The sequence below is a fragment of the Erythrolamprus reginae genome, chromosome 1, assembly GCF_031021105.1.
Source record: "Erythrolamprus reginae isolate rEryReg1 chromosome 1, rEryReg1.hap1, whole genome shotgun sequence".
Lineage (NCBI taxonomy): Eukaryota > Metazoa > Chordata > Lepidosauria > Squamata > Dipsadidae > Erythrolamprus > Erythrolamprus reginae.
Window position 1 is genome coordinate 401058796 of NC_091950.1, and position 213483 is coordinate 401272278.

A 213483-nucleotide genomic window follows, 5' to 3' on the forward strand; every position below is an offset into this window, starting at 1 on the left:
GCCTCCAGAGGGCCTCCAGGGATTTGGGGGAAGCTGTTTTTGCCCTCCCCAGGCATTGAATTATGGGTGTGAGCACTCATGCATGCACAAAAAGGTTTGCCATCACTGATCTAGCTTAACAAAGAGAAGGACTGGGGTGACATGTGATAGCTGTCTTCCAGCACTTGAGGGGCTGTCAAGGAGAAGATGGAGTCAACTTATTCTCCAAAGCACTGAGTTCAAGACAAGAAGCAATGGGTGGAATCTTGTTAAAGAGAGATCTTACCTGGAAATAAGGAGAAATTTCCTGACAGTGAGAGCAATTCATCAATGGAACATCTTTGCTACCCCCCACCCAAGCTGTGAGTGCTCCATCACTAATGTCAAGCCGGTGCAGACGTTGGTGATAAATCAATGGCTTGCCACACTATCTGTACAAGGCCTGATGTTTATGGGAACTTGGGAGGGGTGGTTTCATGAAGGAGCAGATGCAGCCACAAAGCATTCTTTGGAGAAGTTCAAGGCCAGTGAAGGGGGGGGGAGAGAGAGAGACACCGTCTGGGTAGTGGAAATGGAGCTGCGTATGCTGCTCCAGCTGACTGGCGGCTGGGTGCACATGCCCGGTGTGAGATTTGCTTCCTGTGCATGCGCAGGAATCAGAATGTCGTCCAAGGACGTGTGCGACTGTGAGATTTTGGTGTTTTTCACCCTTTTTGGCTTTTTTTTTTTTTTGCACAGAAGCAAAAACACCTGAGAAACACCAAAATCTTTCTATTGTGATTTTGCCTCCTGCACATGTTTTTAAATTGTTTTTAACTATTGGGTTTGTACTCTTTTCTTGTTGTGAGCTGCTCCGAGTCTTCGGAGATGGGCGGCCTACAAATCTAATTAATAATAATAATAATAATAATAATAATAATAATAATAATAATGTGCAGGAAACAAATCTGGCACTGGGTGCACACGCCCAACACCCCCCCCACACACGCAACCATGACTGCTGCCCACCCGGAGTTGTCCCAGCATACAAAGGTAAGTGCAGCTCTTCACTGTTCAAGGACATCATATGTCCACCACCAGGGTGGAAGCAGAAGGAGTTGCCACGCTGGCACAACCTGAGTGGGCAGTGTGACAAGTTTGTGGGTGGGTGGGGAGGCAAGGCATGTGAACTTTCAACTGGGTGGGAAGCTCAGATTTGTGTTCCCCAGTGGAGGTGGCAGGATGTCTCTGGAAATAAATGGGAGCTTTGAGGAATGCTTTAAATTTGATTTAAATTTGGATGTTGCCTGAGACCTTGACAATTATATGTTTTCAAGAAAAGATTAGAGAACCATTTGTCCTGTAGAATAGAACAGAATAGAATAGAATAGAATTTTATTGGCCAAGTGTGATTGGACACCCAAGGAATTTGTCTTGGTGCAGATGCTCTCAGCGTACGTATGAGTATGATATAAACTTTCCTGCCTTGGGCAGGGGGTTGGACTAGAAGACCTCCAAGGAACCTTCCACCTTTATGATTCTATATTCCATGATTTTACCATGCGGTAGGACTAGCCTCGAAAACCATACATCCTGTTCTCAGTTCTCGCTTCTTGTTTAGAATGGCAGATTCCCCACTGCAAGGATTCATCCTTCGCTGCCTCCAGCAATTCCTTTCTTATCCCCAATATTAAACGTCGCTGGTGTGTCCCTTTCTATTGGGAAAAATCGCTAAATTATTGCTTCTTGTGTACACCCCACAGAGAGAGGTTGAACTACACTTTAGGGGGGAGGAAAGCAGAGGGAAGGAGGCTGGGCAGAAGGGGCATCTCTGATGACTCACCAAGGAGAATTACTGGTTTTAAAGTTGCCCCTCTGGAGATGTGTTTTAGCAAAGCTTAGAGACCAAGGCACAGAAAACAGATCAGACTGTGGAAATGACAAAGTGGCTCATTGCCTGGAGCAGAAATCTTTAGTCTTGTGTGTGTGTGTGTGTGTGTGTGTGTGTGTGTGTGTGTGTGTGTATGTATCATTTCTCCTTCATTGCTTCATCTTTCTGGAACTCGTGAGATGCCACATCAAAGTTAGAGAAGATGGAAAGCTACATTCCTGATAAGATCTCTGCACAATTTGAGCTCTCTGTTCTTTTAATACTAGCAACCGTTAAAAAAAATAAATTTGCCTCTTCTTAAACAGGATAGCTAAAAGAAGAACTACTGTAAGCAAACTAAGAATAAAATTTTGCACATGTAGATTTGATTTGTGAGTTGGTTCTATTACAAGTCAAGGGCTTAAAAATAACATGTTGTTTGACTGAAAGCATAGATTTTCAGCATTATTTGGCAACTGATTCAGGCTGGTAGACCTGTGGCACTAGGTCAGTCAAAATTTGTGCAAAACAGTTTCAATCTTTTATTTATATATTGTTTTTTTGCTAATCGGATGTGGGAAATCCAACCAATTTGGTTAGTTAATGGCTCAGGATAAAGTACAAACCCAGGCAATGGGGTTAATTCAATAATTCACTTACATAATACACATGTTGTATGAACTCAGTCTTAGCTTATGATGACATGACTGAAATGGGTGAACAGTGCGGTCAGGCGGTAGGGAAAGTGAATAGAATGCTTGGCTGCATAGCTAGAGGTATAACAAGCAGGAAGAGGGAGATTGTGACCCCGCTGTATAGAGCGCTGGTGAGACCACATTTGGAATACTGTGTTCAGTTCTGGAGACCTCACCTACAAAAAAGATATTGATAAAATTGAACAGGTCCAAAGACGGGCTGCAAAAATGGTGGAAGGTCTTAAGTATAAGACTTATCAGGAGAGACTTAATGAACTCAATCTGTATAGTCTGGAGGACATATAAATATGTTAAATGGTTAAATAAGTTCAGGAAGGAAGTGTTTTTAATAGGAAAGTGAATACAAGAAAAAGGGGGCACAGTCTGAGGTTAGTTAGGGGAAAGATCAGAAGCAAAGTGAGAAAACATTATTTTCCCGAAAGAGTAGTAGATGCTTGGAACAAACTTCCAGCAGACGTGGTTGGTAAATCCACAGTAACTGAATTTAAACATGCCTGGGAGAAACATATATCCATCCTAAGATAAAATACAGAAAATAGTATGAGGGTAGAGTAGATGGACCATGAGGTCTTTTTCTGCCGTCCATCTTCTACGTTTCTATGAGAGTAAGTAAATGATAATTAGACTCAATTTTAATGTAATGTAAATCAAATAAACTTGAGTCTATCTTCTGTCTTGGTGCTATCCACTTTGTGCCCAAACAATATCAGGAAAGACTTAATGAACTCAATCTGTGTAGTCTGGAGGACAGAAGGAAAAGGGGGGACATGATCGAAACATTTAAATATGTTAAAGGGTTAAATAAGGTTCAGGAGGGAAGTGCTTTTAATAGGAAAGTGAACACAAGAACAAGGGGACACAATCTGAGGTTAGTTGGGGGAAAGATCAAAAGCAACGTGAGAAAATATTTCACTGAAAGACTAGTAGATCCTTGGAACAAACTTCCAGCAGACATTGTTGGTAAATCCACAGTAACTGAATTTAAACATGCCTGGGATAAAGATATATCCATCCTAAGATAAAATACAAGAAATAGTATAAGGGCAGAGTAGATGGACCATGAGGTCTTTTTCTGCCGTCAATCTTCTATGTTTCTATGAGAGTAAGTAAACAATAACTAGACTCAATTTTAATGTAATGTAAATCAAATCAACTTGAGTCTATCTTCTGTCTTGATGCTATCCACTGTGTGCCCAAATAAAATAGGAGGGATTATCCTTTGCTTACAACACAAGCATCCGGCCTTGGCCACTTTAAGACCTATGGACCTCAACTATGCTGGCTGAGAAATTCAGGCAGTCGAAGTCCCACAAGTCTTAAAAGTTGCCAAGGTTGGACATCCCAGGCTTACAGAAAATCAATGGCAAAGCGTGGGTTACCTTTGAAGGCAACCAAATGTCTTCTTTCAATACAATTGGCTTCAGCATAAGCTCCCCCTCAATTTCAGGGAGATATAGGGTGCTTTTAGACAACTGTCAAGCTTATCAATGAAAAGAGTAGATTACACAAATGTTATCTTTCCCACTACTCATCCCATCGTATTGTCATGCTTTAAAATGTGTGAACCCTTTTCAATTCTCCACATGAAAGCTCAGACTAGATAAAAGGGAAGCCAGTTAAACAAATCAGTCAAAAAACAGCTCTCCACCCCTCACTCCACACAAAAGAGGGAAAGAAATATGAATGAATAGTTTGCGGCTTTGCTCACCCAGCTATTCTGTCCTGAAGAGAAAAAGAAAACAGACAAAAAGTATCATCAGATTCATCTCTGCTGCTTTGCCCCCATAATGTTTGATAGAAAAGGGTGCTAATTAAGCAAGCATTTACCTACAGGCTACAGTTCCCTCCAATGGGGAAACAAAGTCACAATCTTTAAGTATAAGATGACCAGATTTTTACTTCGGTAAAATAGGACACCATTGACTGGACAGGGGACAACGACAGACGACTGAAAAATCTCTACAGACTTTTACCTCAGCGTATAGATCAGATCCCGTTGCGCTCAGCAGCTATTTGTAACCCTCATTTTTTTCTCCCCCTCTTCCCCATCTTTGCTGGCCAGGCTGAAGGAAACTTTGCTCTATGTGCTGCAGCTCAGTTTGCCCTTCTTTGTGGCTTCCAAGTTTTTTCTCCGGCACCGGCCAGTGGAAACTGCCGGGGGGGAACTTGGAAGCCACGTAAAAGCTCAGCTCCGCATTGGCCAATTTCAGGCAGCGCGGAAGCTGAACTGCCTGATGGACGATTCCTTCAAGCCACGTGATTGCCCAGCATCAAAGGATGAAGAGCCTGTCCTTCCGTCTCCAACTTCATCTCCAGCCGTTCAAGCTGCGGAACGTGGAAGAAATAGCTTAAAATCGGGACTGTCCCACCAAAATTGGGACGTCTGGTCACCTTATCTAAGTATCAAAACATTCAACTTCGGAGAGGTCCCATATTTAAAAAGTTAGCACCCACCCTTCTCCTAGAAGAATGGAATATTCTAGGAAATATTAAAAAGGTAGAATATTTTCCCTAAAAGAGAAATAAAAATCTTAAAGGAAACAGAAACAGCATTTCCGTTAAGACCTTGCTTTTCCGGTGGGCCTGGGACCATGAATGATTTTTTGGATTTTAAGGGTTATAAATTAAGGTGACCAGATGTTCGGCTTTTAGCAGGACAGTCCCAATTTTTAATAATGTCCCGTGGGGTTTTTAAAAAGTCCCAATTTTCCTTTCTCTGGACTGCCAGAGTGAATAAAGCATTTCCTTTCTCTATGCACTGGGAGAAGCTTCCTCCTCCCGGAGCCCAGAGAAAAGAAATGCTTTATTCGCTCTGGGCAGTCCAGAGTGAATAAAGTCCAGACTATGGGTTGCTTTGCACATGCCCAACAGAGAGAGAGAGAGATCGGAGGGTTGGAGAAGTGACCGAGCGTGCACCTCTCCAGCATTGGGGGGGAAAGAGTGCTGCTTCCAGTATAAGAAGCAGTCTGAAAGCAGAACAGGCCAGCTACTTTGCTCTCTTCCCTTGTCTTACTGTTGCTTTTCAAAAACGGGAAGATAATAAATTGATAGAAGTGCAGGACTGAGAAGCAATACACAAAAACAAACATTGAGGTAAAAGCCTGTAGAGATTTTTCAATCGTCCGTCCCCCCACCTCAATGGTGTCCCACTTTACCGAAGTTATAATCTGGTCACCTTGTTATAAATGCATGTTTATATTGTTTTTACTGTTGTTATTGTAACCCATATTTTTACACTGTTTTTAAATTATTGCTATTATTGGAAGCTGCCCAGAGTCCAATTAGAGTTGGGCAGCATATACATTTCATAGATAGATAGATAGATAGATAGATAGATAGATAGATAGATAGATAGATAGATAGATAGATAGATAGAGATGATAGATAGATATAGATAGATAGATAGATATAGATAGATAGATAGATAGAGATGATAGATAGAGATAGATAGATAGATAGATAGATAGATAGATAGAGATGATAGATAGAGATAGATAGATAGATAGATATAGATAGATAGATAGATAGATAGATAGATAGATAGAGATGATAGATAGATAGATAGAGATGATAGATAGATATAGATAGATAGAGATGATAGATAGATAGATAGATAGAGATGATAGATAGATAGATAGATATAGATAGAGATGATAGATAGATAGATGGATAGATAGATAGATAGATAGATAGATAGAGATAGAGAGAGGCAGACAGACAGACAGATTAATTTGCATTTGAGCATGTAAGAAGGGACAGGAAAGGAGAAACGGAAAGAGGAAAGACCAAAAAAAGATAGGACGATGGGAAGAAAGCAAGGAAGGAAAAATAAGAAAAGAGAGGAAGGAAGAAGAAAGGAGAATGAAGAGGGAAGAAAAAAGAAGGAAGGAAGGAAGGGATAGATTATAGTAAGGGAGGGAAGATCTGAGGGAAGTCCTACCTTAGCACTTGGCCATCCCAGGTGCCCCCAACACAAGGGATGCTGAGCTGGCCACGTGGCCTGGCCATGCCTCCCTGAGGTCAAATACAATCCTGATGTGGCCCTCAATGAAATCCAGTTCTGGGGTTTTTAGAATATGATAGTGCTCATCATCTGTAGGCTTGACAAGCACCTGAAAATAAATACTGTCAGGATGTTTCAGGAACTGGGATACATTGGGGTGCTTGAGGTGCTGAGAATCCACGAAGAAGAAATCATGAAATATATGCATTCTATTAAATGTCTTAATCAGATTTAATCTCATTTTAATCACAATCAAATATTCTTTTTCCTGGGCCCTGGTGTTTTTGGAGTGCAACTCCCTTTATGCCATTAAAAGGCCAAGTAAGGCATTTGGTCCAGCAAAGGTTACACATTTCTGATTCAAGACGTCTTTTAAAAACTAGAACTCTTCCAGATGTGCAAGAAGTGCAACTTCCAGTTTTCCAAACCAACATATCCTTTTCCAAATCATACACAGGTGCATAGGCTACTTTAAGTGGGATAATGTAATATGCCGTGAGTATAACTTTGATCAAAGGGGAGGGAGAGAAGCCCAGTGGTGGGATTCAACAATTTTTTTACTACCGGTTCTGTGGGCGTGGCTTGGTGGCCGTGGTGTGGCTTGGTGGGCATGGCAAAGGAAGGTTACTGCAAAATCCCCATTTCCTCCCAATCAGCTGAGACTTGGGAGGCAGAGAATAGATGGGGACAGGACCTGTCAGAGGTGGTATTTACTGGTTCTCCAAACTACCCCAAATTTCCACTACCATTTCTCCAGAACCTGCTGAAACCCACATCTGGAGAAGACCAAAAGTCAAAGCAATTATTAGATAAGATAAATCTAAATCCAAAGCAAAAATGTAATTTTGAAAAATATGTCTCAGACTTGATCTTCCTTAGTTCTCTTTAAGTTAAAGGTGAGGGGCACATTCAGAATTATTATAACCAGGTCTGGGCTGCTACCCGGGCTGGGGGGAAATGCAGTGGGGTAGCAAAAATGGAGCTCCACCCCAGAGCACCCAATTTGCACTGAAAGATGTTGAAAGAAAATGCAGGGCTTCCTGCATAAGCCACGCCGACAGTGTGGTAGTAAAATTTTTGGTAGCCCTTCCCTGATTATAACCCTATAATGAAAATAGTCTTAGTGTTCTTATTATTGGTGTTCAAGTCTGGTCTACCTCAAAAGGCTAACATTTAGGTTATGACCTATAAAGCCCTTCATGGCACCGGGCCAGGTTATCTCCGGGACCGCCTTCTGCCGCACGAATCCTAGTGACCAATTAGGTCCCACAGAGTGGGCCTTCTCTGGGTCCCGTCAACTAAACAATGTTGTTTGGCGGGACCCAGGGGAAGAGCCTTCTCTGTGGTGGCCCTGGCCCTCTGGAACCAACTCCCCCCCGAGATTAGAATAGCCCCCACCCTTCTTGCCTTCCGTAAGCTTCTTAAAACCCACCTCTGTCGTCAGGCATGGGGAAATTAAGATATTCTTTCCCCCTAGGCTTCTACAATTTATGTATGGTACGTTTGTATGTATGATTGGTTTTAAAATAAGGGTTTTTAGCTTCTTTAGTATTGGATTGTCGCATGTTGTTTTTACCACTGTTGTTAGCCGCCCCGCGTCTACGGAGAGGGGCGGCATACAAATCCAATAAAATGAAATATAGGGCTGATCTGGCAGGAATAGATTTGGTAATACAGTGATCCCTCTATTATCGCGTGGGTTCCGTTCCAAGACCCCTCGTGATAATCGATTTTTCGCGATGTAGGGTTGCGGAAGTAAAAACACCATCTGCACATGCGCACCCTTTTTTTCTATGGCCGCGCATGCGTAGATGGTGGAGTTTGCGTTCCCCGCCGCCCACGCAAAGGGGAAACCCCGATTCGGCTCCTCGCTGCTGCTGCGCTACCGAGCTGATCAGCTGCTGGGTGGCCGAAGGAACCTTCCCTGGGTCTTCCCCCTCTTGCTGGCGGGCGGGCGAGCGGCGGGCATCAGCAAGGAGCCGGGGTTTCCCCTTTACATGGGTGGCCGGGAAGACCCAGGGAAGGTTCCTTCGGCCGCCCAGCAGCTGATCTGCTCGGTAGCGCAGCAGCAGCGAGGAGCCGAATTGGGGTTTCCCCTTTGCGTGCGGGGAAACCCCGATTCGGCTCCTCGCTGCTGCTGCGCTACCGAGCAGATCAGCTGCTGGGCGGCCGAAGGAACCTTCCCTGGGTCTTCCCGGCCGCCCATGCAAAGGGGAAACCCCAGCTCCTCACTGATGCCCCCGCTCGCCCGCCCGCCGCCCGCCAACAAGAGGGGGAGAGATAGAGAAAGAGAGAGAAGGAAAGAAAGAGATGAGAGAGGGAGGGAGGAAGAGAGTGTGAGAGAGGAAGAAGCAAGAGAGAGAAAGAGAGCGAGAAAGAAAGATGAGAAAGGAAGGAAGAGAGTGACGTCATCGGGTGGAAAAATCGCGATATAGCGTTTCGCGAAGATCGAGATCGCGAAAATCGAGGGATCACTGTATATAGTAAAAAGAAGGACACAGTGACTCCACGTGCTGTGAGTCATTATGAATCTGATCAAATCAAACCAGATTGATTGTAGTTAGTCAGCAGGCAGAAAAAACAACAATCAACAGGCAACTATTTCTCTAACAGACTTTTTCCTTGTGCAAATACCCAGCTATGTGGAACCCTAAGAATATGGAAGGGCTCTTAGTCTTCACTAGTACAAGTGAAGTGTCTGGAATCAATGTTTCAGAAAGTGTTCAGGACATAAAAGAAGTAGAAGCTAGGCCAGTCATGGCGAACCTTTTTTTTCCTTGGGTGCCAAAAGAGTGTCACCAAACTCATGTGCGAGTTCTCACACCCATAATTCAATGCCTGGGAAGGGTGAAAACAGCCCCTCCCACTCCCTGGAGGCTCTCTCAAAGCCCTCTGGAGGCCAGGAACAGTCTGTTTTCCAACGTCTGGTGGGCCCAGTAAGCTAGTGTTTTGCTCTCCCCATGTTCTAAAGGCTTCCTTGGAGCCAAGGGAGGGTAAAAACGCCCTCCCTCATCCCCCTGGAGGCTCTCTGGAAGCCAAAAGTGCCCTCCCAGAACCTCTGCAAGCCAAAAATCAGCTGGCGGGCACACACATGCACATTGGAGCTGAGCTAGGGCAACAGCTCGGGTGTCAGCGGATATGGCTCTGTGTGCCACCTGTAGCACCCGTGCCATAGGTTTTCCATCACTGACCTAGGCTGTCTTTCCCTTACAGTTCAACATATCATATACATAGCATATATGGTAGTTCTGCAGGCGGTCCTTGACTTATGTCCATGTATACAGGTAATCCTTATGACCAGTTGTTTAGTGGCCATTTGATATTACAATGGACCTACCTCCTTTGGGCTACTTAGAACCCAGATTCAAAGTTCTGATGGTTAGGCCCCCTCTGCAGACACAGTAACTAAACTTGAGGCGCTTGGGTTAGATGGCCACATTCATGGTCATTTGCAGCATCCTACGACCCCATGATCATGTTTTATTATGGTTTTGCTGATAACTGGCAATCACTTCCAATTTTCAGCAAAATGGTACTCCTTGTGAACCCCTGATTTGCTTAATGACAGCAGTGCTTGCGGCAAAAAAGGGTCATTAAATCTGACTCATTTTACAACCACTAGGACTAACAACTGTAATGGGCAGGCTCTATTGGAGTCCTAGGTCAAGGTCTCCCTATATAGCTTTAAAGTACAGTAGTACCTCTACTTAAGAACACCTCTACTTAAGAACTTTTCTAGATAAGAACCGGGTGTTCAAGATTTTTTTGCCTCTGCTTAAGAACCATTTTCTACTTAAGAACCCGAGCCTGGAAAAATTTCCCAGGAAATTTGGGAGCAGCACGAAGCCTCGGCCAGTTTCCTGCCATTCCCCCTTTAATCCCGGTCATCTCAGGCTTTTCTGGGCTGCCAGAGGAGCCTTTCAGTGGCGCCTAAGGAGGCTTTGGCAGTCCAGAGTGAACAAAGCATTTTCCTTTCTGTGGGCGTTGGGAGAGGGAATAAACCTCTTCCAGCGCCCAGAGAAAAGAAATGCTCCCTTCGCTTTGGTCAGCGATTGTCCTCCTCTTCTTCTTCCCACTCCTCCTCCCATCCAAATTCCGAGCTTTTATTTCTTTCCTAATAGGTTTGTACACATTATTTGCTTTTACATTGATTCCTATGGGGAAAATTGCTTCTACTTACAAACTTTTCTACTTAAGAACCTGGTCATGGAACGAATTAAGTTGTTAAGTAGAGGCACCACTGTATACTCTCTTCACAGAGATGGAAGTTGCTGGTTGCAAACTTTGAAGAGCGATGGCATCTTTGCATATCAAAAGATAACAACGGTATATTCAGTTGTAATCACAGCCAAGTTTCCTTGTCATCCAAAGCACCCATTATCTGTTCCGTCAGAGTCAGTTGCACATGTTGCGTGGAGGAGAGGCCGTGCTCACATTTTGCATTTCCAGTGCTCTCTTGTTTCACCGTAGCTGGGCCATTCTGAGTCTGACATTTGGCCCTGGGGGCTTTCCCCTGGCCTTGGGTGCTAGCTGCTTTTCGGGCGTAGCGGTATGCCACTGGCGTGGGGATCTTTGAAGGCCTCTTCCCAGGCCTGTGGTCTCTGCGTGGACGGATCTTGGGGCGTAGCTTGAGCTTGTAAAAGGACGGCACCCGCTCTGGCTTTTTAAGAGATCTCCTTGGTTTGCTTTGCACATTCTCTGCAACAACAGAACTTTCTGAAGATTTGGGGGTTTCTTCATTCGATAATGTTTGAGAGGTATCCCCATTCTCACTAACTTCTGTCTGTCCTCCATTATTTGCATGGGGTGGCTGATCCTCCTTCATTTCAGGCACTGAAGGGGTTTCATGTGGAATTTCTCTTTCCTCGAATTTCATTTGTGCCTGGCTTCCATTCAGCAAATATGAATTGATTGGAAAAGAAGAAGGAAGGTCAGTACCCATGTGCTCTAGATGAAGCGCCATGGAAAGTTCTTGGATTACACTGTCGTAATGGGGGCCTGCTGGAGGTAGCCTTGTGTCTCTTTCTGGCACATATACACCACTACGTGGAACGCATTCACCGTAAGTCAAGATCTTCTTGGTTCTTTGCAAAAAGGACAAAGAAGGAACTTTGGGGCGGTTGCAACCTACCGTTGTGGAGTTTGACACTGGCTCATTGTCCTTTTTAAACTCTTCGAACTGGTTCTGCCCAGGAAAATGGTTGTCACCTGATTCGGCTTCCAACTCCTTGATATTGGACAAAATCTCCTCCTCCAAACTTCTATACAAAGCTTGTTCTTCAGCCAAGTTAATAGGTAATGGTGTGTAGACACGTTCCTTTTCCACAGAGGGCTCCTCTATTGTGTCTCCAGGGTTCAACTGACAAGAAGTCCTCGGGATATTCTTTTGCCCACGCAATGCCTGGCTATCTTCCGTTTTCTCTTCTGAGTCCAAGCGATGGACTCCAATCTCCAGGTGAGAAGACAACGAATCATAAGCTTCCATGTTGACCATTTTATTCTGTCCCTTTTTAGGATCCATCTCATCCCTGGGTATTTTTCTGCTGTCCAACTGGCGTTGTTCTTTGGCCAAGGCAGGATCAGGATCACTGTTCCTAAATAGTCCTTGACAAGCTTCATTTCTTCTAGGGGTTGGAGGCCTGCAGAAAAGTGAGCCAACTTTTCCTGAGGTCCTTACACAACTGTCCTCTCTCTGAACCTGGGATGCATGCTTCGTTGGGGATGAAGATAGCTGAGCTATTGAATCTTTCCTCCAATTATGTGCAAGAGTCCCTCTCTGCTGTCTCTGTAAGTTTTCCACTGGGACCTTAACAGTCTGTTGGTAGGAGGTTTTAAAGTGTTTATCTGGGCTGGTAGAACGTATCTGTGAACGACAGCTCACTGCTCGCTGGCTATTTCCTGCTGGCTGAAATGCCTCGTCCTTTCGTACCGTTGTTCCCAGTGGGACTGGCTTCTTTATTTCTGTTTTCAGATTCCCTGCTGTTGTTTCAATTCTACCAGGTTCTCTTCTAGGCCTTGGACTAGAGAAATATTTCAGGCCATGCGAGATGTTCTCCACAGTCCCATTTTGCCGAGAAGACAATGAGGCACAGCATGTCTCTCTCCCATTCCGTGTGGAAACCGTCTGCTTGGATTCTGGACCTAGAAGTCTCTGGGATGGAGTTGCAGATCGTTCCCTCACTCTGAAAAAGAAAAAGTCCACAGCTATGAAACCGGGAATAAGTATTGCATGTGTATACTGATATTACATACACCAGTGATGGTGAACCTTTTTCCCCTCAGGTGCCGAAAGAGCGTGTGTGCACAGTATCGCACATATGCGAGTGCCATGCCAATAATTCAATGCCTGGGGAGGGCGAAAACAGCTTCCCTTGCCCCCCAGAGGCCCTCTTGAGGCTGGAAATGGCCTGTTTCTCAACTTCTGGTGGGCCCAGTAGGATTGTGTTTCACCCTCCTCCGGCTGCAAAGGCTTCCCTAGAACTGGGAGAGGGTAAAAACGCTCTCCCCCATCCCTCTGGGGTCTCTCTGGAAGCCAAAAACACCCTCCCAGAGCCTCTGTGTGAGCCAAAATTCAGCTGGCCGGCACACACATGCACGTTGGAGCTGAGCTAGGACAACAACTCGCGTGCCAGCAGATGTGGCTCCGCATGCTACCTGTGGCACTAGTGCTATAAGTTTGCAATCACTAACATACACTGTGGTGATAGCAGCAGGAGAGGGAGGCCTCTTTGAGTAATGTTTTCAGTAAGTAGGATCACCTTGATGAATGTTTCTAGTTCTTTAAAGTAACAGAACATTATACATGTGGAATGTGAATTCCGATAAGAACTGATTTGTAGGAAGTGAGCAGGCTGAGCCAGGGGTTATTGTAGTTAGCTCTGGCCCAGCTCCTGCCCCAAGGACTGTGGATATGGGGGAGACATCCACATGCTGCAGGCCTGTTTTGCCCCCGGTGGAATCTGATGATGAAGGCTCCTCTGACCAAGAAGACATGAGTGACAGGGAGGAGGAGAGTGTGGCAGACAGCTCAGAAGGAGATCAATTATCTAGCTCCTCCTTGGATTCGGAACAAGAGTTAATGATACAGCCACGCATGCAGAGAGCGATGCATAGGCAGCAACAACTGAGAGATTATTATCAAAGAAAATGAGGCCACCTGTGGTTGGGTGGGGCTGTGGTAATTAGTGAGGCTGCTATAAATAGCAGCCTGTGGGTTTGGCCATTGTGGAGGATTATCTGATCGTTGTGTTTTGTGCCTACCTTGCTGACTTCGACCTTTGTGTGCTGATTTTCCCCCCGCTTTGAAACTAAACCAGAGCCAAGTGTGTTTCACTTTGTGAAAGAAGAAGGACTGTGAATTGCCTCACAGCTGCAAGTTAAGTATCACAGAACTGATAAGGGACTTGTACAAATTACCAGTTTGTTTGGAGACGAGTGCTCTTTGCTCTACCAAATGAGGGCTTAGTTTATTTGAATTTTCGGTATAAAGAACATTGTTTTGAATTTTCAAACGTCTGCGTGTCTGAAATTTGTATCTGTGAATTTTCGGGAGGATTCTACCAGAGAGCTTGACAGAACAGGGGTGGGTTCTTTTTACCTTTTGCTACTGGGGCGGTTTTAGTTCTGTGCATGCTCAGAGGGACGATTTTACTCACGCATATGCTCAGAGAATTCGAAAACTTGCCGAAAATTGCAAGGGAAAATGGTGGCGTGCATGGACTGGGACAGACAGCACTGGAGCTGTCATGCCAAAATTACATCATCAGTGACCTACTACCAGAGCACCTGCACTGGACCACACCCTGGGCTAAGCCCAAGAGCAGAATCCAATGCATCAGAGGTTTGGAATTGATACAAAAGTCCAGCCCCCTGTGAATTCAATTTACCCTTATCTAGTGCCAATTAGGCATGACTGCTAATAGATCAGATTCTCCTACAGAGGTTGCATATAGTAAACTTTTAGTGCATGTGTGGAAGCAAAGAAATCCCCCAAAATTGGCAAAATCTTGCATGGGTGAGTGTGCTTGTGTGCGAGATTTCGCTTCCTGCGCAAGCTTCTTTTTTCTTCTTCTGTGCATTGGTCTGCCAAATCAGTTATGCCAACTGTGTATCCTAGGAAAGATTTTGATCAGTTTTCAACATCCTTTTACAATGTGAGACTTTTAGACCACCAGGAAAAGATGATATTTCAGCTGGCAAGCAATACTTCAGGTCTTATGCAGGAGACTTCTTGCGGCTCAGATTTCAATTTTCATATTTGCCTATTTCCTAATATAAAACCCGCTCCCCTTCAGAGTGGAAGCTCCTTTTCTCTGCAAGATGATTTTTGCAGGAGGATTCAGATAATCAACTGTTGATATGCAAAAGACAAAAGGCAGCAAATATTGACAAGACTTTTAAAAGAATAAACTTAGTAGAAAAGGAATGATGATTGAGGCAGAAGGTCTATTCATTCATTCATTCATTCATTCATTCATTCATTCATTCATTCATTCATTCATTAGATTTGTATGCCGCCCCTCTCTGTAGACTGGGGGCGGCTAACAACAATAATAATACAATGTAAACAAATCTAATATTTAAGTTAATTTAAAAACCCCAATTTAAAGATCCAATCATACATACAGACATACCATGCATAAATTTTATAAGCCTAGGGGGAAGGGAAAGTCTCAATTCCCCCATGACTGATGACAGAGGTGGGTTTTAAGGAGCTTACGAAAGGCAAGGAGGGTGGGGACAACTCTGATATCTGGGGGCAGTTGGTTCCAAAGGGTCGGGGCCACCAAAGAGAAGGCTCTTCCCCTGGGTCCTGCCAGATGACATTGTTTAGTTGACGGGACCCAGAGAAGGTCAACTCTGTGAGACCTAACTGGTCACCAAACACTTGGGTGCATCAATAGTTGTTAGGCCAGTGATGGCAAACCTATGACACGGGTGCCACAGGTGGCACATGTAGCTATATCTGCTGGCATGCGAGCCATTGCCCTAGTTCAACGCCAACATGCTTGTGTGTGCCGGCCAGCTGATTTTTGGCTCACGCAGAGGCTCTGGGAGGGTGTTTTTGGCTTCCAGAGAGCCTCCAGGGGGGATCATGGGAGAGAGTGTTTTAACCTTTCCTGGCTCCAGGGAAGCCTTTGGAGCCTGGGGAGGGTGAAACACGAGCCTACTGGGCCCACCAGAAGTTGGGAAAGAGACAATTTCTGGCCTCCAGAGGCCTCTGGCGGTAGGGTGGGGGAAGCTGTTTTCGTCCTCCCCAGGCGTTGAATTATGGGTGTTGGCACTTGCGCATGTGCGATAGCGTGCGCGCATACTCTGTCAGCACCTGAGGAAAAAAAGGTTCTCCATCACAGCCTTAGGCTAACCTAAAGTGTTACAGAGAAAATAAAGAAAAGATGGCTTTTCTATCATCCAGGACTGGGGGTTCGCAGGGCTTTGGAGAACCTCTAGCTAAGATTCTCTGCAGTTTGGAGAACCCCCAGAAATCCCACTTCTGGCTGGCCCTCCCACCCCTCCCCTCCCAGGAATCCCCATGGGGCCCATTTTGGATGCAAGTAAGTGAAGGGCCCGTATGGAAGTTCAAGGACAGCAAAAAAACAGGCCAGAAATAGGCCTGCTTCCGGCCTCCAGAGCCTGGGGAGGCCGTTTTTGCACTCCTGGAGGCTCATGAAAAGTCTTCAGATCCTGTGGAGGGCAAAAACACCCCCCCACACACACACACTATGGTGCAAGAGGCCGACTAGGCCATGCCCACCATAACCATGCCCACCCAGCAACTGGGGAAAGAACCCCTTGTTCAAATGTTTAAAGCCCATCCCTGGAAACCACCCAATTACTCAATACTCCAGTCCCAGGGCAGGCAAAGTTGGCTCTTCTATGACATTTATTTTATTTATTTATTATTAGAGTTGAAAGGGACCTTACAGGTCATCAACTTCAACCCCCTACTTGAGCAGGAAATCCTACAGCACTCCAGCCAAATGGCAGTCCAATCTCCTCTTGAAAATGTCCAAAGTTGGGGAGTTCACAACCTCCGCTGGCAGGCCGTTACACTGGTTGATCGCTCTCACCATCAGAAAATTCTTCCTTATCTCCAGGTTGAATCTCTCCTTGGTCAGCTTCCAACCATTGTTTCTCGTCGGACCCTCTGGTGCCCTGGAAAATAGTGTGCCCCCCTCCTCTCCGTGGCAACCCCTTAAGTACCTGTATACAGCTATCATGTCCCCCCTAGCCCTTCTTTTTACTAGACCATTGTTTCCCAACCTTGGCAACTTGAAGATATTTGGACTTCAACTCCCAGAATTTGGACTTCAACTCCCAGATTCTGGGAATTGAAGTCCAGATATCTTCAAGTTGCCAAGGTTGGGAAACATTGTACTAGACTATCCATGACCAGTTCCAGCAACCTTTCCTCGTATGGCCTGGTCTCTAGTCCCCTTATCATTTTAGTTGCTCTTTTCTGCACCCTTTCACATGTGGACTTCAACTCCCAGAATTCCTGAGCCAATCATGCTAGCTCAGGAATTCTGGGAGTTGAAGTCCATATTTTATTCAGACTCGGGGCGGCTAACAACAATGATAAAAACAGCATGTAGAAATCCAATTAATAAAACAACTAAAAACCTTATAATAAAACCAAACATACACACAAACATACCATGCATAACTTGTAATGGCCTAGGGGGAAGGAATATCTTAACTCCCCCATGCCTGGCGGCATAAATGAGTCTTGAGTAGTTTACGAAAGACAAGGAGGGTGGGGGCAGTTCTAATCTCCGGGGGGAGTTGGTTCCAGAGAGCCGGGGACGCCACAGAGAAGGTTCTTCCCCTGGGCCCCGCCAAATGACATTGTTTAGTTGACGTGATCCGGAGAAGGCCAACTCTGTGGGACCTTATCGGTCGCTGGGATTTGTGTGGTAGCAGGCGGTTCCAGAGTTATTCTGGTCCCATGCCATGTAGGGCTTTAAAGGTCATGACCAACACTTTGAATTGTGACCATATGTCATAGAAGAGCCAACTTTGCCTACTCCTGCTTCAGTCCATTTTAGAAATGTTGCTCAGAACTAAAAAAAAAAACATTTTTGAAACAAATTCTGTTTACATCTTCTATTACCTTATTGAAAGGGCTTTCCTGGGCTCTGAATGATCCCGGGACGTCTGTGGTCCTTCATTTTTCTTGCTGCCACTGCTGCCACCATTATTTGAGGATGCTTGAGCCTTCTTAAACCCAGAGCCTGAACTGTGGGGCTGATAGGAGCTCCACTCTACTGGGGGCAATGGACTCTGGCACCTGCTCACAATTAAGGCAGGCTGGGGCTTATTACAGCTGTCTTTCCTGGGTGTTAAACGGGCTGTGATCTCATGCTGAACCTGAGAAGCCTGTATCTTCTGAGGATTGGACATCTTCAAGGCCTGCTTGTGAGCTGCAGAAAAAAGCAGTAACAACAACGTCTTTAGCATATTGAAGCCTGGAGCCGTCTAGAACTTTTGACACTACAATTTCTGGGATTCTAGGGTCCTATGTCAAGCCAAGGAGTTAATTAACCCAGTTATCTGTTCCTTGCATGGATGAAAAACAGGGCTGCCTTAATCCGAGGGAACAAAAAGAAGTCTGCTGGGTCGACGTCAGGACTATAGGGGGGAAGGGGCAGCGTTGGCACCTGGTGTTTGGCCAGGAACTTGTGGACTTGTAGTGCATTGTGGCAAGGCGCGTTTATAGTCCATAGAAGAGATCCAATCAGCCGTGACGAAGACCTAGCGAGAGGTCCCTGAAGTAGAGCACCCCTTCCAGGGTGTGTACCAGTCATGGCAGAGTCGCTGGGAAAATGTGTAGAGGCCCAAGGTCAGAACTTTGAAGAATTTTAAGTGTTTGTGCAAATCTGTTCAATAAATTACATTTTTTAAAAAAATGCTTCTTTCCATGTAAGTTTCAGAGATTCCTGGCAACGTTTCGACGAGGTCCCACTCGTCATCTTCAGGCTGGTGCTTTTGGCCTTATGCTACGGTGAACATGTCAAAGCGTCAAAACGTCGCCAGGAATCTCTGAAACTTACACGGGAAACCCAAATATGTAAAGACCTTCATATATATATAACAACCCACAGAATTAGTGGTTAGACAATGGTTAGACAAAGGATTAAGCATTGTGCAAATGTAGCCTGTAGATGTTTGCAAAGAAATTTATTTATTTATTTATTTATTTATTTATTGATTGATTGATTGATTGATTGATTGATTGATTGATGGATTGAGCCAGTGGTGAGATTTGAACCACTGACCTGCAGATCTAGCAGTAAGCTTTAGTGGCCTGCAGTACTGCACTCTACCCACTGCGCCAAATCGGCAAAAAGGATCAGGATGGAAAGTTGAAGATATTTGCAATGCAGAATTGCTGGGTGGAACGGAAAAGGGTCTAGGCTGGCTCATTTGTACTCAAAATCAGGCTCTGGACTGTGAAAATCTGGACAACCACTAGATAGCAAAATAGTTTTCTGTATCTTTGCTGCCTCCTAGTGGTCATGACATTAGTTGCAGTACAAATACCGTATTGCAACTCTAATTCAAATCATAGAATGAAAGAGCGTATTATTAGACAATTATGTTTAACAATAAAGCTTAGCTCTTTAATTCTATAATTACAAACTTAATGATTGTGAAGTTTATTAAAATTATATAACAAAACAATATATTATTCTAAGTTTACACATACACATAAAGAATACGCAGGCATATTTTTTTGTATATTTAAACTTAAGAGTGAGAGATTGTTTCGTTGTATACTGTTCAAAAAAAATAAAGGGAACACTCAAATAACACATCCTAGATCTGAATGAAAGAAATATTGAATATTTCATTTGCACAACTATTCCATTTGCACAACAGCATGTGAAATTGATTGTCAATCAGTGTTGCTTATTAAGTGGACAGTTTGATTTCACAGAAGTTTGATTTACTTGAAGTTATATTCTGTTTTTTAAGTGTTCCCTTTATTTATTTATTTTGAGCAGTATATAATTCTAATGCTATTTTGATTTTAATTTATATATATTTATAGGATGTTTCTATTATTTTTGTTTTAACAAAGTGAGAAGTTTATTTATTCATTCATTCATCCATTCATTCATTCATTTATTTATTTATTCATTCATTCATTTATTTATTTATTTAATTTGTATGCCCCCCCTCTCCATAGTTACTATATACTGTATTTGCATCTGCACCAAACAACATAGGATGTCCTTTTTTTCCTTTTTTCTTTTTGTATCACTTCTATTCTATTCTCACTTCAACCTTCCAATTCCACCAAGTACAGTGTTCCCTTGATTTTCGCGGGTTCAAACTTCGCGAAAAGTCTATACCACGGTTTTAAAAATACTTCATGGGTTTTTTCCCTATACCATGGTTTTTCCCGCCCGATGACGTCATATGTCATTGCCAAACTTTTGTTTGCCTTTAATAAATATTTTTTTTAATAAACTTTAATAAATAAATAGGGTGAGTAATGATCTAAATGGTTGCTAAGGGAATGGGAAATTGCAATTTAGGGGTTTAAAGTGCTAAGGGAAGGCTTGTGATTCTGTTCATAGCCAAAAATAGTGTATTTACTTCCGCATCTCTACTTCGCGGAAATTCGACTTTCGCGGGCGGTCTCGGAACGTATCCCCCGCGGAAATCGAGGGAATACTGTACATCTTTTTTCCATGCATCCAGGTGCATCCAGTAACTTCTCCTGTTCTTCTTCAGTTATTTCCACTCAGTTCAAATCAGCTTCCACTTTCTCTTTCTGTAGATTCCCTTTCCGTTCATTCTCTTGGGAAGTTAATCTATATTTCTAATACATCTTCATACTTCCTCTGCCAGCAGACATTCTAATTTCATTCCAGTTTCTTTGCACTGTTTTTCTTTTCTGCCATGTTCATTTTTTCTTGAGACCCAATTTTGACACCAATCAAATAATGGACACTCTAATTCAAAATTTCTCATAGCCTGATATCCTTCGCCCTTTCTCTTAATCTTTATTAAGAGACTTTGCTTCAATCCCCTGTTTGAAAGCCCCTGTTTCTAAGCAGGCATTCGCCTGTCATGATTCTCATCAGTGATAGGCTGCCAAAATTTTTACTGTACTGTTTTAATTTGTACAGTTTTTATGCATAGTGGGCGTGGCTTATTTTGTGGGTGTGGCTTGATGGTCATGTGACCAGGTAGAAGTGTCTTGCCAGCCATGTGACCAGGCGGGAGTGGCTTGACGATCATGTGACGGGCATGGTGGATTAAAGGTGGGAGTGGCTTACCTGCCATGTGACTGGGTGGGAGTGGCTTGCTTCACATTTTTCTCCATTTACAATTATTCATAACGCTTTCTAATCAGGGACTCTCTTTTCCATATTAACCAATTCATCCAGAATTACTGGTTTATTTCATCCCTGCCACAGCCACGTTAGTGGAACAAGCTCTCAAATATGCCCCACACTTTGATCTAATCTTTCAAATGAATAGTAGTTTAGGATCATATTTTCCATGTTCCTTAGGCTTCTTTATGCAAGCTAAAATCAATGTATTCAAAACTTTTCTCTAAAAAATTAAATCATGTCAAACCTAACTACATACATACATACTGTTGTGGTTAGCTCTGGCTCAGCTCCTGCCCAAAGCAATGTGGAGGTGGATGTGGGGGAGGCATCCACATGCCGCAGGCCTGTTTTGCTTCCAGTAGAATCTGTCTCCTCTGACCAAGGAAGCGTGAGTGACAGGGAAGAGGGGAGTTTGGCAGACAGCCCAGGAGGAGATCAATCATCTGTATCATTCCTGGATTCTGAACAAGAATTAATGACACATCCACGCATGCGTAGCGTGATGCATAGGAGACAACAACTGGAGGATTATTACAAGAGAAAATGAGGCCACCTGTGGTTGGGTGGGGCTGCTGTAATTAGTGCTACAGATAAAAGTGCAGCCTGGTGTGTTAGCCTCATGGCAGTTTATCTGATTCATTGTTTCGTCAAGATCGTGTTTTTTTGCTGTTCAGGATTTTGTGTGTGGACTCTCTGGACTTTAGAATTGGACACAATTTCCCAGTTATTGGATGAGTAATTGGATTGCATTTCACCTGTGCCTTGTGTGTACCAGAAAATCCCTTTGACATTTAAAAAGGGAGCTGTTTCTGTTTTTCTGTTTATAAAAACTTTTGGGTTTTCTTTTTATCGTGTGGTGTGTGTCTTCCTGGACTAATTACCCTGCAATTACAGGCGGTTGAAACACACCGGCAGAACACATACATACATATATACATACATACGTACATGTGCACCAGAGCGCCTACCGTCTCCTGTCCTATAGTCTCTCCTATATCTCCTATATCTTCTCTTCTACTATCTCTTCTATCCATCATCTATTATATCTCTTTTATCTCTTATATTTTCTGCTATTCTCTCTAGTTATATTTTACTCCTATATTTCTCTTCTGTACTCTCTTTGATACATTCTACTCGTATATATCCTCTATAACCTTCATTGTGTATTATTGTGTATTGGACAAAACGAACAAACAAACAAATAAAAACTCTTTACAAAACTTTTTAAAAACTGTATGCTTGATTCTTTTAAAAAAAGCTCTACCCCAACTGTGTCCCCTCCTGTGGGGCCAACAGCCCACCTCTGATTGTCATTCATTCTTTGGATTTCCAAAGGCCCAGTCATTTTTTCGGTCGTCTATTCTCTCATGTCAACTAACAAGATTGGGTTTCCCCTTGGGATTACATTACATTCATTCAGAATGTCGCATGGCTTTTCTCCAAACTCATTACAATGTTAATTTTTTAAAAATCTTATTTTCATACAGTTCCACAGTAATCTAAATGAACGTAAGTGTATGCTTTCTGACACACAACTTAACCTTTTCTTTCTCAATAAACCTCATTTTCAGTCACCGCCTTCAATCAACTCCGTGAGATCATACATTAGCCAGAACAGCTTCTAGTTTCATAGACACATCTTTGTGTCATCCTTTCATTCCTGTCAGGCATTTTACCATTTATTGCTTTTATGTGCCAAGTTATACCGTAGGTCGAAATCAGATGGGCCCATAGATATCGACTTCCAAAGGCCACCACGTCATTAGTCAATTGAGACTTTCTCATCATGCTTTTAGTATAATTGAAAAGGCATGAACTAGGTCACCAGCCTTTCGTTAAGGAAAACACTAGTCAATTTGGCCATATTTAACAGCCTCAACGTACAACTGGTAGCATAGCAACCATTTCAATTTCCAACAGTCTTATTTGGAGGGTACTTATGACCCAGATTCCAAGTTTCAAATATTACAGCTCCCTACAGTCACATTTCTGCACTTCAGGTGCTTGGCAATTTATTTGTTTGTTTAGAATATAATATAATATAATATAGTAGAGTAGAGTAGAGTAGAGTAGAGTAGAGTAGAGTAGAGTAGAATAGAGTAGAATAGAATAACAGAGTTGGAAGGGACTTTGGAGGTCGTCTAGTCCAGTGTTTCCCAACCTTTTTTGAGCCGCGGCACATTATTCATATTTTCAAAATCCTGGGGAACACTGAAAGGGGGCGGGGCAGGCGGGGGGGCGGGCTAAAGAAAAGTTTGGACAAAAAAAACCTCTCTCTTCCTCCCTTTCGCTCTATTTCTCCCTCTTTCTCTCTTTTCCTTCCTTCCCTTCTTTCTCTCTCTCCATCCCTCTTTCTTTCTTTCTTCCTCTCTTTTTTGCTCTCTTTCTCTCTCCCTCCTTCCCTTCCTCTATGTCTTTCTCTCTCCCTTGCTCTCTCTCTCTCTCTGTCTCTTTTGCTATCTCTTTCTTGCTTTTTTCTCTCTCTCTTGCTCTCTCTCTCTCTCTTTCACTGTCTTGCTATATGTCTCTTTCTTTCTCTTTGCCTCTCTTGCTATCTCTCTTTCTTTCTCTTTCTCTCTCTCTGTCTCTCTTGCTATGTCTCTCTTTCTTTCTCTTTCTCTCTCTCTCTGTGCCTCTCTTGCTAAGTCTCTCTTTTTCTCTTGCTATGTCTCTCTTTCTTTTTCTCTCTCTCTGCCTCTCTTGCTATGTCTCTCTTTCTCTCTCTCTTTCTTTCTCTCTCTTTCTCTGCCTCTCTTTCTTGCTCTGTCTCTCTTTCTCTGCCTTTCTTGCTATGTCTCTCTTTCTCTCTCTCTCTGCCTCTCTTATATGTCTCTCTTTCTTTCTCTCTCTCTCTCAGCTGACTGCAAGCGGGAGCCCTGACGGCGGCAGCTGGATGTGCTGCTGGACACCGTATATGACAGGTCCGCAGCGCCAGCATGTACGACGTCCAGCAGCACGTCCAACTGCCACCGTCAGGGCTCCCGCTTGCAGTCAGCTGAGAGAGAGAGAGCGCTCCCTCTCGCCGCCGCCTGGAGCTCCCTCTCGCCGCCGTCATCTCCCCGTGACTGCCTGCGGCCGCTGCAGCCCCCCCCACTCCCATCGCCAGTGCCCTCCCGCCGGGCCACAAAGGACACTTGCCGTCGACGCCAGAGAAACTCCAGCTGGGCGGGGCGCTGCCGGTACTTCCGTCCTGGGGCTCCCGCTCGCAGCTGTCAACCGGCTCGTTCTCGATGCCGCGGTTTTCGGCGCTCTCCTGCTGGGCCCCAAAGAAGGAAGGCGGGAAAAAGGCACGAAGAATGGAGCTCTCCTTCTTCCTGCCTTCCTTCTTTGGGGCCCAGCAGGAGAGCGCCGAAAACCGCAGCATCGAGCAGGAGCCGGGGGACAGCTGCGAGCGGGAGCCCCAGGACGGAAGTACCAGCAGCGCCCCGCCCAGCTGGAGCTTGGCGGCACACCTGGCCATGTCTCGCGGCACACTAGTGTGCCGCAGCACACCGGTTGGGAAACGCTGGTCTAGTCCAACCCCCTGCTTAGGCAAGAAACCCTACACCACTTCGGACAAATAATTATCCAACATCTTAAAAATGCCCAGTATTGGAGCACCCACAACTTCTAATTACTTGTTCTAACTGTCAAGAAATTCTCCTTAGTTCTAAGTTGCTTCTCTCCTTGATTAGTTTCCACCCATTGCTTCTTGTTCTACCATCAGGTGATTTATGAGATACTGGAACACAATATTTATTTTGTCAACATGTACAAAGTAACAGGTATTTGTATAGACATGGACATGATCACATGAGATTGGTACAAATAAATGGATATACAGTGTTCCCTCGATTTTCATGGGGGATGCGTTCTGAGACCGCCCGCGAAAGTCAAATTTCCGCAAAGTAGAGATGCGGAAGTAAATACACTATTTTTGGCTATGAACAATATCCCAAGCCTTCCCATAACACTTTAAACCCCTAAATTACAATTTCCCATTCCCTTAGCAACCATTTAGATTATTACTCACCATGTTTATTTATTAAAGTTTATTAAAAAAATGTTTTTTAAAGGCAGACGAAAGTTTGGCAATGACATATGATGTCATCGGGCGGGAAAAAACGTGGTATAGGGAAAAAACGCAAAGTATTTTTTAATTAATATTTTTGAAAAACCGTGGTATACACGTTTTGCGAAGTTTGAACCCGCGAAAATCGAGGGAACACGGTAAATGTGTATAACGTGGCCATGAACACATACTGTAAAATGGGTACTTATCAATGGGGACAGTAGGACAGGGACGATAGGCACACTGGTGTAATTATGCACACTCCCTTAGGGACCTCTTAGGAAATGTGTGAGGTCCATGGTGGACATTTTAAGGTTAAAGATATGGGGGTTTGAGGAACTAACAACAGAATCAGGTAGAGTGTTCCAGGCATTGATCACTCTATTGCTGAAGTCGCATTTTCTGCAATCAAGTTTGGAGCAGTTTACTTTGAGTTTGCATCTATTGTTTGCCTGTGTATTATTACGGTTGAAGTAGTCATTTACAGGTAGTTTACAGGTAGTAGTTTACAATCCTCGTTTACAATTAGCCACACTAATGGCCATTCCTATTATCCTGTAGTCATATGATCCTAGTTTATGAAGTTCTACTGAAAACAAGAATTCTAGTTTTTGGCAAAACCATGCCCATAGTAAACCCTTGGTTCCTTTAAACAACTCTGGATTTCTCTTAGTGACCACAGATTTGCTTACAGAATGCCACAAAATAAAAACCAGGAAATTGGATCAGTCATATTTTACAAAACTGTCATGAGCTATAACCATAATGGGCATGCTCCATTACAGTAGTAACTCAAGATGTCCTAAAGATCCTTTTCCGGTATATGTTTTTTAATTTTTTCTCCACTGTAAAGATCCTTTTTCAGGGAGCAACTGGACTTTCTTCTCTTTTTCTCTGAAGATGTTTCACTTCTCATCCAAGAAGCTTCTTCAACTCTGACAGGATAGTGGGGAATGGAAGGATTTATATTCTTTGGAGACAGCTGCAATGCATGGAATATATAAATTATAAGGAATATAAATCCTTCCAATCCCCACTATCCTGTCAGAACTGAAGAAGCTGCTTGAATAAGAAGTGAAACGTCTTCAAAAGAAAAAACAAGAAAGTCCAGTTGCCTCCTAAAAAAAGCACCTTTGGGATAACCGTGACCTGGATAACTGAAAATCTCTACAGAGTTTTGGTAACTCGCGGATTATTTAATGCCATAAATGCAACCAGCGTTATAATCCAAGATATGCTCACAGGATTCTATGCAACTAGGATCTCTAAATCTAGAGATTGTCTTGCCTCGCGGAGATACCTGCAGTACACGGATGCACTTTTAAAATAGAGAAATGCCAAAAGAGGAGGCATTGTATCTTTTTAGCAGAGCAGAGCTAAAATAAAATAAAATAGAGATACTGTTGTGGTTAGCTCTGGACCAGCTCCTGCCCCAAGGACTGTGGATGTGGGGGAGACATCCACATGCTGCAGGCCTGTTTTGCCCCCGGTGGAATCTGATGATGAAGGCTCCTCTGACCAAGAAGACATGAGTGATAGGGAGGAGGAGAGTGTGGCAGACAGCTCAGAAGGAGATCAATTATCTAGCTCCTCCTTGGATTCAGAACAAGAGTTAATGATCCAGCCACGCATGCGGAGAGCGATGCATAGGCAACAACAACTGAGAGATTATTATCAAAGAAAACGAGGCCACCTGTGGTTGGGTGGAGCTGTGGTAATTAGTGAGACTGCTATAAATAGCAGCCTGTGGGTTTGGCCATTGTGGAGGATTATCTGATCATTGTGTTTCGTGCCTGCTTTGCTGACTTTGACTTTTGTGTGCTGGTTTTCCCCCGCTTTGAAACTAAACCAGAGCAAAGTGTGTTTCACTTTGTGAAAGAAGAAGGACTGTGAATTGCCTCACAGCTGCAAGCTAAGTATCTCAGAACTGATAAGGGACTTGTACAAATTACCAGTTTGGTTGGAGACGAGTGCTCTTTGCTATACAAAAAGAGGGCTTAATTTAAGTGAATTTTCATTATAAAGAACATTGTTTTGAATTTTCAAACGTGTGTGTGTCTGAAATTTGTACCTGTGAATTTTTGGGAGGAGTCTACCAGAGAACCCAACAGAACATATACTATTTCTGGATTTTTAAAAAAAGACTCATATATGATGGATGGATGCCATTCTTGGAGTCCAAACTTAGAATTGCAAGCAAAGTCATACTTTACACTGAAAATGAATAAAAATGGACTCACAGAGTGAAGTACACCGGCACGGGTCATGCTTATCCAAGTAGTGTTCTAGGGTGTCCCAGCCACCACCTACTCGGACCATCACATGATTCCGTAGGATCTAGACCAACCAAAAACATGTGTGAGCAAAAATCACCCCTTCTGTGATATCAGACACCATCTCAGTCATCCTCAGCTTTTTGAAGTGTGCATACCCACCTATTGTTCTTTAAAACAAAGACTCATCCCCTTGGGTTGGGCTTTCCCTTTGCACATTCTTCCTGGGAGCCTTGATTTTCTACTTTCCGTTACCCAACTAATTGACTAAGCAAACAGTTGAGTCCTTTGGTTAATAACACAGAGTTAATTGATAGAACAGGTTTACTGGAACGACTGGGGAATAGACTTGAATTCTGTCGTCCCCCCCCCCCATGAATTAATTGATAGGATTGTCTGATAGGATGGTGGTGGTGGGGAGTCATCTACAGTCATCTGGTCATTAGCTCTTTCTCTCTCTCTCATTGAAGCCACCTGGGGGTTTATCTGTGCTTTCAGGATCACCTGAATCGGGATGCAAATGGGTATGGAATGGTTTGGGAACTGCTGAAAGTTCCATTTAGTCAGAACTGAAGAAGCTCCTTGGGTGAGAAGCAAAACATCTTAAAAAAAACCAACCAAAGAAAGTCCAGGTGCCTTTTGAAAAAAGCATCTTGGCCACCATCTTGACTTTCTTGATCCTATCCTTGGAACATGGTTATGTTGAAAGATTATTATTATTATTATTATTATTATTATTATTATTATTATTATTATTTATTAGATTTGTATGCTGCCCCTCTCCATAGACTCGGGGTGGCTCACAACACAATAAAACAGTTCATAACAAATCTAATAATTTACAATTTAAAATATTTTAAAAACCCCATTATTAAACAGACATACGTACAAACATACCATACATAAATTGTATAGGCCCGGGAGAGATATCTCAGTTCCCCCATGCATGACGACAAAGGTGGGTTTTGAGGAGTTTACGAAAGGCAAGGAGGGTGAGGGCAGTTCTTCGGAGAGGGGCGGCATACAAATCTAAGTAATAAATAAATAAATAAATAAATAAGTTCTAATCTCTGGGGGGGAGCTGGTTCCAGAGAGTCGGGGCTGCCACAGAGAAGGCTCTTCCCCTGGGGCCCGCCAAACGACATTGTTTAGTTGACAGGACCCGGAGAAGGCCCACTCTGTGGGACCTAATCGGTCGCTGGGATTCGTGCAGCAGAAGGCGATCTCGGAGATATTCTGGTCCGATGCCATGAAGGGCTTTAAAGGTCATAACCAACACTTTGAATTGTGACTGGAAATTGATCGGCAGCCAATGCAGACTGTGGAGTGCATACCTTGGGAAGCCCATGACTGCTCTCACAGCTGCATTCTGCGCGTGCTGAAGTTTCCGAAGATATGTCTAGGTTGCTTTCATTTTGGAAATGCAAGTTGTTTTTTTCTTAGCACAATGGAGAGACTTGACCCTCAACAGTTGTTTGTTCATTAAAGGAGGTTGCTATTGGCACCAGGCAGAGCTTCAGAGCCCGACATGTGATGTTCTGTAAAATTCTTGCTTCCTGAAAGGTAATATTTAAGCTTGACTCACCCTAACAAATATGAGAGTGTTGGAATCACCGATGCGGTACTTTCCCTCCGAGACTTTGACCATAGAGAACTGAACTGGACAGGTGCATCGGCTCACAAGGTGCTGGACCTCCAGGGAAAGCAGAAGAAAGAAAGCAAAATCACAAAGACCTTAACAATGAAAGGCATCATGATGCTGAAAAATCCCACCAGAACTCTAATTTTAAAGAAAAATAGTAATTTTTGCAATAGCACTTAGACTTATATTCTGCTTCACAGTGCTTTTACAGCCCTCTCTAAGCAGTTTACAGAGTCAGCATATTGCCCCCAACAATTTGGGTCCTCATTTTAACCACCTCGAAAGGATGGAAATCCGGGTCAACCCTGAGCCTGGTGAGATTCAAATTGCCAAATTGCCATCAGCCATCAGTCAGCAGAAGTAGCTGCAGTACTGCACTCTAACCACTGTGTCACTGTGGCTCAGTTTAGATAATTATCTGCTGAACCCTATTACTCAATTAAGTCAAATTATGAATGTATAGAAGTCCTTATTTAGTAAACCACAATTGGGATCAGCAACTCAATTGTTAATTGAAACATCGTGAATTTCGGATCTTTCCTTTGCTTTACAGATTTGCAAAGGTCATGCAAAGACTGGTTGTAAAATAATTTTTTTTATCACTGCCATAATGGTGAATGGTTACTAAATAAGCCAGTCACTAAATTAGGACTACAGTGTTCCCTCGATTTTCGCAGGTTCAAACTTCGCGAATAGCCTATACCACGGTTTTTCAAAAAAAAATTAATTAAAAAATACTTTGCGGGTTTTTTTTCTATACCATGGTTTTTCCCGCCCGATGATTTGTCATTGCCAAACTAATAATTTTTGCAAATAAATAACAAACAAAAAAAATTATTGTTAATAAATAATTATGTTTATAAATATTAGGATCACTAAGTGTCTTATTCAATGGTGAGTACCAGTAATAATGGTGAGTAAATGATTGTTAAGGGAATGGGAAATGGTAATTTAGGGGTTTAAAGTGTTAAGGGATGGCTTGTGAAACTGTCCATAGCCAAAAATGGTGTATTTACTTCCACATCTCTACTTTGCGGAAATTCAACTTTCGTGGGTGGTCTCGGAACGCATCCCCCGCGAAAATCGAGGAAACACTGTACTGATATGATTTATTTATTCATTCATTCATTCATTCATTCATTTATATGGATTTATCTACTGCCTAACTCCAATAGAATTCTGGGCGACTAATTCTTATTAGAACTCTGGGCAGCTAAGTCTTATTACCTGGCACACAGTTCAGAGAGTACACATCATGAACAACAGTAAGAATCAATAAAACTATATTGTAAAACTAAATATAAAAAAACACCATTCATAACAACATGCAAATGTCTAAGCACTAGGAATTTTAAAAAATCTCATCCAGCAGCTTATGCCTATTCTGATGTAATGCCAGAAGGAAAAAAATGGGTCCTTAATACAGTACATCTCTAAGACAGAGTCAAGAGTCACTTATTTAAGATGGGTAGTATAGAAATGGGATGGAAGGATGGATGGATCAATGAATGATTCAATGAATGAATCAATGAATGAATTAATTAATGAATCAATCAATAAATCAATGAATGAATGAATGAATGAATGAATGAATCAATCAATCAATCAATCAATCAATCAATGATTCAATTAATGGTTCAATGAATGAACAAACAAACAAATGAACCTGAATCCTATCAGGCAATAACACCTAACTATATAACCCTGTGGGAACTTTCTGGATGGACAGTTACTTCTTCAGATAGACAATTCTCAACTTACTGTTGTGGACATACAATAGAAATTCCAGGCTTTATTATGCATAATTCAATGACAGTGAAATGATCAATTAAAATATAATCCTAGGAGTTATTACTAGACTTCTCCACAAATTGCAGCTTCGTAGGTTTGGGATTGCGAGGGATATGAACCCAAAGGATACTATTGTTGGAGACAGTGTGGCGAAAGTGTTTAGTGGCACTAATAAACCTGCTGCCCCTGAAGCTAGCCTTAATTTTAAACATCATGACATATAACTTGTGTCTAGCCATCTCTTAAACACTCTCATACCATCTGGTCCAGATACTTGAAGTTAGGAGGCTCCCTCTTGGGCCGGGGAAGAAGCATTTCATCAGGTGGCAGGTTCATGTCTTCACGGATCTCGTCTTCAATGTCTTCCTCCATTTGGATGAGGACAGGAGCACTCATGCCAAAACGAGAAGCCCGCCGAGCTACCTCCAGAAGGCACAAGACAAAGTTCTTCTCGTTCTTGCGCAAGACCAGGTCCTCCGTCTCAAACATCAGGACCTCTGAAAAGACAACAGAGAGGCCGAACTCAGCAAGGAGAAGAAAGAAGGAGAACGGCTACAACAGGGGTTCCCCAAGCTGTTGTTGTTGGATCACAGCCAGGTCCTTTGATAACAGACTTTGAGCCAGATGAACTGGGTCTGTCTGGGCATGGTCGGCCTGTGTGGCTGTCAGAGAAGTTGGATAGTGAGCAGGAGAGAGAGATAGAGTGTGAGGATCGTGCAGAGGCTACAGAACCCCCAACTGTCTGGGTTTGATGAGGAAGAGGAGATGAGGGATCCAATCTTGGATGCAAGAGTGAGGAGGATGCAGGGGAGGCAAGAGCAGTTACGCAGACTCAGAAGGAGGACTTGAGTACAGCTGTGCTTAGTTTATAATCCCACGGTGTATAAAAGGGGAGGGGATTGGGAGGTTCCCTTTGCAGAAAATCAACGTTTGATCCTTCGAAGGAAAAGAGCACATTAAGAGTTTTTGCCCTTTGTAGAAACATATATTTCTGCAGTTCTGAATAATAGTTAAGAAGTTTGTGAGTAATTTTGCTTTGGAAACTTTGTTTTGAAACCTTGCTTATCAGCTCTGCCACTCGCTTTGAATTTTGGCAGCCGAAGGACATTCCTTTGTTCTAATTGGTGTTTTGCAACAAACTTGATTGTACAATAGACTATTTCATTTCAAAACCCTGTGTCGGAGCCTTAATGGGAAGTTAATTGCTGCTCGTTTGCCGTGTTAGACAGAACACAAACTTGGCAACTTTTAGACTTGTGGACTTCAACTCCCAGAATTCTCCAGTCAGCATAGCTAGCAGGAAAATTCTGGGAGTTGAAGTCCACAAATCTTAAAGTTTGAAGACCTCTGGGGCTACAATACGCTCTCAGAGCAGAGATGGACACCCAGGATGAGTTGAGTGAGAATCAAAATGACTCAATGGATTTGCTTTGGTTGCAGTGCCTCGAGGGTCATGTGATCAATACTTGCCACTTTCCCAACCGGCTTGCAGGAATCAAAGTCAATGGGGGAAGATGGATTTGCGTAACGACTAGATGATTCATTTAGCAACTGCAGTGATTTGCTTAACAACCCTGGCAGAATAAGATTGTAAAATTCAGGTACAACTCACTTTAACAACTTCCCTTGCTTAGCGATGGAGATTCTGGCCCCAACAGTTGTCATAAGTCAAGGACTAACCTGTATGTTACTGGCCCCAAACACCTTTTCTGGAATCCGATCCCAATGTACTGATTGTTAGAATTATTCATTTATTTATTGTGTATCGTATTAGAATTATTTGGTTTCTGAGCAAAATATTAATTTTCTAAGTGTATTGTAAAAAAAGGTGTGGGATGTACACAAAAGAATGCTTAGGGAGGCATGCATAGAATGCTGTGTGGCTTAGAAGTGGAACTTTTGCCTTACAATCAGGAAGTTGTGCGTTCGATCCTAGGTAGAGGCAGATATAGGGTCTCCATCTTGGGCAGGGGGGTTAGACTAGATGACCTGCAAGGTCCCTTCCAGCTCTGTTAATCTGTTAATAGAACTAAAAATAATAACTGAATAACCAAAATGGTCCGCTTGCAAGCCGTTCTTCTTCTGAAGAGGAATGAGGCTCTTTGCCATTCTTCTCAATTAAATATTAACAAAATCCACGTCGTGTCTCCCATCTAACAGGCCGTTGCTATGCATATGAAGCCCCCTTTTAAAAAACAAAATAAAACTGTTATTGCAAGCAGATAAAGAAGGCTCTTCTGGAACTGAACTAAGGAGAAAGCCATATATGACTTACCCATTTTGAATGTTGTATTCTGACTGCTTAATGTAGCTTTTCCCCTTCAGCTATTATCTACATTGATTTGATAACAGCTACAGTCCTTTGCAGCCGATTCACTTTTGTGAATCATAGATGTTGGTGCCCAGATCATATGATGGATACAAAGTCCAAGGAAGATTATGTAGGCATTTATAGGTTTTTGGATGTTTTTTTTTAAAAAAATAATAGTTTTTTAAAAGCTATTAAAAACATTTTTAAAAAAAAATGATTTAACTGCTTTATTAGTTTTTTGGTTGTAAGCATTTTAAAAAATGTCATTCTATTAAAATGGGACAGCAAGGTACCAAACATTTCATCCCCTCTACTATGTCAGGAGGAAAAATTTAACAGAGGAAGATAAAACACAATACCGGTACAAGTAAAAATTGCACACAATTTAAACATTGCTCCCTTAAGGTCTTTCGGGTCTTCGAGCTTCTACCTGTACTTAAACTACATGTCAACTGAATTTCTATATCTCTATTTTTGAAGGTTTACATTATATCCCCAATTTAAGGAGGGTTAATTTATGGTTAAAAGCACCCACGGGTGTCATCCTGAACTGCAAATGCAACTCTTTCTGATGGCAACAACTAATTTAATAGGGAACCAACAACAGAAGTGGATTATGGGGGTGAAAAGATAAGGAAGGGAATTAGACTATGGATATTATTTCTCTTTTCATTAATTTGAGTAAGAGTAGTCAAATTTCCAGAACAAATCTGAGGACAGAGGAACATCAGAAATTCAATCATCTACTTTTATTTTCTAATGGAGTGAGAGATACATGAATGGGTGGGTGTATGTTGTCGAAGTGGAGTCATTACTGGACTCCATAGTGTCATCCCCAAACCCCAAACACTTTACCCTTAGCTTATCTACAGTTGACCTGTCCAGATTCCTAAAAGGTCAACAAGGGGCGAGTACAAGTGCACTAGAGTGCCTTCCGTCCCCTGTCCTATTGCTCTCCTATATCTCCTATACCTTTCTTCCATTCCTATATCTCTTCTTCTATTCTTTCATTAATATGTTCTATTACTATACCTTCTTTTGTATTATTTCTTAGATATATTTTACTATGAGTATCTCCTCTATAACCTTCATCATGTATTTTACTATGTGTATATAGATATATACCCACTAAAACCCTCATTGTGTATTGGATAAAATAAATAAATAAATAAAAATATTCTTTTAAGACAGTGTTTCCCAACCTTGGCAACTTGAAGACATCTGGACTTCAACTCCCAGAATTCCCCAGCCAGCGAATGCTGGCTGGGGGATTCTGGGAGTTGAAGTCCAGATATCTTCAAGTTGCCAGGGTTGGGAAACACTGTTTTAAGGTATCATGCCAAGCAAAGTTCTAAATAAGTTGAGTTCAGATTTTAGAAACAAATGGATAACAATTGAATGGATGATTCACAAATCAATAGAAAAGACAAAACACACAGAATGAAAAAGGAGAAGTCAAAAAAGCAAAAACAAAATTATATTCACATTTTAAAAAACATTCAAAGTAAACTGCTCCAAACTCGACTGCAGGAAATATGACTTTTGTAACTGAGTAGTTGATGCATGGAACTCACTACCAGACACTGAAGTATCATCACCTAACCCCAAAAACTTTACTCTTAGATGATCCACTGTTGTTGACCTCTTCTGATTCCTAAGAGGTCAGTAAGGGGCATATATAAGTGCACCAGAGTGCCTTCTGTCCCCTGTCCTAATGTTTCTCTTTTACTAGTACCATGTATATAAATATTATTATATTTATTTATTTATTTTATTTATTAATCAGACTTGTACGCTGCCCCTCTCTGTAGACTCGGGGTGGCTAACAACAGTAAAAAACAATATAAATAAATCTAATATTAAAAGTAGTTTAAAAAGCCCAATTTAAGAAACCAATCATACATACAAACATACCATGCATAAATTTTGTAAGCCTAGGGGGAAGGGAATATCTCAATTCCCCCATGCCTGATGACAGAGGTGGGTTTTAAGGAGCTTACGAAAGGCAAGGAGGGTAGGGGCAACTCTGATATCTGGGGGGAGTTGGTTCCAGAGGGTCGGGGCTGCCACAGAGAAGGCTCTTCCCCTGGGTCCCGCCAGACGGCATTTTTTAGTCGACGGGACCCAGAGAAGGCCAATCTTTGTATACCACCAATACGTACTTGACAAAACAAACAAACAAACAAACATTCTAATCATTTGAAAGCACAGTACATCAATTCAAATCTGCGTACCTTTAATATCCATCTCTTTTCGGCACCACTGAATAAAGTTGGACACGTTGTCTCGAGCTTGGAAGGTGCCTGGCTGAGCAAAATCATTACAGGTCACACCATATATGGGAAGTTGGAGTTTTTTGCCCAAACTTGGATATTCCTGGCTGAGGTCTCTGGCTACCTGGGTGATGTTGTTAGCGTGATGACAAAGAAGGACGCCTGTTTCCAGGACATCCAGAAAAGATCGCACGTCAACGTCGACATCGTAGAGTTCCTTCAGCCATTCTGCCAAGTCTTCCTTCATGGCATACAAGTATTGTTCGCTGGTCTTGTAGGGGCGGATGCTTCGCACGCTGGCTTCCTGGATCCCTGACATCTTCCTGGCAGAATCCCTGATGGAGCTTTGCCTGTAATCTGCTGAGAGGTCTTTAGAGTTTTAGCTGTTTTCTTCTTGTTGTTCAACCCATCACTAGAAGCATGTCCAACCATTTATAGCATTTAAGGACTCACCTCTTTGATCTTTTTTAAAGACAAGATTTACATACCCATCTCCCACTCTTGTTCTGTCCTTCACAGGATTTCACAGAATCGGGAAAGACCCAGGTAAGTAGATCCTCTATGGTCTTCTGAGAGATCTTCTCAAGATTATCTCCATCTCAGCATTTTGGTGTCTTCCATCCTATCAACTACTTTAGAAGGAGGCTACTTGCTCGAATCCTTGCTTTCCTCTTAAACTCAGCTAGTCTTCAATTTTAAACACATAAGGAGGTTCTCAGAATTTTGGGAGCAGGATCCAGAGAAGGAAGAATCTCTTAGCATGCCCTGATCGGTGTTTTCCTATGTTTCCACTTTGAAGATCTCTTCTCCTTGGTGACAGCAGCTCCCTACAAAACACTCCCTTGTTAACCCTGATAGATCAAATGTCGTTTTGCTTCAGCTGGAACAAACACTCTCTATGAATGTGAGGAGGAGGGGGAACCTGACTCTTGGAAACACGAGTAAAAGGAGTTATCAGTTGATTGGTAGTCTTGCTTTCTGACTGATTCATAAGAGACAGGCACACATTTACACCTCAGCTAGCCATTATTGTGTTTGCAAAAAACAGGGCAGGTGACATCTATTGTTTTCTCCTTGACATTTTCCAAGCAACGGCATACTTGCAAGGGTGGCAAACATCTAAAACTCGCTCGGTTTCCAGCATCATCTCATTTGTAGGATAACGAAGATGGAGAAAGTTTTGTACCCAAATGTTTCTAGCAGTGAGTGCCAGCAAGCCACAGCAAGAGAGTCAGGGAAATTATGGGTGAGATTCAATCTAGCCTGCAATGACTTGGAGGGGGAGGAAAAGAAAAGAACTGGGCATTCTTTTTTCCAACTTTTGCAAGGTTAATAATAATAATAATAATAATAATAATAATAATAATAATAATAATAATGATGATGATGATGATAGGCGTTCTTCTAACTCCAGATAAAATCCAGCTTACTGGAGAAAACAAGAGTTGGATGTAAAAACAACTTTATCTCAAAATGTACGTTTCCGTAAACTGCTTGTATATATTGTATGATGTGCCTACTTTTTGTATGTGTTTGCTTTTTGTTTCAAAAAATTCAATTCATTTAAAAAAAAAAGAGTTAGGATGTTTGTGATTCAAACTTCATGGAATCCTGGGGGGGGGGGGGGGGGCTGAGGAAATGTGGAAGAAACCCAAGGAAAGTTTAAGAAAAAAGGGGGGGGGAAAACTAAGGCTCTCCCTCTAAGGCTCTCCCTCATAATTGGTGTGTTTTCCTCCAGAAAATGGGGCTGAAAAGTATCCCCCCCATATTCTGCATGGTCTATATTCAGCCCACTCATAAGGCTAATAAAATGTCCTTACCACTTTAAGGTCTCATAAAGTGCCCTAACCACTCTAAAACAGAATAATTTAAGGAAGAAGCATGGGGGGCTCACATAGTTGGGATGCTGGGTTGGAGGTTAGCAAGCTTGTGTTTGAGACCTGTGTGCTGCCATGGGGCAGGGGGAAAAGTGGGAGGCTTTTTTGCCAATCAGTGATGGCAAATCTTTTTTCCCTTGGAGAGCCTACGTGTGCGCTATTACACATGCATGAGTGCCCACACCCATAATTCAATGCCTGGGAAGGGCAAAAACAGCTTCCACCACCACCCGGAGGCCCTTTGGAGGCCAGAAACAGCCTGTTTCCAAACTTCTGGTGGGCCCAGTAGGCTCACGTTTTGCCCTCCCCAGGCATTTATTAGATTTGTATGCTGCCCCTCTCCGAGGTCTCGGAGCAGCACAATTAGCTGTGTATGTGCAGGAGGTACTGTACATGTGGTTTGTGGAATGTCTCATGCAATAGATATAGTTAATTTTTATGCTCTCCCATACAGAACAAACATGTGGTTTGAGGAAGTTTTGACTTCTGAAATACAGCACATTTCATCTACTATATTTGATGTGATGACCATGCTCCTTCCTTGAAGAAAATGGCTTTAAAAACAGAGGGAAGCATGTGACAATAGCTAGCAAAACACTGTTCATGTGCCTGGTCTGGAAACATCAATTATTATCAAATACAGCAGCCAAGCCATTTCTCTGGAAGAATTCAAAGACTTCTTGGAATGAACTCAAAGCCTGAAGCCAGCTGGAGAGACGTATAGGAGATGACTGAGATCTTTCTTGCTGATGGGTTTGATTCTGTGAATCCTGAGAAAATGGGCAGGATCTCCTGCAGTATAAAGCTCAGTCACTTGCAATCTGGACCTCTGCCCATTCTGGTGGGTGACATCATGTAAGGGAGAGTGAAGGATGAGCTGAAGTGATGGGTTCATACCGGTTTGTCCTGGTTCGGGTGAATTGGTAGCAGTGGTGGTGGGAGGCTCCCCCACCCAACAGAACATCATAATGGAGCTTCGGCACATGCCAAACAGGTAGCAAAGGTAAGTGAAACCCACCACGAATGAGCTAATTAATGGGGTGATAAATGTGTCTGTGAGAGAGGGAGTGAAACCATAGCTTGACTTAGTAATATTTGAGGGAAGGTTGCGGAGAAAGTGGTTGAACTACAAGTCTGCAGCGATTCTCAGTCATACAGGTCAGCAACTAGAATCTCTTGGAGGATTTTTCCCCTCTGAAAATTTATTTATTTATTTATTTTATTTATTTATTGGATTTGTATGCCGCCCCTCTCCGCAGACTCGGGGCGGCTAACAACAGTAATAAAACAGCATATAATAATAATCCAATACTAAAAACAGTTAAAAACCCATTATTATAAAAACCAATCATACATACAGATATACCATGCATAAAATTGTAAAGGCCTAGGGGGAAAGAGTATCTCAATTCCCCTATGCCTAGTGGCAGAGGTGGGTTTTAAGCAGCTTACGAAAGGCGAGGAGGGTGGGGGCAATTCTAATCTCTGGGGGGAGTTGGTTCCAGAGGGCCGGGGCCGCCACAGAGGGCCGGGGCTCTTCCCCTGGGTCCCGCCAAGCAACATTGTTTAGTTGACGGGACCCAGAGAAGACCCACTCTGTGGGACCTAACTGGTCACTGGAATTCATGCAGCAGAAGGTGGTCCCTGAGATAATCTGGTCCGGTGCCATGAAGGGCTTTATAGGTCATAACCAACACTTTGAATTGTGACCGGAAACTGATCGGCAACCAATGCAGACTGTGGAGTGTTGGTGTAACATGGGCATATTTGGGAAAGCCCATGATTGCTCTCGCGGCTGCATTCTGCACGATCTGAAGTTTCCGAACACTTTTCAAAGGTAGCCCCATGTAGAGAGCGTTACAGTAGTCGAGCCTCGAGGTGATGAGGGCATGAGTGACTGTGAGCAGTGACTCCCGGTCCAAATAGGGCTGCAACTGGTGCACCAGGCGAACCTGGGCAAACACCCCCCAGCTTCTCATCAAAAAGGCTGAATCTTAATTTTTACATATACAGTATCACTGTGAAACCAGATTAGTCTACTGTATAACAGGTTTAAGAAGTAAAACATGTACATTATCAGTATCCTAAGGAGGTGGTAAGAAAGGTTATGGACTGGCAGAACTTTTTAAAAAATACACGAGGTTTCCTCTAAATCTGCTTCATGACAAAGGACCATAATTCAAGAATAAATGGCATACAAAAATTGCACTCAAATTAATTAAAGAACCTTCTGTAGAATCTTTTTCCCGTTGTGGATATTAGAGAGATGTTGTTAATCAGAGTTATCAATTAGATGAATTTATGTATTCTTCAGGAGTTGTCTTTCAACTTAGCACACAAAAATTCCAGCTTCAAATTGACACCCCCAGTTAATGGATCTGAACAATCTGCATATTTTATCTGAGCTGTCACCCAAATGAAAAATCCTCGGTAATTTAAATTAACATTTAAAGTGTTCTTGGAAGGAGCGAGGAAATCAGCTTGTCTCTGCTATCTGCCCCCATTGAACAGAAGGAGGGTCATAGCCTCAGTTAGGCTTGTCATATCCATTCTGCAGAAATATGCATGACCATCAGATGGCAGCAAAGAGCTACAGAAAGGCCTTTGTCGGTATCTAGTGGTTCTCCATGTATTGGCAACCCAATTCTTATAGACCTAAGGAAAGTGCATGCTCTTTATGTGGAAAGTCCTATTTCAATTCCTGGCATGTCTTCTGCAAGCCTTAGAAAGAGGGAGATGGGTGGTTAAGAAATATGAAATCTAAATAAATACATGCTATATCAGAATAGATAATTGTTGGATTCTATTTTCCAAGGAAGGTAAATTCATACAAACCATTAAGCCTGGTTAATGTTCATCAAACATCAACAAAACAACAACAGTACTTGTTTTATATAAACTCAGTCCATTTTATTAATTTATGGGTCAAGATTTTGTGTGCATCCAGCAAATTAATGTAGTAATTAGTTGCATGAATGCTCAAAGTAGAAACTATCAAACCCAAACAAAGCCGTTCCCAATGCTAATTTCATAATTCCCAATTCCTAACCCATTTGCCATCCTTATGCATGGAAACTTCTGATTTTATAGAGAGGGGAGGGAAGGAAGAAAGGAAGGAAGGAAGGAAGGAAGGAAGGAAGGAAGGAAGGCTCTATTCCATTGTTCAGATTTTCAAGTCATTCTAGTTATTAATACTAGCATAGATTGCATATCGGATGACATCAGCTCCACATTTACACTCATATAGCTGCCAAAAGTTGAAGCAGACTTGGCAGTAGCTGTCAATGTACCATCTGATTAATTAATGCAGGATCGGTTTCAGCCCCGGAGACCTGAGGAAATAGACATAGATACATAGGCATCTATTCTTTAGCCCAAGTATTTGTTGAAGTATTTTCTCTCTAGATCTCCATCCTTTGATAGAGATGTGCTTCTTGATGCTGACCAAAAAAAAAATTGACTCAACAGTTCTCAAATCCAGGAACTGTCTTGAATCTAAGTGTTGGATAAGATGGCTGTCCTGCTGTATAGAGTGCTGGTGAGACCACATTTGGAATACTGTGTTCAGTTCTAGAAACCTCACCTACAAAAAGATATTGATAAAATTGAACGGGTCAAAAGACGGGCTACAAAAATGGTGGAAGGTCTTAAGTATAAAACTAATCAGGAAAGACTTAATGAACTCAATCTGTATAGTCTGGAGGACAGAAGGGAAAGGGGGGACATGATCGGAACATGTAAATATGTTAAAGGGTTAAATAAGGTTCAGGAGGGAAGTGTTTTTAATAGGAAAGTGAACCCAAGAACAAGGGGGCACAATCTGAAGTTAGTCGGGGGAAAGATCAGAAACAACATGAGAAAATATTATCTTACTGAAAGAATAGTAGATCCTTGGAACAAACTTCCAGCAGATGTGGTTGGTAAATCTACAGTAACTGAATTTAAACATGCCTGGGATAAACATATATTCATCCTAAGATAAAATACAGAAAATAGTATAAGGGCAGACTAGATGGATCATGAGGTCTTTTTCTTCCATCAATCTTCTATGTTTCTATGGCACTCCCCTGTCCTATTGTCTCACCTATATTTCATATATCATATCTCCTATTTTTCTATTCTAATCTTCTTATACTACTCTCATAATATCCTTCTATTCTCTAATTGATATATTCTATTCCTAAGTTTTCACTTCTATTCTTTCTCTAATATATTTTACTCGAGTATAACCTCTACAACCTTCATTGTGTATTGTCGTGTATTGGACAAAATAAATAAATAAATAATAATATAAATAATCTCAGGTTTGAGAATTAAGGCAATCATAAAATCATAGGGCTGGGAGGGACATTGGAGGTTTTCTAGTTCAAATCCCCATCTAAGGAAGGAGTCCATATTCCATCTCACACAGAAGGTTGTTCAACCTTTTCTTGAAACCTTTCAGTGATCTCACGCTACTCACCAGAGCCTACGAAACTTTTGCCAGACCCATCCTTGAATACAGTTCATCTGTCTGGAACCCATACCACATCTCGGACATCAACACCCTTGAAAATGTCCAAAGATACTTCACCAGAAGAGCCCTTCACTCCTCCACTCGAAACAGAATACGCTATGAAAGCAGACTATCAATCCTAGGTCTAGAAAGTTTAGAACTACGTCGCCTAAAATACGATCTAAGTATTGCCCACGAGATCATATGCTGCAACGTTCTACCTGTCAATGACTATTTCAGCTTCAATCGCAACAACACAAGAGCACGCAACAGATTCAAACTTAATATTAACCGCTCCAAACTTGACTGTAAAAAATATGACTTCAGCAACCGAGTTGTCGAAGCGTGGAACTCATTACCTGACTCAGTAGTGTCAACCCCTAACCCCCAACATTTTTCCCTTAGACTATCCACGATTGACCTCTCCAGGTTCCTTAGAGGTCAGTAAAGGGTGTGCATAAGTGCACCAGTGTGCCTTCCGTCCCCTGTCCAATTGTCTTTCCTTTAACTGTTTTATGTTGGGCTTTTATTGCTCTTAACTCTTTTTATTTGCTCATAATTAACTATTTTATTGTTATATTGTACTTCATTTTTGTAAGCCGCCTCGAGTCCGTGAGGAAAAGGACAGCCTATAAATCAAATAAATAAATCAAACAAACAAATAAATTTAAGGGGCGTGCATAAGTGCACCAGTGTGCCTTCCGTCCCCTGTCCAATTGTCTCTCCTTATCTCATTTATCTTTTCTTCCTTTCAAATATGTTCACCTATACTTTTATATCTTTTCTTCTATTCTTTTCTTTACTTATTACATATCTTTCTCTTCATTGTGTATTATGTATTGGACAAAATAAATAAATAAAAATAAAAATAAATAAATAAACGGGTCCAAAGACGGGCTACAAGAATGGTGGAAGGTCTTAAGTATAAAACGTATCAGGAAAGACTTAATGAACTCAATCTGTATAGTCTGGAAGACAGAAGGAAAAGGGGGGACATGATCGAAACATTTAAATATGTTAAAGGGTTAAATAGGGTTCAGGAGGGAAGTGTTTTTAACAGGAAAGTGAACACAAGAACAAGGGGACACAATCTGAAGTTAGTTGGGGGAAAGATCAAAGGCAACATGAGAAAGTATTATTTTACTGAAAGAGTAGTAGATCCTTGGAACAAACTTCTAGCAGACGTGGTTGGTAAATCCACAGTAACCGAATTTAAACATGCCTGGGATAAACATATATCCATTGTAAGATAAAATACAGGAAATAGTAAAAGGGCAGACTAGATGGACCATGGGGTCTTTTTCTGCCGTCAGTCTTCTATGTTTCTATGTTTCTATAAATATTTCTCCTTCGTTCCAGATAGGATCTCCCTCGGAAGCGCTTCCTCCTATTGCTTCTTGTCCTGCCCTTAGGTTGGCACCTTCTTCCCTGTGTGTTGTTGGATGCAGAATTACAGCTGGTGATACATGTAAGCTTGGTGATCTAGGCATCACTTTGGCTAGTGACTCATCTTCACTCATTTCTGGATGCAGATAAACTGTTCTTACCAGTAGTAGTGGTACTAGACCAGTGATGGGCTACTACGGGTATGGTCGGGTATGCAGAACTGATAGAAAAATTTTGATGTCCCCCCCCCCCCTTTTTCCCTTCTGAACTCTGGGGATGTTTTTCCTATTGCAGTAAATGAGGTCGAATGTCTATAATTTTAAAAGAGCTGTGTGTGCCTTCCATTGAGGACCTGTATACTGCACGAGTCAAAAAGAGGGCAGGGAAAATATTTACTGACCCCTCACATCCTGGACACAAATTGTTTCAACTCCTACCCTCAAAACGTCGCTACAGAGCACTGCACACCAAGACAACTAGACACAAGAACAGTTTTTTTTCCAAACGCCATCACTCTACTAAACAAATAATTCCCTCAACACTGTCAGACTTTCTACTAAATCTGCACTTCTATTCTACTAGTTTTTCTCATCATTCCTATCACCCATTTCCTCCCATGTTGACTGTATGACTGTAACTTGTTGCTTATATCCTAAGATTTTTGTTAATATTGCTTATTTGACCCCTATGACAATCATTAAGTGGTGTACCACATGATTCTTGACAAATGTATGTTTTATTTTATGTACGCTGAGAGCATATGCACCAAGACAAATTCCTTGTGTGTCCAATCACACTTGGCCAATAAAAATTCTATTCTATTCTATTCTATTCTATTCTAGTTTATATAGTAAATAATGTATATTTTTTTCATGCCCGTGTGTAACATGTATATACACATATGGCATATATACATAGAATTAAATTGTATATTTTGGATGTTCAGTAATAATAAATAGATAGGGAAATTGTATCTCTTTGAGGCGAGGAGAGGCCAGGCACTCTAACCCGAACGCAAACCCTTGACATGAGTGACGTCAAGTTGGCCACCTTTAAGCCAGTCACATGACCTTTAAGCCACCCCCCGGTCACAGGATCATCAAGCCACTCTCACCTGGTCATAGGGCCAGCAAGCCACACCCACAAAATAAGCCACGCCAACCACGTGGTAGTAAATTTTTTTGCAGCACTTCACTGTACTAAACCCTCAACTTACTTACTGTAATGCATTCCTTAAATAGGGTATGGCGTTCACAAATGGAGGAGTGTGTTGTGGCTAAGAAGATGGTGGCATATTACCATGTTCTACCAGAGTTAAACTGATTGCCAGGTCAGTTTAAAAGGTGTAGGTCAGCAACTTTAAGATGTGTGGACTTCAACTCCCAGAGTTCCCATCCAAACTGTTTCTTAACATTGCTGGAGTTGGGAAACATGGATTGCATAGTTACAATTCAGCAAAGTAGATTAAGGGAGAAGAATGCGAAAGAATCCAAAACTAGTTAAGACTATAGAAGTCAAACCCATTGCTTAGAACTCAATTTGGAAACAAATAGAAAGCTGGGGTAACTATTTCAAGATCAGAAATTAACTCTAAAGTATATCAATCATCTATTTTGCTCCTTTATATTATTTGAAGTTACCAACACATACGGTTGTGAGTGGTCCATGTCCAACTCAGCTGGTCATGGATTTCGAGGAACAGGAGACGGATGAGTACTGGCATTGTACTTGCCATCTGAGTCCAAGAATGAGAGTGAAGGGGAATTGGAGACTGAGGAATCACCAGAGACCTTAGCACCCCCAGTTATGGTATTGAGTGAGTCAGAGGACAATGGGGAAATAGAGGAGGAGGACCCCCTGTTAGATGCGAGAGTTAGGAGAACGGTGTCTAGACAAGAGTATCTGAAAAGGAGGGGTTCTTGGCATTAACAGATCTATGGGACACTTGGCTATGCCTTGCCAGTATATAAGGGACTTTCTAAGGGGAAGTGGGCATGGCGAACAACGTTCCTCATCATGGCTGCTGGAAAATCGGAGCTAAGAGGATTTTCTGAGTTCCAATCCTTTCCCTTCATGCTTGTGTTATGCTTTGCACCTTTTTACTGAACCGTAAGCTTTGTCCAAGCGGCCAGAAAAACTTCAAGGACTAAGATTTATAGCCCTCTGGCTTGCAGCCCAGGTTATCTTATCTACAGCTCATTAGCGAGAAGCCACCAGCATGAAATTCCTTAGAATTAACCAGTGGATTGCATGATTTGCTTTAACAATAGATTTCGCCTATGATCAAAGTTTGAACAGCGTGTGAGTCTCTTTAGTTCTGATCGGTACTGGGCCCAGACAGAACACATACAAAGGCCACCATTGTCTAGTTTAGACATAATTAAAGCATATATTGCTGTGGCCAGATTCATTTTTCTCAGGGAAAGGTCCAACTGACACTGTCTTTATTCTTATGCTCATGCGGACTTCCCAAAAAGCTAGATGGGAATGAAATTGGTTCGGTGGTTAGAAAAAGCTTTATTCACTTTGATGGGTAACCCACCAGAATCTGAATAGAGGGGAATGTTGCAGAGATGGGTTCTTACCGGTTCAGACCGGTTATATAGAATCGTTACTAACTTGGAGGCCTGGGTCGCTGGAACCAGCAACAACCCAGGCCTGCCACACCCCTGAGCCAGTTCTCTCGGCAATGCCTGTGGTGGCGTGGTGTTGTTTTTTTTGCTTCTGGCAATGTGCATATGCACAGCAATGTGCCCCTGTCCACCCTTGTATTGCATCCATGAGTGAACTGGCAATAGAAGAATCCAGAACCTATCCCTGGAATGTTCCTTGCTAATCCTGTGCTATTTCACCAGAATAACAACAACAACAACAACAACAGAGTTGGAAGGGACCTTGGAGGTCTTCTAGTCCAACCCCCTGCTTAGGCAGGAAACCCTACACTACTTCAGACAAATGATTATCCAACATCTGCTTAAAAACTTCCAGTGTTGGAGCATTCACAACTCCTTGAGGCAAGCTGTTCCACTGATTAATTATTCTAATTGTCAGGAATTTTGTCCTTAGTTCTAAGTTACTTCTCTCCTTGTTCAGCTTCCACCCATTGCTTCTTGTTCTACCCTCAGGTGCTTTGGAGAATAGGTTGACTCCTTCTTCTTCATGGCAACCCCTGAGATGTTGTAACTCTTCTATTATGTCTCCCCAGGTCCTTCTTTTCATTAAACTAGCCATGCTCATTTCTTTTAATCATTCTTCATATGTTTTAGCCTCCAGTCCCCTAATCATCTTTGTCGCTCTTCTCTGCACTTTTCCTAGAGTCTCAATATCCTTTTTACATCGTGGCGACCAAAACTAAATGCAGCATTCTGAATGCAGAACTTACTATCGTATATAAAATTCCACATGACCTCACAATGGCTGAAGCCAATTTATTTTCATTTAGTTAGGTAGAGAGTGACATCCTGATGGGAGAGGTTACCTGATGAGATAGAAGGTACTATTTCCTTTTTCTTTTGGGCTGGAACAAAAATGTTAGGCCTTAATACTAGAAAGAGAATGGTTTTTTTTGAAACCCTGAGAAATCATAGACCCTGTTTCCATTTGGCTCGCTATGATCCCACTAGGGATCATAAAATGAAGAAACTGGTTGTAAGGATCGAATATTTTAACTAGTAGTAAATCCGAATGGGACAACTCACCATGGTCAACTTGCCATGGGCCAATTCAACAATTCAATTTAATTATTTAAAATAATTATTAAAATTTTTTTTTTGGTAATTCCTATCTCATTTTCTTCCTCTTTTGTCACCCTTTCTTTAATAATTCTATTTCACCATTACTTTGATATTAGTGTAACCTTTGTCCCATGTCAAGTTGAACATGTTGAGTTGGCCACATTGAGTTGTCGTAGACCATGTCATAGGCATCCACTGATAATGTTGTGGTTAGCTCTGGCCCAGCTCCTGCCCCAAGAACTGTGGATGTGGGGGAGACATCCACATGCTGCAGGCCTGTTTTGCCCCCAGTGGAATCTGCTGATGAAGGCTCCTCTGACCAAGAAGACATGAGTGACAGGGAGGAGGAGAGTGTGGCAGACAGCTCAGAAGGAGATCAATTATCTAGCTCCTCCTTGGATTCAGAAGAAGAGTTAATGATACATCCACGCATGCGGAAAGCAATGCATAGGCAGCAACAACTGAGAGATTATTATCAAAGAAAATGAGGCCACCTGTGGTTGGGTGGGGCTGTGGTAATTAGTGAGGCTGCTATAAATAGCAGCTGTAGGTTTGGTCATTGTGGAGGATTATCTGATCGTTGTGTTTCGTGACTGCTTTGCTGACTTTTATCTTTGTGTGCTGATTTTTCCCTGCTTTGAAACTAACCCAGAGCAAAGTGTGTTTCACTTTGTGAAAGAAGAAGGACTGTGAATTGCCTCACAGCTGCAAGCTAAGTATCACAGAACTGATAAGGGACTTGTACAAATTACCAATTTGTTTGGAGACAAGTGCTCTTTGCTATACAAAAAGAGGGCTTCGTTTATTTGCATTTTCGGTATAAAGAACATTGTTTTGAATTTTCAAACGTGTGTGTGTCTGAAATTGTATCTGTACATTTTTGGGAGGATTCTACCAGAGAGCTCGACAGAACAGATAACTTCAGTGATTAAGAAAACAACAAAATGTACATTCAGCCCTTTCATATTTGCAAATGTGAAATGCAAATATATTATAAATCATGCAGTTCAGTGAATGATTTATAATATATTTGCATCTCATATTTGCAAATATGAAAGAGCTGGATCTACTTCATGACATCAGGATCTATATTTTGTTATTCCCTGAGTCACTGAAGTTATCAATGGATGCCTATGTGGTTTACATGCCATTTGTATCCCATGAACTACAATTTTCAGATGCACAGCTTTTTAATAAGCACTGGAATAGGCCTATTCATTAGGCTTAATGCATGTGTTTTAGTTATCTTTTTAAAAATCCAGCATTGACCTTTATAGTGATATCTCCATGGAACTTTTAAGAGACTCCAAATTGTGGGAAATGAGGCATTTTGGCTGCCTGGAGTTTTCTTTTCCATTCACAGTAATGGAAAGCAAAATAAACACAGAATTGTTTTTTTTAATTGCTGGCAATGATTAACACAGAAATTATAGCAACATATGTTGGAATATCAGAATCCTTAAAGGGCCTTTCTAGAATTACTATTATTATTGTTTTGGCAAATTAGCAAAATGGGAGAATTATTTTATTTTATTTTATTTTATTTATTGTTAGAGTTGGAAGGGACCATGCGGGTCATCAAGTCCAACCCCCTGCCTAAGCAGGAACCCTATAGCATCCTAGCCGAATGGCAGTCCAATTTCCTCTTAAAAATGTCCGGAGTATTGGAGTTCACAACGTCCGCTGGTAAGTGTTGTGGTTCAGCCTGAGCCAGATCAAAGACCAGCTGCATCTCTGCTGGCTCCATGCCCGGGGGAGGCTGAGAGTGGAGAGGAGAGTTCTTTGCAGTCCGACAGTGCAGACAGCAGTCACGAAAGTGAAGGTGATGCAATGCCTGGGAGCCCTGGGGAAGGGCTATCTCAAGCAAGTAGCTGTTATTCCCTGGAGTCCCTGGATGATGACGCACAAGCTATCACTAGTATGTGGCAGAGACGCATAGCTCAAAGGAGAAATCAACTGCGTAGATATTATCAGCGTTGAATGAAGAACACCAGGGGGTTGGGTGTGGTCCACATTAGCAGGGGAGGGTTTATAAGGCATGAGAACCATTCCGGCAGCGTGGAGTGTTATCAAAGGGGAGTTGGTGTTATCTGCATTTTCTCTCAGCGTTTTTGTTCCTGGCTCGTAGCCCAGCAGCCTTGAAGATTGGTGGGAGGTGTGTGTCTGTTGGCTCAACAGCCTCGTCTGGCATTAAAGATCCTGTGTTTCTGTATGAACAATTGCCTTCGTGTATCCATTTGGAGTTCCAGTGTTTTCCTGATCTGTAAGGACATTTTCTGTTGGCTTCTTTTCTCTTTACCATTATAAAACTGTGTTTGGATTCAACTGATGTGTCTGGCTTATCTTTTTGGGTTGGTCCTAGCTTCTAAAGTGACCCAGACAGAACAGCAGGTAGTTCCACTGGTTGATCGTTCTGACCATCAGGAAGTTCTTCCTTATTTCCAGGTTGAATATCTCCTTGGTCAGCTTCCAGCCGTTGTTCCTCGTCCGGCCCTCCGGTGCCCTGGAGAATAAAGTGATCCCCTCCTCTCTGTGGCAACCCCTGGTATGCCTGTAGACTGCTATCATGTCCGCTCTGGCCCTCCTTTTCTCTAGGCTATCCATGCCCAGTTCCCGCAGTCTCTCTTCGTAAGTCTTGGGTTCTAGACCCCTGATCATTTTGGTTACTCTTTCCTGCACCTTCTCCAGAGTTTCAATGTCTTTTTTGAAGTGTGGTGACCAGAACTGAATTAGAAGAAAATCTAGTAAGAGCTGAATCTTCCCTTTGATGAAGATCCTATTCCTGGTTTGCAAGGTTTCTTCACAACTTTGCTTGCTTTTAATCTAATGAAAGCTAAAAAGTACAGTCTAGTTGGTAGATCTGTCAGCGGCCTGTATGTTTGTAGTTACACTCCATAAAGTTCATTGTGAGGTTTTTACGAAGGATATGTTGACTGATTTGGAGTTTCTGTCTTTTATGATGGTATTCATAATGAGACTGTTTGTTTTTTGAAATGTAAATATTGGAAGGTCTTTGAGGTCATTTCTTTTAAATTAAAGATTAATCTTAAACACGAGTTACTAAAGCAAAACTCAACACAAGTTCCAAAAAAAGCCTTGAATTCCACAAAGGCCCATTCTTAACAAATAAAATACCAGAATGATGGCAAATCCATCAGTAATGTGAATGAGAAATGATTAACTGTTTTATGTTGGGTTTTTATTGCTCTTAACTCTCTTTATTTGCTCATAATTAACTATTTTATTGTTATATTGTATTTCATTTTTGTAAGCCGCCTCGAGTCCATGAGGAAAAGGACAGCCTATAAATCAAATAAATAAATCAAACAAACAAATAAATTTAAGGGGCGTGCATAAGTGCACCAGTGTGCCTTCCGTCCCCTGTCCAATTGTCTCTCCTTATCTCATTTATCTTTTCTTCCTTTCAAATATGTTCACCTATACTTTTATATCTTTTCTTCTATTCTTTTCTTTACTTATACTATTACATATCTTTCTCTTCAATGTGTATTATGTATTGGACAAAACAAACAAACAAACAAACAAATAAATAAATAAAATAAATAAATCCATCCATCCATCCATCCATCCATCCATCCATCCATCCATCCATCCATCCATCCATCCACAAGCTTGGTTAGTGGTTCTACATCAGTCTAGAAACCAAGAATGTGAGTTCTAGTCTTACCCTTGGCATAAAGCTGCCTAGATGACTTTGAAAACTTTATTAATTTTTCATAAAAATTAACATACATACAAACACACATTTAACATAAAATTGGGGTTGCAATTCCCCCTCTTGTCATAGAAGTCAACATTCCATACAGAAAAAAGAATACAGTATTAATACCTTAAATCAACATATTAATTTAAATGAAAAGAAGAAATTTTGTTTAACCTTATATAAAAAAACCTTCATATATAAACAAGATAAAACAAAAAAAATTGAAATCATAGCAATACTTCTACAATTCTCACATAAGTTTTACTTTTAATTCTTCTTCTTATTTATCCATATATACACTTTATTCCAAATCACATAAAATTCTGATTCCTCTTGGTTATTTAACCGTCTTGTCATCATATCCATTTCAGCGCAATCTAATATTTTCTTAATCACCTCTTCCTCTTTGGGAATATTTTCCCCTTTCCAATTTTGCGCATATACTATCCTGGCCGCTGTCAAAATATGAATAACTAAATAGAAAATATCTTTCTTGTATTTCTGTTTAGTTATGCCCAGGAAATAAAATTCCGGGGTTTTTTCTATCTCTTGCATTACTATTTCTTTTATTATTCTTTCTATCATGACTTTGAGATGATCACCCGGACACTGTGCATTCTAGTCCCATCCCAGACATCGAAGCCAACTAGGTGACTTTGGTCCAGTCATTCTGTCTCGGCCTGTGATGTCTGGCTTTGATAACAACCCAGTTGGTCAATTCTTGGATGAATACTGGGTGTTCTGTCGAGCTCTCTGGTAGAATCCTCCTGAAAATGCACAGATACAATTTCAGACACACACATGTTTGAAAATTCAAAACAATGTTCGTTATACCGAAAATGCAAATGAACTACGCACTCTTTTTGTATAGCAAAGAGCACTCGTCTCCAAACAAACTGGTAATTTGTACAAGTCCCTTATCAGTTCTGAGATACTTAGCTTGCAGCTGTGAGGCAATTCACAGTCCTTCTTCTTTCACAAAGTGAAACACACTTTGCTCTGGTTTAGTTTCAAAGCGGAGAAAAATCAACACACAAAGGTCAAAGTCAGCAAAGCAGGCACGAAACACAACGATCAGATAATCCTCCACAATGGCCAAACCCACAGGCTGCTATTTATAGCAGCCTCACTAATTACCACAGCCCCACCCAACCACAGGTGGCCTCATTTTCTTTGATAATAATCTCTCAGTTGTTGCTGCCTATGCATCGCTCTCCGCATGCGTGGCTGTATCATTAACTCTTGTTCCGAATCCAAGGAGGAGAGAGATAATTGATCTCCTTCTGAGCTGTCTGCCACACTCTCCTCCTCCCTGTCACTCATGTCTTCTTGGTCAGAGGAGCCTTCATCATCAGATTCCATCGGGAGCAAAACAGGCCTGCAGCATGTGGATGTCTCCCCCCACATCCACAGTCCTTGGGGCAGGAGCGGGGGCAGAGCTAACCATAACAACTGAGTTGATTCAAAAAGGCAATCATGTACTTGTAGGAAAATGCTAGGAAGCAGGGGTGATATCCAGAAGGTTCTAAGAGGTTCTGGAGAATCGGTAGCAGAAATTTTGAGTAGTTCGGAGAACTGGCATATCCCACCTCTGGCTGGCCCCAGACTGCGGTGGGAATGGAGATTTTGCAATATCCTTCCCCTGCCATGCCTACCAAACCACACCGCATCCACCAAGCCACATCCACAGAACCAGTAGTAAAAAAAATGGATCTCCCCACTGCTAGGAAGTAAGGAAGAAAAGAAAAATAGAAACTCCATTGCTTTCCTTGTAAAAGTACTCATCCGCTAAGGCACAAGAGAGTAATACATTGAGAAGTGTCAACAAATGTTTTGGATGGGGAGGGTGGCAATCTTCTGAGGTGTTTTGAGAACAACTGAAGTAACCACTGCTGCAGTTATTTTGCACCATAAATGGGTTTGGCCCCTCTCCATGGCAACAAGTGTCCTTGAACACCCAAAACATAGTCTCCAATGCCCAGCACGTCTCCAGCTCAAAGAGGCTGGGATCTGTGTCTCCTCTTCTTCACTAATTACTATTCTTCACCTTTAAACACCTTTGTCCTGGGTGATTGAGTCTACATTGACATTTTGCAATGCATCTGGAGAGAAATCCCTTGGTATACTAACAACAAAAGATTTAAGTGCCAAAGCCCACTGCAACAATATAGCCAAGAAGGCTTCAAGAGTTGTAAACCTAATCCTACGTAGCTTCTGCTCTGGAAATCTCACACTACTTACCAGAGCTTACAAAACGTTTGCCAGACCCATCCTCGAATACAGCTCATCCGTTTGGAACCCATATCGCATCTCAGACATTAACACCCTTGAAAATGTCCAAAGATACTTCACCAGAAGAGGCCTTCACTCCTCCACTCAAAATAGAATACCCTACGAGACTAGACTTTCAATCCTGGGCCTAGAAAGTCTAGAACTAAGACACCTTAAACAAGATCTAATTATTGCCCACAAGATCATATGCTGCAACGTCCTACCTGTCGGTGACTACTTCAGCTTCAACCACAACAACACAAGAGCACACAACAGATTTAAACTTAATATTAACCGCTCCAAACTTGACTGTAAAAAATACGACTTCAGTAACCGAGTTGTCGAAGCGTGGAACTCATTACTGGACTCCATAGTGTCTTCCCCAAACCCCCAAAACTTTACCCTTAGATTATGTACGGTTGACCTATCCAGATTCCTAAGAGGTCAGTAAGGGGTGAGTACAAGTGCACTAGAGTGCCTTCTGTCCCCTGTCCTATTGCTCTCCTATATCTCCTATTCCTTTCTTCTATTCCTATATCTCTTCTTCTATTCTTTCATTGATATGTTCTATTACTATACCTTCTTTTCTATTCTTTCTTAGATATATTTTACTATGAGTATCTCCTCTATAACCTTCACCATGTATTTTACTATGTGTATAAAACCCTCATTGTTTATTGGACAAAATAAATAAATAAATAAAAATAAAATTGGTGTGGCAAAAGTTGGTACATTCCAACGACTTTCTGACTCCCTGCTTAGCTTTCTTCTGACCAATGGAGTTGCTTGGATGAGCAGCAAAATGTCTCAGATTAACAAAATTTGGTCCAGTTCTCATGATTCGACCTTTAGACGCCTTTGTCCTGTTGTAGCCCTGTTGAGTCTTCTTTGACCTATTTTTTACTACTAAGAGCTGTGGTGGTGCAGTGGTTAGAATGCAGTATTGCAGGCTAATTCTGCTGACTGCCAACTGCCAGCATTTCAGCAGTTTGAGGTTGGACTCAGCCTTCCATCCTTGTGAGGTGGGCAAAATGAGGACCCAGATTGTTGGGGGACATATGCTGACTTTGTAAACTGGTTAGAGAGGGCTGTAAACAGTCATGGGCTGTTGCCCACATGGGGCTGGGGGACGCAATGGGGGTAGCAAAAATGAAGCTTACATTTATTATTATTATTATTATTATTATTATTATTATTATTATTATTATTTATTAGATTTGTATGCTGCCCCTCTCCGTAGTCTCGGGGCGGCTCGCAGCAGTGATAAAACAATATACAATAGCAAATCTAATATTAAAGTCTAAAATAACAATTTTACATTAAAAGCCTAAAAACCCCATTATATAAAAAGCATACACACAAACATACCATACATAAAACTACATAGGCAAGGGGAGATGTCTCAGTTCCCCCATGCCTGACGGCAGAGGTGGGTTTTAAGAAGTTTACGAAAGGCAAGGAGGTTGGGGGCAGTCCTAATCTCTGGGGGGAGCTGGTTCCAGAGGGTTGGGGCCGCCACAGAGAAGGCTCTTCCCCTGGGTCCCACCAGCTGACTTTGTTTAGTCGACGTGACCCGGAGAAGGCCAACTCTGTGGGACCTAACCGGTCGCTGGGATTCGTGCGGCAGAAGGCGGTCTTGCAGATATTCTGGTAGATAATGTATATTTTTGAGTGCTTGCACACGAGACATTGCCCTAGCTCAGCTCCAATGTGCATGCTGATTTTTAGCTTGCACAGAGGCTCTGGGAGGGCATTTTGGTTTCTAGAGAGACTCGGAGGGGGTGGGGGAGGGATTTTTTACCCTCCCCCGGCTCCAGGAAAGCCTTTGGAGCCTGGGGAGGGTGAAACACGAGCCTACTGGGCTCACCTAGTAGGGGAACATGCCGTTTCTGGCCTCCAGAAGGTCTTTGGGGGTGGGGGAAGATGTTTTTGCCTGTCCAGGCATTTATTTATAGATGTTGACACTCGCACATGTGTGATGGCGCATACCCACACTCTTTCGGCATCCGAGAAAAAAAGGTTCGCCATCAGTGGCATACAGTGATCCCTTGTTTTTCGCAGGACATGCATTCCAAGACCACCCGGGAAAAATGAATTTCCGTGAAGTAGAGGAATGATATTTTTTTATGTATTCAATGAGTATTTGGACTTTTAAAACCCACCCTTTGCATTAAACAGTAATTCTATAATATTTCTCAGCTGAAACTACATATGATATCCTACCAGTTTCTTTAATAGGGTACAGTAGTACTGTAGAAGAATTTTATGAATTTTAATGGATTTTAAATGTTTAATGGATTTAAGCCCCCTTTGAAAACCCATGAAATAGCGAATCCACGAAAGATGAACTGTGAAGTAGCGAGGGATTACTGTATATACATATAGGATTAAAAAGTATATTTTGGATGTTCAGTAATAGTAAATATCCAACCCAAACCCTTGATGTGAATGACAGCACGTTGGCCACCTTTAAGTCAGTCACAGGACCTTTGAGACACCCTCCGGTCACATGATTGTCAAGCAACTCCCACCTGGTCACATGACCATCAAGCCACACCCACAAAATAAGCCACTTTGTGATAGTAAAAAATGTTATTTATTTATTTATTTATTTATTTATTAGTTGGACTTGTATGCCGCCCCTCTCCGAAGACTTGGGGCGGCTCACAACAAGTAAAAACAGTCACAACAATCCAATTAATTAAAATATTTAACGATTTAAGAAAAACCCCATGTAATAGCAAACACACACACAAGCATACCATGTATAAATTAACATGCCCAGGGGAGATGTTTAGTTTCCCCATGCCTGACGGCAAAGGTGAGTCTTAAGGAGTTTTCGGAAGGCAGGAAGAGTAGGGGCAGTTCTAATCTCCGGGGGGAGTTGGTTCCAGAGAGCCGGCGCCGCCACAGAGAAGGCTCTTCCCCTGGGACCTGCCAACCGGCATTGTTTAGTTGACGGGACCCGGAGAAGGCCCACTCTGTGGGACCTAATCGGTCGCTGGGATTTGTGCGGCAGGAGGCGATCTCGGAGATATTCTGGTCCGATGCCATGAAGGGCTTTAAAGGTCATAACCAACACTTTGAATTGTGACCGGAAATTGATCGGAAGCCAATGCAGACTGCGGAGTGATGGTGAAACATGGGCGTACCTGGGTAAGCCCATGACTGCTCTCGCAGCTGCATTCTGCATGATCCGAAGTTTCCGAACACTTTTCAAAGGTAGCCCCATGTAGAGAGCATTACAGTAGTCGAACCTCGAGGTGATGAGGGCATGAGTGACTGTGAGCAATGAGTCCCGGTCCAGATAGGGCCGCAACTGGTGCACCAGGCGAACCTGGGCAAACGCCCCCCTCGCCACAGCTGAGAGATGGTTTTCTAATGTGAGCTGTGGATCGAGGAGGACGCCCAAGTTGCGGACCCTCTCTGAGGGGGTCAATAATTCCCCCCCCAGGGTAATGGACGGACAGATGGAATTGTCCTTGGGAGGCAAAACCCACAGCCACTCCGTCTTATCCGGGTTGAGTTTGAGTCTGTTGACACCCATCCAGGCCCCAACAGCCTCCAGGCACTGGCACATCACTTCCACCGCTTCGTTAACTGGGCATGGGGTGGAGATGTAAAGCTGGGTATCATCGGCATATTGATGATACCTCACCCCATGTCTTTGGATGATCTCACCCAGCGGTTTCATGTAGATGTTAAATAGCAAGGGGGAGAGGACCGACCCCTGAGGCACCCCACAAGGGAGAGACCTCGGAGCCGACCTCTGACCCCCCACTAACACCGACTGCGACCGGCCAGAGAGGTAGGAGGAGAACCACTGAAGAACAGTGCCTCCCACCCCCAGCCCCTCCAACCGGCGCAGAAGGATACCATGGTCGATGGTATCGAAAGCCGCTGAGAGATCGAGGAGCACCAGGACAGAGGATAAACCCCTGTCCTGGGCCCGCCAGAGATCATCCATCAACGCGACCAAAGCGGTTTCCGTGCTGTAACCGGGCCTGAAACCCGACTGCTGGGGACCTAGATAATCAGCTTCTTCCAAGGACCGCTGGAGCTGGAGTGCCACCACCTTCTTGACAACCTTCCCCATAAAGGGAAGGTTGGAGACTGGACGATAGTTGTTAAGTACGGCTGGGTCCAGGGAGGGCTTCTTGAGGAGGGGGCGCACAAGCGCTTCTTTATAGAGTGATGGAAAAACTCCCCTCCCCAAGGAAGCGTTGGTAATCTCCTGGGCCCAGCTCCGTGTCACCTCCCTGCTGGCCGAGACCAACCAGGAGGGACACGGATCCAGTAAGCAGGTGGCAGAACTCACAGCTCCGATGGCCTTGTCCACTTCATCAGGTGTCACCAGATCAAACTCTTCCCAGACAGGTGGACAAGTACGTGCCCCAGTCACCTCGACTGACTCGTTGTCAGTCGACTCTGTTTTACAATTGGAGTCGAGGTCGGCCCGGATCTGAGCGACTTTATCAGCGAAAAACGTGTTAAACTCCTCGGCACTACTCTGCAAGGGCTCCCCAACTCCTCCCTGATTAAGAAGGGAGCGGGTCACCCTAAACAGAGCGGCCGGGCGGGATTCCGCTGATGCAATCAAGGCGGCATGGTACGCGCATCTTGCCGCCTTGAGCGCCACTTTGTAAGTCTTAATAAAAGCTCTTACAAGTGTTCGATCAGATTCGGACCTACTCTTCCTCCATCGCTTCTCTAGACGTCTCTTTTGGCGTTTCAACACCCGGAGCTCCTCGTTGAACTATGGGGCTCCACGGGGTCTAGCGCCACGGAGAGGTCGCAAAGGCGCAATCCGGTCAAGAGCCCCTGCCGCAGCCCTGTTCCAGGCCTCAGCAAGGGACTCCGCTGAACTGTGGACGAGTGCCTCTGGAATAACCCCAAGCGCCGTCTGAAAGCCCTCTGGGTCCATCAGGCGTCTGGGGCGGAACATCTTCATTGGTTCCGCCTCCCTGCGGGGAAGGATTGGAGCCAGGAAGTCAAGCCGTAGCAGAAAATGGTCTGACCATGACAAAGGCAACGCTTCTAAGCCCCTTAGTCTCGGACCATTGCTCAATTGCTCGGAAAGGAATACCATGTCAGGTGCGTGCCCTCCCTCGTGAGTCGGACCCTTTACTACTTGAGTCAGGTCCATGGCTGTCATGGTGGCCATGAACTCCTGTGCCAGCTCAGAGGTTTCGCCGAGTGACGGTAGGTTGAAGTCCCCCAGGACAATGAGTCCGGGGAACTCCACCGCCAACCCGGCTACCCCCTCGAGTAGCACAGGCAGGGCTTTTGACACGCAGCTGGGAGGCAGGTACGTGAGAAATAAGCCCACCTGAACCCCTAAGTCCAACTTCAGCAAGAGAGACTCGCAACCTGCTATTTCCGGAGCAATGAGTCTACGCAGGCAAAGGCTCTCCCTGGCTATAATAGCCACTCCTCCCCCCCTTCCCTGGGGTCGAGGTTGATGCCATATCTGAATGGCCCTTCACTGGCTATAAAGCACTATGAAGCAGTATATAACTCTGCTATCACTATTGCTACTTACTGTTATTGTTTGTCTTCCCTTTTTTCTCGGGGTGGGGGCAGGTTTCAAATGATTTCCAATGTCCCAAACCAGACAAGAACAGGAAGACAACCAGTCAGATGAAAAATGTCAGCAAGAGTTAGACGCAGCGGAAAAGGAGTTGGAAACCAATGCAGACATAACCGATTTTAGCCTGCTGGACGGTCCTCAGACTTCAACCGCGGAACAAACGCTGAAAACGGAGAGTTGGCTTTGGGGATGGTTTCCCTTCCCCTTTCTCTCTGGGCTGACCTGGTTGGGAGACAGGTACTAGCCAATGCTTTTAACCAGGTGTCTTCTCCACAGGCGTGGGTCCCACTTACTTTTGCTAGCGGTTCGGAATTGTGAACCTGTGCAGTATTGGGTGCTAGTGGTACGGATAAGGATGCTGTACTCGTAGCAAAAATTTAGCTGTGCGCACAGCGTTGGGGGTCTGGCGGGCGTGCATGTGTGCCCCAGCAAGATCTTGCTTCTGCGCATGTGCAGAAAGCAAAATCCTGCGAGTGGACATACGCATGCGAGAGATTTTGGCGATATTTTTGCTTCTGCACATGCAGAAATTTAGCAATTGCAGACACCCCTCCCCCCCTCTTTCTTTATTTTCTATCCCTTTGCCCATTCCTTTCCCTATCCTTTTGTCTCTTTCCTTTTACTTTCTTACTCCATATTATTTACACTCTTTATTCCACTTTGAAGATTAAATATGTATATTCATTACTACGTTCTATTATTTAACTTTATACTATGTATTTTGTTACTTTTCTGTTATGTTTGTCCCCTCCCGTTTAAAAAAAAATCTTAATATTGAATTGTTCTGGCGGGCTTGCTGGTAGGAGCCTCCCGAAAATTCAAGGGTACAAATTTCAGACACACACACGTTTGAAAATTCAAAACAATGTTCTTTATCACAAAATTCAAAATAAACTAAGCACTCTTTTTGTATTGCAAAGAGCACTCGTCCCAAAACAACCGGGTAGTCTGTACAATTTCCCTTAAGCAGTCATTAAGTAGTTAGCTAGCAGCTGTGAAGAAACTTCACACCCCTTCTTATTCCAACCGAGGGAGACACACACACACGTTGCTCTGCTTTGGTTTCAAAGGCGTGAAAAATCAACAAAGTCCAGAAAACAGCAACACACGATTCCTGAAGAACTGAGATCAGATACTCTTTCACAACGGCCAAACCCACATGCTGCTATTTATAGCAGCAGCCCTAATTACTGGAGCCCCACCCAACCACAGGTGGCCTCATTTTCTCTTGTAATAATCCTTCAGTTGTTGTCTCCTATGCATCACTCTACGCATGCGTGGATGTGTCATTAATTCTTATTCAGAATCCAAGGATGATACAGATAATTGATTTCCTCCTGGGCTGTCTGCCAAACTCCCCTCTTCCCTGTGACTCATGCTTCCTTGGTCAGAGGAGGCTTCATCGATAGATTCCATCGAGAGCAAAACAGGCCTGCGGCATGTGGATGTCTTCCCCACATCCACCTGCACATTCCTTGGGGCAGGAGCTGGGCCAGAGCTAACCACAACATTTAATAAACATTATCATTAAAAATAATAAAAAAAGAAATTTAGCAATTTCTGCCCAGTTGTTGGGTGGGTGTGGCCATGGTGGGCGTGGCCTAGTCAGCCTCCTGCGTCACAGCAGTGGGGGCATTTTTGCCCTCCAAGGCTCCAGAAGCTTTTCTCAAGCCTCCAGGAGGGCAAAAATGGCCGCCCCAGGCTCTGGATGTCCTCTGGAGGCTGGAAACAGGCCCATTTCTGGCCTTCCTGAACTTCTGGTAGGCCTGTTTTTCACCTACCCTGAAGCTCCACACGTGCCCTGCACTTACCTACATTCAAAACAGGCTATGTGGGGATTCCTAGGAGAAACAGGGAAGGGCAGGCAAGGCCAGCCAGGAGTGGGATTTGGAAAGTGATGGGCTCCTATGGGTACGGTCATGTTTGCAGAGCCGGTAGAAAATTTTTGATTTTTTTCCCCTTTTTTTCCCTTCTGGGCTCTAGGTATTATTATTTATTAAATTATTATTATTTATTAAATTTGTATGCCGCCCCTCGCTCCTATTATTTTTCCTATCACAGTAAATGAGGTTGAATGTGTATAATTTTAGAAGAGCTGTGCATGTGTGTATACATACACATACAATTTATATAGTAGATAATGTATATTTTTGAGTGCCTGTGTGTAATATGTATGTAGACGTATGGCATATGTACATGGAATTAAAGAGTATAATTTGGATGTTCAGCGATAGTAAATAGATAGGGAAATTGTATCTCTTTGTGGCGAGGAGAGGCCAGGCACCCTAACCCGAGTCTTCTGAGCCGCCCCGAGTCTTCGGAGAGGGGCGGCATACAAATCTAATAAATTGAATTGAATAAATTGAAATTGAAATTGAATTGAACCCTAACCCAAAGCCTTGACGTGAGTGATGTCAAGTTGGCCACCATTAACCCAGTCACATGACCTTTAAGCCCCCTCCCGGTCACATGATTGTCAAGCCACTCCCACCTGGTCACATGGCCAGCAAGCCACACCCACAAAATAAGCCGTGCCCACAGTGTGGTAGTAAAAATTTTTGCAGCCCTTCACTGGATTTGGAGGTTCTCCGAACTGCAAAGAATCTTAACTAGAGGTTCTCCCAAAACCCTGCGAATCCCCAACAGCCCATCCCTGTTCTGGGTCATCTTAAGTGTCTTAATTCTTTCTTCGCTGCAGAAACAAGTCTCTCCAGGAGCCAGTTTGCTGCCAGGTCCAGAGGGAAAAAACCTCCAGTAATATGTGCCCGGCATGTGAGATTTTGTTCTGCAAAAAATGTGAGACGTTACATTATAGCCGGGTCTTCATTGAACATGGGCTCTTGGGTCACAGCACAGAGATCTTGCCGGAGGCCCTCAGTCCTACCATGAGCACAGGCAAGACACATTTCTGAGCTTCTACGTTGTAATTTGTAGACTCCGCCACCAGTGGCTGGATTTATTTATTTAGCAAGTTGGTAAAGCTGAGAAAAATCTTTGGAGACCATGAACGGTGCTAATGTTATGGAAAGAGAGGCTGCTTCATTTCTTTTCTGGCGATGGTAAATGTGAAATAGCTTCTGAAATTCCCAGCAGCATCTGATTCACTCCCTTGAGAAAACAGATCCTGAAATAGCTCCTAAAAGGGATAATTTAAGAACTTGGGTTGCTTTAATGTAATGGCTAGGGTGCTGGCCTAGAAACCAGGAGACTGAGAGTTCTAGTTCTGCCTTAGGCGTGAAACCAGTTGAACAAGCCACTGTCTCTCAATCCCAACCCAATCCATCTCACTGAGTTCCTGTTGTTTGGATGTTTTGCGCTGACTAAAAATAAACATGGGATAAAGGTCTTAATAAATATTTTTGGCTCCTGTTTGCCAGCTTCATATCCTACTCTTTTCCCTGGTTCTGTTCTGTCGAGCTCTCTGGTAGAATCCTCCCGAAAATTCAGAGATACAAATTTCAGACACATACACACGTTTGAAAATTCAAAACAATGTTCTTTATACCGAAAATGCAAATAAATGAAGCACTCTTTTTGTATAGCAAAGAGCACTTGTCTCAAAACAAATTGGTAATTTGTACAAGTCCCTTATCAGTTCTGTGATACTTAGCTTGCAGCTGTGAGGCAATTCACAGTCCTTCTTCTTTCACAAAGTGAAACACACTTTGCTCTGGTTTAGTTTCAAAGCGGGGGGAAATCAGCACACAAAGGTCGAAGTCAGCAAGGCAGGCACAAATCACAACGATCAGATAATCATCCACAATGGCCAAACCCACAGGCTGCTATTTATAGCAGCTTCACTAATTACCACAGCCACACCCAACCACAGGTGGCCTCATTTTCTTTGATAATAATCTCTCAGTTGTTGCTGCCTATGCATCGCTCTCCACATGCGTGGCTGTATCATTAACTCTTGTTCTGAATCCAAGGAGGAGCTAGATAATTGATCTCCTTCTGAGCTGTCTGCCACACTCTCCTCCTCCCTGTCACTCATGTCTTCTTGGTCAGAGGAGCCTTCATCATCAGATTCCACCGGGAGCAAAACAGGCCTGCGGCATGTGGATGTCTCCCCCACATCCACAGTCCTTGGGGCAGGAGCTGGGCCAGAGCTAACCACAACAGGTTCTCAGCCAAGAACTCAGTTTGTTACAGGACTTGTGAGTAGGCTCAGCTTAGCCCATGGTCAAGGTGTTTCCATGGCTGAAGATGAATGTGAGTTTGAATAGCGTTTAGACTTATATACCACTTCATAGTGCTTTAACGCCCTGTCTAAGCAGTTTACAGAGATTAAGTATTATTTGCTTATTGCCCCCAACAATGTGGGTCCCATTTCATCAACCTTGGAAGGATGGAAGGCTGAGTCAACTTTGAGCCTACTGAGATTCAATCTGCCAAACTGCTGGCAACCGGTGATCAGCAGAAGTAGATTACAGTACTGCACTCTAACCATTGAACCACTGAGGCTGTAACGTTTACTTACAATTCCACACTGCTTTTATCCCAGAGTTCTACAGAAATTGTATTGGGCTTCGTATTCAAAACCACCTGCCTCTCAGCATTCAATATATAATGGAGACAACACATTGGGAGACGCTATCCCTTCAGGAACTATCTGGATGTTCTGGGACAGTGTTTTCAACCTTAAATCATTGTAGTCAACTAAATACTTCCTCCTAGAACAGCAGTATCGGATCATCTCTGTCCAGCAATGGAGACACCCAGGAGGCAGCAGGACTAATCAATAAACTGCAGAGGAACGCCACCTTCTCTGCATCCCTTGGAAAATGGAGCATTTGTGCATTGATAAACAGCTGGGAGTTGAAATCCACACATTTTAAGGTTGTCCAGGTTGAGAAACACTGTTCTAGGAGTATTTGGTTGACTACAATGATCGGACAGTAGATATTGAACTTGAAGAATATTTTGGTCTGAGGTAACAAGGCTGATGTTATGGGTTTTTTAAAAAAAAAACCCACACAGTGATCCCTCGATTTTCGCGGTCTCGATTTTCGCGAAACGCTACACCACGGTTTTTCAAAAAATATTAATTAAAAAATACTCCACGGTTTTTTTGCTATACCACGTTTTTTCCCACCCGATGACGTCATACGTCATCGCCAAGAGTCACTTCTCTGTCTCTTTCTCTTTCTTTCCTGTCATTCTCTGTTTCAATCATTTTCTCATTTCTCTTTTTTTCTCCCCTTTTTTCTATCATTTCTCTCTCTCTTCCTTCCACTCTTCTCTCTCTCTCTTTCTTCCTCTCTCTCTCTCTTCCTTCCTTTCTCATCTTTCTTTCTCTCTCTCTTTCTCTATCTTGCTTCTTCCTCTCTCACACTCTCTTCCTCCCTCTCTCATCTCTTTCTTTCCTTCTCTCTCTTTCTCTATCTCTCCCCCTCTTGCTCGTGAGCGGCTGAGCGAGCGGCCGGGCGGCCGGGCGAACGGCGAGCGAGCGGCCGGGCGAACAGCGGGTGGCCGGGCGAACGGCGGGCGGGCGGGTGCTGGGGGGGCGGGGGCAGCCGACATTCAAAGCAATCTTTGTTGGCTTCCGCACTTTCATCGCTCCCCACCTCCACCTGCAAGCCCTTGCGCGGCCATGGAAAAAGGGCGCGCATGCGCAGATGGTGTTTTTACTTCCGCGCCGCTATACCGCGGAAAATCGATTATCGCAGGAGGTCTTGGAACGTAACCCCCACGATAATCGAGGGATCACTGTATATGGAAAACAGAATTTAGCCTATAGCATATTTCAGTGGAAGATCTCTTATTCTTAGCTATAAATGTAACCATACCAGGTATTCAGGCTAAAGAGGAAAGGGTTTCATGGAGGTATTTAGCTTATCACCAATGAAAACAATGCTAGACTGGATAAACCTTGGTCTGATTTAACTGTTTTTATTCCAGGTTCCATAGACTTAGTTGGTGCTCCAGTGGAAGCAGAAAACAGAGAGACAAAATGGCCATAAAGAAGGAAGAATGGATTTATTTCTTGATGGTCCACCAATGCCACCACAGTCTGCTTAATTTATTAATTTAAAAGAATGGAATTTTGCCCAAGTTTACCATAACTACTTATATATGTGTATAGATTGGTTGTAAATAAAATCTATTTGGCTTTGAGGATTTCAAAAAAAGATGGAGTTATATAGCAAGTTTGCAATTGTACCAGAAGAATCTTAAGTATAGCCTCATAAGGACTAAAATGGTTCTAATTTCTACCTCTGCTTAGTCATCTCATAAATTTTGACTATGACCTAGTCCATTTCATACTTTTATTTATTTCAATGTTCTCCAACCTGTTACCTGTGTGTTGGTAACCTCCCCTACCAATGTTTCATGTTTGGTCTACAAACATGTCCTTATACCTTCAGAACCTCTTGTGACCATCGTACGTAGTTTCCTAGGTTTCTTTGGAATTAACAAGTTTGGGATCAGTAAGAAAAACATTTATTGTTCTCCCAAGCTATTTGGGGTTGGGTATTTTGTGTTTATAGTGAGAGGGAATTCTCCCAAATTTTGTATTGTCATACGAAAATTAGCCACTGATTTTAGTTGTGTCATTTAGAATGAAAAGTTCATTTGGAAGTCAACCTAAATCCCATTATTTATAGGAAATGAATGACTGAAAGCAAAACAGTAACATCTTTGCCAGAAACTATGCTAGGCCAAGAAAGTAAGCCAGACTAAGAAATTAATACTGTAGAGCAGTGATGGCAAACCTTTTTTGCCTCCGGTGCTGAAATAGTACATGTGCATGCAATCATACCCATGTTCATTGCTCCCCGCGTACCCCCACTCCCCCATTTCCTGACTTCCGGTGGGCCCAGTAGGTCCATTTTTCACCCTCTGGAAGCCAAGACCCTTTCTTGGAGTTTGGGGAGAGCAAAAACACCCCCCTGCCCCCCCCCCGGAGGCCACAAACACCCTCCCAGAGTCTCTGTGTGAGCCAAAACATCAACTGGCAGGCGCCCATAATAATGCTGGAGCTGAGCTGGGGCGATGGCTCATGTGCCACCTGTGGCGTGCGCACCATAGGTTCCCCATCATGGCTGTAGAGATTTTATTGAAGAGCTGTAGCAATAGAATCTTGCAGGACTAATGTCTCCCTCCCTCCCTCACTTTATGTGAACTAGGAAGGGACCTTTTGGAAACATTTTCTCAGGTTATTGTATTGGTCTGGGCTCAAGCCCCGTTTATCTGATTTTTGCCTTGGTGGCAGCTCTTCAAGGCCATTCTATCTGCCCTATAGAAACATAGAAACATAGAAGTCTGACGGCAGAAAAAGACCTCATGATCCATCTAGTCTGCCCTTATACTATTTTCTGTATTTTATCTCAGGATGGATATATGTTTATCCCAGGCATGTTGAAATTCAGTTACTGTGGATTTACCAACCATGTCTGCTGGAAGTTTGTTCCAAACAGTAAAATAATATTTTCTCATGTTGCTTTTGATCTTTCCCCCAACTAACTTCAGATTGTGCCCCCTTGTTCTTGTGTTCACTTTCCTATTTACAGACTATACAGATTGAGTTCATTAAGTCTTTCCTGATACGTTTTATGCTTAAGACTTCCACCATTCTTGTAGCCCGTCTTTGGACCTATTCAATTTTGTCAATATCTTTTTGTAGGTGAGGTCTCCAGAACTGAACACAGTATTCTAAATGTGGTCTCACCAGCGCTCTATACAGAGGGATCACAATCTCCCTCTTCCTGCTTGTTATACCTCTAGCTATGCAGCCAAGCATCCTACTTGCTTTTCCTACCACCCGACCACACTGCTCACTCATTTTGAGACTGTCAGAAATCACTACCCCTAAATCCTTCTCTTCTGAAGTTTTTACTAACACAGAACTGCCAATACAATACAGTGATCCCTCGATTTTCGCGGGGGTTACGTTCCAAGACCTCCCGCGAAAATCGATTATCCGCGATATAGTGGTGCAGAAGTAAAAACACCATCTGCGCATGCGCGCCCTTTTTCCAGGGCGCGCATGCGCAGATGGTGGAGCCGGGGAGCAACGAAAGTGCAACTAATACACATCTATCTAAATAAATAAAATAAACATCTCACCGCTCGTCCGCCCGCCTGCCTGCCGCTCGCCGCTCGTCCGTTCGCCCGCTCGCCACTTGTCCGTTCGCCTGCCTGCCGCTCGCTTCTTGTCCGTTCGCCCGCCTGCCGCTTGCCGCTCGTCCGTTCGCCCGCTCGCCGCTTGTCCGTTCGCCCGCCCGCCACCGCTCGTCCGTTCGCCCGCTCGCCCGCCCGCCGCTCGCCGCTCGTCCGTTCGCCCGTTCGCCCACCTGCTGCTCACCGCTCGTCCGTTCGCCCGCTCGCCGCTTGTCCTTTCGCCCGCTCGCCGCTTGTCCGTTCACCCGCCCGCCGCCCGCCGCTTGTCCGTTCGCCCGCTGCTGCAAGAGAGGCGGGACAGGCATTCTCCGGAGGCTGGTGGGTGCACGAGAGAGGGAAAGTGAGAAAAAGAGAGAGAGCAAGAGGGGGAGAGATAGAGAAAGAGAGAGAAGGAAAGAAAGATGAGAAAGGAAGGAAGAGAGTGAGAGAGAGGAAGAAAAAGAGAAATGAGAAAATGATTGAAGCAGAGAATGACAGGAAAGAAAGAGAAAGAGACAGAGAAGTGACTCTTGGTGATGACGTATGACGTCATCGGGTGGGAAAAACCGTGGAATAGAAAAAAAAACCGTGGAGTATTTTTAAATTATTATTTTTTGAAAAACCGTGGTATAGCGTTTCGTGAAAATCGAGACCGCGAAAATCGAGGGATCACTGTACTCAGATTGAGGATTCCTTTTCCCCAAGTGCATTATTTTACATTTGGAAACATTAAACTGCAGTTTCCATTGCTTTGACCATTTATCTAGTAAAGCTAAATCATTTACCATATTACAGACGCCTCCAGGAATATCAACCCTATACAAGTAGTGAACGGATGCCACGAGATCTGCATGTCTGCTAAACTGCCCAGAGTACTGGCTCCCAACCTTTTGGGCACCAGAGTCCAGTTCCATGGAGAGAGGTTTTCCCATGGACCAAAGGGGATGTGGTTTCACATGCTGCCTGCATCCCACAGATGGTGCTTTGTTTGTTTGTGCAGCCTGGTTTCTAGCATGCTGCACCCGGTGCTGGTCCACAAACCAGGGGGTTAGGAACTCCTGGTTTGGAGGATTTCCTTTTCCTGGTCTGATATAATGGTTCGGTGTGTCATCTCAGCATAATGTGAACCATGCTATTATGTTAAACAATATGATGTGCTTAGACGGTGCATATGTTCTATTCATAGCAGCTGGGTCTTCAGTGTATGACTCATGGCCATTTTCACTCACAATGGATCAATCCAGGTGTTCCAGGACTAATTCATACATTTCTGGAAGTGGAGGATCAGGAAACGGTTTGTGGTATTCTTGACTCAAATTATTTTAAGACTTTTACTTCCTGTTCTGGACAATCCACTTCTGAAAAAAACTGAACCAGCCCTGGGAATACAGAAAGAGGCTGTTTTCAGTGAGAAACATATAAACATAGAAGACTGACAGCAGAAAAAGACCTCATGGTCCATCTAGCCTGCCCTTATAATATTTTTTGTATTTTATCTTAGGATGGATATATGTTTATCCCAGGCATGTTTAAATTCAGTTACTGTGGATTTATCTACCACATCTGCTGGAAGTTTGTTCCAAGGATCTACTACTCTTTCAGTAAAATAATATTTTCTCATGTTGCTTTTGATCTTTTCCCCAACTAACTTCAGATTGTGCCCCCTTGTTCTAGTGTTCACTTTCCGATTAAAAACACTTCCCTCCTGAAACTTATTTAACCCTTTGACATATTTAAAAGTTTCGATGATGTCCCCCATTTTCCTTCTGTCCTCCAGACTATACAGATAATGTTTTGCCCATCTCCAGTAGTTTGTTAACCCAACAGTTAGGTTTAGCAAAGTGATGGCGAACCTTTTTTCCCTCAGGTGCCGAAAGAGTGTGTGCACGCACTATTTTGCATGTACAAGTGCCCACACCCATAATTCAATGCCTGGAGAGGGCGAAAACAGCTTCCCCTGTCCCCTGGAGGCCCTCTGGAGGCCGGAAATGGCCTGTTTCCCAACTTCTGGTGGGCCCAGTAGGCTCATGTTTCACCCTCCCCAGGCTCCAAAGGTTTCCCTGGAGCAGAGGGAGGGTAAAAACACCCTCCCCCTCCCCTGGAGGCTCTCTGGAAGACAAAAGTGCCCTTCCAGAGCCTCTGCACGAGCCAAAAACCAGCTGGCCGGCACACACACGCACATTGGAGCTGAGCTAGGGCAACGTCTCAAGTGCCAGCAGACATGGCTCTGCGGGCCACCTGTTATACCTGTGCACCAGTGCCATCACTGGTTTAGCATGTTGTGAAAACATAGTTATAAAGTCCTTAACCCTGAAATGTATGGTTTTTGAGAATCAGAAGAAATGTTAATTCTAACAAAGAACTCTTTGCTCAATGACAGTTTTGGCAAAGAAATGCAGGTGACAAAGCAGGTGAAACAACATTGATAGATGTTAAGTTTTCTAGCTGCCCATTTTTTACCATTCAGAATCCATTGCAAAGTATCCTTTTTGCAATTTTGGCTGTCCAAAAGAAAAAGACATGGAAACATAGAAACATAGAAGACTGATGGCAGAAAAAGACCTCAAGGTCCATCTAGTCTGCCCTTATACTATTTCCTGTATTTTATCTTACAATGGATATATGTTTATCCCAGCCATGTTTAAATTCAGTTACTGTGGATTTACCAACCACGTCTGCTGGAAGTTTGTTCCAAGGATCTACTACTCTCAGGGAAATAATATTTTCTCACGTTGCTTTTGATCTTTCCCCCAACTAACTTCAGATTGTGTCCCCTTGTTCTTGTGTTCACTTTCCTATTAAAAACACTTCCCTCCTGAACCTTATTTAACCCTTTAACATATTTAAATGTTTCGATCATGTCCCCCCTTTTCCTTCTGTCATCCAGACTATACAGATTGAGTTCATGAAGTCTTTCCTGATACGTTTTATGCTTATGACCTTCCACCATTTTTGTAGCCCGTCTTTGGACCTGTTCAATTTTGTCAATATTTTTTTGTAGGTGAGGTCTCCAGAACTGAACACAGTATTCCAAATGTGGTCTCACCAGTGCTCTATATAAGGGGATCCCAATCTCCCTCTTCCTGCTTGTTATATATACCTCTAGCTATGCAGCCAAGCATCCTACTTGCTTTTCCTACCGCCCGACCACACTGCTCACCCATTTTGAGACTGTCAGAAATCACTACCCCTAAATCCTTCTCTTCTGAAGTTTTTGCTAACACAGAACTGCCAATGCAATACTCGGATTGAGTTTTCTCTCTTTTTCCAGCTTGGCGCACCTATTGTAAAATTGCTCAATGTATATGTATGCATCGTGGGTGCCTTTTTACTGGTAAACAAATCTCTAATCCTGGGAAACAGGCTGCTGCCCTCTAAGTAGTTTGTCAATATTGGGTTGACAAAAATCAACATTGGCATGTTGCAACATGAAGAAGGACAAAGAATGGCCAACTCCCTTTTGCATTCTTCAGGCAAGGAAAAAAGAGTCCAAATGACACCTTCCAGCAAGAAATCAAAGGTGAAAACAATTCCTCAGTAGTCTTGATCATCAACAGAAGAAAATTATTGTGTTAACATGATGGTAAAATATTGCAAAAATAAGGACACATGACCATGTTCACATAAGATGCAACCAGTCAATCTCCAAAGCATTAGACATAATTCCTCACCCGTCAGGGTCCAAGAAAGACATATGGAATTACTTCTGAGTAATTTCCTTTATTTTTCCTCACTTTTAGACAAAAATCTTGTCAAACTGAACCAATCATCACTATAGATACAGTCTGGGAATCACTAGGGAAGAGCTTTCTTAACTATCTTTCTCCCTACAAAACCATCTGGGCTTCACTGCATCTTTGCCCTGTGGAGTGCAGTCCCTCCCTCTTGGGAATCCAGACTACATTCCACCACACTAGCACTCAATTGCATAACTATCATAATAACCAGATCTGCCTGGAGTACAAAGATTTTGTAGCTGAAGAATACTGGTGAGGTTTCATTTTGTAGCCGTGAAGCAAGCTATGGCTTGGCTGTTATGGCTAATCAGTATCTTGGAAAGATGTTTTATAACTGCCCGGCCTTGGCTATGACTTCTATACTGCTCAAAAAAAACCTTTAAATAACACAATATAACTCCAAGTAAATCAAACTTCTGTGAAATCAAACGATCTCCTTAGGAAGCAACACTGATTGACAATCAGTTTCACATGTTGTCAGCACATCCAACTTTGTTCAGAACAAAGTATTCAATGAGAATATTTCATTCATTCAGATCTAGGATGTGTTATTTGAGTGTTCCATTTTTTTTTTTGAGCAGTGTGTAATGCAGCCATTGCACGACACTCTTTATTTCTCTAGTTGAGGGTTTTTCAAATTGTTCTATGCAATAGTGAGGTCTAAAACACTTTGCATGTACAGAAGCATACCGGGTGGCTGGGCAGAGGCTCCCACTGCTGGTGCTATTGGTTCTTAGAACCGGTGCGAACTGGGAGCAACCCACTGCTGGTTCTATGGAATCCTAAGATCGGATATACAGTGATCCCTTGATTTTCGTGGGGGCTGCGTTCCCAGACTGCCCGCAAAAGTTGAATTTCCGCGAAGTAGAGTTGCAGAAGTAAAAACACAATTTTTGGCTATGGACAGCCAAAAACTACCCCCGTGCACCCTTTTCCAAGGCTGCGCAAGGAGCCGGGCTTGAAGTTGGGGGCGGGGAGCAATGAAAGCATGGAGGCCGGCAAAGATTGTTTTGAATGTTGGCCGCCCACCCCCCAGCACCTCCAGCACCCTCGCCGCTACCCCCCGCCCGATCCGCCCCTCTCACCAGCTTTCTTGGGACACAGATCCTCCTGCAGCAGCGCTGGTGGCTACGGCTTCTCGTCCTCCTCATTCGGCCGCTAGCCGCTCTGAGCGCTTTGAGAATGCTCACCCCGCCCCTCTCGCAGTCCCTTAGCTGAGAGCACTTTCATCCCAGCTGTCAGCAAGGGGCTGCAGGAGAGGCGGGGCAGGCGTTCTCACAGAGAGAGAGCAACAGACAGAGCAAGATAGAAAAGAGAGAGGGAGAGAGAAAGTAAGAAAGAGAGAGAGAGAGAGCAAGAGGGGGGGAGTGGAAGGTAGAGAGAGAGAAAGAAATGATAGAAAAAAGGAGAGAGAAAAGAGAAATGAGAAAATGATTGAAGCAGAGAATGACAGGAAAGAGAGAGAAAGAGAGAGAGAAGTGACTCTTGGTGATGACGTATGACGTCATCGGGTGGGAAAAAACGTGGTATAGAAAAAAAACCGTGGAGTATTTTTTAATTAATATTTTTGAAAAACCGTGGTATAGCCGTTTCGCGAAGGATCACTGTAATGGAGGGATCACTGTAATAAATTGTTGGTTTTAACCTCCCAAATAATTGGGAAATTCTACTTTTCATTTTTCTACATTAACTTTGCATTTAAAATAAACTGTTGGGATGGCATAGAGTCCTTTCTGAGTGTACCATTGTCCCATATTTTTCTTTATACGATTGTTGCAATAAAACTATATACAAGGAAAATGAATAAAGGATTGCACTAATATATAACATCATAATCCTAAAAAATGGCTACCGGTATAAAAAAGAAACTGAAAGCACCATACAGCAATTAAATTACAGTATCTTAACAGGAAGGAGAGGTAGTAATTCGGAGCACCCTTCGCTCCATATGTCTATGAAGATTCTCAATCATCCAAATCAGGGGTCTCCAACCTTGGCAACTTTAAGACTTCTGGACTTCAACTTCCAGAGTTCCTCTGAGGAACTCTGGGAGTTGAAGTCCAGAAGTCTTAAAATTGCCAAGGCTGGAGACCTATGATCCAGATCATGATTGCTCCAAATATGTTTTTCAAGAGGCAACTGGACTTTCCAGTTTTTCTTTGAAGACATTTCGCTTCTCATCCAAGAAGCTTCTTCACCTCTACCTGGATGGTGGGGAGATAGCTCTATACTGAAGAAGTATCAAATGGAATGAACTCCGTAGGTAGACGGTACATGATTAAGCACTGAGGCTCAGATGTAGAGGAAAATTTACTGGTGAAAAGACCTTCTGGTTTTGCATTCGACGTGGCAGTCACTTCTGGATGATAAAGATGGACAATAATACAGAAAACTCCAAGTTAAAGTGATAGCTGTAAGAAGGAGACACGTTTCCAATGGTGGGATTCAGCCAGTTCAGGTTGGTTTGGACAAACCGGTAATAAAAATTTTTTGAATCCCACCACTGCCTGGCCTTTTCTATATGAAGGTACAGCCAATTGCCACTGGAGAATAACACTTAATTTCTGTCTTCCTTCCTAGAATTTCTCTGACTGACTAGAAGGCACAACATCAATTTAGTGTCTTATGATCACTTCAAATCAAGAATCGGTGTGTCTCACCCATGTCACAATAAATTAACACTCAACATTGATGGTGCAAAACTTGATTGATGGTTGCTCGTATACAATTTTGGCTCAGGCCTTGTGTACCATGTTTGACTTTTCTGTAATCACTTTGGGAACAGGTTAAAAGCAAACTTGGAACACTACTTGGAACAGTACATAAGAAACATAGAAACATAGAAGTCTGACGGCAGAAAAAGACCTCATGGTCCATCTAGTCTGCCCTTATACTATTTTCTGTATTTTATCTTAGGATGGATATATGTTTATCCCAGGCATGTTTAAATTCAGTTACTGTGGATTTACCAACCACGTCTGCTGGAAGTTTCTTCCAAGGATCTACTACTCTTTCAGTAAAATAATATTTTCTCATGTTGCTTTTGATCTTTCCCCCAACTAACTTCAGTTTGTGTCCCCTTGTTCTTGTGTTCACTTTCCTATTAAAAACACTTCCCTCCTGGACCTTATTTAACCCTTTAATATATTTAAATGTTTCGATCATGTCCCCCCTTTTCCTTCTGTCCTCCAGACTATACGGATTGAGTTCATTAAGTCTTTCCTGATACGTTTTATGCTTAAGACCTTCCACCATTCTTGTAGCCCGTCTTGAATGGTGGAAGGTCTTAAGCATAAAACGTATCAGGAAAGACTTAATGAACTCAATCTGTATAAGAACATAAGTACATCAGAAGAGCCATGCTGAATCGGGCCAAAGCCCATAGAGTCCAGCATTCTGTGTCACACAGTGGCCCACCAATTGTCCATGGGGATCTTGAGCAGAAAGAGAAGGCAAGACCCTCCCTTTCCCTTGATCCCCAACAAAGGGTACTCAAGGGAATCCTGCCTGCCTCAACCAACATAGAGGCAACACTTGGACATCTGTTAAATTAAGAAGTTCTAGCCTTCTGGAGATTTTACTAGAAAAATGAGTGACAAACCCAGAGATAAATAGAAAATATCAGGCCCCAGCTTGATTGAGACTGACATCTTGACAGCCGAGCCACCTCAGTTGAACAGCCCATTTTCCAGTTTCTACCACTTCTAGCTTCTCTGGGTTGAATTTCCAGAATTGGTCATTTCGGAAGAAGTAGACAAAACCATCCTGATGTGTGATGGCACCATTTGCCAGAGCTGGGACCCCTCCCCAGTCTTTCAAGCTTCGGGGATAATAAGGTTCCACTTGGAGAGTCTCTTCGTTGACTACATAATACTTTGGTCCTTTGAAAAGCACCAGCTGATGGAGTGGCTGGAAGAACAGGGCAGTGTCAGGGTGGCGTGGGAGATCACCAGTAAGGCTGCACTTTCGGGGAAAACCAACTTCTAGGGAAGATCCTTTGTAGCGCCAGCATCGGCCACCTGTGGAAAGCAACAGAGGAAAGACTGTTGTAAGGAAACAAAGACTGTCGCTCATTAAATAGCAATAGAATTTATATACTGCTCCATAGTGTTTTACAGCACTCTCTGAGCGATTTATAATGCCATCATATTGCCCCCAATAACAAAAGGTGTTGGTTATTACCTATAAACTGCTACATGGCTCAGGGCCAGACTATTTAAGGGACCGTCCCCTGCCGCATACCTCCTAGAGACCAATAAGATCTCACAGGGTTGGCCTTCTCCGGGTCCCTTCGACCAAGCAATGTAGGTTGGTGGAACTGTGGGGGAGGGCTTTTTCTTTTTTCTTTTTAAATCCAATTTTATTCTGGAAAGTATCATTCATCCTGTGCTACCTCGTTTTCGAATCTTATCATCCGGATTTCAGATACAGTGGTACCTCATCTTACGAACGCCTCTTCTAACGAACTTTTCAAGATACGACCCCGGTGTTTAAGATTTTTTTGCCTCTTCTTCCAAACTATTTTCACCTTACGAACCCTGGGATGAAAGGGTTTCTTTTTTCCCCCTTTTTTGAAGAAAGAAAAGGGAGGGGCGTCTTGGAAGGGGAAAGACTGCATTAACAAAAGTAGGAGAACAGGGAGGGGCGGCTTGGAGGGGGAAAGACTGCATTTAAAAAAGTAGGAGAACAGCATGCTTGCAGGCACTGAAAGATTGTCTTGAAGAAAGAAAAGGGAGGGGCGGCTTGGAGGAGGAAAGACTTTGCAAAGAACAACGTGCTTGCAGAGGCACTGAAAGGGTGTCTTTTGAAGAAAGAAAAGGGAGGGGCGCCCCCCCTTGCCTTTCTTCCTTCCCACTCACCCTTTAGCCTAGCCTTGCTTCTTCCACCCGCCCCCTTTAGCTGCTCCTCCCTGCCCTCTGTTCGCCTCCCTTCTAAAGTTTGGGATTTTCCTGAAGGATTTGCACGCATTATTTGCTTTTACATTGATTCCTATGGGAAACATTGTTTCATCTTACAAACTTTTCACCTTACGAACCTCCTCCTGGAACCAATTAAGTTCGTATCATGAGATACCACTGTATTCTCCTTCGCCCTGATCTGAATTCAAAGTGCCATTAGCTATCTCAATTTCTCGTGGCTATTTGCTTTTTATCTACCAAAACTATGCCGTCGTGCTACAATCCATTTCTTATATTCTTAAGCTCATTCTTACTTCTTTTTTAAAGACCCTCATTTTATCAAAGTTGCCCTTAAAAAAAAGAAATTTCCAAGTTTACTTCTCTTTATATCCCAGGAAGGAAAGAAAAGATAACCATTCATATCTAATCTTAATCTAATTATAACAATATCAGTATACATAGGTGGAAGGGTTGTATTTTAAAGATTTTTTTTAAAAAAGTATTTCCCATTCGCTTCATTCCCTTCATTTCTTCCATTATACCAATACAGTGATCCCCCGATTATCGCGAGGGTTCCGTTCCAAGACCCCTCGCGATAATCGATTTTTCGCGATGTAGTGGTGCGGAAGTAAAAACACCATCTGCACATGCGCGCCCCTTTTTCCATGGCCGCGCATGCGCAGATGGTGTTTTTACTTCCGCACCTGGGAAGACCCAGCAGCTGAGGAGCCGCCTGCCTGCCCGCTTGTCCGCCGCTTTTCAGCTTGTCCGCCGCTTGTCCGCTTGTCTGGCCGCCGCTTTTCCGCCCGCCGCTTGTCTGCCGCTTTTCCGCTTGTCTGCTTGTCCGGCCGCCGCTTGTCCACCGCTCTGGGAGTTGAAGACCCAGGGAAGGTTCCTTCGGCCGCCCACCAGCTGATCTGCTCAGCAGCACAGTAGCAGCAAGGAGCCGAAGATGGGGTTTCCCCGTTGCCCATGCAAAGGGGAAACCCCATCTTCGGCTCCTCGCTGCTTCTGCGCTGCCGAGCAGATCAGCTGGTGGGCGGCCGAAGGAACCTTCCCTGGGTGCCGCCCGCCGCTCGAGAGCAAGAGGGGGAGAGATAGAGAAAGAGAGAGAAGGAAAGAAAGAGATGAGAGAGGGAGGAAGAGAGTGTGAGAGAGGAAGAAGCAAGGTAGAGAAAGAGAGAGAGAAAGAAAGATGAGAAAGGAAGGGAGTGACGTCATCGGGTGGAAAAATCGCGATATAGCGTTTCGCAAAGATCGAGATCGCGAAACTCGGGGGATCACTGTATATCATTTCTACTTTAACAAATCATAATCATTATATATCATATTATAAAGAAAAGTATCTTCCATTGAAAACCCCCCAAAATAGTAACATTTTCCCCTAATCTATATATCTTCCACTGTCGTTCTTAGTGTAATAGGGGAGGGCCTTTTCTGTGGCTGCTCTGGCACTATGGAACTAACTCCCCCCCCCCCGATGTCCGTACTGCCCCCAGCCTACTGGCCTTCTGCAAGACCACAAAGACCTGGCTTTGGTGGCAGGCCTGGGGGCCATGAATTGACATCAATCATGGCCAAATTGTGTTGAATGATATTTATTTATTTATTTATTTATTTATTTATTTATTTATTTATTTATTTATTTATTTATTTATTTATTTATTTATTTATTTATTTATTTATTAGATTTATATGCCACCCCTCTCCGTAGACTCGGGGCGGCTAACAACGGTAGTAAACAGCATATAACAAATCTAATGTTTACAATAATTTAAAAATCCTTATTTAAAACCAAACATACACACAAATATACCATGCATAAATTGTATAGGCCTAGAGGGAAAAGGGTAGTTCAGTTCCCCCAAGCCTGACGACAGAGGTGGGCTTTAAGGGGCTTACGAAAGGCAAGGAGGGTGGGGACAATTCTGATCTCCAGGGGGAGCTGGTTCCAGAGGGTCAGGGCCGCCACAGAGAAGGCTCTTCCCCTGGGTCCCGCCAGACGACATTTTTTTAGTTGACAGGACCCGAAGAAGACCGACTCTGTGGGACCTAACATGCATGAATGTTGATTGGATAGTCAAAGTGTGGATTTTTAACTGGGGTTTTATAGTTTTAGACTTTTCTCTTTGACTTTTTCAAAATTGTATTTGTATTTTTTTTTATGTTATTGTAAGCTGCTCTTGCAGAAGGCAAGGAGGGTGGGGACAGTTCGAATCTCCGGAGGGAGTTAATTCCAGAGGGCCGGGGCCACCACAGAGAAGGCTCTTTCCCTAGATCCTGCCAGATGACATTGTCTGGTCGACGGGACCCGGAGAAGGCCAACTCTGTGGGACCTAATCGACCGCTGGGATTTATACATCAGAAGGCGGTCCCATAAGTATTCTGATTCGATGCCATGTAGGGCTTTGTAGGTCTAAATGCTGTAGCTGTTGCTATAATTGTCACAAGTAATAAAGCAACGAACTGCGCTAATGGATGTACACTTACATGTGAGCCAGAGAAAGTTTAATCAGTAAGGAGAACCCCCCAGCTTACATCTATAACCGAGCCTGGAAATATGACTATAATTCCATCAGTTCTGGCAATCATTAAGGGGGTCACCATGGCTTTATTGCCTTTATTGCAGCAGCCATTAAACAAATGCCACAATCGTTAAACAAACCTTTTCAGCCAATGGGCATATTGTCATTATTTTTGCAGGAAATCAGAAGTAAAAGTTGGTTTTCAGGGGGGGGAAATGCTGCAAATCATAATCACATGAAAATGGGTCATTGCAAAGGGATGAAAATGTGGGCCAAGCAGCCAAAATGTGATTAAATGACCACGAAGGGAGGACACTGTCAGAACTTTGAAACTGGGTCATAAGTAGCTCTGGGGAGGTCCATCACAACTTTGACCTGTCACTAACTGTTCTGCCAGGCTCTCTGGTATGAGCCTCCTGAAAATTCAAGGGTACAAATTTCAGACTCACACCCGTTTGAAAATTCAAAACAATGTTCTTTATCACAAAATTCAAAATAAACTAAGCACTCTTTTTGTATTGCAAAGAGCACTCATCCCAAAACAACCTGTTAGTCTGTACAATTCCCTTAATCAGTCCTTAAGCACTTAACTTGCAGCTGTGAAGAAATGACACAGCCCTTCTTCTTCCACGAAGTGAAACACACACACACTTTGCTCTGCTTTGGTTTCAAAGTCGTGAAAAATCAATAAACAAAAGTCCGGAGACAGCAAGGCAGTCCTGAAGCACAATGATCAGATAATCTTCCACAACGGCCAAACCCACACGCTGCCTATTTATATCAGCAGCACTAATTACTGGAACCCCACCCAAACAAGTTCAGGTTCGAGTTCGGTGTTCGGCCAAACACTGCCAAACACCGATGCCCGGGAGGACAGTGGGAAATTCCACAAGAGGATTCTGGGGGCAGGGCTTTGATGTCACGGAGACTACTTCCTGGCAGGTCGAAACGGGGAAGATGGAGTCTCTGTGACGTCAAAGCCCCGCCCCCGGAATCCCCTTGTGGGATTTCCCACCTCCTTTTGCTTGCAGCGCTGCAAGCAAGAGGTGGGAAATCCCACGATGGGATTCCCCACTTTACTCCCGGGCGGCAGCGTTTCGCGGTGTTCAGCCAAATGCCAAACCCGAACTTTGCCCGAATTTCATGCTGAATCCGAACTTTACCCGAACTTTAAAAAAAAGTTTTAAAAAGCGCTGCTGCTGTTTGGATTTGGGTTTGGGTAAAGTTCGGGTTCGGGTTCGGCGAACTCACCCAAACTTCATGGCAAAGTTCGGGTGAGTTCGCCGAACCCGAACTTCCTGAAGTTCGCCCAACACTACTCATAAGTTGAGAGCTACCTCTAATGTGAGCATTCTCACCTTCCTGAATGGATCTGGCTAGCCAAGAGATTACACGGAAAGCTGGATTGAGTGAGAGAGGCCTGGCTGGATTCTTCGTGTATTCATGTTGTGGTTCAGCCTGAGTCAGATGAAAGACCAGCTGCATCTCTGCTGGCTCCATGCCCGGGGGAGGATGAGAGCGGAGAGGAAAGTGACGAGGAAAAAAGGCCTGGGAGCCCTGGGGAGGGGCTCTCTCAAGCCAGTAGCTTGGATTCTCTGGAGTCATTGGATGATGAAGCACAAGCTATCATTAGTATGCGACAGAGACGCATAGATCAAAGGAGGAATCAATTGAAGAAATATTATCAGCATTGAATGAGGAACAACACCAGGGGGTTGGGTGTGGTCCTCATTAGCAGGGAAGGGTTTATAAGGCAGGCAAACTCTTTCGGCAGTGTGGAGTGTTATCAGAGTGGAGTTGCTGTTATCTGCATTGTCTCAGCGTTTCTGTTCCTGGCTCGTGGCCCAGCAGTCTTGAAGACCCGTGGGAGGTGTATGTCTGTAATCTCAACAGCCTCGTCTTGGCATTAAGGATCCTGTGTTTCTGTATGAACAATTGCCTTCGTGTATCTATTTGGAGTTCCAGTGTTTTCCTGATTTGTAAGGACATTTTCTGTTGGCTTCTTTTCTTTTTACCATTATAAAACTGTGTTTGGATTCTACCGGTGTGTCTGGCTTATCTTTTTGGGTTGGTCATAGCTTCCGGAGTGACCCAGACAGAACAGTTCATAACATCTCTTCCAACTTTACTTTTTTAAGTGTACGGGAATTGTTACCTTTATTGAAATGGGCTGCCCACAAGTGTGTTATTCATGATCGAGTGATAGCTGTGGCAGGGCCCATATTCTACATGTGGGGAAATCTTGATATTAATCCAGCAATTTTCTCTTTTATGCAGCAACAGAGTAGCGTTCAAACAATATAATCATTCCTGGCAGTATTTCAACCCTGAAAAAATGGGTCATCGCAGCTAAGCTGAGAACTACCTTTAAATCGGAGACGGAATTAAAGTAGAATAGTCAAATGTTTTTTCACAGAGAACCAGCAGAGGGCAGCAATGTTTATGTGGTGATTTTTTTTTCCTAGCTGGAGAATAAAAGCAGGTCAGTGGAGAAAGACCTTTAAAAAAGTTCCTGTCTGTTTTTATTGTTGTTGTTGCATTTTTAATTTGTATATAATATAAAATACAAAAATAAATAGCAGGAAAAATAGGGAAGGGAAAGGGGAAGGGAAGAGTGCAGAAAAGGAGGGGAAAAGAAAGAAAAGGCATTGACTTCTGAATCCCTTTGGTGCAATATAATAATATGCTAACATCAGCAGTGGGTTGTTCCTGGTTTGGACCAGTTTTTAGAACCAGTAGCAGCGGCAGTGGGAGGCTCCGCCCACGCACCCAGGGTGGTCCGCCCACCTGCCCGGGACATTTCTACACATCCACAGAAGCATCCTGCAGCATGAAGCACATGTGTGAATTGATAGCAAATGAATTCAGAACCCACCACTGAGTAACAACCAACTTCAACTTTTTACTTTTATGTAGTAGTATAAACTAGCCAAAAATCTATCCAATCGGTAAAATCTAAAATTAAAGATTCATTTTTTTCCTACCTCAAGCACAAAGTCCAGGAGTGGTTTCCAAGTAGAAACAAAGTACTTATGGTGGGTTTCTTTCTTTCTTTTCTTTTCTTTTTTTGGTCAAAGTAGTCAATTTATCCCCCTTTGCTAACCCAATTAAATTTTACAGAATCTTCCTGCCTGGGGAACAACTAAATGCAAGTAAACCAGTTCAAGGCAAACCGCAAACCCATAAGGCTTCCTACTTACCGTATTTTTCAGAGTATAAGATGCACCTAAAAACCGGGTGAAAACTTGGGTGCATCTTATACACCAAATGTAGCCCCAGCCAGCCACCCCCATATTTTAGCCTCTTGTCTCCCAGCAATTCACCTCCTTACAGCAAACAGCGGTTAAGCCAAGTGACTGATTATCAGCTTCCCGGCCCTCGGCTGATTGAAGTTGCAGGCAGGCCATGTGGTAAAACTGAAAGTGAAACTAAAACTGCAAGGAGGCAAATTGCTGGGAGGCAGAATTTTATTTTCTTATGCTCATCAGACTGTTGAAATGGGATGCAAAGAAGTAAGTCAATAACTATAAATGTCTGTAGAATGTTCAAATTATTAAACTTATTTTAAAAGACTGCTTTATTATTGCTCTAGACAGCTCAACAAAATGAAGACAGTTTTTAAGATTAATGCTTGATCTGAAGCAGCCCAGTGCTTTTGTATCTCCTTTTAAATAGCAGTTCTGACACAACAGTAACTATTAATTAGTTTAACAACTGTAGCAAATCGTTTAACAATCATAGTAAAATGGTTGTAAAAATCAGGTCTGGTCAGGTGATGGCTTGTTTAATGACTGCACTGCTTAGCAACTGAAACAATAACCAAGGGATTGGTGCAGTAGCTTAGAGGTGGAGCATTGGAGTAACGTTTTGCCGAAGCTATCCCACCCAGATAGCTAACCAGCCTGCCTCAGACCAGCATATCAGGAACCTTTGTCTTAAAGATAATTGAAAACACATACTGCAGAATTTCTTAGGAAAATATTTACTTCTTTTGTAGCAAACCTACATCAACACTCTCGAAAACGTCCAAAGATACTTCACCAGAAGAGCCCTCCACTCCTCCACTCGAAACAGAATACCCTACGAAAATAGACTAACTATCCTGGGCCTTGAAAGCCTAGAACTACGGCGTCTAAAACACGATCTAAGTATTGCCCACAAGATCATACGCTGCAACGTCCTTCCGGTCAACGACTACTTTAGCTTCAACAGCAACAACACAAGAGCACACAACAGATTCAAACTTAATATCAATCGCTCCAAACTTGACTGCAAAAAATACGACTTCAACAATCGAGTTGTCGAAGCGTGGAACTCATTACCGGACTCAATAGTGTCAACCCCCAATCCCCTACACTTCTCCATTAAACTCTCCACGATTGACCTCTCCCGATTCCTCAGAGGCCAGTAAGGGGCGTATATAAGTGCACTGATGTGCCTATCGTCCCCTGTCCAATTCTCTTTTCTTACCTCTTTTATCTTATATATTCTCTCCTCTATATATATTATCTTCCTATCCACTTCCCTTCTTTTTACTTCCTATCTTTATATATATATTCCTAATGTATATTCTCTCTCATATGTATTGTATATTGGACAAAGAATAAATAAATAATAATAAATAAAGCTATTTACACTGTAGCTATCTCTCTAGCAGTTACTATACAATGTGCTCACAATTCTCTATCTACTATTCTCATTTACAATATTCAGTTACAAGTCTTCAGCCACCACAAACCACACTAATTAGCAAGCCACTCTAAACCATACTAAGCCACAATACCTCTTCAAGTCAAGCCACAAGCCAAACCACACCTAGGCAAAGATGCATTATGTACATATAATTTTGTCAGCCAATCAGATTCCATTACAATCTGCATATTCACCATGACTAAGCGGTTTTACATTGTTGAAGTCATTACAATTCTTCTCTCTGCAATTTGGAATATTGCATCAGGTAGGCCCCGATCCTGACATGGAGCTCTTGCTTCACAATCAGGAGGCTGTGAGTTCGATCCTAGGTAGTGGCAGATATTTCTTTCTATGGGCACAACGAGTAAATATCAGCTGCAAAGTCTGCATTGGCGACAGGAAGGGCATCCAGCTGGTAAACACTTAGCTCCATTCAGATGCCCCGACTCCACCCTGATGCAAGGGATTATGAGTCCATTGTTCATCAAGAGAACAAAAAAAAATGTACAGGGTTTGCAATCCCCCATCGCTTACCCAGACTGCCCTTTGGAATTCTCCAATGTCATAAAAAAAAAAAATCAACAGCATCTTCCATTGATTAAGAATGGGTTTTTGAAATATACCAAGCACACTTTCTCAACAATTCTGAGAACAATTTGAAAAGATGCGCTGTAAATTTTTATAGCCAAATTGTAAATGGAAAGGTGGAGGTTGAAAGATTATATTTTAGCTACAGCCTCTGGGCAATGATGCAGCTGAAATTAGATCATTAGATCTCTCCCCCCTGATCAATGAATATTTTTGGCGTGATCTATTGAGTGGAGAATAATTGAATGTTTTAAAGCGTTTTAGGATTTTTAAAAAGTTTTTAAATTATATTAATTGGATCAATTGTATTACTATGTTTTCCAATAAATAGATAGATGATAGGTAGGTAGGTAGGTAGGTAGATGGTAGGTAGATAGATAGATAGATAGATAGATAGATAAGGTCTGATTTGATATCCACAACCAAATGAACCTACCAGCGGAGGGTTGCCTGCCACAGGCGCTACCAGTGCACTCCTTGCGCAGAAGCAAAAAATTGGTGAAAATTACCGAAATCTCGCTTGTGCAAGTGTCCTCACAAAAGATTTGGCTTTAAGAGCATGCACAAAAGACCAAATCTCTTGTGCGCACGCATCCCAGAATTTACTACCATTCTATAGAGTGGCCCACACCGGAAGCAGCCCATCACTGAACCTACCTTTAAAAAAGTAGAATTTCATGTCTTGCTCCAAGAAGGCTGTCGCATCAATGGCAGAAGGAAGACCAGGCCATTTGGCTTGGAGAAGATACGGACCCACAGCATAGTTTCCTTTCGATACAATCCAGTAATACTTGCCTTTAAAGATGTACAGATTACCTTCCATATCTATATAAAATAAAATGCAAATGCCTTGAAATGTTTTAATCAAAAACATAATCATTACTGATCCGTTGATCAATACAAATATGCATTGACTGGAATTCTGCTATATATTTTTTATTTAAGTGTACAACTTGCCGTATCTCCCAAGAATAGCATCCAAGGCAAATAACAATAGCATAATAATAAAGACACAACAAAATTATAATTGTAATGAAATCAAGATTATAGCAAAACCTAATCAACACTGAACCAGAGCCAAAGAAATTTGGGTTTATATCTCCCCCCCCCTTGCTGCTGACTAGATAACAGGAGCAGTGAAGGGCTGCTCGTCTTTGGCGCCACTGGTGTGCCCTCCAAGGCCAGCGTTGGCACGCATATGTGTCTGGCTTTCACACACACACCCATCAGGGTGTGATTTGGCTTCTGCGCATGCACAGCAAGCGAAATCTCATATGGGGCACACAAGTGCGATTTCGGCAATTTTCGGTGATATTTTTGCTTACGCATGGGCAGAAACAAAAAAATTGGCGAAAATTGCCAAAACCTCATTCTTACAAGCGCACTCGCACGAGATTTCACTTGTTGAGCATGTGCAGAAAGCAGGAGGTTTTCAAATTAATCTCCCCACTTCTCCGCCGCCATTGTGAAGATTTAAAAAAAAGATCAGGTAAGGAACAACTATGGGCTTCTGAGAGAGAAAAAAGATAAAACCAAATGTTTGCATAAATAAAATCTATTAAAACTTTCAGAAATTTTCCGAACTTCCAGTTTGCCCGTTGGGTGGTTTTTTGCAGCCCAAGGCTTCATGTGTGCTGGAGCTCACGTAGGGCAATTTACCCTCCGATATGGCTCTGCATGCCACCTGTGGCATGCGTGCCGCAGTTTCACCATCACAGTTATAATGGATCCACCAAAAGGTATTTACAACCAGGCCAGATTCTGAACTTCCATGGTCATATAATTGCAATGTACAGTATATGAGTCTGCGGAGTGATTGCTCTCTACATGGGGCTACCTTTGAAAAGTGTTCGGAAACTTCAGATCGTGCAGAATGCAGCTGCGAGAGCAATCATGGGCTTCCCCAGGTATGCCCATGTTACACCAACACTCCGCAGTCTGCATTGGTTGCCGATCAGTTTCCAGTCACAATTCAAAGTGTTGGTTATGACCTATAAAGCCCTTCATGGCATCAGACCAGAATACATCTGCCGCACGAATCCCAGAGACCGGTTAGGTCCCACAGAGTCGGTCTTCTTCAGGTCCCGTCAACTAAACAATGTCGTCTGGCGGGACCCAGGGGAAAAGCCTTCTGTGTGGCGGCCCTGACCCTCTGGAACCAGCTCCCCCCGGAGATCAGAATTGCCCCCACCCTCCTTGCCTTTCGTAAGCTCCTTAAAACCCACCTCTGTTGTCAGGCTTGGGGGAACTGAACTACCCTTTACCCCTAGGCTTATACAATTTATGCATGGTATGTTTGTCTGTATGTCTGATTTTAATAAGGGTTTTTTAATTATTTTAAACATTAGATTTGTTACATGCTGTTTATTACTGTTGTTAGCCGCCCCGAGACTACGGAGAGGGGTGGCATACAAATCAAATCAAATCAAATCAAATCAAATAAAGAAATAAAGAAATAAAGAAATAAAGAAATAAAGAAATAAAGAAATAAAGAAATAAAGAAATAAAGAAATAAAGAAATAAAGAAATAAAGAAATAAAGAAATAAAGAAATAAAGAAATAAAGAAATAAAGAAATAAAGAAATAAAGAAATAAAGAAATAAAGAAATAAAGAAATAAAGAAATAAAGAAATAAAGAAATAAAGAAATAAAGAAATAAAGAAATAAAGAAATAAACAAACAAACAAACAAACAAACAAACAAACAAACAAGAGTCTGCGGAGAGGGGCGGCATATAAATCCAATAAATCTAAATCTAATGTCCCATGGTCATATAATTGCAATTAATCGAGTTTTAGACCAATACTGGACTATATGTCTGCTTTCGGCAAAAACTGCCTAGAGCAGTGATGGTGAACCTATGGCACGGGTACCACAGGTGGCAGTCCGAGCCATATCTGCTGGCATGCAAGCCATTGCCCTAGCTCAATTCCAACATGCATGTGTATGCTGGCCATCTGAGAACCTCCAGGGGGATTGGGGAGGGTGTTTTCATCCTCCCCTGACTCCAGGGAAGCCTTTGGAGCCTGGGGAGGACAGAACACCAGCCTACTGGGCCCACCAGAAGTTGGGAAAAAGGCCATTTCTGGACTCCGGGTGGAGGGGGAAGCTGTTTTCACCCTTCCCAGGCATTGAATTATGGGTGTGGGTACTCACACCCGCACTCTCGGCACCCAAGGGAAAAAAGGTTCACCATCCCTGACCTAGAGCAAACAATGATCATGACATTTGTTTAACTATTGCTATTTTTTTTCTCTCTTAATAACCCTGTAATCCTTTCCCTCGGGGTGGAGTCAGGGTGACTGAATGTAGGTGAGCGTTTTTTGGCTGGATGCCCTTCCTGACACCTATGAGGATTTCGCAGCAGAACTCTCTAGAGAAAATGTGCTACAATACCCAAGTTTATTCATTCTTACCTACAGTTAAGGCATCAAAAAACGACATGCAGTAATGGAACCTGAAATTTGTCTCTTGATTCTGCTCCCTGTGTTCAAGGTACTGCTTCCCATCCTGGAAGCGAGCAAATAATTTTCCTGGAAGCTGGACTATCGGGCCTCGGGATGGTTTTCCTGTTCGAAAGAAAAGACAACAATCAGAAGCTCAAACCAAGATCTGTATGTATTGTGTTAACAAAGCAGGAGAGTTCAATCAACAACTCTATTTACTGTGCCATATTTTTTGGAATATAAGTCACACCTTTTTACACACCCACCCAAAAGAGGGTGAAAACTTGGGTGCATCTTATATACTGAATGTAGCCCCACTCACCCAACCACCTCCCTCCTTTAGCCTCTGCCTCCCAGCAATTCACCTCCTTGCAGCAAACAGAACAGAGCCTGTTAAGCTAAGAAACTCATTATCAGCTTCCTGACTCTCAGCTGACTGAGGCTGCAAGGCAAGCCACATGCTAAAATGCACTTATCCGCACTTTTTCTAGATTAGATTAGATTAGATTTATTGGATTTATATGCCGCCCCTCTCCGCAGACTCGGGGCGGCTCACAACAATGGCAAAAACAGTACATAGTAACAAATCTAATACTTAGTAATCTAAATTACAGTTTTAGGTTAAAAAAATCATAAAAACAACCCCAATATATATATAAAAAAACAAGCACACAATCAACCATACACCAAAACAACATGGGCAAGGGGGAGATATTTCAATTCCCCCATGCCTGACGGCAGAGGTGGGTTTTAAGAAGTTTACAAAAGGCAAGGAGGGTGGGGGCAATCCTAATCTCTGGGGGGAAATGGTTCCAGAGGGTTGGAGCCACCACAGAGAAGGCTCTTCCCCTGGGTCCCGCCAGACGACATTGTTTAGTCGACGGGACCCGGAGAAGGTCAACTCTGTGGGACCTAACCGGTCGCTGGGATTCGTGTGGCAGAAGGCGGTCCCGGAGATATTCTGGTCTGGTGCCATGAAGAGTAGAGGTCTCCAACCTTGGCAACTTTAAGATTTGTGGACTTCAGCTCCAAGAATCTGCCATGGTTGGAGACCCCTGTTCTAGATCTCATTCACTTCAACTGGTTCCAAAACTGCAGTCACGCAGACTTTACCTTGAGAATGTTTTACTCTTGAAAAATTAAGTTCTATTTACCGTATAAATTCTGAATGGCAAGAACGTCATCCCAGTTCAAGACAAATCCCTTGCCCAGTTTCTTGTAGTAGGGGGACATAAGAGCATTGGACACGGGGGAATGTTCCAGGCCCAGCGTATGTCCAATTTCATGTGCCATCACCACAAAGAGGTTACGGCCTTTCCCACTGTCCAGGGACCATCTCTCGTCATTGTCAAAATGGGCCTCGCCACGGCGTGGGAAGAAGGCATGTGCCAGAGCACCCCCTAAGGAAAGAGAAAGAGAAATCAGATCCCAGATCAATTTAGAAACATAGAAGACTGACGGCAGAAAAAGACCTCATGGTCCATCTAGTCTGCCCTTATACTATTTCCTGTATTTTATCTTACAATGGATATATGTTTATCCCAGGCATGTTTAAATTCAGTTACTGTGGATTTACCAACCATGTCTGCTGGAAGTTTGTTCCAAGGATCTACTACTCTTTCAGTAAAATAATATTTTCTCATGTTGCCTTTGATCTTTTCCCCAACTAACTTCAGATTGTGTCCCCTTGTTCTTGTGTTCACTTTCCTATTAAAAACACTTCCCTCCTGAACCTTATTTAACCCTTTAACATATTTAAATGTTTCGATCATGTCCCCCCTTTTCCTTCTGTCCTCCAGACTATACAGATTGAGTTCATTAAGTCTTTCCTGATACGTTTTATGCTTAAGACCTTCCACCATTCTTGTAGCCCATCTTTGGACCTGTTCAATTTTGTCAATATCTTTTCGTAGGTGAGGTCTCCAGAACTGAACACAGTACTCCAAATGTGGTCTCACCACGCTCTATATAAGGGGATCACAATCTCCCTCTTCCTGCTTGTTATACCTCTAGCTATGCAGCCAAGCATCCTACTTGCTTTTCCTACCGCCCGACCACACTGCTTTGAACACTATTTATATTTAGCTATGAAAGTCACTCAATGCCATCCATCAGAGAATTCCATTCTGCTGATCAGGGATGAGTTTTAACTTACTTCACTATAAGTTCACTTCCTCCTGCGCCACATGGTTGCACCTTGTGTACAATGCCCAAACATTTTTTTAAGCCAAAAAAGAAAGAAAGAAAATCCAAAACCAAGATGCCGACAGATGTGCAGTACCAGAAATTCAACTTCTGAGCATGCTCAGAAGAAAAAAACAGGGGGGGGGGGAAATAATATTTTTTTAAAAATCCATAAAAAATTTCCAAAAAAGATGGTCCAGTTCTGTTCAAAACGGTTCCATGATATCAAGAAAAACAAGATGGCAACACATGCGCAGTACCAGAAATTCCACTTCTGATCATACTCAGATGATCAGTTAGGTCCCACAGAGTTGGCCTTCTCCGGGTCCCGTCAACCAAACAATGTCGCTTGGCGGGACCCAGAGGAAGAGCCTTCTCTGTGGTGGCCCCGACCCTCTGGAACCAACTCCCCCCAGAGATTAGAATTGCCCCCACCCTCCTTGCCTTTCGTAAGCTGCTTAAAACCCACCTCTGCTGCCAGGCATAGGGGAACTAAGATACACTTTCCCCCTAGGCCTTTACAATTTTATGCATGGTATGTTTGTATGTATGACTGGTTTTTATATAATGGGTTTTTAACTGTTTTTTTAGTATTGGATTTTGTTGTACTGTTTTACTGCTGTTGTTAGCTGCCCCGAGTCTGTGGAGAGGGGCGGCATACAAATCCAATTAATAATAATAATAATAATAATAATAATAATAATAATAATAATAAAAGAAACAGGAAATTTTTAAAATATATATTTTTTAAATCCCATTAAAAAAAAAAGAAAAAAAAAAGATAGCATCGTCCATGGACCAGCACTGACTGAAATGGTTCTGTGATGTCATTGTGATGTCACCAGCAGGTTGCTATCAGTTCGGGCAAATCGGTCCGAACTGGGAGGAACCCACCTCTGCTGCTGATGTTCTACTATAATCATCTATATTGCTGCCAAGTTCCCAATTTTTGAAGCAGAAGAATAAATGCCTGGAACTCAGTTGCTGCAATGAAAGAACAAAAAGCCCCCATCCTAATTCCAGGACCAAAAGACATAAAATAATTTGCTTTCAGCCCTGCTGTCATATTCTTACTTAATATTATGTGGGTTTTTGAATTGCATTGGAAAAAATCTAAGTGATTCCTATGGGGAGGAAAGTGAAAAGCCACCAATCATCTTTCACCTTAAAAGATTTGCTTGGGGTGATTGAAGGTCTGGAAGAAAGAGAGGTTCTTAAAATCATTCTTCAGCACTGAAAATGTTTTTTTTTTAAATTAAGATAATTTCTGAGAAATAAATGCCTTAGTTGCCAGATAAAGATGAAGAGGAGGAGGAATTCTGCATACAAGTGCAAAATCATTTTGAAGGTTTCATAGATCCCATGTGTTCTGGTTTCTGGTAGAATTTTAGCTATTACAAATAACTTTTACTAAATGCAGTATTTCATAAACAAGGAAACTCCATCTTTATTCTCTTCTTTCCGTATTCAAAATACACTTCATACTAGCACATTTCTTGTTCTCCGGTTATCTCTCCTAATTACATTCCTTTTGCATTCCTCCCAGCCTCACCAAGATTTATGTACTCACAGCATGATTCAAAAACAGCAGAAATGACTAGAAAATAGCACAGAATGAGTTTGCTTGCTTGGGAGCTGAACGGGAACACCCTCCATTTTTGTTCTACAACATTGAAACTCCACCCTTCTTCCCCACTGACCCCCTGACGTACCAAATACATCACTCCAGTGTTTAACCCATTCCTCCCCTTAATATCTTCTTCCAAACACTTGTTCTTTACGTTTTTGGACCCTTCTGAATTTTGGATCGACCCAGCGAACGTGTGATTCTTCCTCACTAGATTCTGGACTCATACCAACATCCTGTGGCTGGCCTCTCACCTGTTCTACTACCTGTAACCCCAGGCCCACCACTAATTCATAAACACTATCTGTATCAGAGTCCTCAAGTTCTTCATCATCCTCCAACTGACCAGGAGTATGTACAACACCATGTATATTCTCAGACACTGTGAGGCTCCTCAAACTTAAGCTAGCAATAGCATTTGGATGTATATACAACTTCATAGTGCTTTTACAGCCCTCTTTAAGTCTTTTACAGAATCGGCCTATTGCCCCCAACAATCTGGATCCTCATTTTAACCACTTCAGAAGGATGGAAGGCTGAATCAACCCTGAGCTGGTGGTGCGATCTCAACTGCTGAACTACAGCTAGCAGTTAGCTGAAGTAGCCTGCAATGCTGCAATCTAACCACTGCCCCACCCCAGCTCTTGAGATCAGAATCTCAAGTCTTCAGCCAGGTTGACTATCAATATTTATTTTATTTACAACATTCTCTTGATAGTGTAGAGAAAAACCAGATTACAATATCAAGGAAATGGTGTTTTCTACACATTTAAAAAAAAAATCATGATGGGTAAAGCTAATTTCTTCCCTACCAACTTTCTTTCTGCCTCTCTAAACCCAGGGCTCTTGGTCGCATATTTCTTTTTAAGTTCTGACTTGTTGGAGGTAACTTCAGTAAGAGTAGGAATCCCATGACAAAAGATGTATGAAATCAGAACTCTGTGAAAAAGCAAAACTCTTCTGGGGGAAAATTGGAAGTTGGTTGGAAGAAATACAGTGATACCTCGTCTTACAAATGCCTCGTCATACAAACTTTTTGAGATACAAACCCGGGTTTTAAGATTTTTTTGCCTCTTCTTACAAACTATTTTCACCTTACAAACCCACCACCACCGCTGGGATGCCCCGCCTCTGGACTTGCATTGCCAGTGAAGCTGGGATTCCCCTGAGGTTCCCCTCCCTGGGAAACCCCACCTCTGGACTTCTGTGTTTTTATGATGCTGCAGGGGAATCCCAGCAGAAGAATCCCAGCAGAGGAATCCCAGCAGCGCAAAAATGGATGCTTCGCTGGCAACGGAAGTCCGGAGGTGGGGTTTCCCAGTGAGGGGAACCTCAGTGAAATTGCAGCATTGCAAAAACACAGAGGTCCGGAGGTGGGGTTTTGAGGACTTCGGTGTTTTTGCGATGCTGCGATTTCACTGATGCTCTCTTCACTGGGAAACCCCACCTCTGGACTTCTGTTGCCAGTGAAGCACTCGTTTTTGCGATGCTGGGATTCCCCTGCAGCATTGCAAAAACACAGAAGTCCGGAGGTGGTGTTTCCCATGGAGGGGAGCCTCAGGGGAATCCCACCAGCGCGAAAACTGGCGCTTCGGCTGGCAAAAGGGGTGAGTTTTGGGCTTGCACGCATTAATCGCTTTTCCATTGATTCCTATGGGAAACATTGTTTCGTCTTACAAACTTTTCACCTTAAGAACCTCGTCCCGGAACCAATTAAGTTTGTAAGACAAGGTATCACTGTATTAGGAATTAAAATAGAAAAAACCCAAAATGTTTTTTGCTAGGAATATTACATCAAAAATTGGAAAAATATCAGGTATGTTTGATTATACATATAGCAACGGCAGCTAGGCTAACATTTGCTCAGCACTGAAAAAATGAAATGGTGCCACAGGAGGAGGAAATAATAGAGAAAATTACAACATGTGCCGAGGTGGACAAATTAACACTGGAAATAAAAAACAAGGAAGAGTCTGAATTCTATAAATGCTGGGATATGTTCTATTGTTGGCTAGAAAAAAGGTTAAAGTGATTAATGTACATTCAATTAACAATTAAAAAAGAGTTATTTCTTGGTGACAAATTACATTATGGGTAATAGAGATATAAGATTACTTATATGAATAATGATTATTGTTTTCTTTAAAAAACTGGTTTATAACAAGTATTTAAAAAGTGAAATGTAATAAAATGTGAGAATAGTTAGAACCGTTATATAGATTTGCTACACATTCGTCCAATTTTCTTTTTAAATGTCTTTGTTTTGTTTTGTGTATTGTGTGTATATATGTATTCAAATAAAATTTATTTTTAATAAATAAATTTTAAAAAGAACTCTGGACTTTGTTTCAGACTGGTCTAACACCTGGCAACTTCAAATATCAACCAACAAATGTTCTACCCTCCACATCGGCAAAAAGAATCCAAACCGCACATACGAACTGAATAAACAATCTCTCACTGCCAACCCACACTCAGTAAAAGACCTTGGAATACTAATATCGAATGACCTAAGTGCTAAAGCCCACTGCAACAATATCGCTAAAAAAAGGTTCTAGAGTTGTTAACCTGATCCTACGAAGCTTTTGCTCAGGCAATCTCACACTGCTCACAAGAGCCTACAAAACTTTTGCCAGACCCATCCTAGACTACTGCTCATCTGTCTGGAACCCATACCACATCTCAGACATCAACACCCTTGAAAATGTCCAAAGATATTTCACCAGAAGAGCCCTTCACTCCTCCACTCGAAACAGAATATCCTATGAAAATAGACTAACAATCCTGAGCCTAGAAAGCCTAGAACTATGGCGCCTAATACATGATTTGAGTATTGCCCACAAGATCATATGCTGCAACATCCTACCGGTCAATGACTACTTCAGCTTCAACCGCAACAACACAAGAATACGCAACAGATTCAAACTTAATACGAACCGCTCCAAACTTGACTGTAAAAAATATTATTTCAACAATCGAGTTATCGAAGCGTGGAACTGATTGCCGGACTCAATTGTGTCAACCCCTAACCCACAACAGTTCTCCCTTAGACTATCCACGATTGACCTCTCCAGGTTCCTAAGAGGCCAGTAAGGGGCGTACATAAGTGCACTGGTGTGCCTTTCGTCCCCTGTCCAATTGTCTTTCCTTTCTCTCACTTATCATATATATTTTCTTTCTTTCATATGTCCTCTCCTCTACGTTCACTTTACCCTTATATATATTACTACATGTCTATTTTTCTTCCTATGTATTTGTGTATTGGACAAATGAATAAATAAATAAAATAAATAAATAAATAAAAACTAATATGGTCTTATAACCAAAGGATGCTTATGAGGTAAGACATAACAAATCAGCACCTGGACCATCAAAGGCATTCTCAACTCCATCATTGTGATCCCCATAGAAGAATGTCAGGCGAATATCTGCAGGCTCTTCTGCTACTTCCCAAAAAACCAAGGAAGAGACGTTGCTCCAGAGCTCAAAAGCTGCTTTCACTGCCAAACGGACCTGCTGCTCTGGCAGGTACCAAGGCCAGTTGATTATCCGGTAAGTCAAGTGTCGTTTATACCATTTGCCACCTAGAAGGTTGAGATGGAGGAGGGAGAGAAATTAGCAGAGGGAAGATCAGAAAAAAATGAATCAGACATAAGGTGGTTAAGTCCAACATCCTTGTTAAAGGCACATACACAGTAACAACAGAAGCATGTTCTTGGCATCTTCGAAGCAAATGTTTTAAAGATATGTGCAAACAGCCCCAGAATTGGAGGATAACAGAAATTTAAGAAATTCAACTAAAATTCATTCTCCCACAACAGTAACTTGTGTCTGTGTTGTATTGATTCTGAAATCCTGTGAGTTTTTGCAGGGAACCACTAAATGAAATTAAAGTGAAAATGAAAGTGTTATTAATTAGAGCCCACATTCATTTATAAAGAAGATAAAGTCACAACGGACTAAGGGCATAAATTATAGGTTTTATTAAAACGAAATGGGGTGTTCAAAGATGCCATTTGAAAAGTCAAGGATACCAATATCCAAATTTGGTCCCTGCAATTTGTAACTTACTCATAAAATTCCTACCACCCCAATCCCCTACAGCTGAAGAAATTTATTATCTAGCATCAGTAACCTTTCCCTCTCTTTAGCAGGATGAAGATCATCATTTTCTATAATATTGGTTTTCTGGAGGAATCATTTTATTCTTCTAAAACTGCGTATGATATCCTTACAGCCATTACTATATGCCTCATTAGATACTGTATTGTTTTGGGGTATTTTTCCCCCCTGATTCCTAGTAACATGCATTCTGGAATGAATTCTGTTTCTGTGTCAGTTATCTCCATTAGCCATTTGTGTATTATTTTCCAGAATCCTTTTGTTTTGGGACATGTCTACCACAGATGAAAGAAGGTACCTAATTCTTTGTTGCATTTCCAACATATTGAATTTAAATTTGGATAGATTTTCACTAATCTTGAGGGTGCCAAGTGCCATCTATAAAACATCTTATAATAATTTCCCTGAATGTCACTGATTTTGTAATTTTGCAATTTATGTTCTGGGTCTTCTCCCTTGTAGGATTTTTTCATTATTACTCCGAAGAAGGTTTTTTTCAGCCGTAAGGTTTTGCAGGCTTTTTTTCATTGCTACTCCTTTTGAAGAAATTTTTTTTTGCCCTACCTAGGGATAAAATAATGTGCTGAAGCAGACCAGATTAAGGATGCTAGCCATATGAATACCTGGTAGGTGGATTTTTTTTCTCTAATTTCCTCCCCCAAAACTAAGGTGCGTCTTATACTCTGGTGCGTCCTATGCTCTGAAAAATACAGTATTTCCACAATGGACTACAGGAATGTGGGCATACCTCCCATCCGAAGTGGCAGTGTATCTAGCCCTTTAAAAAAATCCCATTTCCTCAGTTTAGACCAAGTAGACCAAGTTTAGACCCAGTTTAGACCAAGTCGCCCCAAGTTTTCGGAGAGGGGCGGCATACAAATCTAATAAATAATAATAATAATAACAACAACAACAACAATAACAATAACAACAATAACAATAACTACTACTACTACTATTATTATTATTTGTTCTGTCGGGCTCTCTGGTAGAATCCTCCTGAAAATTCACAGATACAAATTTCAGACAAATTTCTTTATAATGAAAATTCACTTAAACCAAGCCCTCTTTTGGTATAGCAAAGAGCAAACAAACAAACTGGTAATTTGTACAAGTCCCTTATCAGTTCTGTGATACTTAGCTTGCAGCTGTGAGGCAATTCACAGTCCTTCTTCTTTCACAAAGTGAAACACACTTTGCCCTGGTTTAGTTTCAAAGCGGGGGAAAATCAGCACACAAAAAGTCAAAGTCAGTAAAGCAGTCACGAAACACAACAATCAGATAATCCTCCACAATAGCCAAACCCACAGGCTGCTCTTTATAGCAGCTTCACTAATTACCACAGCCCCACCCAACCACAGGTGGCCTCATTTTCTTTGATAATAATCTCTCAGTTGTTGCTGCCTATGCATCGCTCTCCGCATGCGTGGCTGTATCATTAACTCTTGTTCTGAATCCAAGGAGGAGCTGGATAATTGATCTCCTTCTGAGCTGTCTGCCACACTCTCCTCCTCCCTGTCACTCATGTCTTCTTGGTCAGAGGAGCCTTCATCAGCAGATTCCACCGGGGGGCAAAACAGGCCTGCAACATGTGGATGTCTCCCCCACATCCACAGTCCTTGGGGCAGGAGCTGGGCCAGAGCTAACCACAACAATTATTATTATTATTATTATTATTATTATTATTATTATTATTATGTAAGAATATAGAAGTCTAGAGTGAGAGTGAGTTGACATCAGACAGACAATCTGTATCAGTCAAAGAAAGGGCTCCACATTCAGCAGCCTGCTGTGATTCTCACGGTAAACGAAAGGACACGGACTGCTTCCTTCAGACACTGGATTCTTGAAAGCATTTCCTTTCTAAGAGAAAAGACAGCGCCATTCCCCAAGGAGCTGTTTCCTGCTTTGGGCACAAGAAAAAGAGCGAGCTCATCCTAGGGATCAAGGGAGCCTCACAGGCTATCATTTGGGGGCCAAGATGTCAATCTTCCTCCCTCCAATTACTCTAATAGTTCATCCAGCCCTATATCTGCCAAATATAACAAGCCCTGGAGAGAAGATTAAAGACTCCATGAACTGCAAAATGGCTTGGCGCATAAATTTTGATTGGGATAAAAAAAGCACAGCTTGATTTGTAAGAAATCCTTGTAACAAATGCTGTGTTTTAGAGTCTGCCTGTATGCCCATTAAAACACATTTTCCAAAATTTTACATTGATTAAAGGTTTGGGTCTACAACCCCTATTATCCCTTGTCAGCATTCAGATAATGGGGGCTACAGGCCAAGCTTCAACCATTTTTGCTCAATTAATTCTGCTTTGGGATCATGCTCCCCCACCCGATTAAATCAAGAATGGCAGACTTCTTGTGGGTGCCGTCTTTTAATTAATGAATGTCAATCTATGGGGTTCTCAGAAATGGCTCTTTCTCCATTGTGTACACACACACACAAACACACACCCCGGAATGGCATCCCTTCCCTGAGGGATTCTTTTTTATCCAACTGGTTTGTGGAAAGCAATTAAAATCTGGTTGGTTGAACTTTTGAGGGGGGAATGATTTGAGCGAGATTTTTCTTGTGTGTTCGCATGCTTACCAAAGATCAAGGGTGGGGAACTATGGTCCTTTAATGACTTGTGAACTTTAATTCTGTGAGTTGAAGTCCACAAGTCATAAAAGGGCCATAGCTCCCCATTTCTGCCATAGATGTACAACTTCAAAGCTCCTATTCTCCTTCCTTATAATTATTATTTATTAGATTATTATTATTTATTAGATTTGTATGCCGCCCCTCTCCGCAGACTCGGGGCGGCTAATTTTAAAAATTTAAATTTTAAAATTTTAAAAATTTAATTTTAAGTACTTGATTTACTCTAGTAAGATTTCTCTTAAAGGATGCCCTCAGTCAAAGGACTACTCTGACAAGCTTTCAATAGAGGATCATAACAGAGGAAGACTGACCCTCAAGACAAATTCAGAGGACTCAGAGACAGTGGAGGCACGGTAGAAGCGACCTTTGTTCCTGGCACCCAAGAATGACAGTGAAGAGGATGTGGTGTCAGAGGCTGAAGAGCAACCAGGGCCTTCTGCACCTCCTGAGAGAGTGACTCAGGAGAAGAGGAGGAGCCCCTTTTGATGCTAGGATTTGCAGGGCCTATAGGAGACAAGAGTGGTTACTCAGGAGGAGGCTTCCTCACGAGTAGCACTGCTGGCTACTGTGCCATACCCTCAAGCTATTTAAAGAAGAGTAACACGAAGCTTTGGTGCAGAGGACAATGCAGTTTCGTTCCAGAATCTTGTTGCAGCTCTTGTCTCCATCTTGTGTTTTAAAAGAACCATATTTTTGTCTGCATTAATTAGCTCCGGGCTTCCAGGCAATCTCTGTAAATCTACGATATGGAACTTTGCTACAATCTAGTAATTACTGTTGCATTTACCTATTTTGGGGACTCTGGCAAGCTGCTTAGATATTATAATCAGTGTCATAGAGATAAACAACATCTACATATTATTCCAAAGCGACAATCAGAAAACCAAACAAGGAAACAAAAAGACCAAAACATCTCACCAGCAATCAACACCAAGATGAGCAGAGGTTAACACCAAAATTAGTGCTTGATAATCAAGTAAACAATACCTCAGTCAAGGAACTATCAAGTCAGACAAACAAGCTAACAATGAACAACAGACTAAACAAGGAATCGCCATCAATACTCCACTAACATTTATAGGGCAAGTCACTAGCATACAAAAAGAAAGCAAACCCCATTCCCTTTTAGCATTGATGGTGTTGTCTAGTTTGATGATGAAATGTCTGTAAGAAAACAGCCAAGCTCAGACAGCACCACCGATGTCACAGTTTAACCTTGAGCTACAATTATTCACTTCTATCAAAGGATAACTCTCTGTAAATAGAGATACACAGCTACCCCGCAGCTACTGCTGTTTAATTCTGGACCAAGACTTGCCAAAGCTGGACACTCTTCAAAATTCAATAACCAGATTTGCTCTGAGGAACCCACCAATTGTGTTTTCCATGGTACTTTCAGACTGTGTTCACATAAAAATCTTCTGAACTTGGTTTGGAAGGAAATATGTATTCAAGAGCAGGCTTAATACGATTAAGGTTAAGCATGATAGCTTATTTGTGGCTTAGTGTGTTTCAAAACCAAGCATGAATAGTGCAAATGCAGGAAATTATTTTGGCCATCAGGCTTAATTTACACCCAATTTACCTAATTCCAGTTTTCTAGACCAGTGTTTCCCAACCTTTTTTGAGCCGCGGCACATTATTAATATTTTCAAAATTCTGGGGAACACTGAACCGGGGGGGCGGGCGGGTGGGCGGGGGGGCTAAAGAAAAGTTTGGACAAAAAAAAATATCTTCCTCCATTTCACTCTATTTCTCCCTACCTCTTTCTCTCTCTTCCTTCCTTCCCTTCTTTCTCTCTCTCCATCCCTCTTTCTTTCTCTCTTTTTTGCTCTCTTTCTCTCTCCCTCCTTCCCTCCCTCTATGTCTTTCCCTCTCCCTCCTTCCCCCCTCTCTTTCTCTCTCTCTCTTGCTTTCTTTCCCTCTCTTTCTCTTGCTTTCTTTCTCTCTCATTCTCTCTCCCCTCCTTTTTCTCTCTCTCTCTTTCTCTCTCGTTCACTATGCCGGCAACAGAGAGAAAAAGAAAGAGAGAGAGAGCCGGAGCCCCTCGCCCTCCCAGACCTCCCCAGCGCCTGGCCACGCGCCGCCTCCCGTTAACACGGCCGACTTTTCCCTGCTGCCGTTTTCTCTTCATGGCGCAAAGCCACACAGTCCCGGACTCCCGGATCGCTCGCTTCTCCGGCCAGCAAGCCGGCTGCCCAGAAAAGCCTCACGCTTTTTCAATGTGCGGCGCTTTCCTGGGCAGATGGCTTTGCTGACCGGAGAAGCAAGCGATACAGGAGTCCGGGACTGTGTGGCTTTGCGCCATGAAGAGAAAATGGCAGCAGGGAAAAGTCAGCCGTTTTCTCTTCATGGCACAAAGCCACACAGTCCCGGATTCCCGGATTGCTCGCCCCAAGGCAGGAGGCGGCGGAGGAGGAGAGGGGGGCGGATCGTGCCCCAAGGCAGAAGGCGGCGGAGGAGGAGAGGGGGGCGGATCGCGCCCCAAGACAGGAGGCGGCAGCGGAGGAGAGGGGGCAGATCGCACCCCAAGACAGGAGGCAGCGGCAGCGGAGAGTGGGCGGATCGGGCGGGCAATGGGGCAAGGCGGAGAAGCCAGGGGCGCGTTTGGCCAGAGGCACCGTGGGGATGCAGGGGCGGCCGCGGCTCCCTTTACTCCTACTGCCGCACCTCCCCGCCCCTGCCTCCTTTTTCCCGCCTTCCTTCTTTGGGGCCCAGCAGGAGAACGCTGGATACGGCGGTCCGGCACCGGCAGTGCCCCACCCAGCTGGAGCTTCTCTAGGTCCTAGCTTCGCAGCACACCTGACCGTGTCTCGCGGCACACCAGTTGGGAAACGCTGTTCTAGACCTACAGAATTCACTGAAGCAAAAATGAATCTCACAGGCTGTTTCCAGACAAAATGTTAGACTAAAATGGGACTGACAAGTTTATAATTTGTGAATAGAGCTACACTTTCTATCTTCAGAGCACATAAGTTTTTAAAACCATAACAAAGACTGTCCTAACAGGCATCATCAACTGATAACAGGATCAACCATTTTATAACAGCCTAACGTCTGATACTCGTCTTCTGGAAGTGAAACACACAGCCCAGTTTCAAAAAAGCGCACCTGCATTTGGGATGGGTGCAAACTGTTCAATTCCCCACAAAGTGATAGATACAAATGACAGCTGCAATTAAGGTTTTAAGAGGGGAGGGGAGAGAACCATGACTCAAACCTTGTAAAATAAGCCGCAGGGTTCTCAGACTCAAATTATAAGTGTGTTCCTTAAAGGAAGGCAAAAAATAATTTACAAAGGGGAAAGATTTTCTCGCAGTATTGGTTTTCACGGGGAAAAAGCAGCTATTGTGTGGCGGGTTTTCCCCCTTGCTTAGAGCAAGGCCCAATTCCAATTGCCATCATTTGTTTGTAAAACCTTTCTAAAGCTTCCTCCATCATTTTTAAAAAATGGACTATCCAGTAGTTTGCTACCAATTTGGTTCTTCTTAGCCCTACTGCCGTGTCTTCTGTCATACTAAAAGAAACTTACAGGTAGTTTTTGAGTTACAACCATAATGATCTTAAGTCACAACACTCATAAATGGGGTCACCTATGTGTTCGACCCAATCAGATGTCCTTTATTGCAATGGCCATTAAACAAATGCCTTGGTTGTTAAGTGAACTAATAATTTAATGCAGTCTGCATTGGTTGCCGCTCAGTTTCCGGTCACAATTCAAAGTGTTGGTTATGACCTATAAAGCCCTTCATGGCATCAGACCAGAATATCTCCGGGACCACCTTCTGCCACACGAATCCCAGAGACCGGTTAGGTCCCACAGAGTTGGCTTCTCCGGGTCCCGTCGACTAAATAATGTCGTCTGGTGGGCCCAAGAGGAAGAGCCTTCTCTGTGGTGGCCCCAACCCTCTGGAACCAGCTCCCCCCAGAGATTAGAATTGCCCCCACCCTCCTTGCCTTTCGTAAACTCCTTAAAACCCACCTCTGCCATCAGACATGGGGGAATTGAGACATCTCCCCCGGGCCTATGCAGTTTATGCATGGTATGTTTGTGTGTACGTTTTTGCTTTTTAATAAGGGGTTTTTAGTGACTTTTAAATTATTAAATTTGTTGTATATTGTTTTATTGTTGTTGTGAGCTGCCCTGAGTCTACGGAGAGGGGCGGCATACAAATCTAATTAATAATAATAATAATAATAATAATAATAATAATAATAATAATAATAATTTTCTATGGGCCAATTTTGCTGAAAACCTGAAATGTAAATGTCAATTTTCAGCAAAACTATTGTCAAATGCAATCCTGTGACTACATGAGGGTTCACTGCAACCGGTTGTAAATCTGAGTCAACTGCCAAACTGTGATCATGTCACTAAAGGGATAATGTGACAGTTGTAAATGCAAGCACCGGTCACAAGTGTGAGGACTGGATTTCCCCCCCACATCATTGTAATTTGAAAAGGCTGCTAAGAGAATGATCCTAAATGAACAGCTACCTTTCATCTCATTCTGTTCTGCATAGAATAAGTAGAATCCCAGAATAAGTACAGTGTCCAGTTCGTGTTACCACACTTAAAAAGTTTTCACCTTCTCACAAATTGGAGCAAAAGCAAGAGAAGGAAGTGAGGATGATGAAGGACTGAAAGCTAAATCCTGTGAAGAGAAATTAAGGGAGAGGCATATATTTCACTTAAGACAAGAAAGTGCAGTAGAAATAGGATAGACTTCCCCCAAAGGATCCCGCATGTGGTCACAGACAGGGGAAAATATTTAGTGACCCCTCGCATCCTCCTGGACATAAATTGTTTCAACTCCTCCCCTCCAAACAATGCTATAGAGCACTGCACACCAAGACAACTGGACACAAGAACAGTTTTTTTTCCCGAATGCCATCATTCTGCTAAACAAATAATTCCCTCAACACTGTCAAACTATTCACTGTTGTGGTTAGCTCTGGCCCAGCTCCTGCCCTAAGGACTGTGGATGTGGGGGAGACAGCCACATGCTGCAGGCCTGTTTTGCCCCCAGTGGAATCTGCTGGTGAAGGCTCCTCTGACCAAGAAGACATGAGTGACAGGGAGGAGGAGAGTGTGGCACACAGCTCAGAAGGAGATCAATTATCTAGCTCCTCCTTGGATTCAGAACAAGAGTTAATGATACAGCCACGCATGCGGAGAGCGATGCATAGGCAGCAACAACTGAGAGATTATTATCAAAGAAAATGAGGCCACCTGTGGTTGGGTGGGGTTGTGGTAATTAGTGAGGCTGCTGTGGGTTTGGCCATTGTGGAGGATTATCTGATCATTGTGTTTTGTGACTGCTTTACTGACTTTGACCTTTTGTTTGCTGATTTTTCCCCGCTTTGAAACTAAACCAGAGCAAAGTGTGTTTCACTTTGTGAAAGAAGAAGGACTGTGAATTGCCTCACAGCTGCAAGCTAAGTATCACAGAACTGATAAGAGACTTGTACAAATTACCAGTTTGTTTGGAGACGAGTGCTCTTTGCTATACCAAAAGAAGGCTTAGTTTAAGTGCCTTTTCATTATAAAGAATATTGTTTTGAATTTTCAAACGTGTGTGTGTCTGAAATTTGTACCTGTGAATTTTTGGGAGAAGTCTACCAGAGAGCCCGACAGAACATTCACTAAGGCTGCATTACTATTATTAGTAGTCTTCTCATTGTTCCTATCACCCATCTCCTCCAACTTATGACTGTATGACTGTAACTTGTTGCTTGTATCCTTATGATTTATATTAATATTGATTGTTTCCTAATTACTTATTTGTACCCCATGACCAGGGGTGGGCTACTGCCCGGATGAGGGGGGGGCACAGTGGGGTAGCGAAAATGGAGCTCCACCCTAGAGCACCCAATTTGCACTGAAAGATGTTGAAAGAAAATGCAGGGCGTCCTGCATAAGCCACACCCACAGTGTGGTAGTAAAAACTTTGGTAGCCCTTCACTACCTATGACAATCATTAAGTGTTGTACCTCATGATTCTTAACAAATGTAGCTTTTCATTTATGTACACTGAGAGCATATACACCAACGACAAATTCCTTGTGTGTCCAATCACACTTGGCCAACAAAGAATTCTATTCTATTCCATTCCAAAAACCATACTTTTAGCTTAGCTTAGCATGTGTTTGTCCCACCTTTATTATTTTTATAAATAACTCAAGGCAGTAAACACACCTAATGTTTTTTCCTCCTCCTATTTTCCCCATAACAACAGCCCTGCAAAGTAGATTACACTGAGAGAGAGAATAGTTCAAAGGCAGCCAGCCATATTTTAATGGTTGAGATGGGACTGGAACTCCCAGTCTTCCAATTTCTTGCTTAGTACTTTAGACAAACCTACTAGGCCAGTGGTTCTCAATCTGGGTGTCGGGACCCCTTCGGGGGACGAACAACCATTTCACAGTGGTCGCCTATGACCATGGGAAAAGACAAACTTCCCATGGTGTTAGGAATTAAAGTTTCTATTCTGTCGCCTCGGAACATATTTTTACAATCCAGCCAATCAGGCACTTGCAGTGGAGAGGTGTCCCTCTGACCTTCCTGCCAATCAACTTAAAGTTCTGTTGGGAGAATTGGTGCTAAACATATGGTTGGGGATCACTACAACATGAGGAACTGTATTAAGGGTTGTGATATTAGAAAGGTTGAGAACCACTGTAGTAGACAATACTGGTTCTCGTTCTTCTTTGGTTATTGCCTTACTTTCTCTAGACATGCATTATCGTTTCCATTATTTCACTGGCTGTGTTCCTTTGACGTACATGCCTCTCCAAGCCATTTAGAGTCAGGGCAGCCTCCAAATTCAATAAATAAATGAATCAATGGAGGCACATATGAGAGTCGCCCATAAAGTAATGCACCATTTTTTTTTCTCAGCCTACAATAATGGTATGAATGTGAAACTTTAGATATACATTATTTGAATTGTCAGGAGTGTGTATGTAAATTTTGCCTTTCTTCAGACAGATAGTGTAACTGTAGCAGTGAAATGGCGTCTGTAAGTGACATACGTTACAAGCAGTGTGTCATCATTGAATTTCTCATTCCGGAGAAAGAAACTGTTGGGAACATTCACAAACGTTTGTGTACAGTTTATGGAGAATCTGCAGTCGACAGAAGTACGGTTAGTCGCGGAAGACATTTTTAGGATGACGAAGAGGTGATTCACACAGTGCAGAAATGGCTTCGTGACAGTGATGGGCTCCTATGGGAACTGTCAGGAATGCAGTTCCGGCAGCAAAATTTGGAGCTCCACCCCAGAGCACCCAATTTGCACAGAAAGATGTTGAAACAAAATGCATAAGCCACGCCCACAGTGTGGTAGTAAAAATTTTGGTAGCCCGTCATGCTTCGTGACCAGAACAAGAAGTATTTATTGGATTTATTTATTTATTTTATTTATTGGATTTGCATGCCGCCCCTCTCCAGAGACTCGGGGCGGCTAACAGCAATAATAAAACAGCATATAATAATAATCCAATACTAAAAACAATTAAAAACCTATTATTATAAAAACTAAACATACATACAGACATACCATACATAAAATTGTAAAGGCCTAGGGGGAAAGAGTATCTCAATTCCCCCATGCCTGGCGGCAGAGGTGGGTTTTAAGTAGCTTACAAAAGGCAAGGAGGGTGGGGGCAATTCTAATCTCTGGGGGGGAGTTAGTTCCAGAGGGCCGGGGCCGCCACAGAGAAGGCTCTTCCCCTGGGTCCCACTAAGCGGCGTTGTTTAGTTGACGGGACTCGGAGAAGACCCACTCTGTGGGACCTAACTGGTCGCTGGGCATGGTACCAACAGGGCATAAATGCCCTTGTGTCTCACTGGGGGAAGGCCATAGAACGGGACAGAGATTATGTGGAAGAATAGGGAGTGTAGAAGAAACATCATTCTTCCTTATGTGTAAGTTTCATTGTGTTCAATAAATAATTGTTGAAGAAAAAAAATGTGGTGCATTGACTTTCTGGGCGACCCTCGTCTATATCCTCAGGCACAAATGCAGGAGGGGAAGAAGGCCAGGCCGTTGTGACAAAGGACAGGCCTCTTCATGCTAGAGAAGACAACTCAAGCAGGTGGGGCGTGGGGAGGGGGGTTGCAACCTGGTGTTTCTGGCCTCTTGCCCAGATGCAGCCTTGTCAGGCCCAGTTTGAAGCCTGCACAGGCAATTACTTAATCCTTCCACTCAAATGTTTCCTGGGGGTTTGTCTTCGAAACAGCTGCTCTCTCAGCTTCTCTGACGTCTGCTGTCTAGGAAAGCTATTAAGCCGACCGAGCTGGTTAAGTAAGTGAAGAGTCTAATGCCTGGCACTTGAAATCCCCAACGTGAATAATTGGTTCAGGGCTTATTTAGTCAGCGGTTTTCTTTTTTTTTTCTTTTTTAATTTAATGGATTGAGTCCAGCAAGGAGAACACTTTCATTGCTGGATAAATCTCTTGTGTGTGTTTGTTTTTCTTTTTTAAATATACACGTGTTTAAAATGTTTATGATTTTTATACCTTTTTTTTTTTTGCCGTATGATATCCAGAGTCCTCGCGAGATGGACATGTGTTTAAAATGTTTATGTTTTTTTGTTGTGGTTGGCTCTGCCCCAGCTCCTGCCCCAGGGAATAGGGAGGTGGATGCAGGGGAAAATTCAACATGTCACAGGCCTGTGTTATTGCCGACAGAATCAGTTCAGAGTTTAGTTTCCTCGGACGAAGAAGAAGGTGGGAGTGACTCGGCAGAGGAGGGCTTGGCACACAGCCCAGGCAGTCAATCTCCCTTATCTTCTATTGCTTCAGATGATGATATTTTGGACCCAAGCAAGTGCAGAATTACGCATAGAAGAGACCAAGTAAAAACATATTACAGGAAATAAGGGAGGCCACCTGTGTTTGGGTGGGGCTCCAGTAATTAGGGCTGCTGCTATAAATAGCAGCATGTAGGTTTGGCCGTTATGGAAGAATATCTGATCAGAGTTTGTCAGGAATCTTGTGTTGCTGGACTTTGTTGCTTTTTCACGCCTTTGAAACCAAAGCAGAGCAACGTGTGTGTGTGTGTGTGTGTGTCTCACTTCCTTGGAAGAAGAAGGGGTGTGAAGTGTCTTCACAGCTGCTAGCTAAGTACTTAATGACTGCTTAAGGGAAATTGTACAGACTATCCGGTTGTTCTGGGACCTGTGCTCTTTACAATACAAAAAGAGTGCTTAGTTTATTTTGAATTTTGTGATAAAGAACATTGTTTTGAATTTTCAAACATGTGTGTGTCTGAAATTTTTATCCTTGAATTTTTGGGAGGCTCCTATCAGAGAGCCCGGCAGAACAGTTTTTATACCCTTTTTTTTTTTTGCCGTATGATACCCAGAGTCACCTCTCGCGAGATGGGCAACTACGTAATTTTTATAAGTAAATAAATGAATAAAGGAAAAGGAAAAAGAAAAAGAAACTGAACGTTGTTATTGCTGCACTCAACACTTCTTTGTACTGCAACTTTTTCAGGCATCCCAGATTTCCACTCAATATCAAGAGAAGACCTCAGGATGGAATTCTTTACAGTGGACTTCTTCAGGAGTAATGCTGCTAAGGAGGAGCTCTCTCCTTGAAAGACCATCAGAGAAAGTCACCTTCCCTTGAATAAATTACCCATCCAATTGTTCTTCTCAAAAATTGAGTGGAGAGTTTCCAAAGGTCTCTTGTGCCCAGGTCTGTACTATCCGTAGATTATGTTCTGCCGGCGTGTCTCAACCGCCCGTTAATTACAGGGTAATTAGTCCAGGAAGACAAACACCACACGATAAAAGGAAAACCCAAAAGTTTTTATAAACAGAGAAACAGAAACAGCTCCCTTTTTAAATGTCAAAGGGATTTTTCTGGTACACACAAGGCACAGGTTAAATGCAGTCCAATTGCTCGTCCAATAACTGGGAAATTGAGTCCAATTCTAAAGTCCAGAGAGTCTACACACACAATCCTGAAGAGCAAAAACCACGATCTTGACGAAACAATGAATCAGATAAACTGCCATGAGGTTAAAACACCAGGCTGCACTTTTATTTGTAGCACTAATTACAGCAGCCCCACCCAACCACAGGTGGCCTCATTTTCTCTTGTAATAATCCTTCAGTTATTATCTCCTATGCATCACTCTATGCATGCATGGATGTGTCATTAATTCTTGTTCAGAATCCAGGGATGATACAGATGACTAATCTCCTCCTGGGCTGTCTGCCAAACTCCCCTCTTCCCTGTCACTCACGCTTCCTTGGTCAGAGGAGACTTTGTCGGCAGATTCTACTGGGAGCAAAACAGGCCTGCGGCATGTGGATGTCTCCCCCACCTCCACCTCCACATTCCTTGGGGCAGGAGCTGGGCTAGAGCTAACCACAACAGATTAGATAGCAATAGCAATAGCACTTAGACCTGTTAGCATTCTACACTGGGCTTACACCAATGTTAGAATACCAAACTTCAAAAAGAGTATATGTGGCAGTGGTGGTTGTTCAGCCAATAACACAGACTAATATAGTCTGTGTATATATTAATAAATATTATTTATAATGTATACAATAGACTAACCAGCATATACAGTCAGCTACATACATATCCAATTCAAGCAATCATATACAGTTCTATACATACAGCACTAACCATTAATATTACACTCATTTCTCTACAATACTATAATACAATACATAGACCAATATTAAGCACACAGCAAGTACATCGATCAATATTTAGCACATAGCAATATATTAGCACACACCAATATTAAGCACAAAGCAAAACTTAGCACACAGCAATATATGGTATTAGCAAGACTAACCGCAAAAGCCACCAACAACCAACAATACATTACAATCCAACAAAGAGCAACACATCTGTCTCCCTTATATGACTAATTGCAGCCCTAGCTCTTAAAGAAACATTATACTATTTCCTCCAAACATACATTGCTGGTTAGTTCATAAATTGACAAACCCAACTGTTGCAGTATGTAGTATTGACAAGACCTATATACCGCTTCACAGTACAGTGATACCTCGTCTTACAAACGCCTCATCATACAAACTTTTCGAGATACAAACCCGGGGTTTAAGATTTTTTTGCCTCTTCTTACAAACTGTTTTCACCTTACAAACCCAAGCCGACACCACTGGCATGCCCCGCCTCCAAACTTCTGTTGCCAGCGTGCCTGTTTTTGCACTGCTAGAATTCCCCTGAACCTCCCCTCCATGGGAAACACCACCTCCAGACTTCCGCGTTTTTGCAATGCTGCAGGGGAATCCTAGCAGTGCAAAAATGGGCGCTTCGCTGGCAACAGAAGTCCGGAGGTGGGGCTTCCCAGCGAGGGGAGCCACAGCGAAGTCACAGCATCACAAAAACACGGAAGTCCGGAGGTGGGGTTTCGAGGACTTCGGTGTTTTTGCGATGCTGCAATTTCACTGATGCTCTCTTTACTGGGAAACTCCACCTCCGGACTTCCGTTGCCAGCAAAGCGCTCATTTTTGCAATGCTGGGATTCCCCTGCAGCATCGCAAAAACACAGAAGTCCGGAGGTGGGGTTTCCCATGGAGGAGAGCCTCAGGGGAATCCCAGCAGCGCAAAAACGGGCGCTTCTGCTGGCAAAAGTGGTGAATTTTGGGCTTGCACGCATTAATCACTTTTCCATTGGTTCCTATGGGAAACATTGTTTCATCTTACAAACTTTTCACCTTAAGAACCTCATCCCGGAACCAATTAAGTTTGTAAGACAAGGTATCACTGTATTTTACAACCCTCTCTAAATGGTTTAAAGAGTCAGGATATTTTCCCCAACAATCTGGGCCTTCATTTTACCCACCTCGGAAGGATGGAAGGCTGAGTCAACCTTGAGCCGGTGGTGAGATTTGAACTGCTGAAATGCAGCTAGCAGTCAGTTGAAGTAGCCTGTAGTGCTGCACTCTAATCACTGAGCCATCTCAGCTCAGAAACTCCATGGGGGCTACTAGATATCGCCTTGGAGTCTTTGAGTTCCCACTTTAAAATTACAACCTGGTCCAGAAGAATACAGATTTCCAAACTCAAACAGACTTACTCTGATGCAAGTATCGTTTCCTGCGACTCTTCCTGGCTTTCCATCCTGAGAACAGGGCATCCATGCGCTTCTTCCATGCCATGTGGCTTTCTGCATCATTGACACCACAGCGAGGGAGGCTCATGTGATGGAGAGTGACGGCATCCAGGATGCCACTGAGGGGCAGGTGAGAAATCCATTGAAATTCCCTGTAAGAGGACACGAAGTGGGATGGAAGTTGCACAACATTCCTTCATTTAAGGCAGTATTTCTCAGCCTCACCAACTTGAAGATGTGCAGACTTCATGGCCGGCTGAGGAATTCTGGGAATTGAAGTCCACGCACCTTAAAGTCAATAGCATTGATTTGGAGACACCCAGATTTGGTTGAAAGATGGGTGGCAAATAATTTTTTATTTTTTCACTACAAATACATATGCAAATTTACATTCCATCAATCCTAAATTACATTACACTAATTCATCATTTTGAATTTGGTAATCATAATCCATCAGCTGCTGCCTCCTTTACATTTGACATCTGGATAAAAAATAATTACTCAAATTTCCTATATGCATTTAAAAAAAGATTAGCTAATACACTTTTTTGGCTGTTTCTTTTCTAATCACATCTAATACATTTAGGCCTTAGTGCTTCAATCTTCTCCATTTATCCTTAATAACATTTCTTAACCCCACTTTTATAGTAGTTGCCCTTTACCAAAAAAAGAAAAAAGAAAGAAAGCGAATATTCCTGTTCATATCAATTAAATCCTAAATTTCTAACTGTTACCGGCATCAAAATTGTATCAATTCGAGGGGGGGGAAGTCCAAATAAGAACAGTTTTTGTTATCTGTGTTTGCTTTCAAATATATAAACTGCCTTTGCTTTGTACCAGTGTGTCTGGATACTCTTTTTAGTTGGTGTTGGCGTCTGGGGGGACCCAGACAGAACACATATATGTCCCAATCAGCCCAATTAATGAAAGTTCCTTTTGGTAGGTAGACTAAAAAATAAAAAAAGAAAGTAAGAAAAAGAAAAGAAAAAAATAAAGGAAAAGAAAAAAGATACCTTTTATGCCCTACTCTAATTTATATCACTGTAAACCCAGTGGAAGCCTTACAAATGTTTTAAATAAATAATTGAGAAATACATTTGATTCTTAAATACACAAATTCCCCTTTTTATGACCCTGTAGTCCCTATTTGGATAGAATTACAACTGGATAGAGCCAGGGGCAGATTGCTCCTACTCATTGGTGGGCCCCAGCCTCAACGGTGGGGAACGCCGTTCTGGTGGCGGCCATGTAACACGTAGGCTAGCACTGGTGGCGATGCTGGGTGTGCACCCGCTACCGGCGCTTCCCTGGACCTAGGCCTACCCTGCCCTGCCACGAGCATTGCCTTCCCCCGCCATTCGCCCCTTGCTCGCTTCTCACGCTGGCTCCCCCATCACCAGTGCTGCTGCTGTTCACCCCAAGAGCGAGAGGCGAGTGCGGCAAGTGGGCAGTGGGGGGGGGGTAAACGGCAGCGGGCAGTGGCGAGCCATCACTTACTTGTTTGCCCATTTCTGGGTTCTGCATGTGCAGAAGCGAAAAAACCCTGGAAATTGTACGTATACGTATGCAAGGGGAGGGAAGTAGGGGCGCACTCCCAGCCCGTTCCAGTAGAGCCGGGAATGGTAGCCCGCTCCTGTTCCTACTGCTGCTACTGGTGGACTGTGCACACAGCTTCGGGTGTCTTGCATGTGCGGTAAGTAAAATCTCACGAGGGGACACGCATGCGAGATTTCGGCATTTTTGTTTTTGTTCCGCACATGCACAGAAGCAAAAATTGCCGAAATCTCTCTCTCTCTCTCTCTCTCACGTCCCCTCGCGAGATTTTTCTCCCTGCGCATGTGTGCAAATGCAAGATACATGTGCGTGCACATGTGCAGTATGTGCAGTATTTCTGCACAGGCGCAGTAAGCAAAATCTCACAAGGGGATGCGCACACGAGATTTCAGCATTTCTTTCGCTTCTGCACATGCACAGAAGCAATAATAATAATAATAATAATAATAATAATAATTATTATTATTATTATTATTATTATTATTATTATTATTATTATTATTAATTGGATTTGTATGCCGCCCCTCTCTGTAGACTCGGGGCGGCTACCAACAATAATAAACACAACATGTACAATCCAATAATAAAAAACAACTAAAAACCCCTATTATAAAACCAAAGATACACACAAACATACCATGCATAACTTGTAATGGCCTAGGGGCTAGAGCTATCTCAACTCCCCCATGCCTGGCGGTATAAATGAGTCTTGAGTAGTTTACGAAAGACAGGGTGGGGGCAGTTCTAATCTCCGGGGGGAGTTGGTTCCAGAAGGCCTGGGCCGCCACAGAGAAGGCTCTTCCCCTGGGGCCCGCCAAACGACATTGTTTAGTCGACGGGACCCGGAGAAGGCCAACTCTGTGGGACCTTATCGGTCGCTGGGATTCGTGTGGTAGCAGGCGGTTCCGGAGGTAATCTGGTCCATTGCCATGTAGGGCTTTAAAGGTCATGACCCACACTTTGAATTGTGACCGGAAACTGATTGGCAGCCAATGCAAGCCACGGAGTGTTGAAGAAATGTGGGCGAATCTTGGAAGCCCCACGATGGCTCTCGCGGCTGCGTTCTGCACGATCTGAAGTTTCCGAACACTTTTCAAAGGTAGCCCCATGTAGAGAGCATTGCAGTAATCGAACCTCGAGGTGATGAGGGCATGAGTGACTGTGAGCAATGACTCCCTGTCCAAATAGGGCCGCAACGGGTACACCAGGCGAACCTGGGCAAACGCCCTCCTTGCCACAGCCGAAAGATGATGTTCCAATGTCAGCTGTGGATCGAGGAGGACGCCCAAGTTGCAAACCCTCTCTGAGGGGGTCAGTAGTTCCCCCCCCAGGGTTATGGATGGACAGATGGAATTGTCCTTGGGAGGCAAGACCCACAGCCACTCCGTCTTGTCTGGGTTGAGTTTGAGTTTGTTGACACCCATCCAGGCCCCAACAGCCTCCAGGCACCGGCACCTCTGTCGTCAGGCATGGGGGAATTGAGATATTCCCTTCCCCCTAGGCTTATAAAATTTATGCATGGTATGTCTGTATGTATGATTGGTTTCTTAAATTGGGGTTTTTTACATTACTTTTAATATTAGATTTGTTCGTATTGTCTTTTTACTGTTAGCCGCCCTGAGTCTACGGAGAGGGGTGGCATACAAATCAAATCAAATCAAATCTTGCTGAAATCTCTCTCGCACGCACGACCCCTCATGCACAGAAGCAAAACACGCTGGGACATGCACATGCACGCATACAAGATACCTGAATCTGCACTCACAGCTCAACCTTTACTACTGGTGTAGTGTCCTTTACTATACCGGTAGGAACCCACTACTGGATAGAGCTAAGTGTTTACTGGCTGGATGCCTTTCCTGACACTTATGCGGAGTCCACAGCAGATATTTTTTCTTTGCGCCCTAGTAGAGAAACGTCTTCTGCTACCTAGAATTGAACCCTCAACCATCCAAATGTGAGGCGAGTGTCTTTACCACTAGGCCAGTACGCCATTTTTAAGCATTTTGCCATTGCAGTGATACCTCTACTTATAAAAGCCTCTGCTTAGGAACTTTTTTAGATAAGAATTGGGTGTTCAAGATTTCTTTGTCTCTTCTTAAGAACCATTTTCTACTTAAGAACTCAAGCCCAGAAAAATTTCCCAGGAAATTTGAGAGCGGCACGAAGGCCCAGCCAGTTTCCTGCCTTTCCTCTTTTAATCCCAACCATCTCGGGCTTTTCTGGGCTGCTAGAGGAGCCTTTCAGTGGTGCATAAGGAGGCTTTGGCAGTCCAGAGCAAACAAAGCATTTTCCTTTCTCTGGGTGCTTGGAGAGGGAATAAACCTCTGACAGCACCCAGAGAAAAGAAATGCTCCCTTCCCTCTGGGCAGCAACTGTCCTCCTCCTCTTCTTCCTCCTCCTCCTCCCACCCAAATTCTGAGCTTTTATTTCTTCCCTAATGGGTTTGCACACATTATTTGCTTTTACATTGATTCCTATGGGAAAAATTGCTTCTACTTACAAACTTTTCTACTTAAGAACCTGGTCACGGAACGAATTAAGTTCTTAAACAGAAGCACCACTGCATAACCATAATTGAAAACTTGGGGCTGTTAGCAGGAAATGGAAATAAAAGATTGAAGAAAGATAGCAAGCCACAGGGACTAGTGGAAGATGGCCTGAATCCAGAAAGCAGCATTGGCATTTGAGGAATCTACCAGCTGGGTCAAAACTGCTGCACTGGTCATACTACAACAGAAACTAAGCCCATACAAGGGAAACCACTGAGCAGAACCCGTCGTCAATTAAAGCTGGCCAGCTGCATGGTCTAAGCTAGCAATAGACTGCAGAGGAAGGCATGGGATTTAGGAATTAGCTAGATATTAAATGGAGATGGAAGTGAACAACTAAAATCAGCAGGAGAATAATGATAATTACAAGCTTACTTTATGGCATCAGGGGATCCTGCAAAGTCCGGTACTTGGTGCACAGACTCAAAATAGCCATATTTCTCCAGAAATCTCTAAAATCAAATCAAAATAAATAATAATAGATAAGACACTGGGCTTTATATAAAAACAAACAACCCAACCCCAGCATTCTTTTATTATTTCCTTGTAACCAGTGATGGGCTGCCAAAATGTTTACTGCCACTCTGTGGGTGTGGCTTATTTTGTGGGAGTGGCTTGATGGCCATGTTAGGAGTTGCTTGCCGACCATGTGACCAGGTGGGAGTGGCTTAACAATCATGTGACCGGGGGGTAACTTAAAGTTCATGTGACTGGGTGGGAATGGTTTACCGACCAAGATAAATTTTCAAATAGGTGCTTGGACTCTTTTTCAGTTGATTAAGTCACATTATTTGAATAGCCACAAAAAGGACAAATGATAGACAGCATTATTTGTTGAGGAGCACAGTAACATTTTAAAGTTTTGAACTGAACTCACAAGGTTCAGTATGATAACAGAGTAGGCAAGTAGCTCAATTTTCTTTAATTGCTATAAAAGTTCAGTTCTAGGTAATGATTAAAATGATTAAAGCGTTTATGGATAAAAACATACCATTGAATTATTTCCTATGTTAAAAATAATTAAGGATCATACAGGTACTAGAGAAGGAAGGAGGCAGCAGCCCTTTACTGCTTGTAACAAAACCCACAGCCTTTTTACGCAAAGTTTGTGAAATGTATGTATGTATGTATGTATGTATGTATGTATGTATGTATGTATTTGATTTGATTTGATTTGTATGCTGCCCCTTTCCGTAGACTCGGGGCGGCTCACAGCACAGTAAAACAGTTCATAACAAATCTAATAATTTACAATTTAAAATATTAAAAAAAACCATTATTTAAGCAAACATACATACAAGCATACCATACATAAATTGAATTGAATAGGTCCGGGGGAGATGTCTCAGTTCCCCCATGCCTGACGACAAAGGTGGGTTTTAAGGAGTTTACGAAAGGCAAGGAGGGTAGGGGCAGTTCTAATCTCTGGGGGGAGCTGGTTCCAGAGAGTCGGGGCTGCCACAGAGAAGGCTCTTCCCCTGGGGCCCGCCAACCGACATTGTTTAGTTGACGGGACCCGGAGATGGCCCACTCTGTGGGACCTAATCGGTCGCTGGGATTCGTGCGGCAGAAGGCGGTCTCGGAGATATTCTGGTCCACAGAATATCTAGATATTCTAAGTCTTTACATACTTCAGAGTCTGAATATCCTTGTTCAATTTTTGAAATTATAGTTAGCTCCCACTTTTAAATTTTGGGCCCAGCTCAAAGAATATCCATTTGTAGCTGCATGTCTTCCACTTCAAACACTGTTTGTGCCTGCCCAGGAGCCACTTTCAATTCTGAGTTGGCAGGTTACTTGCATCTTTCAGAGAAATGTCTTTATTCTAAAGTCTTGGTCTCTATTAGCTCTGTTTTTCCAGCACTCCCTTTCCTTATCAGCTTTTGATTCCTAAAACAAATTCACTCCAGACTGAGCAAAAGGGAGGGAACTTCCTTTTCCAGCCCAATTATTTCTCCAAAAATCAGATAATCAACAGACACCCCGAAAACAGAAGACCTGAAAATGCAATATCTGTAATATGTCCTGTGACTATATTTTTCTTGGAAAAAATAAAGGATAAGCCTGAACAAGGAGAAAAAATTAAATAGATTAATTAGGGGAGGGGGGAACCTTAATTGTTTATGTTTATACTTTAACACAGCAGAAAGTCTCAAATTGCAGGTGATTTCCCCATATATACTTTATTTTAATTCTCTTGTGTGGAATGAAGGTAAATACTGTATTTACTGATGCAGAAATAGAAAGTTTAGAAAGGAAGTGACATTTGTTCCATATTTTTTCAGAGGGTGGTGGTGGATTTTTTTTAGAAACGAAATGAAAACAATAAAAAAACACCATCAACTACAGTGGTACCTCTACTTAAGAACGCCTCTACTTAAGAACTTTTCTAGATAAGAAATGGGTGTTCAAGATTTTTTTGCCTCTACTTAAGAACCATTTTCTACTTAAAAACTCGAGCCCGGAAAAATTTCCCAGGAAATTTGAGAGTGGCACAAAGGCCCGTACAGTTTCCTGCCATTCCCCCTTTAATCCCGGCCATCTCGGGCTTTTCTGGGCTGCCAGAGGAGCCTTTCGGTGGCGCTTAAGGAAGCTTTGGCAGCCCAGAGTGAACGGAGCTTTTTCCTTTCTCTGGGCGCTTGGAGAGGGAATAAACCACTTCGCTGTGGTGACTCCCTCGCACTGCCTCCCATACACCCGGCGTGAGGTTGCCTCCCAGAGTGTCTGGGCGCGGAAAGGCAAAAGGGGGCGCTCACCTCACCTTCTTCCTTCAGCAGCGACTGTCCGCCTCTTCTCCTTCGTTCTCCTCCTCCTACCCAAATTCAAAGCTTTTATTTCTTTCCTAATGGTTTTGTACGCATTATTTGCTTTTACGTTGATTCCTATAGAAAAAATTGCTTCTACTTAAGAACATTTCTACTTAAGAACCTGGTCACAGAACGAATTACTGGTAAGTTGTTAAGTAGAGGTACTACTGTATTTCTAAACGGACTGGAAACAATAGCAGAATGGAAGGGCCCAAAAAACATTTTTTTTTGCAGCCATTTTCATCAATCCTGATACGGAGAAAGGAATTAGCGTTACTGGCACTTTATTCCTATCAGTTTCAAAGTGAAATTGACAATGTTTTTAGTAATATCCCTGGGCTATGGGAGGAGATCAGAAGCAAATAGCGCACACAATAATGTTTCCCTTCCACTTTTTGTTTTCCTTCCTGGCATGTTAACAAGAGACAAAATGGATGGCTTTCTGGCGGATGGATGGATGGATAGATGGACGGATGGATGGATGGACGGGCCAGATGGATCATCCAAGGCCAGACACTTGGTATGCTCAAACAGTTTGTTAAAAGATGTGAAAAGAAGGTAAATTAATTGGGAAGTTATGTAAATATTTAATAAACTATAAAACGATAGGTTGGATATTGAAAGATAATATGATCAGTTGGTGTAAACATTTTGGAAAAGAAATAAATTAAGACATATGGGAAAAGGTATGGGTACACAATTGGAAAATAACTGAATTGATGTCTTTCAAAGAAAATCAAATTAAGATGTTTTATAGATGGCACCTTCCACCATATAGGATTTCAAAGATGTTTCCAAATACCTCCCCTATTTGCTGGAAATGTAAAAAAGAAATTGGTACATATTTTCATACATGGTGGTGGACCTGCCCAAAAGCTAAGATCTATTGGGATAAGGTAGAAAAATGGTTAAAGGAAATTACAAATAAGGAGATTAAAAAGACCCCAGAATTCTTCCTATTAGGTATCACTGATATTAAATACAAAAAAGAAATATATTATTTAATAATTCATATATTAGTAGCGGCAAGAATTACCTTTGCCCAAAAATGGAAAGAAAAGGAAATTCCAAAACACGATGATGTCTTTAAGAAAATTATGGAATGTGCAGAATTAGATATGATGACGAGACGGTTAAATAATCAAATGGAAACAGTGTTTTATAAAACTTGGGAGAAAGTATATAATTGGTGGAATGTAAAAAAGGATTATTAACAATATAAAAACAAATTATAGAAAACTTAAATTTATTAGATTGAATAAATGACATATTGAAACTCTTTAGCTTTATTAACTGATTTCAATTATTTTAATCACAATGCTATAACGAAAATGCTGAAGCCCGTCGACTAAACAATGTCGTTTGGCGGGTCCCAGGGGAAGAGCCTTCTCTGTGGCGGCCCCTAGTAGTATGTTAAGAAATATGTTATTAACAATTTTTACCTTTCTGTATTGATCTGAACCATAACTAGTCTTTCTTTTTTGTATTAGTAAGACTTCTATGCTTAGCGGAGCAATGGTAGCTCCTTTACATGTTAAATGTTGTTTGTCTTGTTTGTCTTATATTTTTTTTAAAAAAACAATAAAAGTTTTTTTTAAAAAAGATGTGTTTGCGTATGGAGTTGTGGGAGGATGGGTATGTGCAGCATTTCAGGAAATTGCTATGACAAGATCACCATGGATACAATTGTAATGATGTTGAGAAATGCCCTTATAACAATGGGTGACCCCTAGCAGATTTGTATCATTATGAGAAACCATAAACAGTGCAAGGAAGCCACTTTCCTGACTGGTAATTAACAGGCTTCCATAGCTTCGGTTGTAATAGGGTGGAAAAGATCCTTGTAGAAAATCAAAATACTGTATTGGGTTTTTGGAGAATCATGCACACATATGCAAGAGACAATGTAATGTAATACTTAAGGTGCTGACAGGGAGACTAAGATCAGGGGTGAAATTCAAAATTTTTCCCTACCGGTTCTGTGGTGTGGTGGTTAGCTCTGCCCCAGCTCCTGCCCCAAGGACTGTGGACGTGGGGGAGACATCCACATGCTGCAGGCCTGTTTTGCCCCCAGTGGAATCTGCTGATGAAGGCTCCTCTGACCAAGAAGACATGAGTGACAGGGAGGAGGAGAGTGTGGCACACAGCTCAGAAGGAGATCAATTATCTAGCTCCTCCTTGGATTCAGAACAAGAGTTAATGATACAGCCACGCATGCGGAGAGCGATGCATAGGCAACAACAACAACTGAGAGATTATTATCAAAGAAAATGAGGCCACCTGTGGTTGGGTGGGGCTGTGGTAATTAGTGAGGCTGCTATAAAAAGCATCCTGTGGGTTTGGCCATTGTGGAGGATTATCTGATCGTTGTGTTTCGTGCCTGCCGTGCTGACTTCAACCTTTGTGTGCTGATTTTTCCCCGCTTTGAAACTAAACCAGAGCAAAGTGTGTTGCACTTTGTGAAAGAAGAAGGACTGTGAATTGCCTCACAGCTGCAAGCTAAGTATCACAGAACTGATAAGGGACTTGTACAAATTACCAGTTTGTTTGGAGACCAGTGCTCTTTGCTATACCAAAAGAGGGCTTAGTTTAAGAGAATTTTCATTATAAAGAACATTGTTTTGAATTTTCAAATGAGTGTGTGTCTGAAATTTGTACCTGTGAATTTTTGGGAGGAGTGTACCAGAGAGTCCGACAGAACATGTGGGCATGGCTTGGTGGGCGTGGCAAAGGATATTGCAAAATCCCCATTCCCACCCCACACTGGGGCCAGCCAGAAGTGGTATTTGCTGGTTTTCCGAACTACCATATTTTTCGGAGCATAAGACACACCGAATATAAGACGTACCTAGATTTTAGAGGAAGAAAACAAGGAAAAAAGTATTCTAGTATACTAAACAATGTCATCTGGCGGGACCCAGGGGAAGAGCCTTCTCTGTGGCGGCCCCAACCCTCTGGAACCAGCTCCCCCCGGAGATTAGAATTTCCCCCACCCTCCTTGTCTTTCGTAAACTTCTTAAAACCCACCTCTGCCGTCAGACATGGGGGAATTGAGACATCTCCTCCGGGCCTATACAGTTTATGCATGGTATGTTTGTGTGTATGTTTTCTTTTTAATAGGGTTTTTAAATGATTTTTAATTATTAGATTTGTTATATATTGTGTTATTATTGTTGTGAGCCGCCCCGAGTCTACGGAGAGGGGCGGCATACAAATCTAATTAATAATAATAATAATAATAATAATAATAATAATAATTCTGAATCAAATGTTGCAGTAATATATTATTTAATAAAATACCCTGTTTCCCAAAAAGTAAGACAGCGTCTTATATTAATTTTTGCTCCCAAAGATGTGCTACGTCTTGTTTTCAGGGGATGTCCTATTTTTTTCAATGAAGAAGAATTCACATTTATTGCTGAACAAAAAAAATGAACATTTATTATATACTGTACAGTAGTTGTCATCACAAACCAGCATAACCAGACAAACTGTGGATCCAATCAAGAATTTCTTACTACTACCATACCATTATTTCCATGTACAACAATTATACTTTCTTCAAATATATGTTATATAGGTTCTGTTTGGGAATGCTGCGAAACGAAATGTCTCCTACGTTTTACTTTCAGGGGATGCCTTGCATTAGGCAATTCTACAAAACCTCTCCTATGTCTTACTTTCGGGGGTGACTTATTTTCGGGGAAACAGGGTACCAGTGTAGCAAAATACTTTTTACAACCATATATACTTTTTACAAGCTTCAAACTTGACAGCTTTAAGACTTGTGTAGTTCAACTCCCAGAATTCCTCCTCCAGTCATGCTAGCTCAGGAATGAGAGTTGAAGTCTACAAGTCTTAAACTTGCCAAGTTTGAAGACCCTTCCACCCCTAACCTCTAGGCTAGGGGTCTGCAAAATTTTTCTGTGGCTGCTTGGTATCCGAATTTTTGTTCAGATACCGAAGCAAATTTTTGCCGAAAATTTTGTTTGGTATCTGAAATGTACGAGAACCAAAGCATTCGAGTACCGAGGTACCACTGTATATATGTCACATGTTTTTGCTGAATTTGAAAATTAAGAGAGACTAGGATAGATCTATTTCGGCCTTATTCTGGCCTCACCAGCTAGCCATACCCTCACTGGGACTTGAACTTGCAACCTTTGCCTGGTAAGGCAGAGAATTAACATCTAGGCTACAGTACCCAATCCCTTCAGCTCTGTACCAGGGAAGGGTTCCATGTTTTTTGTGTTGAATCACCCTGGTATATATATTTGTGCATGTGAGTGGATAATGCGTAATTATATATACCAACAGTATTATATATTAATTACTCTCTTGTTTTTCCCTCACTTTCCCACTGTAGAAAATTTCTGTTATTGTAAGATTACGTAAAGTGCCTTGGAAACAGAGGTGAAAGGCTATACGTGCATCTTGACAGAAATACAAATAAAATTACTGTATTATATGGTCGCAGTAGTCAGTTTAACCGGGGGGGGGGGGGGAGTGGCAGGAGAAAATCCAGCTGTTTAAGACTAGAGGTCTTCAACTTTGGGAAGTTTAAGACTTGTGGACTTCAACTCCCAGAATTCTGGAAGTTCAAGTCCACAAGTCTTAAACTTCCCAAGGTTGGAGACCGTTGGTTTAGACTGAGATGGAGCAACAGAAAACGCCAAAGTTACAGTAGAAAGAATGTGGTATTATTCCTCTTCAGACAATCTATAAGGAATCATATTTAACGGGTCCAAAAACGGGCTACAAGAATGGTGGAAGGTCTTAAGCATAAAACGTATCAGGAAAGACTTAATGAACTCAATCTGTATAGTCTGGAGGACAGAAGGAAAAGGGGGGACATGATCGAAACATTTAAATATGTTAAAGGGTTAAATAAGGTCCAGGAGGGAAGTGTTTTTAATAGGAAAGTGAACACAAGAACAAGGGGACACAATCTGAGGTTAGTTGGGGGAAAGATCAAAAGCAACGTGAGGAAATATTATTTCACTGAAAGAGTAGTAGATCCTTGGAACAAACTTCCAGCAGACGTGGTTGGTAAATCCACAGTAACTGAATTTAAACATGCCTGGGATAAACATATATCCTTCCTAAGATAAAATACAGAAAATAGTATAAGGGCAGGCTAGATGGACCATGAGGTCTTTTTCTGCCGTCAGTCTTCTATGTTTCTATGTTTCTAAGTCAGCAGAAGATTTCAAATCAATGATGAAAGGAATTTTTAAAAAATGTGTGATACCGAGTCTGTACAGGCTATAAAGTTAACATTTTCAAGAAGTGAAATTGATTCAGTTTTAATTGGGAAGAACGTCTGCTTTGGTTAATTTTTTTTTTTTGATAAGGCTGAGAAAGAGATAAAATGTGTTTATAGAAAGTAAACACTGAGTTCCCTTCTCTGCACATCGGTTCCAAATTGGAACATTCATGACACTTAGCAGAGAAAACATGATGCTAATCAACTAGCCAGATAACATCGGGATTAAAAGCTGCTGCAGCAGTCAACTCCAATCAGGGCTTTCAACCGTCCTTTTTTTAAAAAACAGCTCTATTCTTGAACACACACAAACACCAGAGCCATAAGTAAATCTGTGTTTTGTTCCCCCCACCCTTATTTCCCCAGGGAGGAAATTCCATTTTCTATAGAATATTCCAAAGCAGAAGGAAATAAAGTAGTGAGCACCATGAGAAAACACACTGCAAAATGTGCCCTAGTTCAAAATTTGTCCTAGTTCGCCCAGGTTCGCCTGGTGTGACAGTTGTGGCCCTATTTGGACCGGGAGTCACTGCTCACAGTCACTCATGCCCTCATCACCTCGAGGCTCGACTACTGTAATGCTCTCTACATGGGGCTACCTTTGAAAAGTGTTCGGAAACTTCAGATCGTGCAGAATGCAGCTGCGAGAGCAATTATGGGCTTCTCTAAATATGCCCATATCACTCCAACACTCCGCAGTCTGCATTGGTTGCCGATCAGTTTCCGGTCACAATTCAAAGTGTTGGTTATGACCTATAAAGCCCTTCATGGCATCGGACCAGAATATCTTCGGGACCGCCAACTGCCGCACGAATCCCAGCGACCGGTTAGGTCCCACAGAGTGGGCCTTCTCCGGGTCCTGTCGACTAAACAATGCTGTCTGGCGGGACCCAGGGGAAGAGCCTTCTCTGTGGGGGGGGCGACTCTCTGGAACCAGCTCCCCCCTGAGATTAGAACTGCCCCCACCCTCCCTGCCTTTCGTAAACTCCTTAAGACCCACCTCTGCCGTCAGGCATGGGGGAACTAAAGCATTTCCCCCTTGCCCATGTTGTTTTGCAATTATGATTGATTGACTGTGTGCCTGCTTTTATATATTTTGGGACTGTTTTATAAATTTATTAATTTTAAATTGTAATTAGATTGGTGGGTATTGGATTTGTTATTATGTACTGTTTTTGATTATTGTTGTGAGCCGCCCCGAGTTTGCGGAGAGGGGCGGCATATAAATCCAATAAATCTAATCTAAATCTAATCTAAACCAAAGAGATTAGGGGAAGGTTTGGTAGGGAAGGTTTGCCTATTTGCCGATGACTCTAAAGTGTGCAATAGGGTTGATATTCCTGGAGGCGTCTGTAATATGGTAAATGATTTAGCTTTACTAGATAAATGGTCTAAGCAATGGAAACTGCAGTTTAATGTTTCCAAATGTAAAATAATGCACTTGGGGAAAAGGAATCCTCAATCTGAGTATTGTATTGGCAGTTCAGTGTTGGCAAATACTTCAAAAGAAAAGGATTTAGGGGTAGTGATTTCTGACAGTCTCAAAATGGGTGAACAGTGCAGTCAGGCGGTAGGGAAAGCAAGTAGGATGCTTGGCTGCATAGCTAGAGGTATAACAAGCAGGAAGAGGAAGATTATGATCCCACTATATAGAAAGCTGGTGAGACCACATTTGGAATACTGTGTTCAGTTCTGGAGACCTCACCTACAAAAAGATATTGACAAAATTGAACGGGTCCAAAGACGGGCTACAAGAATGGTGGAAGGTCTTAAGCATAAAACGTATCAGGAAAGACTTCATGAACTCAATCTGTATAGTCTGGAGGACAGAAGGAAACGGGGGGACATGATCGAAACATTTAAATATATTAAAGGGTTAAATAAGGTCCAGGAGGGAAGTGTTTTTAATAGGAAAGTGAACACAAGAACAAGGGGACACAATCTGAAGTTAGTTGGGGGAAAGATCAAAAGCAACATGAGAAAATATTATTTTACTGAAAGAGTAGTAGATCCTTGGAACAAACTTCCAGCAGATGTGGTAGATAAATCCACAGTAACTGAATTTAAACATGCCTGGGATAAACATATATCCATCCTAAGATAAAATACAGAAAATAGTATAAGGGCAGACTAGATGGACCATGAGGTCTTTTTCTGCCGTCAGACTTCTATGTTTCTATGTTTCTATGAGATCTGTCTCTCATTTGTTCTGTGCAATGGGAGAGGCAGGGGAAAAAGGAAAGAAGCACAGATCTACACAACCCACTCGCCTCATTAATTTCTCTCCGGGCTTAAGACCAGAGGCTGCCCCCAGAAACCACAAATCAAGGCCTGTCAAGACTGACTGCTGCTTGGATGGCAAGTAGCCCCACAAGGGCCAGGATTTTAGAGAGGGCGGGAGAGAAGCTCTTTGTTCCAGCGGAGAAGCAGGAATTAAACTGCGTGTACTTGTTAGGACATGTAGCAGTAATGCCAAAGGCTGGGAAATACATTTCTAACCAGATGCTTTCTGCAAATTAGGAGTCAGCTCCCCCGGGAGATTCGTACGGCCCCAACCCTCTTGGTCTTTCGTAAGAATTTGAAAACTTATTTATGTCGTCAGGCTTGGGGTCATTAGATCCCATCCTTTGGCCACTAAATGCTTGGTATGTTTGGTTCATATTGAATGAATTATTGTTGATATACTCATTGGATCTAATTGTATTTTGTACGCTGTTTTTTATTGTTGGAATGTTGAGAGCCGCCCCGAGTCCACGGAGCGGGGCGGCATACAAATCCAATAAATAAATAAATAGATAATTTTTAATAAAGGGGTTTTAATGACTTTTAATTATTAGATTTGTTATATATGGTGTTATTATTGTTGTGAGCCGCCCCGAGTCTACGGAGAGGAGCGGCATACAAATCTAATAAATTGAACTGAATTGAATAAATGAAATAAGGTTGCTCCAGAGATTGGGGCCAGAGATTTAAGGAGTGGGAAATGGGGGGTTAAGAGGTTGGACAAATGACAAAAATTAATACTGCACCGTTATGATACAAGATCCACTCCTTTTTCACCTGCGTTGGTAACGTTGCAAGCACACACAAGAAAGGAAGTCTACATCACATTGGCATGAATATCTTTGGGACCATCTTCTGCCGCACGAATCCCAGCGGCCGATAAGGTCCCACAGAGTTGGCCTTCTCCGGGTCCCGTTGACTAAACAATGTGGTCTGGCAGGCCCCAGGGGAAGAGCCTTCTCTGTGGTGGCCCCTGCCCTCTGGAATCCACTCCCCCGGAGATTAGAACCGCCCCCACCCTCCTTGCCTTTTGTAAGTTACTGAAGACCCATCTACGCCGCCAGGCATGGGGTACTTGAGGTATCCCCAGGCTAATGCGATTTATTTAAGTATGGTATGATTGAATTGTATGGCTTTTAATGGTGTGGGATTTCAGATGTTGTTGGATTTGCCACATTGTTTATCGCTGTTGTAAGCCGCTCCGAGTCTTCGGAGAGGGGCGGCATACAAATCTAATAAATAATAAATAATAATAGTGTTGCTAATTTTGCTATTTTGCATAGTGTTGATAATGACCTTTAAAGCCCTTCATGGCATTGGACCAGAATACCTCCGGAACCGCCTTCTACCGCACAAATACCAGCGGCCGATAAGGTCCCACAGAGTTGGCCTTCTCCGGCTCCCCTCGACCAAACAATGTCGTTTGGCGGACCCAGGGGAAGAGCCTTCTCTGTGGCGGCCCCGGCCCTCTGGAATCAACTCCCCCTGGAGATTAGAACAGTCCCCACACTCCTTGTCTTTCGCAAGTTACTCAAGACCCACCTATATCGCCAGGCATGGGGGAACTAAGACATTTCCCCCAGGCTTTCTTATATTTTATGTTTGGTATGTATGTGTTGTATGGTTTTTAACAGTTGGGGTTTTTTATATAATTTTTATTATTAGATTTGTTCCATTGTTATACTGTTTTTATTACTGTTGTGAGCCGCCCCGAGTCTTCGGAGAGGGGCGGCATACAAATCTGATAAATAATAATAATAATAATAATAATAATAATAATTATTATTATTATTATTATTATTATTATTATTATTATTATTATTTCAACAAAAGACTCAGGTCCCAGCAGACACGTCTACAGGATCTATCGCACTAGTAGATGAGCTGCTGCAGGTCGCAGATTGTCAAGTTCTTTGGCAACTGTCTCAAAGCCAAGGGCCACGTCTTTTTCAAGCGCAGTTTCCCCAGAATCTCTTTCGGATGGAGCTGCAAGAATGACAGCACATCCCCAAGGAAGAAGAAGTTATAGCTAAAATATTAGATTGCGCTGAAATGGATATGATGACAAGACGATTAAATGATCAAGAAGATACTAAATTCTATGAAACATGGAACAACGTTTATAAATGGATAGATAAGAAAAAATAAGATATACAAATTTATCTTTAGTTAATTTTTTGTATTTGTTTTTACCTAGGTGATAACAATATTAATATTAGTTTAAATGTATTTTTTGATGATTATGATACAGTAGTTTATGTACAAGCAACATATTAAGAACTTTGGTTTATATACGTATAGTAGCTGAAATTACTTTAAATGTATTGTTTGATGATTATGGTATATTAGTTTATGTATAAGCAATATATAAAGAATTTTGGTTTATACACGTATAGTAGTTAAAACTAGATTAAAGGTATTTTTTGATGACTATGGTATATTAGTTTACGTATAAGCAATATATTAAGAACTTTACCTTAAATATACATAGTACTTAAGATTTTTAAAATTTTAACCCAAATTTACTAGACCTTTTAACACTCAACATATATTCAATTATGTATTCTTTTTCTGTACTTGAATTTATACTTTCAAGAGAAGCGGGGGAAATGCACCCCCACTTTATGTTTAATGTTTGTATGTGTGTCTGTTTATTTTAAGAAAATTAATTTAAAAAAATTTTTATAAAAAAAAAAAAAGAATGACAGCAACCGACTTTACAGCCAGTATGTCCTCATGTGGCTACAGGAGGGAGGTTTTCCGATTTTCTTTCAAACAGCTTTTCTACAGCAGGTGTCTGTGCTGGTAACAGGAAATCTGGAAGCTAGTTGTTTATATAACGGTCTCCTAAATCTTTATCAGTCTGGGAACCAACTACAGTGTGACACTGATGCTGAACAGTGGAGGAGACTGGAAACGAGTGAGAATGTTTGCGTAACACAACCTCTCTTGAATCCCTTACTGTCCTATTTTCACTAGTTGTCCAGCTTCTTTTCTACTTGAATCCTATTTGTTAGGCCATGCAATGACTTTCATAGCCACTGATGTGGCCAGACAGATACGGTGTCAGGGTTCCGAATAGCATCCAAACCTACATCAGAGTCCGAGGCAAAGTCTTCCTCAAAGATCCAATTTATTAGCAGAGTCAGGTTGGCACATCTGGGAGAAACCTGAATCTGAAGTTCCAAGGGTCTCTCCACCCAGTTGAAAGTTCAAACCCTTGTCCCCACACACCCAAGTCCATCACGTTGATGAATCTCCAACTGCGAATTTGGCATGATTCACCCATCTCCTTCCGGGCAGGTGTAGGAGTGTGAAGAGAAAGGATGACCTTGACCATCTAGAAGGAATTTGTTATGGCTACCTGCAGACATCCCTCATGTGCCTACCCCTTCCCAAATTCCCACAGCTAAGAATATATTTTAAAATAGCGTCAAGTGTGGCAGGCCAAAGACCCCAACTAAAATGGCTTCGGCCTGACATACGGCAAGTGATTTCAGTGCTGATGCTTAACTTAATAATAATAATAATAATAATAATAATAATAATAATAATAATTTATTGGATTTGTATGCCGCCCCTCTCCGTAGACTCGGGGTGGCTAACAACAATAATAAACACAACATGTACAATCCAATAATAAAAAACAACTACAAACCTCTATTATAAAACAAACATACGCACAAACATACCATGCATAACTTGTAATGGCCTAGGGGGAAGAGCTATCTCAACTCCCCCATGCCTGGCGGTATAAATGAGACTTGAGTAGTTTATGAAAGACAGGGAGGGTGGGGGCAGTTCTAATCTCCGGGGGGAGTTGGTTCCAGAGGGCCGGGGCCACCACAGAGAAAGCTCTTTCCCTGGGGCCCGCCAAACAACATTGTTTAGTCGACGGGACCCGGAGAAGGCCAACTCTGTGGGACCTTATCAGTCGCTGGGATTCGTGCGGTAGCAGGTGGTTCCGGAGGTAATGCTTATACTATCTGCCCAATGAATGCCTTTACTTTAATCAGGAATTAGCCACAAAGCCCTTTCTCGGTTCCAGAATTCACATACAGGTAGTGTAGAGCAGTGTTTCCCAACCTTGGCCACTTGAAGATATCTGGACTTCAACTCCCCGAATTCCCCAGCCAGCAAATGCTGGCTGGGGAATTCTGGGAGTTGAAGTCCAGATATCTTCAAGTGGCCAAGGTTGGGAAACACTGTTGTAGAGATTAAAGAAGATTACCTTGTGAGAGGCAAAAGGGCTGATTTTTTTAAAAAAAATCCAGGCCAATCAGATTACATTCAGAATCAGTTCAGATGGATACAATTTACTGAACTACAGTATAAGGGGAAGAGGGAGGAAATATGACACAATTAGACTTTTATTAGAACCAAACTCAATGAAGGAAGTTTTAGCCTTCCTGTGGAATCGATTTTATGGTCTGGGCTATCCAGTGGGGCTGACACATATCTTTATGTGAGACTTCTTTTGAGTACATGTTCCAACTGAATCTTTCAACAGTGTATCTTGGGGGAATATTTCAGGATTCAGTTCCTGTTTACAAAATTGCATAAAGTGTAGGTCACAGCAATCCCCAATCTTTCTGGCTGGGTGAACAGGAATGGGGGGGCGGGTGTTTCCTGTGTGAGTGGCAGGCACATGCACAAATGTGCACACTCCATTTGCACAAACTCTATTGTGCAAATGGAGCTTTGAGTGTGCGAGCATTCACTATTTGCCCTCATGGAGCTTTGCACACAATTGCATGCCATTCATGCAAGTGGGCCTGCACATTTTCACTCGCACGCCACTCACGTGGTCCAGGTCTGAATGGGACTGCAGTCTGGTAGTGAGACATGGGCAGGGGGTTGTGGACCCTGGGTATAGTTAGTTCTCAATCTACAACCACAATTGGGACTGGAACAGAGACAAAATGCTGCCGGTTCTGACAGACGGTGGTGGAAATTCTGACTAGTTCCTTGAACCAGCAAATATAACTTCTGTCTGCCCCCCCCCACCTCTTCCAAGAGTCCCCACATGGGCATATTTGCTCCCAGGAAAATGCAGGGAGGCTTCCCTGAGGTCTACTAGGCCAAAAACAATAGGTCAGTGGCTTTGTTTTTGCCTCCAGGAGGCTTCCCTGAGGCCTGCTAGGCCAAAAACAATAGGTCGATGGGTCGGTTTTTGCCTCCAGGAAGCTTCCTTGAGGCCTGCTAGGCCAAAAACAATAGGTCGTTGGGTTCGTTTTTGCCTCCAGGAGGCTTCCCTGAGGCCTGCTAGGCCAAAAACAATAGGTTGATGGGTCGGTTTTTGCCTCCAGGAAGCTTCCTTGAGGCCTGCTAGGCCAAAAACAATAGGTCGGTGGGTCGGTTTTTGCCTCCAGGAAGCTTCCTTGAGGCCTGCTAGGCCAAAAACAATAGGTCGTTGAGTTCGTTTTTGCCTCCAGGAGGCTTCCCTGAGGCCTGCTAGGCCAAAAACAATAAGTCGGTGGGCCCGTTTTTGCCTCCAGGAAGCTTCCCTGAGGCCTGCTAGGCCAAAAACAATAGGTCGGTGGGTTCATTTTTGCCTCCAGGAGGCTTCCCTGAGGCCTGCTAGGCCAAAAACAATAGGTCGATGGGTCGGTTTTTGCCTCCAGGAAGCTTCCTTGAGGCCTGCTAGGCCAAAAACAATAGGTCGTTGGGTTCGTTTTTGCCTCCAGGAGGCTTCCCTGAGGCCTGCTAGGCCAAAAACAATAAGTTGTTGGGTTCGTTTTTGCCTCCAGGAGGCTTTCCTGAGGCCTGCTAGGCCAAAAACAATAAGTTGTTGGGTTCGTTTTTGCCTCCAGGAGGCTTTCCTGAGGCCTGCTAGGCCAAAAACAATAGGTTGATGGGTCTGTTTTTGCCTCCAGGAAGCTTCCCTGAGGCCTGCTAGGCCAAAAACAATAGGTCGTTGGGTTCGTTTTTGCCTCCAGGAAGCTTCCCTGAGGCCTGCTAGGCCAAAAACAATAGGTCAGTGGGTCCGTTTTTGCCTCCAGGAAGCTTCTCTGAGGCCTGCTAGGCCAAAAACAATAGGTCGGTGGGTCCGTTTTTGCTCCCTGGAGGCTTCCGTGATGCCTGCTAGGCCAAAAACTGGGGGAATGGGGGGGTGCTGAGAGAGAGAAGGAAAGGAAGGAAGGTAGGAAGGAAGGAAGGAAGGAAAGAAGGAGGGAGGGAGAGAGAAAGAGAGAGAGAGAGAAAGAAAGAAAGAAAGAAAGAAAGAAAGAAAGAAAGAAAGAAAGAAAGAAAGAGGGAGCCTTCCTAGGAGCCTGTGGAGGGTAAAAACAGCCTCCTCCCCGGAGGTCCTCTGGAGGCCAGAAATGGCCCGTTTGTTGACCTCTGGTTTGACCGGAAGACCCATTTTTTTGGTCTCCCCAGCCTTCAGAGCATTTCTAGAAGCCTTGGGAGGGCAAAAACTACCTTCTCGACCCCCAGCCCCTGGAGACCCTCTGGAGGCCAGAAATGGTCTGTTTGCCAAGTTTGAAGTGTCACTACTCAAATTGACTACCTGTAGTGGGGATGGGTGAAGCGTAGACATCAGAGAGTTATTGTTAATGGCAAGTATTCTGAGCAGAGTCAGGTTACAAGCGGTGTGCCACAAGGATCTGTTCTGGGTCCTATTCTTTTTAATATATTTGTGAGTGACATAGGGGAAGGTTTGGTAGGGAAAGTTTGCCTATTTGCCGATGACTCTAAAGTGTGCAATAGGGTTGATATTCCTGGAGGCGTCTGTAATATGGTAAATGATTTAGCTTTACTAGATAAATGGTCTAAGCAATGGAAACTGCAGTTTAATGTTTCCAAATGTAAAATAATGCACTTGGGGAAAAGGAATCCTCAATCTGAGTATTGTATTGGCAGTTCAGTGTTGGCAAATACTTCAAAAGAAAAGGATTTAGGGGTAGTGATTTCTGACAGTCTCAAAATGGGTGAACAGTGCAGTCAGGCGGTAGGGAAAGCAAGTAGGATGCTTGGCTGCATAGCTAGAGGTATAACAAGCAGGAAGAGGGAGATTATGATCCCACTATATAGAATGATGGTGAGACCACATTTGGAATACTGTGTTCAGTTCTGGAGACCTCACCTACAAAAAGATATTGACAAAATTGAACGGGTCCAAAGACGGGCTACAAGAATGGTGGAAGGTCTTAAGCATAAAACGTATCAGGAAAGACTTAATGAACTCAATCTGTATAGTCTGGAGGACAGAAGGAAAAGGGGGGACATGATTGAAACATTTAAATATATTAAAGGGTTAAATAAGGTCCAGGAGGGAAGTGTTTTTAATAGGAAAGTGAACACAAGAACAAGGGGACACAATCTGAAGTTAGTTGGGGGAAAGATCAAAAGCAACATGAGAAAATATTATTTTACTGAAAGAGTAGTAGATCCTTGGAACAAACTTCCAGCAGTTGTGGTAGATAAATCCACAGTAACTGAATTTAAACATGCCTGGGATAAACATATATCCATCCTAAGATAAAATACAGAAAATAGTATAAGGGCAGACTAGATGGACCATGAGGTCTTTTTCTGCCGTCAGACTTCTATGTTTCTATGTTTCTATGTTTCTATGGGACAATATGTTCCCTTATATACAATAGTGGCAAATTAGCTGAAAGAGGATAAGACCAGATTGGTGGAAGACACTTCTCTCTTTCAATACATAGTTCTGCTTCTCAGCATTCAGTGTCTAAAGCTGCTGCCAGCCTCTGCTTAAAGGCCCAGGGCTGGTTTTTAAAGTTAGCTATGAGCAGTGATGGCGCAGTGCTTAGAACGCAAGCTAACTTGCTGCTCACTGTCAGGAGTTTGATACTGACTGGCTCAAGGTTGACTCAGCCTTCCATCCTTCTGAGGGAGGTAAAATGTGGACCCAGACTGTTGGGGGAAATATCCTGACTCTGTAAACTGTTTAGAGAGGGCAGTAAAAGCACTATGCAGAGGTATATGAGCAATGATAGGCTGCCAAAATTTTTATTGCCACACTGTGGACATGGCTTGCTTTGTGGGTGTGGCTTGATGGTCATGTGACTGGGTAGGAGTGGCTTACTGGCCATGTGATCAGGTGGGCATATCCTGACAATCATGTAACTGGGGTGGCTTAAAGATCATGTGACTGGCTGGGAGGGGCTTACCGACCAAGATAAGTTTTTTAATAGGTGTTTGGACTTTTTTTTCAGTTGATGAAATCACATCATTTGAATAGCCACAAAAAGGACAAGTGATAGACAGCATTATTTGTTAAGGAGCACGGTAACATTTTAAAGCTTTGAACTGAACCCACAAGGTTTAGTATGATAATTATTCATATACTAACAGCAGCTAAAATCACAATAGCGCAGAATTGGAAACAAGTTGAAATACCTGATGACTCAAAAGTGATCAAGAAAATCATGGACTGCGCAGAGGCGGACATGATAACATTAAAATTGAGAAATAAAAAAGACTCCGAGTACTATAAAATTTGGAACTTATTTTATGAATGGTTAAAAAAAGGAAGGAAAACTAAAAATATAATATATGAATTACATATATCCAGACATTTAAGAATATTAAAACAACAATCTTCTTTCAAATTATACACTGAATTTGGTTATTTTAATTATATAATTTTTTGTACAAATGATTAAGATAAGGCAGTAGGAATGATGACTGATGTATAAATATGGAGAATTTAATAACCGAAATGACTTTCTTTACTGATTGTATTTGCCAAAACAAGAAAACAAAAGAATACAAGGAGGGTGTTTGATGGAATATTGTTTTTGTAAATGTATTTTTATTGTTATGTGTATGTATTCATTTTTCTTTCTTTTTCTCTTTGTTCTTTTTCTGTTTTTTTTTCTTTCTTTGTTGTTATTGTTTGTATGTCTATATTCTTTTCAAATTTTAAACTCAATAAAAACTATTAAAAACATTTTAAAAGTTTGAACTGAACCCACAAGATTCAGTATGATAACAGATTAGGCAAGTAGCTCAACTTTCTTTAATTGCTATAAAAGTTCAGTTTTAGATAATGATTATGGGTAAAAACATACTATTTAATTATTTCCTATGTTAAAAGTAATTAAGGATCATACTAAGGTACTAGAGAAGGAAGGACAATAATGTTAAGTATTCAATAAATAGTGCATAAACCTACTACCCCTTCTACCGCACGAATCCCAGCGGCCAATAAGGCCCCACAGAGTTGGCCTTATCGGGGTCCCGTCGACCAAACAATGTCATTTGGCGGGCCCCAGGGGAAGAGCCTTCTCTGTGGTGGCCCTGGCCCTCTAGAACCAACTCCCCCCAGAGATTAGAATGGCCCCCACCCTCCTTGTCTTTCGCAAATTACTTAAGACCCACCTTTGTCGCCAGGCATGGGGGAGTTAAATTATCCTTTCTCCCTAGGCTATTACAAGTTATGCATGGTATGTTTGTGTGTATGTTTGGTTTTTTATAATAAGGGTTTTTTAGTTGTTTTTATGAATTGGATTGTTCATGTTGTTTTACCACTGTTGTTAGCCGCCCCGAGTCTGCGGAGAGGGGTGGCATACAAATCCAATAAATAATAATAATAAATAATAATAATACATACCCCACCCCACCCTGTGGGGGCAGCAGCCCATTACATTATTAACTCTTTAACCCCACTTTCGAATTCTTCCATTCCCCACCATCCAGGCAGAGCTGAAGAAACTTCTTGGCTAAGAAGCGAAATGTCTTCAAAGAAAAACCAGAAAGTCCAGTTGCATCTTGAAAAAAGCACCATGACCTGGATGACTGAGAATCTCTCTGGACATTCAATCCTACTAATAGTTAGTAAGGTAGAGAGTTAACAGAGGCTCTTCTACACAAAGGAAGCATTGTCAGAGATCAGGAACCCAGGACTGGGGAATGCCAGACTGGGGGCTCTCCAACTAGCATCATTTCCATATTCTCTAAGAAGGAATTGTAGACCCACGGATCAGGAAAACTTCCGTATAGTATGAATGGCATTGTTGCATTTAGAACCACAGCCTCGTTCAAGTAACTTGCAAGCCTCTTTCACTTTTTATGAAGGGAATTGCCTCTTAGCTAGTCCCCTTCCTAAAGCAGGGGTCTCCAACCTTGGCAACTTTAAGACTTGTGGACTTCAACTCCCAGAATTCCTCAGCTTTGCTGTTGGAGGAATTCTGGGAGTCAGCTTTGCTGGCTGAGGAATTCTGGGACTTGGCAACTTTAAGACTTGTGGCAACTTTAAGATTTGTGGACTTCAATTCCCAGAATTCCTCAGCTTTGCTGGCTGAAGAATTCTGGGAGGAATTCTGGGAATCAGCTTTGCTGGCTTAGGAATTCTGGGAATCAGCTTTGCTGGCTTAGGAATTCTGGGACTTGGCAACTTTAAGACTTGTGGACTTCAACTCCCAGAATTCCTCAGCTTTGCTGGCTGAGGAATTTTGGGAGGAATTCCGGGAGTCAGCTTTTCTGGGGGAGGAATTCTGGGAGTCAGCCTTGCTGGCTTAGGAATTCTGGTAGTTGGCAACTTTAAGACCCGTGGACTTCAATTCCCAGAATTCCTCAGTTTTGTTGTCTGAGGAATTCTGGAAGAATTCTGGGAATTGAAGTCCGCAAGTCTTAAAGTTGCCAAGGTTGGAGACCCCTGTGCTAAGGGACGGTAGGCCGAGATCTAACACGGATCATGTCTCTGGGCACGTACAGAGTTTTCTCTCTCACTTCCCTGCTGACTAAGCCCTGTTCGGTCCCGAGATCCGGCATCCCTCCCGCCTGGCTCACCTGGGCCGCTTCGCGTTGCCTTCTCCCTCCGGCGCCGGTGCTTGTCTGGGCGGGCAGGAGGAGCCCGAGCAGCGCCGCGACCAGGACAGCAGCCGCGGCCATCGCTCCGCCGAAGGAGCCGGGAAACTTTTAGCCCCGTTCAGCCCCTTCTTCAGCTTCGGTCTCTCCTCCGATCCGGGCAGGGCTGACTGAGCACACGCCGCGGTTGAAAGCCCTCCGCCGCCCTCCGGGGCTCAAATCGAAGAAGGGAGCTTCGCCTCGCCCCGCCGCGTAAACTCGGCCGCGCCTCCTGGAGCCTCGGGGTGGGCAGAAGCCCAACCGGGGAAGGCAAGAAACCGAAGTTACAGCCTCGATGGGGATTTTCTCGCCCGGCGGAACCTCCTGAGCGCATTTTGAACGTGGGAATTGCTGGATCCGTTTACCCCAGAGTCCCAGTCTTTTTTCTTTTCTTGGTGAAAAGGCAGCCAATGCTTGCCATGGCTTTCTTTTTGTCAAATTTATTTCATTTTATTTCATTTTATTTATTTTATTTTATTTATTTTGTCAAACATGTACAAGTTAGTAAGTATTGGTATAAACCAGAGGTCTTCAAACCTGACAACTGGATTTCAACTCCCGGAATTCTCCAGCCAGCACAGCTTAAAGTTGCCAAGTTTGTGCCAAAAGTTCATTGGAGTTTATAGGGCCCAGGAGCAAATTTCTTGGAAACAAATGTATTAATTTATTTGTTTGAAAAATGTATATATCTGCCTATATTACTTATAAGTAGTATTGCTTACTAATAAGTAAGCAGCAATAGACATATACCGCTTCACAGTGCTTTACAGCCCTCTCTAAGCGGTTTACAGAGTCATCATATCAATCTGGGTCCTCATTTTACCCGCCTTGGAATGATGGAAGGCTGAGTCAATCCCAAGCCTGATGAGATTTGAACTGGTGAACTACAGTCAGTGGAAGCAGCTTGCAGTACTGCACTCTAACCACTGCTCCACCAAGGCTCTAAACATAAACATTAGCCACCAAGGTATAAACAAACATTAGCAAAGTAGATACAGGTAAATTTGGACAATAGGACAGTAGGGCAGGGATGGTAGGCACAATGCTGCACTTATGCACGCCCCATACAGACCTCTTAGGAATGGGGTGAGGTTGACTGTAGACAGTCTAAAGTTAAAGTTTTTGGGGTTTGGGGAAGAAATCACAGTCAGGTAGTGCATTCTAGGCATTGAATCTCTCTGTTGCTGAAGTCGTTATTTTCTGCAGTCGAGTTTGTAGCAGTTTACATTCAGTTTGAATCGATTGTGTGCTTGTGTATTGTTGTGGTTGAAGCTGAAGAAATAATTGACAGGCCGGAGAGGGGCTGCATACCAGTCTAATATATTATTATTATTATTATTATTATTATTATTATTATTATTATTATTGTGGTGGTGGTGGTGGTAGATGATTTTATGAGCTACATTTAGGTCATTTACATTTAGTTTGCTTTTGCTTAGTTTTTGCATAGTTTGCAACCCGCTGCTTCTGAACAAAAAGATTCCCTTCCTAATGCTTTCTATGGGATCCGGTATTCTCCAGTGGGAAAGTGGAAATGCTACGTGGAAATGGGGATTGCGAGGAAGGGGGGAAGACCAGAAGGAAAGACACCTCTGGGGAATTAACTTAGATCGGTTGACTGGTTGCATACGATAAACTAAGCTGTTGCAAATAGCTGTCAGAAAAGTAAACATGGGTTGCCCTGTTCAGATGCCAGAGCAAAAATAGATCCATCGGTTCCCTGTCTGATGATGTCATTCACCATTCTTTTCCCCCAAACAAAATCCCAGGGAGATTTTTTAGCTGATGTTCCCGGCGGATTTCAGAACAGGCATGGCTATTCCGGCCCTCTCCAGAATAGACACATGCTAAGTCAAAGAAAATAGAACTGGCATTTGTCCAATCTTTCATCACACTGATCAGCCCATGAAAATGCCCTTCTGTTGCTTCTCATAGCTTAGAAACACAGAAATATAGAAGATTGACGGCAGAAAAAGACCTCATGATCCATCTAGTCTGCCCTTATACTATTTTCTGTATTTTATCTTAGGATGGATATGTGTTTATCCCAGGCATGTTTAAATTCAGTTACTGTGGATTTATCAACCACGTCTGCTGGAAGTTTGTTCCAAGGATCTACTACTCTTTCAGTAAAATAATATTTTCTCATGTTGCTTTTGATCTTTCCCCCAACTAACTTCAGATTGTGTCCCCTTGTTCTTGTGTTCACTTTCCTATTAAAAACACTCCCCTCCTGGACCTTATTTAACCCTTTGACATATTTAAATGTTTTGGTCATGTCCCCCCTTTTTCCTTCTGTCCTTTTAGACTATACAGATTGAGTTCAGGTTTTTCCTGATACGTTTTATGCTTAAGACCTTCCACCATTCTTGTAGCCCATCTTTGGACCCGTTCAATTTTGTCAATATCTTTTGGTAGGTGAGGTCTCCAGAACTGAACACAGTATTCCAAATGTGGTCTCACCAGCACTCTATATAGCGGGATCACAATCTCCCTCTTCCTGCTTGTTATACCTCTAGCTATGCAGCCAAGCATCCTACTTGCTTTCCCTACCGCCTGACTGCACTGTTCACCCATTTTGAGACTGTCAGAAATCACTGGTTAGTTGAGACTTTCTCAACAGTAGTTTTGGCAAAAGAAAGAAAGTCTCAGGGAAGCTTTGGCACAATGTGGACAGTTTGCTATAAGGCCACCAAAGCCCCCATCTTGCCATCAACTTCCTGATAATGAGCTAGGCAGCTAAGCAAACTAAGACCTCTAACCCAGAGACCGCTTTGCAATCTAACTCCAACTGCATTGAACGTTGGAGCCAGATATTGCAAATTTAATTGTCATTTATGGCACTAATGTATTGTTTTGAGATAAAGGCTCAAATGCAAAGGATGGAAGAGGCACCAGCTCTTTCCTTTTGTGAAATCTTTTTTTTCCTTTACAAAATATCTTTATTCAATTTCAAAATCAAACATTAAAGTACAAACTAAAATAGAAGGAAAAAGGAATAACAGGAGATTTAAAAATGGCAAAACAAATCTGTAACAAAATTGATCACCAACTTTTTTTAGCAGAGAGATAACATTACAAAAACCCCATTCCGAATTTTAAGTGAATAATAGCAATTTTTAAGATTCCTTAAAAATACATTCAGCATTTTGAGAAGCTTCACATGAGATCTTGTATCTCCTTTCAAGATTTGTGGATGGGAGAATATCAAAGCAAGGGAAGTTTAAAATTCTCCAATATTTTGGGAAAATGTGTTAAGACATTATGGTAAATTGTTTATGAAATACAGTTGTACCTCTACTTATGCAGTTAATTCATTCCATGACCAGGTTCTTAAGTAGAAAAGTTTGTAAGAAGCAATTTTCCCCATAAGAATCAATGTAAAAGCAAATAATGTGTGCGATTGGGGAAACCACAGGGAGGGTGGAGGCCCTGTTTCGTCCCAGGAGATTCCTAGAGGGGCCCCATGGAAGCTTCTCCCTGCCTGTTTCCTCCCAGCAGATTCCTAGAGAGGCCTCAAAGAGGCTTCTACCGCCTTTTCTGGCCGTTTCCTCCTTGGAGATTCCTAGAGAGGCCCCATGCATGCTTCTCCCTGCCTTTTCCGGTTACAGTTTCAGAGGCTCGGGTTTGTAAATGAAAACTAGTTCTTGAGAAGAGGCAAAAAAATCTTGAACACCTGGTTCTTATCTAGAAAGGTTCGTAAGTAGAGGCGTTCTTAGATATGGGTACCACTGTATATACAAACTGACTAACTACACACTTGATTAAATTCTGCTTAATCTTTCTACGTGCCCATTTCTTAGTCTCCATTCCAGAATGTGTTTGGCATGACCCTACCTCATTCCTTAAATCCTGGGACAAAGCCCCATTGCACAGTCTTCTGTCCTACCTTAAATTTCCAGGCTGCATGGAAGGAGTTCAATATCAATGGGGCCAGATCTCTTGGGAGGAAAGTCTACTTAGCCAGACATTACATATTCTCACCCAGAACTGATAACAGACTTGGAGAGAATGCTGAATTACCGTATTTTTGGAGTATAAGACACACCTTTTTCCTCCCTAAAAGAGGCTGATAATTAGAGTGCCTTTTATACTCTGAATGTAGCTTCCCCCCCCCCCCCAGCCCTAACTAGCTGATTACAATTTTCCCTTGCAGGTTTTTTCATTGTTATCCTCTGAGAAGAATGCTTTCCAAGCCCTAAGTCTTTGAAGTTTTCCCCCATTAGTCTAACTCAGTGTTTTTCAACCAGTGTGCCGTGGCACACTAGTGTGCCACGAGACATGGTCAGGTGTGCCGCGAAGCTCAGAGAAAGAAAACAAGAGAGAGAAAGAAAGAGAAAGAAAACAAGAGAGAAAGCAAGCAAGAGAGAGAAAGAGAAAGAGAACAAGAGAGAAAGAAAGCAAGAGAGAGAAAGAAAGAGAAAGAGAACAAGAGAGAAAGAAAGCAAGAGAGAGAGCAAGAGAGAGAAAGCAAGAAAGCAAGAGAGAGGGAGAAAGAGAGGGAGGGAAGGTGGGAGAGAGAAAGAAATAGAGGGAGGGAGGCAGAGAGAAAGAGAGCAAAAAAGAGGAAAGAAGGAAGAGAAAGAAAGGGATGGAGAGAGAAAAAAAGAGGAAGGGAGAGAAAGAGGAAGAGAGAAATAGAGCAAAAGGGAGGAAGAGAGAGAATTTTTTCATCCAATATTTTTTTAGCCCCCCCCCCCCCCACACACACTCAATGTTCCCCATGGTTTTGTAAATGTAAAAAATGTGCCGTGGCTCAAAAAAGGTTGAAAATCACTGGTCTAACTTGCTCCAAATGTTTCTTTCCAGCTCTAACCAGGTGCTAACAATATTCCCAGCTCTTACCCGCTTGCAAGCTCTTTCATTTTTACTCTCTGCAAAGAATATTTTCCAAGCCCTAAGTCTTTGAAGGGTTTTTTCCATTGCTCCACTTGCTCAGACTGTTTCTTTCCAGATGCTAACGATGTTCCCAGCTCTTACCCGCTTGCAAGCTCTTTCATTTTTACTCTCTGTAAAGAATATTTTCCAAGCTCTTAGTCTTTGAAGGGTTTTTTCCGTTGCTCCACTTGCTCAGACTGTTTCTTTCCAGATGCTAACCATGTTCCCAGCTCTTACTGGCTTGCAAGCTCTTTCATTGTAATTCTCTCAAAATAATTTTTTTAAGCCCTTAACCAGGGGATAAAATAATGTGCTGAAACTGACCAGACTAAGGATGCTTGCTAGATGAATACCTGGTAAGCAGATTCTTTTCCCTATTTTCCTCCCCAAAACTAAGGTGCGTCTTATATTCCGGTGCATCTTGTACTCCGAAAAATACAGTAAGTACAACATGCCACTTGATTTTCCTTAAAAACCAGTTTGGATAGACTCACCCAGGCAGGAATGAGGAGCCCCAATTCTACTCCCTAAAGAAGTTGACAGACATCTACTTTGTCAACCATGACAACTTTAAAATATGTGGACTTCAACTCTTGGGATGGCTTCCAGAATGACTCCTTGGGGAATTCAAGACTGGCTGAGGAATACCGATTGGGGAATTCATGGCTGGGGTATTCTAGAAATTGAAGTCCACATAACTTAAAGCTGTGAAGTTTGGGAAACATTGATGTAGACTTTTTTTTTCTCTTGCAAACTTTCTGTTCCAAAGAAAGATTATTTTGTCTCCATCCAGTCTGGGAATTTTTGGCATAAATATTTTGTGTGTATCTTCGTTATGGTACTAAGTCAATTAGTTATTGTAGGTGAAATTTTTCAGGGAAAATTTCCTATTCCTTCTTGAAAATGGTACGCTTATGGCCAAACCCAGTCTTTGGTTCAATGGTGAAATTCATTTTTTAAAACTATCGGTTCTGTGGATGTGGCTTGGTGGGCGTGCTAGGGAAAGATATTGCAAAATCTCCTTTCCCACCCCACTCTGGGTTAAGCCAGAGGTGGTGTTTCCAAGTTCTCCAAACTACTCAAAATTTCCACTGGTTCTCCAGAACCTGTTTACGAGATGTAATGTGTGGTTGTGAATGAATTGGCTGACTGATTTTAATCTATGTGGGATTTTAGTAGCAATTTTTAATTAATTAGATTTATCATTGTGTTGTTTTTGTACGCTGTGAGCCGCCCCGAGTCTTCGGAGAAGGGCGGCATACAAATCTAATTATTATTATTATTATTAATAATAATAATAAAATGTATGTATGTAAACGGTCTCAAAAATATATTCAAAATATGGAGTTCTTGGTGTTCTTTCAGTTTGGTTATTTGTTTGTAGAGATTTTGTTATCAATGTTAGGTAACATCCCCTTGCAATTGACACATCACGACACAAATAGTATTTTTTAGCATCTGGATGGTCTAGGTCAGTGATGGCGAATCTATGGCATGGTACCACAAGTGGCACGTGGAGCCATATCTGCTGGCACAGGAGCTGTGGCCCTAGCTCAACTGCAACATGCATGTTTGTACTGGCTAGCTGGTTTTTGGCTCAGAGGCTCTGGAAGGACATTTTTGGCTTCCAGAGAGCCTCTGGGGGAATGGGGGAGGGCGTTTTTACCCTCTTCCGGCTCCAGAGAAGTCTTTGGAGCCCAAAGAGGGTGAAACATGAGCCTACTAGGCCAACCAGAAGAAACAGTCCGTGTCCAACCTCTAGAGAACCTCTGGGGGTGGGGTGGGAGAAGCTATTTTCACCCTCCCCAGTCATTAAATTATGGGTTGTGAGCACTTGTGCATGCACCATAGCGCACATCCACACTCTTTCAGCACCCAAGGAAAAAATGGATTGCCATCACTGGTCTAGGTTATTAGACAGCAACCGAGACAAGATATCAGTGAGAGTAGTTAATGATGTCGTCTTTTCTACTATCAATTTCATTCAGTAAAATTTTTAGATTTATGAGAAAAGGAGAAAAAAAATCTTCCTGGTCATAAAAATACAATGCAGATTCTGGCATCAGTTATTTAAAGAATGAGGAGTGGCAACTGAGTAGCACCCAACGGCAGCTGATATACTGTCTGGAGCCAGATGAAAGCTCCATGCTCAGCAAGCCAAAGGCATGACTCACACTTGATAAGGCACCATGAAGCTTTTAAAAGGATGGACCATCATTCCAGTTCGGAGGCAAGCTATTTTCCTGATCATGACCATTACTGTCTAGACAAGGCAGCCTTGAGTGGCCTAAACTTACCACTCTGAAGGAACCACCCTTTAAGGAGACAATGCATCAATCATTGCCTGTACTTGCATTCTCAGGTTGGGTAAAATGGTTACTCCACTGTACCTGCAGTGCAGCCACAGATCTGAAAAAGCAACTTCTTAAACAGAATTATTTTATTTATTTAGCATATGGCAAATACACGGACTTTTAAATAGCTCAAATGTTAATGTCCAGCCCACCCAGTCATTCAAGGACAGGATGGTCTACATTCAGCAGTGGGCTTCTAGCCAGAACGCTAAATTGGGCTTGCCACCGCAGTTCTTGTAAGTACTTGCGGGGCCAGCGTGATTTTGCTTCTGCACCTGTGGAGGTAGCAAAATCACGCATGGAGCCGCAGATTTGCCCAGGTTTCAGCATGCGCAGAAGCAAGAAAAACTCACCAAGATATGGGCGCAGCTGCTGCTCCATGCGCGATTTTGCTACCTCCACAGATGCAGAAGTAAAATTGCGCTGGCCCCGCAAGCACTCACGAGAGCTGCGGTTGCGAGCCCAATTTAGCGTTCTGGCTAGAAGCCCATCGCTGTCTATATTGCAAAAATTAGATGTTGGGCTGGTATCAGCTCTCAATGGACATTTGGATACAATTTATTTATTTATTATTATTTATTTATTAGATTTCTATGCCGCCCTTATAAACATACCTAGTTTGTCCTGAATCTACTGCTAATAACCTTTATTGAAGGATAATTAAATTCTCATAAAAGGAGAAAATTTTCATTCTCTCCCAGTACTCATTTAGTATGGAGGACCACTTTTTTCATTCAGCCATCATCATTCTCCACCCTTAAATCAATATTCCTTTAATGCAGCTTTCCCTTCTACAGGATATCATCCTTCTAATAATAATAATAATAATAATAATAATAATAATTTATTAGATTTGTATGCCGCCCCTCTCCGAAGTCTATAGCTTAACTCTCTTTTAAAATAACAGTATATTTTAAATATGTCATCAGACCCTAATCTGTGTAGCACAGTGGTATACTGTAATCTGAATCTCTTTTACACAATTCCAAATCTGGAATTTGTCGTCTTTTCCTTTTCAATTCCACATTATTGAGAATCCTTCATGGAAATGAGCAATGCTTCTCTCTGCAAGTTGTTTAAACTGTTCATTTTATTTTTTGATGGAAGCAAAGAGCACCACCTACAGCTCCGTTTCCTACAGGACAATCCCACTTGTCATGAAACACCCATATGGACCATCCAGGTGTTGAAACCTGACAATTTCTAGCATCCTGAATGCTGCAGTTTTCAAATGATCACAAATCAGGACTTTTCAAAACTTGTCAGTTTCATTTTTGTGAAAGAATGAAAAAAAATATAGGGATTAATTTTGCATTGCCTCAGGATAGGACTACAACATAATTGGAAAAGATACCAAGTGCTCCGTTGGAGCCTTAACCAAAATAAAACCACAAATATTAAATTCACATCCAGATGGGAGAGCTGCTGAATGCATCAATTCTCCGCTTGCACAGATAGAGATGGAGAAATGTAAACTATAAACTCTGGGAGCTATTCAAGATTGCTTTCCCTTCAATTTTCAGTGCTTAAGAAAAACATGAAAATATAAGACCGAAAATCAAACTCTATGATTACTGCCAATGGGTGTATACAGGCATGTTTTTAAAAATACCAAAGCATTATCTTTTTGTTTATTTCCCAATTATCTTGACTTTCAATTCTGTGCAGGGGTTTTTTGCCTCTCCAAAATATACTTATTTCTACAAAAACAGACAAGATTCCTTTTGGTAGATGGGTGGCAATATAAAAAAAAATGTAAGGTTAGACAGATAGACAATTCTTAACTTTAGTTTGTGTGGATATGGACGATACCCATTAAAATTCTCAAGCTCAAAAATCTTTCCAATAAATCTTGGCAATGCATAGCAGAATTCCTCTTCTCAGCTAACAAATTTGTTGGTATATGCCAGTTTGCATAACTTAAATATACAGAACATAAATGATTTCATTCCAAAATTGTTCATTTTAGAACAATCCATTTAAGCACTCCATACACAAGGGTATCCAAGCTAGAAAAAGCACTCCATGCACAAGGGTATCCAATATAGAAAAATTCTTGAAATAACAATGGCTAAAAGCCGTCAAGATGTCACAAATAAACAATCAGCTTTTATTTTATTTTGTGTATTATAAAACATGTCAGATTTTGGCAAATATTTTACAATTTTACTCCATCCTTATTTTAAGAGCCTATGAACAAGTGTAGTTGATAGCTGGGGGAAAATGGGGGAATGTTGGAAATAGAAAGATGAAATTTTAATGGACTTGCTAAAAAAAGGAAAAAAGGGAAAAGAAAAAGAAAAAAAAAACAGGGAAAGAATATCCCAGTCCCTCCCACCAAATTAAAAATCCAGTTTTTACATTTAATTCCACTATCCAAGAGACCATGGGATAAAGCAGCAGGCAAAACTCAGCAATTCTGCTGTGAAAAGCCATCAGAAAGAAGGGGACATTTTCTGTTTTTTGTTTTGTTTTTTAGTAGGGTCTGTTACGTTGATCATTTCTGAAGTCGCTTCTGGAAAAGAGAAAAACAATATTCAATTATCACCATTAACTTCCCTGTAGCATATACATAGTGCGTAAAGCTGGTTGCTGCAAGTGATTCCTAATAAGGATGCTGGTATCAGACATATCAACAGACATGGAGTCAAACCATCAAGAGGTAAGGGGAAGAGAGAAACCTGGTCTAGTTGAAAGTCCTGTTCTTCCAAAGAGCTTTCTGATTTTCAACTTTGCCCCTAAATAAACTCAGAATATTGTAACCGGAAGAATTACAGCAACCAGCAATACCAATAAGGCATAGGCAGAAGTTTAAATTAGCTCTTAATTAATTCCTCCCTTACCTATTTAAAGCAAACAAAAGCATAATACAGCCATTGTTGCAATTTTTTAGGATTACCCAACAGATCCAAGCTTCATAACCAAATGTCATTCTAACTAAACACTAGCATATTTCAAAAACTCCAAGTTTTGGATCCTCTGCAAAGGAAGCTCCATAAGTAGAGCTGTATCTACATCTATCTGTTCCACCAACAAATTCCAATATAGTTTAATAGTCATGACTTCTTAAATAACATGGAGGGGCATATTTGTGGGGCCTTCCAGTCATGTGGCAGGGCCCAGGAAGAAGAGTCTTTTCTGTGGTGGCTCCACCCTGTGGACTCCCCCGGGAGATTAGAATTGCCCCCACCCTCCCTGTCTTTCGTAAACTACTCAAGACTCATTTATACCGCCAGGCATGGGGGAGTTGAGATATTCCTTCCCCCTAGGCAATTACAAGTTATGTATGGTATGTTTGTGTGTATGTTTGGTTTTTATAAATAAGGGTCTTTAGCTGTTTTATTATTGGATTGTCACATGCTGTTTTTATCATTGTTGTTAGCCGCCCCGAGTCTATGGAGAGGGGCGGCATACAAATCCTAAATCCTAATAATAATAATAATAATAATAATAATAATAATAATAATAATTATTATTATTATTATTATTATTATTATTATTATCCCTAAAATCAGATTGGTCCTGACTGCTGGCTTTTTGCAAGGACCAGAAGACATGGTTTTACCAAAGGGCACAGATATATAACAGGTATAATACCCATACTAATAATGCTTTAATGATGGGATTGTATGCTGCGAGCTTTAGGTATTTTATTATTTTTTAGATTATCCTCAACTTGTGACAATTGAGTCCAGAATATATGTTACTAATTGAGAAGTTTGTTAAGTTAAGCCACATTTACAAACTGCTGTAAATCGAGGACTACCTGTATATACTTATATAGCTTTCTTGTTTTTAAAGCAATGCATTGCTCTTTTTTGTTTTTTTATATAGTTGTAATTTTTTGTAAGCTATCCAGAGATGAGTGACTATATAAATTTGAATGATAAAATAAATCAAACAGGGAATTGTTAGAAATAGTTAAATAGAAAGGTATGGAACTTCATTAACAAACTGCTAAAGCTGGATTTGTTATAATTCAAAGATGGCTTATTAATGGGATAGAACATGTGGCTTGATACTTTCACTTTGTCAAAGCTTAGCTGTGCCTGGATGGGAACTTATACTGAAGAACAGCAGGAAGTAAAGATAATAAAACCATGAACTAAAAATAAGTCTTTGAGGAATTTATAATAAACCCAGACAACTAGTGCTTATCTACCCTGAGGGTTTAAGGCTTCAGACAAACATGCAACTGGCCACTAATGATCCAGAAGCAACTCATCCATTGTTCCAAGAACTCAGCCAACACAAATCCCCACTTGTTATCCTCATGACTATCCTATACAGCAGTGTTTTTCAACCTGTGTGCCGCGGCACACTAGTGTGCCGCGAGACATGGTCAGGTGTGCAGCGAAGCTCAGAGAAAAAGAAAGCAAGAGAGAGAGAAAGAAAGAAAGCAAGAGAGAAAGAGTGAGAGAGAGAGAAAGAACAAGAGAGAGAGAAAGCAAGAGAGAGAAAGAGAGAGAGAGCAAGAGAGAAAGAAAGCAAGAAAGGGAGAGAAAGAGAGAGGGAAGGAGAGAGAGAGAAAGACAGAGACGGAGGGAGGGAGAGAAAGAGCAAAAAAGAGGAAGGAAGGAAGAGAAAGAAAGGGATGGAGAGAGAGAAAGAAAGAGGGAGGAAGAAAGAAATAGAGCAAAGGGGAGGAAGAGAGAAAAAAATTTTGTCCAAACTTTTTTTAGCCACACAGCCCCCCACCCACCCCACTCAATGTGCCCCAGGGTTTCGTAAATGTAAAAAATGTGCCGTGGCTCAAAAAAGGTTGAAAATCATTGCTATACAGAATATTATCGCAACAGAACAAACTGCCCAGTGACTTTCTGGAAACCCCTCTCGCTTCTACCACTACCCCCATTTTGTATTATGACAGAGGCTCATGTTTCTGGTGTGACTAAAACCAAAAGTGCAGTCAAACTTTCCCAGAAAAAATGGTCCCTGTTTTTCTTATGAATCACCCTTTTGAGCCTGTCTCCTGATAGGTAGCTTGGCATTCTAGAATGAACCAGGCAGCTTCCACTGCGGGTGGGTCTTTGGAGGCCTGAAAACTGTTTCCATCACTGAACTTTAACAAATCTGCCAATTTTCTGCATCATTTGGAGAAAACACACACTTCTGTAGTTCTGTAAGCATTCAATACCAACCTTCCTCCCATTTTGCCGCCAAAGCCACCGCCCCGGCCACCACGGCCTCTGAACCCCCGATCACCTCCAAAACCACCTCTGCCACGGAAATCTGTGAAGACGGAAGATAAAACAAGAAATTCTAAATGTCACCCCAGCCAACAACATTCCCCCATTTTTTGAAAGGCGGCGTTTCCACGCACCTCCTCCAGAGGGACGGCCATCATCCGGTCTGGGCTCATTACACTGATTGCAGGAATTCCGGCGAGCAAAGTTCATATTTCCACAGCTCCTGAAAAAGACCAGGAAACACCTCTCAGTAATTGCGGAGACTAAGAATAATCAATACCTTTTATATAGGTAATCCTCGACAGAAGACCATCATTGAGCCCAACATTTCTGTTACTAAGCGAGACAGTTGTTATGTGAGTTTTGCTGTATTTTATGAACCTTCTTGCCATAGAAACCATTGCCATAGTTAAATTAGTAACGTGGTTGAAAGTGAACCTGGCTTCCCCATTGAGATTGCTAGTGGTGTGAAGGTTGCAAAAAGTGAACACATGACCCTGGGACACTGTAACCATCATAAATATATCAGTTGCCAAACATCTGGATTTTGACCATGAGATTCAACAATGGTAGTTAAGTGTGAGAAACGGTTGTAAGTCACTTTTTTCAATGCTGCTGTAACTTCCAACAGTCATTAAATGAACTGCATAGGACTATCCATACAGTCCTTATTTAGAAACATTGAACAGTCCCTCCTTATCTTATTAGACCACAATTCTCATTAAACTATAATAATATTGGTACAGCTATGGAGGCCTGATGACATAGTTCCCTCTAAGCTGAGCAGTGAGCAATCGCTCACTTAAAAATCATCAACTCAGAGTTTTCCAAACCTGCCCAGAAGCCGAGAGGGAAAGAGTGAGAGGGAAGGAGAGAGAGAAGAAGAGAGGAAGAGAGAGAAACAGATAGAAAAAAGAGAGGAAGGAAAAGAGAAAGAAAAAGAATGGGAGTAAGGAAGAAAGAAAATCAAAATCTAGTTTGAAACTAGCTCAACTATTTAAGTGGCATTTTGATATTGATAGAGTTGCCCTATTATGAGCTCACTGTTATAGACACACAGTACAGTATTTTATTTTGAAATTCTCTGAGGCAAAACAGGGTGGGTTTTTTATTTGTTTGTTTGTTTATTATTTCTGTGCCGCCCAGTCCCAAAGGGACTGCCGCTCAGACACTATACTTTTCCGCCCACCCCCCAAAAAAATTAGAGGGAACATTGCCTGATGATGGACATAATCAAACAAAATAAAGGGGGAAAAGTGCCACTGCTCGATAGAAAGATATTTGCTATATGGTTCTCTGAGTGAAATTTACAGCATCTTGCTAACCAGTTTATTATTGAAAGGTTCGCCCAGGGTCAGATCTGTTTAATGCTTGATTGAGAAACCACTAGGTAATCGCAGGACTGCGTACCAGAAAATTTGGAGGGAAAAAAATATTTGAAGAGTGCAATAGCATACCAGTCCATGTCATTTTTGAGAAATACATAAGTATGTCTCAAAAATGACATGGACTGGTCCACGAGATCACCAGGAAGGGAGCTCAAACAGAAACTAGCAGCATCCGAATGAGAGGTCAAACCCTTCTAGTTAAAGATACCAGATTATATAGGCTTCAACCTGCACTTTTGAACAATTCTAAAAAGCTATTATCTATTAAATGGCAATTTGATGCTCCTTTGGTAGTGCAAACATTTTCCTTAGCTACTGACTGTTCCATTTAAATTATATTAAAAGTTATTTTCACTGGAAAAATAAAATTAGAATGCTGTAAAACATCTAGAATCATTTTATTTTCAAGAATGAACTTGGAAATGAAGATCCTTAGGAAATAAAAATGATGGGTAGTTGCAGCCAAGTGCTTTGTTTGAAATCTTGCATAGAATAAAGATGTAGAATAAACCACTTGGTTTAAGCAACCCCAGTAGTTTATATTCTGGGTTTTTTCCCCTTATGTGTGATCAAACCCCATACCCATAGCAGCCATTTTATGAACAGAGAAGCCTTTTGTGGCAACCATTTTGCTGGAATTTCCATGCTACTTTGCCAACTGTACTTATTGCAACAAATAATCTACTTTTAGACTAAACTAAGCAGTTCTAGGCTCCTTCTATATAAGACTGAAAGTGACTTACGGATTAGGACAAACCCAATCACCACTTTTCGGTTCTCCACCTCGGCCCTGGAAACCCCCTCCTCTTCCGAAACCCCCTCCACGTGAACCTGCAAGCACAATATTACAATCAAAGTAAGGAAATTGGTATGAGGCTCTTATGGCAAAGATTCACAATACGAAGTATGAATAGCCTCTGACATCAAAACTGGCCAGTATGTACCAACTGTTTGGTCAGGGGTAATCATGAAAATGGGTTGGGCTGAAGTACCGCTCCAGTTCTCAGGGAGAAATTCAGATGAACCACCCAAAATGGAACCGTACCACTGGACTACCACGTAAAAGGGATCTGGATCTGTTACTACCTCGCCGTCCACCACCTCCTCCTCCTCCTCCTCCACCACCACCTCCTCGCAGGAATTCTGGCCGCCTGGTTGCGAAGGAAACCCTGATAACACTGCCATTGAATTCTTTTCCTGTAGAGGGAAGAATGGGGATCAAGAATAAATCTAGTGGCCAACTACAACAAGGAAATGCAATATTTAAACAATGAATCAATAAAACTACATTTTATAGAAAATCTGCTTAGTTACATTTTATAAGGCGATCTTCCCTAACCTGAAAGTCCATCTAAAATTGACTAAAATTCAGTGCTGGCCAGGGAAACTTTTTCCTACCCTTCAATTCTGTTTCAACAGAATCCACTCTTGCTGTAGCAGCAAGAGGCTTCGTTATTATGTTTATAACATTTTATTTATACACCACCCAGAGCCCCTCTGTAAAGATGAGCAATTTCCAAATATGTCAGATAAATAAATGTGGCTTAACAATTTTACAATCTTTGTGAGGAGACATTTCAGTGCACGTGATTTAAGTGGTTGACAAGCCCTAATTGGGACCACCTTACCATCAAACCAGTCAATGGCTGCCTTAGCGGATGGAGGGTCATCAAAAGACACTGTTGCCTCTCCCTTTGGCTTGCCAGTATCCTTGTCTGTATACATATTTATCATAAGTTTTCCTGTCTTTTTGTTTGTCTGGGAAAGAGAGAGAGAAAAAAATATTTTACCATCAAAGTAAATTTAATTTAAATTTAGTATTAAATTTACTAACAATAATGGTGAGTTCTGCCATGAACAGGGAGATCACTTCTCGAATTCCACCATCCTTTGTTGTCCAAAATCTGTTCCTTCAAAAGATCGTCCTTTCTCTCCTGCTGCACTGAATTGTTTGGCACAGCCTACTAGAACACTTATGCAATGCTATCTCTTCCTTCATTTAAATCTTTCCTCAATGCCCAGCTTTCCTATGAAAGTTAACTTGAATGCCCCACTGTAGCTAGAAACAGCTTTTCTTTTTACACTGTGTCCACTTGCTTCTCCTTATTCAGTGGTATCTCAAAACTAATTTTAGACTTGAGGCTGCTTGAAGTAAGGATCTGTCCTTACTTCCAGATGTGCTGACGGAATATATAAACAAACAGAACACTATGGCCTATTTTCAAGCCCTAGCCTTCAAATTTCCTAGGTCATCAACAACTGTAAAAATAAAGAAAGGAAACAACCAAGAAAACAGCTTATAAAAGTATGGCAGAGATCTAATGTCAATATGCTTTGCACTTTTTCATTTGGCTAGTACTGTATTGTGATCTATGGGTAGTCCTCGGGTTACAATGGCCATTGGAAATGGAATTTCTACCACTAAATCTCCTCCACACTTATACCCTTCCCGGTCCCTCTGTTCTCATACTACACCGAAGCACCCTACATGCCCTCCCTTAACCATACCTCTAGCACTCCTTGCACCCTCTCCCTGCTCCAAACTGCTCAGTCTCTCCCTCAGACACTCTTAAACACCTCCTAGCACCTGACCCATGCCTCTCCCCCCATCACACTTCCGTTACACATCCCTAGCTCCCCACCACCACCCGGAAGCAGCAACTTAACTGGCTGCTAGTTTAGGATTTACCTTTTTTTAAGATTTTTTTTTCACCTCCACATATCAAATACATATATCAAATAGTTACATCAGCATAAACAAAGCATAGTAAAAAACCACCAAAAATACGTTGCTTTGGCTTCATCTAAACCATTATTAAATGGGGGAATTGAGATACTCTTTCCCCCTAGGCCTTTACAATTTTATGCATGGTATGTCTGTATGCAATGTACCCTCTAATTTTTTTTCGGTGTGGGCGGAAAAGTATAGTGTCTGAGCGACAGTCCCTTTGGGACTGGGCGGAATAAATAAATAAATAAATAAATAAATTAATTAATTAATTAATAAGGAAAAAATCCCTTTTATTAAAAGAAATTAATAATTAAAAAAAAACCAAAATCCATTACTATTAAAACTAAATCAACCAGCAAAACCAAAAACATAACTATTAATAAAAACAGGTGAGGGCTGGGGTTTTTTTCTCTGTTATTATTTAAGTGCTTTTACCATATGCTTTAAATCAAGTCACTTCTCTCTCTGTTTCTCTCTCCTGTCATTCTCTGCCTGAATCATTTTCTCATTTCTCTTTTCTCCCTTTTTCTATCATTTCTCTCTATCTCTTCCTTCCACTCTTCTCTCTCTCTCTTGCTTTCTCTGTCTCTCTCTCACACTCTCTTCCTTCCTCTCTCATCTCTCTCTTTCTTTCTTTCTTTCTCTTTCTCTCTTTCCCCCTCTTGGTCTCTTTCTTTTTCTCACTTTCTCCCTCTCTTGCTTTCTCTCTCTCTCTCTTTCTTGTTTTCTTTCTCACACTCTCTCTCTCTCTTGTTCTCTCTCTTGCTATCTTTCTCTCCCCCGTTTCTCTCTCTCTCTCTTTCTCACTTTCTCTCTATCTTGCTGTCTGTTGCTCTCACTCACTCTCGTTCTCTCTGTTCTTCTCAGCGGAGGCTGGTGATATTCAATGTCGGGGGGGGGCGCGGTTGCGCGCACTCCCTATCTCCATACCAGGCCACTCAGAACATTCAAAATAAGAAAAGCCTTCGCTGGCGAAAGTTTTTCTTATTTTGAATGTTCCGAGTGGCCTGGCATGGAGATAGGGAGCGTGCGCAACCTGCCCCGCCTCTCCTGCAACCCCCTTGCTGAGAGCCCGGGATGAAAGTGCTCTCAGCAAAGGGACTGAGACGGGCAGGGCGTGCGTTCCGGGTGCGGAGGAGCCGCGCCCAAAGGTAGGAGGCGGCGGAGGAGCAGAGGGGGCGGATCGGGTGGGGGGCAGTGACGAAAGGCCGAGGGGGCCGGAGGCAACATGGGGAGGCAGGGGCGACTGCGGCTCCCTTCCCTTCTGCTGCCGGCGCCTCCCCGCTCCCGCCCCCCCCGCGGGACTGCGCGCCCATGGAAAATGGGGACTGCGCGCCCATGGAAAAGGGCGCGAGGCGGTATTTTGGGCTGCGCGCGCGCTCACGTGCGCAGCCTACAGGGAACGGTGTCTGTATGTATGTTTGGTTTTTATAATAATGGGTTTTTAACTGTTTTTAGTATTGGATTATTATTATATGCTGTTTTATTATTGTTGTTAGCCACCCCGAGTCTGCGGAGAGAGGCGGCATACAAATCCAATAAATAAATAAAAATAAATAAATTATTATCAGTGTCTGCCAGTCTGGACTTCTATTATCTTTTCACTCAGCCTTCCTTTCCCTTCCTCTTTTCCTCTCCCACCTATTTACTTTGACTTTCTCTCCCCCTTCCTCTTCCACCCTCTATCGCCTCCTTCCAACTCCTCCTTCATTCCTTACCCTTCCGAGTGAAATATCTCTAGTTCAATCATTTATTGAAACAGATTGGCAGTTTCTTTCTATATTCTCATAGTCTTGCCAATGGATTAGGGCTTTCAACTTCCTGCCAGCTTCCCCAGATTTTGGTTGCCCAAAGCCAGTTGGAAGTTGCCTCAGCTAATAATGGAGGAATTTGCTTAACAATGGCAACTAGGGCTAAAGGCATTGTCATTGCTAAGCTATGCGATCATGCTTTATGACCATATTGCTTAATGATGGAAATCCTGGTCCCAATTGTGTCAAAAGTCAAGGATTACCAAAATATCAGACCCAATGGAAGAAACCACTTATACTTTACACCCATCAAGATGGAGAACATGAATAATGGCTGCTTCACAGTACTGGATATCTGCCAGTTTTAGAGATCTGCCAAATCTGAATCCAATTAAGCATCTTTCATTAGAAATATACTAAACTGCCTTTTAATTCAAGCTCGCATTCCAGTACCCCACATAATTTGAATGTGTCTTAATACTGTTTTATCTATTTAAATGTTTTCATTTGGTACTGATACATTCTTTTTAAAAACACGTATTCTTCCTTGTTTTTCTATTGGCCTATAGCTGATATGCTCCCTTCTTCACCACCTTAAATACCTTAATAACACCTATTTGCTTGAAGTAATCAGCTACTTGTTCTGGTGAAACATCTTCTCCAAGTCCTTGTACAAAGATGGTGTTGTTATCAGAATTGTCAGACTCCGAATCTACATTGGAGAGAGCCTGGTGTTATTTCTTTAGCCAAAGTGTGTAGCAGAAGCTGTGCAAGTATTTTTTTTTTTCAAAATGTCCAAGAAAATTCATTTCCTTTGCCAACCAGCGAGCCTTCATAATTTCCCTCCTCTGTGCACTCAAGAGAATTAAATAGACATTTAAATTCAAGGTAAGAAAATCCATGTACACTACAGATGAAGAGAACCAAAAGCAAACCATTATGAACAATCCACTCTCAGTGCAATTTTTAATCAGAAACATTAACATTTGTTAAAAGGTGTACAATTGTGCAAAGACATTTTTCACCCAATGCTATTACACCGTGTGCACAATGATTAGACAAGTGAGTATTTTGACAATATCATTTTTATGCATATTTTCCATCTCCAACCAATATAAATTTGAATGCTCAGTTGGCATAAACATATCAGGCGATGTGTATTTGAGGGAGGATGTGGCCTAAGATCAACACCATATATCAAGGTGTGCATATTAGGCAGCTTCTTTTCCTCAGGAAAAGAAGATATTGGAGCATGATCACAGAACCATCAAACATTTTGTTGCAAATAGTCAACGGGGGTCAGAAGAAATATGTTGAGAAAAAAAGACGCACTTTAACTGCCCAAAATTGGAGAAGAATCAAACATGAAGCTATCAGGGACCCATTATCTTCCAGTGCTGTCATATTTCAGCATGCAACCTACCCGAAGTGCCCAGAAGTACAAGGTGTTCAGTGCTCAGAGAAATGACCAAGGTAAGGAAGGATAAAATCCTACAGCTATTGAACAAGACACCTAAGTTGAAACCCCAAGACTGGGCCAAGAAATATCGGAAGACGGATTTTTTTAAAGGTTGTATGGACTGATGAAATTAGATTGATCTGTAACGGTCAAGTCTCTGGCTAGATCAGATGCCAATAAGGTAGAGGTACAGATACCAGCAAGGTGGAGGTAGGGTACTGGTATGGGCTGGTATTATTGAAGAGGAGATAGTTAAACCTTTTCAGGTTGAAAATGGACTTAAAATATAGTCCCAAACATACTAGAAGACATTTCTTCAAGCAGCAGTACAGGAAAAAGTCTGCATTTTTCAAGAAGGACATGATTTTTATGCAGGACAATGCTCCATCACATGAATGAAAGAACTCCACTGCATGGCTAGCCAGAAAAAGGCCTTAAAGATGAAGTAATGACATTGTCCCCCTTCCTCATTTGACTTAAACCCTATTGGGCCCTTCTTAAATGGAAGATCTGCGGTGAAAGAAAACAGTACACCTCTCTGAATAGCATCTGGAAAGTTGTGGTTGCTGCTGCACACAATGACCACAACGTCCTGTCAGTAAAATTCCTTTCCACAAACTAATAGCATGCCTATATTGAGATTATTAATTCAGAAGTCAGGTAGACAAGTCATTTACAAAGAATTTTAATTTATTTATATTTTTGCCACTATATTTGATCTTTACTTGTAGTTTGTTTTTATGAATTGTTAATCTTTTAACATATGTTCTGCTTTGGAGTCTTTTTCTTATTAAGCATTTTGTTGTTTAGTTCAAAATACCAAACAAACACTTAGATAAGAAGTTGCCATTCACCCTGAACAAAGAATCACAATGCTATTATGCAGCTAAGGAATCTTTTCAAATGACCCCCTTTATTGGGATTAAAAATTCCAAAAAAATGATTTGGTATGTAATCCTGCGACTCAACAGTAAAATACCAAATAAGACCATTCTAATGTACTTTTCTGGATTCTGTACATCATTTAGGAAATCTACATTTTACCAAAAGATCATATTCATTAATATTAGAAAACAAAAGCCATCCTGCTCTCATCAAATAACCCCCAAACACTCTTGCTGGACTGAGGAGCTACATAATCTAGCATCCCTAGAAAGTTTGCAAGGATGACTAAAACATAGCAACCATTTCGTGTGCACTTTGAATCTAGTCTGTCCTCCTCTTTTTGTCTTAAAGCCATTTAAGCCAATGCATTTTATCAAATGTAAATTCATCTCTTTCATTTTGTTACCTAACTATAGTATTCAACAGGGAACAAAGATTTTTCTTTAACCCATTCCCTTCCTATCATTCATGGTAATTATTAATACTACAAGTTGTTTTGTACCAAAGGAAATAACCAGTCCTGCTAACTCGGAATTCTTTTGGTGACTGAGATTGCAGATTGTGCTAAGAAATTATTTAATAAACCATGATTTACAAACAACAATTGTCAAGTTTACACAGTAGATCAATTTGAATTTGGTTTAGTATATTACACGAATCTAGATACTCCATTATTAGTCCTCCAGAATTTCAGGAAAGCTTCATCGCTAGCATTTCCTGATAGGGCTGGGAAAGTATGTTCAATGATTATTCCAATCTGCCCTGGTTTTATTCCAGTCTAATTAAAGAATTACTAATGGTGCCAAGAAAACAGAGTGACAAAATGAAGGAGATGGCTGAGTTAACTGCAATTTTATCCTTTCCAAAATACTATGAACAAGCCTGCCCAAGTCTGCCACAATTTTTGGGAACCGGCCTGAGGAATTATGGATGGTGGAAAGACTACCTTATATAAAAATAAAAGAGACAGTCATAAAACTGTGTATCATACCGGTATATGGCTTCTACATTTACCTGCATCTGGCTTTGGCCCAAAATCCCTTTGACCTGTGAATCAGGAGAAAAAAAGCAATGGGAGTCTAAGCAACACCACATACAAAGGGGAATCAACTATTCAGTCTTGATTTAATTAATATTAGCAATAAGATATGTGAAACCAAGAAACTGCAATTGAGAATGACACAAGATTTTGCCCAAGAAGAAAACCAATTATGGTCTCTAAGCTGAAGAGTGCCACACAGGTTTATGCTGGTGGTTGGTTGGTTGTCTTGTAGTTGCTGTTGGTCCATTTAACTAAGCTCTTTGCCAGAAAAAAATTCTCATTAAGACAATGTGCTTAGAAGATTTTTTTGTAGATGCCATCCGAAGCCAACTATGAGTTGCCAGAAAAATCATTTCATGCAATTGGGAAATAAAAACAAACAAAACCAGAAATCTTATTTTTAAAAAGTATTATAAAAACTTAAATTAAAAAAAAAAAGCTAAGCACACACATACACACACCAGCCTCAGCTCAAACAGGGGGGGAAATCAAATGCTTCTAATAGATAGAAACATGAAAATACAAGTATTTGGTGGCTCATTAGGGGTTGGGATGTTTTGGCACCTTTTATTATAGAGGTTTCCACTTTTAATATTTTTTTGATGCTCAGCACTTACCACCATAATTTTTGAAGCCACCTCGGTCACCACCACTGCAGAGGAAAAATTGAAGAAATGATTTCTTCTTTAAGTCTTGACATGCTGAGCCCAAGGCTCAAAAGCTGCACTTACTGAAAGTTTATTTACTGCACGTTCTATAAAAAATAGTCTAATTTGTAGTATATACTTTTTTGCACCACATAGATTAAACAAGGAAAATAACTTTCTGTACACTGTAGTTGAAATGGCTATAGCTTTTTTTTTACAAGAAAACCAACATTTTCCTTAAAATTTAGATATATTTGCCTTTTTTTAAATGGCCTTTAAATAACTAAGGATGGCTTAACTCCTCCCCCTTGCTCAAAGCAGTGCATATGTTTTAAATCGAATCCTCTCAACAGATTTTTGAGATACATAAGGCTGAAAGAGAGCACTCTGTTCTTAACTGAAGTGGGATTTGAATCCATGTATACAATTTCACTTAAAGCAAGCATTCAGTTTTCATTGTAATTGATTATTTGTTGTCTCACCATATTGTTGAGAAGTTTGACACTAAAAGAGCAAGGGGAATTCTGCAGTGAAATATTCAGTAGGAAAATAATTCTACACAAGCCCTTTATTATCTTTATGTATTAATAAAGACATGAAAGGTTATTAGATAATATGCAATCACTAATCAATTCATTTCATTACTTACTTGAGAGTAAATTCTCAGAGAATAAGGCAAAAATATCTCAAGGCCAAATCTGGCATCCTTGCATTACAGTACTTTTACATAGCATGTCTGCATCAAATAAACTGAGTAATAAGGACAGAATCAGGTACAGTAAAGCCATTTTAGTCTGGGGAATCTTAAACATGAATCTTTGGTTTTGAGATGTTAAGAATACAATGAAGTTCAACAATATTAAGGATAGTATTAATGCTATCAGAAAACAACAGGAGGTTTACATCTGGATACAATAAGTTCCAATTATTTTTTTATATAAATAAAATTTTATACATAAAAACTGTTCTCAAAGGCAAAATAAGGTTATCTTTTAGGCAGTGTTGTTCACTCAACATTACAGAATGGTTCAATTTAGTTAGCAGTACAGAACATAAAATTATATACTATTATAAATTGCTATTTTAGCACTCACTGCCTACTATGTTTCTATCCCTCTATTTGCTTATTTCCTCTGCTTTGCATCTAAATTATAGCTAAATGTTCTCCTCTTTGGCTGCTCTTATTTTCCACCCCCTGATCTGGCAAAATGTTCTTCATCTCAAACAATAGGTATTTTTTTCTTTAGTTGTGCTTTGTACTGGTAAGACATTGCTGGAACGCCACCAAACCGTTTTAGAAGTGTTAATTCTATAGCTGAATAAATGAATGCCATAAACACTTCACATTTATATAGTTTAGAGAAAGATGCTTCTCCTGGATATTAGTACATTATCAGATCACATATGTGAACAGATGACAGCATGTCAAGATGTGAATTTTAATGTAGCAGAAACCTTTACATGAGCATTGAGCACCCACAAATCCACAAGCACTTAATTTGAAACCTCAAGATCGGTAAGCTAAATATTTCAGACTTTTCCTTTTTTTCCATGCAGTAGTAGTTAAAGGGGAAATTTAAGAATTAACTCTACATTTCTGGGAACATTTGGCAATGTCATTCCACCTATCCACTTCCCAGATCATAAAATATTAGTTCTATCTTTCAAGTGGTATCAGAGCATCACTAGCCAGAACCACAGCAGCTCTACATAGGAAAGAAGTAGAATCCATATCTCCAGATCCCGTGAATGGTGAAACATGGCCCAACGGCCCAGCCATTTTTTTGCCATCAACAGACTCTTTCCCGAAGCCTGGGGAGGGAGAAAAGCAGCCCAACCAGAAGTTCCATTTCCATGCCACAGATCCGTGTGTCATAAATTCACCATCACGGGTTTATGCATATTTTCAGTCTATATTTCCTCCCCTCTGTTATCTGATTCTCAGTTTGATTTATGTGTATGTATATGCACCAAAGACAAATTCTTTGTGTGTCCAATCACACTTGGCCAATAAAATAATTCTATTCTATTCTATTTATTTTGTTCCCTGCGATATTACCACCCACATTTAAATAAAGCACTTTTTCAAGCCATTTCATAAATTTACTTTTGCAGACAAAATATATGAAGTCACTGGACTTGGTGGTTTCTCATTAATTATTATTTAGTCTAAGATATTTTAAAAACTGCTGATGAGTCAAATGTAACTTTACAAAGTAAATTATTAATAATTGCCATCAAGTATGTGAATGTGGCTCAAGTTTCTGGTTCAAACAAGGCAAGGCAAAGAAAAAATGTAGGCATTTTTGACATTTCTATATAAAACATCTGGCTTGTATTAAAGTTATATCCCTAATACAGCTAGTACTGTTTAGTTGAAGCTCCTGACTTAGCAGCTGCATAAGCTGGGGACTATCAGCACGCAAAACATGCACTTTCATCACTGAGCCATGACCTCACATTAATTTTAGGAGACATCATAATGTCAACTATATTAAGCAAACCAGTTAAACAGTCAAGAAAAGAATTTGAATGGCAGAATACTTAAGGGAGGAAAAATAGATTGCAGGAAGGAAACATCCTCCCCAAACCATCTAGATATCATGCTGTTTTCCCAAATCCAATTTAATAAATCATAGATTCAGAATTGTTTCCTTTTTTTTTGCAATATTCTGCAAGACATGTCCAACAAGTGTATGTACTTTACACCTGCCACCTTGTTCGTTCCATATACAGTGGTACCTCTACTTACGAACTTAATTCGTTCTGTGACCAGGTTCTTAAGTAGAAAAGTTCGTAAGAAGAAACAATTTTCCCCATAGGAATCAATGTAAAAACAAATAATGCGATTGGGGAAACCACAGGGACAGTGGAGGTCCTGTTTCCTCCCAGGAGATTCCTAGAGAGGCCCCACAGAGGCTTCTCCCTGCCTTTTCTGGCCCTGTTTCCTCCCTGGAGATTCCTAGAGAGGCCCCACAGAGGTTTCTCCCTGCCTTTTCCAGTTACCATTTTGGAGGCTTGGATCTGTAAGTGGAAAATGGTTCTTGAGAAGAGGCAAAACCCCCACCCGGTTCTTATCTAGAAAAGTTCGTAAGTAGAGGCGTTCTTAGGTAGAGGTACCACTGTATAGAGATATCAATAGACTGATTCAGCACTTATCTATTCTATACCAACATGCATGTTGAGCATGGCCTGCCCAGGCTCAATCTTCTAATTTATTCTGAGAAACAGTTCTCATTCAATTCTCTTTGCCAACATAGAGGAGAGAATATCTAACATTTTAAAATGCAAATTATCCATACCATTTTTATATCCATTGTTTTACTTCTGAGGCAGTTCTCAAAATTTGGACGAGATGTGTTATACCCTGAATGCCAAACAAGGCTGCATTTGCTATGTTCTGCTTTGAAATCCCCCAGCCAAAATCCTGAGATTCGATTTAAATCAAATTAGACAATGGCTAGAATAGGTATTAACATTAGTTTCAGATTGAATAATTTATTATTTTTATTTTATAGAGATGGCAGATTTAAATTCAAGTCTGAAAAAGTCCTCCTCTGAATTCCTTCCACATACAGAAGATATGGCCTTTCTGGCAGTGACCCATGTGATATGGCATCTTTATTTCCTGTTGTAAGCCAGTATGCTATCAATGAGGGTTGACTGCTTTGTTTTGTGCAAGTAGTAGTTCTTTATTTATTGCTACAGTTTTAGTTTTCCTTTTTTCCTATATTTGTATTTCCTTTTCTATGTTATATAGTACCCAGGCCACAGATTGGAGCAGGCTACAAACATTGCAAACAAACACAAACATACAGCACAGAGCAAAAAAACAGGGCAGTTGATAAAAGCAGACTTTCTCCTGGTCAGTGCAAAAAATTCTAAACTCATTTTGGCCATATACACTTCTCTTCCTAATTCATCCCATTCCTAACTTTGTTCCATCAGGTTCAAAAGCAATGATTCAAGTTAAGGCAGCTTAATTGTCAATTAACTGTAACTGCACACTGAGAATCTACAGATGCAATGCAATGATGCTATCCAAATAGAATATAGAAAATAGAACTATTCTATTTTCAGATGTCTGTTAAAAACGATGCTCAAGCAGAGCTGTAAATTCAAAGAAAGACATATTCACTGCCTTCAACACTTCCCTCCAAACTCAGGCGTAAATACAACTGTACACACTTGTTGCCTCATCCTTAAGTGAGTGCAGCTGACAAATAGTGTGTAACTTGATCATTTAAGCTTAGTGTGATATTCCAACAAGACTGCTTAATCCACATGGGAAAAAAACTTAGGAGAACCAAGTTAAAAGTAAATCATGACATTGTTCACTGATTACCTGTAGGTGGACAAAGCTTAAATCTAACTTGGCTTATCAAAATTTATAAATATGTTAGCAGTATCTGCTAATAGAGCAATCATTACAAAGCCAATCTTATAGTTTAGCAGGAGAAGATCTGTGAATGTCATAATTTATGTGCCTTATTCCTTGGCCTATAACAGCTTCACAATCTGGAAAAGTCAGATTAAATTTTTCATGGCATGAACTAATTTTATATCAGAGTATTTTTAAAAAGCTCAGGAATAGTGGACAACAAAAACCTCAGCAATCCCACTCCTCAGATGCTAATGAGGAAGAGCAGTTGCCTCTCTTACGTGTATACCATGGATATTGGCATAAAAGGAAAAAAAAGTGTAATTGGCCAAACCTGGCATAGAATAGAATCTCAACTATCCTTTATCTTTTATTTTAAAAAATACCAGCTCCCCCTGGAGATCAGGACTGCCCCCACCCTCCTTGCCTTTCATAAACTTCTTAAAACCCACCTCTGCCGTTAGGCATGGGGGAAACTGACACATCTCCCCTTGCCTATGTAGTGTTATGGGGGTTTTGTTTAGGTTTTTAATGTAAAATTGTCATTTTAGATTTAATATTAGATTTGCCATTGTATACTGTTTTATCACTGCTGTGAGCCGCCCCGAGTCTGCGGAGAGCGGGGGCATACAACTCTAATAAATAATAATAAAATAATAATAATAATAATAATTTTAGTGTTAAATTACAGAATGTACTGGTTTCTGAATTCCTGATCAAATCTTTGTAAAGAAGGCTGGATTATAAAAGTAAATCATGATATTGTTCGCTGATTACTTGTAGGTGTAAGCTGGATTATATGTTATACTAAGCCATGACTTTTAAGTAATAGTTTTTAGTAATAGCTTACTAAATAGAGGCTATAATGACTGGATCCATACCTGAGTACTATATGCCATCACATAAGTTATGAGTAAATTCTAGCCACAAAGGCTAGTTTTCTATAATATGTTAAGCTAAGACTAAACAAACCATGAATGGCTTAGTAGGTTCATGAATCAGCCAGAAAGATAACCTAGATTAGTATTTGGGGACTTGAATTTTTTATGCAGATCATTAATATTAGCATTTCAGGAAGCAAAAGTATTCCTTCAACTAGTTTTTAAGAGCATTCATCCAAACAAGCAAGGAAGACAATGGGCTAAACAGATATCATAATATATCACTAGCTTCTAAGTTAAATCTTTTACCTCATGCCAGACATAGTACTTCTGTTGTCAGAATCAAATCTGCTTCCACCTCGAGGGCCCCCAAAGCCTCGGTTATCATCTCCGAATCTATTTTTTTCACGGCGATCATCTAAGGAATTTCAGAGCAATTATTCTTGAGATTAAAGTGACTAATTAGTTTAGAATTACACACATACTGAATAAATTATACTATTAGAACCCAAAGATGAAAAAAGCTAGAACTCCCATTCAGTCAAAATTTCTTAACATTTTAAATGAATGTCTTTCAATCAGTTACATCAGTAAATACTGAAATACTTGTAGAGGGGAGGAAATACTTGGATGTTACCTATGTGTTACAGCAGGCAAGATCACAGAATAGGCATTTTGGCCTACATGAGAATAAAAGGGCATCCCACTATACCTCTAATTTTTTTTTTAAAGGCAGCAAGAACAGGAACTAATATAATTTAATAAACTCTTATCACAGTATCTGCTTTAAAAATCAACTGGCAGGAAGCCAACTCAGTAGAATTGCCAATATTATTTTTTCATGTCATGCCCAAATCAGAGAAAAAATAATGCAGCAACAAGATGCAGCTGATCTATACAATTATTTCTGGCCATACTCTTAGTTATTTCAGCTATATGCTCTTTGCAACCTCTTGGATACTAAAATCCTCCAGTTTCTACAAAATTTACCACAATGCTTTGTTCTGTAAATTGTTTCTGTCTGGATTCCATGCAGCGCCTACCTTGCATGTTGGATCCATAGCTTTCCTTCTGTTGTGTCTGGTATGACTGCTGGGTTTGACCAAATGAGCTTTGTGGCGGGCTGAAATTTGGCTTCTGGTTGAATGAGCTTTGTTGCTGCTGCCCATAGCTCTGCTGAGGTGGCTGATTTTGGCTGAATCCTGACTGCTGGTCATATGAGCTTTGCTGTCCCTGCTGGTTATAACTGGACTGATCAAATGATCTTTGCGGTTGACTGTAACCTTGTTGTTGGTCATAGGATCCTGGCTGCTGGTTGTACCCTGAAGACTGGTTGTATGAACCTGGTTGCCCATAGGTGGATTTCTGGTCATAGGAAGTCCTTATATTGAAGCAAACAAGAAATTAACTGCACTCTCTTTTTTATTCAGAAGTGCAATGAGACAGAGACAACTTTCCTGGTCTTAAGCATTCAAAGCAACAAAGAATGTCAAAGCCTCCAGATACAATCAAATAGAATAATAAAGAAAAAAAATGTATGACATCAAATCCAATTTCCTTCTCAGTACAGGAACCTGAACTAAAACATCCTTAACAAATCAACATTAAACTAAACCCGGTAAAGAGGAGGTAAATATTTCACAGCTGACTTTGTAAGAATCTTTGCTCATAACTAAGTTTAAATGTTATTGTTCCAGTATTATTCTTCCAGATGCATTCATGATCTCAAATAGAACATACACCTTATATGCCGTGTCTTCTAGCTAATCCAGGCAGCTGGTAACAAAAAACAAATAAAACGCTACCATTGTTTCCCCAAAAATCAGACCCAGTCGAAATATTTCTTGGGCTACAAAATAAGCACCAGGGCCTCTGCCTCCATCTGCTACTGGTGCCACCATGCAAAGACCAGGCTCCTGCGGCCAGGCTGGGCCAACCTTTGGCTTTCCTGTGGCCTGCACAGTGCTTCCGGATCACCTGCCTTCCCCGCCTTTGCCTGTGCACAGGTAATCAGGTCACTTATGCTGCATGGGCTGTGGCTTCTGATGGACACTGTCAGCCCAAGCTCACCATGCCCAACCCCCTTCACTGAGGCTTATTTTTGGAGTAAGCTCATATTAGGGGCATGCTTAAAAATCAGAAAACACATGGAAACATGGTACTGAAATCTTGACTCCTTTATGAGCTCTTATTTTCCTGAGTGTGTTTTCCCCACTGATTTCCCAGACAAAAATTTAATGTAATAGTCATACCAACCAGAGGTAAAAGATATATTGGATCATGTCTGCTTTAACCACTATTATTTCCAACACAATCCACAGAAACCAATCAATTGCTACATTTTTATTAAAAGTTTTACGAAGAATTAGTTTTATAGCCGTCATGTACATGGCAACATAAGTAATGCCCTTTTTCCTTTTTTTACAATTAATGCAAAAGAGGAAAACAAGATTGCTTACCTGCCTGATAAATCTTTCTGCTGCCCAGGATTGCCGTAAGATTCCTGGTTATACATGTTCTGGTTCTGATTTTCATATCCGCCATATCCTGGCTGGCTGCCTTGCCCATAACCTGAAGATCCAATAGGGAATGCTTTAGGTAAACTGTGCCCTTAAACGGTGTATATGTACAAAATTGTCAGCATGCTCAACCAAACCTGTCGGGGTCTGTGCATAGTTCCCTTGATAATTTCCTTGATAGCTTCCATAGCTTTGCCCATATGATGAAGTATCTCCACTCTGGTCATAGCCGGGATATCCCTGCAATAAATAAGCAGGTAAAAATGGAATAAGGCCAGATTTATTGAGTCTATTTACTTAAATTTGAAAAGCACTACACTTAGGTTGCAAATGGCAATTAGATAAACGACACCTCTTAGTCGAATGTGTTTCTGGGTAAAATTTTTTTGCCTTTAATTAATCTATATTTTTCTGTTTTGTAAAAAGAAAAAGCAAATCAACAAAATTACACATGTGAGAGCTTTTCATTACATGCATGTATATACACAAAGTTTTATATAACAGTTCATGAAATGATTACATTTTATTACAATTGCACCTTAGAGGGTTATTGTGAAGATTACTGAAGAAGCCAATACAGTACTGTTATTTTTTTAACTGCCTGCTTTATATCCATTTGTTTCTTTTATTCAAGGTATGAATATTACAAAATTAGCCCTCTGCTATATGGCATACTGCAGGTATGTATGGACTAGACCTGATAGTATACCTCAGGTATACTGTCACAAGGTAACTGGAGGATGGAAAGTTAAGGAGAGTGAACATAAAACACTACAGCTATGTAACTGTGTGTACTGAGAAAGGATGGATTGTTTTGTAATAAACCTTTGATTTAATGTAATTAATTTGCTAAATGGCTATATGATATGTGGAACATTGGTGGGTGCTAAGAATGTATAGCTGTTGAAAGATGTGAGTGGGCCAGAGAGATACACCAATGGAATACATTGTGTTGAGAAATTGATAATGGTAGATGAAAAAATGTGTTGAGAAGGTTGTGGAGGAAACTGGAATGCTGTGTTGGGATACTAGTGATAGGTAAAAAGGAGGGAAGGAACTTGGAAAATTTGGGATGAACATTCAGATGAGAGCCCAACTAACACATCAGCAGCAAGGTAGTCCTACACAAAGTGTCTCTTCTTCATCTGCGACCTATTTCCCCCAAAACAACAATAACAATCCTGTGAGATGAATTGGGCTGAGAGAAAGTGACTGGCCCCAAATCATAGCCAGCTTTTACTTTATAAATTAATGGCTGCAATAAATTAATATACATATAATCAAGGCAACAGGACTCTATTGATAAATAATTTTAGTGTGACTATGTTCTGTCATCTCAGAGATACTTTTTTAACCTTTCTCCCCAAATGTTCTCTCACTCCTCCTACACAGGAGAGCAAGATATTACTTACTGTACCACGTTCACAGAAACAAGTTGGGTTGTGTGTGCAATCATTATTTTGATCATAAAGAAAAACATTTTACATATAAAGAAGCAACTACTCAGCCTACCTGTGGCATATGTGCATAATTTTGATTTCCTTGATTGCCATACCCTGCATAGCTGGGGGGAAAAGATTAGAATGTTTTAAATAAACACCCACTATTGGGGCAAAACAAATATTTAGATAAAACAAAATCCGGTTGACATCTTTAACACAAAAAAGTATTGTTTTCAATTGGTCGATACCCATCCACATTCATAAGTACAAAGGAAGAGGAGACTGAGAGAATGAACAAGTGAAAAAAGATAAATTTTCTATGCAGCAAGACCAGAAGATCCAACCTTGCAAAGGAAAATGAATATGGGATGAAATGCAAGAATTATAATTATTTTATATATTTTTAAATTTCACAATAAATAATTATTACGTAGCTAACATAAAAAAAACAGGAAGAACCCATTCTGTACCTAAAAAATTCAACCCAGAATGTCAGTCATTTTTTTTTTACTATGTCATAGTCCTGCTGGTGCTATATACAGGTAGTCCTCAATTTATGACTGGTAATTAAAGACCATTGGAAGTTATGACCTATATATCATATTTCAATGGTCTCCCCAAGTTACATGGCCACACTGAGAACACCTAGCCACATTTACAGTCATTTTGCAGCATCCTACAATCATGTGATGTTTTACCACAAATTTGCCAAAAACCGCCAGTTGCTTCCATTTTTTGACAAAACTGCATCCACAATGAACCATTGGTTCATTTAACAACTGTGTGTTTACTTAAGGACCATAACATTTGATTTATGACATAGAAACATAGAAGTCTGACGGCAGAAAAAGACCTCATGGTCCATCTAGTCTGCCCTTATACTATTTCCTGTATTTTATCTTAGGATGGATATATGTTTATCCCAGGCATGTTTAAATTCAGTTACTGTGGATTTATCTACCACATCTGCTGGAAGTTTGTTCCAAGGATCTACTACTCTTTCAGTAAAATAATATTTTCTCATGTTGCTTTTGATCTTTCCCCCAACTAACTTCAGATTGTGTCCCCTTGTTCTTGTGTTCACTTTCCTATTAAAAACACTTCCCTCCTGGACCTTATTTAACCCTTTAATATATTTAAATGTTTCGATCATGTCCCTCCTTTTCCTTCTGTCCTCCAGACCAGCGTTTCCCAACCGGTGTGCCAGACATGGCCAGGTGTGCCGCCAAGCTCCAGCTGGGCGGGGCGCTGCCGGTACTTCCGTCCTGGGGCTCCCGCTCGCAGCTGTCCCCCGGCTCCTGCTCGATGCCGCGGTTTTCGGCGCTCTCCTGCTGGGCCCCAAAGAAGGAAGGCAGGAAGGAGAGCTCCATTCTTTGCGCCTTTTTCCCGCCTTCCTTCTTTGGGGCCCAGCAGGAGAGCGCCGAAAACCGCGGCATCGAGCAGGAGCCGGTTGACAGCTGCGAGCGGGAGCCCCAGGACGGAAGTACCGGCAGCGCCCCGCCCAGCTGGAGCTTCTCTGGCGTCGACGGCAAGTGTCCTTTGTGGCCCGGCGGGAGGGCACTGGCGATGGGAGGGGGGGCGGCCGCAGCCAGTCACGGGGAGATGGCGGCGGAGAGAGGGAGCGCGCTCTCTTTCTCTCAGCTGACTGCAAGCGGGAGCCCTGACGGTGGCGGTTGGATGTGCTGCTGGACGTCGTACATGCTGGCGCTGCGGGCCTGGCATATACGGTGTCCAGCAGCACGTCCAGCTGCCGCCGTCAGGGCTCCCGCTTGCAGTCAGCTGAGAGAGAGAGAGAAAGAAAGAAAGAGAGACATATAAGAGAGGCAGAGAGAGAGAGAAAGAGAGACATAGCAAGAGAGGCAGAGAAAGAGAGACAGAGCAAGAAAGAGAGGCAGAGAAAGGGAGATAGAGAGAGAAAGAGAGACATAGCAAGAGAGGCAGAGAGAAGAAAAAGAAAGAGAGACATAGCAAGAGAAAAAGAGAGACTTAGCAAGAGAGGCACAGAGAGAGAAAGAGAAAGAGAGACATAGCAAGAGAGACAGAGAGAGAGAAAGAGAGATAGCAAGAGAGGCAAAGAGAAAGAAAGAGACATACAGTGGAACCCCGACATAAGAGCTGCTCTACTTAAGAGCAACTCGAGATAAGAGCTGGGAGGGGAGAGATATTTTTGTTCTACTTACAAGCCCAAATTCGAGATACAAGCGCCAAGGAGCTGTCTCCTGAAGCCAAACGCTAACTTCCGCGTTCGGCTCCAGGAGACAGCTGCGAAGCGGCGCGCGTGTTTTAAAAGGTTGCAGCCGGCCTGGGGGGCTCGGGGGGGTGCTTGCAGCTTTCTTTCTTGCTCTTTTTCTTTCTCTCTTTTACCTTCCCTTCCTCTATTTCTTCTTTTCTTTCTCGTTCCCACCTTCTTCCCTCCCTCCCTCCCTTCACTCATTCCTCTCTTACTCTCCCCTTTCATAAGTTTCCTTGCTTCCTTCCTCTGTTCCTGTCCCTTCCCCCTTTCTTTCTTTCTTTCTTTCTTGCTCTTTTTCTTTCTCTCTTTTACCTTCCCTTCCTCTATTTCTTTTCTTTCTCCTTCCCACCTTCTTCCCTCCCTCCCTCCCTTCACTCATTCCTCTCTTACTCTCCCCTTTCATAAGTTTCCTTGCTTCCTTCCTCTGTTCCTGTCCCTTCCCTCTTTCCTTCCTTCCTTCCCACCCTCCGTCCATTCATTCACCCATTCCTCTCTTGATCGCTTAAAGCCGGTCCCTGGTGCAAAAAGGGTTGGGGACCTCTGTCCTACAGGATTGGGTGGCAGAGAAGTTGAACATATGTAAATTTAAAAGTTTAAGAAAGTTTACAAGTTAAGTGAAAGAAACTTCATTATTCATTTATATGTACATGTACATTTCTTCATTAAAAACATGTCTTTCTGCATAATTTAGACTAACTTTGTGAGTTTTTTGAGGGCTGGAACCAATTAAAATTATTTACATTAATTCCTATGGGGAAAAGTCGTTCGAGATAAGAGCTGCTCGACTTAAGAGCCCAGGTCCGGAACGAATTAAACTCGTATCTCGAGGTACCACTGTATAGCAAGACAGTGAAAGAGAGAGAGAGAGCAAGAGAGAGAGAAAAAAGCAAGAAAGAGATAGCGAGACAGAGAGAGAGAGAGCAAGGGAGAGAGAAAGACATAGAGGAAGGGAAGGAGGGAGAGAAAGAGAGCAAAAAAGAGAGGAAGAAAGAAAGAAAGAGGGATGGAGAGAGAGAAAGAAGGCAAGGAAGGAAAAGAGAAAGAGGGAGAAATAGAGCGAAAGGGAGGGAGAGAGAGGGTTTTTTTGTCCAAACTTTTCTTTAGCCCCCCCCCCGCCCCCCCCCCCCTTTCAGTGTTCCCCAGGATTTTGAAAATATGAATAATGTGCTGCGGCTCAAAAAAGGTTGGGAAACACTGCTCCAGACTATACAGATTGAATTCATTAAGTCTTTCCTGATACGTTTTATGCTTAAGACCTTCCACCATTCTTGTAGCCTGTCTTTGACTGCTGCATCCACTTAATGACTGCCATAAAAGTATTGTAAAATTGCGATGTCACCATTATGACTTATGACCATAATGGACAGGCTTCCTTACAGTTGTAACTTGAGGACTATCTGTACAGTGTTTTTAAAATTTTGCTAGTTTTTTATTGATTGATCGATTGGATTTATAGGCCACACTTCTCCAGTGCACTCAGGATTGCAAGTGCCTAGCCATTGTGTCCAAATGCATGCCCCAAAGATCCAAGAGAAAGATACTTCCCCCTTGGAGAATTGTCTTCTAGGAAAAGTAGATTTTGAGTCCTCTTCTACACATAACAGGTAATTTTGAATTGGCACTACTGGTTTTGTGCCAATTGGCATATATTCTGGTAGCACAGCTTTTGGGAGCATTTTGGCAGTTCAGTCAATTAACGTGTGGCCCAGTAGCCACTGCAGAGGAATGGTATCACAGAAAACACTCAAGAGACAGACCAAAACTGCTTCAAGAGAATTGGAACGTAAAGCTGGTAACTGTATGAAAGTGCTTTGAACTGCATCAGAGGAGACAAAGCAAGGAAACTAGAATGCGATGTGCAGTTCATTGTGTTTTACATATGGGATCTGAAGTAAAAAAGTTGTCAAAGGAAATAGGCACTTTGTGGTTAAAAGGACTGGGAACATTGAACATACCTCATTCCCCTTTGACAACATCTTTATGTACAATATAAGGACACGTACCTTTGCTGATCCCCAGATTGGCTGAAACTTCCAGAATCTTAAGAATAAATAAATAAATATATGTTAATAAACTGTAACTAAGTATGTTGTTAAAGAACACATTTACATCTAAGAATTTTGAACTATTATAATTGTAAGTTGTGATGAAGCCCCTAAAATTTATTTTGCATCTCTTAAGAAACTATTTATTGAGATGAATGTCTATTTCCATTCTATTGTATAGAATATTGTTTCTTCTGTTGACATTTTACAAGAAGTTACTTTTACTTTTTAATCTTGAAAACTGCAAATGAAAAAAAAATAGGAAAGGCTAATCTTGCTTGGAAAACAGATCTTCATTTCTATAGAGGGCAATCCCAAAGGCCCTGAAAACGTGGCTTTGTTAGCAGGCCTGGGAATCACAAATGTAGATGGAGTTGATAAAGTGGTTGATTTGATTGTGTTCCTGCTGCAACAGGGATGGGATCAGATTCTATGTTGTGGATTTGTAATGTTGTAACTCCTCGGGCTTACTGTCCGTGAGTTGGGCAGCCATATAAATTTGTTTCGTAATTAAATAAGATTGGTTAAGAACAGCAAAGAAAATATAGCATATACTTGGTTAAAATTAATCAGGATGTATGCTGATTATAGATACAGTAAATGATATTTGAAGGTCACCAAGACAAGAATCAGGGACATTGGTACACCACAATTGACAAGTTTAATTCTTTCAACATAGCAAGCATTACAATAATCAGTACCAAAAACACAGGACTTGTCTCATTAGTTTCTGCTTCTATTCTGTGGGAAAGAACTGTATATGTACATGTTATATTGTGCAAACTACTAAATTATATGACACACATAAATCAGTGGTTGGGGATAGGTTAGAGACCAGTCTTTCACTTTGGAATAACAGTTTGAGGTAAAGTGGAAAACCAACACTTATAAGTTAGCATCCATTATAAAAAGATGTAGAGCAGATTAGGGATAATTAGAAATGGCACTGAAAATAGAGATGCCAATATCATAATGACCGATGGTCGACCTCATCTGGAATATTATATGCAGTCCTGGTTGCCATGCCTCAAAAAGAACAGAGCGGAGCTAGAGAAAGTTTAATGGAGGTAAATTAAAATGATAAAGAGGCTGGAATATCTATGAGAAAAGCTTGTGACATTTGGGACATTTTGGTCTAGAAAGGAGACTAAGGTGTGTAAAATTACAGGTAGTCCTTGACTTACAATCATTCATTTAACCATCATTCAAATTTACAGAATTAAAAAAGGGACTTACATACAGTTCTTGCACTTATAACTACCATAGCATCCTCATGGTCCCCTGACTAAAATTTGGGTACTTGGCAACCAGCATGTATTCAAGGTTGCAGCATCCAAGGGTTATGCAATGGCCATCTGACATCTTCCCAGATAGCTTCCTACAAATGAAGTCAATGGGGGAAACCAGATTCACTTAACAACTGTAGCAAAAAAAAGGTTGTAAAATCAGGCGTGGCTCACTGTAATAACCACCTTGCTTAACAATGGAAATTCTGGTCCCAGGTTGTGGATGTAAGTCAAGAGCTACATATATTCACAGGTATGAATAAAGTAAATAAGGGAATGCTATTTAACCTATACCAAAATATTTTAAACAAAGGTTATCTAACAAAATTGAATCCTGGAAGAATCAGGATAAAAGGAATTACACAATACAGAATTCAACTTTTATCATGAGATGTGCTAGTTACCAGCTTGTCCTTAAAAACATTATTGAAAAATTCATGAAAGTCATGGGGATCAATGCCTATTAGCTTTGATGGCAATGTCACTGCCTCTGAAGGCCATCTCCTGGGAGACTTGTCAGCTTCCCTGTACAGTTAGTTGGCCATTGTGTGTGCAGAATGCTAAACTAGATGGTCCTGGGGTTTGAGAGCAGGCAACTGTTTTTGTACCATAAGAAATGAGCCAATGCAAAAGTGTTGCTCTCATGTAATAAAAATAATTTTTATATGCGATTTTTTACGTTTACTCCCCTAAAATCAATTTGGATTAAAATCCAGTTAATCCAATAGGATACACATAAGAATTTCAGTGTAATCAAATACAAATACATTGTAGTAATGACAGGAAGAACACAATTCAGATAGAAGGCCAAAGTTCAAAATATTTGATAATTCATTGACTGAAGATAAAGTACGTTTTTATTTTCCAGTCAGCAATTGGAGGTGGGATTGGTGCTTGGATCAAGTGTGATTTTTAGACAGTGAATGAGCTATGCTGCATCTATTACTATAAATAGTTAGTCTGAGATACTTGTTACTTAATACTAGTCAATCACCAGCAACACAATCATGTGTATATATTACACTAGTGAATCCTGTGTAATTGGAGCTGGGTATATGGAAACTTGTACTTAGTTTCTAAGACCAATGCTAGTTTTTACCTCCCTTCCATGATAAATTTTCGGTACTTCATTACAAAGCCTGACTATAAAATATGCTATAATCATATGGAAGGGTCCTGCTTTCTACCGTACATACACATGCATGCTGCAGATGCGTCCCTTCATCCCTTAACTTCTTCTGCAACTAGTATCGAAAGCATTTTTAAAAATATTATGTATATTCTTGTAATAAATGTATAAAACAATACGTTTTAAATGTGCCCAAATCACAGAGGATGGACACAACTGTAGAACAACAAGATTTGCAATGGTAGCTTTACTCATATTTGAAAGCCACTAGTTAAGATCACAAAGCATAAAATAAGCAACAGAACCATTATGGCAAATGTAGTTCATTAGCCATCAAGACCTGAGATAAACTTGAAGGACACTTTACCTCTCGCTGGTGATCTCAATTACAATTCAAATAAGAACAGGTAAGCTAAGAATTCTCTAAATGAAATGGAATGAAAGGCCAAGAGAAAGAAGGGGGGGGAAATAGCTGTATTGCAGAAGAGAACTGGTCACAAGTATACCTATTTCTTTAAAAAAAAGGTGCCTCAGACATTTTTGCTAATCTATTTAACTCAATAAATGTGGAGCTTTTAGCAGATAAACTTAAGCTTAAACCTTAGTTAACATGCCCTCTCTCCTTTATTATGCTACGCCTTTTATGAGAAAGAGGTTCATACTATTCCTTAAAATACATATGAAAAAGGGTCTCTTTTAATAATTTTATATTAACAATTAAAGTATCATGCTTTTTAAAAACATTATATTAAAGATTGTCTTGTTAAAAATTTAGCCTCCAGTTATTAAATTCCGCCTAGTAATCCTTTTTGAGGGCTCTGCTTTTCAAATAAGGTGAAACAGGCCTTATTTCAAATCTTGGAAAGCTTTTTATTCACCATCAAGTAGTGTTGTGCTTAATATACTGAACTGGGAACAGGAGATCCAGGTTCAAATTTTACTGCATTATGAAAGCTCACAGGACAATTTGGAGTTAGTTTTATCGGTCAGACTAGGAGAGCAGGACTGTTATTGAACAAAACTGCAGGATGTAGTATTCACACACTTGTTGCAGAAGGAAAGGACAGTCCCCCTAATAAACTGATCTAGAAAATAATCTCCTTATTTGTTACAATCAGTGTCACTTGCAAACTGTGGACAACCTTATACAATAGCTAACACAGGGATCCTGCTAGTTGTACTTTGTTACAAAACACCCCCTTGCTAACCTCAGAATTTTCCTTACTGTTTTACCTTAAGTAAAAGATACTTAAGGGAATGGGGAAAGAGGCATATACATATAGATGTCATCTTAAAGACTATGTTGCATTTGTATGTAGTTCATTTTCTAGGTATGCTTATGGGCTCATATTGGACTGTGAAGTACCCTTAAATTATAATAATCCTAGCATTTCTTTGGGAATTCTATTTCCCATTTATTTTTTATTAAAGAGAAACTAAAAACAAAAATGAAAACCAGCCTGGCAAACTTATGGGTGGTTTTTGAGCTTCACACGCTTTACACCATCTGCATTTCCCCCATACTATACCTTGACATTATTCAAAATATTTTTTTATTTGCTTTTTCCACCATTTTTCTTACCAGTCCCCCCTCCCTACAAAACATTGTTAAGGACAGATCTCCCCCCTCCCAGGATAACTATTATTCATATCCCACAAGCCACTTTCTACAGAACCTGTGAGGAGTAGTTATTGCATTTTTTATTATTATTATTTTATTTTTTGTACATAAATAATAAAACAGACATACAAATAGACAAATAAAAACAAAACAATAACTGAAACAAAACATATAATTAATTACAGACACTTGGGAGTTATTGCATTTTTATTACCTCTGAAATAAAGAAATCTAGCAAAGTTTAAGTACATTCACACCAACTCTATAAAAGTATATTAAGCTAAAGAAAATAACTGGCCCAAGAGTGCCAGGGAGCTTCATAGATAAACTTATTGATTGAATTAGTCCTTTCCAGCCTACATTAACCAGAGCACACTGGATTTTTTTTCTAAAAAGAAAAAGTACAACCACTAAAAAATAAAGCCTTTGATTGATTGAATTAGTTCTTTCCAGCCTACATTAACTACAGCACACTGGGTTTCTTTTTTTTTCTTTTAAAAGAAAAAGTACAACCACTAAAAAAATAAACCCTTCATTATAAACAGTATATTTGCGAGGTCCTGTGAGGATGAAAAGAAACGAAAGACCTATTTCAGTCATGTTTTTTGCCAGCCATGTCAGGCAGGTTTCCCTATGGAAACAGGTTATTGGAGAAGGTTAAGATTTTGATCTGGCCCAGAGAGGCTGTTTTCGTATTTTAAAAAGCGAGTTATCTTAACCACTTGTGTTAATTTACTTGGAAATAAAATAAAATAAACGAGCACACAGCATTCTTTTGTGAATTTAATACAAGGGGAGAGATTCAAGTACGGAGGTGGGGGAAAGAATGCACACACACAACAAAAATTGAGACGGACACGACCAGGCTGGTCAAGCCTAACTTAAATAAGAGTGACAAAAAAACCCGGGCGGAGATTTCGAGGTTTGAGGGAAGATAGAGTGGTGGACCGAGAGCGCAGGCGCACTAGGTTCTAAGATGGCGGCGGCCAGAACGGTCCCGCTAGGGCTCTCCCGCCTCCTGCATACACCACGCCCTCTCCCGCCTCTTTTCAGCCCCTCTATAGTGACAGGCCTCAAGTTTTCCTCTTTCGCCCAACAAGGGGAGAAGGGGGGAGGAGGAAATAAACCTACCCGACGCCATCCCGGTCGCCAACCCCAACGGGCAAACCAGCGGCGGGGAAAGCAAAAAAAAGCCCCCCGAGCGACACGCTTGTAATCTACCGCCGCCTCCTCCACCAGCAGGCTGACTGACTCTGGCGGCTGTAAGCGTAGTCGACGCCGCCGTCGCTTCGACTGCGGGGCGACGCAGCCAATCGGAGTAGGCGGAAGATACCAACTTCAACGAAGCCTGCAGCAAAAAAGGGGGGGGAAATTAAAAGGAGGGAATTGGAATAATCCGACTAATTTGTGGGATGTGGGGGGGGGGGAGAGAAAGAATAACTAGAAAGAATCTCTGTTCCCAAATGGACTGTACCACCGTGGCTATTAAAAGAGGAGGTGAAGGAGGCAGGCTACGAAGGAATGTTCCATCGTAGCCTAAATAATCTGCTTTCAGGCGAAGTGAATTCATTTATTTATTACATTTATATCACGTCTTTCATCCAAGGATTTTAACATAATAAACAAAGGCTCTGTCCGCCGAATATTGATCCTCACAATAACGACGGGATCGCTTCGGTCATTGCTCAGTCGCAGAGCCTTAACCTGTGTGGACTTCAAATCCCAGAATCCTCTAGCAACAGGCTCCCCTTGTTCCCTCCCTCCACATCTTAACCATAATTTATATTATAAGCCAACCAGGGTTGCAAATAAATTTAATAAATAATATTGATGTCAGATGCTTAGGAAAGAAGTGGGGAAAATAAATATTTTCCAGATTTTATTTATTTATGTATTTGTCAAACAATTATAGGATGGTAATTTGTACAAATAAAACATTAGGTAAGTAATGATAAAAAGTAAGACAATAGAACAGTAGGACAGGGACAGTAGACACAGTGGTGTGCTTATGCACGCCCCTTACAGACCTCTTAGAAAGGGGGAGAGGTCAATTGTAGATAGTCTAAGGTTAAAGGTTTTGGGGTTAGGAGTCAGGTAGTGCATTCCAGGCATTGATTACTCTTGCTGAAGTCGTATTTTTTGCAGTCTAGTTTGGAGCGGTTGACATTTAGTTTAAATCTATTTCATGCTCGTGTGTTGTTGCGGTTGAAGGTGAAGTAGTCACTAACAGGAAAGACATTTTGGTATATGATTTTATGAACTATAGTTAAGTCAGAAGGGAGACGTCGGAGTTGTAAGTTGTCTAATCGAAGAATATCAAGTCTGGCGGAGTAAGGAATTTTGCAGGGTAATTCATGGGATTCCTATCCAGAAACTTTAGTTATAAAATTCAAGATTGTGTTATATAAGAAACTTAAGGTTCAAGGTGAAAGCTGCTTTTTAAAAGCTATTTATTGATGTAATTTATATGGCTTCACCTGGTAACTCTGGGCATCTAACCATAGCAACAACACCATAAGAAAATAAAACATTTAGATATGAAATTGTATTTTTTCTTTTGATCCAATTTCAGGAAAACGTATTGGGTTCTGAATCAGTGCCTAGACCCATAAATAAGACAGATAAAGATTAAGAAATAAAGGTGGTGAATTATGATAGGAGTTTCTTCCCTGGGCAGAGTTCAACAACAAGTTGTCTGAAGTTCCTTAGTGTGATTACAGACAGCTCTTGGATTCTTGCCAAACTTTCCAACATTTCTTTATTTTATATAGAGTTTATTAACTTTAAGTATGAAATTAAAACACAGAAAAAAGTGGAGGTAAGAAAAAAGAGAAGTACAAAGAAAAGGGGGAAAAAGTAATGACTTCCAACTTTTTCCAGGGCGGTAAGGTACAAAAGAATTACAACCTTAATCTTTTCTTTTACATTTTGCAACATTTCAAGCTATTTCTATACTAACAAAACCAGTCTACTTATCACAATTTAAAATCAAAATGTCATTTTCATGAGTTTTGAAAAAAAAAGTCCAGATACAGTTTCCAAATAGAAACAAAGATCATTCTCTTTGGTCAAACAGTTCCGCCAACTCTTTACCATCCACTGTTCCACAATTAGTATGTCTTTCCATCTTTGTGCATATAATATTCTCACTACCCATGTTTCCCCTGAAATAAGCACTTAGCCTTATTGCCATGCACTCAAAGGTCCGATTGGGCTTATTATCAGGAGACGTCTTATTTTGAAAGAAACAGGGTACTGTCAATCTATATGACAACAAAGCCATACATTTTCTTTCAAAATTTTGGTCCCTCAAATCTAAAAGAAAAACTAGCCAATGTTTTTATTTTATTTTATTATTATTTATTAGATTTGTATGCCGCCCTTCTTCGAAAACTCAGGGTGGCTATTTTATTTTCTGATGTTCAACATGCCCTGACTACTGAACCCATCGAGGGCATAAATAAATTCTTTTGTCCACGACAAAATTATTCAATTGGTTCCTTCACAGTGGTCAATAAAATACAAGATCAGGATTCTAAGTGACAGTACTGTAGTTTGAATCTTGGAATAAGATATGGCAAAAACAAGGAAGATATGAAGAAGTATAATGAATTGAAGTATATTTAGTTAGATGTCCTTTTCTTTCTTTTGTGTATTCTTACTTTTTCAGTGTAAATTTGGTTTAATGTAAAATTAATTTAAATGTTGAATAGTGGTAAGTTCTAAATCTGAGAAAAAGTTTATGCCAAACCAAAGAGCAACTTCTGTTAAAGAATTGTATGTGACATGTGTTCATATTAAAGTAATTTAATGTATTGTGAGCTTCAGTAAAGCCTATTATGAAATATAATTCCTTCCTGTGACTTTCCCTGCAAATTTATGGAGGTCTAAATTGTAACTCTTTGGAAAATAGAAATAAGTAGATAATCAGTGTTTTTTAATACTTTAGGTCCAACCAAAGAAAATGACTTCAAAGAGGGTATTTATGATGATTCTGTTCGTTATCGCCATCTATTATCAATATTTTGGTCTCAAAGCCCACAAGCCTTTCAAAGGAAATATGACATTTCTGGGTAACAGAGACCACAATACATGCAACAGTGAGATGAAAAATAGGATTTTTTTAAAATTAGGAGTGGTTGCAAACGGATCAACACATTCATCCATGCCCTAAGAAGTTTATTGACCAAACCTGTGTGTCAGGGAAACTATCTGATCCAAAATTTGGAATATAAGAAGAGTACCATGAAATTTCATGTGACAAGTTGCAGACTTTCTCAGGAATATGGAAAAGATTGCAAGTACAAGGCAGAAGAGAGCAGATGGAAATACATTGTGGTTTCCAGGGTGCAACCAAAATGATAATCCATTCCATCTGGCAGGGATACTTACCTGGTAAAGATAAACAAATTTGTTTCTCAAGTAGCTGCTTAATTTTATGAGTACAGTAATGCATTTTCCCCCTGTGGATTCTAGGGAGAAATGTTTATATTTTGTTTGCCGATATCTTTTTAAAAACTCTCTGGTTTAGTTTTGGTGCCTTAAAAGAAAATTAGCTTGATTTTTTCCCGGAAATTCTACATATGAAGCAGATGCTGGAAAATATAGGGCAAGGGACTATTTTGCTGCTGTTTAGAAGTGCATCTCTATCCTTTATAAACAGCTGGGGTGTAAAATTGTCCTTCAACACTCTGAAGAACCTTAGAAATATACATCAACTGAGGACCCAGATTGTGGGGGCAATATGCTGCCTGTTAAAAAGTGCTATTGCTAACATGTTGTCTAAGGAGAAGGGCAGCAAAAAAATCGAATAAAACAAACAAACAAACAAACAAACTGCATGGATGATTCCCTTTTCTAGTAATTACAAGACATTTGGGGAAATGAAATGTTTTCCCAGATAGTCTCTGAGTTTGCGCTGGTTTTGTTCCTTGTTTGAAACTAATTCTTGTGCAAGGGCAGAATCCAATTAGACATTTATAATTACTTACCAAATCAAACCACAGTTTCTATACTCAATCCCAAGTGCTGCACAATGTAGTGAACTCCCATCTTTGCCCAGATGGCCACCTAACAGCTTGACAGCATACAAATGTGAGTAGATAAATAGGTACCACTTTGGTGGGAAGGTAACAGTGTTCTGTGCACCTTGGAATATAATCATGCTTGCCACGTGACCATGGAAGTCTTCTATTATGAATGCTTTTCCTAATTTGCAATATTTAGTCTATCAAAGCTATTGTTCTAGTTTTCATATCATGTAGAAAATTGTTAAAACATAATTTGCAAGTATTACTTTTGCACAGCTTAGCAATATAAATGTCTATTTGTCATTCTCTAAATAATTTTTATGTCTATTTCTGTTCTTCAGCATTTTTTAAAATTTAACATTTCCAACATATTTGACACAGTTCAAGAGATTGAATGGCCATAGTTGATTGCCACTTCTGGAGAAATAAAACATATCTTTATATCCAATGGCTCTTAGAAAAGCTGAAAATCACTGGGAAATTTTGGCTCATCTTAGATCTATATGCAGCTACAACCTACCTGCCCTATATACAACCAATAAATTATTTTAAGCAACACCCCGGGTTTGAGATATTTCTTCACTTATAACATTAAATCATGACATTTAATTATTTGTACACCAGATTTATTCCCCAATACACTAAGTCAGAGTCAAGCAAATCTCAACATGGTTTGACCAGTTTGTGAATCTATCTGGTACTTCTTTTCAGCCCTGGTCAGTCAGTTCTCCAAAGGCCAGCCAGCTCAGATACGAATCATAGAATTATAGAATTTTAATTCAGTTATAATTTGTCTTTCAAAAGGGCCACTCAAATAAATAGAAGCTTCAGGTTATTTTTTGAAGTACAGTGATACCTCATCTTACAAACGCCTCGTCATACAAACTTTTCGAGATACAAACTTGGGGTTTAAGATTTTTTTGCCTCTTCTTACAAACTATTTTCACCTTACAAACCCACTGCCGCCGCTGGGATGCCCCGCCTCCGGACTTCTGTTGCCAGCGAAGCACCCGTTTTTGCACTGCTGGGATTCCCCTGAGGCTCCCCTCCACGGGAAACCCCACCCCCAGCAGGGCAATCCCAGCAGCGCAAAAACAGGCGCTTCAGCTGGCAAAAGGGGTGAATTTTGGGCTTGCACGCATTAATTGCTTTTCCATTGATTCCTATGGGAAACATTGTTTCGTCTTACAAACTTTTCACCTTAAGGACCTCGTCCCGGAACCATTAAGTTTGTAAGACAAAGTATCACTGTACACTTGGCAAACAGATTAAGAGAGCCAGTTTGTTATAGTACTTATGGCACTAGACCAGAAACCAGGAGACTGAGTTCCGATCCTGCTTTAGGCCCAAAGCCACTTGGGTGGTCTTGGGCCAGTCACTATCTTTCTGCCCAGGCATGAAGGAATGGCAAACAACTTGAAAAATCATGCAGTGACCTCAGTAGTTGCCAGGAATTAAAACTAACTTGAAGGCACAATAGCAAACAAATCTCAATTACCGTAAGCAATGGAGATGGCTTTAAAATATTATCATTGTTATAATCTCAAAGCAACATATGGCAAAATAAACAGTTGTGCCAAGCCATTTAGTCTAAATTCCATATAACCAACTCTGGATGTAGTGTGTGAATACTTCAACAGAAGACTACCAGAACACCTGGGAAATAAAAATCCAAAATCCCAGAAAAGGCAATAATAAAACAATTATTGAGTCCACGGAGAGGGGCGGCATACAAATCTAATAAATTATTATTAAATTATTATTAATTTCCATATTGGTTGTAACGACAAAAAAAGCTACAGTTAATATACTTTATTATTATACAGTACAAGCCTCTCAAAGAACTCCTCCGCTTTAGCTTCCGAAATCGCCAGCTATTGCCAGCTAGAGTCCTCGGAGAAGGAAGGCATATAAATCCAATTAATAAATATTTGCCCGTACTTCGAATTGCTTCAATACAGGTAGTCCTTGAACGATGACTACAACTGAGCCCAAAATTTCGATGGCTAAGCGAGACATTTCTTATGCGAGTTTTACGTCATTTACAATCTTTCTTGCCAGTTGTTAAGTGAATCACTGCAGTTGATAAGTTAGTAACCTGGTTGTTAAGTGAATCTGGTGCCCCCACTGACTTTGCTCACCAAAAGGTTGCAAAAAAGTGATCACATTGACCTTGGGACAGAGCAATGGTCCTAAGTATGAATCGGTTGCCAGAATCACAGTTGTAACTCTGAAAAATGTGCCATAAATTTGAACATTCATTAATTGAATAACAGAACAACAGAGTTAGAAGGGACCTTGGAGGTCTTCTAGTTCAGTGTTTCCCAACCTTGGCAACTTGAAGATATCTGGATGTCAACTCCCAGAATTCCCCAGCCAGCATTCAAACCACAGTTTGGCAGGAAACCTTATGCCATTTAGACAAATGATTGTCCAATATCTTCTTTAAAACCTTCAGTAATAGAGCATCCCCTATTTCTGGAGGCAAGTTGTTCCATTGATTAATTGTTTTGTCAGGAAATGTCTCTTGAGTTATAATAATAATAATAACAACAGTTGGAAGGGACCTTGGAGGTCTTCTATTCCAACTTAGGCAGAAAACCCTATGTACTACTTCAGACAGATGGATAAATAAAATTCTAAGTTCTCAGTTTCTTCTCTCCTTAGTTTCCATCCATTTCTTCTTGTTCTGCCCTCAAGTGCTTTGGAGTATAGGTTGACTCCCTCTTCTTTGTGGCAAAATGAACTGTTGTAAGTCGAGGGCTCCCTGCAAGGAACCTCCGCTCTCCGCTCTCCGGTTGAACGCAGCATAAATGGGCAGGACCATCGCAGCCGCCCTCTCAGTGCTTCGGAGACTCAGTTGGCTCCGCCTCTTTTCTGCACGTTGTTCTTTGAAAGCCAATTTTAAGGCTGGGTTAATCCATGGTATTCGGTTACCACGGCAACGGAAAATGGCTTTGCTTTTCGGGACAGGAGGAGGGGGAATACTTGGGCCTCTAGCCCACGGAGTTCGTTTCAGCGGGAAGGCGGGACTTCCTGCCTTTCAAGGGTTCTTAGCCATATTAGTCGTGACCTAACCCGGAAGTAGAATATGGGGGGAGGAAGCTTGACAACCGGGAATATCTAGGAAATTCGGATGTGTAGAGTGAAGGCGGGAAAGCAATGGATAAGTTTCCCGTGGCAACTTGCCTCACGATTTTGCTGTCGTGGCTGATCTCCGGCCCGGGCCTGCTGCAGCGGAGTAATGGTCTGCCCGACGACTTTCTTTCGGCGTTGTTGCTGCGGCCGGCGGCGGTGCGGGAAGGGCAGGGTGAGCACGAGGAATGATTCCCCCCCTTTTCTTTCTTTCTTTCTTTCTTTCTTTCTTTCTTTCTTTCTTTCTTTCTTTCTTTCTTTCTTTCTTTCTTTCTTTCTTTGTTTCTCTCTTTCTTTCTTTCTTTCTTTCTTTCTTTCTCTCTCTCTCTCTTTCTTTCTTTCCTTCCTTCCTCCCTCCCTCCTTCCTTCCTTTCTGTGGAGTCTTTTCCTTTTCAGAAACCGAAGGGGAAGGATGAAAGCCAAGAGAGATAGAAATTGATCTTCTATGGGAAGGAATTACTACCAGGGCAGTTACGATAAAGACGGGAAGGCTTCATGCTTCATGGAGGACATATGGCTGATTTCTATTGGAAAGGACTTAAGGAGGTCTTGGAACCGTTACAGGACACATTCTATTGTTTTTCAGCCCTTATTCAATTTAAGCATTTAAACTTCTCCAGAATTACCTTAAAGTAAGATGGGCAGCCTTATTAAGTTTTTTTATAAGTTATTTCCTAGCAAAGGCTTTGATTTCTTCAAGGCTTCAATAGAAAACAGTCTGGCCCTTTTTCTTATAGCGATAACAATACCATTTAGAGCAGTGGTTCTCAACCTTTCTAATGCTGCGACCCCTTAATACAGTTCCTCATGTTATGGTGACCCCCAACCATAAGTCTAGCACCAATTCTCCCAACAGAGCTTTAAGCTGATTGGCAGGAAGGTCAGAGGGGCACACTCACTGTAAATGCCTGATTGGTCAGATGGAGCCTGATTCCCGAAGCATCCTGGGAAAGTGCATTGAAAGCTGGGCTTCCTCTCAGAAAGGCCTGATAGAGAGATAGCACATCAGTCCTCCTGGACTTGCCATTTTGTAAACATGCTGCTGGACTTTCCAGCAAGCCCCTGCGCCTTTGCTGCCTCAGTCAGAGCCTGATTCCCAAAGCAGCCCAGGGAACTGTGTTGAAAGCTTTTTAAATGAAAGCATTTTCAGGTGGCAGATCCTCTCTCCAATTGCAAAAAGAGTTACTGAAATGCGAGGATTATAGAGGAAAGAAGAAGTTTCCAGCTGGCAGATTCCCTCTTCCCAGAAACAGGAACTTTTGTATGAAATTCAAATTTTTCGAGTTTCACCTGTAATTGCAGGCAATCTGTAAAATCTTAGGCTCCCAATATTTTGAAAAATCACAGAAAGCCCCCCCAAAAAACCCCACATGCTATTGATATTTGCTTATATTTGCCAAACACAATATTGAAACCTCATTTTTCCAGGTCCTTTAATATTTTCATAATGTCTAACTGATGATGTCTAACTCAGGATCTCTTCTGTTCACAAATATTCCAAATATTCAGACATGCACACTTTTCAAGTTTGTTTGTTTTTAACTCTCATCTCCCCTATTCATGCATTGATTTTGAACTTAAGGAACTTACCAGATAAAGCTGCATGTTATTGATGGATGGAAACATACTTCAGATTATTTTTCCCAGTGATTTGTCATACATCCTGAAATGCAGGAGACAAACAATATTAAAACACATTTACTGATTTTGTTGCTTTTTCTATTATATTTATAGATTACAGCTGCGTGCATCTTTATATGATGCCCCAAATTGTTAAGAGAATAGGCAGTGAACATATTTGCTAAATAAATTGGAATGTTATTGTAAGCAATATGTAAACTACTGAATATACACTGCTCAAAAAAATAAAGCAAACACTTAAACAATATAACTCCAAGTAAATCATACTTCTATGAAATCAAACTGTCCACTTAGGAAGCAACACTGGTTGACAATCAATTTCACATGCTACTGTGTACATTCAACGTTGTACAAAACAAAGTATTCAATGAGAATATTTCATTCATTCAGATCTAGGATGTGTTATTTGAGGGTTCCTTTTATTTTTTTGTGCAGTATACAATTTTAGGAAGAACTAGATATATCACAGAGTAAATACTGCCCCCCCCCCCATCTATTCTATCTAGGCTAGTGATGGCGAACCTTTTAGACACCAACTGTCCAAACTGCATGGACGCATGCCGAAACTGAAAGGTGCAAGTGCATGCACACAAATGCACGCATGTATAGCAGAAATCCAAAGACCAGCTGGACTGCGGGGCATCCCAACACCGCAGTGTAGCAAGAGGTAAAATATTTTTCTTTTGTGAGCTTTTGTTTCATTATTTTCAGAGAAACAGAAGCTTACGAAAGAAACGTCATGGATTTCTAACCTGGGGCGATGGTGTGCGTGTCAGCAGAGAGGGCTCTGTGTGCCATTTCTGGGACGCGTGCCATAGGTTCGCCATTATGGATCTAGGCAATTCAAAAGACTATCATGGCTAATTTTGTCCAGTATTAAAAATTACAGAAGAACAAAAAAGATATGTGTTTCTTCAGGCTGATCAAACTAATTTGCCTGTGTCTCCAATATTGCAAAATCAGGCATGTTCATTCTGTTAGAAAACGGACAGATCACAAGCCTTTGTAAGCCTGGAGCCCCCAGGAGCTGAATGAACTCTATTATTATTATTATTATTATTATTATTATTATTATTATTATTATTATTTTATTAACATCCCTCTATCTGTTATTTTTTGTTTGATTTATTTTTAGAGTTTTAAAAATGTTTTTATAATTAACTGGTAAGTAGTTTTATGTGTTTATAAACTGTTTTAGTTTGTTGTACACTGTCCAGCTGAGATGGGCAGCTACGTAAATTAGATTTAAAAAAGACTTCACTTAAGTCTCTTATTGAGCCCAACACCTTTCTAATTCTGGACTCTTGATTTAATATACCTCTTCACCCTACTTTAACCCTATCCCAGCCTTTCAAATCAGCTTCTCTTTGGAGTTGGCACCATTCTCCCAAAATTATGAATAGATTTGGAAAGATTTCATAGTGTCAGATTCTTGTCATTTATTTGTCAATTTGGCTCTTTTTGTACAGTTTATAGGTTGGTGACCTACATCTTTGTTTATGAGAACGTCATCTCCTTGATATGCGGTGCTGTTATCATCTTGTACTTTGCTGGGAGTTTTGAGAAGATGGTGGGGACTGTGAAGCACTCCTTCCTCACTCTGGCATTTGCGGTTTCCTTAGCACTACTCTACCTTGTACTCAGGACTATGGCATCTGACCTGTTGAAGATGATAGATGCTGAAGGATTCACTCCTGTGGCTTTTGCAATGCTGGCTGCATCAATTGCTCGCTCTCGGATGAAGAGAACAGTACTTTTTGGAGTGAACTTCCGCATGGCATTTGTGCCCTGGTTGCTGCTTTGCATAGCCTGGATTATCCCAAGTTCTTCTTTCTTAGCAAATCTCTGTGGCCTCTTAATTGGGAATATATGTATCTTTTTATGATGAATTGCATAACCTATCCCTTTAACATATCAAATTGCATCTTCCCTATCTAAAGAATACTTGAAACACATTTGAGGCTAGATTAGTCTCTGCATTATAAATGGCACAGCTATGCTTGAAGCTTATTTTCTTTAATGATTTATTATATTAGTCCATCAACAATCTTTTTCATTTTCATTTCCAGATATATGAAGATTGTTTTAACTACTGTATTTTTCGGAGTATAAGATGCACCTTAGTTTTTGGGGAGGGAAATAGGGAAAAGAAGCTGCTTACCAGATATTCATCTGGCTAGCATCCTTAGTCTGGTCAGCTTCAGCACATTATTTTATCCCCTGGTTAGAACTTTTAAAAAACCTTATTCAAAGAGAGTAACAATGAAAGAGTTTGCAAGCAGGTAAGAGCTGGGAAGATCGTTAGCACCTAGTTAGGACTGGGGGAAGAAAGCTTCCATAAAAGCTACATTCAGAGTATAAGACACACCTGAATTTTCAGCCTCTTTTAGGGAGGAAAAAGGTGCATCTTATACTCTATAAAATACGGTATTGCTTGAATGGACTAAGTAGATTGCCCCCCTACCCAAAATTGCAAAGGTAGCAAATTACATTAAGTAAGTGGGAAGTCATCCACCTTGCATTCTTGAGTCCTTCCTTTCTTGTTAGGGCAGTTCAAAAATATGCAGGGAAGCAAAGAAAATGTAATATTGGTGTTCTGCACTCATTAGAATTCTCAGAGTCTCCATTGAAATTTCTGAACATTTTTAAAGCGGCCTGGGAAAAAATGTATTCAGAAGGACCAGGCTTTAAAATGTCTTATTTCACACCCTTTTTCTGGCTCTCCTTAACTGCTGAATTTTAGATGGCTACGGTTACTGCTTTAATTTGGATTTCTCTGAATCGACAGCCTCTTGCTTAGATCAGAAGTTCCCTTTCCGGCTGTTGAAAAGAATCCCTGGGGTAAAATATGTTCCTGGGTCACTGGCAGAAAGAAGGGCTTTCCAGAATCGAAAGTAAGTCTGCTTAATGTTTCATAATGCTTGTTCTTTAATTTTCTCCTGATAGTGGTATATCTCAAAGTTTCTGTATCTTCACAGAATTTCAAATTTGATGACTTGGTTAATTGGCGCACCTCAAAAGTAATTCTGTTTTTAATCCAACATTTGAATCAGTATTCTCTTTCATGCAACTTGTAAACAGAGTAGTAGCCTCACTATTTAAAAGATGTATATCTGAGATAAAGATACATTCTGTTGAAGGTGTTAATGTTAAATATTGGCAATTTTCATCTTAACACATAATTTTGACATATGCTTTCCACTTAGACACAAGCTTTGTTTTATAAATTTGTGTTATGTGTCTAAAAATTACAAAGAAATAAGTTACACTAAAACGGTATTATAGGCAGTACATAAAATTTCAGAAAGGTGGAAAAATGGTGTAGCTCTATTGAACATTAATGATCTTTAACGAGAAGTATCATGGCTAATAGTAGCTCTGATTTTAGTTTTTCTGCAGCTAAACTAGATAGAGGCAGTCCTCAACTCACAACCACAATTGAGCCCAAACTTTATATTGCTAAGTGAGAAATATGTTAAGTGAATTTTTGCCACATTATATGACTTTTCTTGCCACATTTATTAAGTGAATCAATGCAATTGTTAAATTAGTAACACGGTTGTTAAGTGAATATGGTTTTTCCATTGACTTGGCTTGTCAGAAGGTTGCAAAAGGTGGTCACATGACCCCCCCCAGGACCCTGCAACTGTCATAAGTGTGAGTCAGTTGTCAAGTATCCAAATGTAAATCATATGACCATGGGAATGGTGCAACTTCAGATGGTCACTAAGCAAACTGTTCTAAGTTGAGGGCTACCTGTAATGGAAATGTTCCCTATGGAAATTCAGGCGAGGAATGTTATTAACGAAATATGATTTGTGATCATCATTAGACAATAACTTGGGACTAGAAAAAATAGAGGTCAACTATAACCCCTTTTTTAAATTTAGGATGATTGCTTTATGTAGTATAGGTCAGTGGTGGTGAACCTATGGCATGGGTGCCACAAGTGGCATGTGGAGCCATATCTGCTGGCACGCGAGCTGTTGCCCTAGTTCAGCTCAAATGTATATGTGTTTGCTGACCAGCTGATATTTTGCTTGCACAGAGGCTCTGGAAGGGCGTTTTTTTGGCTTCCAGAGAGCCTCCGGGGGGTGGGGGAGGGCATTTGTACCTTCCTCTGGCTCTAGGGAAGCCTTTGGAGCCTGGGGAAGGCGAAACATGAGCCTCTTGGGCCCACCAGAAGTCGGGAAACAGGCCTTTTCCTGCTTCCAAGGGGCGGGGAAGCTGTTTTCGCCCTCCCCAGGCATTGAATTGTGGATGTGGGCACTCAGGCATGCATGATAATGCACGTCCACACTCTTGGTACCCAAGGAAAAAAAGGTTCACCATCAGTGGTGTAAGTGAAGATACAGAATTATTTACAAAGATTACAGGGATGTATTATTTTGAATAGCATGCTGCTTTTGCCCAAATGAAATAAAACCATAAAAGGCACTGCTATGCAAGAACACACTAATAACGTTAAAAGCTTTGGAAAGAAGAAAAAGCTACACAACAAGTTATCTGAATTTCAGAAAATAGCTTGATTTCTGCCTGTGGTTTTATCATGAAAGCTTGTTCCCTGTCTGCTTCTATCATGTCATGAATTTATTAATACCTGTTAAGAAATATTATTAGGGGCAAAGAAGGAGACTAAATCTTCAAGTACAGGAATTATGTAAGCCAGTGATTCTCAACCTTTCTAATGTTGTGACCCCTTAATACAATTCCTCATGTTGTGATGACCCCCAACCGTAAGTCTAGCACCAATTCTCCCAACAGAGCTTTAAGCTGATTGGCAGGGAGGTCAGAGGGACACCCCCTGATTGGTTGGATTGTAAAAATATGTTGCAAGGCACCAGAATAGAAGCTTTAGTTCCTAACACCATGGGAAATTTGTCTCTTCCCATGGCGACCCCTGTGAAATGGTCATTCGATCCCCAAAGGGGTCCCGACCCCAAGGATGAGAACTACTGATGTAAGCCGTGAATGGCACTTAAGTGTTTAGGTGGACTTTAATAGCTGTGAAGAGCGGTTGATGCTTTCCTTTCTCCCTGGAGGATAAAAAAAAAGTATATATGCTTTCCTTCAGGTTTCCAGGTCCAGATGAGCATTCATTTCTCAATTTATTTTCAGAATGGGAGCACATGAACTTTAAAGAGTAGCCTGGTTAATGCAGCATTTGTTCTTTACTTATTAGAAAGGCTGAAATTGATCTCACAGGATTGTTGGTGGGAAAATAGGAGGTAGGATTATTAGATACATTTGCCATCTCGAGTTATGTATTAAGATGGGATAACAATTAACAAATAAGAATATATAATTCCCATGGAATCTGTGTAACTCCTGCTTTCATCATCATAATTAGCTTTGCACGTGTTCCTCATGCATTTAGTCTATTAACACATCTCTCTTCTGTTTCTTTCAGGTTAAATCCAGTGCCGGGTTCTTATCCCACTCAGACCTATCACAGCCCCCCTCCTCCATTTCTTGCCATGCACATGCAGCATGCTAACACACAAATTCCCGCACCTGGACCACCAAGCTTCCAGAGTACCACACCTCATCACACTGCTGGGGCTACGGGACAATGGTGCGCTCAGAGCCATTCCCACTCACCAGCAGGGCTGCCATCTGCTTCTCACCTTGTTTCCAATTCATGGGTGCCTGAAAAGACAGGTGGTTTGGGTGGCCACCAAGCACCAGGGTTTCCAGCTGCGGGAGCTGCCTCAAAATCGGAAGACGTTTGTCAAGTTCATGTAGGTTGAGTCTAGCGGGTAACTGGAAACGTTGGATTCTGCTACAGTAACAGAGGTTTCCCCCAAGAAGGGAATCTCTTCCGAGTGATTAAAAAGAAAAATTGGAGAGTCTGAGAAGTTTGGATCTAATTAAAGAAAGGAACTTCTGTCTTGTGGCAACCTGGCGGGATCAAGTGACAACAATCTCTCAGCTGTTTAATGCTGAAACTTAATTTATGTGTTAACTTTGGGTGATGATAATAAGGCATTCACGGCTTCAGGTTGCATAAAAGGTGATGGAAATTTTCCACTGATTGATTGATTGAGGCACTGGACAGTTTAGGATTGGTTTTACTGTGCTTTTGATAAAACTGTTATTTCCTTAATATTTGAGTGGCAGGAAAGCTGTTTAGGATCATTTAAAAAAAAAAACTACTGCCTTCAGATGGGATGTCTCTTCAACTGAGATACTTCTTGCCAGCTGAGCTCCTTGGCTTAAACCCCTGATTATTTTATATGACTTGTTATTAATTTTAAAAATCTACTTTAAATAATTTTGGTACAGATCACACATGAGGGAGTGTAGCCAGCTGGTTCTGGCATGGATTATATTTCACGGAAGTCGTGTTCTACATACAGAAAATCCCAATTTCAATCTGTGATATTTCTAGTTCAAAAAAAGGTAAACAGCCATGACAATTTTCTCCCAGTCGTGGTCATGGGCATTATTTTGTTTAACAGATTTGGCATGTTTCTGCCGTTCTCTCATGATAGCATAACCTTGGCAAATGTATGATATTACTGGAAAGTAGGATATCATACATTTGTATACTTGGCAAATATATGATATTGCTGGAAAGTATGATAAGCTGCAACTGTGATAAGGAAAAAAAATTACTTTGAATAAAAGAATGTTGTGAGGAGTGTATCGTTGTATTTGAATGGAAATGAGAGAGAGATTCTGCAGAATGAAATGAAGAAAATATTAAGGCTGACTAAGATTGATACTTTGAAGGGCTCATATTTTTCACTGTACAGTGGTACCTCGAAACTCATTGTTAATTGGTTCCGGGAGGCATGATGAGGCACATATCAAAAATGATGAATACCAACCCTTTTCCCCATAAGGAATAATGTAAGTGAATCACAAAGCAGCTGACATCGACAAGTTCTAGCTTGTGCATTGAGCAATGAGTACCAGCACAAAATTTTCGCATAAAAATGCATTGAGTACCTAATTTTATGAGTTTCAAAGCAGTTGAGTACCAAGGTACCACTGTACAAAGAAGCAATGTTGAATATGAAAGTTACAGGGGGATCCATTTGTCGTGCATAAGAAAGCGGTCAAATTAATTAATTACTAAAAGCTTAGGTTCAGAAATCTTAACTGTTGGCACCTACTTAGATAAGGGTCAACATCGCTCAAGGGGAGGTTGGATTTAGTTCTCTTGTGTGGACGTAGAGATTCTAGATTGATTCTTCTTTTAACCCCACCCCCAAGTTCTGCCAAGTCTTCTGTTACAGAAGGTGATTTAATAAGGGGAAGAATTGGCTATTCCCCAAAAATCTCTTGTCACCTTTGATTTCTGTGGAACGGTTTCAATAACTTGGTTTTGATTTTGCATTTTCTTTGGTTCGCTTTTTTGGGGAAACAATATCAAATTTTTGCTACTTTGAATTGCTAACCTCTCCTTTCAGGGCTGAAGTCCCTTAATGCAATCCTTAAAAGTTAATTCTCAGATGGGAAGATTCTTTGGCTCAAAGTGTAATTTTCTGGGACTTTTAGTTCAACGTAACTGTCCTCCTCTTCATGATGGTGTGAGGCACCTGACAAATAATTGTAATGCAATTCTGAAATATGTTTTTACCATTTCAAAATTGACAATGTACCAGATTTGACTTGGAGCAAGCAATTGACTTGGAGCAAGAGCCGGGGTGGCGCAGCAGGTAGAGTGCTGTACTGCAGGCCACTGAAGCTGACTGCAGATCTGAAGGTCAGCGGTTCAAATCTGAATCACTGGCTCAAGGTTGACTCAGCCTTCCATCCTTCCGAGGTGGGTAAAATGAGGACCCGGATTGTGGGGGCAATAGGCTGGCTCTGTTTAAAAGTGCTATTGCTAACATGTTGTAAGCCGCCCTGAGTCTAAGGAGAAGGGCGGCATAAAAATCAAATAAATAAATAAATAAATTTCATAGATACCCAAGTCCCAAGCCTTGTGAAATACATTTAATACATTGAATTAAACAAATAAACACAATATACAATATTTCCTGTCACTGCTTCTACCTACTGATCCAGCAGGAAGTGTGAGTCCTGAGATTATAAATCAGCTCCTTTCTGGGGGGGTGGGGGGGGGGTGGGGTGTTAACCTGGAGATTTCCCCTTGAGAGTCTCCACACTACCCCTGCCAAAATATTTTTTCCCTTCCCTGCTTTTATGGTCTACATCTCGCTTTTCTTCAAGGGATCTAATATAGAGGGTTTTTTTTAAAAAAATGAACAGCTACTGTCCTGTGAAATAGTTCAGCTGAGAGAGAGTTCAAGTGGCGCAAAATTATTCATTGAGTTTCCGTGACTGACAGTGGACTTAAATCTGGGTTTATCTTATCTTAACACTTCCTTAACAAAATTTCACACAGGTGGCTTATGCTTGGAAATTACCTTCTCAAAGCCCTAAGGGCTTTCTACTATTTAACACCAGACATTCTTTTTCCTTTGCTGCTCCTTGACCTACTGCAATAATTCCTTTTCAAGCCCCACATAATTCTTTTCATGCTATCTATCTCCAAGTGCCTTACACATCATTGTATATTTTAATAGTAAATTCTATTTTGAAAATACTATGCTTTATATATTAATAATAATAATAACAACAACAGAATTGGGACCTCAGAGGTCTTCTAGTCCAACCCTCTGCTTGCGCAGGAGACCCCACACTACTTCAGACAAATGGTTATCCAACAGTTTCTTAAAAACGTCCAGTGTTAGAACATTCACAACTTCTAGAGGCAAACCGTTCCATTGATCAATTGTTCTAACTTCTAAAACAAAAAGGCACATTGCATTAACAATCCACTTGTGGGAGCCAGAGAGTTAGAAATCCATGATTGCATGGATTAGATTTCATTCTTCAGACAATGGCCAATGTGTCCTGAATATTGTTTTAAATATAATTCTTTTCCAAAAGGTAACTGGACTTTCTTTCTGTTTTCCTTGAAAATGTTCTGCTTTTCATCCAAGAAGCTTCTTCAGTTCTTGGATGAGAAGCAAGTTTTCGTAGCTTAACGTTTCTATTGAGTTATACAGTATTGTAAAATATAAAAGTAAATAGAAAAGCAGTTGGGAAAAAAAGGAGGAGAAGTAAAGAAGGATAAGAAAACCAAAGGAAGCATTGACTTCCAACTCTCTGTGGCAGTAAAATAAGGCATTAACATTAAATCACAACTTTTTGCTTTTTCATAATAATAGGAGCAAGTTACTTCTCTAAGTAGACCTATCAATCTACTCATTAAAACCCAAAATCAGAGTTTCATTCTTTTCGGAGCACAAAATTCAGATGTGGATATTATGTGGAAATAAAAGTACTTATATTCTTTTCTTTAATCAAAACAGTCAATTTTGCCATTTCAGCTAGCTCCATCAACTTCTGCAACCATTCGCCCATAGTAGGAATAGAAGTGTCCTTCCATTTTTGTGCATACCATAGTCTTGCTACTGTCAACATATATAATGACAAAATTCCAGATTTTTCTCTCCAGTTCTTTTGCGGTTAGTCCCAAAAGGAAAAGTTCTGGGTTCATTTTTATCTCCATTTTTCAAAAGAGAAACGAAACATTTTCAAGGTAAAAACCCAATAAAACCTAGTTGCCTTTTGGAAAACCATCTTTGGGGCATCCATGACCTGAATGATTGAGAATCTCCACAGACATCTGGCCAATACTGGTATGTGTGATATGATTGCATGGATTAGATTAAAAGGTTTTACATTGCTATTAATGTATACTGATTTTATGCTATTTTATTGTTGTGAGCTGCCCTGAGTTTTTCGGGATAGGGTGGCATACAAGGCAAATTAAATAAATAAACTAAATACATTTATTAATTGGATTTCTATTTCTAAATACTGTAGTGGCCAATAATATTTTGTGATCTCAAACAGAGCTATGTCATCTAAGGGCTAACCACATAAGGCCCCTTTCAAGCCTTAAGAACAAGCAGTCCTTGACTTCCAAACTGTTCGTTTAATGACTTTTAAAAGTTACAACAGGGGTGGGTTCTCCCTGATTTGGACCAGATCACCCTGAACCGTTAGCGACCTGCTAGTGACATGATAATGGTGTCACGGATCCAGTTCAGTCACTGCTGGTCTGTGGATGCTGCCATCTTTTTTGAGGAATTTTTGGTGAATTTTTCTGTGCTTGGATGACTTCTGTTCCGCTGCTTGAAAAAGAACACACCCATGGAGAGAAGCAACCTAAAACTAAGGAGAAATTTCCTGGCAGAACAACTAATCAGTAGAATGAGTTTCCTCCTGAAATGTGGCTGCTCCAACACTGGGGGGGGGGGGGGGGGGGGGGTTAAGAAGATTGGACAATCATTTGTATGAAATGGTATAGGGCAGGGGTAGGCAAAGTTGGCTCTTCTATGATTTGTGGACTTCAACTCCCAGAATTCCTGAGCCAACCATGCAAGCTCAGGAATTCTGGGAGTTGAAGTCCACATGTGAAAGAAGAGCCAACTTTGCCTACCCCTTGTATCAGGCAGTAATGGCAAGCCTTTTTTCTCTCGGGTGCCGAAAGAGTGTATTGCACATGCCCAAGTGCCCACACCCATAATCCAATGCTTGGGGAGGGCAAAAACATCTTCCCCATCCCGTGGAAGCTCTGGAGACCGGAAACAGACTGTTACCCAACTTCGGGTGGGCCCACTAAGCTTATGTTTTGCCCTCCCCAGGCTCCAAAGAATTCCCTGGAACCAGAGGAGGGTAAAAGCGCCCTTCCCCATCCCCCTGGAGGCTCTCTGGAAGCCAAAAACACCCTCCCAGAGCCTCTGCGAGCCAAAAAATCAGCTGACTGGCACACACATGCACATTGGAGCTGAACTAGGACGATTCATGTGCTAGCAGATATGGCTCAGTGGGCCAACTGGCACCCATGCCATAGGTTCACCATCACTGGTATAGGGTTTCCTTCCTGAACAGGAGTTGAAGACCTCCAAGGTCCTTTCCAAGTCTGTTATTCTGTTATATAGTAATAAAATAAAATAATAAAATAAATTTGTTTGACTTCCCCAGAATGGATAGTCAATGTGTTTGTCTTGTGCCCTTCTAGCCAGGATATTCCTAACCAAATGCATTGGAAAAATAGAACCTAAAGCATATTCTTTTAGACCAACTTGCTTTTGGGAGAGCTCCCTGCCAACTGAACCGTATCATCAAGGGTTTAGTGTGTCATGGGTTGTGAATAGGTTCAGGATCAAAATCAGAAGTTTCGGCACACCCATTAAGCCTTAATACACACCGCATTATGGCATGACCTACATAATCAAAGGCCTCGCTTTAGAAAAAAAAGCAAATGTAAATGACTTACGTCTCCGATTCTCTGCTCTGTCCATTTCCTAGCACTTCATTGACTCTTCTTTTTATTTATTTTATTATTTATTGTATTAATTTGATTTTCATGCCGCCCTTCTCCTGGGACTGTTCAGCAGTTTTCATCTGTGGCTGACACTTTCCAGGTTGACAATTGCTCTCTTGCTCAAGAGAGAGATATTTCTTTACATATTATAAAGTGATTCCAACTTGTTTCTTATAGCTTGGTCTCGGATCCTACTTGCCATATATCGTCTTACCTTGTCCCATCGCCCCATCAGCTCTTGCAAATCAGTTTCATTAGTCGAATTCATCCTTTTGTCCATAATCTCAAATTGAATGTGGTCCACCATATACCTATACCAATTTTGCATTGTCCATTTGGTTGCGTCTTTCCATCCCAAGACTATTACCGCCTTAGCGCTTTCTATCGCTGCTTGTTTTATTTCTCTGAATTCTCCCATCTCACTTCTTTTAACTAATACTGCCATTTCCTTAGTAATCGTCCATCTTATATTTAATATCCTATTAATATCCTCTTGCACTTTTTGCCAAAAGTTCTGCACCACTGGGCATTCCCAGAACAATGCATAAACACTCCTTTATCTTGGCACCCATGCCAACAGATACCTTTAACATTCTGCTGAAAGTGTGCAAGTTGAACGGGTTTGTAATACCACTTATGTAATATTTTCCTTCTCATTTCCCTAACTCTTGTATTCTTAATTTTCCTTATATTCTCTACTATATTTTCCATCTCTTGCACCTCTACTTGTATCTCATTTTGCCACCATTTAGTCAATCCTTGGATCACATCCCCGTCTGACTTCACTAACATCTTATATATATTGCTTGCTTGAGCCTTTGTACCCTCAGTTTTTTCTCTTATTATTTTCTCTAACTCTTATCTCCTCCCTAAACAGTGCTTCTTTATTCTCCCTTTCATTCAGATATTTACATATTGCGTTTATTTGTAGCCATCTTCCCTTACCCAACCACCATTCTATACGATTTTTACTTGGCCTCCCATCCTTCTCATATAACTGTTCTATCTTAGGTATCCCTCTTCCCTTCAACTCTCCTATACCCCTATTTAAATTTATTTCATTATCTTTATTTATTGCATAAAGCGATGACAGTTTTGATTTATATAATCCTTTTTCCCTGCCATTTTTTCCAAATTTCCATAGTCCCTTTCATAGGACCTATTAATTTTTCTAAATCGCTCCTATTCCACTTTATAAAAATTAATTCTCTATTCTTCATCCCGTTTATCTGTTTTTCCAGTTTCACCCATTTATTTTCGAATAATTGCAGCTCCATTAATCTTTCAATTTGAAATGCTTCCCTATACAGCTCCAAACAAGGAATTCCCCATCCACCCTCTTTTGCATTCGCTATTAACCACTTTTTTCTTATTCTTGGTCTCTTATCTTCTTCAACCCAATAATTAAGTTTTTTATTCCACTCTCTAAACTTGGATGCTGATAGCCCCCCTGACAGTACCTGAAACAGGTATATCATTTTGGGAATTATCATCATTTTCAAGGCTCTTATTTTAGAGATTCTCCTTAGCCTTTTCTCTTTCCAGCTCTTCGTCTGTTTCAATATTTTCCTCCATATTAATCTATAATTCACCTCTTCGATTTTCGCTGGATTTCTCAATAACCAAATTCCCAGATATTTAATTTTCTTTAGTCCTAACTTCAACCCTTATTCTTTCCTAATTTCTATCTGCTCTCTCGGATCTGTATTTAAACACATAATCTATGATTTTTCCATATTGACCGACAATCCTGATTCCTGTTTAAACTTTTGTAAAATATTTCTTATACCTTTAATCATCTCCATCGGGGTCTGAGTCAATATAATTGCATCGTCTGCAAATAGGTAAATGATTTATACAAGAAATACCCACAACTGGTGGTGGAGTATGATTGCTTGTCTGGTGGTGGGCACAATCACTGAGCACATGTTATATGTCATATGTTGTGTGTGTGTTTTACATTATAAAAATCAATAAAAAATATTTTATTAAAAAAAAAGACAATTGCTCTCTTGCCTGTTGTATCTCACTCGTGTCCGGATGTGAAGCTCGCCACGTCACGTTTTTTCCTTTCACGGAGCTGTGTTGGGCGTGGCTTACGCATGACGCATCTAGCCCGTGGGCCGCCAGTTTGATACCTCTGGAGACTTTACTGGAATCAGTCCCCTACAAAACAAAACAAATTGTAGATGGCCTTGTTATTCTCTTATCCCACATAGTCAAGGGTTTGCTATTGTTTTTCCATCTTCTGTGAATCCATTTACTTCTGTTGGGCATCTGTGATTTTACAGAAGTTTAAAATGCTTCAGATGCTGAACAATTGTTGTTAGTTCCACAGGTGGGAAAAAACGGGGCTGTTTTTGTTGTGGTTAGCTCTGGCCCAGCTCCTGCCCCAAGGACTGTGGATGTGGGGGAGACATCCACATGCTGCAGACCTGTTTTGCCCCCGGTGGAATCTGCTGATGAAGGCTCCTCTGACCAAGAAGACATGAGTGACAGGGAGGAGGAGAGTGTGGCAGACAGCTCAGAAGGAGATCAATTATCTAGCTCCTCCTTGGATTCAGAACAAGAATTAATGATACAGCCACGCATGCGGAAAGCGATGCATAGGCAACAACAACTGAGAGATTATTATCAAAAAAATGAGGCCACCTGTGGTTGGGTGGGGCTGTGGTAATTAGTGAGGCTGCTATAAATAGCAGCCTGTGGGTTTGGCCATTGTGGAGGATTATCTGATCTTTGTGTTTCGTGATTGCTTTACTGACTTGGACTTTTTGTGTGCTGATTGTTCCCCGCTTTGAAACTAAACCAGAGCAATGGCATGGGGGAACTGAAACATCTCCCCCTTGCCCATGTTGTTTTGGTGTTAGATTGATTGTGTGCTTGTTTTTTTAATATTCTGGGGTTGTTTTTTATGAATTTTTTAGCTTAAAATTGTAATTGGATTGGTGGGTATTGGATTTGTTATTATGTATTGTTTTTACCATTGTTGTGAGCCGCCCTGAGTTTGCAGAGAGGGGCGGCATATAAATCCAATAAATATAAATATAAATCAAAGGGTGTTTCACTTTGTGAAAGAAGGACTGTGAATTGCCTCACAGCTGCAAGCTAAGTATCACAGAAATGATTAGGGACTTGTATAAATTACCAGTTTGTTTTTGAGACAAGTGCTCTTTGCTATACCAAATGAGGGCTTAGTTTAAGTGAATTTTCATTATAAAGAACATTGTTTTGAATTTTCAAACGTGTGTGTGTCTGAAATTTGTACCTGTGAATTTTTGGGAGGATTCTACCAGAGAGCCCGACAGAACATGTTTTATTTCTTTTATGAACAAAATACAGCAAACCACATTTTCCTCTTTTCAGTATCTCTTGGGACCTGGCATCCAAGGAGTTATTATTGTTAGAGAAGAGGTTTTGCAAACCAGGCTATAAAATCAATCACACCCTTATATCAATCACACCTTTATTTCATCAGAAATCTGGAGGAACCGAAATATTTCAGGCTTTGTTTCTGCTGGGTCCATAGCCAATTGTAATTTGTTCAGCACATGTTCCAGAACATGGTGGTTTGTTTTGAATCTGAAAGAAACACTAATTGTTATGTATTAGGACTAAACTATTTACTCCAAGGTCTGCTATTCAAGTGGGAAAATGAAGGCTGTTGATTGGTTGTGCCAATAAAGGAGAGAGCTGTTAGCCTGGCTCTTTGCTGGATCTTACTTGTTGTTTGAATAAAGAGCCTGTGTTTTCCAAGTCTGTCTCAAGCCTCTTCAATCCCAGAACCCAACAAAAATGTCTACTGACTGTTATTTATTATTTATTAATCAGATTTGTATGCCGCCCCTCTCCGTAGACTCGGGGCGACTAACAACAATAATAATACAATGTAAACAAATCTAATACAGTGGTACCTCAAGATACGAACCCCTCGTCTTCCGAACAACCCGAGATACGAACCCGGGGTTCAGAAAATTTTTGCCTCTTCTTACGAACTTTTTTCGTCTTACGAACGCCAAACCCGAACTTCCGGGTTCGGCATTCGGGAGGCTGCTGGGAAGGCCCGCAGCCCGGCTGTCACCTTTTAAAACAGCCGGGGGGGCTTCCCAGCAGCTTCCCGAAGCCGAAGCCGGAAGTTTGGGTTTGGCGTTCAGCTTCGGGAGGCTGCTGGGAAGCCCCCCGGCTGTTTTAAAGGTGACAGCCGGGAGGCGGGGCTTCTCGGCGGCGGCGGCAGGTTCGTAAGATGGAAAACGTTCGGGTTCGGGAGGCCGCTTTGGGTTTTTGGCTGGGAGGGAGGGCAGGAGGTCCGGCGCTGGGGAGCGAGTCAGGAAGGTCCTCCTGCTCCCCCCTCCCAGCGAAAAACACAAAGACGGTCTGCCGCCGCATGACAGGCAGGGCGGAGCAGCGTGGAGGAAAGGGAGTCTGAAACCGCCGGCGGCTTCAGCTTCCCATTGCTCCGCGGGCGGCGGCAGACCCCTTTGTATTTTTGGCTGGGGGGGAAGCAGGAGGCGCAGGATCGGGCCGGCGGCGGGCGCGGGGAGAGGCAGCAGGTCTGCATCCTGGGCGGGCGGCGGGCGAGGAGGCGCGACCAAGCGGGCCCGGCTCAGGCTCCGACTAGGACGGGGCGGGCAGCGGCTGGGTGCGGCGGCAAGGGTGCGTCCGACTCGGGGCTGGCAGCGCCCGACGCAGCGGGGAACATCAGCGCAGGAGGCAGGAGAGGACCGGGTAAAGTGAGCAGCAGCGCTGCCGCTGTCGCCGCCACACCCGGCTTGGCTTCCCTGGCCGCCGCAGGCAACGCGCGGTGTGATCTTCCGGGCCGGCGAGGCTCAGTGACTGGAGCTGCTGAGCCTCGCCGGCCCGGAAGATCACGACGCGTGGTGCCTGCGGCGGCCAGGGAAGCCGAGCTGGGCATGGCGGCGATGGCGGCGCAGCTGCTGCTCCGGTTGCCCGGTCCTCTCCTGCCTCCCGCGTCGATGTTCCCCGCTGCGTCGGGGGCCGCCAGCCCCGAGTCGGATGCACCATCGCCACCACGCCCAGCCGCTGCCTGCCCTGTCCTCGCTGGAGGTCTAGCCGGAGCCTGAGCCGGGCCCGCCCCGCCTGGCCACGCCTCCTCGCCTGCCCCCCGCCCCCCCGCTCAGGATGCAGACCTGCTGCCTCACCCTGCGCCTGCCCCCGGCCTGATCCTGCGTTTCCTGCTTCTGGGCTGGCAACGTCTCTGACTGCTTAGCTTCTCCTGTCCAGCCCGAAGCCAAAAGAAAAACGTGGAGGCTGGTGAACAAAGGGCAAAACTTTCGGCTTCTGGATGGATGGGAGGAGCTAAGCGCCTGTCGGAGAGCTTCCTGGGCATGAAAGCTCGCGAATCCCCCGTGGGCTCCGTTACATCTTCCACTGCCAGCCAGGCCATACGGGCGGCAGCGCAACAAAGAGAGGCATTCGCTTTCCTCCCGCCCGCAGCCGACTGACCGTGGGCTCCTTCCCGAGCTCGGAGAGCTTCCTGGGCATGAAAGCTCGTGAATGCAACAAGAACGAAAGCCAGGAAGCTCTCCGAGCTCAGGAAGGAGCCCACGGTCAGTCGGCTGCGGGCGGGAGGAAGGCGAATCCCCCGTGGGCTCCGTTACATCTTCCGCTGCCAGCCAGGCCATGCTGGCGGCAGCGCAACAAAGAGGCATTCGCTTTCCTCCCGCCCACAGCTGACTGACCGTGGGCTTGCTGGAAAGCCCCGCAGCCTGGCTGTCACTTTTTTAAAAAGCCAGGAGTTTTCCAAGCAGCCTCCGAGAACCGAGAACCCAAACCCCAAACCCTCCACGCACTTCACACTGAATGCCTCCTGGCTCACGTGGGCAGCAGCAGACCCCCTTTGGGTTTTCGGTTGGGGGGGGCAGGAGAACCTTCCTAACTCCCTCCCCCCAAGCCAAAAACCCAAAGGGGGTCTGCTGCTGCCCACGTAAGCCATGAGGCATGCTGGGAAGCCCCGTAGCCCGGCTGTCACTTTTTAAAACAGTCGGGAGGCTTCCGAGCAGCCTTCTGAACCCAAACGCCAAACCCTCCACGCACTTCGCCCTGAATGCCTCCTGGCTCACGTGGGCAGCAGCAGACCCCCTTTGGGTTTTCGGCTCGGGGGGAGGGAGTTAGGAAGGTCCTCCTGCCCCCCCCCCGAGCTGAAAACCCAAAGGGGGTCTGCTGCTGCCCGCGTGAGCCAGGAGGCATTCAGGACGAAGTGTGCGGAGGGTTTGGCGTTTGGGTTCTCGGTTCTCAGAGGCTGCTCGGAAAACTCCCGGCTGTTTTAAAAAGTGACAGCTGGGCTGCGGGGCTTCCCAGCATGCCTCATGGCTCACGCGGGCAGCAGCAGACCCCCTTTGGGTTTTCAGCTCGGGGGGAGGGAGTTAGGAAGGTTCTCCTGCCCCCCCCAACCGAAAACCCAACAAGGGTCTGCTGCTGCCCGCTTGAGCCAGGAGGCATGCTGGGAAGCCCCATAGCCCGGCTGTCACTTTTTAAATCAGTCGGGAGGCTTCCGAGCAGCCTTCTGAACCCAAACGCCAAACCCTCCACGCACTTCGCCCTGAATGCCTCCTGGCTCACGCGGACAGCAGCAGACCCCCTTTGGGTTTTTGGCTTGGGGGGAGGGAGTTAGGAAGGTCCTACTTCTCCCCCCCCAGCCAAAAACTCAAAGCCTGTCTCCTGCCGCACGGTTTAGCCAGGACAGGAGCGGCGAAGTGACTTGGAGGAATGGGAAGCTCAAACCGCCCGGTTTCAGCTTCCCATTCCTCCACGTCACTTCGCCGGGTTCGGGAGGCTGCTGGGAAGCCCCCCCCCCCGGCTGTTTTAAAAGGTGACAGCCGGGCGGCAGCGTTTTTTTGCGGGGTTTTTTTGTTGTTGCATGGATTAATTGACAAACCTTTCGTCTTATGAACCTCCCCCTGGAACCAATTAGGTTCGTATCTTGAGGTTCCACTGTATTTAAGTTAATTTTTTTTAAACCCAATTTAAGAAACCAATCATACATACTGACATACCATGCATAAATTTTATAAGCCTAGGGGGAAGGGAAAGTCTCAATTCCCCCATGCCTGATGACAGAGGTGGGTTTTAAGGAGCTTATGAAAGGCAAGGAGGGTGGGGGCAACTCTGATATCTGGGGGGAGTTGGTTCCAAAGGGTCGGGGCTGCCACATTGAAGGCTCTCCCCCTAGGTCCCGCCAAACGACATTGTTTAGTTGACGGGACCTGCAGAAGGCCAACTCTGTGGGGCCTAACTGGTCGCTGGGATTCATGCGGCAGCAGGCGGTCCCGGAGATATTCTTGTCCGGTGCCATGAAGGGCTTTATAGGTTATAACCAACACTTTGAATTGTGACCGGAAACTGATCGGCAACCAATGCAGACTGCGGAGTGTTGGTGTACATCCAGAACAGCTGGTCTGAGGACCAGGAGACAGATGCATATTGGTATCCTAGGCCAATGTTCTTGACATCTGAATCTGAGAATGAGAAGGAGTGAGAGACTAAGGATCAACCAGAGACTGTAGCACCCTAGTTATAGTATTGACTAAGTCGGAGGAGGAAGATGAATTAGAGGACAAGCCCATGTTAGACGCCAGAGTGAGAAGAACTATGTCCAGGCAAGAGTATCTGAAAAGAATAGGGTCTTGGCATTATTAGCTCTAGGGAAAACTAGGCCACTCCTTGTCACTCGATAAGGGACAATCTGGGGATAGGTGGGTGTGGCGAACAACGTTTGTAAAAATCATGGCCGTGTGTTAGCTCCAGAGTTTCGGGAACACTTTATGCTTTCAGATCGCTCTGACCCATAAAATCTGCATCTTCTGAAAAGACTGGAGAAACTATAAGTCCAGTTGATTGACAGAATCGCTTCAAAGGAATTTCTCCTAATGAGTAGGACTTCCAGCCCAGGATCTATTCTTATCTCAGGGACAATTAAACCGGGAGCACTGCCAGAATGGACTAATTTTGAGTTGAAACTACTGTATTAACCATTGTTTAGCTGGATGTTTTAATAGCAATGTACTTTTAGATATGATCCTCTGAGGGTGGGTGTGACTTTTATTCCGATCAGTGACCCATCCTGACAGAACAGTGACTATAAGTACCGTTGGCTGAGTATCCAAGTCTCAGTTAAAGTTTCTTGTGATCATGCTGCTCTTTAAAACATTTGTTTTCGCAATTTGTTGGGCTGGGCTCTTTTTTCTTGTTCTCTTCTTGCTTGATAATGACGGTTTAATCGTTACATGTCCTTTTCGTTGCCAAAACTTATAATTTTTTATAAAACTTTTAAAGTTCAATTTTATTTATTTATTGTTTATTTATTATCCTGTCTTTATTATTTATACAAATAACTCAAGACAGTGAACCTAGCCAACGCATCTTCCTATTTTCAATATGTTATCTATTATAAACATATAAGTTACTTTTATATCAATATTAAATGTACGCTTTCCCCCTCATTTTTTATTTGTGAGTTTCTTTTCATCCTTATGTAAAATCATTGTAATATAAGTTTTTATTGTACTATTGTTGGATGTATTGTTCTGTGTTGATTTTTCTGGTAATAAAAAATGATAGCAGTATTTCAATATCTCAGAGGCTGCCACAAAGAAGAAGGAGTCAAGCTATACGCCAAAGTACCTGAAGCAGGAGTTTGTTCTACTTATTTTTAATCAGAACTGCAGAAAAAACAATTGCTGCCCACCTGCCTTCCACTGAAGACCTGTATACTGCACAAGTCAAAAAGAGGGTGGTGAAAATATTTACTGACCCCTCACATCCTGGACACAAACTGTTTCAACTCCTACCCTCCAAATGTCGCTACAGAGCACTACACACCAAGACAACTAGACACAAGAACAGTTTTTTCCCAAACGCCCTCACTCTACTAAACAAATAATTCCCTCAACACTGTCAAACATTTTACTAAGTCTGCACTTCTATTTCTACTAGTTTTTTCTCATCATTCCTGTCACCCATTTCCTCTCACTTATGACTGTATGACTATAACTTGTTGCTTGTATCCTAAGATTTTATTTGTTTGTTTGTTTGTTTGTTTGTTTGTTTGTTGATTGATTGATTGATTGATTGATTGATTGGATTTGTATGCCGCCCCTCTCCGTAGACTCGGGGCGGCTAACAACAGTAATAAAAACGGTATGTAAAAATCCAATATTAAAACAGTTAAAAACCCTTATTATAAAACCAAACATACATACAGACATACCATGCATAAAATTGTAAAGGCCTAGGGGGAAACAGTATCTCAGTTCCCCCATGCCTGGCGGCAGAGGTGGGTTTTAAGAAGCTTACGAAAGGCAAGGAGGGTGGGGGCAATTCTAATCTCTGGGGGGAGTTGGTTCCAGAGGGCCGGGGCTGCCACAGAGAAGGCTCTTCCCCTGGGTCCCGCAAGCGACATTGTTTAGTTGATGGGACCTGGAGAAGACCCACTCTGTAGGACCTAACTGGTCGCTGGAATTCGTGCAGCAGAAGGCGGTCCCTGAGATAATATTGATTGTTTCTTCATTGCTTATTTGACCCCTATGACAACCATTAAGTTTTGTGCCACATGATTCTTGACAAATCTATATTTTCTTTTATGTACGCTGAGAGCATATGCACCAAAGACAAATTCCTTGTGTGTCCAATCACACTTGGCCAATAAAGAATTCTATTCTATTCTATTCTATTCTATTCTATTCTATTCTATACTTTCCCCACTTGTTTACATCACGACGGAAGTGCATATTTTGCATGAGAGAGAGTGCATGCGCAGAAGCCTTTGCACATGTGCAGAGGGTTTTTTACAATCTGCAACAACCACAGGACCAGTTTGGGAGCGTGGATTGCTGGTCATTGCTGCCAGTTCGGTGAGCAGCACCAAATTTCCACTACTGGTTCTAAAGAACCAGTTCAAACCGGCAGCAACCCACTACCGACCTGAAGACAGAAAAAGCAATGGGTGGAAACTAACCAAGGAGAGAAGCCACTAGAACTAAGAAGAAATTTCCTGACAGAACAATTAACCAGCAGAACAACTTGCCTCCAGACATTCTGAATGCTCCAACACGGGAAGTTTTTTTAAAAAATGTTAGATAACCATTTGTCTGAAATGGTTTAGTGTTGGTGAACCTAGGGCATGTGTGCCACAGGATATGCGGAGCCACATCAGAGGGCACATGAGATGTTGCCCTATATCAGTGCTACTCTACATGTTGTTGTGGTTAGCTCTGGCCCTGCTCCTGCCCCAAGGACTGTGGATGTGGGGGAGACATCCACATGCTGCAGGCCTCTTTTGCCCCTGGTGTAATCTGCTGATGAAGGCTCCTTTGACCAAGAAGGCATGAGTGACAGGGAGGAGGAGAGTGTGGCAGACAGCTCAGAAGGAGATCAATTATCTATCTCCTCCTTGGATTCAGAACAAGAGTTAACGATACAGCCACGCATGCGGAGAGCGATGCATAGGCAGCAACAACTGAGAGATTATTATCAAAGAAAATGAGGCCACCTGTGGTTGGGTGGGGCTGTGGTAATTAGTGAGGCTGCTATAAATAGCAGCCTGTGGGTTTGGCCATTGTGGAGGATTATCTGATCGTTGTGTTTCGTGCCTGCTTTGCTGACTTTGACCTTTGTGTGCTGCTTTTTCTCCGCTTTGAAACTAAACCAGAGCAAAGTGTGTTTCACTTTGTGAAAGAAGAAGGACTGTGAATTACCTCACAGGTGCAAGCTAAGTATCACAGAACTGATAAGGGACTTGTACAAATTACCAGTTTGTTTGGAGACCAATGCTCTTTGCTGTACCAAAAGAGGGCTTAGGTTAAGTGCATAACAATAAAGAACATTGTTTTGAATTTTCAAACGTGTGTGTGTCTGTAATTTGTACCTGTGAATTTTTGGGAGGAGTCTACCAGAGAGCCCGACAGAACACATGTGTGTGCCAGCCAGCTGATTATCGGCCTTGGCGAAGACCGTTTCGCCCTCTGGAGGCTTCACTGAAGCTTCTCTGAGGCCCCAGAGTGCGGAAAAAAGCACAACAGGCAAACTGGAAGTTGGGGAAAATGGACTTCCGGTTTGTCTGTTGTGCTGTTTTTCACACTCTAGACCTTTTGGAAGCTTCCCTGAAGGCTCCGAAGTGCGAAAAATAGCAGAATGTGCAAATCAGAAGTTCATTTTTCCAAAATTCCGGTTTGCCCGTTTGGGTGTTTTTTCACCATCTCAGACCCATCCTAGAATACAGCCCATCTGTTTGGAACACATACCACATTTCTGACATTAACATCCTTGAAAATGTCCAAAGATACTTCACCAGAAGAGCCCTTCACTCCTCTACCTGAAACAGAATTCCCTACGAAACTAGACTTACAATCCTGGGTCTTGAAAGCTTAGAACTATGATGCCTTAAACAAGATCTAAGTATTGCCCACAAAATCATATGCTGCAACATCCTGCCTGTCGGCGACTACTTCAGCTTCAACCACAACAACACAAGAGCACACAACAGATTCAAGCTTAATATTAACCGCTCCAAACATGACTGTAAAAAATACGACTTTAGTAATCGAGTTGTTGAAGCGTGGAACTCATTACCGGACTCTGTAGTATCATCCCCTAACCCCCAACACTTTACCCTTAGACTATCCACGGTTGACCTCTCCAGATTCCTAAGAGGTCAGTAAGGGGCATACATAAGCGCACTAGAATGCCTTCTGTCCCCTGTCCTATAGTCTCTCCTATATCTCCTATATCTTCTCTACTATATCTCTATAAGCTTCATTGTATATTATTGTGTATTGGAATGAATGAATGAATGAGTGAATGAGTGAATAAATAAATAAAAAGCTGGAAGATTAGTTTTTCCAGAGCGTGGCCCTGATAAATGTATGTGCATGCGACATTTTCATGCAACCTTTTTGGCACTCCATGCCGAAAAGGTTCGCCATCACTGCCCTAAGGGTAAGGTACAAAGTCGCAGTACCTTGGACTTTCACAGTTAATAATTGATTTCTGTGAAGCAAGAAAATTGGTTCAATGGAGTAAAATATAGTTCAATTAACCAGGGATGAATGTATTGCATGACCATGTCTGTTGTGACTCTCTTAGTCACCCAGTGAACTTTCATTAGCTAAAGTAGACTTCTGGTTTTGCCTTTCCTTCAATGCAGTTTGGGGGCTTCTTTCTCTCTGTGTCTGATTTTACAGCAGATGGCAACATCTGACTGATCGCATGTCTGCCTAGAAGCTGAACAGCATAGAAACAGCTCCAAGAAATACCAGGGCCTTAGATCAGATTAGAAAGCAGAGAAAAATACAGTGATACCTTGTCTTACAAACCCCTCGTCATACAAACATTTAGAGATACAAACCTGGGGTTTAAGATTGTTTTGCCTCTTCTTCAAAACTATTTTCACCTTACAAACCCAAGCCGCCGCCACTGGGATGCCCCACCTCCGGACTTCTGTTGCCAGCGAAATGCCCATTTTTGCACTGCTGGGATTTCCCTGAGGCTCCCCTCCATGGGAAACCCCACCTCCAGACTTTCGTGTTTTTCCGATGCTGCAGGGGAATCCCAGCATCGCAAAAACGGGCGCTTCGCTGGCAACGGAAGTTTGGAGGTGGAGTTTCCCATGGAGGGGAGCCTCAGCGAAATCGCAGCATCCCAAAACACGGAAGTCTGGAGGTGGGGTTTCCCATGGAGGGGAGCCGCAGGGGAATCCCAGCAGCGCAAAAACGGGCGCTTCGGCAGGCAAAAGGGGTGAGTTTTGGGCTTGCACGCATTAATCACTTTTCCATTGATTCCTATGGGAAACATTGTTTCATCTTACAAACTTTTCACCTTACAAGCCTCATCCCGGAAGCAATTAAGTTCGTAAGACGTGGTATCACAGTATATATAAAGATAGTGATCAATCACATCTGATTCTGTGGCCAAAAACTACATGGATGAGTCTATGAAATGAATAATGAAGTACAGTGATCCCCCGCTCGTTGCGAGGGTTCCGTTCCAGGACCCCCCGCAACGAGCGGGTTTTCACGAAGTAGCGCTGCGGAAGTAAAAACACCATCTGCGCATGTGCAGATGGTGTTTTAAACTTCCGCAGCGCTAGCGAGGAGCCGAAGATTGGGGGGCGGCGCGGCTCTTTTAAAATATCGCCGCTGACATGGGGGGCTCGCTAGCACCCCCCCGAACCCCCAACCCGGGTTTGGGGGGGTGCTAGCAAGCCCCCCATGTCGGCGGCGATGTTTTAAAAGAGCCGCGCCGCCCCCAATCTTCGGCTCCTCAGCGGCGAGCGAGCGAGCGAAGCCAAGCCGGCAGCAATGTCGCCGCCGCTGCAGCCAACGCGCACTACGATCTTCCAGGCCAGCCAGGCTCAGTCACGGAAGGCAGCCGCTTGGCCTGGGATGCTGGGCCGAGAGGAGCCGGGCTTGATCCGCTGAGCCTGGCTGGCCCGGAAGATCGTAGCGCGCGTTGGCTGCAGCGGCGGCGACATTGCTGCCGGTTTGGCTTCGCTCGCTCGCCGCTGAGGAGCCGAAGATTGGGGGGCGGCGCGGCTCTTTTAAAACATCGCCGCCGACATGGGGGGCTCGCTAGCACCCCACCGAACCCCCAACCCGGGTTTGGGGGGGTGCTAGCAAGCCCCCCATGTCGGCGGCGATGTACATTTGCTACCAAGAAATTTGGTCCTGGGCCCTACAAACTCCAATGAACCTTTGGCGCAAACGTGCACTTGTCTAACTTGTTCTGTACAGAGAACTTTATCCCCAACTGATGTAATTCTGCTGCAAATGTCAAATGAGTTAATATACTAGGGGGAAAAAATACAGTCTTTACTTTAGCCTCGGGCTGAGGTTTCACAGTTGGAGAGAATGGAGAAGAATATGTAGGCTGGAATCCAAGAATTTAAAAAGTCTTAGTTAAAACTGGGCAGGCCCACAATCAGCAAGACAAAATTATTAGAGGGGAAATGAAGGAATCCCAACAAAGGGAGCTTTTTAAAAATCCTTCTAAGATGAATTTGGAAACACTTTTTTTATATAGCTGTCACTTTTAGAAAAGTAATGATAAAAAATAATGATAGGAGACGATAGAACAGTAGGACAGGAATGATAGATATCAGATATCTTTCTATCTGGGTTTTTATTTATTTATTTATTTATTTATTGGATTTGTATGCCGCCCCTCTCCGTAGACTCGGGGCGGCTAACAACAATGATAAAAACAGCATGTAACAATCCAATCCAATACTAAAATAACTAAAAAAAACCTTATTATAAAAACCAAACATACATACAGACATACCATGCGTAAATTGTAAAGGCCTAGGGGGAAAGAATATCTCAGTTCCCCCATGCCTGACGGCAGAGGTGGGTTTTAAGAAGTTTACGAAAGGCGAGGAGGGTGGGGGCCATAGTTTCCTCTAAGCTGAGCAGTGAGCAATCGCTCACTTAAAAATCATCATCAACTCAGAGTTTTCCAAACCTGCCCAGAAGCCAAGAGGGAAAGAGTGAGAGGGAAGGAGAGAGAGAGGAAGAGAGAGAAACAGATAGAAAAAAGAGAGGAAGGAAAAGAGAAAGAAAAAGAATGGGAGTAAGGAAAAGAGAGAAAAAAATCAAAATCTAGTTTGAAACTAGCTCAACTATTTAAGTGGCATTTTGATATTGATAGAGTTGCCCTATTATGAGCTCACTGTTATAGACACACAGTACAGTATTTTATTTTGAAATTCTCTGAGGCAAAACAGGGTGGGTTTTTTATTTGTTTGTTTGTTTGTTTGTTTATTTATTTATTTATTTATTTATTTATTATTTCTGTGCCGCCCAGTCCCGAAGGGACTGCCGCTCAGACACTATACTTTTCCGCCCCCCCCAAAAAAAAATTAGAGGGAACACTGGTGGAGGCAATTCTAATCTCTGGGGGAAGTTGGTTCCAAAGGGCCGCCACCGCCACAGAGAAGGCTCTTCCCCTGGGTCCCGCCAAATGACATTGTTTAGTTGACGGGACCTGGAGAAGGCTCACTCTGTGGGACCTAACTAGTCGCTGGGATTTGTGCAGCAGAAGGCGATCCCTGAGATAATCTGGTCCGGGGCCACGAAAGGATTTATAGGTCATAACCAACACTTTGAATTGTGACCGGAAACTGATCGGCAACCAATGCAGACTGCGCAGTGTTGGTGTAACATGGGCATATTTGGGGAAGCCCATGACTGCTCTCGCAGCTGCATTCTGCACGATCTGAAGTTTCCGAACACTTTTCAAAGGTAGCCCCATGTAGAGAGCATTGCAGTAGTCGAGCCTCAAGGTGATGAGGGCATGAGTGACTGTGAGCAGTGACTCCCGGTCCAAATAGGGTCGCAACTGGTGCACCAGGCGAACCTGGGCAAATACCCCCCTCGCCACAGCTGAAAGATGTTTCTCTAATGTGAGCTGTGGATCGAGGAGGACGCCCAAGTTGCGGACCCTCTCCGAGGGGGTCAATGACTTGCTTTTTTATTTTCTGCTTCTAGCAGAATCGGGTGGGTTCTGGATCCTTTTGCTGCTGGTTTGCTCAGGGTTGTGTGTATGTATGCAGTTCATGCACACATGGGCGCCCCAACCATCAAAAATTAGCTTCTGCGCATGCTCGGAAGCAAAATCCAAAATTGCGGTGCCCACAGAGATAGTGACAGAACTTGCTCCGTGAAAACATTGCCGATTTACTAACGGTTTAAAGAACAAGTTAGGAATCCATCTCTGATATATATATATACATATGCACACATAGATACACACACACAAAGTATATATGCATGGAAACATCTGTTCAAATATAACCTTGTGAGAAAACTGAGTCATTTTCATGTCAATTATCAAATTTACAAGTTTGCTACTTGAAAATTCAGTGAAGTAGATGGTTTCCTCAACTTTGAACAATGGAGCAATTTAAAGAATGTTGGAACAACCTAAGGTGTACACGTGTTTTGCTCAGAGGAATGCCTTACTAACTAATTAAGGGATTTCATAACTATTCTCACATCCAGTTATTATGTCCTGAAGTTTTAACATGTTACCTGAAAGATGATTCATGTGAATTTGAAATTCAGATATCAACTTGAGGAAGAGATATAAAGATAATGCAATGTGTCCACTACCACGTGACGTGAATAAAACCAAGTAATTTTTATTCATTTTCTAGAGTTATGTACTTTGCATCTAAAAGGCAAAGGTATGTTAAACAATGTGCTAATGGCTAGGATGGTTTTAACAGGTGACAAGTTAAAGGAAAATAAATATTTCTTACCATTACTTTTATTGTAATCGCCCTTTAAAAAAGAAAAGAAAGAAACCAGAATTCCCAATCATATACATCATATAAATTGAGATTAAGGATATATTGAATAGATTGAAGCATGAAAGCCTAAATGATCAGATATAATAAGAAAAGAAGCAGCTAAAAGAAATTGTATTAGTTAATAGCTTTTTAAATGCATATAAGAAATTTGAATAATTATCTTTTAGCCAGATGTTAAAAGTACAGGAGGTAGCACTGGACGGATTATGAACACCCAATTAATTTTTTTATTATATTGTATTTTAAGATTGATGGTATATTATATTGCATATTTGATTGGAGAATTTTTTTTAAAAAAATTCCTGGGAAAAGTTAAAGGAAAATAAAATTGCTAATGGCTAGTAGCAGTGTTCCCTCTAATTTGTTTTGGGGGGGGGCGGAAAAGTATAGTGTCTGAGCGGCAGTCCCTTCGGGACTGGACGGCACAAAAATATTAAATAAACAAACAAACAAACAAACAAACAAAAAACCCACCCTGTTTTGCCTCAGAAAATTTCAAAATAAAATACAGTGGTACCTCGAGATACGAGTTTAATTCGTTCCTGACCTGGGCTCTTAAGTCGAGCAGCTCTTATCTCGAACGACTTTTCCCCATAGGAATTAATGTAAATAATTTTAATTGGTTCCAGCCCTCAAAAAACTCACAAAGTTAGTCTAAATTATGCAGAAAGACAAGTTTTTAATGAAGAAATGTACATGTACATATAAATGAATAATGAAGTTTCTTTCACTTAACTTGTAAACTTTCTTAAACTTTTAAATTTACATATGTTCAACTTCTCTGCCACCCAATCCTGTAGGACAGAGGTCCCCAACCCTTTTTGCACCAGGGACCGGCTTTAAGCGATCAAGAGAGGAATGGGATAAATGAATGGACGGAGGGTGGGAAGGAAGGAAGGAAAGAGGGAAGGGACAGGAACAGAGGAAGGAAGCAAGGAAACTTATGAAAGGGGAGAGTAAGAGAGGAATGAGTGAAGGGAGGGAGGGAGGGAAGAAGGTGGGAAGGAGAAAGAAAAGAAGAAATAGAGGAAGGGAAGGTAAAAGAGAGAAAGAAAAAGAGCTAACTTCCGCGTTCAGCTTCAGGAGACAGCTGCGAAGCCGCACACGTGTTTTAAAAGGTTGCAGCCGGCCTGGGGGGCTCAGGGGGGGTGCTGGCAAGCCCCCCAGGCTGGCTGCAAGCACCCCCCGAGCCCCCCAGGCCGGCTGCAACCTTTTAAAACACGCGCGCCGCTTCGCAGCTGTCTCCTGAAGCCGAACGCGGAAGTTAGCGTTCGGCTTCAGGAGACAGCTCCTTGGCGCTTGTATCTCGAATTTGGGCTTGTAAGTAGAACAAAAATATCTCTCCCCTCCCAGCTCTTATCTCGAGTTGCTCTTAAGTAGAGCAGCTCTTATGTCGGGGTTCCACTGTACTGTACTGTGTGTCTATAACAGTGAGCTCATAATAGGGCAACTCTATCAATATCAAAATGCCACTTAAATTGTTGAGCTAGTTCCAAACTAGATTTTGATTTTCTTTCTCTCTTCCTTACTCCCATTCTTTTTCTTTCTCTTTTCCTTCCTCTCTTTTTTCCATCTGTTTCTCTCTCTTCCTCTCTCTCTCCTTCCCTCTCACTCTTTCCCTCTCGGCTTCTGGGCAGGTTTGGAAAACTCTGAGTTGATGATGATTTTTAAGTGAGCGATTGCTCACTGCTCAGCTTAGAGGGAACTATGGTTAGTAGTATAGATTGCTACATTGCTACATTGGACTTCTACTATGTTCTGCACAGAGTTCAAAATACTAATCTGGATCAGTATGACATTGATCAGCATATACTATGTCAGGCGTGTCAAATTCAAGGCCTGCGTGCCAG

The 213483-nt window shown here is 41.9% G+C and overlaps 5 protein-coding genes across 6 annotated transcripts; 2 read left to right on the forward strand and 3 right to left on the reverse strand.

Annotated features, from left to right (window-relative positions):
- Positions 1-9058: 9058 nt before the first annotated feature.
- On the reverse strand, positions 9059-36035 carry GAS2L2 (growth arrest specific 2 like 2). The gene is made up of 6 exons (XM_070735162.1): positions 35201-36035; positions 30914-31152; positions 28808-28915; positions 27190-27286; positions 17661-17970; positions 9059-12729 (listed from the first exon to the last, which is right to left on the reverse strand). The coding sequence occupies exons 1-6, from the start codon at positions 35556-35558 to the stop codon at positions 10890-10892; spliced, it is 2952 nt and encodes a 983-aa protein (XP_070591263.1). The 5' UTR covers positions 35559-36035; the 3' UTR covers positions 9059-10889.
- Positions 36036-58326: 22291 nt separating this feature from the next.
- On the forward strand, positions 58327-64279 carry C1H17orf50 (chromosome 1 C17orf50 homolog). Its single transcript, XM_070742268.1, has 3 exons — positions 58327-58553; positions 61015-61211; positions 64218-64279. Exons 1-3 carry the CDS (start codon positions 58327-58329, stop codon positions 64277-64279), a joined length of 486 nt encoding a protein of 161 aa, XP_070598369.1.
- A 9127-nt stretch (positions 64280-73406) lies between these two features.
- MMP28 (matrix metallopeptidase 28) lies at positions 73407-134412 on the reverse strand. The gene is made up of 8 exons (XM_070742283.1): positions 134230-134412; positions 113488-113564; positions 108971-109158; positions 93479-93700; positions 87460-87705; positions 86276-86428; positions 83517-83684; positions 73407-74175 (listed from the first exon to the last, which is right to left on the reverse strand). The coding sequence occupies exons 1-8, from the start codon at positions 134329-134331 to the stop codon at positions 73778-73780; spliced, it is 1554 nt and encodes a 517-aa protein (XP_070598384.1). The 5' UTR covers positions 134332-134412; the 3' UTR covers positions 73407-73777.
- Positions 134413-143607: 9195 nt separating this feature from the next.
- TAF15 (TATA-box binding protein associated factor 15) lies at positions 143608-175607 on the reverse strand. Of its 2 annotated transcripts, none has more exons than XR_011557584.1 (16): positions 175279-175427; positions 170070-170106; positions 165904-165955; positions 164529-164631; positions 164332-164443; positions 162916-163253; positions 162182-162290; positions 156581-156615; positions 155936-155968; positions 153180-153289; positions 149724-149853; positions 149141-149292; positions 148839-148926; positions 146842-146930; positions 146660-146750; positions 143608-144033 (listed from the first exon to the last, which is right to left on the reverse strand). XR_011557584.1 is itself a non-coding variant. In XM_070735141.1 (16 exons), exons 1-16 carry the CDS (start codon positions 175286-175288, stop codon positions 143994-143996), a joined length of 1488 nt encoding a protein of 495 aa, XP_070591242.1. In that variant the 5' UTR covers positions 175289-175607; the 3' UTR covers positions 143608-143993. The 2 variants fall into 2 exon arrangements, 1 of the variants encoding a protein (XP_070591242.1); XM_070735141.1 differs by having other exon boundaries at positions 149182-149292; positions 175279-175607.
- A 6630-nt stretch (positions 175608-182237) lies between these two features.
- Positions 182238-190599, forward strand: RHBDD2 (rhomboid domain containing 2). The gene is made up of 4 exons (XM_070735142.1): positions 182238-182487; positions 185423-185824; positions 186697-186847; positions 189364-190599. Exons 1-4 carry the CDS (start codon positions 182340-182342, stop codon positions 189701-189703), a joined length of 1041 nt encoding a protein of 346 aa, XP_070591243.1. The 5' UTR covers positions 182238-182339; the 3' UTR covers positions 189704-190599.
- Positions 190600-213483: the final 22884 nt, after the last annotated feature.

Bases quoted from the DNA above. Each gene is read 5' to 3' on its own strand.
- MMP28 (XM_070742283.1), bottom strand. From the start codon at position 134,331: ATGGCCGCGGCTGCTGTCCTGGTCGCGGCGCTGCTCGGGCTCCTCCTG. The intron at 86,429-87,459 runs GTAAATAGAACT...TCTTTCGAACAG, and splicing joins TGCCATTCAGAATTTATACG to GAAAACCATCCCGAGGCCCG. The intron at 74,176-83,516 runs GTAGGTTCAGTG...TGCTTTCCACAG, and splicing joins GAAATTCTACTTTTTTAAAG to GTGGCCGATGCTGGCGCTAC.
- C1H17orf50 (XM_070742268.1), top strand. From the start codon at position 58,327: ATGTCCCAAACCAGACAAGAACAGGAAGACAACCAGTCAGATGAAAAA. The intron at 58,554-61,014 runs GTACTAGCCAAT...TCTTCGCTGCAG, and splicing joins CTGACCTGGTTGGGAGACAG to AAACAAGTCTCTCCAGGAGC. The intron at 61,212-64,217 runs GCAAGACACATT...TTTTTATTCCAG, and splicing joins CAGTCCTACCATGAGCACAG to GTTCCATAGACTTAGTTGGT.
- RHBDD2 (XM_070735142.1), top strand. From the start codon at position 182,340: ATGGATAAGTTTCCCGTGGCAACTTGCCTCACGATTTTGCTGTCGTGG. The intron at 185,825-186,696 runs GTATCTTTTTAT...GCTGAATTTTAG, and splicing joins CCTCTTAATTGGGAATATAT to ATGGCTACGGTTACTGCTTT. The intron at 186,848-189,363 runs GTAAGTCTGCTT...TGTTTCTTTCAG, and splicing joins AGGGCTTTCCAGAATCGAAA to GTTAAATCCAGTGCCGGGTT.
- TAF15 (XM_070735141.1), bottom strand. The intron at 165,956-170,069 runs GTACGTGTCCTT...TTTTCCCCCCAG, and splicing joins CAATCTGGGGATCAGCAAAG to CTATGCAGGGTATGGCAATC. The intron at 156,616-162,181 runs GTAAAAGATTTA...TTTCCTCTGCAG, and splicing joins AGTACTATGTCTGGCATGAG to TGGTGGTGACCGAGGTGGCT.
- GAS2L2 (XM_070735162.1), bottom strand. From the start codon at position 35,558: ATGTCAGGGATCCAGGAAGCCAGCGTGCGAAGCATCCGCCCCTACAAG. The intron at 28,916-30,913 runs GTATGAGAGTGT...CTTTCCCTGGAG, and splicing joins TCAAGTATCTGGACCAGATG to GTCCAGCACCTTGTGAGCCG. The intron at 27,287-28,807 runs GTGAGTCAAGCT...TGGTTGGTCTAG, and splicing joins ACACTCTCATATTTGTTAGG to ATCCTACGGAATCATGTGAT.